This window comes from Notolepis coatsorum (genome assembly GCF_963971535.1).
Source record: "Notolepis coatsorum genome assembly, chromosome: 5".
NCBI classification, from domain to species: Eukaryota; Metazoa; Chordata; class Actinopteri; order Aulopiformes; family Paralepididae; genus Notolepis; species Notolepis coatsorum.
The window spans coordinates 93,758,299-94,046,656 of record NC_140169.1 but is presented as its reverse complement, the minus strand read 5'-3'; the positions used below and the strand labels follow the sequence as shown (position 1 = coordinate 94,046,656).

Below are 288,358 nucleotides of genomic sequence, written 5' to 3'. Positions count from 1 at the left end.
ACAGGAGTAGGAAGGGGGGGGGGGTAGAATCCGGCTGCCTCATCCGGCCAAGGGTATCCCAGGTGAACCCACTGTAGTGCCGTTCAATGCGCCGGCGATCCTTGGACCACAGATGAAAGCAGGTGGACTCTTTGTGGGCCGGCGTCATCCGGTCCACGGAGGAGAGACGTGAAGCGACCTCGTCTTGCAGAGCGTCTCCTCACCTTGCGTCCTCTCCAGGGGGGGGGGTTCCAACACACGGCAGTGTCGGGGGTCTTTATCCATGGAATAATCAAAGTATACAAAGCATAATCCGTGCCTGGGAAGGCGGGCTGTCGTCGGTAGAATAATCCGGTATACAGGTCCACTCGCTCGTCGGCTCTGGGGCTCCTCGGGTGCAGCTTCACGTGGGGTCAACCACCCTGGATAAGCAGCCAGTTCTCTGCCCGAAACGATGGGGTACTGACTACGGTAGTATTCTCACCGCACGAAGCACTATATATTAACAGACTATTATTAGCTTAATAGACTACGTCCAACTCGACGATATAGTGCCAAATATGACTATTCAAATATTAATATACACGATGTCTCAATACCGATGGTAGGCGAACTTGGCCTTACTCCCACACGTGGCGTCGCGGGGAGGCTTTACGTCTGTGACTCTATTGGAGGGTAAGAAACTGGACTGAAAAGAAAGTCCTACTTTAGTAGCGCAGTATATATACGCACTATGAACAAATAGTCCCATTAGTGGTGCGGTAGCCAGATTCCTACGCGGAACTAGGACTTGTTCGTACATGTGGAGCGGTACGTTTGAACTGGGTCTGAGGGGGTATGGCAGCCTGGCACCAAGGTCTCGACCAATAGTAGAATGGAGACTATTATGGGATGTTCAGTAGGCTAGAATGGATATTCAATGCATATTGTACAAGGAATATACAAGGGATATCAGGGAATATTAGAGAATATACAAATACAATTAAATATATATATATAAATAAATATATATATTCGGTTTAATCTGGCCCTTCACAACAATACTTATATCATGTACTGGATGGCCAGAAGTTAAAGTACAAGAGGTAGTGGTATTAAATATCATATCTAACAATACAGTCAGGGAATTGTACCCCTCAGTTACAGTTACCAAAACCAGGTAAAGATCCAATTCTGGGGCGGTCAGGTGGCGTAGCAGAGATTGCGCTCGTCACCAATGCAAGAGGCTGTGAGGATTGGTCCAATACCGCACGCTTCCAGGTACCAATTACCTTCACGCACCTGAAGTGAGTTTCAAATCAGCTCGGTGGAGCCCTTATATACTCTGGGGTTCTGTACGTTCTGTGTCGGGTAGTTTTGCTTACCACTACCTGCTGCTTGTTCCTCCCGTGTGTTTCTCCGTCGTTTCTCCAGAACGTCTTTGGAAGTCGCCGCTCTTGCTCCTCTCTGCCATCCGTGGATCTGTGCCTCGTAGATCGCTTTGCGCAATTGCACCTTGGTGAGTTTTTGGAAACATACTTTTTTGGATGCTCTGTTTTTTCCTCGCATTTTCCTGGACTCGGGACCTTTCTGTTTTTGTGTGTTTTGGTAAACACTGAAGATGTGTCTCTTGTGTTAGTACTGGACTCAGCTAATAATACTGGACTGCCTCGTATTCCATACGCTTGTTTGTTGACATTCTCTCTCTCTCTGTTCCTCCCCGAGTGGATCTGTTCCTCCCAGAGTGGATGTCCAAGTAGCTGCAGAGCCGCAGAGTCAGAGGCGCAACGCCACAGTGTCGTCTCTGCTCTGAGCCGAGCTGCAGAGCCGCAGAGCCTACTCTGCCCAAGGACATTCTCCCCTTTTGCTTTTTGTTGTTTTTGCTCTTCTCTGTTTTGGAAATAAATACCCCCCGGTTTTTGGCTAACTCTGAACTACCTGTCTGTGCCGTGCTGTTGGGGTTGTTTACAAACCATAACATTACGACCCGACCATGTCGACCCCAGCCGACACAGACAGAGTTAGGGCAGCGCTGGCGGTCCAGATCCAGCTGACCAACGACCACACCCAACAGTTAGGTGCGGCTGCGGCTGCTGTGCAGGACCTCCGGGCCCAGGTCCAGCCTATTCAGGATTGTCTTGACACTCTGGCCACCCAGCAGACTACCCAGGGTAATCAGCAGGCTGATATTCTGCACCAGCTACAGGCTCTCAGTGCAGCATTTAACACCCTGCTTTTAACCCCACCTGTGCCAGGAGTCCCAGCCAGATCACCACCCGCCGCCGCGACAGACCCCGCACCTCCCGACCTCGCACCTCGGGAGCCCCGTCTCTCCAACCCACGTTTGTTCGACGGTAACTTCGAGGATTGTGCCACGTTCATCATGCAATGTGAGTTGGTTTTCATTCATCAACCCAGCCGATTTACGTCAGAGGGAGCCCGAGTAGCTTACATGACTAACCTGCTCACAGGCCGAGCAGCACAGTGGGTCACTGCTTCCTGGTCTATGAGGGCTGATTTTTGTTTCTCATACCCAGACTTCGTGGCAGAGCTCCGAAGGGTTTTCCACCACCCAGCTCGTGGCCAGGACCCGGGAGCTCGGTTGGGCACCTTCCGGCAGAGCAGTGGCAGTGTCACCGACTACGCGCTGGAGTTCAGACTGGCCGCAACCGAGAGCGGTTGGAATGATCGGGCGCTTCATCTCACCTTCCTGAAGGGGCTCAACGACGCTGTAAGGGACCAGCTCGCGACCCGAGAGGAGCTTGATTCTCTCGAGGGCCTAATCAGCCTCGCCATTCGCATCGACGGACGCCTCCGGGAGAGAAGGCGTGAGAGAGCACGACTGGGACCCCCAGACGTTCCCCAGACCCCCCGTACTCGTGACTGTTCTGCTGACCGTCCTGCCCCCTCCGCGACTGGTGGCCTTTTTCCCTCCCGAGCTGTGACCAAGGAGGAACCCATGCAGCTGGGACGCACCCTCCTTAGCCCGGCCGAACGGGAGTCCAGGCTCAGGTCCGGCCTTTGTCTCTACTGCGGCCGGGATGGACACCGTATCTCCAATTGCCCTACCTGGCCAAAAGACCAGGCTCGCCGGGACCCCGGGAGATCCTGGTGAGCCGTTTTTCCTGTTCCACCCGGGCACCACCTAACCGTCTGACGAGCGTCACCCTAGCCTGGGCGGACCAGCGGGCGACGGTGGGTGCACTCATTGACTCGGGTGCTGATGAGAGTTTCCTGGATGTTGAGTTTGCCACCCAGGCCAACATTCCACTTGAGGACCTCGAGAGGCCCTTGGAGGTTTTCGCGCTGGATCAGCACCGCCTGGCTGACATCACTCAACGCACCTGTCCTGTCCTCCTCACCATTGCTGGTAACCACGTTGAGATACTCCAGTTCTTTATTACCAGATCCCCTCTTGTCCCAGTAGTCCTGGGTCGGCCCTGGCTCGCGCTGCATGAGCCCCACATCGCCTGGTCCTCTGGCACCATCATGGGGTGGAGCTCCTCCTGTCATGCCCAGTGTCTTCAGGCGGCGTCCAGTCCTTCTCCCCGGAGTCCCCCTTGTGTGCCGCCCTCGGACCTCTCAACTATTCCCCCCGAGTACCACGACCTCGGGGAGGTTTTCAGCAAGTCCCGGGCTCAGGCCCTTCCTCCTCACCGGCCTTATGACTGTGCCATCGACCTCCGCTCAGGGGCCCCCCTTCCCGGCAGCCGCCTCTACAGTCTGACCGTCCCTGAGAAGGCAGCGATGGATAAGTACATCTCTGAGTCCTTGGCAGCAGGCCTCATTCGGCCCTCTTCCTCCCCGGTGGCGGCCGGTTTCTTTTTTGTTGGGAAGAAGGTTGGAGACCTTCGGCCCTGCATTGACTATCGCCAACTCAACGAGATCACCATTAAGAACAAATATCCTCTTCCTCTCATGAACTCCACCTTCGAGCCCCTCACCCAGGCTACCGTCTTCACCAAACTGGACCTCCGGAGTGCCTACCATCTGGTCCGTATCCGAGAGGGCGATGAATGGAAGACCGCCTTCAAGACTCCCAGGGGTCATTACGAGTATCTGGTGATGCCGTTCGGCCTCACCAACGCTCCGGCGGTATTCCAGGCGCTCATGAACGACGTCCTCCGTGACATGCTCGAGGAGTTTGTGGTGGTATACCTGGACGACATCCTCATCTTCTCCAAGACTCTCGAGGAACATGTCCAGCATGTCCGCCGAGTACTGGAGTGCCTCCTCCACAACCGGCTCTTCGTTAAGGCAGAGAAGTGCCGTTTCCACTCCGACTCCGTCGATTACCTTGGCTTCATCGTGGAGAGCGGCCTGACCCGAGCCGACCCTCGCAAGATCCAGGCCGTGGAGGAGTGGCCGGAACCCACCTCTCGGAAGGAGCTACAGAGCTTCCTCGGGTTCGCAAATTTTTACCGGAGGTTCATCTGGAACTACAGCCAAGTGGCGGAACCACTTACCAGGCTGACCTCTCCCTCCCTGCCGTTTGACTGGTCTCCAGCGGCCTGCGCTGCGTTCCGCTCCCTCAAGAAGAGGTTCACCACCGCCCCGGTCTTGCTCCACCCAGACCCCAAGAAGCAGTTCATTGTGGAGGTGGACGCCTCGGATACTGGACTAGGGGCTATCTTGTCTCAGCGGTCGGCAACGGACCAGAAGGTCCATCCGTGCGCCTTCTACTTTCGTCGTTTCCTTCCTGCTGAGAGGAACTATGACATTGGCAATCGGAAGCTGCTGGCGGTAGTGGCTGCCTTGGAGGAGTGGCGTCATTGGCTGGAGGGGGCCGAGGAGCCGTTCACCATTTGGACGGACCATAAGAACTTGACGTACATCCGTGCATCCAAGCGCCTCAACGGCCGGCAGGCAAGGTGGGCCAGCTTCCTCAGTCGTTTCGACTTCTCGTTGACTTTTCGCCCTGGTTCCCGCAACACGAAGGCCGACTCTCTGTCCCGGTTACACTCCAAGGGGGCTCCAACCACTGAGGATCCGACTCCCATCCTCCCAGAGGTCAGGGTGGTGGGAGTGGTCACCTTGGGCATCGAGACCGTGGTCAGGCGTGCCCTATGTTTCCATCCCGCTCCCAGCAACGTTCCTTTTCGTCGCCTCTTCGTCCCCGACTCAGTCCGGTCCCGGGTTCTCCAATGGGGCCATACCAGCCGGCGTTTGCCTGCCACCCCGGCGTTCACCGCACTTTCTCCTTCCTGGCTCGTCGATTCTGGTGGCCCACCATGAGGAACGACGTCAAGGAGTTTGTTCTGGCCTGCACGGTCTGCGCCCGCAGCAAGACCTCCCACCAGGCACCCTCCGGTCTATTACATCCACTTCCCATTCCGAGCCGCCCTTGGTCCCATGTGGCGTTGGACTTCGTCATGGGTCTTCCACCGTCTCAGGGAAACACAGTCCTTCTGACTGTGGTGGACCGGTTCAGCAAGGGGGTCCACCTCGTGGACCTTCCCAAGCTTCCCTCAGCTTCCGAGACAGCGGACCTCCTGACAAGCCACATTTTCCGCCTCCATGGTTTCCCCCAGGACGTCGTCTCGGACCGGGGTCCCCAGTTCACTTCCCAGGTATGGCGGGCCTTTTGTAAGGGATTGGGGGCAACTGTTAGTCTCTCGTCTGGTTACCATCCACAGACTAATGGACAGACAGAAAGGATGAACCAGAGCGTGGAGTCTGCTCTCCGTTGTGTTGCCGCCAAGAGACCTGCTTCCTGGAGCCGGTTCCTCCCCTGGGTCGAGTACGCCATCAACTCCCTGGTCAGTTCCGCCACCGGCCTCTCGCCATTCGAGGTATCCCTGGGCTACCAACCCCCTCTTTTCCCTGCACAGGAGTCGGAAGTGGCGGTTCCCTTCGTGCAGGAGCATATCGACCGGTGTCGTCAAGTCTGGGAGATCACCAGGACTGTGCTTGTCCGGGCATCGGAGCGCGCCAGTCGGGGAGCTGACCGACGCCGGATCCCTGCGCCGACGTACCACCCTGGGCAGAGGGTATGGTTGTCCTCCAAGGATCTTCCGCTTCGATCCTCGGCCAAGAAGCTTAACCCCCGGTTCGTCGGCCCTTTTGAGATCCAGAAGGTGCTCAGTCCCGCGGCGGTGAGTCTTAAGCTTCCTGCGTCCATGCGCATTCATCCTGTTTTTCATGTGTCCCGGGTAAAGCCTGTCTCTCTCAGTCCCCTGATGCCTCCTGCTCCAGATTCGCCTCCTCCCGAGATGGTGGAAGGTCCGCCAGCTCATGGACGTCCGACGGCGGGGACGGGGGTTCCAGTACCTGGTGGACTGGGAGGGATACGGTCCGGAGGAACGGAGCTGGGTCTCCCGCCAGCTCATCATGGATCCCGCCCTGATCACCGACTTCCATCGGTCCCATCCGGGGAAGCCGAGGCCGGGCAGGTCGCCGGGTGGCTCCCGTGGAGGGGGGGGTACTATGAGGATTGGTCCAATACTGCATGCTTCCAGGTACCAATTACCTTCACGCACCTGAAGTGAGTTTCAAATCAGCTCGGTGGAGCCCTTATATACTCTGGGGTTCTGTATGTTCTGTGTCGGGTCGTTTTGCTTACCACTACCTGCTGCTTGTTCCTCCTGTGTGTTTCTCCATCGTTTCTCCAGAACGTCTTTGGAAGTCGCCGCTCTTGCTCCTCTCTGCCATCCGTGGATCTGTGCCTCGTAGATCGCTTTGCGCAATTGCGCCTCGGTGAGTTTTTGGAAACATACTTTTTTGGATGCTCTGTTTTTTCCTCGCATTTTTCCTGGACTCGGGACCTTTCTGTTTTTGTGTGTTTTGGTAAACACTGAAGATGTGTCGCTTGTGTTAGTAATGGACTCAGCTAATAATACTGGACTGCCTCGTATTCCATACGCTCGTTTGTTGACATTATCTCTCTCTCTGTTCCTCCCCGAGTGGATCTGTTCCTCCCAGAGTGGATGTCCAAGTAGCTGCAGAGCCGCAGAGTCAGAGGCGCAACGCTACAGTGCCGTCTCTGCTCTGAGCCGAGCTGCAGAGCCGCAGAGCCTACTCTGCCCAAGGACATTCTCCCCTTATGCTTTTTGTTGTTTTTGCTCTTCTCTGTTTTGGAAATAAATACGCCCTGGTTTTTGGCTAACTCTGAACTACCTGTCTGTGCCGTGCTGTTGGGGTTGTTTACAAACCATAACAGAGGCTGCGGTCTCGACTCCCGGAGTCAGCATTGCCTTGGCTTAGGCTGATCGCTATACTAACTCGTTTGGCTGGGTTAGGGGGAGGGAAGCCATGGGTGGGAAACTGGCGTTGTGGACAGCGACGCCTACAGGTCAGGTCTGGGTGCTTGCTCAGCAGAGGCAGGACTTGAGGAAGGCAGCGTGACCTCCCACGCGTTACACTTCACCAATGAGAGCCCTCGCTGCCAGGTGAGAAGAGAGCCACTGGCTGTCGCCACACGTGTTGGAGGAAGCGTGCAGATACTTCAGGGTTCCCTTGTACCGACCAGTAGGAGAACATGCGCACAACAACCAGGTAGGGGAGGGGGGGGGGGGGGGATTGGCACAACGACTAAATTGGGACGGAGAGAAAACAGAAAAATATCGGAGAAAGAGTGATAAAAAATTTAAATAAAAAAATATCCAATTCTGATGGGTAACCACTGTATTATATTGTGATTATAAGATCCTGGCTAAGATCCTTGCACTTCGTTTGTAGAAGGTAGTCCCATCTATAGTGCGTCTAGACCAAGTAGGTTTCATCCCAGATCCCTGTAGTAATATCCTGGTAGTAATATCCCTGTAGTAATATGCATGTAGTAATATCCTGGTAGTAATATCCTTGTAATAATATCCTTGTAATAATATCCTTGTAGTAATATCATTGTAGTAATATCCTTGTAGTAATATCCCTGTAGTAGTATCCTTGTAATGGTTAATAAACCTCTCCATAAAACAGGCACACGTCCCCAAAGACTTCAAAATTGCGAGAGTGACCCCCCTGCACAAAAAAGGCAGCAAATTAGACCCAGGCAACTACCACCCTTTCCATCTCGAAAGTCATGGAAAAAATGGTATACGAACAGGTCAAAAAGTAGCCTACTTTGCGGAAGAAAATCTGAATCTACGAATTTCAATCTGGCTTCAGAACTTCCCACCCTACTGACACATGCCTTCTCTATTTGAACGACCACATAAAACAAGAGGTGGACGCGGGCAAATACTGCAGCATGGTCATGCTGGACCTACAAAAGGGTTTCGACACTGTCAATCACTCCATTCTGATTGACAAGCTAAAAGCAATAGGTTTTGATAGTTTATCCGTGAGCTGGATGCAATCCTACCTGGAGGGGAGAGAACAGATGGTGGAGGAAAACGGTACACTACCCCCCCCCCCCCCCTCCCAGTGAGCTGTGGTGTTCCACAAGGAAGCATACTAGGACCGTTACTGTTCCTAATTTATGCAAATGACATGTCGTCAGCTTGTAACTGCAACTTGTTGTAGCTTCTATCCCCAGGCCATCAGGCTGCTAAACAAACAATAAACACTATGCAACAACCATCAAATGCACACAGCACACACACCCGCACACACTCACTTAAACAAACAACACACTGCAGCACCCACTCTCCACACTTTAGATCACACAAACACACTTTATATTTATTAATAAAGGATTTGCACTACAACTCGTACACCTACTGTAAATTGTACGTAAATTGCACCTCATCCTATTTCTGCCTTGCACTATATAGTATATAGTATTGTATATTAGTACACTACACAGTATTGTATATTATATGGTAACTCAGTTACGTCTACTCTGCATCGAACATTGTACATATGTCTATACTGAACACTGTGACCTCATTTTTTTTACTTCTAATTTACATGCTATACTATGTTATTTTATTTCATACTTATCTTGTCTTGCACAGTCTCTGGAGCGTAACAGTAAGAAGCATTTTGTATAAAAGTATTCTGTACTTCTGTATGACAACTATTAAAGAAACTTGAAACTTGAAACTTGAAACTTGTTCCTGTTCGCGGACGATTCAGCCCTGCTGGTGTCTGACAAGAACAAGTTGCAGGTTGAAAAAGCCCTCAGCTCTGAACTCGGCAGAATCTGCACATGGCTTGCAGATAACGAACTATCATTACACCTGGGTAAAACAGAGTCCATTCTCTTCAGTTCAAATAACAAACTCAGCAAGACAAACGGCTTCTCTGTTATAGTGGGTGACAATATTGTCACAAGGAAAGATGAAATTACATACCTGGGGTCCTCCATCCTAGAGGAAAATCTTTCCTGTGACAAGATGGCATCCAATGTAATCAAAAAAGTCAACCAACAAACAAGATTCTTGTACCGGATCTCATTCAAGGGTACTACAACTATGCTTGCACCTCATGGTACCAAAGCACCTCTAAGGCACTAAAAACAAGATTACAAACATCACAAAACAAACTGGTCAGACTACTGCTTGACCTTACTCCTAAAACCCACCTCACCCCTGCCCATTTTGACAACCTAGGATGGCTTAGAGTAGATGACAGACAGCAACTTGCAATGGGCCTGGTCTACAAGATACACTACACCACTAAGGTACCTATGTACATGTCGAGGTACTTCCCAAAGGTCAGTGAATACCACGACCACAACACCAGAGGGAGTTCCACAAATCATGTGCAACCCAGATTCGGCTCAAACAAGGGACTAAACACGTTTAGCAATTATGCCACATCAATGTGGAACGCCCTACCCACAGCCGTAAAAAATGTGAATCCCTACCCACCTTCAAAACAGCTCTCAAAGAGCACCTACGGGAGGCTGAAATTCGAAACTGGCCCCCGTAAATGTCAGAACCGCCCCTCCCACCGACCCACCCCCTCCTAATGTACAGTTTCTTCCCCCTCCTATGTATATATTAGGATCTCTGTTTAACAGTACTGTATATTTGCTTATCTTGTATGTCACAAATGTAACAGTACTCTATATCTGTGTGTCAAGTTTGTCATAAATGTCATGATATATATCTGTATATCTGTATGTTGCGTATGTCATAAATGTCATTATGAATTTAATTGAAAATGGGGGACCCTGATGTAAACAAGACGAAAGTCTTTCTCTGGTCTGCATCCCCTTAACAATTGTGTGTATTGAGCTGTACTGTATTGTACCCATTCTGCAATCTGTTAATAAAGTTTTCAATCAATCAATCAATAATAATATCCTTCAGTATGTCCTTGTAGTAGTATCCCTGTAGTAGTATTCAGTTTTGTCATTCAGTTTTGTCTTTTGAATTTCCTTTTCAGATGTGTGTTTTGTGGTGAAATGGACACTAGAAGAACATAACAAGACTCCCTGGTGCTCCTGATGGAATTGAATGACTTATAGTCAAGTAATACAGTAATGTTAGACGTGAACCAGATGTGATATAGAGATCTAGAACATGTACTGTATGTGTTCTCAGTCAATTGGGTAACACTACTCCTGTGTTGTAGAGCACAGTTTTTTTCTTACAAATTACTGTGCTTGCAGTGGTGATGCTGTGCATGTGTGTGAATGTGTGTGTGTGTGTGTGTGTGTGTGTGTGTGTGTGTGTGTGTGTGTGTGTGTGTACATGTGTGTATGTGTACGTGTGTGTGTGTGTGTTAATATGAGTGTGTGTGTGTGTACATGTGTGTACATGTGTGTGTGTGTGTACATGTGTGTGTGTGTGTGTGTGTGTGTGTACATGTGTGTGTGTGACTGTGTGTGTACATGTGTGTGTGTGTGTGTGTGTGTGTGTGTGTGTGTGTGTGTGTGTGTGTGTGTGTGTGACTGTGTGTGTGAATGTGTGTGTACATGTGTGTGTACATGTGTGTGTACGTGTGTGTACGTGTGTGTGTTAATATAAGTGAGTGTGTGTGTGTACATGTGTGTACATGTGTGTGTGTGTGTGTGTGTACATGTGTGTGTGTGACTGTGTGTGTGTACATGTGTGTGTACGTGTGTGTGTGTGTGTGTACGTGTGTGTTAGTATGAGTGAGTGTGTGTGTGTGTGTACATGTGTGTGTGTGTACATGTGTGTGTGTGACTGTGTGTGTGTACATGTGTGTGTGTGTGTGTGTGTGTGTACGTGTGTGTTAGTATGAGTGAGTGTGCGTGTGTGTGTGTGTGTGTGTGTGTGTGTGTGTGTGTGTGTGTGTGTGTGTGTGTGTGTGTGTGTGTGTGTGTGTGTGTGTGTGTGTGTGTGTGTGTGTGTGTGTGTGTGTGTGTGTGTGTGTGTGTGTGTGTGTGTGTGTGTGTGTGTGTGTGTGTGTGTGTGTGTGTGTGTGTAACCCTCTGTCAACCCTCCAGAGGCCTGAGTCGATATAAACACAGAGATTTACAACCTCCGTGGGCCGATAACGAGAAAAGCATCTTATCTGTGGTTCTGACTGTAACAGCAGTCCCACCTGATCCCATGTAGCTCACAAAGACATTACTACTGTTGTCATGTGACCCAGGCTCATTGAAACATGTCACAAGCATATTATTACTGTTGTCATGTCGTGACCCAGGCTCATTCAAACATGTCACAAACATATTACTACTGTTGTCATGTGGGGACCCACCAGAAGAAGGCCCATGACCCATTTTGTTTCCCGACCAAAACCAGGTTTGTGGTGTGACAGACACAGAGTACATACCTAGCGATGCCAGGACAGACACAGAGTACATACCTAGCGATGCCAGGACAGACACAGAGTACATACCTAGTGATGCTAGGACAGACACAGAGTACATACCTAGTGATGCTAGGACAGACACAGAGTAGGACAGACACAGAGTACATACCTAGTGATGCTAGGACAGACACAGAGTACATACCTAGTGATGCTAGGACAGACACAGAGTAGGACAGACACAGAGTACATACCTAGCGATGCTAGGACAGACACAGAGTACATACCTAGCGATGCCAGGACAGACACAGAGTACATACCTAGCGATGCCAGGACAGACACAGAGTACATACCTAGCGATGCCAGGACAGACACAGAGTACATACCTAGCGATGCCAGGACAGACACAGAGTACATACCTAGTGATGCCAGGACAGACACAGAGTACATACCTAGTGATGCCAGGACAGACACAGAGTACATACCTAGTGATGCCAGGACAGACACAGTGATGATAATGAAGGCAAAGACTCCATACAGGGCTTTGACTGCCAGCTGGAGGGAGTGGCTCTGTTGGCACTTCACACAACCGCCCCGACTACGACCTGGAGACAAAGAGGATAGATGGATAGATAGATTAGCATTCCATGGGTCTGACATGTCAGGCTAGTCTATTCTTCTTTCTTTTTTTTTTTTTTTATTATCTTTCTTCCCCTCTTTTTCCCGATTTTTCTCCCATCCCACCCTTCCTGGTTGTTGCGCACTTTCTCCTACTGTTGGTCCGGGAGACCGGAGACTGTCACATGCTTTCCTCCGACGCATGTGCAGCCTGCCGGCAGGCCAGCCTGGCCGCGCAGATTCTCACCGGGGAGAGTGTAGCGTGTGGGAGGCCGTTGTCCACAACGCCCAGGACCCACCCTTCAGCTTTCCCACCCTCTAATACTGCCAATTGTATTAGTGTGAGCGGCCAGCCAAGCTGATAGCAATGCCGGGAGCTGGATTCGAACAGGCGAATCCAGCTTCTCCGGCGTTGGTGACGAACGCAATCTCCGCTACGCCACCTGACCGCCGGGCTAGTCTATTCTTCTACACACCTGTTCATATTCACATATTGAAACTGAGCTGTACAGTATTATTGAAACAACACAATGAGAATTATATTTCACGGTGAGTCTTCGCTTCAACACCCCTTATCAGATTGGGCGATGATGACCAATGGTAAGAGGAGAATGACGGTGAGTGAGCTACAGGCTCGGCGCGACTGATCCGGAGTCAGTCTGGGTGGTCACAGTATTGATACAGAGGGACTGAGTATGGTGGATAAGTCTGATCCGGGGTCAGTCTGGGTGGTCACAGTATTGATACAGAGGGACTGAGTATGGTGGATAAGTCTGATCCGGGGTCAGTCTGGGTGGTCACAGTATTGATAAAGAGGGACTGAGTATGGTGGATAAGTCTGATCCGGGGTCAGTCTGGGTGGTCACAGTATTGATACAGAGGGACTGAGTATGGTGGATAAGTCTGTGTGTTCACAATAGCTGCACTTACATGGATAATATTTCCTCAACCCAATTCAAATCATTCAGATTGGACAGAAAGACCCTGCCTACACTTAGGCCCTCTTGCGCTCGTCGCCATCTACTGCTTTTGAATAAAAAAACAGCTGAAATTAAAATACTGTGCCCAACAGCACATGGGTTCATTTTGATAGTTCTGTACATAATTGTCAACAACTCATTGTTTCAAGCCTTTCAACCTTGCTCCATCCCCAGTCGTAATGTAAAGCCACGCTAGCCAGGGACCAGCAACTTGGTCCGTGTACTAATGTCCAAGTCACAGAGAAAACGCTAAATGGTCCAAACTGACAATTTGTACGTCTTCATTTGAATAACATGATAGAAGAAATAGTTGGACATTCACTACACAGACAGACCATTGAGGCATTCAACAATCCTTTTAGCTGGGCGCTCGCCACCAACGCAGGAGATGCTGGGTTCGAGCCCAGCTCTCGGCGTTGCTACCAGCTTGGCTGGTCGTTCATACTAATACAATTGGCAGTATTAGGGGGTGGGAAGCTGGTGGGTGGGGATCGGACGTTGTGGACAGCGACTCCTACAGGTCGGTTGGTGCGCCAGCACAGTAGAATCAGGAAGCGACAGGGGCGGTGTGTCCCTCCCACGCAGACCCTCGCCGCTGAGAGATCGCGCTGTGCAGGTGAAAAGATGCGACGGCTGCCTCCTCGAGTACCGGAGGGGACACGTGATGCAAGGCTTCGTCCACATTGCAGCCGGCTTGTGGGAGGCATGGCCTAACAGCGTTCGAGACAGGGGAGGGTAGAATTGGACAATACGGAATTGGGGACGGGAGAACAATTGAAAATGGGGAGAAAAAGTAGATAAAAAAAATCCTTTTAGCTAACACTGAGCTTCCAATAAAGACATTCAACGATCCTTCTAGCTAACGCTGAGCTTCCAATAAAGACATTCAACGATCCTTTTAGCTAACGTTGAGCTTCCAATAAAGACATTCAACGATCCTTTTAGCTAATGTTGAGCTTCCAATAAAGACATTCAACGATCCTTTTAGCTAATGTTGAGCTTCCAATAAAGACATTCAACGATCCTTTTAGCTAATGTTGAGCTTCCAATAAAGACATTCAACGATCCTTTTAGCTAATGTTGAGCTTCCAATAAAGACATTCAACAACCCTTTATGCTTCCAATAAAGACAGACACAGAAAGGTTTTGTTTTGGAATTTCCCCAGAAAGTCCTTTACGTCACTTAACAACGTCAAAGAGCTTTGATGTAACCCCCACATGGGGCAAACATGCACAGAAAGAATCATCTATTCCATCCAGAGAAATGATCACGGCTTACACCACCCATCTCAACCCGATTGAAAATTCCTTCCGATCAGATCGGTCTCTTCTGATTGAGGGGGTTACATGAGGCATTTTAATTCTGATCAGGCTATTATTCAGATTATTAGTGGAATATTAGGGTCCATGTAAACGCAAGCTATTGAGACTGGGGGACTAAATGTGCGGCTGATCCAGAATCGGTCTCTGCCGTCACCATACTGGGACTGAAGGACTAAATGTGGTTGATATGTGGAGCAGATATGAAAGGCACACATAGCAGCACTGTCATGAAGACACGCAGACACTCAACACAGAGACACACACACACGCATGCACACAATCATGCCTACAAACGACAGATGTACACACACACACACACACACACACACACACACACAATGGCAGTTGTACACATTACACAAACACACACACACGCATAAACCTGACAAACGTATACACAAACACAAACACATACACAAATAAACACACAAACACTGGCAAATGTACAAACTAAATCACACTCACAGACACAAACACACACACGTATAAATGATCATGCTGGTATTAATAAACACACCATTCACTTGGCCTGCGAGTAGCCTGTTGGAGGAAAGATAGAACACAGATGTCCTCGCATGTGTGCGTGTGTCTGTGTGTTATGTACCAGGAGCCTGATCACTCCTGTGTCACTGTGCATGCAGGCCTGATCACTCCTGTGTCACGGGGCATGCAGGCCTGATCACTCCTGTGTCACGGGGCATGCAGGTGAGGGCTGCCAATTAGCTAATTGGTGCTGATTGGTTACCTGCTGGCATGGTTAAAACCAGGCCTTCAGACACACATGCAGGTCTGTCTGTGGTTAGGGGGAGAGTTGTCACATTCTTCCAATCCTTGTACTTTAGTTATACCAGTAATTCCTTGTAGAGTAGCATTTTTGAGGTTAAGCACGGGTTTTGGTGTTGGTTTGCACATAGGTTGCGTGCCTTTGAGCCAGGGTCGTAACACTGTGTGTGTGTGTGTGTGTGTATGTATGTGTGTGTGTGTTTGTATGTGTGTGTGTGTATGTGTGTGTGTGTGTGTGTATGCGTGTGTGTGTGTGTGTTTGTATGTGTGTGTGTGTGTGTTTGTATGTGTGTGTGTGTGTGTGTGTGTGTGTGTGTGTGTGTGTGTGTGTGTGTGTGTGTGTGTGTGTGTGTGTGTGTGTGTGTGTGTGTGTGTGTTGTGTGTGTGTATGTGTGTGTGTGTGTCCTTCACCTCTAAACGAAGGAATCTCCTCCTCTTCTCCAGTGAGATCCTCCTCTGAAACACAGGGAAAGGTGACCTTAATGAATTATCAATGTTGGACTGTAATGAAAGTAAACTACACTGTAGCACTCAACATGTTACATTGTTACTCAGCTGATAGAGTTGTACCCTTCCTGCTGTCTTGTTGTACAAAACTTGTAAGTCGCTTTGGATAAAAGCGTCAGCTAAAATGACAAAATGCCAATGTAAATGTGAATGTATTCATTCTAAATGCACCAGTTCCTACTTCTCCCTATTTTGGACTGAATGTGACCGCAAGCGCAGATGAGATCCACCACGTAGCTTTCATTACTAAACCGTAACCATTTGGAGAAATGACCACACTGACTGACAGCAGTGCCTTCCCTTTGGCTCCATGTTGCAGAAGAAGAGTTGCTCTCAGGGCGGTGACGCCGGAGATGCAGAGACAGGGAGACATTGGACTCCCTGGCTAATTCAGAGATTATTAAACATGATTACTTATTGATTTGAGAACATCATATGACAACGACTGAATTAGTTTTACCTTTCTGCTCGACCAAAGGCTACCACTCATCTACAAGTTAGCAACAACATTTCTCCCTCCTCCCTCTCAACACCAGCTGAAACTACTGTCTGGGGGGGGGCTTCCTCCTCCCTCTCAACACCAGCTGAAACTACTGTCTGGGGGGGGGGGGCAAAATTGTAATTGAAGTTGAAACTTGATTAATCACCCAGCCCTACCTTAAAATTGCTTATACCTGTAAAAGTAGAGGAGCATTATTTCATTGAGCAACATATTTGCCATGTTTAGGGGTCAAAGGGGTCCCCACACGGCGAGCGATTTTAGCCAGGCGACCGATTTTTTTAGCGAGGCGACCGACAGAATTGTATTGCCTCCATTGTTATGAATGAGAGAACCCACACGGCAGGAGATTTTGAAGCGACGGTCGCGCAGCTATTTCTGTCGCCTGGCTAAAAATCGCCTCGATCCTATTTTTTGAGGCGACACAGAAAGGACAATGAGGAAATAACATGACTTCTACTGGTGTATCATTTGTACACCATTAATGTATCAATACATTCATTGATCAATAACCTACATATTATTACCATGCTACTTATGTTAATTATTATTAACAGGAACAATAAAAATAAATAACGTTAGTTGGAGAACTTAAGGTTTAGTGGCCGCTTGTCATTAACTAACTGACAATGCGCCACGATGCACCTACTAGATGTTTTTGTACTCGGGTAACAAAATAAATTGTGGATGTTGACAGAGTTTAATGTCCAGGCTGCAGCTGATGTGGTTTATACGGTTTATTGTCCAAAGAAATGATGGTTGAGAGAAAACATTCTCTCTCAGCTGCATAATAATACTTGTCCAATCGGTGCCTAGTGAACGTATTGTAGCCATCAGGCATGCAGTAATGTCAGGAAGAATGAGGAGAGGTTGTATTCGTATATGGTGGTTTAATTCCAGCTCAATATGGGTTTTACAGGTTAATATTCCCTCGTAACGCGCAACACAGCTACCTGTATACGAACAGGTAGAAAAATACCTTCTAAATCTAATCTACGAATTCCAATCTGGCTTCAGAACATCCCACTCCACTGACACATGCCTTCTCTATTTAAACGACCACATCAAACAAGAGGTGGACGCGGGCAAATACTGCGGCATGGTCATGCTGGACGTACATAAGGCCTTCGACACTGTCAATCACACCATTCTGATTGACAAGCTAAAAGCAATTGGTTTTGATAGTCTATCAGTGAGCTGGATGCAATCCTACCTGGAGGGGAGAGAGCAGATGGTGGAGGTAAACGGTACCCTATCCCCCCCCCTCACAGTAAGCTGTGGTGTTCCACAAGGAAGCATACTAGGTCCGCTACTGTTCCTAATTTATGCAAATGACATGTCGTCAGCTTGTGACTGCAACTTGTTCCTGTTTGCGGACGACTCAGCCCTGCTGGTCTCTGACAAGAACAAGTTACAGGTTGAAAAAACCCTCAGCTCAGAACTAGGCAAAATCTGCATATGGCTCGGTGATAACAAACTATCATTACACATGGGCAAAACAGAGTCCATTCTCTTCGGTTCAAATAACAAACTCAGCAAGACCGACGGCTTCTCAGTTACAGTGGGTGACAATATTGTCACAAGGAAAGAAGATATTACCTAGTAGTAGTAGTAGTAGGAGTAGTAGTGGCGCCGAGGAGAGTGGCAGCCTTTTCATAGCAGCTCCCACCCCCTTTACTTCTTATCCCGTTTACTACTTTCTTACTTATTCTTTTTGTGATTATACTTACTTAATAGGTGTCTAAGTGACTGTGCGTTGCTTTAGACCAAGTTAAGGCATTTGTAACAACTTCTGTGAAGTTAGCTGAGTTAGGCAAGTTCGGTCGAGCACAGCTCTGAACAATGGACACCGGCGGGCTGGTTTACCCGCGGCAGGACAACAACAACAACAACAACAACAACAACAACAACAACGGCGGGCTGGTTTACCCGAGGGAGGCTCTCCTCTGCTTTCGAGACAGAGTTGCAGAGCCACCGAGGAATCTACCAGCCGAAATAAGGATTTGCAGACGGGGAAATTGAGCTGGCACGAGCGTGAAGGACAGGATAAAGGACAGCAGGAGATTCAAGCCTTACCTGCCCTCTGTCGTCATGGGGAACGTGCGATCGCTGGCCAACAAGACCGACGAGCTCTCAGCCCTGATGATCAACCAGCGTGAGTACAAGGAGGCAAGCCTACTGTGCTTCACCGAATCCTGGCTGAACGAGAACATCCCGGACAGTGCAATCGAACAGGAGGGCTTCACGGTGGTGCGCGCCGACCAGAGTAAACAGAGCGGCAAGCGGAGAGGCGGAGGGCTTGTTGTCTTTGTTAACTCCAAATGGTGCCACCCGGGGCACATCACCATTAAGGAACGTATCTGTTCCCCCGACATTGAACTATTGGCACTGAGTCTGCGGCCATACTATTTACCGCGAGAAATAACACACGTCCTGGCTCTAACTGTTTACATCCCACCCAGCGCGGCGGCGGCGCAGGCGAGTGACGTCATACACTCCACCGTCGCGGCGCTTCAGACAAAACACCCGGATGCATTTATTTTTATCAATGGGGACTTCAACCATGTCAGACTGAACAAGACCCTGACAAACTTCACCCAGTATGTCACCTGCAAAACCAGGGGAGACAAAACTCTGGACCTCCTGTATGCTAACGTGAAGGAGGCTTTCAGTGCGACTTCCCTGCCCCCCCTCGGCCAGTCAGACCACAACCTTGTGAGGCTTGTATCCACATACACGCCTCTCATTAAGAGACAGCCTCCGACCACCATGTCTGTCCCACAGTGGTCTGACGACGTCGAGGAGGAGCTACAGGAGTGTTTCAGGTCGACAGACTGGGATATGTTTGAGAGGGCCCATGGTGATGACATTGATGGACTATCCCACTGCATCACAGACTACATCAGGTTCTGTGAGGAGAGCATCGTACCCACAAAGAAGGTACGCTGCTTTTCAAACAATAAACCCTGGATTAGCAAGGACATTAAACACCTGCTAAACAGGAAAAAGAGGGCCTTCATGGCAGGGGACACTGAGCAGGCCAGGGCTGTCCAAAGGGAGCTCAAAAAAGAGCTAAGGGCAGCCAAGGTCAGCTACAAGGACAGGCTGGAGGGCAGACTACAGGCCAACAACACCAGGGAGGTGTGGGCGGGGGTCAGGAAGATCACTGGTTTCAAACAGCAGGGCACAGCTGTGGAGGGCCCGCCAGAGCGTGCAAACGAGTTCAACTCGTTTTTCAACCGCTTTGACCAGAGTGGCCTCCCCACACCCCTCCCCCCACCCATCGACACCAGCACCAGATCACACCTACAAAGCAGCCCCCCCACCCCCCACCCACCCACACCCATCAGCAACGGCACCCCACCCCCAACACCAGCAGACTGCCCACCACCCCCAACCCTGACGATCACAACCAGTCAGGTCAGTAGGCAGCTCTCCAGAATTAATGTAAACAAGGCCAGAGGACCGGACAACACCAATCCCAGGGTGCTCAAGGTATGTGCAGAGCAGCTGGCAGCACCGCTCCAGCATCTTTTCAACCTCTCCCTGAGGCTGGAGAGGGTGCCCCAGCTCTGGAAGACCTCCTGCATTGTCCCGGTGCCCAAGAAGGGACGTCCCAGCACCCCCAACGACTACAGGCCAGTCGCTCTGACGTCACACGTCATGAAGACGTTTGAGAGACTGGTCCTGCAACACCTCAAGCCCCTGGTGCGTGACTCCCTCGACCCCCTGCAGTTTGCATACCAGGCAAACATCGGGGTGGAGGATGCCATCATCTACATGCTCCACAGAGCGTACACGCACCTGGAGAAGCCGCGCAGCTCAGTGAGGATTATGTTCTTTGATTTCTCCAGCGCCTTCAACACCATCCAGCCGTCACTGCTAGCGGAGAAGCTCTCTGCGATGCAGCTGGAGCACGGCTTGGTGGCCTGGATCAAGGACTACCTCACTGAGAGGCCACAGTACGTCAGACTAAAGGACAGTCAGTCTGACGTACTGGTGAGCAACACCGGCGCCCCCCAGGGAACTGTGCTGTCACCCTTCCTCTTCACCCTCTACACCTCAGACTTCTGCCGCAACTCCAGCGGGTGCCACCTGCAGAAGTTCTCAGACGACTCCTCCATCGTAAGCTACATCACCGACGATGATGAGGAGGAGTACAGAGCCCTGGTGGAGAGCTTCGTGGGGTGGAGCGACAGCAACCACCTCCAACTCAACACCAGTAAGACCAAGGAGCTGGTGGTGGACTTCCGGAGGGGCAAGAAGAGGCCCCCCCCGATTCCCATCTCCATCCGAGGGGTGGATGTGGAGATGGTGGACTCATACAAGTTCCTTGGGGTACACCTGAACAATAAACTGGACTGGTCGGACAACACAGAGGCCCTCTACAGGAAGGGACAGAGCAGGCTGTTCTTCCTGAGGAGACTCAGGTCCTTCAATGTGTGCAACAAACTGCTGCAGTCTTTTTACCAGTCTGTTGTGGCCAGCATCCTCTTCTATGCTGTGGCATGCTGGGGAGGCTACATCAACTCAAGGGACACCAACAAGCTCAACAAGCTGGTGAGGAAGGCTAGCTCCGTGGTGGGAGTCAAGCTACCTAGACTTGAGGTGATGGTAGAGCGGGGGATGATAAGGAAGCTGGATGCCATCATGGAGAACCCCTACCACCCCCTCTACGACGAGCTAGTCAAGATGAGAAGCTCGTTCAGCCACAGACTCATTCCCCCCCGACACTCAACTAACCGCCTCGGACAGTCCTTCATACCAGCGGCCATCAGGCTCCACAACAGTGGGCAGCGACTAGCAGCCTCCAGGCCCCACAACAGGGGGCAGCGACAGCGACTGCTACCAGACATTGACCTGGGACTTATAGGAACCCAAGGGGGACAACGTAGACTACCCTGGTACTTTGATTAATGTATACTCAGTAGATAGTAAATTATAACACTACCTCATGCATACTGCACCTTATGTGACACTGTGAATAATGTGAATATTCCTCAGCTAGTCAGATAGTAAATTATATTGACCATATTGATCAATTTGTTTACACTGCCTGTGTTGTCTTTTACTACCTGTATACTGTGTTGTTTTACTACCTGTACCCCTCCCCCCCCCCTCCCCCCCATGCTGCTATGATGCCTGAATTTCCCCAAGGGGATCAATAAAGGAATATCTTATCTTATCTTATCTTACCTACCTGGGTTCCATCCTAGAGGCAAATCTTTCCTGTGACAAAATGGCATCCAATGTAATAAAAAAAGTCAACCAACGAACTCGATTCTTGTACCGGATCTCCTCACTGGTAAACAAGAATACCCTGAAGACTCTGGCAGGAGCACTCATTCAAGGGTACTACGACTATGCTTGCACCTCATGGTACCAAAGCACCTCAAAGGCGCTAAAAACAAAATTACAAACATCTCAAAACAAACTGGTCAGACTACTGCTTGACCTTACTCCTAGAACCCACCTCACCCCTGCCCACTTTGACAACCTAGGATGGCTTAGAGTAGACGACAGAGTACAGCAACTTGCAATGGGCCTGGTCTACAAGATACACTACACGACCAAGGTACCCATGTACATGTCAAAATACTTCCCAAAGGTCAGTGAATACCACGATCACAACACCAGAGGGAGCTCCACAAATCATGTTAAACCCAGATTCGGCTAAAACAAGGGACTAAACACATTTCGCAATTATGCCACTGTGGAACGCCCTACCCAAAGCTGTAAAGGAATGTGAATCACTACCCACTTTCAAAAACACTCTCAAAAAACACCTAAGGGAGACTGCAACTCGAAACTGGCCCCTGTAAATGTCCGAACACAACCCCCTCCAATGTACAGTAAATTACCAAGTATGGTCTTGTCAATATTCCAATGTACAGTTTTTTTTCATACGGCTCAGACTCGAGCCGTATGACTTGAAACACTTGATACTCTCCCATGAGCCCAAAATGTTGGAATAATTGTGTGTGTAAAGTGTAAATAACAGTAAATAAAAAGTATAAAGTTAATCAGCTTAATTTCGTTGTCAGCCGCCAATCAAGTTGCGCAAGCAGAGAAGGAAGTTGAGTGTCATTGAAGAATCATCTAAATTTAATATACTATTATCTTCAATGACCAACTTTTGAAAACAATTACTACAAATTATTAAATCACATGCCCATTGGGATATAATGTAATACAGTATATGGTTTATATATGGTTTATGTATATAATGGGTAGGGCTGTCTTAAATACTTCGAAGCTTTGTTCGATGGGCGTGGGATTCGAATATGAAAATACAATTCGAATATATTAAAAAAATATATATTTATTTAAAAAGATATATATAATCTTTTGCAAAATCAAATCTTTGTTAATTACAAATGTTTATTTTTAGTTCCAGGAAAGTCTGTAGGAAAGAGTTCCATCCAACAATATAGTCATTAAATCACAGCAGTTCAGTTCAGTTCAGTATTATTAATCCACATACTCACAGGTTTACAACAGTTACCTTGTGCAGCAAGTCATGTCAAAAGTAAGTACAGGACCGGGTTTCCTGCCCGCCGGTCCTGTCTTCGTTCCTGACTAGGACCCGTCAGTGCAGCGTTCAGAGCCCCGTATACGACGTAGCTTAAAGCATATAGACTTCCAGATGAGGGCGGCTGGGTAGTGTAGAGGTCTAAGCACTCGCCTACCACCCCAGAGACCCGGGGGGTTCAAACCCCGGTGTCAGTGGTACAGCCATCTTGGTCAGTTGTCCCTACGAACACAATTGGCAGCGTTTGCGGGTGAGCCAGTGGGGTATGAGTCCTGGTTGTTGTGATAGCAACTCCTACTGGCCTGTTCAGCAGGAAGGGGGTCTGGGGGAGATAGTGTGAACCTCTGCACGCACCTCCGCTCTCCAGTGAAACACTTTGCTGTCAGGTGAAAAGAAGCGGCTGGCGACTCCACATGTATCAGAGGAGGCATGTGGTAGTCTACACACCCTTCCCAGACTGACAGAGGAGACACGTGGTAGTCTACACCACATACGTGGTAGTCTATTCTACACCCTACCCAGACCGACAGAGGAGGCATGTGGTAGTCTACGCCAGGGGTTCCCAAACTTTTCAGGCCGGGACCCGGAAAATAAGGCGTCAGAGAGCCGCGGCCCAATGCACATCGTCAGGCTTTTTTTTTCTTTTTTTTTTGTCAGGCGACCGATTTTTTAAGCCAAATATCACTTCAATCCTATTAAGTTAGTTCAAGTTAGTTATTCATTTATATGTGCTATTTATGAGAGGGCTAACTTGTTGCAAAATAATAATGATAATAATAATATCCTCATTAAAATACTATTGTTGCTTCGGTTGTTTTCAGCGTTTTATGTGCATAATCTGTTATTTAGTTTGAAATGTTCGTTGAAATAAGTAGATTTTTAGTTTTTGTTTATTTATTAAGTTAATATAAAACCATATAGTCACATTTTAGAATACAATAGAATAGAATTTTAGAATACAACTAGAAACACTGTCCTGGCCTGCTTCTAAGTTCAGTGGCCTGAAAAAAAATATATATCTTTTAACTTTTTTTTTTTTTGGAAATCATCTCGCGGCCCTCCCGTGGCTGCTCGCGGCCCACCTTTGGGTCGCGACCCCGACTTTGGGAACCACTGGTCTACGCCCTACCCAGATCGACAGTAGGGCAGCGCAATGACAAGGAAGGGAAATTACTTGCCAACTCCCATTTTGTTAAGGTTGGTTTTTAAATGTTATAGAGGGGCGGGGGAACAGGTGGAAATCTAAAACGTGCCATTTTGTGAATGGATTGTGGAGAAGTGGGCGTGTATGTGCGGCGTGGCAGGCTAAGCCATCACAATATACAGCAATAAACTCAATAATCAATAATGTGTACATTTTTGTAAAAGTAAAAAGCTGTATCGTACATTTTGTAACTACACAAAGATCAAAATCAATAAAGGACGACTCTCTCAAATCTAAATGACACATGCAGAATTGAAATAAATAAAATAAGAAATGCTTAACCATTCTGTAGGAGCCATTATGATGGTGGCATATTATTTTATTATTTGTAATATTATTATTGGACACCTGGTGGCGGGTTTTAGATTTGACAGCACTGGTTAGGTATTTAGGGTCACAGGTGCAGTAATCAACTAGGACACAGGTAGTGAGAAGCACACCGTTCTTACCAGTAGCTCAGTAACAGAAGCTCAGCAGCTCAGCAACCAGAAGACAAGAAATACCAAATAAATATAGAATACCATATAATTCCTACAGAACCCACTCTAGCAATAAATTGAATGTACAACTGCAACTTCAGCAATAAACACCCCTAAACCTGGAATCACGACTGGACATCCATCATTGCTGTGTCTACTGCGTAAGATCACTCCCTACCATACCTGTGAAGTAACGGGCAGAAAACAGGACATTGGAAATGAAAAATTGCCGTTACATTCAAGTAAGAACGTCGCTCTACAGCTGAGTGAAACTAGGACATCATCAAAGGCTTCAGAAGGACAGATTGTTTCACAGCCAATATGGCGGCTGATTGAGGTGATTAGAAACACCTGCGCAGCTCTACTGAGTGAGTTGTGAATTAACACTATGATCGCCGGGGACGAGTTAAGACGTCATTCCTAGCCATGCTCATTCTGCCGAAGACGCCGTAACTCGTCTTTGATGTCAATATTTCAAAAATCTGTGATCGAAATCATATTTCCCCTCCGGAGCCCTGAGACACACTGCAAAGCTCCACTGAACTCTCTAGCGGTTCAAGAGCGCCATCTGGTGGCAGATCGGCAGATCGCCAACCGGAAATGAGCCTTTGAACCGGTAGTGCTCATCCATATGTGGTCCGGGCACTCGCTATCGTTAGAGAGACTCCGTCTTGATACAGTGAACATCGATCGGTGCAAATAACTCGAAAAAACAACATGATTTGGACGTATATACTATTATACAACCTGGAAATGGATCGGGCATTTCTACATCCCATAATGGAAAAAATTCTGTTCCACGCTCATCTGCCAGCGCCGCGAGGAAGCCACGGTAAGATTCAGCGTTATATTCTAACGTGTTCGATATAAACTGCTATGATGAACATATGACCCACTCTGGATGAATCATCTAACGCTGCCCACGGAATTATAAACGATCCCCCGCCCATCCGGTCATCATCAGATGATACGTAGAAACTTCTAGAAGCACATCCAGTTGAAATTTTTTATCTCGCACAGATTCCTACCAAACTGTATTTGATCATCAATATAATGCATTTAGGGCTATAAATCACGTTCTGAAGAAAGCTGCAGAAAACGATAAAAACATACTTATACTTTAGACCATATTTTAGTATGAATATGTGAATGAAAAAGTTTAACGTTGCTACACCCTGAACAATACATATAGGACATTGAATGGGCCATAATAATGGCAATTTAGCAATAGAATTTAAAAAGTTATAGCCCTGCAAAGAAGGGGAACTTCTCCATAGACAAATAGAGATGGTGAGGGATGGTAAATTATGAATTTATCCCATGGCGATCAAAGTGTTAAGCTGTTGGAAAACTGTGAATGAACATGTCTGATGCTCAGCCACTAGATGGCAATGTTGGACAGGATCCTGAAAGGGAAAAACGAGTTTGCAAGTACACAGCCAAAGGCTTGGAAATGTTGGTTGAAAACAGCCAGAAGACAAGAGGCTTGTGTGTAAAGAAAGCTGCTAAGTCAAGAGATGTATTGAAAGGGCTCATGAAGTCAGATGAAAATGCAAATGCAGTAAAACGCCATTTGAATGAATTGTGTGATGAAGCCAAGGTAAGTCATTCATCATTGATGAATTTACCATTACAAGTGACCATCTCTGCATAAACATGTCTTTTTTCAGTTGCAATTGTGCTGTCATTTCTTCCATTGTATACATCTGTCTCAGTCTCTTGGTCCATTGTTTGGTTGTCGGTGGTTGATTTTGTAACCATGCCATAGTTATCATTTTCCTTGCTATTAATAGTATCACTCTCAAGATGTATAACGTATCTCCATAGTATGTGCCTTTCGGTATACATCCCAAGATATAGTACGATGGATTCAGAGGTAAGTCAAGATCTAGAATGGTTTTAATCTCATTTTTGATATTCACCCAAAATGTCTGCACCCTTGGACAGTCCCAGAAAATATGTGTATGATCTCCGATCATTCCACATCCTCTCCAACATAGTGGTGAGGACCCACCAGCAAATCCGGAGAGAACTTGAGGAGTCCTAAAGTACCTGACCTTGACCTTCCAGTCAAACTCCTTCCACATTGGGCTATTTGTGATTTTATGATTGCTTGAATGGCTGTCCTCCCATTCTTCATTTTCTATGATCACATTAGCTTCCAACTCCCATTTTTCTTTAATATAGGTGGTGTCTCCTGGATCGTCTAGTTGTAACATGTTGTAAATATTGGATATCTGCTTTCTTTCCATCAAGTTTTTTTCTATTATGTTAATAAAGTACCGCTCCACATTTGTTGACGGTCTCTTAATTGCTTCCCACTCACTGTGAGTCATTACATAGTGTCTTATTTGAAAGTATCTAAACATGTCTTTCAAAGGTAGATCAAAACATTGCTGTAGCTGTGCAAACGATTTAAAACAGTCTCCTTCCATTAATTGATTGCTAGTAACCAGGCCCAAATCCGCCCACTTTTTAAAACCCCCATCCTCCATAGCTGGCCGGAACTCTGTATTGTCTGCTATTGGCATGGCCCTAGATATTGATCGTGGACCTCCCCCCTTTTTCTTTACACTTTCCCACACCTTTAATGTATTTGTAATCCATTTGTTACCAATCTTAATTTTTTTCCAGTATGCTTTCCCTAGGAATATTATGGATCTGAGAGGAGTCTTTGGACTTGAGTTTTGCTCAATCTGTACCCATCCAGAGTCTAGGTCCTTTTGTATCCAATGCACAAGTATGCGTAATTGAGCTGCCCAGTAGTAGTTTCTTAGGTTTGGCAGACCAAGACCACCCTTGTTCTTTGGCAAACATAGTGTTTTGAGCCTTACTCTAGGTATTTTCCTCTGCCAGATAAATTTGGATAGGAGTTTATCTAACCTTTTAAAGGTAGTGGCAGGTATTGGTATAGGTAGAGACTGGAAGAGGAAAATAAGTCTAGGTAGCACATTCATTCGAATTGATTCTATTCTTCCCACTAGGGAGAGAGGTAAAATGTCCCATCTGGCCATGTCTGATTTGATTTGTACAATCAACTTTTCGTAGTTTGCTTGATATAACTGATTGCTGCTGGGAGTCAGAATGATTCCTAAATACCTGAATCCGTCTCTAGCCCAATGGAAGGGTGCTATACTATTCAGATGTGTTGGCCATGTTCCCACTATCATCATGGCTTCTGATTTGGTCTCATTTATCTTATAACCCGACAGTTCGCCGTAATTTCTTAAATCCATCATTATGTTTGGAATTGATTCTAAAGGGTTTTTGATATAAAGTAAAATGTCATCAGCAAATAACGAGATCTTGTGTGTAATGCCTTTTTGGTCATCTATTCCCTGTATCTGAGGGTTTGATCTAATCATCTCCGCTAGTGGCTCTATGCCAATCGCGAATAGTAACGGAGACAAAACGTCTCCTTGGCGTGTCCCTCTCTGTATCTCAAAGAAGTGAGAGCAGTGACCATTCACCCTTACTCTAGATTTAGGATTTTTATATAAACATTTTATCCAATCTATAAATGTGTTATTGAATCCCATACCTTTCAATGTTAGTTCAAGGTACAGCCAATCAACTCTATCAAATGCCTTCTCAGCATCTAAGCCGAGAAGCATTGATGGTTCTTTTCGAGATCCAGCCACTGTTTGCAGATTTAAAGTTCTTCTGATGTTGTTAGCACCCTGTCGACCAGTGATAAAGCCAGTCTGGTCTGGGTGGATCAGTTTTATTATATGTTTCTGTATTCAATATATATATATAGATGTCAATATCTTGAAATCGTTGCAAAGGAGACTTATGGGCCTATAGGAACTACATCTTGTGGGGTCTTTACCTTCTTTATGTATTACCGAGACAATAGCTTCTGACCAGCTTCCTGGTGGGTCACTCTCAGATAGGGCATAGTTATAAACTACACTTAATACTGGTGTTAACTGTTCAGTGAAATGTTTATAAAATTCATTTGAAAACCCATCTGTACCTGGTGATTTATTGTTCTTAAGCATCTGAATAGTTTCCCCTATCTCCATCTCCGTAATAGGGGAGGTCAGCTCATCCGCCTCATCTGGGGATAGTTTAGAAAGTTTAAGGTTATCTATGAAGTTGTTGATTTTTTCTTTCTTGTTTTCCAATTGCTGTGCTTTGTAGAGGTCGGTATAGTAATCTGCAAATGCATTAGCAATTTCTTGTGTTTGCATTACTTCCATGTGTGTGCTGGGGTGTTTAATCTTTGGAACTATCCGACTTGACTGTATTTTGTGGAGCTGGAATGACAGTAGCTTGCTTGCCCTATTTCCCATCTCATAGTAATTCCTACCAGCAAATCTAAGGGCTCCTTCCGCTTTGTATGTCAACAGGTCATCTAGTTTTTGTCTGCAGGTTAGTAGAGCTTTTAAGTCTTCCTCATCTCTGTTCAGTTTATGTTTCCTTTCTAGTATTTTTAACAAATTTTCTAGGTTCTGCTGTTTTTCATTTCGCTGTTTCTTTAGTGCACTTGAAATTGAGATAATTTTACCTCTCATTACAGCCTTTGCCGCGTCCCATAAAATTTATGGTGAGACATCCCCCTTATTGTTGAGATCAAAATAACTCTTCAGTTCTTCACTTATCCTCTCCCGTGTGTGAGAGTCAGACAGCATGGATACATTGAGCCTCCAATATTTAAAGATCTTATTGGTACTGAGGTTAAGTTGAAGAGTTAGAGGTCCATGATCTGAGATGGTCGCTGGTTCAATGATACAAGTTTCAAGTTTCAAGTTTCTCTAATAGTTGTCATACAGAAGTACAGAATACTTTTATACAAAATGCTTCTTACTGTTACGCTCCAGAGACTGTGCTAGACAAGATAAGTATCAAATAACATAGTATAGCATGTAAATTAGAAGTAGAAAATGAGGTCACAGTGTTCAGTATAGACATATGTACAATGTTCGATGCAGAATAGACGTAACTGAGTTACCATATAATATACAATACTATGCAGTGTACTAATATACAATACTATATAGTGCAAAGCAGAAATGGGATGAGGTACAATTTAGGTACAATTTACAGTAAGGTGTACGAGTTGTAGTGCAAATCCTTTATCAATAAATATAAAGTGTGGGGAGTGGGTGCTACAGTGTGTTTGTTTAAAGTGAGTGTGTGCGTGTGGATGTGTGTGCTATGTGCGTTTGATGGTTGTTGTGTAGTGTTCATTGTTCGTTGAGCAGCCTGATGGCCTGGGGATAGAAGCTTCTTCTGAGTCTTTCTGTGCTCGCCTTGAGACTCCGGTATCGCTTGCCTGACCGCAGCAGTTCAAAGAGGCAGTTGTTCGGGTGACTGGAGTCCTTAATGATTCTCTTAGCCATGCCCCTGCACCGCTTGTTGTAAATGTTCTGGAGGGTGGGGAGCCCCCCTCCAATTGTGCGTTCGGCTGAACGTGTCACTCTTTGTAGTCTGCTTCGGTCTTGTGCAGTGCTATTCCCAAACCAGGAGGTGATGTTGCCAGTCAGGATGCTCTCTATTGTACATGAGTAGAAGTTCTTAAGGATCTTCTGACTGACTTGGAACTTCCTTAGGCGCCTGAGGAAGTAGAGGCGTTGTCGTGCCTTCTTCACAACACTGTCAATGTGTGTGGTCCATGTCAAGTCCTTGGATATGTAGGCTCCGAGGTACTTAAAGCTGTTCACTCTCTCAACCGGTGCCCCGTCGATGCTGAGGGGGCTGTAGTCCTTGACCCCCAACCTCCTGAAGTCCACAATCATCTCCTTTGTTTTGCTGATGTTCAGGGAGAGGCTGTTTTCCTGGCACCATCCCGCCAGGACCTTGACCTCTTCCAGGTAGGCCCTCTCGTCGTTTGCAGAGATCAGGCCCACCACCACTGTGTCATCAGCAAATTTTATGATTGTGTTGCTACTCCGCTGAGCCACACAGTCGTGTGTGTACAGGGAGTAGAGGAGGGGACTCAGAACACAGCCCTGGGGGGCCCCTATGTTGAGGGTGATGGATGAGGAGGTGCAGTTGCCTGCTCTCACCACCTGGGGTCTGCCCGTCAGGAAGTCCAAGACCCACTGGCAGAGGTCATAGTTCAAGCCCAGGTCCCTGAGCTTGGCTATGAGTTTGGAGGGGACTATGGTATTGAATGCCGAGCTGTAGTCGATGAATAGCATTCTCACATAGTTCCCCTTCCTCTTGTCCAGGTGTGATGCTGCTGTGTGCAGCACATGGGCTATGGCGTCCTCCGTGGACCTGTTGGGGCGGTATGCAAATTGCAGGGGGTCCATGTTGATGGGGAGGGAGGAGCAGATGTAGCCCTTTACTAGCTTCTCAAAGCACTTCATGGCTATGGAGGTGAGAGCTACAGGGCGGTAGTCGTTGAGGCAAGCAGGCTTGGATTTTTTGGGTACAGGGATAATAGTGGACTTCTTCAGGCAGGTGGGGATGACAGCCTGTTCTAAGGACAGGTTAAATATGTCAGTGAATACCGGGGCCAGTTGGTCGGCACAGACTTTTAGGACGCGGCCGGGGATGCCGTCCGGTCCTGCTGCCTTCCTGATATTCACTGTTTTAAAGGTCCTCCTCACCTCATGCTCTGTTACCCTGAACACTGAGTCTCCATCAGCAGCAGACCCCCCCCCCCCCCCCCCCCCATTGCCGTGGCTTGTGGGCTGGTGTTGTTATTACCAGCATCAAACCTCGCATAGAAGGTATTGAGGTCATTTGCTAAGGAGATGTCACTGTTCAGTTTGAGGGAGGTGCCTTTGTAGTCTGTCATCGTTTTGAGCCCCTGCCACATAGCTCTGGAGTCAGCCTGTTCAAACTGGAGTTCAATTTTATCCCTGTAGCGCCGTTTTGCCTCTATTACTGTCCTCCTTACGTTGTATCGCGCCACCTTGTGGTCATTCATGTTGCCTGCCACCAGGCCGTCGTTGTATGCTTTGGTGCGCGCTTTCAGAGCTTCACGGACGGATTTGTCTACCCAGGGTTTTTGATTTGGGTAAACTTTAATTGTGGTAGTGGGGATTGTTTCTTCCACCAAAGTACGAACAAAGTCCAGCACTGTCTCCGTGTAGACATTAATGTTATCTGTGTCGCGGAACACGCTCCAGTCTGTGCACTCAAGCGCAGCTTGGAGCGTCTCCTCTGACGCCACATCCCATTTCTGCACCTCTCGCAAGACTATCGGTGTGCTCTTGATTTTTTGTTTGTACTTTGGAGAAAGCAATATGGCCGCATGATCAGATTTTCCAAAGCCACTAGCAGCCTGAGCCTTGTATCCACCCTTGAATTGCGCGTAACAGTGGTCTAAAATGTTACCGCCTCTGGTGTTACAAGTCACATGCTGATAGAAGTCAGGCAAAACCTTTCTCAGATTGGCGCCATTGAAATCACCCACTACTACAATGGCGGCGTTAACGTTCGCTGCTTGATGATTCAACCTTGTCAATATCTTGCTTGGAAATACAGAAGTAATCTATCCGAGAGTAGCTACCATGGACCCCAGACCTAAAGGTAAAGTCTTTCTGCCTAGGATGGTGGAAACGCCATGCATCTATAAGTCCAAGTTCTTTTATCATTGCATTCAGTGATCTAGATTTTTTTGAAATGGGTCCACAATCTACAGGAAGTTTGTCTACTTTTGGATTTAGTACACAGTTGAAATCACCGGCCATAAGGATAATTCCTTTGGCGTTACCAGCCAGAAGTGAGGCTATACCTTTAAAGAAATTGGGGCAGTCTTCATTTGGTGCATATATATTTAGAAAGGTTATGATTGATCCTCCTATTGACCCCAGGACCATAACATATCTGCCCTGGTCATCTGCAATTTCCTTTTCTTTGGTGAAGTATACTGATTTGTTAAATAGAATAGCCACTCCTCTCTTTTTCCCTGTTTGACAGGACGCACTATACACCTGGCCCACCCATTCTCTCTTCAGTTTCTGGTGTTCGTTTATTGATAAGTGCGTTTCTTGAATGAATGCTATAGAGCACTGCATTTTCTTAAGTTGTCCAAAAAGTTGTTTCCTCTTTATTGGGTTGTTAAGACCATTTATATTGTAACTAATACATTTAAGGCTTGTCATAATGTCATTGTATTTCGTATGTACAACATAGATCTATTTTCCATAGTATATGAGCTTGAGGCATTTGTCAAAGAGTATACAACATAAAAAACAAAACAAAATGGTCCCCTATGCACTTGTAAGGGAAAACCTAGGGCTTCCAATTTTCCAGTAAGCTGTCTTACATAAATCACAAATGAAATAATCTCCCGATGTTCTAGAGAGGTGTAGCTTTCTCTCTCAGGGAGCATATTGCACTAAGTGCAAAGAAGCTAACCACGAACGTATAGGGTTAACCTTTGCCTGATAACACAGGCTAAGTGTGATCCGTCTATGGCTCAGTCTCTGGCCTCAGAACCACATATAAACTAAAGTAGATTTGATATATTTAAATTTTCCCAACAGGTAATTAATACTCAGGTACAGAATAATCATATTAGTCAGCAGCATGTCCATTATTTCTTGTGTTTTACACTTATTGTAAACATTTCGTGAGTCAGAGTCTACTATATCTAACTGGTTTACTCATCTTTATCGTCCATGAATGATCTTAGGTCTGCGCCAGATAGTGACATCATGGCTCCTTTCGTTCGCTGCTCTCGCCCGCTTCTTTGTGTTCGCCACCTGTCTCTTGTCAGTTCTCTTTGTAATTTCTCTCTGTCGTCGATTTGGACATGAATTCCCAGTTCTTTCAGTGTGGGAATTGCATCCACCAGGGAGTCGAACACCTTCGTTCCCGATTCTGTTGTCATCCTGAGTTGTGCCGGGTATGGGCAATTAGCGCGTATCCCTTTTTCCTTCAGCTGTTTGATGACGTGACGCATCTGTCCCCTCTTCTTTTGCAGGTCTGGGGAGTAATCGTGATCAAAATAGATCCTTTTCCCTTGAAACGTGACGGGTTGTCCCCATGCAAGCTGTAATACCTGTTCTTTGATATTGAAATCTAGAAAGCGCACAATGATAGAGCGCGGGGGGGGCGCTAGAATCTCTCGGTTTGGCCATCAGTGATCTGTGCGCTCTTTCTATCTTAATCTCAGACTCAAGTTCAGGTGTTATTTTCAGGGATGTTGTCAATAGCTGCTTCACAAACTCTTTAGTATCCTTGTCCTCGCTACCTTCAGGGACTTAGTAGATCCGGATATTGTTGCATCTGAGTCTGTTTTGCAAATCATGTTACCGTCATCTCTGCATCTCTTCTTACAAGGTATTTGAGCGCCCTCTGTTGTCTCATTCCTCTATCATCCAGTTTAGTGATTTCTGATTCAATGTACGTAATTCTACCTTCTGTTTTGTCAATCCATTCAGTTACTTGCGACATAGATGTTTAAAGTTTGCTCACTGAAGACTGAGTGGCATTATGTGCTTCTTTATTCTCTCTCCTTAGATCCTTTAATTCTTTTAGAATCGCGGATTCCTCTCTCTCTGTTTCCTCGTCGATGTCGGAAGAGCTGGTTTGACAAGCCTGTTCAGGCGTGACATCTTTCTCATTTCCAGAGTCGGTTTTGGTCTTTCTTTTAGCATTTCGTTTCTTCGGGCTCATCTTTAGACTTCTTACCGTCTCACTCGTTAAATGTTGCTGACAATATCTGTTTGTTGGGTAATTTATCTCGGGGGTTCTGAGGAGCAAGAGACTCAAGCTGCTACCTCGGACATCACACAACCGGAAGCTCCATCGAAGATAGACTTCTTAAAGGAAAAGGGAGTCTGTTTTGGCTGTTTGAGAAGAGGACACTTAAGCAGAGACTGCAAAAGTCGTTTAACTTGTGGTACATGTAAACAAAAACATCCCGATATACTCCACGTTGAACAAATGGCACAGGAATCATTAGGAGACAATGCTGTCATCTCACCTCACACCTGTGGTCATATTGGGGCCGGTGATGAAACCTCCCTCTTCTCCATAGTACCAGTACAGGTAAAGAGCGACAAGGGGGACACAGTATTGGAAACGTATGCATTCTTGGATCATGGAAGCACATCTACATTCTGCACTGAAAGCTTAATGAGAAGGCTAAACATTCCTGGACAAAAAACAAAAATTCTTCTCCGTACCATGAACCAAGTAAAGCCTGAGACCAGCTACCATATTACCGGTCTGGAAATAGCTAGGATGGACACAAACAACTTCATTCAACTGCCTGATGTGTTCACTCATAAAACCATGCCAGTTTCACAACACAATATTCCAAAACAACAGGACTTGTCACCATGGCCATATTTGAACCATATCACAATACCTGAAATAGACTCTGGCATTGACCTCCTCATCGGCACAAACGCCTCAAAGGTACTGGAACCCTGGGAGGTGGTCAATAGCCAGGCAGATGGACCATACGCTGTGAGGACCCTATTGGGGTGGCTCATCAGGGATGAGAATGGCTGCCCTGCTGCTGCTCTCAATAGAATATCTATTCTAAACATAGAGGAGTTACTTATCGAACAGTACAACCAGGATTTCAGTGAAAGAGCCAGTAAAGAAACAGAGGAAATGTCAAGAGAAGAGGTAAAATTCATTGATATTGTAAACCACTCGGCAAGGATTGAAGAGGGACATTACTGTCTAAACTTGCCTTTCAAACAAGAAGATCCCATCATGCCAAACAACCGTTGTATCGCAGAGCAACGCATCCAGAGCCTGAAACGCAAGTTTAACAAAAATGGAAAGTTCCATGATGAATACACTTCTTTCCTCACAGATATGATTAACAGTGGCTATGCTGAATTGGTGCCAGTGGACCAGCTGAATCGAGGTGATGGAAAACTCTGGTATATCCCACATCATGGTGTGCATCACTCAAAGAAAGGCAACTTGAGAGTCGTCTTTGATTGCGGTGCAGTCTTTAAAGGAACATCACTAAACTGTCAACTGCTTCAGGGTCCCGATCTTACCAACTCACTTATTGGAGTCCTCATCAGATTCAGACAGGAACCTGTTGCCTTGATGGCAGACATCAAGGCCATGTTCCATCAGGTTAAGGTATCTGAAAAACATGTTGACTACCTGCGGTTCTTATGGTGGCCTGATGGTGATGTGCAGCAAGATCTGGCTGAATTTAGAATGAAGGTACATCTTTTTGGAGCTGTGTCGTCACCTAGTTGTGCAAATTTTGCTTTGAGGAAGACTGCTGAAGACAACCAAGCCCACTTTCCACCTGGAGTGTCGGACACGGTAAACGACAACTTCCAAATGGATCAGCAACAGCCGTGCTGTATTGGCATCTGTTCCACAGGAGCACAGAGCCAAGGAGTTCAGGGAGTTGGACTTGGACAAGGACAGTCTGCCAGTTGAAAGAGCCCTGGGATTACACTGGTGTGTTGAGACAGATGTGTTCAGGTTCACGGTTACAGCACCAGAGAGGCCACACACTAGACATGGCATCTTGTCTGTGGTCGGTTCAATATATGACCCTTTGGGATTTCTGGCACCATTTGCTCTGCCAGCCAAGCTGATAATGCAGGAGCTCTGCAGGAGGAGGCTTGGATGGGATGAAGCCATACCCCAAGTTTTCTCTCAGCAGTGGACAGGATGGCTAGCGGATCTCAAGCAAATGGTGGAGTTTAAAGTGGATCGGTGTATGAAACCTAAGAACTTTGGCCAAGTCACACACTCGCAGCTGCATCATTTTTCAGATGCCAGTGAGAGTGGCTACGGAACTGTCTCTTACCTAAGACTGGAGAACAGCAACGGGGAAGTGCATGTTGCATTCACAATAGGAAAGTCCAGAGTGGCACCATTGAAACAAATGACAATTCCAAGAATGGAGCTGGCAGCGGCAGTCCTCGCTGTCAGAGTTGACACGATGCTGCGAAAGGACTTGCAGCTACCATTGGACAAATCCATTTTCTGGACGGATAGCACGACAGTGCTTAAGTACATAAACAATGAAACTAAACGTTTTCAAACATTTGTAGCAAACAGGATCTCTTTTGTAAGGGATGCTACTGACGTATCACAATGGAGATATGTGAGCACAAAGGAAAATCCTGCAGATGCAGCGTCAAGAAGGCTGACAGCAGACCGCTTCTTGAGCTACAAAAGATGGATCAGAGGACCAGATTTTCTCTGTAGATCAAATGATGAATGGCCGAACTTGCACTTTGAATCTACAATCTCTGCTAATGATCCAGAAATCAAACCTGACATTTAGAGCTGCCGCGATTACCGCATTACCGCGGTATCGCTGTTACATCACGGCCACCGCAGAGTAGGCTGAATACCGCGTCACCGCTGTTTTTTATAATAATAATAATAAATTACCCTCCTCTCGTTGGGCTTGCGGCTCTGCAGATATACCCTACTTCTCTATCGAGGTTCCAAGCGACCCTATTGGGTACCAGAAAAGTCACGTGAAACATTGCAGACCACTGATTGGTCAGAAGAGAGACGCGTCACACGTTTTTTACGTCCTGAATGTCAGATCATCACAACACGGCTAATAACGTTAGCTTTAACTCTCCGCCGGAGTGGACTACCATCATCGCTCTTCAGGAGTACTAAACGAGACATAATGATTTTACTGTCTGCAACGAATGTTATAATAAAAGCCCTTCGTTCTATACACTTGTCTGATTGAAAACTTTATTAACAGACCGCAGAATGGGACAACTCAGCACGCTCTGAGCAAAGAAAGGAACTGAGATATGAATAGAGTATTGCTTGCCTTGCTATCGTCCGGTAAATACGCTCAGTGATGTTATTGAACGTATAACTATATAATGTTAATGCCACAAAACGAATGCCTTTATTATAAAGTAGTAACTTTATAGTAATAATAATAAGAAAGGGTCAGGGGGGGTAACCAGCCCTGCCCGCGACACCGAGTGAACTGCGCACGACCAGAGGGTAAACTTCGAATCCGTGTTTCACTTTCAATAACTAATGCGTGCTTGCCGAATCCCAAACAATATTCATGCTGCAAAGTCATCCTCTAAAGATAGACATTTAGACTAGAGGCAGGCTATATGCTATAAAGAGTAGACTACTACTAAAAAAAAATGCATTCAAACTTTTTTTTTTTAATTTTTTGTGTGCGTGCGGTAATACCGCAACGGTAGGAAATATTTTGCAAATTTGTGCGGTAAGGAAAACAGCAATACCGCGGCAGCTCTACTGACATTACAGTAAATGTCATCGTCAAAAGTCAATTGAACCCAACCAACTATCTAATCCACTACTTCTCATCATGGATGAAGCTGAAGACTGCTGTAGCTTGGCTTCTTAAAGTAAAGACCACACTCCTGCAACTGACTAGAAAGAGAAAGGAGATTCAAACTGCCATGAGTAGTGTTGAAAATGATCTTGTCAAATTAAAGGAAAAGGTTGCAGAGGAGATGCAAGTCTTTCAAGTGACACTTCGTGGACAGTGCTTATCTCCCGAAGATCTTATCCAAGCAGAAGATGCAGTCATCTCATTCAGTCAAGGACAGAAATTCCAGGAAGAAATATCCGTTCTACAAGCTGGTAAAAATGTCAAAAGAAGCAGTAATTTGTACAAATTGGATCCAGTGCTGGATGATGGACTTCTGAGAGTAGGTGGTCGCCTGAATAGGCTTGCGATGCCGGAAGAGACCAAACATCCTATTATTCTCTCGAAGGACCTTCACATATCCACACTATTGTTACGACATATCCATAAACAACTCGGACATGGAGGAAGAAACGATATGCTGTCTTGTCTCCGCAAAAGTTATTGGATCATCAAAGCTAACTCCGCTGCAAGAAAAATCATAACTGACTGTATTGTGTGCAGACGACAGCGGGGTCGAATTGGAGAGCAGAAAATGGCAGACTTGCCCTTGGAGAGGATTCAACCAGACAAGCCTCCATTTACAGATGTAGGAGTGGACTACTTCGGTCCGATAGAGATCAAAAGAGGACGAAGTCTAGTTAAAAGGTATGGTGTAATCTTCACCTGCATGGCAAGCAGGGCAGTACATCTCGAAATTGCACATACACTTGATACAGACTCCTGCATCCATGCATTACGAAGATTCATCTGTCGACGAGGTCAAGTTTTGTCTTTGAGATCAAACAATGGCACAAACTTCATAGGAGCAGAAAGAGAATTGAGGGAAGCACTGAATAGCTTGAATCAGGATAAAATCCAGAATGCTATGCTTCAGCAAGGGATAAAGTGGAGCTTTAACCCCCCTGCAGGATCCCATCACGGCAGTGTTTGGGAGCGACTTATCTGCATGGTACGAAATGTACTAGTGCTTGATGATGAAGGATTGCAAACTTTATTGTGTGAAGTAGAAGCAATTCTAAATGATCGTCCCATTACCAAGTCTTCTGATGACCCAATGGACCTGGAGGCGCTGACCCCAAACCATCTTCTTTTGCTGAAAACACAGCCAGTATTGCCACCTGGATTATTTGTAAAAGAGGATCTGTACATCAAACATAGATGGAAACAGGTACAATACATGGCAGATCTCTTTTGGAAACGATGGACAAAAGAATACTTGCCTCTAATCCAAGAACGTCAACGATGGTCAACAGTAAAAAGAAGTTTTGCCCCTGGTGATATTGTTGTGGTGGTTGATCCCACTGCACCACGAGGCTCCTGGTTACTGGGGAGAATATTGGATACCATTTCTGATGCAAAAGGTCTTGTACGCACAGTTCGACTGAAGACCAAAAGCAACATCTTGGAGAGACCAATAACGAAGATATGTCTGCTCCAAGAGACTGAAGTCTAAAGAACATTGAATGCCTACACATTTTTTATTTTATGTATTTTCTTCGGAAATTGCATTGATTGATTGATTGATTGATTGATTGATTGATTGATTGATTGATTGATTGATTGAAAACTTTATTAACAGATTGCAGAATGGGTACAATACAGTACAGCTCAATACACACAATTGTTAAGGGGATGCAGACCAGAGAAAGACTTTCGTCTTGTTTCCACCAGGGTCCCCCATTTTCAATTCATCAGGACATATATGACATACATGACATACAGATAGTCAGTACTGCTACATCTATCCATTTATGACATACCAGATTTGCAAATACAGTACTGTTTGTGATACAGAAGGAGTCAAGAAAAGGGAGTATATACATTTGACGTAGAAACTGTACATTGGAGGAGGTTGGGTGGGGGGGGTTGGGTACACTGGGATATTGACAACCATACTGGGTAATTTACATTGGAGGTGGTTGGGGGGGGGGGGGGCACACTGTATAAGCAAGCAAAACTGTACATTGAGGGGGGGGAGACTCTGTACAAACAAACAAAATTGTACATTGGACTATTGACTAAACCATACTAGGTAAATGACTGTACATTGGAGGGGGTTGGGTTAGGATATTTACAGGGGCCAGTGTTGAATTGCAGTCTCCCGTAGGTGTCTCTTGAGAGAGGTTTTGAAAGTGGGTAGTGATCCACATTCCTTTACAGCTTTGGGTAGGGCGTTCCACATTGATGTGGCATAATTGCGAAACGTGTTTAGTCCCTTATTTGAGCCGAATCTGGGTTTAACATGATTTGTGGAGCTCCCTCTGGTGTTGTGATCGTGGTATTCACTGACCTTTGGGAAGTATTTTGCCATGTACATGGGTACCTTGGTCGTGTAGTGTATCTTGTAGACCAGGCCCATTGCAAGTTGCTGTACTCTGTCATCTACTCTAAGCCATCCTAGGTTGTCAAAGTGGGCAGGGGTGAGGTGGGTTCTAGGAGTAAGGTCAAGCAGTAGTCTGACCAGTTTGTTTTGAGATGTTTGTAATTTTGTTTTTAGCGCCTTTGAGGTGCTTTGGTACCATGAGGTGCAAGCATAGTCGTAGTACCCCTGAATGAGTGCTCCTGCCAGAGTCTTCAGGGTATTCTTGTTTACCAGAGAGGAGATCCGGTACAAGAATCGAGTTCGTTGGTTGACTTTTTTTATTACATTGGATGCCATTTTGTCACAGGAGAGATTAGCCTCTAGGATGGAACCCAGGTAGGTAATTTCATCTTTCCTTGTGACAATATTGTCACCCACTGTAACTGAGAAGCCGTCGGTCTTGCTGAGTTTGTTATTTGAACCGAAGAGAATGGACTCTGTTTTGCCCATGTGTAATGATAGTTTGCATTGGCAATGAAATTGTAGAAGAAAGAGAAAAAGAAAAAAGAATGTGAAAATTGTAAATTTTGAATATGGCTCCCTGAATATGATTTAAGTATTAATTGTCATTACACTTTCGACAATTAGGGGCCGGTGTGTAGGAGCCATTATCATGGTGGCATATTATTTTATTATTTGTAATATTATTATTGGACATAATAATCGCGGGCGGGTTTTAGATTTGACAGCACTGGTTAGGTATTTAGGGTCACAGGTGCAGTAATCAACTAGGACACAGGTAGTGAGGAGCACACCGTTCTTACCAGTAGCTCAGTAACAGAAGCTCAGCAGCTCAGCAACCAGAAGACAAGAAATACCAAATAAATATAGAATACCATATAATTCCTACAGAACCCACTCTAGCAATAAATTGAATGTACAACTGCAACTTCAGCAATAAACACCCCTAAACCTGGAATCACGACTGGACATCCATCATTGCTGTGTCTACTGCGTAAGATCACTCCCTACCATACCTGTGAAGTAACGGGCAAGAGAAAACAGGACATTGGAAATGGAAAATTGCTGTTACACATTCCTTTGGAATCAGAATTTTGGAAACGGTTCTAATTTGGAAACTAGGGGTGTAAAGGTACACGTATTCGTACCGAACCGTTTCAGTGTGTACCGTACCATACTGAACGAATACAACGGCATCTTAACCACTAACGACCGCCCACCGGGGGCTGTTTTTTTCACAATCTAATATAATTATTATTATTTATTATTAATTTCTAGAATATTCATTGACAGCCCTACAAGTACAATTAGTTACTGCACACTACATCACCCCTGAGTGGAACATGGAAAGCCAAACTTTCCCCCACTGTACTGAAAACCCGTACCAAACCTTGACTTCAAAGCCGAGGTACGTACCGTACCGTGGTTTTTGTGTACCGTTACACCCTTATTGGAAACGGTTCTTGATGCCCAACCCTACTCCTGATGATGTCACTGAGCATCTTTTACCTCTTGATGATGTCATTGAGGATATTTTACCTCGTGATGATGTCATTGAGGATCTTTTACCTCCTGGTGATGTCATTGAGGGTCTTTTACCTCCTGGTGATGTCATTGAGGATCTTTCATAACAAAACATTTATAGTGCTTGGGTCAGGAAGATGAGAGCAGAGATTGGTCCTCACCTTTAAAGAGCTGGTTCTCGTATCCACCATAGCTTTCTGCAAAACAGAGAAAGGGATGAGGGAGAGAGAGAGACAGAGAGAGAGAGCAAATGTTACATATTTACAACAGAATATTGAAACAATAACAACAAAACATCCTACAACATTAACACATCCACCGCCGGAAACGCTTTAAAACGTTATTGCCTGCCACAGCGATATTGAGATCAATATTTAATTTTTTCACCATGGCATTCATAATTCATATATACACCTCCGGCGCTGCAGCTGGACCCTACGGCTAAAAAAAACGACGGCTCAATACCGCCGCCTGGTGGATGGTCAGGCGAGTTACACTGGTAAACAGGATATGGCCGATGTCCGTCGATTAAATTCATCCGGCCGTCAGACATTGTTGCAAGGCTTCCGACAGACATTATGTACATATCGATCGCTTTATAAACTTAATAATCTATATGATTTCGGCATTTATTGCGACATACAAACCAGAAATGGACCTAGGCGATCGACGTCCTATACCTGGGATCTTTCACCGCCAGTCTCATTGACCCACGGTAAGAGGACACTGACGCTATTGTTCATTATTTTCACTGCAAACCGATCTGATCAATATATCACCCATACTACATAAAGCATTTACTGACGATCACGGAATTAAAAACGACCCCCCCCCCTTTCATCCGGGCATGATGAAGCATAACGTATAGGATCATATACAGTTGAATTTTTTAATATAGCGTGTATCGGGAATAAACGGCAGTTGATAATCTATATATGCGTTTATGCCTATAACTCACGTTCTATGAATTACTGCAGAAAACGATAAAAACACTTAACCCCACGACCCGGAAGTACTCCTGTCGATCTGCGAGACATAATTATCCAGAATAGATTACATTTTTACATCCCCGAGACTATTTGATAACTACGATGTGGAAATGATACCCAATGCATTATCAGATCACTGTTATTTACTCCTAAAAGGAACATTTGGTATACTATCAACCCGAGCCCCAAGATGGCGATTTAACACGATGCTGCTCAATAACAAGGAATTCATAACACAAATCAAAGAAGCTCTTACGGTATTCCTTCGGATGAATGCGAATACGTTGCAGGACCCCAGAATATTATGGATGACGACAAAGGGAATGATCAAGGATTTCACTGATAGCTTTTCCTCCCAAATACGCAAGAATCAATGCTCAAAACTAGCTGAACTGGAAACGCTTTACTCAACGTTATTTAATTCTTTACAATACAACAACTCGGTTCGACTGGAAAATCAAGTCAACATACTAAAAAAAGAGATTAACGCCATATACAGACAACAATCTGAAATGCAAATACGTAGCACAAGACAACAGCAGTACTCCCAAGGTTCCAAACCAAGTCACCTATTAGCTATGCGATTAAGAGTCAACGCAAAATTTGCAGATATAACTACCATTAGAGCACAACAAGGACTTGTTACAGAACCCAAAGAAATAAACACGACATTCAAAGAATTCTACTCCAACTTATACAAATCAGATACGACCTTCGATCAAAACAAATGGACACATATCTTAATCAAATTAACCTCCCTAAACTTTCAGAGGATGACGCTAAACAGTTAGAAACACCGATCACACTAGATGAACTTAGGGAGGCCATATCTGAAATGCAAAGTGGTAGGGCTCCTGGAAGAGACTGTATCCCACCAGAAATGTACCTCTCTTGTTGGGACATAATTGGACCCTTATTACTAAATATGATTTTATACTCAGTCAAGGAGGGGAACTTCCATAAGAATGACAATATTGCACTCATAACAGTCCTCCTTAAAAAAGACAAAGACCCCACCGAGTGCGGTAGTTATAGACCTTTAAGCCTCCTCGGAACCGATATCAAATTGTACTCTAAGGTATTAGCCATCAGACTACAAAAGCATATGACGTCTTTAATTCATCCGGACCAAACTGGCTACATAAGAGGCCGCTTGATCACTGATAACATAAGACGATTACTACACGTACTAGATGCTAACAAGGAAGACAACACACCTAAGGCGATACTGTCCCTGGATGCAATGAAAGCTTTTGACAGGTTGGAATGGTCGTATCTATGGGCAGTATTAGAAAGGATGGGGTTAGGAAAAGGATTCATTGATATGATTAAAGTATTATACAAAGACCCATCGGCCATGATTACAACAGGTACAATCATCTCCGAAATCTTTCCGGTATCACGTTCTTCCAGACAGGGTTGCCCTCTTAGTCCCGGACTATTCGATCTATCACTAGAGCCTTTAGCACAATATATAAGACAATCCCAACCCATAGAACCAATCATAATCAAGGGCACACAACACAAAATTAGTTTATATGCGGACGACGTAATACTGTTCATGCAAAACCCCAACACTGCATTGCCTCCTCTTCTCAAGTTGATTGAGGACTTTGGAGATTTATCGGGATTTAGGATAAATTGGCCGAAGTCGGCCTTCCTCCCACTTAACGCCCCTGCAAAAAGAAATATAACCCTCCCAAAAGAGATACCGATGGTAAAACACTTTAGATGTTTGGGAGTTGAAATATTCCCTACCATAAGCCAAACGGTGAAGCACAATTACATAAAAATCCAAAACAAAATCAAATACGACCTTGTCAGGTGGTCAAAACTTAAAAACTCAGTACAGGCACGGATATCAATAGTTAAGATGGACGTCCTACCTAGAATCAACTTCTTCAGCTCAATGCTACCGTTACCCCCTCCAAAGGGTTACTGGAAAGAATTACACTCCTCCACATACAAATTTATTTGGAATAACAAACCACCACGTATAAAAAGATCCACCACACAGAGAAACAAAGCAGACGGAGGTATGGCATTTCCAGATTTCTACCACTACTTTAAGGCGTACACTTTAAGACCACTAACAACATGGTTTGATCCCCAAGCATTAGTATCCTGGAGAAATGTAGAAGAAAATATAGTAGCTCCACATAGGCTGAAGGGCATAGTATACACCAAATTATCAATTAAGCAATGCGAACGGAAATTTGGCCCCATAATCACTCATGCGATCCGGATATGGCGTGAAACACAAAAAAAATATTCTACCCCACATAAATGGCATAATCATACTCCCTTATTCAATAACAATGCACTCTTGATTGGAAAACAACATATAAGATTCCCTAGATGGGAAAAGCAAGGCATACACTCATTAGGAGACGTTTTCAACAAACAGGGTTTTTGTAGTTTCAATGAAATACGCAAAAAAATGTATCTCACCAAGTCCACATATTATTTTTACGCACAGTTATTGGCATGTTTGAAGGCTCACGGTGTTCCATTAAGGATACCAATTGTACACCACAGATACCACAAATTTTTTTATGAAAGAGAGACATCGAGAGGTTTCGTTTCAGATTTTTATCATAAATTACTAACGGCCTCGTATGAAACCCTCCATCTAGACTCAGTCTGGAGAGGAGGGATATACCAGACCTGGAGACAGACTTTGACTGGCAAGAGGCCTGGGCAAATGTACGACTTGCATCAAGGAACCCGGACCATCAACAAATCAATCTTAACTATATTCACAGGACATACTTAACTCCTATAAGACTGAACAAAATGGGTCTTAAACAAGACTCCAAATGCTCCCTATGTACAAATGGGGACGAAGGGACTGGGACTGCCCACCAGTTAAGATATTTTGGAAAGAAGTGACCCAGCAATTATCAAATCTCTTAACTCTGGATATACCTGTACACCCCTCTGTATTACTGCTGAATGATGTCTTTGAACATGCAGTACCTCCACAGCTAAAGAGATTGGTTTTATCCGGTATCACAGTGGCTAAAAAGCTGATAGCATCACGATGGTTTCAACCGGAAAAAATGTGCCGGAAGGTCTGGACTCTTACATATCTCGATGTGATTTATCAAGAAATATCTACAGCAAGAATTTTGGGTCTCAATGAATCCAAAATGACAATGTGGTTAGAAGTGGTGGAGAGAATAAAAGCTAGCATATAATGGTAGTGTCCGGTTAGGAACAAGTTATAATGGTTGGATTATCCAATGGAGGGTCCGGGAGGGGGGGGTACGAGCTGGAGCATATGTGTGTAGGTTTTTAGATAACAGGTATTAGGGGTATATCCTGTATAAGACATTTGACTAAATGGTAATTTCATTGGATATGCACTGTAATTAATGCTTGTATATCTTATCGTGTGTTGTCATGTTTGTTTATATGTTTGTTTAAAAAATAATAAAAAAATAAAAACAAAAAAAAAGAAAACGATAAAAACATACTTATATTCTAGAAGGTATTTTTGGAAGAATCTATGAATGAAAAAGTATAACGTTCCTACATCCTGAACGATAGATAATCGATGTTGAATATGCCATAGTAATGTCAATTTAGCAATAAAAAATTATTTTTGATCCACTTTTTCTCCCATTTTCTATTTTTCTCCCATCCCAATTTCGTATCATCCAATTCAACCCTCCCCTGTCTCGAACGCTGTTTCTTGCCTCCCACAAGCCGGCTGCAATGTGGACTAAGTCATACATAGCACGAGTCCCCTCCGGTACTCGAGGTAACAGCAGTCGCATCTTTTCACCTGCGCGGCGCGATCTTTCAGCGGCAGGGGTCTGCGCTTTGGAGGAGCGCCGCCCCCATCGCTTCCTGATTCTACTGCGCAGGCGCACCAACCGACCTGTAGGAATCGCTGTCCACAACGACCGATCCCCACCCATCAGTTTCCCACCCCCTAATACTGCCAATGTGTATTAATACGGACGACCAGCTAAACTGAAAGCAATGTGGAGCGCTGGGCTCGAACAGGCGAACCCAGCGTCTCCAGTATTCATGGTGAGCGCCTTGCCCACTGCACCACGTAGCCGCCCTTAGCAATACAATTTAAAAAGTTATAGCCCTGCAAAGAAGGTGAACATCTCCATAGGCTTAGAGTGGTGGCAGTGAGGCTACATTGATGGATATAACCGTGGCAGGGAATGTGTTAACAACAAATATAAAACTTGAGTGAAAATACAGCAGGTAGTCTAAGGTAAATAAAGGATAGTGCGAGGACATGACATTAACCTTAACACCCAAACGGAATGAAGTTAACAACAAATTGTCTATGGGCTAACATTACATTATGTCAAATAAACTGTTGGCTGATACAGCTTATATGTACTCAGAAAAAGTGCGTTTACTGGGTCAATATCGCTGAAGAGCACCATTCAACCCTCACAATACTCAAAACCTTTGGTTTTAATTTCCCATTAACTTTATGTCTTATCATAAATAATAAACACTCAAGTTGTAGAAGAATATATTCGCTGAGCTCCCACACATATTTTCAGATGATCCCGGGCCAATATTAGGATAATAAACCATAAGATATGTCCACCCTGTCATGGACACAGGGTAATTAGTTTGCATAAATAAATACAATATTTTATGTAAAATATATATTTTTAAAGAAAAACGTAGAATTCACACATATTGTCTTCAATTTAGGTAAAATTGTGATATTTGGATATTATTGGCCCCTACTTAGCTATTGAACACACTAGATTATATAGAGATATTTATTTTAAAATGTCAAGATGACAGGGTGGACCAGCACATGACGGGGTGGACACATCAAGCAGAACACAAAACATTTGAATAAAACATTTATTAAACTAATGTTAGGATTGGGGGTAGTGAGGGAAGGAGAGTAGAACCCAATATTGCAGGACAATGATGACGAGAGAGGAGGCAGAGACGAAGTAGTAGTAAATAATGAAATGTATTTGCAGAGCAAGCCGGTAAACAAAGGCGCGTTACAAAAGAACAAAACAGGCTCAGCCGAGCTGGCACTGAGGAACAACGAACTGTGAACACGAAAATAAAAGGCAACAAAACAGAATACTATCAAACACTTACTTAGACAAGAACAACACTACAGGGTAAGGACGACGTCGACAGGAACAGAGGAAACGGAGGTATGATGCCACAATGAGGTGAGGACAAACCCACACTTATATCAGACTAATTACAAATTGACAACAGCTGGCAAGCCAGTCTAACACAGAGAATCAACCACAAGGACACAAAAGCATTATACTCAAAACACAACCAGACAGGGGAACAACATCACACAAGGGGAGGGAAAGTCAACAACAGCACACACCATGAAATCACATTAATCATACTATTAATTATATTAATTACATTTGTCAACATGGTTAATGTGCAGGCCTGCACCATCTGCTGGTGACCACTAGAGGGTGGTATGAGACCACTGGAGGGAGGTAGGACTCCAATGTTTCTCTTCCCATCACAGCCCAAAAGAGGGCTGAGTCTGGGATTGTTACAACTAAAACTGCATTACATTCTCAATCTATTGAAATAAATCACAATATAAACTTTTATTCTTTTTAGATTGCATGTGTGTGTGTGTGTGTGTGTGTGTGTGTGTGTGTGTGTGTGTGTGTGTGTGTGTATTTTAGAAAGTGTATCAAAGGGAAAATCCATTTACAAATGAAAATACGTCCACCCTGTTTGCATTTTAGTTTACTGAATTTTAACATACTGTGGCTAGCTAACTAGCTTGCCTGTTTTTTTAAGATAATTTAGTATACTTTAATATTTTGAAAATATTACATTCTAATCACTTCCAGTATATTTTATGTGTACATGTTAAGCTTGGACAGAGCAAGTAAGAAAATAACTGTTGTTGTGATGTCGGTAGAGTGGAGGGTCCCCAATATGACATAGTGGACAACAATTTAAGGGACACACAAAAGCTCTTCTGTATTGTTTGTTTATACTTCAGAAGTGTGATATTTAGACTAGGTCCCAAAAATGTATGAAGTGAATGAGGAGCCTGACACCTGGGAGGAATGGTGGTGTTGATTGTTGATGGTGGAGGTAAACGGTACTCTATCCCCCCCCCCCCCCTCACAATGAGCTGTGGTGTTCCACAAGGAAGCATACTAGGACCGCTACTGTTCATAATTTATGCAAATGCATGTCGTCAGCTTGTGACTGCAACTTGTTCTTGTTCACGGACGACTCAGCCCTGCTGGTCTCTGACAAGAACAAGTTACAGGTTGAAAAATCCCTCAGCTCAGAACTCGGCAGAATCTGCACCTGGCTCGCTGATAACAAACTATCATTACACCTGGGTAAAACAGAGTCCATTCTCTTCGGAACAAACTCAGCAAGACCAACGGCTTCTCAGTTACAGTGGGTGACAATATTGTCACAAGGAAAGATGGAATTACATACCTAGGTTCCATCCTAGAGGCAAATCTTTCCTGTGACAAAATGGCATCCAATGTAATCAAAAAAGTCAACCAACGAACTAGATTCTTGTACCGGATCTCCTCTCTGGTAAGAATACCCTGAAGACTCTGGCAGGAGCACTCATTCAAGGGTACTACGACTATGCTTGCACCTCATCATGGTACCAAAGCACCTCAAAGGCGCTAAAAACAAGATTACTAGGATGGCTTAGAGTAGACAACAGAGTACAGCAACTTGCAATGGGCCTGGTCTACAAGATACACTACACCAGGAGTGGCCAACCAGTCAGAGACTAAGAGCCACAAAAATTACTGTGGTACCACAAAGAGCCACACCATATACCAGCGTTTCTCAACCTTTTTTTTCAGTCACGGCACCCTTCATGTGTTTATAGGTCTCACCCTCTGGCCTCTGAAGTTGCTAATGTCTTTTTTATTTGGGCCTCACAGGGTTAAAAGTACCCTGTGAGCAGTGATGCCGGTAACGCGTTACTAAGTAACGCGTTATTGTAATCTGATTACTTTCCCCCGAAAATAGTAATCTAACGCGTTAATCTTTAAAAGCCAGTAATCTGATTGCAGTTACTTGTCCAAGTGGCTGTGCATTACTATTTCGTTACTATCTCATCATAAATTCATAATGCAGGCGGAATGCAGTATTTTATTTCGTTTTCGACAGTCAAAAATACATTTTGAGCTGTTTTTCTTATTATTATTATGGAGTGACGTGGTGTGGCAGTGAAAGGGTTACACAAGAATGTGTCCCCGCGGCGTGACTGGACTCTCTGTCTGTGAGTGACTCTGCTTTGGCCCAATCACATTCCCCATCCACAGTCTGCGAATCAGAGGCAGAGTAGGGCGGGTCTTCACAGCACGTCATGTGACATATGCGCCAATCGTGTGACAGCAGGGCTCCGTTGTTATGTTCGTCTGAGAATTCATTTACAAAACGCTTGTCTAAACGAAGTGAAACCGCAAGAAGACTTTTGCGGTTTCTGTTCAGACTTCCACCCCAAAACGCTCGTTTAAACGTAGCCTCAGTCAAAATACTGTCTACCGCTAAAAACAGCACATCCAATTGCATTGAAAGCATCTGGAATCACAACACTAGCCGACGCTTCGACTATGAATTGAAAATGGGGGACCCTGATGTAAACAAGACAAACGTCTTTCTCTGGTCTGCATCCCCTTAACAATTGTGTGTATTGAGCCGTACTGTATATTGTACCCATTCTGCAATCTGTTAAATAAAGTTTTCATTCATTCATTCATTCAGGTACAGGAGGACTTTCCCTATTGATTAATGTATATTTGATGGTGGCAGAGCAAAAGCTCTTATTTGCCAGATTTACAGTTAATTTACATGTTAACACTTTGGGTGCCGGCCAAAAATCCGGAAAATGACTGTGGGTTGCCAGGATTCCTGGACGATTCTAGCATATCTCATGATCTTAGCGGAGCTATTTCTATATTTTATATTATAACTATGGGGAAATGGTTGGGCTCATTTGAAGACGACAAGTTGATGTACACAATGCAAAAAACCGTTTGTTTCTGCATGTCTTCGTTCGTTCACAATTACAAGTTAAAAAACGTCAACAAAAGATAAAAGTGGAGGTAAATTATTTAGAACAGAAGTTACAGGCACTTTTATGAAAGGTGTGCCGGCGGGGGGATAATAGGTACTGAACGTGTTATAAAGCAATTTAGACTGGGATGGATGGATGGATGGATGGTTTGATTGATTGATTGTTTGACAGATTGTTTTATTGGTTTGATTGATAGAATGTTTTATTGTTTTGTTGATAGTTTGATTCATAGATTGATTTGTTTGATTGATTGATTACTTTGTTGGTCATTTGATTGATAGAATGTTTGATTGTTTTGTTGATAGTTTGCTTGATAGAATGTTTGATTGTTTTGTTGATAGTTTGCTTGATAGAATGTTTGATTGTTTTGTTGATAGTTTGATTCATAGATTGATTTGTTTGATTGATTGATTACTTTGTTGGTAATTTGCTTGATAGAATGTTTGATTGTTTTGTTGATAGTTTGATTCATAGATTGATTTGTTTGATTGATTGATTACTTTGTTGGTCATTTGATTGATAGAATGTTTGATTGTTTTGTTGATAGTTTGCTTGATAGAATGTTTGATTGTTTTGTTGATAGTTTGATTCATAGATTGATTGGTTTGATTGATTGATTACTTTGTTGGTCATTTGATTGATAGAATGTTTGATTGTTTTGTTGATAGTTTGATTCATAGATTGATTGGTTTGATTGATTGATTACTTTGTTGGTCATTTGATTGATAGAATGTTTGATTGTTTTGTTGATAGTTTGATTCATAGATTGATTTGTTTGATTGATTGATTACTTTGTTGGTCATTTGATTGATAGAATGTTTGATTGTTTTGTTGATAGTTTGCCTGATAGAATGTTTGATTGTTTTGTTGATAGTTTGATTCATAGATTGATTGGTTTGATTGATTGATTACTTTGTTGGTCATTTGATTGATAGAATGTTTGATTGTTTTGTTGATAGTTTGATTCATAGATTGATTTGTTTGATTGATTGATTACTTTGTTGGTCATTTGATTGATAGAATGTTTGATTGTTTTGTTGGTAATTTGCTTGATAGAATGTTTTATTGTTTTGTTGATAGTTTGATTCATAGATTGATTGGTTTGATTGATTGATTACTTTGTTGGTCATTTGATTGATAGAATGTTTGATTGTTTTGTTGATAGTTTGATTCATAGATTGATTTGTTTGATTGATTGATTACTTTGTTGGTCATTTGCTTGATAGAATGTTTGATTGTTTTGTTGATAGTTTGATTCATAGATTGATTTGTTTGATTGATTGATTACTTTGTTGGTCATTTGATTGATATGCCTGGCGCTAATGAACAAGTAAGTTTTATAACTACTGGTGTAGGTCCAGACAACATTATTATAAAATACAGAATACTTTACAATGCAAAAAACTTGAAACTTTGATGCCATGAACATTTTTATTGTAAAATATGTTCAATAAACTGGGTGACAAGTCATCAGTACCAACCATTGTTGCTGTGCATTATATGCTGGTAACATTCACAGTATAGGATTATGGTAATTTACCAAGACAATACCTTATAAAAAGTGAACACTGGAGGATAATCAACCATTGTTTCAGTGCATTTAGGAGTTTGTTGGTAACATTCACAGTATAGGATTATGGTAATTTACCAATACAATACCTTATAAAAAGTGAACACTGGAGGATAATCAACCATTGTTTCAGTGCATTTAGGAGTTTGTTGGTAACATTCACAGTATAGGATTATGGTAATTTACCAAGACAATACCTTATAAAAAGTGAACACTGTGATGATAACCAACCATTGTTTCAGTGCATTTAGGAGTTTGTTGGTAACATTCACAGTATAGGATTATGGTAATTTACCAAGACAATACCTTATAAAAAGTGAACACTGGAGGATAATCAACCATTGTTTCAGTGCATTTAGGAGTTTGTTGGTAACATTCACAGTATAGGATTATGGTAATTTACCAAGACAATACCTTATAAAAAGTGAACACTGGAGGATAATCAACCATTGTTTCAGTGCATTTAGGAGTTTGTTGGTAACATTCACAGTATAGGATTATGGTAATTTACCAATACAATACCTTATAAAAAGTGAACACTGGAGGATAATCAACCATTGTTTCAGTGCATTTAGGAGTTTGTTGGTAACATTCACAGTATAGGATTATGGTAATTTACCAAGACAATACCTTATAAAAAGTGAACACTGGCTGATGATAACCAACCATTGTGTCAGTGCATTTAGGAGTTTGTTGGTAACATTCACAGTATAGGATTATGGTAATTTACCAAGACAATACCTTATAAAAAGTGAACACTGGAGGATAATCAACCATTGTTTCAGTGCATTTAGGAGTTTGTTGGTAACATTCACAGTATAGGATTATGGTAATTTACCAAGACAATACCTTATAAAAAGTGAACACTGGAGGATAATCAACCATTGTTTCAGTGCATTTAGGAGTTTGTTGGTAACATTCACAGTATAGGATTATGGTAATTTACCAATACAATACCTTATAAAAAGTGAACACTGGAGGATAATCAACCATTGTTTCAGTGCATTTAGGAGTTTGTTGGTAACATTCACAGTATAGGATTATGGTAATTTACCAAGACAATACCTTATAAAAAGTGAACACTGTGATGATAACCAACCATTGTTTCAGTGCATTTAGGAGTTTGTTGGTAACATTCACAGTATAGGATTATGGTAATTTACCAAGACAATACCTTATAAAAAGTGAACACTGTGATGATAAACAACCATTGTTTCAGTGCATTTAGGAGTTTGTTGGTAACATTCACAGTATAGGATTATGGTAATTTACCAAGACAATACCTTATAAAAAGTGAACACTGGAGGATAATCAACCATTGTTTCAGTGCATTTAGGAGTTTGTTGGTAACATTCACAGTATAGGATTATGGTAATTTACCAAGACAATACCTTATAAAAAGTGAACACTGGAGGATAATCAACCATTGTTTCAGTGCATTTAGGAGTTTGTTGGTAACATTCACAGTATAGGATTATGGTAATTTACCAATACAATACTTTATAAAAAGTGAACACTGGAGGATAATCAACCATTGTTTCAGTGCATTTAGGAGTTTGTTGGTAACATTCACAGTATAGGATTATGGTAATTTACCAAGACAATACTTTATAAAAAGTGAACACTGGAGGATAATCAACCATTGTTTCAGTGCATTTAGGAGTTTGTTGGTAACATTCACAGTATAGGATTATGGTAATTTACCAAGACAATACCTTATAAAAAGTGAACACTGGCTGATGATAACCAACCATTGTGTCAGTGCATTTAGGAGTTTGTTGGTAACATTCACAGTATAGGATTATGGTAATTTACAAAGACAATACCTTATAAAAAGTGAACACTGGAGGATAACCAACCATTGTTTCAGTGCATTTAGAAGTTTGCTGGTAACATTCACGTCACATGAACTACAGGGCATATCTTACTTGGTCTCTCGCATCGATGACTGCATTGTCCATTGATAAATGGATGAAGCGCCAGATGATCTGTGGACCAAAAAATATCCAATACATGCTTCCAAAGTATATAAATAATAGGCCAATGGACTGCATTAGAAAAGTGTGGTATGTTACCTACAGTATATACTTTTTTAAACTGGGTGACTGTCAGCAACCATTGGTTCTGTGCAAACGGTAAAAATGAGGGGGGAAAAAGATAAATAAAAAAAAACTATATACACACTATATACGCAAATTATGAATGGAGTCGATACAGCTAGATCGCTAACATAACGTCTCATCTGCAAGTGGTCCAAACATGCCTATGCAATATCGACAACCGTGGCCCAAATACATGTGTTCAACGCATTTGTCTTGTACAGAAAACAGTGCAACTACCCATACACTATACTATACTATACTATACTACAATATACTATACTATACTATACTACACTATACTATACTACACTCAGCTAGCTATACTATGTACCGGTACACATGGTTCTGTCTGTATCACACAATAATGGATTATTTAGAAGTAATCTGTACTTCTGTGTGCCGGATTATTTAGAAGTAGTCTGTACTTCTGTATGACAACTAATAAAGAAACTATTTAGAGAAATCCCTCTTTGTGTGGTACAGAGCGAAGCATTTGTCACGATGCAGGGGGACTTTGCACGATGTGCAAAAATATCTGGTCTCACTCCTGATGCCACGCCTACTGCAGACACGACATTTCCTACACGGTAGCTTTTTCTTCGGGGTGGCTTTGTATGCAACCATTACATGCTTCACAAAGCCACCCACTAATCTGCTCTGCGGGTCCCCCAGTGGGGCCCTAGGGTCGACACGCCCCACCTGCTCAGCCCCTGCCTCCTCCTCATCCCCACCCCCTGCCTCCTCCCCTGCCTCCTCCCCTGCCTCCTCCCCTGCCTCCGCCTCCGCCTCCATCTCCGCTGTCACCCCAGGAATCTTCTTCTCCTTACCGTCTGTGTAGGTCCGCGCCACAGCCCTGGTGAACCGGAAGAGGTTGGAGTAATGCCCTTGTGGGTGCTTTTTTTTGTACAAGACAAACGCGTTGAAGATACATATTTGGATCAGATACATCACAAACTTTTTGGTCCACTTTCCAGTCTTACGTGTAACCGGATAGTACGATATATTCTGATCCAGCTGATCGACGCCGTTCATGAATTTATTGTACTCCAGGATTGATGATGGCTTGAGCATCTCCACCCTCAGCGCTTTGCCCTTCTTCTGCTTCTTCCACACCATCGCCTTTTCCATGGTGTCCTCGTGGAAGCTGCTGATGGTCTTCACGATTCTCTTATCGCGCCATGCCACGATCAGGACCTCCTTGTTGTTGACCGCAATGCGCTCCCCCACACCGATGTCACGTTTGGTAATGTTCTTGATGATGGCTGGCTCGCCCCGGTGCTTCCTGAGGGTACCACAGACGTCGGTCCTCAACTGTCGGAGCCTGGCGGACATACGTACCGAGTTGTAGAAGTTGTCCATGAAGAGCGTATAGCCGGCCCCAGACAGACGTCCAAGCAGACCGACGACCGTGTCCCCCAGGAGCGAGCCTTCCCGACAATATGGCTTAAATGAAAAGCAATATCCTGTGCGTGATTCGCACAGGAAGTAGGACTTGATGCCATAGCGGGTGGGCTTGTTGGGGTTGTAGACCCGGAAGGTCAGGCGGCCTCGCCATGCCATCACCCCCTCGTCAATGGCGAGCTCGCGTTCAGGCTGGTACAGCTCCTTGCACCTCGCGTTTACATGGTCGACTACAGGGCGTACTTTGCACAATTTGTCTCTAACCTCCAGGGAAGTATTGTCCGCAAAGTGGAGGAATCGCCAGATCAATTGGAACCTGTTGCGTGGCATGGTATCAGAGTAGTACGGTGTGTACATCATGTCGTCAGTGGTCCACATCTGGTCCACGCGAGGCTTCCGCAGGACACTGCTAAGGAAATGGAGTCCGAGGAACTTCTTCAGCTCCTTCAATGTGAGGGGCTTCCAAAGCAGTGCCCTGCTACTGGTTAGCGTGGGGTCCAGCCGGGCAATGGACTGCTCAGCGTAGAGGTTGGACTGGGCAACAATAGAGTTCAGAAAAGCATCTGTCAGGAACAGATCCATCCATTTCGCAGGCCGGTAAGATCTGAGTGCCTTGGCGTCCTGGAGCAACCCCGGTTGGGCTGTGAAGGGGATCCTTTGAGGCACCCAGCCCTCACGAGACCAGGCATTCTCCTCTTCCTGACGGATCGCAGCCCTGCTCTTCGCTCCTCCACGACCTGTCAATTATACAAATATACTATAACACCCCTACTGTAGACATTCATATGCCACGTAGTTACAAACTGTGTGAGTGAATGAGTGAGTGTGTGTGGGGTTCAGATGTCAGAGCTGGACGTGGTGTGGGGGTCAGAGGTCAGAGCTGGAAGTGGTGTGCAGAGTGAGGCCAACTTACCGCTCTTAGATGTGCGTTTCCGCCCTGCAACAGGTTCCGGCATGTCCAGACTAGCATCCAGTTCTAGAATCACATGATGTAATACATTACACTAGGGCAACGCATTGTCATTGTATTTACCACCATCACCACCAGACCAGGCCCTGCAGCAGCCAGTCACCACCAGGCCCAGGCCCTGCAGCAGCCAGTCACCACCAGGCCCAGGCCCTGCAGCAGCCAGTCACCACCAGGCCCAGGCTCTAGCAGCAGCCAGTCACCACCAGGCCCAGGCTCTAGCAGCAGCCAGCTACCACCAGGCCCAGGCTCTAGCAGCAGCCAGTCACCACCATGTACAATTACCTGCAGGAGTAGAATGTGATCCTATGTCGTTGCCAGTCTCAGCATCACTATCTGCAGGGTCTGCGCCAGAATCTGAATTGGATTAAATTCATTCAGTAAGTAAGTCTCACAAAACACAATAGTAATACATTTACACATACATAAATGTAGTTAGTACATACCCAAGCATGTTGGTGTATTGGCCCCGGATTCGGTTTCGGAGTGTTCTGCTGTGTGAACACAAAATAAATCAGCGGCCATCAAAGCATGTACATGTGTGTGTGTTGTAATCAATGGAATTTTACATATGCTACACAACCATGCATTTAAATATAGGCCTCGCCATGTGCCCATGCCATTGTGTATGTGTGTGCTGTAATCAATGGAATTTGCATATAGAGGCCTCACCATGTACTGCGAAGTTCAAAGGTGTTGGAGAGGATGCATGTCTTTTGATCTTGTGTGTGTGTACACACACTGCACACACACACACATACACACACACATCAAATGGCATGGGGTGAGGCATCTACACACACACACACACACACATCCATGTAACTAAATGTAGTGGCCTGTACATGCCTACTATATCCTATATCATTCAACTATCGATTTGAACATGCACAAAACAATATTCACATTGCAACATACCAATTACCACGTCGACCACCACCACCACGTCGTATCATGCCCAGCATGCAACTATTATCACTTACATGATAGCTACACACTTCAAAGAGCCACTTCAAAGGGCGTGCACATGCACACACACACACACACGCACACAAGACAACCTAACTGTAGCACATGGTAGCGTGGCCTGTACTACATGCCTACTATATCCTATATCATTCAACTATCGATTTGAACATGCACAAAACAATATTCACATTGCAACATACCAATTACCACGTCGACCACCACCACCACGTCGTATCATGCCCAGCATGCAACTATTATCACTTACATGATAGCTACACACTTCAAAGAGCCACTTCAAAGGGCGTGCACATGCACACACACACACACACACACGCACACAAGACAACCTAACTGTAGCACATGGTAGCGTGGCCTGTACTATATGCCTACTATATCCTATATCATTCAACTATCGATTTGAACATGCACAAAACAATATTCACATTGCAACATACCAATTACCACGTCGACCACCACCACCACGTCGTATCATGCCCAGCATGCAACTATTATCACTTACATGATAGCTACACACTTCAAAGAGCCACTTCAAAGGGCGTGCACATGCACACACACACACACACGCACACAAGACAACCTAACTGTAGCACATGGTCGCGTGGCCTGTACTACATCCCTACTATATCCTATATCATTCAACTATCGATTTGAACATGCACAAAACAATATTCACATTGCATTAGTAAACATGACGTACCGTTGCCCCGTCGACCACCACCGTGTCCGACTCCCACGTCTGAATCGTGCGATGAATCAGACTCATACCTCCGACCCAAGCCGAGATCATCGTCAGATGATTCCGGAGCTAGAATATAATAAATGCATATCAGCGTTAGGTTTGGCAAACTAACGTTACATAGTCACAGAATAAGCGGTAGGTAAATCATCAAATACACGTTTCACACACACACAATCACATGCATATCGCCGGCGTTGGTTTGTCGAACTAACGTTACATAGTCACAGTATGTAAATCATCAAATACACGTTTCACACACACACACAATCACATGCATATCGCCGTTGGTTTGTCGAACTAACGTTACATAGTCACGGTATGTAAATCATCAAATACACGTTTCACACACACACATATATATATATATATATATAAGACCGTGTAATTACCTGGTGGTTCCCAATCGGCGCTCCCATCAGATTCGTGGGCGGTCGAATCGCTGTCCCCTGACTCGCATGAAGAAGCTATGACCACAGCGGCAGCCTTCCTCTTCCTCGAACTGCGTCGGGTAGAGCCGCTCCCGGTCCCGGGGCGAGACGCGTTACTGGGCCCAGCAACGGTCTCACGGCTCTCTCCGATCGGAGCTACCAAAGACGTTGGTGCTGTTGGTGCTGCTGCTGCTTGAACAACCGCGGGTCCAAACGCCAGCTTCGTCTGAACAAAGCGACCCGCCGCCGGATTGTCCCCTCGCTTTCCTACACTACGTCTCTTCATACTGATCTAATAATCTAAATGAAACTACTAACTGATCAAACTACTATTACTACTACTGAAATATACTACCTAGACTACACACTAATCCCTCGAATAGTACTACTACTTAGCACGACTAAGTACTTTCTAAAGCACAGCTGAAACCTTACAATTAGTCTGATTCTACCACTATACTGTATAACACTATAAATATAGACTATAGGCTGATCTCAATTCAAATCTCTCTCTCAATCTCTCTCTCTCTCTCTATCGCTCTATCTATCTCTCTCTCTCTCTCTCCTCCAAAACCTCGTAGATTCTGGGATCGCGCTAACGTTTTATACCTGTGGTTACATTGGCCAGGTATGCTGGCCAATCAAATGCCAGATTCATTGTGGGGTACAATATTCCCCCTATTGTGATAGTGTTAGAAAATAGGGGGACACTGCCACCTAGTGAAATTTGAGAGGAAATGCAGTTTCCGGTTAAAATTTTCTTCCAAAAGCTCGGCGGTGAAGTTCAGACGGGGAAAATCGAAAAAAGATGTAAACAGATCAAAGACGCTGTACAGCGTCCTCGGCACCTTGAGCATGGCCGGGAAAGACGTTGTAAATCGTTTCTAGGCACCCAAAGTGTTAAAGAGAGACTGATTGTATGTTTATAGAGAGACATTTATAAAAACAATTTAATAGTTACAGTTGATATAATTGAATAGTTCAGCCTGCATTTGTTAGATGTGAATAGATACACTGGTTTTGTACAACCACTGGCTGGCTGCTCTAATGCTGTGAGCATCATAGACTGTTGCTTTACCATACTTGATGGTGGTACAGAAGCTGAAGCACTAGTTTAACAATTTACGTTATGTGCAGAGAAACAAGTTAAAAACAATGTATGCACTTTCAATAAAGCGTTTAAAAAAAACTGTTGGGGGAACGACGACGACTTCGTAACCTAGTTACTTTCAAAGTAACTAAGTTACTCTGATAATCAAGTAATCAGTAAAGTAACTTGGATTACTTTTTAAAGGAGTAATCAGTAATCAGTAATCGGATTACTTTTACAAGTAATCTGTGGCATCACTGCCTGTGAGACCCACGGTTGCAAAATTACAAAATCACTTTTAGGGGAACTATTTTACTATTTCTTTCACTATTTTGGCACTTTTACACAATTCCTGTGAGTCTATGGAACACCTAGGTTTTTTTCAAAAAAAAATGCATTGTTTTGTATTTCTAATCAAGTACTCAAAAACCGCATTTTTCTACCTCAAGATCTTAAGCCGTTTTGAGGCTGGGCTCCAACCACTGTGTGGCCTGGTGCCAACTGCCACATCAACTGCCACATTATTATGCAGCTGAGAAATCTCTGACATCACGGATATGCACATTTTCAGATGACTCAGTTCAGTGAGGGTGAATATTGTGAGAGGAGAATTGGAAGAATGCGCCAATATGAGAATTAGAGACATAGATCCTATTAATATAAGTCCACATAGCTAAGAAACAATGGTAAACACTGAAAAAGGCCATTTATAAGATAGTTCCCCTTTAAGCACATGTATAGTCAATTGGTCCTGTTGTTCAGCCTCATAATGCTATTTGATAGTAAATGTGTTTATATGTCCCACCCTCTGGCCTCTGAAGTTGCTAATGTCTTTTTAATTTGGGCCTCACAGGGTTAACCTCTTAAGCCCGAGATATACAGTAAAAGTGTATATTTTCAGCATTACGTTTGTTTACCAATTATTTTAACTGTTATTAGTGAAATATAAGATTATAGAAATCTCAGGGCATTGAGTCGGAAACCGGCGCATATTGACAGGAGGAAGTGGCACATCCAAAAGTGAGTGTAGTCTTTTGAAGGAAGAGACTCAGGGCTTTCAAATTTAGAAAAACTACCCTACCCAGCTCACACCAGCCCCTGTCAATCATCTGACTTCTGGATTTACTTTTTTATTTCTCTTCTTTTTTGGGATTATCTCCCACAAACCTGAACGTTATTGCCATAAAACAGAACGCAGTTAGTTTCTCTACCTTTCTGTGAACATCTTGCAAAAAACGGTGTTGCAATATGATGAAAAATGGTGGAGAAATTTACATTATAAAAAAGATGGCAGAATTCAGTACTGTATCTACAAAACCTTCTGTTTAATCATCTTCCCTTTATTCATTTGCTTAGATTTTTCAGGTCTGGTCAATTTTAGCATGGTGTTATTCACAGTCAAAGATAAACATTTTTTTTTAAATAGAATTGATATTCTCCTTTGGTTCATTACAATTTACTCAAGCCTAGTAACAGACACACTATTTCTGACACTGATCCATGTATGTCCCTAGATTCAGATACCAAGAACATGCAAATGGACCATTAAAAAAAAAAAAAAAAAAAAATGTATTCTACGTCATTATGGAATGAGTGACATAAAAAAAATAAAAGGTTAAAGGGTTGGCCACCCCTGCACTACACGACTAAGGTACCCATGTACATGTCAAAATACTTCATACTTCTCAAAGGTCAGTGAATATACCACGACCACAACACCAGAGGGATCTCCACAAATCATGTTAAACCCAGATTCGGCTCAAACAAGGGACTAAACACGTTTCGCAATTATGCCACATCAATGTGGAACGCCCTACCCACAAGTAAAGGAATGTGAATCACTACCCACTTTCAAAACCACTCTCAAAGAGCACCTACGGGAGACTGCAATTTGAAACTGGCCCCTGTAAATGTCCTAACCCAACCCCCTCCAATGTACAGTAAATGTCCTAACCCAATAATACACGAAACCCTCTTCTTGGGACCAAGTAAGGTTTCGTCGATATTCCAATGTACAGTTTCCCCCACCCCGCCTTTTTCAATCAATCAATCAAACAGCAGATAACAGGGACAGTAGTGGTCACTAGTTTACTTGCAGATGATCTTACATAAAGGTAAGACTGCTGAAAAGTTATACTAAAGTGAAACCCCTTTAAATCAGTACAGAATGACCCCCACACACACACACACACACACACACACACACACAGACACACACACACACACACACACTGCATGTCCTGGAATACAGTACAACAGCCAACAGTAAAACTCCCAATTCTTGTTGGACGCTCGCTGAAGGACGCCCTGTAATTGTTCTGAGGTCATACTTGGTGGCCATCTTGTAAAAACACAGTTCTAAGTAGCGAGGGGATGTTGTTTCTGTTCAGTAGAATCAGTCACTCTGTTATGTAAGAGGTCGGATTCAGGACAGAGAGAAATGACCTGGTCGGGACAAATAGACCCTAGAGATGGTATTATGAAATTACATGTAGGATAATGTTATGATTCTGTGTGCTGCTCAGCATCTAGGTGGGCGAGGGGGCTCTGTGTGTATACTATAGTTACTTTTAAATAGGGATGCTCGATATTGGCTTTTTTACCGATACCGATATTCCGATATTGTCCAACTCCAATTTCCGATACCGATACCGATACCGATATCAACCGATACCGATATATGCAGGGTTTCCCCCCCAAAAAACGGAATAATTTCAGGTAACTAATAATTTCACTGGATGCATTCAAAAGGCTTTCTAAATGTAAGCATTATCTGTGCAAAATATGATCATTAAAAAAGTAAAAATGAACATTTTAAACCAACATGCATACTTTTGACAATAAATAAAATAAGAATTGGTTCTTACTTGCTTGCCTGGGTAAATAAAGGTTAAATAAATGTTAAAAAAAAAAAAAAAAAAAAAAAAATTGTTATTGTTTTTTTTGTTTTTTTTACCGATACCGATATTTTCCGATATCACATTTTACTGCCGATATCGGCCGATAATATCGGTCGGCCGATAATATCGGACATCCCTACTTTTAAATGTCGTTGTCTCTTGTTAGAGACGGAGGGATGAACAGAAGGAGAGGAGGGAGAGAAAGATAAAAAAACAAGAGAGAAAGAGAGCGAAGTGAAAGATAGGGGAGAGATAGAGGGAGAGTGAAAAAGAGGAGTGATACTGAATTAGACGGCCAATGGTAGGCTTATGCTGAAATAGTCGGACAATGGTAGGCTTATACTGAAATAGTCGGCCAATGGGATGCTTTTACTGAAATAGTCGGCCAATGGGGCGCTTTTACTGAAATAGTCGACCAATGAGAAGCTTATACTGAAATAATCGTCCAATGGGAGTCTTTCACTGAAATAGACGGCCAATGAGAGGCTTATACCGAAATAGTCGGCCAATGATAGGCTTATACTGAAATAGTCGGTCAATGGGAGGATTATACTGAAATAGTCGGCCAATAATAATAATAATAATAATAAATTTAATTTGTACCGCACTTTACATTTGTAAAAATCTCAAAGTGCTACAGGAGATAAAAACTAAAAGTTAAATGAATAAAACAATTAAAATTATTAAAATAATGAAAACAAATTAATAGAAGTAAAAATAAAAGTAAAAGACAAATTCAGGCAAAAGCCTTGTTAAAAAGAAGCCCCTTTTAAAAGCCTCGACGGATTGTGGTGCTCTCAGGTGGATGGGGAGAGCATTCCACAGTCTGGGTGTGGCCGAGCAGAAGGCTCGATCGCCCATGGTGTGCAGCTTAGTCCTGGGGGCTTTGAGGAGGTAGGCTGTGCCGGAGCGGAGGGAGCGTGAGGAGGACTGGGGGCTGAGGAGTTCCTTGAGGTAGGCAGGGGCACCACCGTGTAGGCACTGGTGAGTGAGGAGGGAGACCTTGTACTCAATCCTGTGTTCCACGGGGAGCCAGTGAAGTGATCTGAGGGTGGGGGTGATGAGCAGTCATGAGCAGTCGCATTACAGAGAGCTCTCACCATCGAACCAAAACAACAAGGTTTTGTGCACATTTTCTACTCCTGCTAATATGGATTACGGATTTATACCTCAATTCATCAATGAAGCAACATCAAACAGAAGTGGAGAGAAGTGAAAACGGTTTTAACGAGACCCACAGTGACTTCTACCTTCTCAATGGCTCTGAAAAGAAACATCTACACGTCGGAACGGCGGCTATACACACGTTACTAACAGCGAGCCCGGTACGTAAGAACTTACCCCCGAATGGCAGATTGGACCGTAGGACCATGATCATCCTGGTTCTGCTACTTTCGGGAGACATTCATTTAACCCAGGCCCGGTCTTGACCAGAACTCAGGCTAGAAGACTTGGTCTGGCAGCGCAAGAAGCGAGGGAGGTTTCCATCGCGACCAACAACAACATCAACAACTCGACCCGTGGCAACATCCACTGCGCGGACGGCAACTCTTCCCCAATGACGCCGCAGCAGACGAGCACACGTGAGGCAGAGACGAGAGGAGGTGAACCGAGGGTCGAAACCATGACGACCATCTCAACGCGGGATTTAAACATCTCAACGCCCGATAGCCGGCTAGCCAGCGGAGCTAACAGCGAAAACATCCAGGAAAAAAGGACTCTGGAACGAGTCTTTTGTTGTACCAGCACGGCGCGGGACCCGACCCCCCCCTCCCCCCTTCCCACCCACAACAACAAAGCCCCCCCAACCGGCAACCCCACGGACAAATCGCCTGCTAAATTAGCCAACCTAGCCAGGCTGGCTATGTTTACCAGCCCAGGAGGACAAAGGGTTGCCGCCAGAGAAGACACAGGACAAAGGACCCCCCCCTCCCCCCTCCCCACACACCAACACATAGACCTCACAGAGACAACAACAAAGCCCCCCCCACCCTCCCCCACAGCAGCACCAGACACAGACGAAGTCAATTACCTGGAACTTGACGACATCAATACCACAGCATATAAAAACGGACTACACATTTTTCACCTGAATGTAAACAGCATAAAGCATAAGCTGGATGAAATAAGAAACCTGTTTATGAGCGGTAAGGTAGACTTAATATGCTTTACTGAAACTAAACTGGATCCATCTGTAACAGACCCTGAAATAGAGTTAGAGAACTATACTATAGTCCGTAATGACAAAAACCAGTATGGAGGTGGTGTTTGTATGTACATACATAAGGACACCAAATTCATTACCCGTACTGACCTTCATCATGAGACAATTGAAACCGTATGGGTGGAAATTTTATTTGAAAGGGCAAAATCTGTTCTAGTCGGCACAATATACAGACTGCCAGATCAAACTGGCTTTTATGATACTCTGGATGTGTGCTTAGCTGGAGCTGAGGATGCGGAAAAAATTCTTATTGGGGATTGGAACACGGATATGCAACAAAAAGATGCACCCGTCTTCAAATCCTTCAATAGGTTTTGTGATCTGCACGGCCTCAGCCAACTAATCACCCAACCCACAAGGATATGTGAATCAACTCAGACTACCATTGACCTCATACTGACCTCTGACAAGTCTAAGATCTCCAATAAAGGGGTTATAGCATGTGGGTTAATAATAATAATAATAATGGATTGGATTTATATAGCGCTCTTCTCTGACTGACTGTTGCTCTGACTCAGAGCGCTTCACAGAGTCCATTATTCGTTCATACACAGTCATACCGGTGGTGGTAAGCTACAATTGCAGCCAGAGCTGCCCTGAGGCAAGTGATCATTATATGATATTCTGTACCCGCAAAAAGCTAAAACTAAAGGCTGGCTGTCACAAAACAGTCACATCTAGAGACCTCAAAACCTACTCTAGCGAGGCCTTTAACCTTGAACTGGAGAGTCTGGACTGGTCAGATGAACTCAATGGTACACTGGTTGAAGAAACTTGGCTTGGCTTCAAAACCAAATTTTCATCAATACTAAACAACATGGCCCCCCTAAGAACCACCAGGGTAAAAAATCGCGCTGAGCCATGGATGCACACTGAAATACTGACCGCTATGAAAGCCAGAGACAAAAAATGCTCTGAGTTTCGTAAAAGCCAGTCAAAGCTTACCAAAAGCACGAGCAGTGAACTCCAAGACCACGTGACTGAACTCAAACTAGAAAGAAACAGACTAAGAAATGACGTAAACTCCATGATCAAAACTGCTAAAAAAAATTTCATCAATGACAAAACCGAGGAAAACAAAAATAAACCATGTGAACTTTGGAAATTACTCAACAATCAACTAGGCTGCAGTAAAAAACTTAAAACCAGGTTCTCAAACATAAACATAAAGACGGACAACACGCTCATCACAGACAAGCTGGATGTAGCCAATTACTTAAACACTTTCTTCACAAACATAGCCACAACACTGGTAAACAAACTACCCTCCCACTCAGGGCAGTATGGGGTAGAACACATAGTAGCATACTACAAGAACCTAGGCGTCCACAAAGACGACTTCAAACTGGAAATGGTAACTACAGATGAGGTACTCAAAAAACTGAGCGCCCTCCAACCAAACAAGGCCACTGGCCATGACAACATCCCCTCCAAATTCCTCAGAGACTCAGCAGCAGCCATCACCCCAGTCATCACACACATAATAAACCTCTCCATAAAACAGGGACACGTCCCCAAGGACTTCAAAATTGCGAGAGTAACACCCCTGCACAAAAAGGGCAGCAAATTAGACCCGGGTAACTACCGCCCTGTTTCTATCCTTACATCCATCTCGAAAGTCATGGAAAAAATAGTATACGAACAGATCGAAAAGTACCTCGCGGAAAAAAATCTAATCTACGAATTCCAATCTGGCTTCAGAACATCCCACTCCACGGACACATGCCTTCTCTACTTGAACGACCACATCAAACAAGAGGTGGACGCGGGCAAATACTGCGGCATGGTCATGCTGGACCTACAAAAGGCCTTCGACACTGTCAATCACACCATTCTGATTGACAAGCTAAAAGCAATTGGTTTTGATAGTTTATCAGTGAGCTGGATACAATCCTACCTGGAGGGGAGGGAACAGATGGTGGAAGTAAACGGTACCCTATCCCCCCCCCCTCACAGTGAGCTGTGGTGTTCCACAAGGAAGCATACTAGGACCGCTACTATTCCTAATTTATGCAAATGACATGTCGTCAGCTTGTGACTGCAACTTGTTCCTGTTTGCGGACGACTCAGCCCTGCTGGTCTCTGACAAGAACAAGTTACAGGTTGAAAAAGCCCTCAGCTCGGAACTAGGCAAAATCTGCATATGACGTTGCACTACTTTTATTGTCTTTTATACCTATTCTTATGTCTGCACTTTATGCATTGTTATTATTATTTATTATTATTATATTGTAAAGAAATGCATTGAAATGTGGACGATATTGAAAATGAGGGTGACCTCAATTGTCCTTTTCGAGGTTTGAATGAATGAATTGACTAAATGTATTAGTTTTATATTTTTTTACATTTATATATTTTAATGGCTTAAGGAAGGCTATATCTGTACTTGTTGTTTGTTTGTTGTTGTTGCATATTTGAAATAAACTTAAATCAATCAGAAGTCTCACTTCAAGTTCTATTTAACTGAAACTTAAAATAAAATTTACTTTTATCAGGGCCGAACACAGAAATGTTTGGGCCCCTGGAAAAGTAAAGTGAATGGGCCCCCCAAAAAAACCTTCCTATCTCACATCATATTAACCGCTTAAGCATCGGATGGCCCGACAGCGGCCCGTTACGCACGCACATGCATGTCACAGCACTTTGCCCTCGTCTGCAGGCTCCGGGCTGCGTTTTTGCCGATTAACCAATACATTGTTGGAAAGTTGCATTTTGCGTGCTTCCAGTCTCAAGTTACAAGACAAAACATCCGACGAGCGTCATTTGACAAGCCATTTGGACAAGTGACCACGTCCGGTTTGGTCGGGGTCCTGAACGGACCAGTCACCTCTGATGGTGAAAATTATTGACAACCAGGTCCTTTGTAGCCAATGAAATTCTAGAGCCAGGGATGTCCCACGCGAGGGCTGATTGCAACGAGAAAGGGGTAGAAGAAGCCAGGGAAGTTCTTTGTTTTGACTAGCGCCTCGGAATCAATGGAAGCAGGCGGCCATTTTGGATAATCATGCCGAATTAACGACAGTACACACATTACAAAAACCTTTGTAAAACACAGATTTTCTGTGGTATTGTTATCAACTTTGGACCTGTACTAGATAAGACTTCAGGCTATGCTTTGCAGCTCCTACCTCTCAACTGGAACTCAAAAATGTAAATATTATAAATATTATTATTAATATTAAATATTTTATTAAATCTTTTTTGTCAGAATACTAGAATACTAGAATACACCCATCGTTAAATGGTGAATGGACAGCATTTACAGTATATACAGTGCATTTGAACGAGTCTTCTGACCACCTAAAGCAGCGATTTACATAAGCCTCAAGTTGTGGAGGAACCAGAAATCAAACTGGGAACCTTCAGATTACCAGGCGACAGCTCTACCTCCTGGGACAGACGCTGTTAAGTCATTATTAGAAAGTTTGGGTTCTCCAAAATGTACTGATCCCGCCCTCTCTTAGCTTGACCGAGGTACAACTGAAGCGAAAGGGTTAAGTTACAACCATCTAACTATCTAACTGTTGACGCTCTTATCCAGGGTGAGCAGTATAATCATCATCAGCCTTTATTTAATTATCGGGATACATTGAGGGTGGGCCTTCATTTTCAATGTTGCAGAGATTACATTTAGGCAACAATGAGAGATAATCCAATATATATGCTAAAAACAATTAGGCAACAATAAAAACGTAAATGAAACTCTGAAATAATGAATATTCAACCAAACACAACAAATAACAACAAAGATGATGAATAAAGAGGGGCTAGGTACAAAAGAACCAGGCAGTGTGTGTGTGTGTGTGTGTGTGTGTGTGTGTGTGTGTGTGTGTGTGTGTGTGTGTGTGTGTGTGTGTGTGTGTGTGTGTGTGTGTGTGTGTGTGTGTGTGTGTGTGTGTGTGTGCAGGGGGTGAAATTTAAGCCCGCCATTTGCGCTCAGTTTTTACCTTTGGCGCTTGCCACTGAGAGGTCTGCCCGCCGTGTGGCGTGTACAGTGTAGTTCATAACGATACTCTTATTTTGAACATCTGTGCGGGTCTCATTTCCGCCCCAAGCGCAGCTCCAGTCATAATATCGATGGCTCCGGCAGTTAGCAACATTCGGTTCGCATGATACTCTTATTTTGAAAAAAAACGTGGCAACGAGTCATATCCGCCCAGCCCTGCAGCGGGATACTATTAGGCCGTGAGCCAGTAGGGTTGGTCGTTACCATCTTGGGGGACTAACTTTCATAGTGATTTTTGGGAAGATATACACCCCTGCTGCTAGAAGATATGTGATAGCAATGCAGCAGTTGCCTCCAAATGTGTGCTATCACAGCTTTTATAACACTACCAAGCATATCTTTCAGGCCTCCTGTCCGAAATTACATGCCCCAAATTAATCATGATAGCTCCTGAACCATAAGGCCTATAAGCATGTTTCTGGTCTCCTTTGATAGGTAAAAAGCTAGGACATATGAATCCAGTGTAAGTAAACCCACATCTATTACCATTCCAGAGTAAATGGAGATACAATGAAGGAAAACATCATATTTTTACCCTCGCCTGGTACATAATCTTAATTTAAAAGGCAATATGACCATTATAACCAATAACCCATGGATAATAATGCAACCGAATGTGTTCTCCTACTCCTTGACTACAGATCTAACTCTGGATGTGATGAAAATACACTAAAAATACAACATTTATGATACCGTTTAAAAAGGTATACTCAGATGATGTAAATGTTTTGGCCATGGTTACCGTTTACATGTTGACTGTTTGCTGGTAATTTTACTCCAAAACACTATTTATTTCAATACTGCCATGTTACAAAAACATAAATCTCCCCAAAACATTGAAATCGTAATAAAAAACAATGACTATTGATCAATATGCATATTCAACATTCATATAGGGCCACATAGTGTTATGCCATGTGACCTATCAATGTTTTCAGCCCAGTTAGACCTATACAATGATATAATGCTTATTGGTTTTCAGAAAAATATTAGTTTATTTTGGAAAGTACAGACATTTCTTAGTCTCTATCCGTGGCGCTGTTGGTGGCTCAATTGGTTTACTGTTAATAACCTAGTAATCATAATAATTGTCCAAGTCTTCCATGTCTTCCACATCTTCATCAGAACTTTCCACACTATCTGAGGTGGATGCCTGGTTCTCACAGTCTGCCAGTCTACACATGTCAGTGCACCTGAGGCCATTTGCAACACATACATCTTGGGAGTGAACATTTCTTTGGACAGTTACAGGCCAGTAGATCCAGGACGGCATCGGGTGCTGGCTGGCCTTCCATCCAGTCCACCACCAACTGTTGAGCTTCCTCTTCTCTCTCCATCTTCCAGCCTCTGCCAACAGGGCGTGGCACTTGTGGGTCCTTCTCCAAACATCTTCTCCATATACCAGCCTGGTAGTTGGCTCTCTGTGCATGTTTTGTTAAGCAGTCCTTGCATGGTGGGAGTTGATGACTTTCAAGTTCACCTTTTTTGGCACAGAAAAGGTGATATCTGAGCTCATTGACGTTGGTGGTTGATGCTTTTGGGGCATACAGGAGACATGTAAATGCTTCTAGTTTGTCCATCAGCTCTGGGGAGAGATCCCATTCCTGACCGAACTCTGAGAATATGTCCTGATTTTGCCTGTTGCTGGTCAGAATTTTTAGGGCACTTAATTGTCTTCCCTTTGCCTGCAAAAGCACTTACAGTGTCACATCCTGCATGCAACCCGATGAGAGCCCTACACACCTCTATGCCAACAGTGGCAGCAACCTTCCTGATGTCCACAAGCCGTGCACAGGATTTACTGCCACACAGCTGGAACAATGGGGCCTCAATCTTGTCACAGAATGCTAAAGACATGATAAAGACATCTGTGTCTTCTGAGCAGATAACTACAGATGGGTATCCCTCTCTTGTGGCATGGGCAGTATGGAGAAGTAGGCGGCCATCTGCTTCTTCTTGTTGGCATTGAAGAGCTGACACCTCCTCACTGTCCTGAGATGTGATTCTGTAACATTTGTCATTCACAGTTGCATACAGAATCTTGTCTTGTAGCTTTGCTCTGTACTCTGCCTTCCTCCATTCATCGACTATAAAGCTAATGAGACTAGTTTTGTTACTGACTTTGGTCAGGAAGCTCCTCCACTGCCTGTGATACCTTGCAACTCATGACCAGTATCTTCACCCCGTAGAGATCTTTCACTGTTCTTGATAGAGTTCTCCTTGTATGTGTCAAACACAACATCTATTCTGCTACTCTGACTGCCTTCCCTCAGAGCCATACCCAGAACTGTTGTGGCAACATCTCTGAAAGTAACTTGATCACCTTTCACTCTTTGGACCAAGTTCATTCCATCAACCACTGTAGCAGAGTTCCCTGTGAGTTGCTCTGCTACTGCTACATTTTGCTGCAAAGTCGTGGCCAAAGTCGCTTTATTGGTCTTTCTCAGCAATCCGTCTGGCGTGGACAGGGCCCAGGGCAATGGCCCAAGGGGATGAGAAAGGATATCCTCTGTAGACTGTGCCCTTGTGCCATCACTATGATGCGTCCAAACAAAGACCTGTCTGCTTTTAAGATGATTGCCCTCCCACTTGATTTAACTTATTTCTTCTTGCACATATCACTGAATGTTTTCAGCCTGTTCGTTTTCATTGGGTCATGGAATTTATTTGCTGGTGGGTCTTTCTCCAGTCTCTCATCCTTGAAGATTGCATAGCATTGCTCACCAATCTCATATGCATTCATCAGGTCGGAGGCAATCTCCTTGGGGGCTGTCTTTGCTGTAGAGATTCTAATGAGGTCCCGCTTCTCTGCAAATGGGTTGACCCATTCCTGTATGAGGCTAACCACTGCTGAAACTGCTTCCTCATCTTTCTGGATTCTTGGCCGCTGTAGCTCCGCATGACAAACCTCTGATTTGTTACCTTGCACCATCTCCCTTAACTGTCCCAGGAATTCACTGCGGTGCTCAGCTGTTATGTAGTGGCGCTTGACAGCTCTGGCATTCAGGTTGAACCGTGTTGTGCCTCCAGGAGTCTGTGTGTCTTTGTTAACTGTGACTTCAGTAGCCTGGTCCACAGGGATCCGTCCAAAGGGGTTGTTACTTGACAGCTGCACTGAGAATTGGCCTGCCTTGAAGGCCTCATACACAGAAGGATGCTTCTCTGGGAGGTTTGTCATCTGAGCAAAGTAAGGGGACAGGTACCTGGCATAATGTATCTTATCATAGGCAAAGCACCATGGGATCATGCTTCTTATAGCATGGAGGTGCAACTCCCAGTCCCCCTCCCGAGAGGCACGCAGAAGGCCAAGTCTTACGTCCTCTACCATGTCAATGTATGACATCCAGAATGCAGAAAGCTCTCCATTGTTGTGACGGAGGTGTTCCAGAAAGTCTGTCCACAGGGTTATCAGCTCAGCTAAAAGAGGACTTTGCAGCAGATTGTTCGCCGTCTGTTGGTTCAAGTCACTGGCCATGTCTTTCACATTGTCCAAGAGTGATTTTATCATCCCACTCTTCTCTCGAATGCTGTCCTCAACCCACGGTGTGAACTCTGCCCATGCGAGTCTCATCAGTGCTTCATAGATGTACTTGTGGACCCTGACAGGTTATAGTGTTTACCATCAAGGACTCCATTGACCGAACCCTCTGCGACAATTCCAGCCTCTATGCATTTGTCTTTTAGACCAGCATCCCGAAATCGCTTTCCTAGGATGGCTAAGGCATTACATATGGTATGGAATGTCCCCATTCTGAGAAGAATGTTGGAGAAGCACTCTTTGTGCTTCCAGGCTATTTCAGTGGCTTTCGCCTAGAGTGCTTGATCCATGACTACCACAATTGTTTCTAGATGCAGTTCCTTCCTGATTATCTCTGATTGATTCAGGATTTCAAACACTGTGGTCAACTGTGTGGCTGGTAAATTGATGGTTGGCAGATACCCAACTATATCTTGTGAGATTGGTTCTTGGTCCCTGGTGCTGATATTAAAACCAGTCCAGCTTGGGATTGTCTGATTCTCTTTATCTGTTTTCCTTGCAAGTGCCCACACCAGGTTCTTCTTGCAGGCAAGAAGAGCAGCTTCCTTGGTTTCCTGGACACAGTGTTCCCTGGTTGGGAGAGGCTGTGGGCCCACACGCGCACCTGCCACATATACTCCCAGTGCTTGGTCCTCAATGGTGACCGATCTCTGCTTCAGTTTCTCAATGTGTGGAAGCTCAGCTCTTGGCAGTTGTGGTCCATAGACATTGGCCTGTACAACTATGCCATTGACTCTATGTGATGTGCCCTTTCCAGTGAGTTTCCTCAAGTCTATCGATATTGTCCCATGCAAGATTGGTAAAGACATGAGGCTTGATGGATGCTGGAAGTACAACTCTCTGGTTTGAGGCTGTTGCTAGCTTTTGGAGACACAGAGCAGTGTCATTCTCTTCAAGTTGGGAGTAAGAGACTCCATGCCCAAGCCTGTTCAGTGTTTGGATGAGCTCAGTGTTACCCGTCAATGTTTTTACTGCATAAGGAAGAAGAAGGTGCTTTGGTGGTTTGTGTTGACCACATGTCACAGCATATATTATGTCCTGACTAAATGACTGAACCAGAGCATTGACTCTGTGTTTGAGTTTTGGTGTCAGGATTTCCAGTGAGCAGTCCAACAAGAAGCCGTTCTAGTTGTTCTGGTATGGACATATGAGCATATCTATCTTTCACATCAGATGGGTGGAAGGGCCAGGGAGTCACAGTAATTTCCTGTCTAATGATTGATCTGATATATGATGAAGTTTGATCTATGATCTTGTTGAGATTGGTTGACTTGGCCCTCCAAACTTTGAGCTCCCTCTGTAGAGTTTGATTTTCCAAGACAATGTCCCTTAAGGATACACTTTTAGGAACCATCAACAATTTTCCTTTGTCATCTGCAAATATATCTACTGAATTGCCCAGCTCAGATTCAAGTTTCCTACGAATGTGATTCCTTGTAGAATCTTGCCTGAGTGTAACTCCACCAGATAGCATGAAAGATTCAAGTTTCGTGACCAAAGAAGTGACTTGTACAATCATCTTGTTGGGTATGATATCAGTTCTGATATAATTGAAAAGGTCTTTATAGGCTTCCCTTTCAATCCTTTTATACAGTTCATCACTATCTGTTTCTTCATCATTCTCTTTGTACTCAGGTGCCTTTTTCTTCATTCTGGTGTAATCCTTATAGCATGCACGATGATAGTGCGCCTCTGCAGCTACTATGTCTCTGCTTGTTACTGCTAGAATCTTTTCATCTCCATTTTGGGTTGCACATTCTCGTAGTGTTTGGTCAGCTCTGAGTTGTAAAGCTTGTACAGCTTTTCACGCACCTGGGAGCCCTTTAGAACCTTCTTCATCCTATCACAAAAAATGCAGATTTTATCATACACTCTTGCTTCTGATGAAGATCTCCTCCTTGGCCTTTTTGATGTATCACCAGCTTCATCAGTAATGCTGTCTTTGACTTTCCTTTTCAGAGTATCTAAGTCTCTCTTCATGGTGAATAGGCTTCAGCATTTTCCGTGATAGTAGATTCTTGGGACTTCTTTTTCTCCAAGTTCTTGCGCAACATCTAAAATAGGGGCATACTTTCTCACTTTGGCTGCTTCAAGTAATGTTTCCCAGGATGTATAGTCTTGAGGACTAACTAAATGGTCATCATCTTCTTTTGATGTGTCCTGGTGTATGATACACTGTTTCATAGAATCTCTGTGTGTATGGCTCTCCATTCTGATGCAAATTGATTCAGCTACTCCAGATCTAAATCTACTCTACTCGTCTCTCTCACCACAGTACATGAAACAAAAAAAACTAAAAATAATAATCACTAACATTGCTGATGAAAAAATCACCTGTGTGTTTACGTTCAAGTTGAATAACCTCTTAACCTGCACAGTAACAGCTTAACCTCTTAACCCGCACAGTAACATGTTAACACATGATTAATTGATTAAAATGTTCTTTACGCTTTCTCCTAGGATCACGATCGTCCATGCTTGCTGAAAGAAGGCTCTAATGCAGTCCACTTTAGATGATGTTAGAACAGTGGTTGGCTTATAGACATCCAATCAAATGTTTGTTCATATGGGTGGGTGGAGTCAGATGACAATAATTATAGATCTAGACAGCCTTGAAAAGTCATGTCCATGGATCAAATGGGATATCTTTATAAATTGTATCATAAATGTTGTATTTTTAGTGTATTTTCATCACATCCAGAGTTAGATTTGTAGTCAAGGAGTAGGAGAACACATACAGTTGCATTATTATCCATGGAATATTGGTTATAATGGTCATATTGCCTTTTAAATTAAGATTATGTACCAGGTTAGGGTAAAAATATGATGTTTTCCTTCATTGTATCTCCATTTACTCTGGAATGGTAATAGATGTGGGTTTACTTACACTGGATTCATATGTCCTAGCTTGTTACCTATCAAAGGAGACCAGAAACATGCATATAGGCCTTATGGTTCAGGAGCTATCATGATTAATTTGGGGCATGTAATTTCGGACAGGAGGCCTGAAAAATATGCTTGGTAGTGTTATAAAACATGTGATAGCACACATTTGGAGGCAACTGCTGCATTGCTATCACATATGTTCTAGAAGCAGGGGTGTATACCTTCCCAAAAATCACTATGAAAGTTAGTCCCCCAAGATGGTAGCCGCGGCCCAAATTTGGGGCACTGGCTCACGGCCTATATTGGCTTCTGCTCGTATCAACACAGAGGCAGTCTGCTCTAGTCTAGAGCGGACCTCCATGAGCTACCGTTACTGTTTAAACAATGACCCAGTCAACTATTCACTTTTAGTTTAATACATGACGAGGCATTGTCTAACGGTATCTAGCTGGCTAGCTACTGATAGCTGCTGATATCAACAAATGCTCCAGCAATAGTTGACTCGAGTGCATAATACCTCCGTTCCCTCGTTAGCTAGCTCACGTTAGCTAGCTCACGTTAGATCTATATGTCCCAGTAAACTAAATTGTCTTAACGTTATCTAGCGGGCTAGCAGTAGCTACAGATAGCTCCTGATATCAATGTCTTATAACATTGATTCAATGCGTATTCTAGCTGAGGGCTTGATGAATGTGATTTGACCAAAGAACCGTAACATTATACCAATAGGTCCAGCTGCAGCGCCGGAGAATCCTTGCATGCTGAATGTAGAGTATTAGTATAGGGTCTAGCTGCAGCGCCGGAGAATCCTTGCTGGAGCTGGAGGCTACTCAATTATACACACAGACAGTGGAGCTGTTTGCAGATAGCGAGCATTTTGACGTATTGCGTGGTGGCGATGTCTCGCAGATAATACAACTACAAGTATGATTATATAATATATATTTTATTTAAAAAAAAGATTTATATAAAATATATATATATTTTTTTTTTAATCAAAACAAATTTGGCAGGTAAGAAATATGCTTGGTGGGTAGATTCTTCCCATCTACCCGCCACTGGCCGGTGAGTCAAAAAGTAAATTTCGCTCCGTGTGTGTGTGTGTGTGTGTGTGTGTGTGTGTGTGTGTGTGTGTGTGTGTGTGTGTGTGTGTGTGTGTGTGTGTGTGTGTGTGTGTGTGTGTGTGTGTGTGTGTGTGTGTGTGTGTGTATGTGTGTGTGTGTGTGTGTGTGTGTGTGTGTGTGTGCACCCCCTGTCTCTAGACGAGCAGTCTGTCCCCTCTCTGTAGCCCCACCCCCCCTTTATCGAATCACTGGACTTACTGATTATTATCACTATTATTAGTCAAAGAATGACAGTTTCAATTGGAAATAGCTAATTGAATGAAGTGAAAGTGGACTGACTCCTTCCCTCCCTGCCTGTGCGAAAAATGAACTATAGTATTCCTGTATTTTCTTTTGTATGCCCCAAATACTATAGTAATACTGTTAGTATACAGTAGTAAGTCCCAGGTCAACCGGTCACAGGAAACAAATGTTGTCCAGAGATTCAAGTGTTTCACTGCATAATGTCAGAGACATATCTTATACAGTCAAGTGTTCCACTGCATAATGTCCAGACATGTCTTATACAGTCAAGAGTTCCACTGCATAATGTCCAGACATGTCTTATACAGTCAAGAGTTCCACTGCATAATGTCAGAGACATGTCTTATACAGTCAAGAGTTCCACTGCATAATGTCAGAGACATGTCTTATACAGTCAAGAGTTCCACTGCATAATGTCCAGACATGTCTTATACAGTCAAGAGTTCCACTGCATAATGTCCAGACATGTCTTATACAGTCAAGAGTTCCACTGCATAATGTCAGAGACATGTGTTATACAGTCAAGTGTTTCACTGCATAATGTCAGAGACATGTGTTATACAGTCAAGAGTTCCACTGCATAATGTCAGAGACATATCTTATACAGTCAAGAGTTCCACTGCATAATGTCCAGACATATCTTATACAGTCAAGAGTTCCACTGCATAATGTCCAGACATATCTTATACAGTCAAGAGTTCCACTGCATAATGTCAGAGACATGTCTTATACCAGGGTCCCCAAACTACGGCCCACGGGCCGGATCCGGCCCGCCTCCACATTTGGCCCGGCCCCCTAGAGCCCTGGAGCAAAAAAAATAAAAGTTATAAATTAAAGAAAAAAGAACAAATTTTATTTTTTAAAGATGACAGCATCCCCATTGTCTGTGCTGAATGTTTGTTAGTGTTTGATATTTTTTGTTGGTTTTGAGTACTTTTAAACAGTAAGTAGTAGTTTTCATTTGATCCTATAATTTTTTCATTCACCGATTTGTGGACTTTTTTTTAGTGTCTTGAAAGGCACCTTATAAATAAAATGCACGGCACAACAGAAAGTTAATGTTCAATGGACTTTTTTTCTGTGAAGAACCCAGAGAGGGTTATTTGGTGATTATTTATTTCATAAATAGTGTTATTATATATTTCCTGGCTTTATCTTTTCTGTGAAGAACCCAGAGAGGGTTATTTGGTGATTATTTATTTCATAAATAGTGTTATTTATTTCATTAATAGTGTTATTATTTATGTCCTGGCTTTTTTTTCTGTGAAGATCCCGGAAATGGTTAATATTTGGTTATGTGTGGCTTTCTGGAAAACAATAAATGTTTACGTTTAGGCACCCCTGCGATCGTCACACTTTTTCTGTTACAAACTGACCCCGGCCCCCACCAGAGAAGGGAAACGTTATGTGGCCCTCACAGGAAAAAGTTTGGGGACCCCTGTCTTATACAGTCAAGTGTTCGACTGCATAACATGTTTTTGGGACAGGGTTGAGCACGCAGGTGGTCAGCTGTGGATTATGTGGTTGTGGGAATGGAAATGCTGGTGTGTGAGCTCAAGTTTTCTGTTACATTAGATAATATGAACACAGGTGCCTTTGCAGGAAAGGAGCAAAAAAGAAACCGTGTTTGACTAAATCTAATAAAAACAAACATGTCTAAGTGTCCGTGAGGTCTTTCGGTGGGAGTATGACGCCGTGGCAAAGGGAGAATCATTATATTAATGTGTGATTTGGTCCAAATGTACACTCCTGACTTGGATTGGGGAAATGGCAGATTGTTATCCAAGTAGGAAGACTATAGGCCATGTCCTATTTTGATACCTGGTTCTTTGTTTTTGAATGGTACAGTTCACTAGCCTAGCAAGTTAGCTATTCTTGATTAAAAAGAAATAACCACACTAGTCGGCTCTGCTCAAGGTTAAGGAAGTAAAAATTACACAGCGGCAAGCCACATCTTCACTTGACTGTGTAAAATAAATATAATATAACTGTGATTACATGTGTTTTACAGTAATAGTAGTCAGCTCTGACCTTGACACATTCTTTTCCACTGGCCTTCCCAGCAGACATGTTAAGTCCATTAGCTGTCTTTTGGTCACTGGGCGTCCACACAACGGCCCCAAAAAGGGGTCAAAATGAACGTTATTTTTAACGTCAGGATTTAAACCAATGTTGATTCAACCCGCGTTGTTCACTGAGCTAAAATGAGGATTTCAAATGCAGGCTAAGAATACAGCTGCTTCGAAAATTGGTAAGCACACTCCTAACAGCGTCTTCAAATCATTAGGTGGTAAGCACACTTCTTTTAAAATTATCTTTATGAGCGTTTTACAGCTTTTTTTCTGGCCACGAAGGACCAATAGAGGAGAGAGGTAGAACGGGAGGAGAGGTAGGGAAGACATGCGGCAAATGGTCGCCGGGACTGGGGAACGAACCCGGGACGACCGCTTCGCGACTCAGCGCGCTATGTGGTGTGCTACTGGAGCGGCCCTGGTAAGCACACTTCTAACAGCGTCTTCAAAGCTTCAGGTGGTAAGCACACTTCTAACAGCGTCTTCAAAGCTTCAGGTGAAGCACACTTCTAACAGCATCTTCAAATCTTCAAGTGGTAAGCACACTTCTAACAGCATCTTCAAATCTTCAAGTGGTAAGCACACTTCTAACAATGTCTTCAAAGCTTCAGGTGGTAAGCACACTCCTAACAGCGTCTTCAAAGCTTCAGGTTAGAGATGCCCCGATCACATTTTTTGCCACCGATACCGATCACCGATCTTCTATGAGCCATATCGGCCGATACACTGCTGATACCGATCGTTTTTGGTTTTGTTACTTATTACTCTTACTGTCATGCACTTGTCCTAATATACTAACCTACATTGTAGCACCAACATTGTAACCAACATTGTTACTCAGCTGATAGAGTTGTGCCCTTCCTGATGACTTGTCGTACAGAACTTGTAAGTCGCTTTGAATAAAAGAGTCAGCTAAATGACTAAATGTAAATACCCATTGTTCAATTAATAAACTGTATGCCTCACTGTGTGGAAGAGACTGGGATCATTATTTTGTGCAAGGCAACATCAGGCTTGACTTAAAACATTACTTTCCTAAGTTAGTGAAACTAAATCTAACAAATTAACACATGGATATAGATTTACTAAATTGTTATTCCTTATTTTATTTTTTATTATATTATATATTAAAAAAAAGATTACCGATACCCGATCCAGCTATTTTAGTCAATATCGGCCGATACCGATCGCTGGCCGATCGATCGGGGCATCCGTACTTCAGGTGGTAAGCACACTCCTAACAGCGTGAAGCCTTCCAACGTCATAATTGACATTTGGGTTAAGTCATGTCAAAATATTTGTTATTTTATTTGTTTCTTTTCTTAATTGTTTCTGCTTTGTTTGTTCATACTGTAATGTTATTTGTTCATTTGTGATTTTTTTTGTTCATTGCAATTTCATATTTAAAAATGAATTACATGCTTTACAAGTGCGGTATTACTATCCTTGGGTAGTTGCCTCTCTGACACCACCTACTGAATACCCAGAGTAGGAGATGAGCCATGAAGTTTATGTATGTCTGTAAATGCTGTATAATGTGGATGCCTGTACATGAGTAAGGTGAGTAACCTACATGCCATTACTGCTTTTTATCTATTGACCCATTATAGCTACTTTATTATCTTGAAATAATATAACAACCACCAGTTACTATGGCATTGTTTATCATAGCATACAATGTGTCTATGCCTGTAGCTAAATGGTGAAAAACAGGGACCAAAATAAACATTTGCCAGCCAGACAATGAAAAATAGCTTTTTAGTATATCTCCATATGTTATTATCTGTTATCTCTCCACTCAAAAGCTATGTTAGTGCTTGTGCCAACACAGGAGATAAGATTATAAAAAAAGGCAAAGAGTAGTTACTTATATTTCGAACGTGATTCATTCATTCATTGTGCACTAGTTAGATGACATTATGCGCATGTTATGACTTTGAACCTCTGCCATTTCCACTGCAAAGATGGCATAACTAATGCTAATGCCTATTACTAGGCAACTTGGGCACAGAGGAGATTGCAGCAATATATGGCAAAAGAGTATGCAGGGAACATTTGGTCTGTTGCGATCGCGAAGATCTGATAGATCTGAGAAACGTGTCCTTCCGTGTTCTAGTGAGACACTGGAATGTCTAGAGACCTTTTTTACACACCAGCGGACTCATTTGTCTAATCTTCACGGGTCTTTAAACCAATGGTGGAAATGCAGAGAACAGTGGGCTGAAGGAAGAGTTCCATGAAATGTAGTCCCAGGGCCAAAATGTTCCAGGTAACTTGGGTCGAAATGGGGCTACTGTTGAACACTAGGAGCTGCCCAGTACAACCAGTCTGATGCTGTGGCCACTGGAGCAGTTGGTGGGTTAAATGCCTTGCTCAGGGGCACTTCCAAGAGTGAGTATTGAGGGAGGGGAAAGTGTTATTCACTTCCCGTCCAGATTCGTTGACTCCGGGACTCTGCGCTCCCAAACCATTTTAACGAGAACAAAGCTCCACCAAAGAGAGGAGAGCGGGTGGGAATCCTGACCACAACTCATAAAAGCCTCGAGTGTCCCCCCCCCCCTTCCAAAGCCCTCCACTAGTCCTAACATTTCAGATGCCCTCAGACTAGGAATGTGTGGTCTCGTTACAACGCCGTAAACGCCCAGAATGTGTTGTACCCCAGAGAGCAGAACGACGATTATGGCGGAGCCGTTACGAGTGGATGTTCTCTTGTTGTGGTACGACGGTGAAATGAGAGATGTTGTTGGGGACCCGTGGGTGGGGCGGGGAAGCATGAAGGCGTCTTGTTTTCTCGTGAGGTAAAAATCTTGTTTGGACAGTGAGGCAAAGATGGCAAGGGAAGGCTGGTTGGGACCTATGGCGCTGCAAGGTCAAAGGTTGTGTATTCGCTTCCTCTAATGATCACAATTGTGTGGGAGGATATATATACCTCCCTGTTTTCTTCTTTCTAGATTTTCTTTGTTCTGAAATCAAATTATTCTTTCCGTTTGGAGATTTTTGAGTATTTAACCAAAAGGCGATGGGTGCGCTTGTATTCACATAATGGGCTCGGTTGGTCAATACGTGGACTTAGGACTTGGGTGCTGGGAGGGTAAATTTTAACGTGCGTGTTTGCACTAGGGATGGGTACCGAGTACCGATTCACGTGAGATCCACCGGTGCCACATTTCGGTAATGCAGAAAATTAAAGTTTGTATATTTTTTAAGTCCGATGACATCAACGTTTCGTTTACCGCGAAACGAAACCTATGGAGTGTGCCGCACGTTCCCGTCAACGCTCACGCGCACAATACACGCTTACCTAGGATTTGACTTGATTCAACAACAACAAAGCAGTTGTTCAGCATCTTCAGATATATTTATATTTATTTGTATTTAAAGATATGTGTGTGTGTTACAGTGTGTATATATATACGTATATATTAACTAATTGTTCTAAATAAATATTAATGATAATAAATTATTTTAAGTTCGGACACATTTTTACAACTAAGGTAGGTAGATTACATTTTTAGAGACTAAAGTACAGAAAAAAGGTACCGTTGGGTACCGGTATCGATTCACAGGTACCAGTACCGGTATCGGTTCAAATGTGAATGGTACAGTTTGCACATACAGCCGCTCCGATCAATGTGCAGTTAACTTCAGCACTGGGTTGCACCAGCTAGCTATGTACTGTATGTGTAAGTCATCTCCTAAGTTAAAGTGTAATGTCGACACTAGAGGCTTAGTAAGTACTAGTTAGTTTGTAACTAAATCAGCTGCTAAAATTGGTTGCACCCTGATAATTTAGGACACAACATAATTAGTTTGGAGGTAAAGGCATAACTAAGAAAAGTGGCCAATCAACGATCAAAGATAGGATTCCGTCATCGTGGTTAGCTTCAGCTTTCTGGCTGCCATGAGCCACTTGGCATCGTAGCACATCATAGTAAGCTAGATCATATTGAAATATCATATCAATAAATTAGTTCTCAGCGGCTGGGTGGCGCAGCGGTCTAAGCGCTCGTCACCAACGCGAGAGACACCGGTATTGAATCTGGCTGTCAGCGTTGCCTCCGGCTTGGGCCGGCCGTCATACTGACTCAATTGGCAGAGTCAGCGGGAGGGAAGTCGATGGGTGGTAATCTGGTCGTTGTAAACAGCGACTCCTACAGGTCGGTCAGGGTGCCTGCACAGCAAGGACAGGAGATGGCGAGGGTAGTGTGAGCCTCCCACACGTTACACCTTGCCAATGAGAGTCCACGCTGGCAGGTGAAAAGATGTGGCTGGCTGACTCTGCATGTATCGGAGGGGACATGCGATAGTATCTATCAACCCTCCCTACAACCGACCAGTGGGGGGCACATGCGAGCAACGATCAAGACAGGGGAGGGGGGAATTGGCACGACTAAATTGGGATGGGAGAAAAACACAGAAAGAGGAGAAAAAAAGTGGATAAAAAAATAAAATGTGTTCTCTACAAGGGATCGGCATAGATTTTGGAATATTTGCTAAATTATAAAAAAGCGAATAGTTTATACAAATATTGTTTTGTCTCAAAAAATATATTTCCCCTTGTTTTACACTGTGTGTGTAGTGTAGTGTATTGAGAGGGACCCTATTAAGTGTTACAACACTGAACTGCATGCTGGGTACAGCTCACTAGCTGATTGGGCGTACATGTCACATGACCAGAAATGACCTGGCCAATCAGATTCCAAATCGCCGAACTGCGTTGTAGAAAGCATACAAGCAGCCAGGTAATCTAACAGTCTGTTACTGTAACAGCTGGGAGAACAGAAAAGAAACGTGAAGAAAGAGACCCGGGGATGTTACATGGTAGCAACGTTTTGTATGTCTGCCATGTTGTTTGCCAAGTTCACACATTTCAAGCATCAGTGATGTAACTTTCAGAATTAATGCTTTTGGTCCAAAAAAAATGATCTAGCTAGCAATGACAGCAGCCAGCTTTGATTGATTGATTAATTGATTGATTGATTGATTGATTGATTGATTGATTGATTGATTGATTGATTGATTGAAAATTGTATTAACAGATTGCAGAATGGGTACGATACAGTACGGCTCAATACACACAATTGTTAAGGGAATGCAGACCAGAGAAAGACTTTCGTCTTGTTTACATCAGGGTCCCCCATTTTCAATTCATCATAACAGACATACATGACATACAGATAGACAGTACTGCTACATCTATACATTTATGACATACCAGATTTAGAAATACAGTACTGCTTGTGATACAAAAAGAGTTTAAAAATAAGAGTTTACATTTTAGTTTTGCCCATCCCTAGTCTCTTACTGTGGAGACTAGGATTACGTTGTGCAGCAGAACTGCTCGACCATCAGGGAGTATAATTCTGTGACATTGTATGATTTACACCTACCCTAGGGCATGTGTAACTATTTAGTTGTTACTTAGAGTTATGTTGTAACCTATCTACTACATGGTGCTTTTATTTTAGTAATGTGTAAATCACAACTTACAAAGAATCTCCGTTATAACTAGACTAAGTTTGAACTCACACACAGCTGGTGCCACGGGCTGTGGGAGTCCAGTGCATCATGCGTGAAAGAGGCTTAACTCCTTCCCTAGCCTGCTCTCTTTATCTCTTCCATATGCCAGCCACACACCTGCTTTCCTGCCCTTGCCCCCCCCCCCCCCCCCCCCAGACCCCTCGACCCCTCCTCTTTCCTGTTTCCTCCCAGTAGCTCCAGGAATGTGTGAGGCAGCATGTTTTGTTCTGTTCTGGTCCGGCTGAGCTCTGGGTGCACTGCTCCGCTGGAGCGCGGTCCAAACACAGACCACATCAGCAGACTTCCCACTGCGGTGGTCGCGCCACTAGTAACGTGTTACAGTAATAATATTACTTTTCCCCCAGTAACGGGTATAGTGTAACTAATTACTACCTCAAATCTATATATCTATCCATCTCTATCGATCTACCTACATACTGTATCTATTTATATATCTATCTATCTATCTATCTATCTATCTATCTATCTATCTATCTATCTATCTATCTATCTATCTATCTATCTATCAGATCAGAAAATAATAATAATAATAATAATAATAATAATAATAATAATAATAATAATAATAATAATAATAATAATAATAATAATAATAATAATAATAATAATAATAATAATAATAATAATAATAATGTAAACAACCTATCTCATCCATCACATTGTGGTCCCATTAGGTGTAATATCTTCAAAGCCCATAATTCATGTGTAATACTCCTGTTGGCGCTGAGAGCCTGTCCCATCTTTCTGAGTTCTGTGTTCTCCGCAGTAAATACTTCAACACTTCATAACATCTCCTCAAGCCATGGGGCCACATGTGTGTGTGTGTGTGTGTGTGTGTGTGTGTGTGTGTGTGTGTGTGTGTGTGTGTGTGTGTGTGTGTGTGTGTGTGTGTGTGTGTCTCTCTCTCTCTCTCTCTCTCTCTCTCTCTCTCTCTCTCTTTCTCTTCAAAGCCAGCCGCGGCTCTTATTTCATGGCATGTTGAGGAAAAAGCTCAGATTCAAATGTTATCCTTTCTGTCTTGGTTCATGTGAACTCCTTTAAAGTGGCCTTTAAGCAAAACCATCACTGACTGGCGAGTGGCGAGTCTGGGAAGCTTCAGTTTTTTATGAAATACATGCCTGTGTCCGCAGATTTACACACACATACATACACACACAGTACACACACACATATGCACACCCACACACACTCATCTCATGTACACACACATTTCAAATATGACTAGTGGAAGTCTCATGTCCAAGATCAACAAACCAACATTTCTTCTGCGGACTCAGACCTCTGGGTCTTAAAAAACGAGTTGTCTGCACATTTGGGTGCCACTGCCAGCGGTCGCTTTAAACGTGCATGCAGCTACATACTAACTAACATGGACGCCATCAGATTGGCATTATTACTCAGTAGTACTCATTTATATATATACTCCAGCTTAATCACTTGTAGAGTGTATATTGCACTTTACCTTTACCTTTGCACTCTGGTTAGACGCCGACTTTTTATCGTTTCACTGTATACGTACGATGACAATACATTTGAATCTAATCTAGATATAATTTACATCATATCATAATTTACAATGACCACAATAAACTCTATATAATAGTCTCTGCTGGGACACCAGAGCATGGAAACACTGTATCTGATGTCACTGGTGGGTTTTGCCATCCAAGTGTCAACTCATTTCCATTGTTATATTGGCAGCATTTAGGTTTACCCGTGTGCACTGGGATAGTTGATTTGGGGATACAAAGATGGGACACCTTATCTCAACTCAAGACCAAGATATTGATAACCCAAGATATAGCTAGTATCCCACACACTGCAGTGATTGTGTAAACTTGCTCAACATTCTGGAATGATGTTTGAATGACAAAGACGGCAGCAGAAATACTTTACAGTATTTTGACAGTCCCCTCTTTGCGCGAAATGGTCAAACTCGTCAACTTTTATCGGACAGTTTAGTGTGCACTGTGCAGACTTCTCTTTGGTTCACACATGGCCTAAAAAAAAACTCATTTTTACCAGAGCCTTGTCTTCATGTTGTGTCGTGCTGTGTCTTTGCTAAGTTGTATGCCTCACTGTAGACCTTCTGGGTGTTTTTCTTTGTATTGTTTGAAATGTATTTTGTAGTTGGATGTTGTATGCGCCTATTGCACTTTGATACTTGTTTGAATGAAAAGCATTAGCCTACTTTACAAATAAAAAGTGTTATTATTATTATTACTACTACACTACTACTACACACTGTTGGCACACCCATCATTCAAAGAGGTTCAACTGCAGCCTCCAGTGAGAAGCTCCCCTGACTGACGAGGAACAGAGAGAAAAGACCATGCTGACCGTACAGTACCTTTCATGGTTCTTGCTTCCCGCAATCCTGTTTGTTGGGAAATAACTCGTTCTCCGGACAACAGCTTGTTGTTGATGATGATGATGATGTCGTTGTTGGTGTTGTAGTAGTTGTTTTATTAGCAGTAGTAGTAGTAGTAGTAGTAGTAGTAGTAGTAGTAGTAGTAGTAGTAGTAGTAGTAGTAGTAGTAGTAGTAGTAGTCATCCCCCCCCAAACAGCATTGTAGTGCAGGAGTTGAGTGATAAAAGAAAGAAAGAAAAAAACTACAAAAGCATGGTCAAGAGATCATCAAGGTCAAAAAGCATCAACATTTCCCCCTCAACAAATACTGTGGGTTCACCCTGCGCAGCTCCGAGTGATTTCAATATATCACCAACTTCAGATTGGTTTTATAATAATTGCATTAATTCAATCCAGGGGAGCTACAGTACAGCGGGGTTGAAGTAGATCCAGGCGTTGAAGAGTCTTGAGAGGCTGCAGAACCGCGTCCCAGAAGATCTGTGATGTTCTCTTCTCCTCCTCCTCCTCTCCTGCTGCTGTCAAGAGTCTCTCCTCCAGAGCCAGAGAGGAAACCATAAAAGGAGGACAAACACCATGTGCTGCAGACGTAGAGAGAGAGGGGGAGAGAGAAGCCCCCTTTTTTTCTTCTTTTTTTTACTCAGCCTGTTCAAGCCTCAAGTTTCTTCTGCCTCGCCGTTCTGTATGAAAGGTACGAACGCGGAATGGGGGGAGAGGGGTTTGTCTGTGCGGAGTGCGGACTGTAGAGAGAGGGGCGTTACTGTAAGTGGGCGCAACTTATATTATAATAACTTGACGTTGTCCAAATCACACAACCAGCCGGAGACGTCAGACCTTCGATCACCACGCCTCTATTTTGTGCGCGGCACGCCCCCTTTTTTTGTTTTTGTTAGGGTGTTTTATTAAACTACAACTTTAGCAAAACAATTATTTCCACAGATAGTAGGTATGTGAAATTAATTAAAAGAATGATACATTTGCATGCTAATAATACCTATTAGGTTTTAATTAGTTATTCATCCACAACAATCATTGTCAGATGAGCAATTCTAGGTTAAACTGGTCCTGGATTTGAACTAAGTGGAACACACACACACACACACACGCACACACACACACACACACACACACACACACACACACACACATCTCTCACCTCAGCATCACTCTCTACCACCGCTTTCACTTATCTTGCATAAAAATCATTTCCACAGATTTGATTTCAGAATAGGTATGATGGTATAGTATAGGTATTTCCAAATAGGTATGATGAATTAGCAAATTCACTTGGATATAACCAAATAATACCAAGGCTTGAGTCGAGTGAAAACGGATGACTGACAAAGCTTTTAAAAGCTAAAGTAAATAAAAACACAAGGCACAACTGCTAAATATTGCATTATCCTCCAATGGTCCACGATTGATGCATTTCTATTAAATAAAAAGATGATGTCGGTGCAGATAATGCTGTGTGCGTTTGTTTGAAAAGTCGAGATATTTGTGTTAGACAGAGGTGCGCTTGATTTGTATCACAGGCCAGTTGAATTGCAGTGGGCCACAATGAACTGATAAGTGAATTCAGTCTGGGGGCCGGATGAAAATACCAGACAGGCCTTGATACATGTGGGATAGTAAGGGACACAGAGAGAGAGGGGGGGGGAGAAGGAGAGAGAGGGATGTAGAGAGTAAGAGAGGGGGGAAAGGGAAAGAGGGCGAGGGAGGGATAGATAGCGAGAGGGGGTGAGAGGGAGGGAGAGAGGAGGGAGAGGGGGTGAGAGGGAGGGAGAGAGAGAGAGAGGGGAGGGAGAAGGAGAGAGAGGGAAATGGAGAGAGAGGGATGTAGAGAGTAAGAGAGGGGGGAAAGGGAGAGAGAGGGATGTAGAGAGTAAGAGAGGGGGGGAAGGGAGAGAGAGGGAGGGAGAGAGGGGGAGGGAGGGAGAGAGAGAGGGGGTGAGCGGGAGAGAGATGTAGAGAGTAAGAGAGGGGGGAAGAGAGAGGGAGGGAGAGATAGGGAGAGAGAGAGGGAGGGAGAGAAACGGATTGGAGGGGAACAAAATGAGGTGGGTGAGAGGGAGGGGTCGGAAACAGAGAGGAAAAAATGACAGGGAAGGAGGGGGAGAGAGAGAAGGAGAGAGGGAGGGTCTGTGTTTTGTAGAGAGTGGTTTCTGTGGCTCTCGGGCTAATTGCTAACAAATGTTGGGACAGGGCAGAGCAGACAGCACCTTGAATATCTGTGGCTTCATCTGCAAGACTGGATATTTCTATGTAAACACACACATACACATACACACACATATATGCACATACACACACATAATACACACAACCACACATACTGTACATAAGCACACATGCACACACACTTGCACATCCACACACATACACGCACACACACATTATACACACAACCAATATATGCACATACTGTACACACATACACACACGCACACATACACACACACATCTATGCACATACACACATAATACTCACAACCACACATACATAAGCACACATGCACACACACTTGCACATGCACACACACATTTACACACGACCAATATATGCACATACACACACATGCACACACACACACACACACACACATGTACACACACACGTGCACACACACGCACATACACACACGCAGACATAAGCACACATGCACATGTAAGTACACAGACACACACACACATATACACACACACATGTTCATACACGAATGGGCACACACACACACACACACACACGCTTTGCCTATTTCTAACAGTAATTTCAGACAGTAAGATTCAGACTAAATTCCAGCAGGTGCAATTCATCATCACCCCTGCGCACGACACACACACACACACACACACACACACACACACACACACACACACACACACACACACACACACACACACACACACACACACACACACACACATACACATACACACACACACACACACACACACACACACACACACACACATACACACCATTATTTACAAATCCATCTATCTATTCAGTAGACTACCATATTCATATCTATTCAGTAGACTACCATATTCATCTATCTATTCAGTAGACTACCATATTCATCTATCTATTCAGTAGACTACCATATCAATCTATCTATTCAGTAGACTACCATATTCATCTATCTATTCAGTAGACTCATCTAGTCTAGATACATTAAAACCTTATTTACAGTAAACTTACATTATAGCCTAGATACTTTAAATTAAAATAGATAGACCATAATGTTGATTTAAATAAAGGTGTAATACTGTATATCTAGGCTATAAGGTTGGTTTACAGTAAATAAATCTAGGCTATAATTTTGGTTCCTCTGTTGCTTTGCAGCATGAGGGTCCTGGGTTCAAACCCCAGCAGGGGGCATTTCTGTGTGGAGTTTGCTATTACCATTGACCAAGGTATTGTAACTTGTGTGTTTGTTTTAAAGGTAAACTGTTTGTGAGAACTGTTTGTGGTTGTATGTGACTCAAATAATCAGTAAAGATGTACATCCTAAAGATCATCTTTATGACAATCAGTAGATATGTACATCCTACAGATCATCTTTATGACAATCAGTAAAGATGTACATCCGCTGTACATTTCCACTGTTGGTTTCCACTGTTATGGTTTCCCATCATAACATCATGGGAAACCTACCTCACCCCTGCCCACTTTGACTATCTAGGATGGCTTAGAGTAGACGACAGAGTACAGCAACTTGCAATGGGCCTGGTCTACTACAAGATACACTACACCACACAGGTACCCATGTACATGTCGAAATACTTCCCAACGGTCAGTGAATTCCACGCCCACAACACCAGAGAGAGTTCCACAAATCATGTGCAACCCAGATTCGGCACAAACAAGGGACTAAACACATTTCGCAATTATGCCACAACAATATGGAACGCCCTACACCCACAGCCGTAAAAAGATGTGAATCCCTACCCACATTCAAAACTGCTCTTAATTTAAAGAGCACCTACGGGAGGCTGCAATTCGAAACTGGCCACCGTAAATGTCCAAACCCCCCCACCCCCTCCTAATAGACAGTCTCCTCCCCACCGTATGTATATATTTTCTCCCCACCATATGTATATTTTTTCTCCCACCCACCCACCCCCTCCTAATGTACAGTCTCCTCCCCATCATATGTATATATTCTCTGTTAGGATCTATGGGTAACAGTACTGTATATTTGCATATCGTATATGTCACAAATGTAACAGTACTATATACCTGTATGTCATGTATGTCCCTATGCCATAAATGTCATGATGTCATGTATGTTGTGTATGTCATAAATGTCACTATGAATTGAAAATGGGGGACCCTGATGTAAACAAGACAAACGTCTTTCTCTGGTCTGCATCCCCTTAACAATTGTGTGTATTGAGCCGTACTGTATTGTACCCATTCTGCCATCTGTTAAATAAAGTTTTCATTCATTCATTCATCTGTTTGTTTACTGAAATTATGTTTCAACCGGATTTATTTGCTCACAAGAGCCATCTGCTGTTAGAGTATAGTACTGCATAATGCTGCAATAAAGGAATTAATCTATCTATCTATCTATCTATCTATCTATCTATCTATCTATCTATCTATCTATCTATCTATCTATCTATCTATCTATCTATCTATCTATCTATCTATCTATCTATCTAAGCTGCCTGTTATTCCTATTTCATCGTACAGTATTCATATTCCTATGAAAAGCTATGCATACATCTATTATAGTAGTAACACCCTGGTCTAGAATCACTACATCTATTCTACTAGTTACACCCTGGTCTAGAATCACTACATCTATGCTACTAGTTACACCCTGGTCTAGAATCACTACATCTATTCTACTAGTTACACTCTGGTCTAGAATCACTACATCTATTCTACTAGTTACACCCTGGTTCCAGAGTAAAGGTAAAGTCATAAAGACAATTATTAACGTAATTATTAACCCAAAGAATAAAACACAAACACACCGTAACTCTTTTGCTGTACAATTATTATTTACAATTTAATATTTCCATTTACCAACTCCCATTTTACTCCCCCAAAATGTAAAAAAATAAAAATAAATATGTAGTCCCAACTCAGGCCTAAAGTGAAGCATCCAATTTCTAGGACATCAACCACATTCTCTCCTGCTGTGTGTGGGGATATGGTAGAGTGGATCAACACTGTTCTCTCTCCTGCTGTAGGGATCTGGTAGAGTGGATCAACACTGTGTTCTCCTGCTGTAGTGATCTGGTAGAGTGGATCAACACTGTGTTCTCCTGCTGTAGTGATCTGGTAGAGTAGAACAACACTGTTCTCTCTCCTGCTGTAGTGATCTGGTAGAGTAGAACAACACTGTGTTCTCCTGCTGTAGTGATCTGGTAGAGTGGAACAACACTGTTCTCTCTCCTGCTGTAGTGATCTGGTAGAGTGGATCAACACTGTGTTCTCCTGCTGTAGTGATCTGGTAGAGTAGAACAACAGTATTCCTTCTTCTCAAATATGCCGCAGCCCTCATCAGTATAGTTTCCAGACACTACTATCAACGATCCGCAGGTCTGGATGTTGTTTTCCTTTTCTTACAGAGAGTTCACAAATGTTGCTGTTTGTTCCTCTGCAGCAGGCTCAGACAAGAAGAGGCACAGAACCACCAGCAAGGCCAGATTAAGACTTCAGAGGCCCCTGGGCCAGATTCTTGTGGAGGCCCCCCCACACACACATACACGTGCACGCACGCACAGTGGCGTTTTTATATGTCACTTTAAAAAATATATAGAATATTTAGAAGTGGTGGGCTCTGAGGGCCAAGCTAAAAGGACTTTGATCACCCCTGCCCACTTTGACAACCTAGGATGGCTTAGAGTAGACGACAGAGTACAGCAACTTGCAATGGGCCTGGTCTACAAGATACACTACACGACCAAGGTACCCATGTACATGTCAAAATACTTCCCAAAGGTCAGTGAATACCACGATCACAACACCAGAGGGAGCTCCACAAATCATGTTAAACCCAGATTCGGCTCAAACAAGGTACTAAACACGTTTAGCAATTATGCCACATCAATGTGGAACGCCCTACCCAAAGCTGTAAAGGAATGTGAATCACTACCCACTTTCAAAAACACTCTCAAAGAACACCTACGGGAGACTGCAATTCGAAACTGGCCCCTGTAAATGTCCTAACACAACCCCCTCCAATGTACAGTAAATTACCAAGTATGTTTTGTCAATATTCCAATGTACAGTTTTGCTTGTACAGTTGTACAGTGTCCCCCACACACCCACCCCTCCCACCCACCGAACCACCTCCAATGTACAGTCCCCCCCACCCCCCCAACCCCACCCCACCTACCCAACCTCCTCCAATGTACAGTTTCTACGTCAAATGTATATACTCTCTTTTCTGGACTCTTTTCTTATCACAAACAGTACTGTATTTGCAAATCTGGTATGTCATAAATGTATAGATGTAGCAGTACTGTCTATCTGTATGTCATGTATGTCATATATGTTATGATGAATTGAAAATGGGGGACCCTGATGTAAACAAGACGAACGTCTTTCTCTGGTCTGCATCCCCTTAACAATTATTGAGCTGTACTGTACTGTACTGTTGTAGCTAAGGGGCTACACGACCCTGACTGTATTTAAAGGATAGGTTAAACCACTACTAGAATATTAATTAGCCAGACATTAAATATACACAAAATGGCGGACACTCTATTAAAGGGGCTATGTACTGCTATTCCTAGCACTATTTGGGCAACTTTACACAATTCCTGTTAGTCTATTGAAGACATTTGTAAGTTTTTTTTAAAAAAAATGCATTGTTTTATATTTCTAATCAAGTACTCAAAACCATCATTTTTCAGCCTCAAGAAATCAGGCTGTTATGGCCTGGCTCCGCCCATAAGCACTTTGAGTGACAGTGCCACACAGTCTGCACTGGTAGAGGGAGGGAGGGAGGGGGGGAAGAGAGAGAGAGAGAGCGAGAGAGAGAGAGAGAGAGAGAGAGAGAGAGAGAGAGAGAGAGAGAGAGAGAGAGAGAGAGAGAGAGAGAGAGAGAGAGAGAGAGAGAGAGAGAGAGAGAGAGAGAAAAAAAAAGACAGGCTGTTATTGACAAGGCCCCCTCTCTCCCTCCCTCCCTCTCTCTTCCTTTCTCTCCCTCTCGTGATGAGTCCACGCGGCAGAGAGAGAGAGAGAGAGAGAGAGAGAGGGAGGGGGTGGGAGAGAGAGAGAGAGAGAGAGAGAGAGAGAGAGAGAGAGAGAGAGAGAGAGAGAGAAAAAAAAAGACAGGCCGTTATTGACAAGGCCCCCTCTCTCCCTCCTTCCCTCTCTCCCTCCCTCCCTCTCTCTTCCTTTCTCTCCCTCTTGGCTCTAGGTCAGGGGTGGGCAATTATTTTTCCCGGGGGGCCGAATGAGCAACTGAAAATATGTTGGGGGGCCGGGCCAAAATTCCAAACTCAATTATGCATAATATACATTTTATTTCTATATAAAAAGCAGTAAATGGCATTGTTTTGACCCCTGGTAAGAGTGTATGTTATTATTTGGCAATTAAAAGGTGAGGTTAGCTTTCAAAAATATCATTTATTCAAATAGAATTTATTTCCAAAATGATAAACAAAATGTGAAACATTAATAACAAAGGGCATTTTGAGTTTCATATACTATTGAAACAAGGATTTTCTTAGCTTTCTAAAGACATCACATCATCTTATAGCAAAAATAAACAAAACATGTCACTGAACTGTGTAAAGAAAAGTGTCCCAGTTTTGTAGCCTTTTTTACTTTACATGCCTATATTAAACATTTAATGTTTTCAGAACTGTGCAAAAAAAAGAAAAAAAAAAAGATCAAGTGTCCCATTTCACTTGTTATATTTCCACATTTTAGTGTTCTTCAGTTCTTTTTTTTCATTCAGTGTGAGAAATCCAGTCTCTGTTGAGCTTTAACAAGTCCATCAAAGTCAGGTTGCATGTCTGAGGTGGAGATGCGAAGCACAGCTGCCAGATGTTCATCAGTGAGAGAGGATCTGTACCTGGACTTGGTAAACGTCATGACTGAGAATGTCTGTTCACATACTGTATGTAGGTGGATCCAAAGAGAACCAACATCTTCTGAGCATGTCTCCTAAGCGTATACTGTGCGTGTGAACGTTGACATGAAAAAAAAAAGTAAAAAAAAAAAGAAAAAAAAAATATTAAATAAAAATATTTTTTTTTATTTTTTTTTTATTTTTTTTTATTATCATGTAATCTTTCGCGGGCCGGTCAGAATCATCCCGCGGGCCGGATCCGGCCCGCGGGCCGTACAATGCCCAGGTCTGCTCTAGGTGATGAGAGTCCGCGGCAGCTTGTGTTTTTTTTTTTTTTTTTTTTTCAATCTCCCGTTTGCGGGTGTGTGACGCGCGGCCGGCAGGTACCCCCCCCCAAGTGCTCTCTATCTCTCTCTCTCTCTCCCCATGCAGAGTATGAGGAAATGGTTTCGCTGTGTACAGTCAGTCTAGGTAGAATGTGGGCGGGCATTAGCTACAACCACAGAGCCAATCACATCACTGTCTGCTACCCAGCGGCCGTATGACGTATATCGGCCGTTCAAATCAAAATGGCCTGATTTACTGGAGGAGGAAAGGGGCTGAGCTGAATCACAGCAATCCGCCAATATGGTATTTAGACACTAAAACACATTGATACGAACTCCTATTACTATAATACAATGCTAGAGACTGAAAAATGACATTTATAGTACATGTCACCTTTAACTGAGAGGGGACAGTGATACAAAGTTAAATAATCACTTTAATGTTAATAGCAAACATACATATTATATATAGCGCAGATCTCCTGTTACTAATAGAATGTCAATGCAATAATGTCAGAGGTAAGTATAGTCCTGGACTACTAGTACCCGCCGCCGGAGCTCTGAATGGAGTGAGAAGGAGTGAACAGCACGGGGAAAGCAAGATGGCGGATGGAGACGATATTCTCTGAGTTCCTACTCCAGAGAGCTGCAGACCAACGTGGGATAATCCTGTCGTCGCTGGTTAGGGGGGGTCTCGTACGGACCTGGTTCCTGTATTCCAAGCGCCCGATGGCAGGATTAATAGCTAATATTCCAAACGTCCATTGGCATGGTCGCTAGCTAGTTAGCCCTTGTATGCTAAGGCTAACCCGCATGTAGTCCGTAATAGGTCGTTGAATCCAGAACGCAGCTGGGCTAGAAGTCTCTCAACATTACTTCCTTATTTGCCCGTCTGCAAATCTACAGAGATGGCTATTTACTCCACTTCGCTCGAACAAGTCACTCTACTGTGCGAATGGTGGCTCGACAATATTATAGTGGTATCTAATTAGCTGTACAGCTTTCTATCAAGATACGTTGCTTGCCGTCTGGTTTACTGCTGCACCAAACGTTTCTTCTCTCTCACACACTCTGCCCGGGCATGTTCTAAAACCCTGCGCATGCGCTCACGCTGTCTACAGGTGCGTGCGCGCGCGCCTACGGCGTTAAGAATGGAACATATACAAAGAAGCGAATGATAAATACTGTTAGGTAAATAGACAACGTGAAAATATATATCTTATATATATAAACAATATATAAGGTATACAAAATAATAAACGTGGACTTTATGTGTTAATCTGGACCTTCAGAACAACTGTAATGTACCCATTCTACAATCTGTTAATAAAGTTGTCAATCAATCAAGAAGAGAAGAGAAAAGAAACACATCATGTTTATGTGAGGATTCGCCTGTTCCCTGGACCTTTTTTCCCTGTCTCCTCACCTCACCAGCCCCCACCCTTGTGAGAACTTTTCCCTGCCTCCTACTCCTCACCAGCCCCCACCCTTGTGAGAACTTTTCCCTGCCTTCTACTCTCCTTCACCAGCCCCCACCCTTGCGATGATTTACTCTGCTCTACTCTTCACCAGCCCCCACCCTTGGACTTTCTTGTTCAATTACCATCACGCAGCTGTCATAGTTTGTGATTAGCGCCCCTGAGGGCTTTATATACCTGGACCTCCCCTCCAGTCCTTGTCGGGTCGTTCTTGTTACTACAATCTACTGCCGCGTCTCCGGCGTGAGACGTCCGTGCCACCCCTGTACATCACCACCTGTCGCCGTTTGCCTGGAGTGGGACGCCGTCTTCGCTCTCTAATTCTCTACAGGAGGTTTTCCAGTGTTCCCACTCCAGACGTCAAGGCGGCTCGCCATCGGTCCCGATTCCACGGGAGGAAGGCGTCTCTTCGTGATCCTCGTTCCTGGGGTGAGGCTCGTCGTCGCTCCCTAGTATTCCACGGGAGGACGGCGTGTTCCCATCCCGGTCCCCTGGGACCCCCTTTGTTCTGCGCTGCCCGTCTGCAGCATCCGAAGAGGAGGAGGAGGATCCCCGTGCCAGGCCTCCGCCGTCGGGCCCCTGTCCCCGTGCCAGGCCTCCGCCGTCGGGCCCCTGTCCCCGTGCCAGGCCTCCGCCGTCGGGCCCCTGTTCCCGTGCCAGGCCTCCGCCGTCGGAACCCTGTCCTCATCCCTGTAAGCAGCTCTGGCCCTCGCCCTGTCCAAGGCCTTAACCCTGTTCTCTGTCCCTGTCTCCAGCCCGCCTCTCCGGGCCTCTGTCCCTGTCCCCCTCTCCAGTGCCCCTGGTCCTGGCCCTGACACTTAGCCCTGGTCCTTAGCCCTGGCCCTTAGCCTTAGTCCCTTAGCCTGTTCGCCTCTTAAAGGCACAGTGCCGCATTTTCCAGATTTCCTTGTCTCTAGTGTTTTTGTGTTCTCCCTTAAAGGGACTGTGCCGCTTTTTGTTCTTTAATAAATATTTGCCCTGTTTTGGCTTACTCTCATACCTGTCTTGTGTTGTGCGATTGGGGTCGGTTACAAACCATAACAGTTTAGATGGGGGGATGGCGCCATCCTCAGAAAAAAAAAAAACATGCACACACTTTGGAGTCAAGAATATATTAGAATAGTAAGCTTACTTTTACGTGAATGTCAATTTAAATTATAATTAGAGAAGGGAGGGGGTTGAAATGTGTTTTTGTCCTGTGTTACTGTCTGTGAATGAATGAATGAATGATAATTGTATTTAACAGATTGCAGAATGGGTACAAATAATACAGTACGGCTCAATACACACAATTGTTAAGGCGATGCAGACCAGAGAAAGACGTTTGTCTTGTTTACATCAGGGTCCCCCATTTTCAATTCATAGTGACATGTATGACATGCACAAAATATATGACATCATGACATTTATGGCATAGGGACATACATGACATACAGGTATATAGTACTGTTACATTTGTGACATATATGATATGCAAATATACAGTACTGTTACCCATAGATCCTGACAGAGAGTATATACATATGATGGGGAGGGGACTGTACATTAGGAGGGGGTGGGTGGGTGGGAGAGAAATATACATACGGTGGGGAGAGAATATATACATTACATACGGTGGGGAGGGGACTGTCTATTAGGTGGGGGTGGGGCTGTATGTATGTATATGTATGTATGTATGTATGTATGTATGTATGTATGTATGTATGTATGTATGTATGTATGTATGTATGTATGTATGTATGTATGTATGTATGTATGTATGTATGTATGTATGTATAAAAGAAAAAAAATACAATAGAAATATTGACTGACGTTTCTTAGGCGACTCTTTCGAAGTTGGTTATGGTTAGAGTATGGAATCAGGGCTGGTGTTCTATCGCCCTGCTCTAAGACAAACTCTAACCTTAACCAACTTCGAAAGAGTGCCTAAGCTTAACCGGTGAAAGAAAGAGGCGTCACACGATTGGCGCTACCAGAAACGTCAGTGGCCAATCAGAGCGCAGAATGCGAACGCGGAACTGGAAATCCGTTGGTAAAAGTATTCAGGTGTCGGGGCTGGGATGTGGAGATGCAAGTTTTGACTTTTTATTGCTGTTTTTACCTCAAACGGAAACCCTCAAACTCTTATGAAGAGGAGAAAAAATACTCAAGATTAGCCACTTGCAGACGGCAGGGTGTGATGTACTGTATTATTTTAGTTGATGAAATATTTGTGTTGACTAAATATTTTAGTTGATGAAATATGTTTTCATTTCAGTGTCACAGTATGACATCGATCTCCAAAATAAGAAAAAAAATTAAAATTAAATGTGGGGCCTCCAGTGACAAGGGGCCTCCAAATTTTTTTTAAATAAAAGTAAAAAAAATTATAAACAAATATTTGGGGCCTCTAGTGACGAGGGGCCTAAAATTTTTTTAAAAATAATAATAATAATTTGGGGCCTCTAGTGACGAGGGGCCTCCAAAAGGCCTCGAGTGATGAGGGGCCTCAAAAAAAAATTCAAATAAAAGTTAAAAAAATAATAATATTAATTTGGGGCCTCTTGTGACGAGGGGCCTCCAAAAAAAGAAAAATGTAAAATAAAAAAAAATAAAAAAAAATATATATATATATTTTTTTTTTTTTTTGAGGCCCCTCATCACTAGAGGGCCGCGGCCCGGACGGCCCGGTCGTTAATCCGGCCCCACCAGCAAGAACAAAGAGAAAGAGCTCAGGTGTGAAAGCGACGACAGCTGCACTGCGGTTTTCTTTATTTTTTTATTTTTACTTTCTTTCTCAGTGCATTGCAGTAGTCAAGGCGAGACATGACTGTTGATTGCACAAGGAGTTGGGTGGCTTCTTTTGTCATGAAGGGGCGGATCCTTCTGACGTTGCTCAGGAGGGATCTGCAGGTTCTGGTTGTTGCGGCGGAGAAGTTCAGCCAGTCGTCAAGGACAACACCAAGATTCTTGGTGGTCGGGAATGAGGCCATGGCTACATTCTCCACTGTGATGGAAAGGTCGGTCAGCGGGGAGGATTTGGCCGGCTGGTGAAGCAACTCTGTTTTGCTTAGTCAAGTTAAGTCAAGTCAGCTTTATTTATAGCACATTTACAATGACTAAAATGTTACGGTGGGGCATGATAAATGGTGGATAGAGAGGAACCCAGGCGCAGGCCAGCAGAGGATAGACGAAGGCAGGTGTGAAAAGTGAGCAATGTTCCTTTAATGACAGCTAAAAAATACAGAGGTAGAGCAATCCTTCTCACGAGCTAATTGCCCTACAAAACAAAAACACTATAAAAGAAACTATCCTCCGTGACAGGAGCGATAGAGACTTTGACAGGAACAGATCATTTACTTACAAAAAAGGTGAACAGCGAACGGCTTGACAACACATGAACAACACGACAGGAACAAGGTAACATGAGTAATGACGCAACAGGGAAGACAGGGAACTCACAGGCATATATACAGACACTGATTGACACAGGAGGGTAATTGGGTAATTAGACTCAGCTGGGAAGAACAGAGTGACACAGAAACATTACAAGGTTGAAATATAAATACACACAATATCACAACACTAAACCAGATCACAAGACCAACACAGACAGGAGAGACATTAGACCAGGGAGTGTAACGTCACAGACAAGACAGACATCAAATGCACAGACAACAAATTGATAATAATAACATGACACAAAATTGTGATCAGGGAACAAAGCTGCACCACCTGAATTAGTCCACAGGATGGCGCAGCAACCTGGGGAACGTTACATAAAAGCCAACCAAAGTACTTTACAGGTAGGACACAATAAAAAACACATACAATGCAGTAACAAATAAAATACACTAAAACGACAGGGAAAAAAAGTAAAGTACACTAAGAAAACAAGAGCAAGGTGCATTATAAAAGAGACAAGAAAAATAGATAAAAAGTCCAGAGTAACAGCAAACGTAATGTACAGGTGGCAGGCTAACTCTGGTCAAAGGCCAGGGGGAAAAGGTGCGTTTTAAGCAGCTATTTAAAGGCCTCTAGATCTAATGTGGGGGAGGCTGTTCCAGAGCCGAGGGGCAGCAGCAGTGAAGGCTCTGTCTCCCCTGGTTTTGAGCCTGGTCCTGGGCACCTCCAGCAGCAGCTGGTCAGCAGACCTTAAGGCTCTGGATGGGGTGTGGTGGCGCAGGAGCTTAGCAAGGTATAATGGAGCCAGCCCATTTAGTGCTTTAAAAACAGTCAGCAGTAATTTAAAATCAATGCTTAGGTTCAGTTTGAGGTGGTTGGTCGTCATCCAGGCGGAGATGTCGGACAGACTCAGAGACATGGATATCTGAGGGAGGAAAGGAGAGGAAGAGTTGAGTATCATCAGCATAGCAATGATACGAGAAAGCACAAGACGTGATAATGTTACCCAGAAATTTGGTGTAGAGGGAGAAGAGGAGGGGTCCAAGCCAAGGACAGAGACCTGGGGGACACCAGTCTGATATGATACTTGGTAGGCGCAGTCGTCGAGGTAGGATGACAGCCATGCCAGGGCAGAGTCTACCATTCCCATTCCTGCAAGGGATGCAAGGAGGATCTGATGGTTGACTGTGTCGAAGGCTGCCGACAGGTCCAGGAGAATCAGGACAGAGAGGCCCTTCTCTCTTGCTAAGTGAAGTGCTTCTGTGACTGCTATGAGGGTCGTCTCTGTGGAGTGACCAATCCTGAAGCCTGATTGATTTGGGAGGAGTTGATGGTTGCCTTTAGGAATGGGAGGATGTCTGGTGCTATGGTCAGTGGGGAGGGTCCAGCTGGCATGTAGTGGGACGGTTCGACGTTACCAGTGTCAAGGCCTCTGCGTCTGTAATGGGAGAGAGTAAAGGATGAGGTTCTTGATTCAGCATTTGGATTTTTCTCAAAGAATATTGCAAAGTCTTCAGCAAAGAGAGAGGAGGGGTGATGGGGTTGGGGTAAGGAGGGAGGACATGGTGACGTGCAGTTTGCAAAGGTTCTTAGCCGAGGCCTTGATCTTATGGTGAAAGAAAGAAGCTTTGGCAGTAATAATGTTTTTGGTGAAAGCTAACAAGAGGTTGCGATAGATGGTGATGATGTCATCAGTTGGAGTTGGGTTGGAGTGGATTGTTTGGGGCAGTTTTTGTTGACATTTCCCATATATTTCTAAATGTTTTTTTTCATCATCATAACATTCTTATTTTCGCACCTGAAATCAGGCTTTGTATGGGGGATATGTGTTGCCAGATTAGATTGAGAAACCGTCTTATCACTTTCATAAACTATGTTTAATTATTCCTACACATCCTGACAACCCAGAGTAAACATACACCTCCTCAGAGCCTGTGAGGAGTGTGAGCAGTCTGCCTCTGACGAAAAGGAACAAGGACAAAACTACCAAAATTAAAGAAATTATTCCCACAAGTTTGAAGCCCCTTTTTCACAGCATAATGTTGACAGGTATGGGATTCCAAATAATGTACAATAAAAGGCTGACCTGCGTGATCACATGGCTTTGTTTATGAAGTTTAGTGCGCTTGATAGTGTGAAAGCTAACCGAACCAATACAAATTCCAACAGAACTATTTCACTTTGGACCTTTGTGTGCATGTGTGTGTGTGTGGACACATATTCATATATGCACACGTATGCCTGTGCATGTGTTGGTGTGGTCTGTACTGCAGGTTTTCCCCTGAAAGTCCTGCTGACTGTAATATTTTATGGTCTTCTCTGCCTTGTGCCAAATCCTGCTTCCCAAAAACACACGCCACCTGACTTTACAGGAAGCTTCCTGTGTTGGCAGGGACTCTCTGCAGGTGCCTCGAGTCAGAGCAGACCTGTGGTACAACCTGGACCACATCTCACAGGCTTCAGGCATTTCACCTTTGACCTCAACTCTGCTGCATCCCTTACTAAAAAGTAACATGGTAGTTTGATGGTAATTTCAGTTTTGCCACGGTCGGGAGACCAGGCACTTTTTAAATAAATAATCACGATACTGCCGTGGTAAAAAGTCATATTCCTTCTTTGTTGGAATGGACCACCGAACCCTGTCATACACGATCCAGTGATTGTCTTACAATTACTAGAGTTTGTACTGAACTTGATCCAGTGATTGTCTTACACTTAGAGTGCCTAGAGTTTGTACTGAACTTGATCCAGTGATTTTCTTACACTTAGAGTGCCTAGAGTTTGTACTGAACTTGATCCAGTGATTTTCTTACACTTAGTGTGAGGATTGGTCCGATTCCGCACGCTTCAAGGTACCAATTACCTTCGCGCACCTGAAGTGAGTTCTAATCAGCTCGGTGGAGCCCTTTATATACGCTGGTTCAAGTTCAAGTTCTTTAATAGTTGTCATACAGAAGTACAGAATACTTTCATACAAAATGCTTCTTACTGTTACGCTCCAGAGACTGTGCTAGACAAGATAGTATCAAATAACATAATAACATAATATAGCATGAATTTAGAAGAAGAAAATGAGGTCACAGTGTTCGGTATAGACATATGTACAATGTTCTGAGTTACCATATAATATACAATACACAATACTATGCAGTGTACTAATGTACAGTACTATCTAGTGCAAAGCAGAAATGGGATGAGGTACAATTTTAGGTACAATTTACAGTAAGGTGTACGAGTTGTAGTGCAATCCTTCATCCATAAATATAAAGTGTGGGGAGTGGGTGCTACAGTGTGTTTGTTTAAAGTGGGTGTGTGCTATAAGTGTGTGGAGTGGGTGCTACAGTGTGTTTGTTTAAAGTGAGTGTGTGCGTGTGGATGTGTGTGCTATGTGCGTTTGGTGGTTGTTGTTGTGTAGTGTTCATTCATTGTTCGTTTAGCAGCCTGATGGCCTGGGGATAGAAGCTTCTTCTGAGTCTTTCTGTGCTCGCCTTGAGACTCCTGTATCGCTTGCCTGACCGCAGCAGTTCAAAGAGGCAGTTGTTCGGGTGACTGGAGTCTTTAATGATTCTCTTAGCCTTGCCCTTGCAACGCTTGTAGTAAATGTTCTGGAGGGTGGGGAGCCCCCCTCCAATTGTGCGTTCGGCTGAACGTGTCACTCTTTGTAGTCTGCTTTGGTCTTGTGCAGTGCTATTCCCAAACCAGGAGGTGATGTTGCCGGTCAAGATGCTCTCTATTGTACATGAGTAGAAGTTCTTAAGGATCTTCTGGCTGACTTGGAACTTCCTTAGGCGCCTGAGGAAGTAGAGGCGTTGTCGTGCCTTCTTCACAACACTGTTAATGTGTGTGGTCCATGTCAAGTCCTCGGATATGTAGGCTCCGAGGTACTTAAAGCTGTTGACTCTCTCAACCGGTGCCCCGTCGATGCTGAGTGTTAGGTGTTCCTAACGTTCTGTGTCGGGTCGTTTTGGATTACCACTGGCTGCTGCTTGTTCCCTCCCGTGTTGTACCTCGTCTGTTTTTCTCCAGGACGTCTATGGAAGTCGCCGCTGTTGCTTTTCTCTGTCATCCGTTGGATCTGTGCCTCGTTGCCCGCTTTGCGCAATTGCGCCTTGGTGAGTTTGGAACTTACTTTTTGGATACTCTGTTTTTCTTCGCATCTTCCTGACTCGGGACCTTTCTGTTTTTGTGTGTTTGGGTAACACTGAAGATTTTTGTTTGTACTGGACTCAGCTAAACTTGTGTGTTGGTAACACTGAAGATTAAGTCACTTGTGTTTATACTGGACTCAGCTAAGGAGGACTGGACTGCCTTGTATTCCGTTGGCTTGTTTGTTGACAACTCTCTCTCTCTCCGTTCCTCCCTGAGTTGGATCTTCGAGTAGCTGCAGAGCCGCAGAGTCAGAGGCGCAACGCCACTGTGCCGTCTCTGCACCGAGACGAGCTGCAGAGCCGCAGGCTACTCTGCCAAGAACATTCCCCACTTGTACTTTTTGTTGTTTTTGCTATTCCCTGTTGTTGGAAATAAATACGCCCTGGTTTTTGGCTAACTCTGAACTACCTGTCTGTGCCGTGCTGTTGGGGTTGGTACAGTAGCGGCCCGTACTATCTACTGTTGGGTAGTCGCAGCCGGGGGTTCACGTTAGGTCGAGTTGAAAATGTAACGTTAATAAATGCTCTGGAGCAATCTCTCTCTCTGTCTCTCGGATAGGGTGACCAGATGCAAAAAGTCCAAAAGTGGGACAACAGTAAGATTTTGGTGGGACAAAGTGGGACAACAGTAAGATTTTGGTGGGACAAAGTGGGACAGATAGATAATGTAAATTTTTTATTAGAATAACTGCCATGGTCTTCACTGAATAGATTTAAATCAAAGGTTAAAGGTTAAATCAAAATAAATACAAATTAAATACCACCTAACATCTGTTTTAAATATTCAAACGTCATCACAGGAATGTCTTGTGTTTGCATCTGGTCACCCTAACTGTGTGATAGACACTTGTTATCTCCGCTGCAGTGACCTTGTCCGTCTGGCTATCATTGTTTGGTTTAAAAAGAAACGTATCCATAGATCTGGATGTTTCTTTTTGGTGAGCCACTTTCATTTGAGACTCACGTCCACTGTGGCGCTTCAAGTCGTATTCTCCTCAACGAACTATGACACAAAACACAGAAAGCCTGCTGCGGATTGCCTGCCATCTGCCTCACCCAGTCATGTGTCGTTTGCCAGTCTTGGTTGTAACTGCAGGTCCGTTTCTTTTTACTGCTTTCCATCTTGAACTAGTTCGCTTGTAATGTTGTTGTGTTTTTTTTTACCAATCAGATTTGCGATATGAGGTAGCGTCACAAGTTCAACTCTCACGAGCAGAGCAGTGCGCTAAATTACTATAACCAATCAGATCTGCGATATGAGGTAGCGTCACGACTCAGTCTCAGTCACGTCACAAACAGGCAAGCAGCGCGCTAAAGTACTATAACAAATCAGAGCAATGTGTGTGGACAAGAGGCGGGTTGCTACGTTTACTGTCTGTAGGGAGGGGCTTTTAGACGCATGTTTTTTTATGGCTTCGAAAAGAGGGACATCCTCTCAATATGAGGGACGCGGGACATTTGGTCAAATGGTGGGACAGTACAACCAAAAGGGGGACACCTGGTCACCCTACTCTCGGATCAATCCAATAAAATAATTAACACATGTATATGTTGTCATTTTAAACAACTCACCATTCATTCATTCATACATTATGCATCAGCAGCAGCGAAATTAATGTTATAGTTCACAACACAGCAGCGCGTTTTGAAGCGCTATTATCATCTCAGCAAGGCAGCACCGTCAATACTTTCCGTAGCCGCATTTCTCGGAGACACAGGAGAGAGAGAGAGCGAGAGAGAGACTCACTGTTTAGTTGAAACGTCCAGGGCAGGAGGGCTTGATAAAGTGTATAATCCACTGTCCCACAGTCCCAGACTGTTGATGTATATCCAGACCACTGTCCAGACTGCATCCGCCATATTATAGCTTCTTGTTAGCCAAGTGTTAGCTTAGCACCACACAACACAAGTACTGTGATGATTTCTTTGCCCATTTCCGCGTCGAACAGACTGCAAACTACCTGGCGTTCTATCGCCATGCTCGAAGACAAACTCTAACCTTAACCAACTTTGAAAGAGTGCCTAAGCTTAACCGTCGAAAGAACTTGCCGTCACGCTCTAAGACAAATAGCTGCATCTCACAACAACACAAGTTACACAACATAAACTGACGTCGGCCAATCAGAGAGCGTCTCCGCGAAATGCGGCTACGGAAAAAAAAACTGACGTCGGCCAATCAGAGAGCGTCTCCGCGAAATGCGGCTACGGAAATGATAGACGCTGCTAAGGCTGCTTGCCTAGACCGCTTCAAATCGCGCCCGGCTTCCAACATAATACATCATATTTCAACACACAGCGCGTTACGCACTGATTGGCTGCGACGGATACAGCGATGAAACAGTGCACGTCGTGCACGCGCACTCAGAGCGCTATTGCGTCTAGCCCGGGCCGAGAGAAATACGGCTAGGAGAAATGCGGCTATGCGACAGTGAGTCACTTCCTGTTCAGGAAAACGATTATTTTTATTTGATATATTAACATTATATTGTGCATTGGAAACACAAACATACTTAAAATGAGTAAATATTATTCATTTTAAACATGTTTATATTATTTATAGGGCTATAAAACAAAAAACAAAAAAGAAAATATTTCTTGTTCTTCTCTCTTTTAACAGGGGGGTCGGCGCCCGAGCGCCCCCAGTGGCCAGCCGCCACTGGGTTGGTAACAAACCATAACACTAAGGTCGCTTTCACATATAGTTTTGGTGGACTCGGTGCGGTTCTGGGGGTGAAGTTGCAACATTGTTGCATTCTTCATTTGGTTCGCCTGCGTTCACATAGAGAAATCTGTCAGGCGGACCGAGACCTTCTGAACAATGTCACGCGGTCGAAAAGGGCACTTGTCTATTGGACAGTGGAAATGTGTGTGTGGCTGCAAGCCGTGTGTGTGCGCGCGCGTGTGTGTGTCTGTGTGTGTACTGCGGAGCCCTCCAGATCAGCGGAGCGAGTTTTGACATGGCATTGATCCATTGTTCTATTGAAGCACATTACCACCATCCTCTCGCTAAACAACTTGTAGACCAATAATAATAATATAATAATAATAGTATTGACGTGGCATTGATTGATCCATTATTAATGCAGTGCGCCTCGGTAATAATAATAAGACGCGTTTTTCCTTCCTTCTTCCCAAGATGCACAGTTAGATATATAGATAGATAGATAGATAGATAGATAGATAGATAGATAGATAGATAGATAGATAGATAGATAGATAGATAGATAGATAGATAGATAGATAGATAGATAGATAGATAGATAGATAGATAGATAGATAGATAGATAGATAGATAGATAGATAGATAGATAGATAGATAGATAGATAGATAGATAGAGAGATTAGATGCAGTGTGCTTGTTTTGCAGTGAGTGCTGCGAGCAGTGGTAATAATAATCACTTCCTATATTTGGTTCGCGTTTGGTCCGCTGAAGCCGAACCGAGACCGACGTTTTCAGGCGGACCAGAGTTCGACTGTTTGGTCCGCGAACCGAGTTCGACGCGCATTCACACAGACCCGAAAAACCGGACTATCGAATTCTGGTCCGAAAGTCCGGACCAAACAGCCCCTGTGTGAAAGCGACCTTAGAGTGCCTAGAGTTTGTACTGAACTTGATCCAGTGATTTTCTTACACTTAGAGTGCCTAGAGTTTGTACTGAACTTGGTAGATCTGCTTTTAGCTTCTCTGCCCCTACCTCATGAAATAATACCCTGCAGGAAACTCTGAAACTAGACACTCTAGTGTCTATGGGTCGGTTTAGAACCTTGATGACCAATCAAGTCACTGCAATACGTAGTTATTTTTAAACTGTTACCTCTGTCTTTTGTTTTTTAAATGTGCTCTTAATTGTTCTGATTGTCTGATCTTTCTGTATTTATTAACGCACTAAGACATTTGTGAATGTGACAACTCGACGACACTGTAAATTAGTTTAATTACTCAGTGTATTTATCGAGTATATAAATAAAGATTAAATGAGTGAATGAATGTATTGCCATGGTGGTAGGCCACCTACTTTTGTACCATAGTACAAAATAATACCATAGTATAATCCAGTTTAAACTATGATACCCATGCTAGGAAATATTATTCACAATCACAAGGGAGGGGTTGGCCTACAGTAGTAACCTTTTACTGGAAAAGACTGTCGTAAAATGTATTTTCATTATTTTATCAGTATTTTCTACAATGTCATAAAAATAAAAGCATGAAAAGTGTTTACTTTGTATCCCCCTCCAGCTAGGGAGATGAAGGGAGAGAGAGAGAGAGAGAGAGAGAGAGAGAGAGAGAGAGAGAGAGAGAGAGAGAGAGAGAGAGAGAGAGAGAGAGAGAGAGAGAGAGAGAGAGAGAGAGAGAGAGAGAGAGAGAGAGAGAGAGAGAGAACACAACACTGCCCTCGTGTGGCTGTTCCGTGGCACAGCGGCAGCCTCTGAACGTTGACACATTACACAACTTCTGGAAGAGACCTCACAGCCACAGCAGCGGCGGCATCACCACCACCACACCACCGCCGCCAGGCTGCCGCAGTACCGACGCTTCATCCGAGAGGCAGGAGAGGTGAGTGAGAGAGAACGGGTTGTTGTTGTTGTGATGTGCAGTGCAGGAGGCGGCTGCAGGGCGCACAGCTGTTTTGTGTGGGACATTGTGTCTTTCTATGAAGAGCGAATAATAACCTCCTGTTTTTGTTTTCATACTGTGTTTGGTCAACTAGCTCAGTTATTTTTAAACGTGGTGCAAATGGGGTTTTAACTAAGAATGCGTGCAACATATTGCATATATTCACGTTAAGTTATAACTGTTTTGTTGCCGTCATTTGTGTGTGGTCTAACTCATAGTCATAAATGCTCAATTACACGCTGCTTAAATTTTTCTACAGCCTGCATTTACGCGGTGTGAACATCCTGCCCGTGTGGTAAAAGCTGATTTGAGATCTGTTCTATGTGACAGCTGTTTAGATCATCTGCTTACTCACGGGTCACGGCTGTGACCTCCAGCTGGATCTAAACGCATTATGATTCGAATAAACGGCAGATGGAGCAGAGATAATAGGAACAGCCTAGGATTTTAAAAGCCAGGCCCATATCCAGTACATCAGACAGAAATAATAACAAAAGGGGGGATGCTTTTGGACTTTGGAAATTATTTGAGCCGAGTTGGCTTAAATGTCCAGTTTTAGAAAATGGCAGTGAAAGAGAGGCGGCCAGGACAGTGAGATGAGTGAGTTTGAAGTGTAAAGGAGTCTGAAATATTTAATTTTATGGAATCCAAGCTAAAACAGTATAGATCACATGGCACACACATGTTATTCCTATGCGATCTGGGACTTATCATCTGGGTTCATGATAGCCTCAAAGACTTCTATTACTGGGCGGGATGGTGGCGCAGTGGTTAGCAGCAGCACTGTTGCCTTCACAGCAAGAAGGTCCTGGGTTCCAGATTTTGTGGAGTTTGCATGTTCTCCCTGTGCTTGCGTGGGTTTCCTCTGGTTTCCTCCCACACCATGACCACTGACCTTGACCAAGGTACTGGCGTTACAACTGGAGTTGCTCACAGGGTATTGCTTCTTTTGAATGGGGGTATTATGGAAGCAAATGAGTGCCAGAAGTATTTGAATTTAATCAGACACCGCATTTATAGCATTGAAAATAATAACTTTGAAAACATGTATCTGAATTTGAAAACATGTATCTGAATTTTTTCAGACACCGCATTTTTGTATCTGAATTATTTCAGACACCGCATTTATAGTTTCAGACACCGAATTTATAGCATTGCAAATAAATACTTTGAAAATCATGTATCTGAATTTCTTTGCTCCGAATTTACCTATGCGAAATAAAAATGCAGTGTTAGGGTTCTATGTAGAACCTAGTTAACATTTCATACTGAGGGTTCTATATGTAGAACCTAGTTAACATGTCATACTGAGGGTTCTGTGTAGAACCTAGTTAACATTTCATACTGAGGGTTCTATATGTAGAACCTAGTTAACATGTCATACTGAGGGTTCTATATGTAGAACCTAGTTAACATTTCATACTGAGGGTTCTATATGTAGAACCTAGTTAACTTGTCATACTGAGGGTTCTGTATGTAGAACCTAGTTAACATGTCATACTGAGGGTTCTATATGTAGAACCTAGTTAACTTGTCATACAGAGGGTTCTATGTGTAGAACCTAGTTAACATGTCATACTGAGGGTTCTATATGTAGAACATTTCATACTGAGGGTTCTATATGTAGAACCCAGTTAACATCTGATAGATAGATAGATAGATAGATAGATAGATAGATAGATAGATAGATAGATAGATAGATAGATAGATAGATAGATAGACAGACAGACAGACAGACAGACAGACAGACAGACAGACAGACAGACAGACAGACAGACAGACAGACAGACAGACAGACAGATTAGATAGATAGATAGATAGATAGATAGATAGATAGATAGATAGATAGATAGATAGATAGATAGATAGATAGATAGATAGATAGATAGATAGATAGATAGATAGATAGGATATAAAAAGGAGGAAATGTATGGTGACTGAATGAGTACATCTGAGGAGAACAGTCTGTCCTTCTTTGTCAGTACAGTATGCTATAATTAACCCAGCACTGGTGATGATGTCGTTGGGGACCTGACCTCATTGTGAGTGTTAAGAGACACACTAAGTGCTGCGGTCACCCGCACAAAATCCTCATTTAGGAGAGCAGGCATTTTTTTGGACTCTTTTGAACTATACCCCCATTCAACCTGTTTCTGTCGGTCATACTTGACCAGAAAAAGCGATAAACGCGAAAAAGAACCAGCTGACTGGTCAAAGTTTAAAAAAAAAATAACAAAAGATTTGTGATATGATCATTTGTTCATACCGCCCAGCCCTATGTGAGATCATATTAAATCATGTCACTGTTTTTGGCACAGTAATATGCCACGCAATACTGTGGATTGTCAATAGATACAGTCCAACTCTGTGCATGTGTGTGTGTGTGTGTTCCTGTGGGTCACCCATCGCATGTGTGTTAAATCTGCATGACAAATAAAGACTTCTTCTTCTTCTGTGCTATTGAGTGAAAACCTCACATTTCCAAAAATGATTTGCTCAGCAATAGAAACTGCGTTATTTATATTCAGATGGAGAACATCTGAATCGCTGATGTATCTTGAGCAGCCTGTTTAGAAGAGAAGAAGGATTAGGATCGGCTTCCAGAATAATCTACAGAGATTAGGGGGGGGGGGGGAGAGAGATGCAGGAGTTTCTGCACAGTAAATTCACAGTAAAAAGATTCACAGTAAATCCTACAATTGTACTCAGTTTGAGTAAAATGTACTCAGTTTTAGTAAAATGTACTCTGCGAAATTTACTGTGTGGTCACAGTTCATCTGTCATGACTTGCTCTTTCTTATTCTCTTTTGATTTGTGGGGCACAGTATGATATTTTCCATCAATGGCCAACCCTTTCACCGCCGCACTACCAAACGGTTAACCCTTTCACTGCGACAATACACAGAAGGTTAACCCTTTCACTGCCACACAACAGCCGGGTAACCCTTTACTATCACACTACCGATGGTAACCGTCGGTAGTGTGATAGTAAAGGGTTAACCTGTAGTGTGGCAGTGAAAGGGTTAAAGATGAACAGATACCAATGCCTACCTTTCTGATAGGGAAGACCAACCCACCTTATCCTACAGGATGTAATATTGTGCTGGGTCACGGTGGGACACAGTTAAACAAGCCGAGCCAGGGTGCAGCAAGGCTGAAACTGGGCTTCCATTGTGCTGCATTACTGGCTGCCAATGATGTCATGGTCATCGTCAGCCCCCTGGTGGTGATGGTGTGACATTACAACAATACCAAGGCCAACAGAGGTCAGCTGTGTGACGCAGCACATTCTCTGCCCTTGATTGATTGATTGATTGAAAACTTTATTAACAGATTGTAGAATGGGTACAATACAGTACAGCTCAATACACACAATTGTTAAGGGGATGCAGACCAGAGAAAGACTTTCGTCTTGTTTACATCAGGGTCCCCCATTTTCAATTCATCAGGACATATATGACATACATGACATACAGATATTCAGTACTGCTACATCTATACATTTATGACATACCAGATTTGCAAATACAGTACTGTTTGTGATACAGAAGGAGTCAAGAAAAGGGAGTATATACATTTGACGTAGAAACTGTACATTGGAGGAGGTTGGGTGGGGTTGTGTGGGGGGGGTTGGGTACATTGGGATATTGTCAACCATACTGGGTAATTTACATTGGAGGTGGTTGGGGGGGGGGGGGAGAAACACTGTGTAAACAAGCAAAACTGTACATTGAGGGGGGGGGGGGGGGAGACACTGTACAAACAAGCAAAATTGTACATTGGACTATTGACAAAAAACCATACTAGGTAAATTACTGTACATTGGAGGGGGTTGGGTTAGGACATTTACAGGGGCCAGTTTTGAATTGCAGTCTCCCGTAGGTGTCCCTTGAGAGTGGTTTTGAAAGTGGGTAGTGATCCACATTCCTTTACAGCTTTGGGTAGGGCGTTCCACATTGATGTGGCATAATTGCGAAACGTGTTTAGTCCCTTATTTGAGCCGAATCTGGGTTTAACATGATTTGTGGCGCTCCCTCTGGTGTTGTGATCGTGGTATTCACTGACCTTTGGGAAGTATTTTGACATGTACATGGGTACCTTGGTCGTGTAGTGTATCTTGTAGACCAGGCCCATTGCAAGTTGCTGTATTCTGTCGTCTACTCTAAGCCATCCTAGGTTGTCAAAGTGGGCAGGGGTGAGGTGGGTTCTAGGAGTAAGGTCAAGCAGTAGTCTGACCAGTTTGTTTTGAGATGTTTGTAATTTTGTTTTTAGCGCCTTTGAGGTGCTTTGGTACCATGAGGTGCAAGCATAGTCGTAGTACCCTTGAATGAGTGCTCCTGCCAGAGTCTTCAGGGTATTCTTGTTTACCAGAGAGGAGATCCGGTACAAGAATCGAGTTCGTTGGTTGACTTTTTTTATTACACTGGATGCCATTTTGTCACAGGAGAGATTAGCCTCTAGGATGGAACCCAGGTAGGTAATTTCATCTTTCCTTGTGTGGGATATTTGTGGATATCCTGAAGAAGAATGTTCTCAGTCAACCGAGGTTTGGATAATAACAAGGTTTATTAACCAAACAGTATAGTACAGAAGAGAGAATGGCTGAGGGCTTTCGCCCCAGGTGATCAGCTGAAATGACCCAGGTAAAAGACCCCGATTGATCTCGGGAGGAGACTTATATAGTTTAACAAGGGGGGGATGTGGTCCCATTTGATAGGTCAAATGGGGGGGGGGGATACAGGTTTGGGGAGAGGGGCACAGGATTGGGGAAAAAGGGGGGGGGGCACAGGATTGGGGAGAAAGGGGAGGGGAATGTCTTATTCCACAGAGAGGGGGGGGGGCACAGGTAAGGGGAGACAGGGGAGGGGAATATCTTTTTTTTTTTAAACTTTGACCAGTCAGCTGGTTCTTTTTGCGTTTATCGCTTTTCTCTGGTCAAGTATGACCGACAGAAACAGGTTGAATGGGGGTACAGATGGGGGGAAAGACACTCTGAGAAAGTACGGCTTGTCCGGGAGTCGAACTCGCTACCCCAGATCCGTGACGCGCACGGTTGTCCCCAACGCCGAAATAGCGTTCGAGGTACGCGGTGAGCTACTGGAGCTCCCCGGAGGGGAATATCTTTACATGAGAACATTATATTATACCACAATACTCGCTTTTCTCTATTATAATGTGGGTGAGATTAATGTATAATATACCAGGATTGTTTGGAACAGTAAAAGTGAATAGGTATGGTAAAAGAATGGGACCGATGTAATCCATCGGTTATCAGATAATGAATAAAATAGAAAACAATTAAAATAATGAAAATTTTGGCCAATGTGATCTGTTGGTTGGCATAACAGTTTAAAATAGTATTATTTATATACATGATTCATGACATGATCGACTGGACTGCGGTCTGTGTTATTTTTATATCAGAGATGTGGGAATAGATATCACCCTTTTCTTTTATTAATCTCAAAATACCTATATCAATGATTGGTCCTCAACTCTGATATCAAACAACAATTAACATAATCATTAGAGGCTATAGCTGTGCACATATCTTGGCATACCTTCAGTCGTTCATGTCGTGACTCAGGGGCGCTAATGTCATGGTTGTGCATAAAGGCATAGTAATAAACCAATTAAATACATGTGAACACTGTCTCTGTGTGGTCAGAGTGCACAGGGTGAAAAAAACTAAATCATGTGCATAATTATTAGGAATAGGATTTACACATAAGCATTAACCTAGTGGCTAATGTGTACAAAAACATTTTAACAACCGTTAACCTAGTGGTTAATAAAACTAACATGATTGATTATGGGAAACTGTTAAAAAAATATATATATATATATATATATATATATATATATATATATATATATATATATATATATGCACAATTTATAATGATTCTTGATGAAATTACTTAGGATCCAGTTGTATTTAACCTGAGTTTGAGTGTCACTTTCATCTGTGATTGCCTCAGTTTTGTTGGTCTTTACTTAGAATCAGGCAATTTTGTAACCTAAGTAATTCAAATGTGATGTAATGTGATCATGTGACCACTTCTTCCTTCAGCAATACATTTTAGCTCATTATTGCTAACCATTGTTAATGCTTTCTCATTGATTTCTTTTCATCACATCCCTAGTTCATCATTTTGCAGATACATACAATTGTGTGAAAAGTTTCCTGCTTGTGAAGGTATTAATCTGAATGATGTCGCGTTGTTGTTGACAAGGTGTTCTCTGTCTGTCGTGTGGCAGGGCCAAACAGTAACACATAAAAATTAAATAAATACATAACAATGTGGACAATGTGTGTTCAGAAGTCTCTTGGTCCACAGGTCTCTGATGATGTCTCTTCTTGGCGATGCAGTCGGGAACATTCACTGGTCGCCGTCCATTCCCTGTCAAGGGTCACCTGTAGCAGTGGGGCGGTCAACTATAGTGGCCTTGTAGACTCTTTCCCTGGAGTCTATGTTGTTCTTCACCACCATCATATGTCTGCCACTGTGCTCACGCTTGACCTTCATCAGGCCCAGAGACATGGTGGTCAGGGCGTTTTGAACGTGCTGTGTGGTGGTTGGTCCCCCCGTTCCTCGTCATCGCGGTACTAGAGGGGCGAGGGTTTGCTGGTGTAGCGGCCTGTCTGTAGGATGCTCTCTCTCACATGGATGGCAATCTGGTCATGGAAGTTCACTTTGATGGTCGGGGCTCCATCTCCTTTCTGTAGGTGATGGGTTTGGTCTGCCGTGTTCTGCAGTGACGGGGTGGCGCAGCAGGCGCAATCTCGTCGATGGTGATGACTCTGAACTCGTAGGTGTCTTCTCTCAGGCCGTCAAGGGTTGATCTCCTCTTCGTCAGTGTCTCCTTGGTCAGTCTCCTTCGTGGTCCTCTGCTCCACTTCCTTGGGGATGGCGTCCCTGGGTGGGCTGGGTTGGATGGCGGCTCTCTCAGGTTGTGTCGTCGCCCTGGTTGCGTCCGCAGCTCCTTGACGGTGTCCTTCGTGGTCCTCTGCTGTTGTTCGTGGTTCAGGTCACGCGTCGTCTCACTCGTCCTGTCCTCTCACCAATATGATCTGAGGATGATAAAATTGCCTTAGAAAACCTCCTCACATAAATGATTCAACGCCTTTCTGCTAAAGAGGAAAATCATTTTGGGATTAATTCAATTCATTGTGTAATACCATCATGCATTTGATATCGTTTGGATCCGATCTTTGCATGGAATCAGAAACATTTCTTTTTATCTTTATCATCTGTGATGTCAAATTGAAGTTGACCTTACCTCAGGCCGCGTACGATGGTGTGCTTCTTCAAGATACTTACCTCGCCATGACTTCTCGGTTGTTCTTCACGTCTCAGTGTGGCTCGTCATAATTTAGCATGGGGAAAAACATAAAATCTAGACAGCCAGTTAATTTAGCATGAAAAACAATCATTTGTTTTGTCATCTAACCCTAACTAACCTTACTGTCATGCACTCGTCCTAATAAAACTAACCTACACTGTGGCACTCAACACTTTGATGAACATTGTTACTCAGCTGATAGAGTTGTGCCCTTCCTGATGTTCTGTCGTACAGAACCTGTGAGTCGCTTTGGATAAAAGTATCAGCTAAATGATCAATGTACATGTATACCTTGTACATTTAGATAATTGTGCTCCAATTTTGGTGGTTGATATTTGCAGTCATGGAAAGACTTGAAATTGCAAGGAGTTAGTGGTTGTAAGCAGAGGATAGAAGGAGGAGATTGTAAGTGAAGTTGTTTTCATCTTTAATCTTTCATCTCGGGCACTTCTACTTTGTCTGGTTTCATTCAGAAATAATCTCTAATTTGTGTGCCTTCTTGAAAATAGATGATGAAAACAACTGGTTCAGTGTTCTGTTAGTATGGGAATTAGGTAGACTTTCATGACTGCAACATCATCACTTGTGTCTGATTCATGTTAATTAAGTGGTTCCATCCATTGTTATCCATTGTCAGGTGAGTCCACCAAGCCTGTGGTCAGAGTGCAGGCATTTGCATTGCTTTGTCTCCCTCACGCCATACCCTGTGGGTTTCGAGTGCCCACTCTGAATAGCGTCTGTTATCGTCTTCGTTCCTGTAAAATAAATTTACATGTGGGTGTTTGGATGCAGATTTGTTTTAAATGGTCAATCGATTGTCTCTCAACTCCACACCATCTTCGGTTGAGTCTCGTGGTAACAAAGAGAAAATCTGCGTCTAAAGCGATACTTCCTACTATACTAAGTATAATGGAGATACTAAGTTGCGTCTCTATAGGTGTGGTCAGAGTCCTCTCTGGCTATTTGCATTGTCTTTCAACTCCACATCGTCCTCAGCTGGTTTGAGTGAGTGTTTAAACACTGCTTTGTAATTCAATTTAGAGTTAACTCAGTCTGCCTCTCCTGTAAACACAAAAAAAACATGTTAATTTTCCCACTCCTCTAAGACCATTTTTGAGTGTGTTCTCTTTAATTTTGAGTTCAAACACACGTCATCTAGTCTTCATCTATATAAGGTCTTGGCGCTTATACTGGAAGTGTGTGTTACTTATAAATTGTGTTGTGTTCAGTTATGATGCATGATTTTCTATAACGTGGGAGTTAAAACATACACTGTTTTTTTAAATAGAAATGATTTGTTGAATAAACATAGCATGTTTGCCTCATCACTAGCCTTGTGCACATTTCTAAGATATAGAAACCCATTTATGAGGAGCGAGCCTGCCTGCGCGCCCACAGAAACATTTACACATCTGAAACAGGCATTGAGTTTAGCTTTCTGTGACTTATAACGTGTACAGTAATGAAAAACAATCACTCAAGCGATATGGGATAGCTGTAATTTACTGCAAATGAAAAGATAGTTATGTCATGCATCTCAAGGTTTGTTTCATACTCACCGGAAAAAGCTGCCGTGTTCACGTTGGATCCTCACAGTTCAGTTATTGAATAACCATATTAACTTACCCCCTTTTGTGCCCATGTGTATCTTTAATCGAATAGTGGTTCCTGAGGCTGTAGCACGTTACGTGTCGTCAATGCAATGCTCGGCTCGTTTCTCCGGTGGCCTGGGATAATGCAACCGTGGAAACACTCTTCTGCATCTCGCCACAGCAACTCAACACTTTCCAATAGCAGCGCGCACATACATATACAAATAAAACATATACTACACATGGATTTTACGCACCCTCGGCCTCGGGCACATTAAACATTACGTTCGCCCATGGATAGTTTCATATAAAATCATAACTTCATGGCGCACACCGTATGACGTCATTGCTCCAAGCGACGTTCATGCGTTCCCATTCGCCTCGGAAATAACGCTTTTCAATCCATGCGGTACTTTTCCGCGAGCTCTCAATAGCCTGGAATTCACCTAAACCAGCGTTTTGTTACCGAATGAACGCGCCTGTGCATATGTGAAAACGTAAACAAACTGAAACGATAAAACTATACTTCCCAAATGGTCGTTCCCGTGGGCCGGTTTTGTTGGTTCCGGAAATTACTATCCTAGTTTGTCGCGTGAATTGCACCTCAATGTTATTCTCTGTATAACGGTAACTCGTCTCTCAATGCTCGTCGCGATATCAGTCGGCATACTGTGCGCATACAAACGAGACTTTAAACAGACAAACAAACGAAAATACATAAAAGTTAACGTGTGTGTATATCTGACTGTATTGGATCGCTGTTCGTTTAGTCGACCAGCAACCCGCTGCGACAAGGCTTGGTTACCCTCGGTTTAACTATACATCGTTATTAAAATCATAACGACCGAACCTGACTTCGAAATTTACCAGCGATATATTAGATGTGAATATACCGTTTAATCATACTCTCGGTCTCTTCAACCCGCGACTAATGTCCCGTTTAATGTAGTATGGCGTACTACACCGGGACATCGCGTAATCAGCTTCCCGCTATCTGTATGATCAATTGGTTAATTTAATCCGAATACATCGTTTTCAGGAATGGAAGAGATTGTGGGCTTAGTTTGAGGTTGAAACAATGAATATTATGACGTTACTCTGGTAATTCTAATTATGATTCCATCAGCTTCTCTGTCCTAACTTCCCGCCTCTTTGCAGAGGAATCACAGAACGTTTTTAACAGAGTAGCGTTTTCAAGGATATCACATCTAATAAGCCCACGTTTCTTGCCTTGTTGCCTATATTTTAGTCTGCATCAGCTAGACTTGGGTTAGCAATCCAACAACCTTTATTGTGCCCTAACTTTCGGTTTGGCAACAGCTCAAATCCGGGAATAGCACTAACAACCCATCCTCTCAGAACATCTGTCCAGATAAGGACCCAGGTACACGCGTTTCCCCGGTACGATTCTCAATACAGATCAGATATATTAATACACGCTATTCTTACTCAGCCATGATCTCAATATTTGACAACATTCTGTAATATTCACCTGGCACAGAGAAAAGCGGGAAGGTTTTAATTCCTTGCCATACATTTTTTGGTCGACCAGTCTATTATACTCACTTTTCTCTGTATAGCTGAAACAATACAGCACGCCGGGAGGACGCAAAAAGGTCCGTCACAAGTTCGTAGACGCCATATTATACCACACTTGTGACAATATTGTCACCCACTGTAACTGAGAAGTCGTCGGTCTTGCTGAGTTTGTTATTTGAACCGAAGAGAATGGACTCTGTTTTGCCCATGTGTAATGATAGTTTGTTATCCGCGAGCCATATGCAGATTTTGCCTAGTTCCGAGCTGTAAAAGAGTCCCTTGTCCTGCACAACCTGACCTCAAACACGTTTCTCCTCTTGTAACTGGTGAAGGGAACTCACCTTGTGTGTGATGCTTTTTGTATCCAAAACCATGTTGAACCAATATTTTAATCTTATTCAAATGTATTTATTTGATATTGTTTATATGCAGATAAAAATAAAGCATATAAAATGTGTGTGTGCGTATGTGTTGTTAGGTTCTTCATCGCCTGCTGGCCCAGTGAGAGGATGTTTATGATGATTTTGATGAGGAGGAGGATAAAGACGTTGGTCTCTGTCTCCCTGTTGGCTCTGTTCCTGGCCTCAGCCAGCTGCATCCTGCCTCCGTCTAAAGATGAACTGAGCCGTAAGTCTGTTCATTACATCCCAGCCGGGAGACACAAGTTGGCACCGCTGGCATTCAGTTTGAGCGCTGGGCTGTGAGCATGTGAACCGGCTAACGTACAGGTGAGGCCCTGCCTGAGAGACGTACAGGTGAGGCCCTGCCTTAGACCATTAGTTTGACTGAACAGTACAGACTTAGACCATTAGTTTGACTGAACAGTACAGACTTAGACCATTAGTTTGACTGAACAGTACAGACTTAGACCATTAGTTTGACTGAACAGTACAGACTTAGACCATTAGTTTGACTGAACAGTACAGACTTAGACCATTAGTTTGACTGAACAGTACAGACTTAGACCATTAGTTTGGCATCACTGGACAAAGATGATTGCAATACAATCCGTTTTTCTCAGTTAGAGATGTCTAACACACACACACTGATGTGATATGATGGCTTTCCTCTCTCAAGAGATCTCGTCGATGGGAGAGAAGTACCTGGATCAACAGATAGAGAACGCGGTCAATGGAGTGAAGGAGATGAAGACTGTGATGGAGAAATCCTCTGAAGACCACAAGAAGTTCCTTACCGCCCTGGAGAAGACCAAACAACAGAAAGAGGTACATACCAGGTCTCAGAGTGGGTCTAACTGATAGGTTCTATGATGTCTTAGAGAAGATCAAGCAACAGAAAGAGGGACTTAAGACCTACCAACTCTCAGAGTGGGTCTCAAATAATAGGTTATAGAGAAGACCAAACAACAAAGTACCACTATGCTTCACTATGGACTCAGGTGACTGCGCCATCCTGATCCTCCTTGACCTTAGTGCAGCATTTGACACAGTAGACCATGAGTCCATGACATCTTAATTGATGTCTCCAATATGGGGTTAGTGTTTGTGGCACTGCCTTAAAGTGGTTCTCATCCTACCTCAGAAATAGAACCTTCTCTTCTCCTCTCCCCCAGCTAGTCCCATCTGTGGGGTCCCACAAGGTTCCACCCTAGGTCCCATTTTCTTCTCCATCTACATGCAGTTTCTTGACTACTACAATAGTTGTATTTCCTTCCACTGTTATGCAGACGACACACAGTGAAACCTAAAGATTGGGGCAATCTAGATTGCCTCATGGATTGCCTTGAGGACATTAAGTGCTGGATGGCACAAAACGTCTTGCAACTGAATGAGAGCAAGTCAGAAATGTTCCTATTTGGACCCCCTGACTCCATCAAACTGATCTCCAACAGCCTAGGAAACCTGTCTACCCTTGTCAAATGTAAAAAATAAAATAAAAATAAGATTTTAACGTAAAGGTACTCTCATATATTCCACTTCTGACACCATATGTTAGGTATCAGGGCTAGCAGTGAGCAGGGCTTTAGGGGTAAAAAGGCACCTCTTAACCGGCTGTGGAGTCAGTCTGGTTTTGTTGTTGTTTGTTGAATCATGCTAATCTGTAGTGTGTTTCTTGACGTAACAAAAAATACTAGGTGCATGAATGCAATCTATCTGATAAAGATCTCTCATTCTGAATGGAAATCTCCACTCTCTCCCTCTCTCTCTCTCTGTCTGTCCAGGAGGCACTGAGGGAGGCCCAACAGATGGAGGCCAAGCTAGAGCAGGAGGAGGAGGTGTGTAATAACTCCATGCAGGCACTCTGGGAGGAGTGTAAACCCTGTCTGAAGAACTCCTGCATCAAGTACTACTCACGCACCTGCAGCAGTGGCTCCGGGCTGGTGGGACGACAGGTCAGTCAGCAGTGGTTCTGGATCAGTAGTGGTTCTGGATCTGTGGGAAACCAACCCAATGCAGGACTCTAATTTGAACATGGTGCACTGGGAACCTTGAATGTCTGTGGCTTTTGTTTTTAAGACCGCAAAACAGTTTCTACACACATGCACGCACACACACGCACGCACACACACACACACACACACACACACACACACACACACACATACTGGATGCAACTCAGATTTAAAACTCTCACTCAGATCTTTAAACCCTTACCTCCTCTCCTCTGATCTCCTCTCCTCCTCACCTCTCCCTCACCTAATGATGCTAACCGAACGTAAGCATTCATAAAGGATAATGAGGTTGAAAATGCTCTCCTCTCCCCCTCCTCCAGTTGGAGGAGGTTCTAAACAGAACATCTCCGTTCTCCATCTGGGTGAATGGGAAGAACGTGGGTTCCCTGGAGAAGGAGGACGAGATACAGACCCAACACTTCCATAGCCTGGAGGACACCTACTCTGACGTGGCCGACGGCGTGGACAGCATCTTCCTGGACAGTATGAAGGTACTAGAGAACTTCCCACCACAGTTAGGACAGCCGAAACCCGTCCAATCTTTCGCCGTCGACTAAAGACGCACTTCTTCAATCATTATCTGGAATGAATTTTTTTTTATACAAAAAAAACTAACCCTAACTAACCTTACTGTCATGCACTTGTCCTAATATACTACACTATAGCACTCAACACTTTGATGAACATTGTTACTCAGCTGATGAGTTGTACCCTCCCTGCTGTCTTGTCGTACAGAACTTGTCACTTTGGATAAAAGCGTCAGCTAAATGACAAAATGTAAATGCAACTCTGTATGCACACTCAACGTGACTGTAAATGAGGGAAACCTCAGTTGCCTTTTGAGTTTAAATAAAGGTTTGAAATTAAATGAAAAACTCTCTATGTGTCTCTCAGGTGTATAACTCTTGTCTCTCTCTCTGTGTCTCTCAGGTGTTTGATCACATGCGTTCCCTCCAGCCTCCGTTCTTCCCCAGTCCCTTCCAGATGCCCAGCCTGTGGGGTTTGGGCTTTGGGTCCACGGCCCAGGAGAGAGTGCCCCGCGTGGCCCGCTCTCCTCTCCAGGACCCAGACTTCCAGGGCTTCCAGAGCATGTTCAACCCCATGATGGGTGCTGCCAGGGACCTGTTTGGCTCCATGGGCTCCTCCTTCATGGACACGGACACTGACTTAGAATTCCCCACCTCCGAGGGTTCGCTGGCTTTTTCAAGAAATGGCGTTGCCGCCATGTTACCATCAAGTTACAGCCATGTTACAGCCAACCGTTGTGTTACCATGTATCGTGATTAATTTATTCATTCATCCCCAGCTAAATTTGTAATTTCACAAAAAGAAATCACTAGAAGATTTCACTCTCTCAATTTGAAAACCAATGTCCTAATGTAACAGTCTTTTGGGGGCAGGGCTTCAAAGGAACACACCAACATTATGGGAAATGTGCTTACCATCTTCTCCAGAGTCAGACAAGAAGATGGATACCAAAGAGGACGGACCACTAGCCTAGCTGTTGGTCAAAAACACCTCTCCCAGAGTTTTAAGCTAGGCTAGTGGTCCATACAGTGGGTGACAATATTGTCACAAGGAAAGATGAAATTACCTACCTGGGGTCCATCCTAGAGGCTAATCTCTCCTGTGACAAAATGGCATCCAATGTAATAAAAAAAGTCAACCAACGAACTCGATTCTTGTACCGGATCTCCTCTCTGGTAAACAAGAACACCCTGAAGACTCTGGCAGGAGCACTCATTCAGGGGTACTACGACTATGCTTGCACCTCATGGTACCAAAGCACCTCAAAGGCGCTAAAAACAAAATTACAAACATCTCAAAACAAACTGGTCAGACTACTGCTTGACCTTACTCCTAGAACCCACCTCACCCCTGCCCACTTCGACAACCTAGGATGGCTTAGAGTAGACGACAGAGTACAACAACTTGCAATGGGCCTGGTCTACAAGATACACTACACGACCAAGGTACCCATGTACATGTCAAAATACTTCCCAAAGGTCAGTGAATACCACGATCACAACACCAGAGGGAGCTCCACAAATCATGTCAAACCCAGATTCGGCTCAAATAAGGGACTAAACACGTTTCGCAATTATGCCACATCAATGTGGAACGCCCTACCCAAAGCTGTAAAGGAATGTGGATCACTACCCACTTTCAAAACCTCTCTCAAGGGACACCTACGGGAGACTGCAATTCAACACTGGCCCCTGTAAATATCCTAACCCAATCATTCCAACCCCCTCCAATGTACAGTCATTTACCTAGTATGGTTTTGTCAATAGTTCAATGTACAATTGTGTTTGTTTGTACAGTGTCTCCTCCCCCCCCCCCCCTCAATGTACAGTGTTACTTGTTTATACAGTATGCCCCCCGCCCCCCCCCCCCCCCCCAACCACCTCCAATGTAAATTACCCAGTATGGTTGTCAATATCCCAATGTACCCAACCCCCCCCACCCAACCTCCAATGTACAGTTTCTACGTCAAATGTATATACTCCCTTTTCTTGACTCCTTCTGTATCACAAACAGTACTGTATTTGCAAATCTGGTATGTCATAAATGTATAGATGTAGCAGTACTGACTATCTGTATGTCATGTATGTCATATATGTCTATATGAATTGAAAATGGGGGACCCTGATGGAAACAAGACAAACGTCTTTCTCAGGTCTGCATCCCCTTAACAATTGTATGTATTGAGCCGTACTGTATTGTACCCATTCAGCAATCTGTTAAATAAAGTTTTCATTCATTCATTTCATTCATCCGCTTCCATTCATTTGTGCTAAGGTAGCTTTCTACTGAACCCACAGAGAGAATTCTTTTTATCTATCTTCTTGTCTGACTCTGGAGAAAACGGTACGTGCATTTCCCATAATGTTGGCACTCCTTTAAGCTGTAAAGTGTTCACCTATTGTGTGTGTGTGTGTGTCTGTGTCTGTGTCCACAGACGGCAGTATCAATGAGGACGTGGTTGTCACCAAACCATTTGGTAACAGTAAAATGACCTGCAGGGAGATCCGCCGTAACTCCGCCAGCTGCATCACTCGGCTGAGAGATGAGTGTCAGAAATGCAAAGACATCCAGAACATCGGTAACAAATATTTCCTTTCTTCTCTTCTTTCCCAACAGACAGACGGCAAAGAGTCAGAAGAACAATTTAATTCAGAGACATTAAGATTGCTAAAATTGCTCTATAAAGACCATTTTAAAGTGCATGATTTAGCTCTGTAAAAACCCCTGTTAAAATGCATGCTTTAGTTCTATAAAGACCCTGTTAAAGTACATGGTTTAACTCTATAAAGACCCTGTTAAAGTGCATGCTAAAGCTCTATAAAGACCCTGTTAAAGTGCATGCTAAAGACTTCCGATTTGCGATGAACAGGTAAGAAGCCACAGGAAAGAGCTCCCGGTCAATAAATACCAAAAAAGGAAGGAAAACGATTCAAAACTAAATAAAAAGTGAAGATTCAAGGACTAAACAAGGAAGAAACAATGAACACGAGGATGAGTAAGAGAAGAACGGCCCCAGATGAAGAAAGTACACAGATGAAAATAAACCAACACGAGGAGATGACGCAACAGGCGAATCAAGCTAGCGAGACGATAGCCGACAGCGCAGGGATACCCAGCTGGGCAGAGCAGCTACAGGCTAGTATCCAAGCTAGCATGCAAGCCAATATAGAGGCGAACCAGGCTAGAAGCAATGCGTGACATACAACGGAATATCGAGAAGCTCAGGGAAGAATTGAAGCAAGGACAGGATGAGCTCAGAGAAGAAGTGAATACGAGACTCGAGACAGTTAACGGAAAGATACAGAAGCAAGAAAAAGACATAGAAGCGATAGAAGAAAGAACAGCCGAGGTAGAAGAATGGAGCACAGAAGTACAGGAGAATCCTGATGGCCACTATCGAACAACAAGAGAGAATGCAAGAAAAGATAACTGACATGGAAGGAAGATCAAGGAGGAACAATATACGCATATGGGGACTGAAAGAAGGGATAGAGGGAGACTCGATGACTAGGTATGTGGAAAATCTAATCCGAAAAGAGTTGGAAAAGCCAGAACTCGACAAGATGGAGATTCAAAGGGCCCACAGGGCACTGGCCCCGAAACCACAACCAGATAAACCTCAGAGAGCAGTTATTGTAAACTTCTTGAAATTCGAAATGAAAGAAAGCATTCTCAGAGCAGCCTGGCAGGCGAAGATAGAAGTAGAAGGAAGGAAAGTGACGTTTGATCACGACTATTCAACAAGGTGGCTGTGAGGCGTCGGAGCTATGCAGAAATAAAAATTATTCTAAAGGAGAAAGAAATCAGGTTCCAATCACCTATGACCTCGCTGAAGGTACACTGGTACGAAGGCACCAAGCTATACAACAGCGCACAAGAGGCGACGAGGGACATGGCCCGGAGAGGATGGATGGCGCCGGGAGGAGGAGGAGAGAGACCGACGCTGATGCAGAGGATGGAGAGAGCGCGCAGATGGACCAGAGTTGAGACGAGGACGAGGAGAGGAGGAAGGGAGGGGACCTGAAGCGATTCGAGGCAGATCAACAATGAAGACGGACAAAGAAACACAGGAAAAGGGGCATGGAGGAGGAGACGTGAAGGGCCACAGTGATCCAAGGGAGGATAAGTACAAAACAGAATAAACATGAAAGACTACCCAATACAAACACATACACAGAGGATAATGGGGGATACAAGGGCTGAGTGAGAATAGCTACAACAGAGGAAGATAAATGAACAATCACTCCAAGGAAAATTAATTAAGGACACGAGTCTACAACACATAGGGAATAAATAAATATAGACACACAGAGAACACTACACATTGGACCGATATGGAGGCATAATGGGATCACATGTGGCACACAATACAAATAGACTGGCTGATAAATGTCTCTGAACAATAAGAAAAATAAATACAGAGCATTGACCGGGAGCTCTGGGGCAGTTCACAGAACAAATGTTGGACTTATATAGTGAGCAAGGGAGAGCCAACACAGGAGGCATCCGAGCCACTAGGGGGAGCCCTCTCACCAGGAGAGCCATTACTCCTCACCCACCAGCAGGGGACGCGTCTATACTTCCCACAAGCAAGTTGTCCTTTTGCGCGATCTGATTGGCCACTGACGTTTCTGGTCATGTGACATGTGCACCCAATCGTGTGACGGCAAGTTCTTTGGACGGTTAAGCTTAGGTGCTATTTCGAAGTTGGTTAAGGTTCGAGTTTGTCTTAGAGCATGGCGATAGAACGCCAGCCCTGATTCCAAACTCTAACCTTAACCAACTGCGAAAGAGTCGCCTAAGCTTAACCAGTGATAAACTAGGCGTTAGGTCGTTTGCAGGCTGTTCGACACGGAAATGGGCTAAGACACTGCTCGTCATGCGATTGGGCACACATGTCACATGACCAGAAACGTGCGTGGCCAATCAGAGCGCAAACCGGGAACGTGGAAGGACAACTTGCTTGTGGGAAGTATAGACGCGCAGGGGACAGGGAGGGGAAAATATAACTCCCTAATACCTTGGAAGCATCAAACATAAATGTTGTTTTTTTCTTTTTATATATGTACCAGGTAAAGATAGCAAAGGCTACAACCGCAAATATAATTTTATGTGACATGGGTAAGACAGGAAGGCATTTGGAGAGGAAATATGACGCAAGTTAAAGGTATCAAAATGGTGTCGTTGAATGTGAATGGTATGAACAATCCAACCAAAAGGAGTAAGGTGATGACAACATTTTTTAAAGAAGAGATGCAAGTAATTTTCGTACAAGAAACGCATTTAATAGCACAGCAACACGAAAAATGTAAGAGATTTGGATATGAAAATACGTTTTACAGTTCTTTTAAACAGAACTTGAGGAGGGGAGTAGCTATATTAATTAAGAACTCAGTGAAATTTGAAATGACCAAAGAAATAAGGGACAAGGAGGGGAGATACGTTGTGGTGAAGGGAAAAATGGAAGGACAAATGGTAACGTTAATCAATGTATATGCACCTCCGGATAGTGAAAGATATCTGTTTGAATTTGAATAGCAATGGAAATGGAAGGGATTCTAATATGTACGAGTGATTTTAATGTGATACTGAACTATGACATGGACACCACAAGTACAAAGAAATGGAGGACACACATCAGCAAATATATGAATATACAAATGACAGAAATGGGAATTACGGATGTATGGAGAAATGCATGCATTAGACAAGGAATACACACACTATTCGCACCCACACACAACGTATTCAAGGATAGACTATTTTCTCATGACAACGGGGGACAGATACAGGGTGAAGGACTGCAGGATAGGGGTAGCGGACATATCTGACAGTAGATCTCAAAAGTAGACGGAGAAGCACAGTCTGGAGGCTGAACGTAGGACTATTAAATAACAAGGGCTTAGTAAATGAAATAAAAGGAGATATAGCCAGATACAAAGAAGAAAATGACAATGGGGAGGTAGATGACAAAACGTTCCTTTTTTTTTATCCACTTTTTCTCCCATTTTCTATATTTTTCTCCCATCCCAATTTCGTAACATCCAATTCAACCCTCCCCTGTCACGAACGCTGTTTCTTGCCTCCCACAAGCCGGCTGCAATGTGGACTAAGTCATACAGTACATAGCACAAGTCCCCTCCGGTACTTGAGGTAACAGCAGTCGCATCTTTTCACCTGCGCAGCTCGATCTCTCAGTGGCGAGGAGTAACGCGTGGGAGGCTCACGCTGCCCCCGACACTTCCTGATTCTACTGCGCAGGCGCACCAACCGACCTGTAGGAGTCGCTGTCCACAACGCCCGATCCCCACCCATCAGTTTCCCACCCCCTAATACGGCCAATGTGTATTAGTACGGACGACCAGCTAAACTGAAAGCAAATGTGGAGCACTGGGCTCGAACAGGCAAGCCCAGCGTCTCCAGATTTAGTGGCGAGCGCCTTGCCCACTACGCCACGTAGCCGCCCGAAGTATAACGTTCCTACATCCTGAACGATAGATAATCGATGTTGAATGGGCCATAGTAATGTCAATTTAGCAATACAATTTAAAAAGTTATAGCCCTGCAAAGAAGGTGAACATCTCCATAGGCTTAGACTGGTGGCAGTGATCATACATTGATGGATAGAAACATGGCAGTCAATGTGTTAAAGAGCACCTACGGGAGGCTGCAATTCGAAACTGGACACCGTAAATGTCCAAACACCCCCACCCCCTCCTAATAGACAGTCTCCTCCCCACCGCATGTATATATTCTCTCCCCACCGTATGTATATTTCTCTCCCACCCACCCACCCCCTCCTAATGTACAGTCTCCTCCCCACCGTATGTATTCTCTCCCCACCATATGTATATTTCTCTCCCACCCACACACACCCTCCTAATGTACAGTCCCCTCCCCATCATGTTTATACTCTGTCAGGATCTATGGGTAACAGTACTGTATATTTGCATATCGTATGTCACAAATGTAACAGTACTAAATACCTGTATGTCATGTATGTCCCTATGCCATAAATGTCATGTATGTTGTGTATGTCATAAATGTCACTATGAATTGAAAATGGGGGACCCTGATGTAAACAAGACAAACGTCTTTCTCTGGTCTGCATCCCCTTAACAATTGTGTGTATTGAGCCGTACTGTATTGTACCCATTCTGCAATCTGTTAAATAAAGTTTTCATTCAGTCATTCAGTCATCCGAATATTTTATGGGATGCACTGAAGGTAGTAATACGAGGCAAATTGATAGCGAAGACAGCACTACTTAAGAAAGCCAGAATGGAGACGTATCAAAATGAGGGCTGTCAGTTTATCGCATTAATTAGATTAATTAATTACACAGCAAATTATCACGTTATGAAAATTTACTCAAAATTTATAAAAAATATACAGTATATATATATTTGTTTAATAATAATAATAATTATTATTATTATTTTTTTAATCTCATTCATTCCATAAGAACGTAGAATAAACATTTACAAACTTTTTTTTAAATGGTCCATTTGCATGTTCTTGGTATCTGATTCTAGGGACATCTATGGATCTCAGGGAATGTATTCCCAGTGTCAGAAATACTGTGTCTGTTACTAGGCTTGAGTAAATTGTAATGAACCAAATGAGAATATCAATTCAAATTATTTTTTACTGTGAATAACACCATGCTACAATTTACCAGACCTGAAAAATTTAAGAAAATTAATAAAGGGAAGATGATTAAACAGAAGGTTTTGTAGATACAGTACTGAATTCTGCCATCCGGACACATGCAATTTGAAATATGATTATAGAATATAAAATATCAGGCCTAAAATGGTTATGCGATTAAAATGCGATTAATTAGATTAATTAATTACAAATCCTGTAATTAATTAGATTAATTTTTTTAATCGCCTGACAGCACTAATCAAAATCTAATAGGAAAACTGAAAGAACTAGAGAAGAAACACCAAAACTCAAAGGACAAGGAGACACTTATGGAAATCAAGGATGTGAGGGGAAGAATAAACAGGGAACTACTGACAGAAATAGAAAAGAAAGCAAGATACAGTATATGAAACAGACATACTATGAGGGAGGACCGAAAGCGACTAGACTTTTGGCTAGAAGGATTAGGAGTTAGGACACAACAAAAACTAAACATGATACATACAATAAGGGATACAAAGACTAACAAGATATTGAGAGAGCCAGCTGAAATAGAGAAGACATTTGAAGAATACTACAAGACACTATACACACAACCGATAGCAGCAGAAGAAGAGGAAATAGAAACTTTTTAGGAGAGCTAGATTTGTTATCGATAGGAAAAGAACAGAACGAAATATTAAATGCAGAAATCACAGAACAAGAAGTAGAGGATGCAATTAGTAGAGCAAAGAATAGCAAATCTCCGGGTAGTGACGGATTCCCATCAGAATTCTACAAGACATTTAGACAGGAACTAACTCCCATATTAAAAGCAGCATTTAGACACACGATGAAAGAGAGCATAATGCCACCCTCATGGAAAGAAGCCATAATTACCACAATACCAAAAGAACGAAAGGATAAAGAGCTATGTAGCAGTTTCAGACCTGTGTCCATACTTAACGTGGATTACAAGATGTATACGTCGATAATATCCAAAAGATTTGAGACGTTTATGCCAGACATCATAGATGAAGATCAGACCGGATTCATTAAAGGAAGACAGACGCAGGATAATATAAGGAAGATATTGCAGATAGTGGAGGAGATACAGAGGGAAGGAGGTAGTGCAGTACTGGTTAGTCTAAATGCAGAAAAGGCATTTGACAGTGTGGGCTGGGTATTTCTATACAAGGTACTAGAGAAGTTTGGTTTAGACAAAGACGCTATGAGAACAATTAAAGCACTATATCAGGAACCGACAGCGAGAATTAAGGTAAATGGCAGCCTGACGGACCGAATCAAACTAGAGCGGGCTACCAGACAGGGCTGTTGTCTTTCGCCGACGCTCTTCGATGTATTTATCGAACCACTGGCGCAATTAATAAGACAGACTAAGGACATCAAAGGGGTAGAGATAAAGGGGACAGAACATAAACTAGGTTTATTCGCAGACAACGTGATAGTATATATGAGACAGCCAGACACAAGCTTCCCGGTACTGATGGATCTACTGAAAGAATATGGGCACTATTCAGGATATAAGCTTAACGTGACGAAGACACAGACCTTAACATGGAACTACACTCCAACGACAGAAATGAGGGAAAGGTACGGAATTAGATGGGACATGGACAAGATTAAATACTTAGGGGTGAACATCACAAGAGGAGTGGGGAAACTGTTTGATGCAAACTATATGCAGATTAATCAGAACATCAAGAGAGACTTAGAAAGATGGACAGTAATGCCCCTAGACTTCAACTCAAGGATAGAAATCATCAAGATGAACATACTACCAAGGTTATTATACCTATATCAGTCTTTACCCATACCAATACCACAAAACCGGGGCGGCTACGTGGCGTAGTGGGCAAGGCCCTCGCCACGAAATCTGGAGACGCTGGGCTCGCCTGTTCGAGCCCAGCGCTCCACATTTGCTTTCAGTTTAGCTGGTCGTCCGTACTAATACACATTGGCCGTATTAGGGGGTGGGAAACTGATGGGTGGGAATCGGGCGTTGTGGACAGCGACTCCTACAGGTCGGTTGGTGCGCCTGCGCAGTAGAATCAGGAAGTGTCGGGGGCAGCGTGAGCCTCCCACGAGTTACTCCTCGCCACTGAGAGATCGAGCTGCGCAGGTGAAAAGATGCGACTGCTGTTACCTCAAGTACCGGAGGGGACTTCTGCTATGTATGACTTAGTCCACATTGCAGCCGGCTTGTGGGAGGCAAGAAACAGCGTTCGTGACAGGGGAGGGTTGAATTGGATGATACGAAATTGGGATGGGAGAAAAATATAGAAAAAAATGGGAGAAAAAGTGGATCAAAAAAAAATAAAAAATACCACAAAACCAATTCAGAGAATGGGACAGACTGATATCGAGATTCTTTTGGACAGGGAAAAGGCAGAGGGGATCAGATATGTTACTCTACAACTACCAAAGGAGGGTCCTGCCCGCAGCGATTGTGCATAATACAATATTATTATATTATTATTATTGTATTATGCACAATTGCTGCGGGCAAGACCCCCCGCATTTCATTGTATACTTGTATGCCGTGACAATTAAAACTCTTTTGACTTGACTTGAAGGAGAAGGGGGGAATGGCAGTACCCAGTCTGAGAGACTATTACTACGCAGCACAGCTCAGAGCAGTGACATGCTGGTGCAATGTAAATTATGAAGCCAGATGGAAAGACATTGAAAAGGAAGGGGTGGGATACAATGTACAGGCACTAATAGGGGATAGGGAACTATTTAAGAGACAGGAACAATTGCTAGATCCAATCACCAAATTCACTTTAAATATATGGAACACAGTAGTAAAAACACACAAGTTAGAAAAATAATCCACCGTCTTGAGATGGGTAACACACGACAATAGATTCAAGCCGGGGATGGGAGACCATGGATTCAAAAGATGGGAAAGGGGGGGGGTAACAGCAATATGTACAATGATAGAAAAGGGAGAAATACAGACCCTACAAAAACTGAAAGAAAGATTTGGACTAGAGAATAAAGACCACTTTAGATATCTACAGATTAGAGACTATTACAACAAAGAAATAAGAGGAGACAAGGACGAAGAACAGAATGGAATAATTAGGATGATAGTAAGGGCATATGAAGGGAAGAAAGGGAGGGTCATATCAGCAATGTACCAAGCAATAATGGACAGTAAGGGGGATACAACCAAATACATAAAAGAAAGATGGGAGAAGGAACTAGAGATCGAGATTACAGAGGAGGAATGGTACAACATGCAAAGTACAGCACTCAACTACTAGTTCAAGGGTATGGAGGGAATTTGGATGGAAATACATAATTCGATTCTTTATAACACCAGAGATAAAAGGCAAATATGCACCAGCACAGAAATCCTGTTGGAGAATGTGTGGAAAAGAGGGAGCGAACCACACGCACATATTCTGGGAATGTCAGAAAATAAGAAATTATTGGGAAGGAATAGGAGAGACAATAAACGAAATAATAGGATACGAAATACCCCAGACAGGCTTAGTGCTGTATCTAGGAAATCCGACACAGGAAGATATACAGGGGGAAGACAAATATCTGATAAAGATACTACTAGTTGCAACCAGGAAAGCAATAACCAGACTGTGGTACAAGGAAGATCCACCGACTAAGGACCAATGGGTAGGAATAGTAGAGGAGATACAAGAAATAGAGAGAATCACACATATAGAGGCTACAGGAGGAGAAATTCAAATCAAGATGGGAAAAATGGGAAGACTATAAGACAATTAGGAACGACACCACAGAAAAAGGACAGGAACTAAGAGAAGAGACTGAAATGTAAATACTCAATGTACCGATGACCCCATGCCACTATATGTTTACTTTTATTTATTATTTGTCTTTTTTTTTTTACTTGATTTACATGTTATTTTCTTATAATTTTGTCTGTCAATTGTAATGTTGTTGATGTTGATGTTTGTAAGTCAAAAAAGAAAATTGCAAATAAAATTGTATTTAAAAAAAAATGCAGTTAAAGGGCATGCATTAGTTCTATAAAGACCCTGTTAAAGTGCATGCATTAGTTCTATAAAGACCCTTTTAGAGTGCATGCTTTAGCTCTGTAAAGACCCTGTTAAAGTACATGGTCTAACTCTATAAATACCCTGTTAAAGTGCATGCTTTAGCTCAATTTCAATGTGTATTCATGTGTATGTTCAATGGTCCTCATTCTCAAACGTGTTCGTAAGTGCCTTGGTAAGTATCTTGGTAAAAATGTCGTACCAAAAGATTTATGGAAATCCTCCTCCGGATTCCTGAATGCGTGAAACGTCTTTGTAAGTGGGCAAAAACGTTTGCAGCTGTGCTTCGCTGAATGGAGTACGTCACTCATTCTTAAACTTTCAGCGTGTGCCCGTAACCCTGAATTTGCATACAGACGAGCCCAGCCAGCTCCTTATAAGGCCAGGGTCGTGTGCAAAACGGAAGTGAGAGGGTCTGCCGTTGCATCTCTGCTGTGTTGATCCTTGTATTCAACAGGTAGCGTGGAACCGATTTGCGACTGATCACAATTCGATTACACTCAAATGTATTGTCATACAGCACAAGTACAATACAACATCCAACCAGAGTGCAAATGTAATAGTAAAGTGCAATAGTAGCATGCAATGCACAGGTTATGGATCTGGTAAAATGCTTCATTTGGGATAAATAGTTGGTGATTGCGTCCATTCTACAGACATCATTGGAATTAAATAATTATAATGATAATAAATACAACAATTACGTTTTGCATTTACAGATGTAGCCTTTAGTATTCATGGGCGCTTTGCCGCGACGCGCGCATGGTTATATCACGTCGTTTTAATTAATTAGGAACTCAGGCTGCTGTTCTGTTTTATGCCGCCAGGAGGCGCAAAGTCGGCGGCGGTCTATTGAGTATTGACTTCCTCATCCATCACTGTGCCTTTGTGTCGATAACACGAGCTACTGTCAACGTTGGGACGGCGCGAGACTGAGAGAGACTTTATTGTGAATTTAAAATACGCTGGTAAAGTGGGGAGGGAGATTGTTCATTCAAGTAAGCTATAATACAGTATATATTTGTCTGGTACTGTGGTTTAGCGGTTTATGGTCATACCTTTCAAGCTGACGACCGGGGTTTGAATCCCACCCATTCTGATATATATATTTTTTTTTATTATTTATAAAATGAAATTGCCCGCAACGATGTGCATAATACAATAGTAATAATATATAATAAGAATTCAACCAATCCTACATAATATCTGATGGTGAAACGCTGTGCGTGGGGTACCTGTAATTCGGACACCAGGTACCCCGAAAGACTGGATGGAGGAGTATATGTTTGTACCTTTTCCGAAGCCCAAAAGAAAACTTGAGAAATGCAAGTGGTGGATTGTGTTGTGTCGTCGACCAGTTTCAGAAGCTGAACGTGAAGACCATTACCAAGGACACTTATGTTTGCTCAAAGGTAAGGTCAATTCATAAACACATAATATTTGACGGCATGTAATAGAAACGTAGACCAAACTACTGTATTAGTTTGCTAACGTTTGACTTTAACTGCGAACTAGCTATCGTGTATCCAGCCCAGTTAGCCAACGTTAGCAGCTAGCTAACGTTATTGATTGATTGATTGAAAACTTTATTAACAGATTGCAGAATGGGTACAGTACAGTACAGCTCAATACACACAATTGTTAAGGGGCTGCAGACCAGAGAACGACACCCAAAGGCTCAACCAAGATTGTCCTGTATGAATGAATGAATGAATGAAAACTTTATTAACAGATTGCAGAATGGGTACAGTGCAGTACAGCTCAATACATACAATTGTTAAGGGGATGCAGACCAGAGAAAGACTTTCGTCTTGTTTACACCAGGGTCCCCCATTTCCAATTCATCGTAACATATATGACATACATGACATACAGATAGACAGTACTGCTACATCTATACATTTATGACATACCAGATTTGCAATTACAGTACTGTATTTGTGATACAAAAAGAGTCCAGAAAGAGAAGAGTATATACATTAGGCGTAGAAACTGTACATTGGATTGGGTAGGTGGGGGTGGGACTGTACGTTGGAGGTGGTTGGGGGGGGGGTAGGAGTGGGGGGGGGGGGGGGGGGGGGGGTAGGAGTGGGGGGGGGGGGGGGTTGGGTAGGAGGGGTGGGTGGGGACTGTACATTGGAGGTGGGTGGGGGGGGGGGGGGACACACTGTACAACTGTACAAACAACACTGTACATTGGATTATTGACAAGACCATACTTGGTAATTTACTGTACATTGGAGGGGGTTGTGTTCGGACATTTACAGGGGCCAGTTTCGAGTTGCAGTCTCCCTTAGGTGTTTTTTGAGAGTGTTTTTGAAAGTGGGTAGTGATTCACATTCCTTTACAGCTTTGGGTAGGGCGTTCCACATTGATGTGGCATAATTGCGAAACGTGTTTAGTCCCTTGTTTGAGCCGAATCTGGGTTTAACATGATTTGTGGAGCTCCCTCTGGTGTTGTGATCGTGGTATTCACTGACCTTTGGGAAGTATTTAGTCATGTACATGGGTACCTTGGTCGTGTAGTGTATCTTGTAGACCAGGCCCATTGCAAGTTGCTGTACTCTGTCGTCTACTCTAAGCCATCCTAGGTTGTCAAAGTGGGCAGGGGTGAGGTGGGTTCTAGGAGTAAGGTCAAGCAGTAGTCTGACCAGTTTGTTTTGAGATGTTTGTAATTTTGTTTTTAGCGCCTTTGAGGTGCTTTGGTACCATGAGGTGCAAGCATAGTCGTAGTACCCTTGAATGAGTGCTCCTGCTAGAGTCTTCAGGGTATTCTTGTTTACCAGTGAGGAGATCCGGTACAAGAAACGAGTTCGTTGGTTGACTTTTTTTATTACATTGGATGCCATTTTGTCACAGGAAAGATTTGCCTCTAGGATGGAACCCAGGTAGGTAATATCTTCTTTCCTTGTGACAATATTGTCACCCACTGTAACTGAGAAGCCGTCGGTCTTGCTGAGTTTGTTATTTGAACCGAAGAGAATGGACTCTGTTTTGCCCATGTGTAATGATAGTTTGTTATCAGCGAGCCATATGCAGATTTTGCTTAGTTCTGAGCTGAGGGTTTTTTCAACCTGTAATTTGTTCTTGTCAGAGACCAGCAGGGCTGAGTCGTCCGCAAACAGGAACAAGTTGCAGTCACAAGCTGACGACATGTCATTTGCATAAATTAGGAACAGTAGCGGACCTAGTATGCTTCCTTGTGGAACACCACAGTTTACTGTGAGGGGGGGGGATAGGGTACCGTTTACCTCCACCATCTGCTCTCTCCCCTCCAGGTAGGATTGCATCCAGCTCACTGATAGACTATCAAAACCAATTGCTTTTAGCTTGTCAATCAGAATGGTGTGATTGACAGTGTCGAAGGCCTTTTGTAGGTCCAGCATGACCATGCCGCAGTATTTGCCCGCGTCCACCTCTTGTTTGATGTGGTCGTTTAAATAGAGAAGGCATGTGTCAGTGGAGTGGGATGTTCTGAAGCCAGATTGGAATTCGTAGATTAGATTTTTTTCCGCAAGGTATTTTTCGACCTGTTCGTATACAATTTTTTCCATGACTTTCGAGATGGAGGTAAGGATAGAAACAGGGCGGTAGTTGCCTGGGTCTAATTTACTGCCTTTTTTGTGCAGAGGGGTCACTCTCGCAATTTTGAAGTCCTTGGGGACGTGTCCCTGTTTTATAGAGAGGTTTATTATGTGTGTGATGACTGGGGTGATGGCGGCTGCTGAGTCTCTGAGGAATTTGGAGGGGATGTTGTCATGGCCAGTGGCCTTGTTAGGTTGGAGGGCGCTCAGTTTTTTGAGTACCTCATCTGTTGTTACCATTTCCAGTTTGAAGTCATCTTTGTGGACCCCTAGGTTTTTGTAGTAAGCTACTATGTGTTCTACCCCATAATGCCCTGAGTGGGAGGGTAGTTTGTTTACCAGTGTTGTGGCTATGTTTGTGAAGAAACTATTTAAGTAATTGGCTACATCCAGCTTTTCTGTGATGAGCGTGTTGTCCGTCTTTATGTTTATGTTTGAGAATCTGGTTTTAAGTTTTTTACTGCAGCCTAGTTGGTTATTGAGTAATTTCCAAAGTTCACGCGGTTTGTTTTTGTTTTCCTCGGTTTTGTCATTGATGAATTTTTTCTTTGCTGTTTTGATCATGGAGTTTACATCATTTCTTAGTCTGTTTCTTTCCAGTTTGAGTTCCGTCACGTGGGCTTGGAGTTCACTGCTCGTGCTTATGTTAAGCTTTGACTGACTTTTACGAAACTCAGAGCATTTTTTGTCTCTGGTTTTCATAGCGGTCAGTATTTCAGCGTGCATCCACGGCTCAGCGCGATTTTTTACCCTGGTGGTTCTTAGGGGGGCCATGTTGTTTAGTATCGTTGAAAATTTGGTTTTGAAGCCAAGCCATGTTTCTTCAACCAGTGTACCATTGAGCTCATCTGACCAGTCCAGACCCTCCAGTTCAAGGTTAAAGGCCTCGCTAGAGTAGGTTTTTAGGTCTCTAGATGTGACTGTTTTGTGACAGCCAGCCTTTTGTTTTAGCTTTTTGCGGGTACAGAATATCATATAATGATCACTTAACCCGCATGCTATAACCCCTTTATTGGCGATCTTGGACTTGTCAGAGGTCAGGATGAGGTCAATGGTAGTCTGAGTTGACTCACACACACGTGTGGGTTGTGTGATTAGTTGGCTGAGGCCGTGCAGATCACAAAACCTATTGTAGGATTTGAAGACGGGTGCATCTTTTTGTTGCATATCCGTGTTCCAATCCCCAATAAGAATCATTTCTGTATCCTCAACTCCAGCTAAGCACTCATCCAACACGTCATAAAAGCCATTTTGGTCTGGCGGTCTGTAAATTGTGCCGACTAGAACAGATTTAGCCCTTTCAAATAGAATTTCTACAAAAACAGTTTCAATAGCCTCATGATCTAGGTCTGTACGGTTAATAAATTTGGTGTCTTGATGGATGTACATACAGACACCTCCTCCATGCCTGTTCCTGTCATTGCGGACTAAAGAATAGTTCTCTAATTCAATTTCCGGGTCTGTTACTGATGGGTCCAGTTTGGTTTCTGAGAAACATAGTATGTTTACCTTTCCGCTACTGAAATGATTTCTTATTTCTGCCAGTTTGTGCCTGAGGCTATTTACATTAAGATGAAAGATATGTAGTCCGTTTTTATCTGCTGTGTCGTCGATATCATTGAGATTAAGGTAGGATTCTTCTTCTGTGGGAAGGGGGGGGGGCTCTGTGATGTCCGGAGGGGGGGTGGGGGATCCTAGTCCGTGTGGTTGATCTTGTGGCGGTAGGTGGGGAGGGGGGGATGGGGTCCTGTGTTCATTGATGTTAGGAGGGGGGGTGGGGATGATCCTTTGTCCTCTGCTGGTGTATTTGGTCGGTGTGAAAACCCGCGACGTGGGGGGGGGGGGCTGGTTGCTGTCCTCAGATGTCTCTGGAGGCCCTCCGTTGTGGGGGAGGGGGGGTGGGTCGGTATAGTCATGACTCAATGAGTAATCAGCATTACACACACCAGCGCAGTATCTTCACCAAGTCGCCTGCCTCACCTGCTGCATCTTAATAACCCAATCGCAAGATATAGTGGAATAGACTAAGAATAGATTAACGAATTCCATATAAATCTATAGTTCAATAATGATGCAGCAGCTCATACTGTATCCTGTACACGCACACGTGCATGCAATTTGTGACTCCAAATGATAATAATCTTTTATATAATCTCCCAAAATTAGATTAGATTAGATTAAAATGTATTGTCATCATACAGCACAAGTACAATACAACAGAAATATGTTTGACATCCAACCAGAGTGCAAATGTATACAATAGTAACATACAATCAAGCCTTTTCTACACTGGCTCTTAGATGTGCGCAAGCAATGTAATAAATAATAATAATAAAACCAATGTTGTGGAATATTTTAAATGAGCCAAGACAGTGCACTGTAGAGTCAAATTGTATAAAAAAGAACATAGTTGGGGCGCCATGGTGGCGCACCACGTAACGCACTGTAGTGCAACGCGGCCGTCCTGGGTTGCCGAATGTCTCCCCATATCTTCTCCCATCCTTCCTCTCTGCCGGGTCTGTCCAATAAAGCAATAAAATGCCAAAAAAATTATCAAACTTTTTAATTTTTTTTGTGCCAGAAATAGAAAAAGTTAAAGAAACTGAAAAAGTATCCTCAGTCTACAATCAGAGACAAGTCTAACACGAGCATCTAACCAGAAAGTGAGAAAGAGCTCTGGTCAGACTTACAATAAATACCAGGGAATGACAAATGAAAACAAAGTTGAGAAAATTAAAACAAAAGACGGGTTTAGGGGTTTTGTCGTGTCTCACACAAGACTGATATGAAGACTAACAAGAAAAGAACAAGATGTGATTCTTCTTGGACGACGTGTCATATGATCTAAGTCAAGCTGTCCTGTATGTAAATCGAGTTACGAAGGAATTCCTTGGTAAGTTTTATGTATGTCCATTCGAGAATGAGGACCAATGTTTGGGGGGAGGGGGTGAATCATTTAGATGCACAGATGAATTGATCAAATAATTGATTACTTAAAGGTAGAATCTGTAATGGCATTCACATAGCAACCTCTCTAGGCTAAAGAGTGCTGCTTGGTATTGCACTTTGTTTAAAAAAAAAAATGTGGGTTGGAGTTGAGTGGTTGATAGGGGGAAGGGGTTGCTACTGCTGGCCACACCTCAGGCTCTGCCAAGAGAGGTCTGGAGACATTCACAGTATAATAACTTACTAAACTCCAACCCACATATCAGACCAAGACAAAGAATGTAAACAAAGTGCAATACCAATAGAAACATTTGTGCCTAGAGGGGCGCCGTTTGACAGCACTACAGATTCTACCATTAAATAACAGGGCTTTCCCTAAACAATGGTATAGGGGCACGGTGCCACCATGTGTTTAAATAAAAATAAATTAATAATGGTTAGTAGCAGCTCTGTGGCTTGTTGACCCCGCCTCCGTCCCACAGACTGCTCTGGTAAGAAGCCTCTGGAGGGCCCTCTGAAGGCCGGCCTGGAGGCGGCACTGGCCCGGACGGAGAGGTTCACCCGGGATTATGATGGCCTGCTGAGGAGGCTGGAGGAGCAGATGCTGAACACCTCGTCCCTCCTGGATCTCTTCACCAGGCAGTTCGGCTGGGTGTCTGCCCTCGCCAACACCACCAGGAGCACAGGCAGCCTCCGCATTCACACTGTAAGTTTTTTCTGTTCTAATTTGAACCTTTATTTACCTGGGGTAAGTTCTGTTTTGAACCTTTATTTACTGGGGTAGGTTCTGTTTTGAACCTTTATTTACCAGGGTAGGTTCTGTTTTTAACCTTTATTTACCAGGGTAGGTTCTGTTTTGAACCTTTATTTACCAGGGTAGGGGTTCTGTTTTTAACCTTTATTTACCAGGGTAGGTTCCGTTTTGAACCTTTATTTACCAGGGTAGCTTGTGTTTTGAAACTTTATTTACCGGGGTTTGATTGATTGATTGAAAAGTTTATTAACAGATTGCAGAATGGGTACAGTACAGTACAGCTCAATACATACAATTGTTAAGAGGATGCAGACCAGAGAAAGACTTTCGTCTTGTTTCCATCAGGGTCCCCCATTTTCAATTCATCATATGACACACACGACATACAGATAGACAGTACTGCTACATCTATACATTTATGACATACCAGATTTTCAAATACAGTACTGTTTGTGATACTAAAAAAATCCAGAAGAAGAGTATATACATTTGACATAGAAACTGTGCATTGGGGGAGGTTGGGTAGGTGGGGTGGGGCTGTACCTTGGAGGTGGGGGGGGGGGGACACTGTACATTGGAATACTGACATACATTTGACATGGAAACTGTACATTGGAGGAGGTTGGGTAGGTGGGGTGGGGTTGGGTGGGGCTGTACATTGGAATACTGACAACGCCATGCTTGGTCTTTATTGTACAACTGGGTTAGGACATTTGTAGGGGCCAGTTTTGAATTGCAGTCTCCCGTAGGTGTTCTTTGAGAGTGTTTTTGAAGGTGGGTAGTGATTTACATTCCTTTACAGCTTTGGGTAGGGCGTTCCACATTGTTGTGGCATAATTGCGAAACGTGTTTAGTCCCTTGTTTGAGCCGAATCTGGGTTTTACATGATTTGTCGAGCTCCCTCTGGTGTTGTGATCGTGGTATTCACTGACCTTTGGGAAGTATTTTGACATGTACATGGGTACCTTGGTCGTGTAGTGTATCTTGTAGACCAGGCCCATTGCAAGTTGCTGTACTCTGTTGTCTACTCTAAGCCATCCTAGGTTGGCAAAGTGTGCAGGGGTGAGGTGGGTTCTAGGAGTCAGGTCAAGCAGTAGTCTGACTAGTTTGTTTTGAGATGTTTGTAATTTGGTTTTTAGTGCCTTTGAGGTGCTTTGGTACCATGAGGTGCAAGCATAGTCGTAGTACCCTTGAATGAGTGCTCCTGCCAGAGTCTTCAGGGTATTCTTGTTTACCAGGGAGGAGATCCGGTACAAGAATCGAGTTCGTTGATTGACTTTTTTTATTACATTGGATGCCATTTTGTCACAGGAAAGATTAGCCTCTAGGATGGAACCTAGGTAGGTAATTTCATCTTTCCTTGTGACAATGTTGTCACCCACTGTAAATGAGAAGCTGTCTGTTTTGCTGAGTTTGTTATTTGAACCGAAGAGAATGGACTCTGTTTTGCCCATGTGTAATGATAGTTTGTTGTCGGCGAGCCATATGCAGATTTTGCCTAGTTCCGAGCTGAGGGTTTTTTCAACCTGTAACTTGTTCTTGTCAGAGACCAGCAGGGCTGAGTCGTCCGCAAACAGGAACAAGTTGCAGTCACAAGCTGACGACATGTAATTTGCATAAATTAGGAACAGTAGTGGTCCTAGTATGCTTCCTTGTGGAACACCACAGTTCACTGTGAGGGGGGGGGGATAGGGTACCGTTTACCTCCACCATCTGTTCTCTCCCCTCCAGGTAGGATTGTATCCAGCTCACTGATAAACTATCAAAACCAATTGCTTTTAGCTTGTCAATCAGAATGGTGTGATTGACAGTGTCGAAGGCCTTTTGTAGGTCTAGCATGACCATGCCGCAGTATTTGCCCGCGTCCACCTCTTGCTTGATGTGGTCGTTCAAATAGAGAAGGCATGTGTCAGTGGAGTGGGATGTTCTGAAGCCAGATTGGAATTCGTAGATTAGATTTTTTATTTTCTTTTTAAACTTTGGCCATTTCCCTGGCTCTTTTATACGTTTATCGCATTTATACTTGGTCAAGTTCGACCGACAGAAGCAGGCTGAAAGGGTTCAGGTGGGGGGGAAGACACTCTGGGAAAGGCACGGCTGCAGTCCGGGATTCGAACTCGCTCAGCCCCAGATCCGTGACGAGCACGGTTGTCCACGGCGCTGAAATAGCACTCGCGGTACGTGGTGAGCTACTGGAGCTCCCCGTAGATTAGATTTTTATCCGTAAGGTACTTTTCGACCTGTTCGTATACTATTTTTTCCATGACTTTCGAGATGGATGTAAGGATAGAAACAGGGCGGTAGTTGCCTGGGTCTAATTTGCTGCCCTTTTTGTGCAGGGGTGTTACTCTCGCTATTTTGAAGTCCTTGGGGACGTGTCCCTGTTTTATGGAGAGGTTTATTATGTGTGTGATGACTGGGGTGATGGCGGCTGCTGAGTCTCTGAGGAATTTGGAGGGGATGTTGTCATGGCCAGTGGCCTTGTTCGGTTGGAGGGCGCTCAGTTTATCGAGTACCTCATCTGTAGTTACCATTTCCAGTTTGAAATAGTCTTTGTGGACGCCTAGGTTCTTGTAGTATGCTACTATGTGTTCTACCCCATACTGCCCTGAGTGGGAGGGTAGTTTGTTTACCAGTGTTGTGGCCATGTTTGTGAAGAAAGTGTTTAAGTAATTGGCTACATCCAGTTTGTCTGATGAGCGTGTTGTCCGTCTTTATGTTTATGTTTGAGAACCTGGTTTTAAGTTTTTTACTGCAGCCTAGTTGATTGAGTAATTTCCAAAGTTCACGTGGTTTATTTTTGTTTTCCTCAGTTTTGTCATTGATGAAATTTTTTTTTTGCAGTTTTTATCATGGAGTTTACATCATTTCTTAGTCTATTTCTTTCTAGTTTGAGTTCAGTCACGTGGGCTTGGAGTTCACTGCTCGTGCTTTTGGTAAGCTTTGACTGACTTTTATGAAATTCAGAGCATTTTTTGTCTCTGGCTTTCATAGCAGTCAGTATTTCAGTGTGCATCCACGGCTCAGCGCGATTTTTTACCCTGGTGGTTCTTAGGGGGGCCATGTTGTTTAGTATTGTTGAGAATTTGGTTTTGAAGCCAAGCCAGGTTTCTTCAACCAGTGTACCATTGAGTTCATCTGACCAGTCCAGGCTCTTCAGTTCAAGGTTAAAGGCCTCGCTAGAGTACGTTTTGAGGTCTCTAGATGTGACCATGGGTAGGTTCTGTTTTTAACCTTTATTTACCCAGAGTAGGTTCTGTTTTTAACCTTTATTTACCATGGTAGGTTCTGTTTTTAACCTTTATTTACCGGGGTAGGTTCTGTTTTTAACCTTTATTTACCGGGGTAGGTTCTGTTTTTAACCTTTATTTACCAGGGTAAGTTCTGTTTTGAACCTTTATATACCGGGGTAGGTTCTGTTTTGAACCTTTATTTACCAGGGTAAGTTCTGTTTTGAACCTTTATTTACCGGGGTAGGTTCTGTTTTTAACCTTTATTTACCAGGGTAAATTCTGTTTTGAACCTTTATTTACCGGGGTAGGTTCTGTTTTTAACCTTTATTTACCAGGGTGACTTGACTTACTTGACTTAATCCGCTTTACCCCGTTGGGGGGCATATTAGGGCGTCCACCAGAGCTCTCCATCTCACTCTCTTCTGGGCCAGGGCCTTTACTTCTTGCCAGCTCACTCTGATGTTCTTTAGGTCTCCAGGTGTTTCTCGGCCTACCAGCTTTCCTCTTCCCCTGTGGGTTGTAGTCCAAGGCCTGTCTAGTGATATTGTTTGAGTCCTTCCTAAGGGTATGCCCTATCCAGTTCCACTTTCTCCTTTTGATGGTGGTAGCTATGCTGTCCTGGTTGGTTATCCTCCACAGCTCTTCATTTGTGGTTTTGATGGGCCACCACAGCTTGAGGATGTAGCGCAGGTATTTGTTGACAAACACCTGGATCTTGCTTGTGAGGCCCTCGGTAGTCTTCCACGTTTCAGAGCCGTAGAGCAGGACAGTCTTCACATTGGTATTGAAGCTCCGTAGCTTGGTGTTGTTGGAGAGTTGCTTGGACAACCAGATTGGCCTGAGTATCCTGAATGCTACCTGTGCTTTGCTGATGCGTGCCTCTATGTCCCGGTCTGCTCCTCCATCCCTGCTGATGTTACTCCCTAGGTAGGTGAAGTGCTCCACGTCCTCTATGGCCTCTCCCCTCAGTGATTGGATCATGTGTTTTTGGATTTAACCTCATGGTCTTGGTTTTTCCGGTGTTGATCTTGAGTCCAAGCTGGTCACTGTTAGTCTGTAACCTATCCGTCTTCTGTTGCATTTACCAGGGTAGGTTCTCTGAACACAAGTGCTCTTTTTCAGCAACACCCTGCAACTGTTGCCTTGCTCAAGGGCACTTCAGTGGTTGGTATTGCGGGACAGGAGAGAGTGTTATTTATTCACGTCCCCACCCAGTGAACCGGCAACCTTCCGGTCCCAAGCTCACTTCTCTACCCTTTAGGCCACCACTGCCCCATAGCTCATTTTAGAGGAGTGTCGCATAGAGGAGAGGACAAGAGAGGAGAGGAAAGAAGATCATTTTAAAGAGCAACCACACACAAGATAATTTTGCTGCCCCCCAGTCATTGATATTTTCACCTTGATGCACACTCTGCCCCATACTGTGATGTCAGAGTACCTTTTTTTTCAGACATACTTTGATAGTACCTCCAAAAAGGTACTCTGTAGGGGGGGCACAGAGGCATGACAGGGGGGGCCTTGAGATTTATTTAAAAAAAAAAAAAAAAAAATGGGATTACAGAAAATTATCACTAATTATCACTGTTGCCATATTTGGATAAGTTTGACCATTTCTCAAAATCTGAAAATCATTATTTAATAAAACACAGAAAAGGATCACCAAGTTACTCTGGATAAAAAAAACTTTACAGACAACATTGAGACAAAGCTTCCTGACACATCTCCATCCAAACTCTTGGAAGAACTAATTGAAATCTCATCTGATACCACCTGGAGAGCTAGTTTCAGAGTGTGGTGCTGAGTACCAAGTATCTCATGATGCAGCAGTTAAGGTGTTGATACCATTCAGCACCACATATCTGTGTGAAGCTGGCTTTTCATCCATGACAGCTCTGAAAACAAAATATAGGGCCAAGTTGAGCCTTGAGGATGTGTTGCCTTGTCAAAGACCGACAGCAATAAAGACTGTTTGCTTATTTCCTATGTTTGCTTTGTAAATTCCCAGTCACTGAGTTAAGATCTGCTGTTTTGCAAATATGTCAAAAACAGAGCGACAGCTGATGAGCTCTTCAAAATTATTGACAGTTACCTGACAGAACATGGACTGAAATGGGAGAACTGTGTGGGCTTTTGCTCTGACTGTGCGCAGGCCATGGCAGGGAAAATGAGGGGGCTACAGGCGCTCATCAAGGGGGCCTTGCCAAACACGCAATGGACGCACTGTAAATTCACAGAGAGGCGCCAGCGTCAAGACAGCTTAGCCCTGAGCTGAATGAGGTTGACAGAAGTTATAAACGTGGTAAATTTCATCAAAACCTGACCCCTGAAAGCGCGCCTGTTCTCTGCGCTGTGTGAGGAGATGGGAGCTGACCATTCTGCAGTGCTGTTTCACAGCGAGGCAAGGTGGCTCTTGCGAGGTAAGGTGTTGTCAATTTGAAAGGTCACGATATTGGTGTTATTTCAATCAATTTAAACATGGCCCATTTCATGACTATTTTGTTGGGGCGAGGGGGGGGGGCCCAAAATATTTTGGTCCGCCAAAGGGGGGCCCGACAGAAAAAGTTTGAGAAGCACTGCTGTAGGGTGAGGATATCAGCCACTAGGGGGCAGCAAAAGAACCATGTGTTTAATTACTCTGAATAATCTCTCTCTCTCAACAATAAACATCCTCTCTCATCCCATGTCTCTCCTGTAAGCAGGTGATCTCCACGCAGAGTGAGGACGTGCCTGCTGTAGAACAGGAGAACCCGGCAGAGACGAATGTCTCCGTGCAGGTCTTCGACTCCCCTCCCATGACCTTCAGCGTTCCAGGAGACATTCCCTGGTCCGACCCCAAGTTCTCTGAGGTGGTTGCCCAGGAGGCACTGGACCGCTACAAGGAATCCACCGTGTGAGTGTACCCCCTGATTCAGCCTGGAGGACACCCCTTATGCAGGCTGGAGGGAAAATCTATTCCACAAGGCTGGGTGGAATATCTGCCACTGGCATTGGTGACACACCTGTACCAACACTGTGTCCACCAAACACTATTTTTGTCTGGTTTCCACCTTCCCTATTAGGATCTCTGTTTCACAATCTATGACATTTATTTTTCTTTGCAACGTTTGCCATAATTTTATCTATTCAGACTATCGATTTCGGTGAAGATGCGCACTCATGCATGCAAAGTTTTGAGTTGATTTATAATGGGGAACTGGCGCGGGACATGCGTGCACACCTTGTTATAAATAGGAATATCGTGCACAACCGTTAGCATGCAAATCCTAAGCAAGGTTTTATAAATGAGGCCCCTGATAAGTATAGGTAGACTCTTGCCTAGTAACGGAGGCTGATTGGCCCGGTTGGAATTCCAACCAGAGAAAGCACCAATAAGGGCAGCAGGACCAGACCCTGAATCAGAAAATTATTTAAAAGTAAGCAGGATTAGCAACGAGTCCAGGCAAAATAAGTTTCACATGTCGTCTCGTATTATTCCCTTAACAAGATATAGAAAAGATATTTATATAAGAAATACATTTAAATGATAATAAAATTGCTTTATTTATTCATTCAACTCAGGGTCAGAGACAACCTTTTTGGCATCTGCTGTATCAAAAGCGAATGAACAATTTCTGTTGTTTTGTCAATTTGTCTACGTAATTTTTAAAGTTTGCCTTTATGTTTATTTATTTCCATATGGGTTGTTTTTAATAAAAAAAAAAAAAAAAAAAAAAGCACTTTTTGAATATAAAAATAAAAATACACTATATCCAAACTGTTTATTCATGTCTCAGGGTGGTGAAGTAAGCCCAGCAGTGACCGGACCCGTCCCCCCCCCCCCACGTGTTCTGGAAGGTTCAGAGGGAAATGGAAAAACCTGAAGCCACCACATCTCACCTTGAAGTCTCTCCCCTCCTGTCTCACCTGAAGACTCTGCTGTCCTTTGATTCTGTTTTAAAGAAGCAGTCGGATCGTCTTAGATCCTTTCTTCTCAAAAGTTTCACATGTCTCATTAGAGCCGTGTGTCCTGCTGTAAGATAAGAGACAGATATGTAGGCCTCCCTATTCTCTTAAATCAATATAATTCATGGTCAGGGTTCCCCCAAAGCACGTTAGCACTGGGATAATCTGTGTTATATCACAGGTTAAAGACTTGACTGTATGAAATGATGGTTTGTCATCTTTTCTTCACAAGGTACAAGTCACACTGTAGAAAAAGTGTTCCTATAGTTAGTCTATATAGACGGGTTTCTTGTTCGTAAAAGAAACTAACTGTGTTGAGCTGCTGCACTACAAAAGTACCACAGGGCTCTGGAGAGACCATGGCACTCCCCTGACTAAAAGTATAATGGAGCTCTATGGAGAGACCATGGCACTCCCCTGACTAAACGTATAATGGAGCTCTATGGAGAAACCATAGCACTCTCCTGACTAAAAGTTTTTTCAAACAAAAACTTCTGGATGTCATTTTGCCACATCAGCAAGGCTGTGAGTCATTCACTTTTTACATATCTAGCTTTGGCATGGATTAATTGTTTAGATCGCTAGTATGGCTAACAAATGCAAATATATTGTAGTCTGCCCCGTTGTTCTGACCAAGATTATGTTCCTCTTTGCCGTTTACCAGAAAATGGAACGAGTGTTGGTAGCATTCCTCTTGGAAACCAGGAGAAGCTAGTTTGGAGCTCATGGTTCTCCTTGGTTTCATTAAGGAATACTTCCAATATTTATATTCAATTTAAGGGGAAACAAAGGACACATTTAGAAACTATGTCCACAATGTGACATGTGCCTGGTGACGAAAAACAACCAAATAAAACAACAAGTGTCATGGTTTTCCCTTCAACATCTCTAGAGGGTTTTTGGAGAAATCAAGCCCAGAACAGCATTTTCATCGTGGAGCAGATTTATGATCTGGTGTTTTTGTTAAACCCGGCTCATAGCCAGTCTTTTTAGGTTGCTGATAACCTTATTGTTGAGTTGAACAATACCTCTTCACTGTAGCAAAATATTCTCAGATGTGTCTTTTATTCTCCCCCAATTCTTGAAATCTCATTTGTTCATTGTTGTGAAGGATTGTAGATTATTGCTTTGGTGGTGATAAACTAGCTTGCTGAGTCTATAGACTAGGACTAAGGTTCGGCACTGTAAGCATTGCTCCAGTCTACGCTGAGTCTATAGAATAAAGGTTAGGTGCTGTAAGCGTTGCTCTAGTTTACACTGAGTGTATTATATAGACAAAATATTAGGTCCTGTAAGTGTTACTCTAGTTTACAATAAGAGACATACTGCTACTGTTCAGCATTGCTTTAAGCCCCTGTACAACATCCTGGCAACAAACAGAGAATGAATAAAACATGCTCAAATCTACGCTGTGCGTCCAAGTGGTTTTTATCAAGAGGTACTAACTAGAGCAGCGTTTCCCAAACTTAGGGTTGCGACCCAAAATGGGTCGCGGACCCGTTTTTATTAGGTTGCCAATTAAAAATGTTTTATAATAAAATAATTATTTATAAAGAAATAAAAAATGTATTAATAAAAAAGCTGTAGATGTGTTGATTCAGTTTGGCACCACATACTTATGTGAATCTGGGTTTTCTACTCTAGCATACCTGAAAAACAAATACAGAAACAGACTAAATGCTCAGCATGACCTCAGAATAGGACTTTTTCAAAAACCAAGCCCAGAATAGATCTGCTGGTTGAAAACTTCAACCAGCCACATACCTCTCATTAGATTTCATTGTGCCATAGATGAAATATTATACCCCTTCTAGCATGATATCAGGTCAGTAGAATTTTTAAATAAGTCGGTACAAATTAATCAGAATGTTGCTCAATGTTGGGGTTAAGGTTGAGGGACGGGGTAAGAAATAGAGTTGAAAAAGGGGTGAGAAATAGAAAGGAGAGTAGAACATGTTTGTTCATTTAAAAGTGTTACAAAATTGTATGTACATAATGGTATGAGGTGGTGAGCAACTTAACATTACACTCTGATTATTGCTGTGATGTACTTTTATAATTAAGTAAATACATTTCATATACCGGTACATTTGAAATTCATGGTTTGTTGTGTTCTTTATCAGTAGTTTATAAATGTATGTTATGGCAATTCATGATGTATTTTTGTAAGTTTGGGTCCCGGGGAAACACCAAATTTCTCTTTTGGGTCTCGAGCTGAAAAAGTTTGGGAACCCTTGAACTAGAGGTTTAAAGGAACATGCCAACGTTATGGGAAATATGCTTACCGTCTTCAGTCAGACAAGAAGATAGATACCAATTTCCTCACTGTGGCTTTAGTAGTGAAGCTATCCGGTTGCAAGCCAAATGAATGGAAGAGGACCACTAGCTTAGCTTCAGACTCCGGGAGAGATGTTTTTGGCCAACGGCTAGGCTAGCTGCTCCATGTCCGCTTCCATTAATTTGTGCTAATACATACCAATTATTTGCTTGTTCTATTATCCATCATCCATAGCAACACCCATATATCACTGCCACCAGGGGCTGCTGGTCACTAGAGGGCGCTAGGGTGCCTGAAGGTATTTATTTGACACTAATTTAATTAATCTAATTTGGCCTTATAAAGATTCATTGTTCCTTAAAGCGTCTATGGATGAATCTCACCCATGGGAAATGTACTGAGAAACACTATCTGTTGTGATAGGACTGCAGGCCTTATAGTGAACCATTGTTCCTAAAGGCTCTCAAAAGCACGAAAACATTCTTAAAATGTATCTTATTAGAACCAGATCGGACTGGATCTCAGGGACGTTTTGACTGGGGTTGAACTCAAGTAACGCAACACAGGACAACGGTTACCGCCTGTTTGGGGTGAACAACCATTACCTCATCACTTTATTGACCAGTCACCTAGCAGTACATATCAAAAGTTAAACTACTTCATGGGAGGAGTTTTAGGTCTATAAAATCTTGTCAATCACTGCTCATCATTCCACCTGCATTCCATCTGTGGACCTCCAACGTGAGACCACTTGCGGTGGAATCCTTTACCTGTGTGACTAGAATAAATCATCCTTTGGTATATTCTGAAATCTGACGTCGTCTTCAATCATTATAATTATATCAGATCCACCTGTTGTGTTATCTTCTACCCTTTGTCCTGCCGTGGCAGCAATCAACAAACACGCTTTTACATTTACATTTAGTCATTTAGCTGACGCTTTTTAGTTAACATCGCCACACAACTGAACGAAGGCCACAGGATTTGGGTGAGGAAACACCTTTTTCACCATTATCAGTTTGCAGAGATGGGATATGGAGTCGCACAAAACATTCTGAAGGATTATTTTTAAAGATTCGTTTTTTTTGGCATTTTATTGCTTTTTATTCCGGACAGGCCCCCCGGCAGAGAGGAATGTTGGGGGAAGACATGCAGCAAAGGTCTCCGGGTCCGGGAGTTAAACCTGGGACGGCTACGTTGCACTGCAGCGCAGTTACGTAGTGCGCCACCCTGGCGCCCCATTCTGAAGGATTTTTTTTTTAATTCACTTTTTATTTTTTCTGTTTTTTCTCCCATCCCAATTTTAGTCGTGCCAATTCCCCCCTCCCGTCTTGATCGTTGCTCGCATGTGCCCCCCACTGGTCGGTCGTAGGGAGGGTTGAAGAATCTATCGCATGTGCCCTCTGATAAATGCGGAGTCAGCCAGCCACTTCTTTTCACCTGCCAGCGCGGACTCTCATTGGCAAGGTGTAACGTGTGGGAGGCTCACACTACCCTCACCATCTCCCTCCCTCCCTCGCTGTGCAGGCGCCCTGACCGACCTGTAGGAGTCGCTGTTTACAACGACCAGATTACCACCCATCGACTCCCCTCCCGCTGACTCTGCCAATTGAGTCAGTATGACGGCCGGCCCAAGCCGGAGGCAACGCTGACAGCCGGATTCAATACCGGTGTCTCACGCGTTGGTGACGAGTGCTTAGACCCAGCCGCCTTCCCATTCTGAAGGATTTTAATGATTATATTTCATGGTCAAATGTAGAGTTATAGGCTGGGGAGTATTTGAATCTTTTAAATTATATTTCCTAAATTTGCAATTGGACTAATGTGCAGGACACTTTGTTTAATAATAAAATGTATTTCACAGTTCATTTTCATGCATACATGTAATGTCCCGGGGGAAACGGCACCCATTCTGTAGAATCCCTTATTTTCTAATAACATCCCCTCAAATAATGAAGATCTCATTTTGAGAATCTTTTTTGTTGCCATGTGGTTGTTATTCATTTATATGACAGAATTGTGCCATAGCAATATATGAATAATAATATTGAATTATCACCCAACACTAATATAACTCTTCAAACGGATCAATAAACTAAATGGGCACCGATATGAATCGCATACGAATGTCAAATAGCAACATTTACCAGTCTGCCACTTGCTTCCCAGCACACAACCAATGAAGAAAGCCAGTCAAGAGAACAGCGTTTAAAATATTGTCCCATTTTAATTTTTGTTTGTGTAAAAATCACACAGCTGCTAGTGGCCTCTGCAGAGATACATCCATGCAGCGAAACACCTAGGATCCCACAGCCAAGAGAGAAGCAATTAAATAGAAGATTCTTTCGCTGTTAGTCAGCAATTAATGCAAATTTACATATGAAATCAAAAGTGTGTATCATACACAATATACAACACAGACCTGGGCACAAAAAAACAACAAAAAGAACATTCAAAATGCCATTGAAACACCACCAGGAGCAACTGGACTACCGTATGGGTGGGGGTTAGGGGGGCATCAGGGGCAGTTCAATTGGTTACATTGCACCAGGTACAGCAAAATCAACCAATCCCAGCTGGGAGGTATTTAACAGGGTTATGAATGGTGTTTGTTGCAGGTCTGAAAACAACCAAACCCCTCAACAGACAAACACTCACACGTACGCACCCACACATACATGCACGCACACACACACCATCATCATCATCATTCTTAACAGCAGAAAAAGAAGGCGAACCATGGTACCACAACAAGGGAGAGAGGTCAGTCCGTCACCATGGAGACCTGAATGCAGAGGGGAGTAAGGCTTCAGAGGACCCGTCACCATGGAGACCTGAATGCAGAGGGGTGTAAGGCTTCAGAGGACCCGTCACCATGGAGACCTGAATGCAGAGGGGAGTAAGGCTTCAGAGGACCCATCACCATGGAGACCTGAATGCAGAGGACCCGTCACCATGGAGACCAGAGGGGAGTAAGGCTTCAGAGGACCAGCTTCTTCAAACAAACACGGGATGCTCCACAAACAAAGAAACAAACCAAAAAAAAACAGAAGAATATATATATATTTAAAAAAGAAAATTTAGACAGTAATACCAGACATTTTAGGGTTCCGGCACAGAAATGTCATCATTACAGATTCTATACACTTGAGATAAAAAAAAATTTAGTGGTTCAAGGTTTTAATTTGTTTCATCTTTAAAGCGCCATTTTCCTTATTTTTTCTCTTCTCAAATACAAGAGACAGACTGGAGCTGAACATGCAGGCAAGACATCCCCAGGAAGGAGACAACCAAACCCATAAAGACAAGGGGGGTGGGGGGTTCTGAAAGGTCAAAGTGCAGTAGGATCATTCAGGTCTGCCGTTTCTGTCAGCCAGTTTTCCCCCATTTGGTTGGCCTGTTTTTTTCATGTGGTCGGCTTGCAGGCTTCATCTACACCCAGCGAGGGGAAACGCTGCAGGCTTCATCTACACCCAGCGAGGGGAAACGCTGCAGGCTTCATCTACACCCAGCGAGGGGAAACGCTGCAGGCTTAATTTACACCCAGCGAGGGGAAACGCTGCAGGCTTCATCTACACCCAGCGAGGGGAAACGCTGCAGGCTTCATCTACACCCAGCGAGGGGAAACGCTGCAGGCTTCATCTACACCCAGCGAGGGGAAACGCTGCAGGCTTCATCTACACCCAGCGAGGGGAAGCGCTGCAGGCTTCATCTACACCCAGCGAGGGGAAACGCTGCAGGCTTAATTTACACCCAGCGAGGGGAAACGGACAAGCTGCCCCAGAGTCTTGTTTCAATCCCATCAATTCAACATGGTTAAGGTTTCAGCCCATCTGCAGCAACAGTCATCTCACTGAATGTGTAGAATGCCCATTTGTCCTCCCATGTTGGAAGAAACAATGGTTGCTAGGTGTCGATATGAGAAATATATAATCATTTGGCGTCTTATTACTGGATCTTGTAAACGAGTCACAGTGGAACAGTAACGTCATACTTTTCCAGTGTTTTACCAACTCCTACCACTGCACAGACATTTTCTTTTTCGAAAGTGGTTATCAATAGTTACATGCAGCCATGTTAGAAGAACTACACAAACATACTGTGCAAAGCTCCTATTCCTGGAGCAGGTACGGATTCCATGGCCCACTTAACAGCACTTCCAGAGGGATGTACCTCAGGAATCTAACCTGTAACGTTCATGTTACAGCTCAGTCTCTCCATCCACCCGCCCCCACCCTCCATTGAATTGATCAGACTGAATGTGAGCTGAGCCTAACCGCGGTGAAGCTAATCTGTAGTCAGTGAAACCCATGTCCCCCTGTAATGACTGAGGTTACATTTAGGGCCAGGGAAGCCGATCAGTAGTCAGCACTAAAAGGGCATAAAGTGGTCCTACCCACACTGAGGTTTCTATTTCGGGAAATGGACACAACCAGAGAATATTGTTGCTGGTTTGAACTAGCAGTAGTAGTTGTAGTAGTAGTAGTAGCAGAAATAGTTTGTAGTAGAAGAAATAGTGAAGTGTAGTTACAGCTGTCTTAGGATGATACATCATTCTTGCATAGAACCAATTCATTCAGCTGGACAACAAAACGATTATCAAATCGGAATAGATCTGGGTCTGTGTGCCCATATCTGTCTGTGTGCCCGTATCTGTCTGTGTGTCTGTGTGCCCGTATCTGTCTGTGTGTCCATCTGTCCCTAGATCTATCTGTATTTATGGTTGCTGAGGCTTAAAGGAAAGGAAAGGTTCAGGAATTCTGCTCAATAATCAAGCCTCACCATGGGAGAGCTTTTGGGTTTGGGTTCTGAGAAATTAGCAACCACCTCCTGTTAGCATCCATTAGGGCATGAAACGGTTCCTCTCAAAATTACATACTACCGGTACATAAAATAAGTACTTTCAAATAGGTACGTCCTTTGAAGTGGCAGTAGTATAGCCTATATATGGGTGTTTTGAAAAATGTAAAAAAAAGAAAAAAAAAGAAAAAAAGAACAAAAAAAACCATCTCTGTGTTCAATATAGAATTAGAAAAAGGTTAGTAGCTACAACTCCAGAAGACATGACGCAGTTGACTAGGTGGTCGTTCAATGTGGCCCACAACGCATTGCGCAGTGTGAACGCAGTGAACACGTTCACACTGCTAACAGAATGTAGTCATATGTGGCCCAGACCACCTCTGAACGTGGTCTGAGGAATGATCAGTGCGTCCTCAAAGCTTCTTGGGTGCGTTCACCTGTACTTAGAGCTGTCCCGTTGTGATCAGATCACCCAGATCGGACCTTACTGCCAGGTGGGAACAGGGCTTTAGACCAGCCTTCCTAAACCTCTCCTTAAACGGAAACCAGTCTGAGATCAGCCTTCCTCCTTAAAAGGAAACTGGTCATAGACCAGCCCTCCTGTACTGAGGAGGTATATAAACACAACCCCTGGTATCAGGGACCAGTTTAAATCGTATCAAACTCCACAGCTACACTGACCTGCCGGGTTAGTTATAGCAAGTCAGGTTTGGGACTTTGGGGACATCTGCTGCTTCATGCTACATACTATTTTGTTTGCAAATCGTCAGTACAGTACAGTATTACAAACGGGCACTTCCACCTGGGTGTGCAAGTATGTTGTATGTAGTATGTCACACACACTCCAATCCATGTACTGAACAGTACGCTGCAACAGTATGTAGTATGATGTACATACTTTGTGATATTTAGTAATGTCTGGTTGCTTATGAAAAGAAGCTTTCATGTCTTAATGTGTCTACTGTGTCACTATGGTCCAACAAGCGACAGCTCTCTGAGAAGACCTTAGAGAATGAAAACAGGAAGTGATGGTTGGACCATGTTTTCAATAGTATTATACACTGCAACCTTTCAATCTATGCGACTATTATTTGCCTCACTGAGATGTTTAAGTCCCACCACACACACAGCTAGCTAGTCCCACTATGCAGTTAGCTACTCCCACTATACACGCATAGCTAGCTAGTCCCATCATACATACAGGTAGTTAGTCCCATCATACATAGTTAGCTAGTCCCATCACACATACTGTTACAGCTAGCTAGTCCCATCATACATACAGCTAGCTAATCCCATCACACATACAGCTAGCTAGTCCCATCACACATACAGCTAGCTAGTCCCATCACACATACAGCTAGCTAGTCCCATCATACATACAGCTAGCTAGTCCCATCATACATACAGCTAGCTAGTCCCATCATACATACAGCTAGCTAGTCCCATCACACATACAGCTAGCTAGTCCCATCATACATACAGCTAGCTAGTCCCATCATACATACAGCTAGCTAGTCCCGTCATACATACAGCTAGCTAGTCCCGTCACACATACAGCTAGCTAGTCCCATCATACATACAGCTAGCTAGTCCCATCATACATACAGCTAGCTAGTCCCATCATACATACAGCTAGCTAGTCCCACCACATACAGCTAGCTAGTCCCATCACACATACAGCTAGCTAGTCCCATCACACATACAGCTAGCTAGTCCCATCATACATACAGCTAGCTAGTCCCATCATACATACAGCTAGCTAGTCCCATCATACATACAGCTAGCTAGTCCCATCACACATACAGCTAGCTAGTCCCATCATACATACAGCTAGCTAGTCCCATCATACATACAGCTAGCTAGTCCCATCATACATACAGCTAGCTAGTCCCGTCACACATACAGCTAGCTAGTCCCATCATACATACAGCTAGCTAGTCCCATCATACATACAGCTAGCTAGTCCCATCATACATACAGCTAGCTAGTCCCATCATACATACAGCTAGCTAGTCCCGTCACACATACAGCTAGCTAGTCCCATCATACATACATACAGCTAGCTAGTCCCATCATACATACAGCTAGCTAGTCCCATCATACATACAGCTAGCTAGTCCCATCATACATACAGCTAGCTAGTCCCATCATACATACAGCTAGCTAGTCCTATCATACACAGCTAGCTAGTCCCCCCCCCTCCCCCCCACACACACACAGCTAGCCCCACCACACACAGCTAGCGAGTTCCACCACACACACACACACACAACTACCCCTCTTTTAACAGAAGCACATAATGGTGACAGAATCTTTAATTTGATCTCAATTTTAATAAAGACTGCCCGGACAGATCGCAAAGTACAGATAGGGACACACATGTAGGCACGGTCAAACACACACACGATCACACACGCATGGGCGCACACAAACACACACACATATATACACGCACACAAACCAACATACCCTCTCTGCCTCAAATCTTCAGTCATATGGACAGTAGGAAAATAAGACGCTAGCTAACATCACTGAGCCCATCTCCTCCTCTCCCACCTGCCTCTCAGCCAGACGTCATCTTTGTATTTCTCAAGAAACACTGAAAAGTGCCAGAGTTCATAACACCCCCATCCCGCCAACCCCTCCCTGGTAAGAATGCGCTCTCCGCACCATTGGCTGCGACAGTGTGTTTGTGTGTGTGTGCATGTGTGTGTGTGTGTGTGTGTGTGTGTGTGTGTGTGTGTGTGTGTGCGCGTGTGTGTGTGTGTGTGTGCGTGTGCATGTGTGTGTGTGTGTGTGTGTGTCAGCAGTCCACCCATGGCAGATTTGAGGGTCCACAGCAGAGCAGGTGTAGAGAGAGAGGCGAATTAAGGGGGAGAGAGGGAGGCAGGGAGAGGGGGAGGGAGACGGGTCACGCAGAAGGCCTCGCCTCCTTCCCGCTCGGCTTTCCAGATGGGTTACATGGTGGAGCTGTTAAGCCTCATGGCTTCGGGTTAAAGATGAGAGAAGGGTCTGAGCTGCTCCAGTTGAACCTCCAGAGATATCCTCTCTTCTAGCAGGTCCTGAGAAACAACAGCACTCAGAGTCAGGGTCCCTGCAGGTTTCAACAAGTTCAATTTAACATATTTTTTAACCCTTTCACTGCCACACTACAGAAGGTTAACCCTTTACTATCTCACTACCGACGGTTAAAACCACTTTGAATAGAATTGAATATCTATTTCATGGTCATATTGGCAAAAAAAGTATGAAGGAAAATTACTATGAAAGAAGTAATTCCATATGCATTGTTATGGGGGACGTGATTACTGTAAGGCTATTTCCATACTGCTTACTTTGCAGCCCGGACATTTCCCCCAAACACATTTAAACAAGATACAGAGAGGTTATCACAACATAGAAGTGACTTCATAATCCAATACATGTTTAAGACCTATACAAATATTACATGTAAGACTTTTATTTTTCTCATCTACTTTTTCTCCTCCTATTTTTCTGTATTTTTCTCCCATCCCAATTTAATCGGTATGCCAATTCCCCCCCTCCCCTTCCTGGTCGTTGCGCGCATTTGCCCCCTACTTGCCGGTCTAGGGAGCCCTGAAGTCTATCACATGCTTCCTACAATACATAGGACACAGCCAGCAGCCTCTTTTCACCTGACAGCGCGGACTCTCATTGGTGAAGTATAACGCGTGGGAGGATCACACTACCTTCACCAGTTCCTTCTCTCGCTGTGCAGGCGCCCTGACCGACCTGTAGGAGTCGCTGTTTACAACGACCAGGATACCACCCACCGGCTTCCCACCCGCTGACACTGCCAATTGTGTCAGTATGACGACCGGCCAAGCCGGAGGCACCGCTGACAGCCGGATTCGATACCAGTGTCTCTGCGGTGGTAGACAGACGCTTAGTCCGTTGCGCTACCCGGCCGCTACCCACATGTAAGACTTTTTAAGACCCCATGAGAACCTGTACAGTATATGTTATGGTAATGATGGGAAACTGGGATTTTGACCATTCAACCATGGGAGAGGAAGCCTTTAACAACCTCCCACACATGTGTCCACGGAACGGTGAGCGCATGTTTAGTTGTTGTTGATGCATAACTGAAACAGATCAGGGTGTTTACCACCAAACGTTACCAATATGAGCTGAGAAGAGGAGCGCACTAATAAACACGTATCTCTGTGTGTATATGCCTGTGCGTGTGTGTGTACCTTCACCTGTTGTAGTTCACTGTTGAGTCGTGCTACTAGTGTTGTCAAAAATATCGATTTTTCTAAACATATCGATGTTTCAATACTAATTTCCCGCATTATCGATACTTTCTGCACTATCGATACCAGCTGGCACGCGGTCTTCTCTCATCCTACAGCAAGTTGTTGACGCACACACACGCTGCTCCCAGTGCATTGCCCCTGCCCCTCCCCCTCCTCCCCACAGACCCGTCTAGTGTCAACATCTCTCATTCGCTCTGAAGAGAGCAAGAGTGCAGCTCCTCTTTCAACATCACTTGAAAATGGCCCAGTAAACTATTCACTTTAGTTAAAAGCACAAGGCGTTGTCTAACGTTATGTAGCTGACTAACTGGCTAGCTACTGATAGCTCATATCAACGGCTGATACCACCATTGGAGATCGTGTTTGCAGCTGTTGGCTAGCTAGCTAGCTAACGTTAGCCACCCAGCTACTGTAGCCAGCTAATACGGTCTGTGCTGGCTGCACCTTTTAATTCGCAATGGAGTGGAGCCAAATCGATGTGATTGGCTGAGACTGTATTTTGTACAGTTGGCTGGCTGCTGTTGTGGATTGGGGTAGCCAGCTAGCTGGCTGGAAGTTCGTAGTGCAGTAGCTGGCTGGCTAACGTTGGCCAATATAGCTGTAACTGAACGCCAATGATGCTAGCCTTATGTGATCTTATGAGTTTCAGTTCATAGGAAAATACTTCGACTATAATGGTCAGAAGTAAATTAACTTAGATGCCGTTATGCTTAACACGCATTCCTGGTGAATTGAAAATGGGGGACCCCGGTGTAAACAAGACTAAAGTATTTTTCTGGTCTGCATCCTCTTAGCAGTTCTGTATTAAGCCGTACTGTATTGTACCCATTCTGCAATCTGTTAATTAAGTTCTCAATCAAAGTACTATTAACATTACTTAATTTCTAAGATTAGATTAGATAATTTAGTTATTTTTAAGAGAAACAAAGGGTTTTAAAAGTGTTATATTTCTCTTCTCTTATAATACCAGAGAGAATGTGAGGAGAAGCGACCAGCAACAAAAGCTAAAAAAAATATAATAATAAAGAAATTTACATTTTAAGATTAAAATCTTTTCCCTGTGGTATCGAAAATGGTATCGAATATCGATACTTTTCAAGGTATCGTATCGAAGTTAGAAATTCCAGTATCGTGACAACACTACGTGCTACTACTGTGTGTGTGCGTGTGTGTACATTCAGGTGTTGTAGTTCTGTTGAGTCATGCTAGTACTGTGTCTGTGTGTGTGTGTGTGTGTGTGTGTGTGTGTGTGTGTGTGTGTGTGTACATTCAGGTGTTGTAGTTCACTGTTGAGTCATGCTAGTACTCTGTGTGTGTGTGTGTGTGTGTGTGTGTGTGTGTGTGTGTGTGTGTGTGTGTGTGTGTGTGTGTGTGTGTGTGTACATTTAGGTGTTGTAGTTCACTGTTGAGCTATGCTAGTACTCTGTGTGTGTGTGTGTGTGTGTGTGTGTGTGTGTGTGTGTGCATTCAGCTGTTGTAGTTCACTGTTGAGTCAGAGTCAGGATAGTACTGTGTGTGTGTGTGTGTGTGTGTCTATGGTTTACCCATATATCAATTACTGTAATTTAGTTTGGGGTAGTACTCATCAGACCAAACTTGAGCCCATATACCGTCTGCAGAAACTAGCTCTAAAAATAATCAGCTGTGTTCAACGAAGTCATTCTTCTCAGCCTCTATTCCATAAGTTAGGTATACTCAGTGTTTATCAAGTGAATCGTCTTCAGACTGGTTTATTTGGGCATAGTTCTTTAAACAGAGCCCTTCCCCCTTTTTTTCATGACATGTTTGCCCACAATCACCAAATTCATAATTACCCCACACGTAGTTCCTGTTTGCTTAGACCACCCTTTTCCCGCACTTCCCAATCTCAGTTTTGTTTGCTCTACCGAGGGTCAAAGTTGTGGAACTCTTTGCCTCCACATATTTTGGAATTTTCTTTTCTGAAATTCAAAAGAGCACTGAAATCTCATCTCCTAGATCACCAATACTTCCCATATGGACTTCCTTTACAAACTGTGGTCTGATGGCTTGTTGTATTTTGTTATTGCATTTTCGTTTTATTATATATTCTTCCTGTCATTAATTGTTTTCTCTACCAGAAATCGTATGGCATGGGTGCCTGCTTCGGTGTCTATGTAGGCCTGCTTGTGTGTGTTTGTTTGGTTGGGGGGGGGGGGGGGGGGGGGGGGGTTATATTTGATCTTGATATAATGTAATTTTGCTTCCTGGTGAATGCCACATGCAAGCCCCTTGAGGGTTTTTAGGCAATTCTCCTACACATCCCTTGTGGATTATATTGTATTATATATGTAATTGTTTTTATATGTGTAAATAAACAAACAAACAAACTGTTGAGTCATGCTAGTACTGTGTGTGTGTGTGTGTGTGTGTGTGTGTGTGTGTGTGTGTGTGTGTGTGTGTGTGTTTTGATTGATTGATTGTTTGAAAACTTTATTAACAGATTGCAGAATGGGTACAATACAGTACAGCTCAATACACACAATTGTTAAGGGGATGCAGACCAGAGAAAGACTTTCGTCTTGTTTACATCAGGGTCCCCCATTTTCAATTCATCATAACATATATGACACACGACATACAGATAGACAGTACTGCTACATCTATACATTTATGACATGTGTGTGTGTGTGTGTGTGTGTGTGTGTGTGTGTGTGTGTGTGTGTGTGTGTGTGTGTGTGCATTCAGCTGTTGTAGTTCACTGTTGAGTCACGATAGTAATAGTACAGTGTGTGGGTGTGTACATTCAGATGTTGTAGTTCATGGTTGAGTCGTGCTAGTACTGTGTGTGTGTCTGTGTGCAGGGCTGTACAGTGCGAGATATATATTGCACGTGCTACAGCAACATCGGTCTGTGCGATGAATGGATTTACTTCAGTAGCACTGGTGCGATAGGCATTCGGTTCATATAGATACTCTTATTTTGAAAATCATGTAGCGGGTCTCATTTCCGCCTAAGCGCAGTTCCAGCTATAATAACTATGGCTCCGGCAGCTAGCAACGCTCAGTTCATATCGATACTCTTATTTTGAAAATCCGTGGTGTCTTGACTCATATCCGCTCAGCTCACAACACAGCAGTACTCGTCTCGCAGTAGCAGCAGTAGCGTCTGGAACACGCACATTGCAACATAGCAAGGCTAGTGTGCCTATTTCGCCACCCAAAACAAATCCTTGCCGTTTTAATCCGCAACGGGTCAAATGCATATAACATGCTTTGCAATCCTCGCCATTCCTTTATGACCACGTCGTGTTTATGACCGGAATTAACGTTACGTTAGCACAAGCTAACAACAAGCTAAAACCCTGTTCAGAGCGATAGAGTGGGGCAGAGTGGGGACTGGGAAGGAGGGGGGCATTCTCCCTTCTGTGTGTGTGCGTTTGAAAAGATATGAAGTCAGACGAGTATATTATATTGATAGTAAATGTACTGAGGGTGGACAGATAATGTTGATATTTAAACATAAAAAATACAATACATAATAAATGTATGCATGATCATCATGCAACATAAAACAATTGCAGGAACGGTTTGGGAGAGGAAGGGGTTTTAGGTTGCGTGTTAAAAAATGTTTACTTAAAGTTTAAAGCTCAATATATCAAAACGTGGCACTTTATAGTGAACGGGAGGTCTATTTGTATTAAAAACAATAAATCGTTTTTTTTACAAATTATATTTGTTACCTTTTGAGTTGATCTAAATGTTACTGATTGTGTTAAATGGGCTTATGATATCATCTCATATCGATTGCAGGCACCTGCATTGTATCGTATCGTGGCAGATATCGGCAAATATCGTATCGTTGTCCAAAGAATCGATATCGTATCATGATTAAACTGGTGATTCCCACCCCTAGTAGAGTCCATACACCCAACACCAAATCCCATAATTCCTTACACGTAACGTGTCTGGCTGTGTGACGTCAACTTGTCAGCATGAAAATGACAGCCAAACATGGCACTGCAACTAAATAACACAAATACAATAGGCACATTTGTGACCGTTACAAATATAACACGTTTTATACTTGTGCTACAAGATTTTGGCCTGTGCTACAAAACTATCAACCTCTGTAGCACCAGTGCTATGTGCAAAAAAAGTTAACGTACAGCCCTGCTGTGTGTGTGTCTGTGTGTGTACCTTCAGCTGTTGTTGTAGTTCACTGTTGAGTCGTGCTAGTACTGTGTTTGTCTCCTTGTTTCTTCTGATGGAGGCTTGGATGGCCTTCTTATCCTTGCCCACCGACCTGAGACACACACACGTTTTGTTTTTTTAAGTTCCTAAAGTGATTTAAAAGAATAATCTTGAACATTTTCATATAGATAAATGTATATTTTGCTACTCTCTATCACCAACTGATTCTATCTAGTGATTCTACCTTGAGATGATTCTATCTAGTGATGATTCTACCTAGTGAGTCCCATATAGGGACGACAGTGGGCAGGGGCGACAGTGGCTCAGGAGGTAGAGCGAGGTAGAGCGGTCGTCTGGTAATCGGAAGGTTCCCGGTTCGATTCCCGGGCAGTGTGTCGAAGTTTCCTTGAGCAAGACACTTAACTAGGGATGTCCGATATTATCGACCTACCGATATTGGCATTAAAATGTGATATCGGAGAGTTTTTTAATTTTACATTTATTTAACCTTTATTTACCCAGGCAAGCAAGTAAGAACAAATTATGATTTTATTTATTGTCAAAAGTATGCATAATGTTGTGTTAATTCCACAATAAGAGATATCGGTATCAACCGATACCGGTATCGGTTGATATCAGTATCGGAAATTAAGAGTTGGACAATATCGGTATATCGGTATCGGTAAAAAAGCCAATATCGAACATCCCTACACTTAACCCCTAATTGCTCCTGATGAGCAGGTCGGCACCTTGCATGGTCACCTCTGCCGTCGGTGAGTGAATGTGTGAGTGAATGGGTAAAAAAAAATGGGAAACGTGTCCCTTTTACTGGCCGGGTGTGGCTACATGTTTTGACAAGTAAAGGCAGGTGTCTAGTAGGGATGCACCGATCCGACTTTTTCAATCACGATACCGATACCTGGGCTTTGGATATCGGCCGATACCGAGTACCGATACGATACCCATTGTTCAATTAATAAACTGTATGCCTCACTGTGTGGAAGAGACTGGGATCATTCTTTTGTGCAAGGCAACATCAGGCTTGACTTGAAACATTACTTTCCTAACTTAGTGAAACAAAATGTAACAAATTAACAGATATAAATGTACTGTATTGTTATTTCTTATTATATTATAAAAAATATAATTTTTTTTAATTATTCCTATATATATTTAGTTTTTTTACCGATACCTGGGTATGGAGGGTTGTGTAGCTAAGACAGCAGCGATGAGGTTCAATTTCTGCGGGCCGTGCTGCTCGTCCTCCGGTCGAAGCTCGTCCTCCGACTTCAACCTCCGACGCACCGGCTTGGGGGGTGGGGCCAGGGGGCCGGACGAACACTTTGTCTGATGGGGGGGATTAAATACCAGCAAATCCGATTCAACAAAATAATCTGATGGGTGTTTCAATATTAGAATACTTGAGGGTTGTTGAAGCTATTTGTACCATCTGTTTTGGATTATGGAGACATAGTTTATAGACATGCTGCTGCTTCCACTCTAAAGCCTTTGGATTCTGTATATCATTCTGCCCTTAAGATGTATCACTGGTGACAGTTAAGGGCTCTACATGCTCGAGCAACTGCAACACGACTGCGACACAACATCGGCAACGCAACAATGTTGCAGACACTCTGCCTTTATGCTTCTGCAACATCCACGCGTAACCTATGCAACATTGTACAAATAAATGTACAAAATAAACATCTTTCCGGTGTTTTAGACGTTGCTCTTTTATTTTGAAACCCCCCGACCAGAAGTATTATTGCTGCTGCCGGTTCAGTGTTTTTGAGCTGACGCTAAATACAAATGTTGAGATTGTTGGTGAACAACTAACTTTAGGTTAGTTTTAACGTTAGCTAGCAGCAGGGATGGACGCCGTTGTGCAAATGCAGGCAGCTACAGGCACTCGAGGAAGAGCTGCTGATTTTAATCGGCAGGAGAGAGAGAGCTCGTCAAAGCCGTATATCCCTGTGGCGCGGTCGTAGGCACGAAAATGCAGCTCAAAACTACCTGTTGACTGTTGTATTAAATTAATTGATTGCTGGGGCGCTCCAGTAGCACACCACATAGCGCGCTGAGTCGCGAAACGGTCGCCCCGGGTTAGATTCCTCGACCCGGTGGCCATATGCCGCATGTCTTCCCCTTTTCTCCCGTTTCACCCTCTCTCCTCTGTTGGTCCTGCGTGGCCAAAAGGTCCTGCGTTGACCAAAAAAGCTGAAAATGCTATAAATAAAATCTTAAAAAATATATATATATTTATTGATTGCCGTTTAACTTGTCCCTGTGTCCAGTCCTTTCGATTAGCCCCACCCGTTCATTGTAAACAATGATGGATGGAATTATATTAACGTTACTGTGTGTTGTAGCTATGTTAATAAATTCTGAATGGCATTAACGTTAGTTGGGTATGATAGCATTGAATAGCATCAACGCTAGCTGGCTGGCTACAACGAATTCTCACAAGCTGGCATCGTAAAATATCAACATCAGCCATGGGAATACTGTTTACTAAATTGTGGAGGCTTTTAATCGTCAAGGTAAGAGGATTTGAAGGCGTATGCTATGGAAGTCTTCCCCTGCAGCTCCACTTTGTTGAAATGTACATATAACTAGGGCTATAGGATAACCACCAGGTTAATTCACGATTTTTGTATTGGTTTGTCATGCCAAACCAATTACATAATCCAACATATGTGTAAAAAACTAACATATTCCAGTTGACTGTATATTTTTTGAATGATTCAAAAAAAGAAATCAATACTTCCATTTGTATAAATTACATTAACACATTGAGTGCCAGCGATGAGATTTATCGTTAGTTCATGCCGACCGTTGAGTACCAGCGACGATAAATCTCGCTTTTTTTTTATTAGCGATTTGAATTCATATTTCATCAATCTAGTCTCACGTTAGTGCTGCAACCTCTCTCTGAGCTCCATTGGGAAAATACCGCCCCCTATCGTCTCCCTGTGGTACTGCACCCTTTGGAATGGATTGAAACGTGGGGGGGGGGGGGGGGGGGAATCCAGCGTCCTCATTTTACTTCTCGGGCAAGCCACCCGAGAGGATCCAAGTCATTTCCGAGCCCCAAAACAGCGTGGAATACATATTTCCAGTATGCAGCGTTGGATCAATAAACGCGATCGATATTTGGAATGGCGATCAGGAATTGGAATAATATTTTTGGAGAACATCTGATCTGAGGTAAGGAAACTATTTTACCAGTCTTAGGATAATCAGAACCTTTTTCACAGAGATATCAGCGTGTGCCATATGTGTGTGTGTGTGTGTGCGTGCGATCAGGAAATAAAATATTCGATTTTTCAGCCCGCTTATTTAGCGTGCATAAGTTCACATATACTATCGATAATCTAGCGTTTATTTGAAAACGATTCATAAATAGGCCAAAAAATTACAACGTTTTTTGTGTATTCCAGAATATTCCAGTAAAGGGCGTTTATCACAGAATCTTGATATTTTCCTGAAACTTAAAAAAAACAAGCGTTTTTCAAAATGGTATAAAACGGAAATGAACCGATTAAAAAACAATCCGTTTCGACAATGTTGACTGCAAACAAGTCATTGATAAGCGATGGCCAGATTAGACACATTTTAAGACATAGTTTATGCGTTTGCAAATATGAGAGCTCCATCATTGAAGTGGACGCTGGCATACGGAGCCCTTTAGCGCCCCGCGTGGCTGGAGCTGAATGTGTTAACTATCGAGGATAGTATTCCTGCCTGCGGAACCAATATTATTATACGACAGCCCCGCCCCCATTCACTAACCAACCAACATCCTCGCAACACCCTCTGCGACATCTGCAACCATGTTGTGTTGCAGTTGTGTGGCAGTCGCGTGGCAGTTGCTGGAGCATGTAGAGCCCTTTCTGGTCCCCATCATTGTATCCTGGATGATAAGGTTGGAGGGTCCTCCCTGGTAGAGTGATGTAACTGGCATCCGTTTCTGTACAAAGCCAATGTTGATGCCGACATGTGGAATGTTTTGCAGAGCACCATAAAACTCAATACTTTAGTATCCATTGGTCAGTACCATATACCATTTCGCCTCAGTCTGTAGTTGTTTTAATTGTTTAATTGAATGACTTTTCCGTTTCTATATTGTTTTTGTATTACGTTTTGTACCTCTCGATGACACTGAATGAGAGCTTGCTCTCAATGATCTTTCGAGATTAAATAAAGATTGAATGAATTTATTTTATTACCAAGTACATTTTTATATATATATATATATATCAGGAATTTGTCCTCCGACATTTGACCCATTTAACTATGTAGAAGCATCGGCAGCCACACAGTCCAGTGCTTGGGGACCAACCAGCCAGTTAGACCAAAGTGAACCAAATCTAGGTGTATGTTTGAGGTACATGGCTGTGTGTCACTGACCGCGCCACTGTGCAACACATAATGTCCTCAAAATAACTCTGGAGAAGGATGTTTTTTTTTTTATGTTCTGTGGTTTCCCCCATTGGAATGATCAGAAGCTGTGAGAGCTAGAACCAACTCATAAAAACATCTCACTCATCCGTGGTTCAATAATTGAACCCTTGCACTTAAGAACCATATAAGTCAGTTTTAAAATTGACAGCCCATGTATTTGCAGTTGTGAAGTTAATCTACATCACTTGAGTGTGAAATATCACAACTATTCAACCTCTACTGTCTTTCACTATGAATGAACACAACGCTCTAACTTACCATCTTTAGATAATAAAGTACTCAACCTCTACTGTCTTTAACTATGAATGAACACAACACTAACTTACCATCTTTAGATAAAGTACTCAACCTCTACCGTCTTTCACTATGAATGAACACAACGCTCTAACTTACAATCTTTAGATAATAAAGTTTCATGGTATGGTTATCGTTCTTCGTCTGAGGTACTCAATTGATGATATTGTAGTTGGAATTGATGGCAAATATATATATATATATATAAATAAAAATATGGTCAAAGTTGAAATCACCCAGAATTATCCTTATTATTATTATTAAATAGATAAAGTCAGCATACAGAGTTGATGGCTGCCGTGGATCTGTCCTCTGATTGGCTGTCGCTCTTCACCGTTCTCAAAGGACCCGCCCCCTCAGACAACTTCTCCACCTGAGAACACACACACACACACACACATTCAATATATAGTGAGCCCCATGAGCATTTGAACAGTGACATTAACCCTTTCACTGCCACACGACAGAAGGTTAACCCTTTACTATCACACAACCGACGGTCGACTGTTGTGTGGCAGTGAAAGGGTTAACCTTCTGCGTATTGTCGCAGTGAAAGGGTTAACCGTTTGGTAGTGCGGCAGTGAAAACAAAACACATTTGCTGAGAATATGACGCTCCCCATTGCCACAGTGTGACCTGCTCACTAACTGAACTAGTAGGATACAGTGTGACCTGCTCACTAGCTGAACTAGTAGGATACAGTGTGACCTGCCCACTAACTGAACTAGTAGGATACAGTGTGACCTGCTCACTAGCTGAACCAGTAGGATACAGTGTGACCTGCTCACTAGCTGAACTAGTAGGATACAGTGTGACCTGCTCACTAGCTGAACTAGTAGGATACAGTGTGACCTGCTCACTAACTGAACTAGTAGGATACAGTGTGACCTGCTCACTAGCTGAACTAGTAGGATACAGTGTGACCTGCTCACTAACTGAACTAGTAGGATACAGTGTGACCTGCTCACTAACTGAACTAGTAGGATACAGTGTGACCTGCTCACTAACTGAACTAGTAGGATACAGTGTGACCTGCTCACTAGCTGAACTAGTAGGATACAGTGTGACCTGCTCACTAGCTGAACTAGTAGGATACAGTGTGACCTGCTCACTAACTGAACCAGTAGGATACAGTGTGACCTGCTCACTAACTGAACTAGTAGGATACAGTGTGACCTGCTCACTAACTGAACTAGTAGGATACAGTGTGACCTGCTCACTAACTGAACTAGTAGGATACAGTGTGACCTGCCCACTAACTGAACTAGTAGGATACAGTGTGACCTGCTCACTAGCTGAACTAGTAGGATACAGTGTGACCTGCTCACTAGCTGAACTAGTAGGATACAGTGTGACCTGCTCACTAGCTGAACTAGTAGGATACAGTGTGACCTGCTCACTAACTGAACTAGTAGGATACAGTGTGACCTGCTCACTAGCTGAACTAGTAGGATACAGTGTGACCTGCTCACTAGCTGAACTAGTAGGATACAGTGTGACCTGCTCACTAACTGAACCAGTAGGATACAGTGTGACCTGCTCACTAGCTGAACCAGTAGGATACAGTGTGACCTGCTCACTAACTGAACTAGTAGGATACAGTGTGACCTGCTCACTAACTGAACCAGTAGGATACAGTGTGACCTGCTCACTAGCTGAACTAGTAGGATACAGTGTGACCTGCTCACTAGCTGAACTAGTAGGATACAGTGTGACCTGCTCACTAGCTGAACTAGTAGGATACAGTGTGACCTGCTCACTAACTGAACTAGTAGGATACAGTGTGACCTGCTCACTAGCTGAACTAGTAGGATACAGTGTGACCTGCTCACTAGCTGAACTAGTAGGATACAGTGTGACCTGCTCACTAACTGAACTAGTAGGATACAGTGTGACCTGCTCACTAACTGAACTAGTAGGATACAGTGTGACCTGCTCACTAACTGAACTAGTAGGATACAGTGTGACCTGCTCACTAGCTGAACTAGTAGGATACAGTGTGACCTGCTCACTAGCTGAACTAGTAGGATACAGTGTGACCTGCTCACTAACTGAACTAGTAGGATACAGTGTGACCTGCTCACTAGCTGAACTAGTAGGATACAGTGTGACCTGCTCACTAGCTGAACTAGTAGGATACAGTGTGACCTACTCACTAGCTGAACTAGTAGGATACAGTGTGACCTGCTCACTAACTGAACTAGTAGGATACAGTGTGACCTGCTCACTAACTGAACTATTAGGATACAGTGCGACCTGCTCACTAACTGAACTAGTAGGATACAGTGTGACCTGCTCACTAACTGAACTAGTAGGATACAGTGTGACCTGCTCACTAACTGAACTAGTAGGATACAGTGTGACCTGCTCACTAACTGAACTAGTAGGATACAGTGCGACCTGCTCACTAACTGAACTAGTAGGATACAGTGTGACCTGCTCACTAACTGAACTAGTAGGATACAGTGTGACCTGCTCACTAGCTGAACTAGTAGGATACAGTGTGACCTGCTCACTAGCTGAACTAGTAGGATACAGTGTGACCTGCTCACTAGCTGAACTAGTAGGATACAGTGTGACCTGCTCACTAACTGAACCAGTAGGATACAGTGTGACCTGCTCACTAGCTGAACTAGTAGGATACAGTGTGACCTGCTCACTAGCTGAACCAGTAGGATACCTGCTCACTAGCTGAACTAGTAGGATACAGTGTGACCTGCTCACTAGCTGAACTAGTAGGATACAGTGTGACCTGCTCACTAGCTGAACTAGTAGGATACAGTGTGACCTGCTCACTAACTGAACTAGTAGGATACAGTGTGACCTGCTCACTAGCTGAACTAGTAGGATACAGTGTGACCTGCTCACTAACTGAACTAGTAGGATACAGTGTGACCTGCTCACTAGCTGAACTAGTAGGATACAGTGTGACCTGCTCACTAGCTGAACCAGTAGGATACAGTGTGACCTGCTCACTAGCTGAACTAGTAGGATACAGTGTGACCTGCTCACTAACTGAACTAGTAGGATACAGTGTGACCTGCTCACTAACTGAACTAGTAGGATACAGTGTGACCTGCTCACTAACTGAACTAGTAGGATACAGTGCGACCTGCTCACTAACTGAACTAGTAGGATACAGTGTGACCTGCTCACTAACTGAACTAGTAGGATACAGTGTGACCTGCTCACTAGCTGAACTAGTAGGATACAGTGTGACCTGCTCACTAGCTGAACTAGTAGGATACAGTGTGACCTGCTCACTAGCTGAACTAGTAGGATACAGTGTGACCTGCTCACTAACTGAACCAGTAGGATACAGTGTGACCTGCTCACTAGCTGAACTAGTAGGATACAGTGTGACCTGCTCACTAGCTGAACCAGTAGGATACCTGCTCACTAGCTGAACTAGTAGGATACAGTGTGACCTGCTCACTAGCTGAACTAGTAGGATACAGTGTGACCTGCTCACTAGCTGAACTAGTAGGATACAGTGTGACCTGCTCACTAACTGAACTAGTAGGATACAGTGTGACCTGCTCACTAGCTGAACTAGTAGGATACAGTGTGACCTGCTCACTAACTGAACTAGTAGGATACAGTGTGACCTGCTCACTAGCTGAACTAGTAGGATACAGTGTGACCTGCTCACTAGCTGAACCAGTAGGATACAGTGTGACCTGCTCACTAGCTGAACTAGTAGGATACAGTGTGACCTGCTCACTAGCTGAACCAGTAGGATAGTGTGACCTGCTCACTAGCTGAACCAGTAGGATACAGTGTGACCTGCTCACTAGCTGAACTAGTAGGATACAGTGTGACCTGCTCACTAACTGAACCAGTAGGATACAGTGTGACCTGCTCACTAGCTGAACCAGTAGGATAGTGTGACCTGCTCACTAGCTGAACTAGTAGGATACAGTGTGACCTGCTCACTAGCTGAACTAGTAGGATACAGTGTGACCTGCTCACTAGCTGAACTAGTAGGATACAGTGTGACCTGCTCACTAACTGAACTAGTAGGATACAGTGTGACCTGCTCACTAACTGAACTAGTAGGATACAGTGTGACCTGCTCACTAGCTGAACTAGTAGGATACAGTGTGACTTGCTCACTAGCTGAACTAGTAGGATACAGTGTGACCTGCTCACTAACTGAACTAGTAGGATACAGTGTGACCTGCTCACTAACTGAACTAGTAGGATACAGTGTGACCTGCTCACTAACTGAACTAGTAGGATACAGTGTGACCTGCTCACTAGCTGAACTAGTAGGATACAGTGTGACCTGCTCACTAACTGAACTAGTAGGATACAGTGTGACTTGCTCACTAACTGAACTAGTAGGATACAGTGTGACCTGCTCACTAACTGAACTAGTAGGATACAGTGTGACCTGCTCACTAGCTGAACTAGTAGGATACAGTGTGACCTGCTCACTAACTGAACCAGTAGGATACAGTGTGACCTGCTCACTAGCTGAACCAGTAGGATAGTGTGACCTGCTCACTAGCTGAACTAGTAGGATACAGTGTGACCTGCTCACTAACTGAACTAGTAGGATACAGTGTGACCTGCTCACTAGCTGAACTAGTAGGATACAGTGTGACCTGCTCACTAGCTGAACTAGTAGGATAGTGTGACCTGCTCACTAGCTGAACTAGTAGGATACAGTGTGACCTGCTCACTAGCTGAACTAGTAGGATACAGTGTGACCTGCTCACTAGCTGAACTAGTAGGATACAGTGTGACCTGCTCACTAACTGAACTAGTAGGATACAGTGTGACCTGCTCACTAACTGAACTAGTAGGATACAGTGTGACCTGCTCACTAGCTGAACTAGTAGGATACAGTGTGACTTGCTCACTAGCTGAACTAGTAGGATACAGTGTGACCTGCTCACTAACTGAACTAGTAGGATACAGTGTGACCTGCTCACTAACTGAACTAGTAGGATACAGTGTGACCTGCTCACTAACTGAACTAGTAGGATACAGTGTGACCTGCTCACTAGCTGAACTAGTAGGATACAGTGTGACCTGCTCACTAACTGAACTAGTAGGATACAGTGTGACTTGCTCACTAACTGAACTAGTAGGATACAGTGTGACCTGCTCACTAACTGAACTAGTAGGATACAGTGTGACCTGCTCACTAGCTGAACTAGTAGGATACAGTGTGACCTGCTCACTAACTGAACCAGTAGGATACAGTGTGACCTGCTCACTAGCTGAACCAGTAGGATAGTGTGACCTGCTCACTAGCTGAACTAGTAGGATACAGTGTGACCTGCTCACTAACTGAACTAGTAGGATACAGTGTGACCTGCTCACTAGCTGAACTAGTAGGATACAGTGTGACCTGCTCACTAGCTGAACTAGTAGGATAGTGTGACCTGCTCACTAACTGAACTAGTAGGATACAGTGACCTGCTCACTAGCTGAACTAGTAGGATACAGTGTGACCTGCTCACTAGCTGAACTAGTAGGATACAGTGTGACCTGCTCACTAACTGAACTAGTAGGATACAGTGTGACCTGCTCACTAGCTGAACTAGTAGGATACAGTGTGACCTGCTCACTAGCTGAACTAGTAGGATACAGTGCGACCTGCTCACTAACTGAACTAGTAGGATACAGTGTGACTTGCTCACTAGCTGAACTAGTAGGATACAGTGTGACCTGCTCACTAACTGAACTAGTAGGATACAGTGTGACCTGCTCACTAACTGAACTAGTAGGATACAGTGTGACCTGCTCACTAACTGAACTAGTAGGATACAGTGTGACCTGCTCACTAGCTGAACTAGTAGGATACAGTGTGACCTGCTCACTAACTGAACTAGTAGGATACAGTGTGACTTGCTCACTAACTGAACTAGTAGGATACAGTGTGACCTGCTCACTAACTGAACTAGTAGGATACAGTGTGACCTGCTCACTAGCTGAACTAGTAGGATACAGTGTGACCTGCTCACTAACTGAACCAGTAGGATACAGTGTGACCTGCTCACTAGCTGAACCAGTAGGATAGTGTGACCTGCTCACTAGCTGAACTAGTAGGATACAGTGTGACCTGCTCACTAACTGAACTAGTAGGATACAGTGTGACCTGCTCACTAGCTGAACTAGTAGGATACAGTGTGACCTGCTCACTAGCTGAACTAGTAGGATAGTGTGACCTGCTCACTAGCTGAACTAGTAGGATACAGTGTGACCTGCTCACTAGCTGAACTAGTAGGATACAGTGTGACCTGCTCACTAGCTGAACTAGTAGGATACAGTGTGACCTGCTCACTAACTGAACTAGTAGGATACAGTGTGACCTGCTCACTAACTGAACTAGTAGGATACAGTGTGACCTGCTCACTAGCTGAACTAGTAGGATACAGTGTGACTTGCTCACTAGCTGAACTAGTAGGATACAGTGTGACCTGCTCACTAACTGAACTAGTAGGATACAGTGTGACCTGCTCACTAACTGAACTAGTAGGATACAGTGTGACCTGCTCACTAACTGAACTAGTAGGATACAGTGTGACCTGCTCACTAGCTGAACTAGTAGGATACAGTGTGACCTGCTCACTAACTGAACTAGTAGGATACAGTGTGACTTGCTCACTAACTGAACTAGTAGGATACAGTGTGACCTGCTCACTAACTGAACCAGTAGGATACAGTGTGACCTGCTCACTAGCTGAACCAGTAGGATAGTGTGACCTGCTCACTAGCTGAACTAGTAGGATACAGTGTGACCTGCTCACTAACTGAACTAGTAGGATACAGTGTGACCTGCTCACTAGCTGAACTAGTAGGATACAGTGTGACCTGCTCACTAGCTGAACTAGTAGGATAGTGTGACCTGCTCACTAACTGAACTAGTAGGATACAGTGTGACCTGCTCACTAGCTGAACTAGTAGGATACAGTGTGACCTGCTCACTAGCTGAACTAGTAGGATACAGTGTGACCTGCTCACTAACTGAACTAGTAGGATACAGTGTGACCTGCTCACTAGCTGAACTAGTAGGATACAGTGTGACCTGCTCACTAGCTGAACTAGTAGGATACAGTGCGACCTGCTCACTAACTGAACTAGTAGGATACAGTGTGACCTGCTCACTAGCTGAACTAGTAGGATACAGTGTGACCTGCTCACTAACTGAACTAGTAGGATACAGTGTGACCTGCTCACTAACTGAACTAGTAGGATACAGTGTGACCTGCTCACTAGCTGAACTAGTAGGATACAGTGTGACCTGCTCACTAACTGAACTAGTAGGATACAGTGTGACCTGCTCACTAACTGAACTAGTAGGATACAGTGTGCTACAGCTAATGAGGTGGTGATGAGCTACAGCCAATAAGAACACAAAACATTGGGTGAGGGGAAACATCAGGGAGGAGTCGTAAAACACGGGTCAATCTCTCTCTCTCCAAACAAACAGACTGCAGCAACTGGAATCACTGTCTGCAGTGGTGTATCACTCAAGGCATAATCACTGTCTGCAGTGGTGTAGCACTCAAGGCATAATCACTGTCTGCAGTGGTGTAGCACTCAAGGCATAATCACTGTCTGCAGTGGTGTAGCACTCAAGGCATAATCACTGTCTGCAGTGGTGTGGCACTCAAGGCATAATCACTGTCTGCAGTGGTGTAGCACTCAAGGCATAATCACTGTCTGCAGTGGTGTGGCACTCGAGGCATAATCACTGTCTGCAGTGGTGTAGCACTCAAGGCATAATCACTGTCTGCAGTGGTGTAGCACTCAAGGCATAATCACTGTCTGCAGTGGTGTAGCACTCAAGGCATAATCACTGTCTGCAGTGGTGTAGCACTCAAGGCATAATCACTGTCTGCAGTGGTGTAGCACTCAAGGCATAATCACTGGGATGTCAGTTTATAAGCCATAATGTGACGTCTCATAATGCAACTAATCGAGAGTCAAACTATGCGTCTTTGACTATTTATTATCACACCAGTGAAGGGAGGTCCCCACTTGATAGCCCTGGTGATATGCTGGCTCTCACTGCCTATCTATCTACATGTTGGGTTGTGGTGGCTATTGTGGGCCATGTGGTAGGGCATGTACTATGTAGCATCGAGATTGTCAATACCTGAAACTCCGATCAAAGGGGTGCGGGTCTGTTGAAGTTGGCAATGCTGTTTGGGGGCCGTTAGTACATTTGTAGTGTGTAATTCCATAGTATAAATATTAGACTTGTTAAGACTTTATTTTGGCAATGGGAGTGTTTTTTTTTTTTGACCAGTCAGCTGGTTCTTTTCAGCGTTTATCGCTTTTTCTGGTCAAGCATGACCGACAGAAACAGGTTGAATAGGATATAGATCGGGGGAAAGACACTGAGAAAATACGGCGAGTCCGGGAGTCGAACTCGTGTACCCCAGATCCGTGACGCGCACGGTTGTCCGCGACGCCGAAATAGCGCCGAGATACGCGGTGAGCTACTGGAGCTCCCCTGGAGTGTTTTTTTTTTATTGAGCACTTATACTCATCATTGGGTATCTTGTGTTTTATTATAATTAATGCTCTTTTTCTAGCAAAGATACAGGCCGGGGGTAACGTTAGCTTTAGCCCCCGTAACCTTGTCGTCCTTGCCGAACCACAATACGAGCACTCAGGCAGCTACTGTGTCACATATCGCATGTGTTTGTGACAAAACACCCGTCTAAACTAACGCCTATCGTCACCTATCTGGTCTCCACCCCTCGACACCCACCTGCCCGGCCTCACTCAGCTTGTCCGTCTCTGGAAGGCTGGACGGCTGATCGGAGGCGGCGAACGCCTGGAACTGGCTGAAGTCAGCGAAGTTAGGCTGCTGTGGGACCTGCTGGGGAGAGGTGGCTGTGGTGGCTGTGGGGGCCCCTCCGCCTCCAGGCGCACCCTCCCCATCCACCCGATGCCCACCGTGGGGAGCCGACGTCTGGGGAGGGGGGGGTGGAGAGACGTGTGACATTAGAGGGATAGTTCTGATTTTCTGAACCCCTATTTCAATACTTATCGATGTTAATTGGTGGAATGCTTTCTCAGCAACCTGCTCATTGGGAGCAGTTAAGGGTCGAGTGTCTTGCTCAAGAACACTTCCGACACGCTACCCAGTAGTAGGAGTCAGAATCGAACCGGGAACGTTCCGATTACCAGATGACCGTTCCACCTCCTGAGCCACTGTCGCCCCGATAGTGGATAGTAAACTACAAACAAATGCAAAGTGGAGTTTGAGCTCCTGTCTGTAAAAGCTGACTCACTATATCCAAATCTGGTGAACAGCGTAGGAATTACAACAGTACACAGAGGGGGGGGGGGGGGTTCTCGCGGTGCACAACAATAAACAAACCAACCCGTACCGTCACGTTCCTCCGCTCTCCATGAATGGGTTCATGGGTTCATTCAGCTCAGCCCACGGTGTGTCAGTAGCCATTTTCACATAGACTTTGCGGCTTTATACCACGATATGGATTCTCTTTCCCCCCAATCTGCCAGCTTCGGGTCGTCCACACTGAACCTAGCAAGACTGTATAAGTGTGTGCGTTCCCGAGTCGGATCAACGGAGACGGAGCGCGGATAGAATAGACGCAGCATGTTCTGTAAATAGGTCTCCAAAGACGCACGTACGCAATGAAAAATACTATAAAATGTACATGCATAACTCACTATGTTTAGTAACTGTTAAGACAAGCTTTCTCTAGGCTTTTGAAAATGTAGGGCAGACCTTGTTGGTAACAAGCAGCCGATAGGAGAGGATAAGTGTCAGTAGGTGAACAGAATGGAGAAATATTTGTCAAGGACAAAAAAGACAAGCGATGCTTCAGAAACAAAACAAGTGTGACGCTAAGCCAAAAACAAAGTCAAGAAAATACGACAACGTTTCTCTCGCTCTTGGTGAGATTTCTCAAAATCTTTTATTTTTTAAAGCACAGCCCGAGTGTCTATTGAACTGTATTGTTAAGTGAATGAATGAATGAATGAATGAATGAAAACTTTATTTAACAGATTGCAGAATGGGTACAATACAGTACGGCTCAATACATACAATTGTTAAGGGGATGCAGACCTGAGAAAGACGTTTGTCTTGTTTCCATCAGGGTCCCCCATTTTCAATTCATATAGTATGTTATTGTTCTAGCAAAAGGATTGCACATTTCATCATCTTTTCTCCGTTTTTGGTTATTGTTAATGATGTAGAATGTTATTGTTAAGTGGTTGCACAATTTGAAAGCTCATGATATTGATGTTATTTCAATACATTTAAACTTGGCCCATGTCATGACTATTTTGTTGGAGTGAGGCCCAAAATATGTTGGTCCACCAAAGGGGGGCCTGACAGAAAAGGTTCGAGAACCACTGCTCTACTGCAAGGGTTCCCAAAGTGGGGGTCGCGAGCCGCCGTGGGGGGGTCGCCAGATGATTTTATTTTTTTTAAATAAAATAATAACAATAACAAAAAAATAATTATGCAGTCAGGTCACTGAACTTAGAAGCAGGCCAGGCCAGTGTTTCTAGTTGCAGCAGCGCAATAGTTAGATAACCTAGGTGGGGAACAACCAGGAGATCACTGCAACTCACACAAGTTTGATCTCAAGTGACTACCTGGTAAAATAAAGGTTAAATAAAATAAAAAATCTCTCTCTCTCTCTCTTGCTCTCACACACACACAAAGGGAGCCGCATGTGATTGGTGGAGGCGGGACCCTTACAAAAAACTGTTGTTGCTAATCATTGACACATGCTAGCCTGTAATAATCCCCCCCAGAAAAATCGACTTTGCATTTGATATATTGCAAATATATGCCATCACACACACTGGCATTTAAAGGGTTAGAATTATAAAATGAATGTGGTGTTATGATCAGGGCTGAAGTTGAATAAAAGATTGTATTTTTTTCAATCTGACATTACAAAAAAACAGAAAATCCACCAAAATCAGTGTTGTTGCTAATCATACATATGCTAGCCTGTTTTTTAACAATAATTTGTGATGCCATCACAAACACTGGCATTTAAAGGGTACAAATAAAAAATGTCCTGCACCAGAATGCAGGAAATTGAGTCTTTGTAACAAAACATTTCCTGGTGGGGGACCCCCAGACCCCCTGCTTAAAAAGTGGCCTGACTGGGGCTATATTTTGCACTATATTTCCTGGCTTGAGTGATTTCCCCAGTCCGGCCCTGGTTAAAAGCCTCCAATGCTTATTAGTGTGTGTGCGTTTGAACGTTTGCATGTTTCAACCATACATTTTCATTTATAAAAAAAATTAAAATAAAGTTATAATAAAACAAAAAAATTTTAACCTCCTATAATAGTGGGGGTCGCGGCTCTCTGACACTGTTATTTGGGGGTCGCGGCCTGAAAAGTTTGGGAACCCCTGCTCTACTGCAACTATTCAGTTCCTGATTGTTCCCTTCAGCAAGTGAAATGCATGCTGGATTGGATTCAGGTCAGGTGATTGACTTGGCCATTGCATAACATTCCATTGCTGTGCCTTAAAAAACTATTTGGCTGCTTTCAGTGTGCTTTGGGGCCATTGTCCATCTGCCCTGTGAAGCACCATCCAATGAGTTAAATGAGAAGCATTTGGCTGAATATGCAGAAAATATTGCCCGAAACACTTCAGAATTCATCCTGCTACCTTTTTGTCAGGTCATCAATAAATACAAGGGAACCAGTTCCATGCCGCCGCCATACATGCCGATGCCATAACACTACGACCACCATTCTTCAGTGATGAGGTGGTATGCTTTGGATCATGAGAAGTTCCTTTCCTTCTCCATACTATTCTCTTCCCATCATTCTGGTACAAATTGATCTTTGGATCTCATCTGTCCATAGGATGTTGTTCCAGAACTGTACAGTTTAGATGCTTTTTGGTAAACTCTAATCTGTTCTTCCTGTTCCCCTGTATTCACTCTGATGAAGTCTTCTCTTGATTGTTGACTTTGAGTGTTCTTGATCTGGCCAACTGTGAAGGGATTTTCTTAACCAGAAAATAACCACAGTTATTTTCCATGGTCTTCTGGGTCTTTTGATGTTGCTGAGCTCACCAGTGTGTATTCTTTTTCTTTTTTTAATTACCAAACAGTTGATTTTGCCACACCTAATCTCTCTGATGGGTTTGTTTTGATGGGATAGCGGCAACTCTTAGTGGACCTCATGTTGACGGCAACCGATTCCAAATGCAAATACCACACTTAACTATGAGGGAATAACACACACCTGGCCATGGAACAGCGGAGCAGCCAATTAGGTATCTTAAAAAGGGGGAAGCACTTATGGAAATTGTTATAATTCCTACACTGTTCACCTAATTTGGATGTAAATACCCTCAAATTAAAACTGAAAGTCTGCCTACAAAGACAAAGGTTTGCCTGGACATAGTGTTATATTTTTGCCAATTCTGAGCTAATTCTTTTAATCAGTATCAAGTGTCAACCTACCCTTTATTTCTGGTGCAGTGTAAAGCCACCATCATACATTACCCTTTGTGTGAACATACAATATTTGAAACTCCCAGTGAAAAAAACATTTAGTTGAATAACTATTTAGGTGTTTTGAACCTCCATGTGAAATTTGGGGCAAATACACATTTTCCTCAGTGAGGGAAGCCATTTATTTGGATATTGGTGATTTTCATTCAAGCTGCACAATATATGATATAGTTGCCAGATCAATTGAAGTGTAGGCTACTTCAAACCATAGCATCAAATCCGTCACTATGATTGTTGTTGTCATCACTGTCCAAGGTATCTGACTCAAGAGTCCTTTTCATTTACCGTAATTCCTCTAATAGTAACCGGTATTCAATTAAAAACCGGGTCTCTATTAATGACCGGGTGCGCTGTTGAGCTAAGCAATTATAAGCCGGCCTCCTAATACAAGCCGGGTTTCATGTATATTAGAGGAATTACGGTATTTCCCTCAACGGATTTACCATAGGCAATATAATTTGTTATTGTTGTTATATGCTCAGGGCCGCCTCAGGGGGTGTGCGAGCAGTGCGGTCGCACAGGGCCTCGCGGGAAGGGGGGCCTCGCAGCAAAAAAAAAAAAAAAAAAAAAAATAATAATTTTTTTTATTTTTTTTTTATTTTTTTGCTAGGCCCCCCTTCCCGCGAGGCCCTTTTTCATCACAGACCTAAAATCTAGTTTTGCTTATATGCTTATATATTTCACATTAGACACGTTTGTAGAATGTGTCTGACTTCCTGCCTCTGCGGCTCTGCAGACTGCAGTTTTCCGGTTTCTGCGGATTTGCTGCTCTACAGATTTTAGGATAGTGTTTCCGGCCCGTCCGCCGACCGCCATAATACCAAATAGAAGAAGAAGACACACGAGGTAGATAATTCAGCGCTATTCAGAGGAGCGAGGCGAGTGGATGTCTTTTCAAAAGAAGGAGAAGAGAACTTGTGAGCAGATAAATCTGTTAGGCAGCAATACGCCGAAAGGTGTCCAGTCTGCCGGAAAGTACTCGAAGAAGAAGAAGAAGAAATTACACCGTGGGCCAAGAAAGTCTCCTTCCAACTTTACCATTGGCGCCGCGTTGATACTGCGTTATGGTGAGTCAACCTATGATTATATTCCCGCCGTGGACCTGACCTATCTCTCTTTCTCTCTCTCTGGAGCCAAACTGGTCGACTAGCTAATATAGTACTACTAGTAGCTAACGGTGTGTGCCTGGTGAGAGCACCTGGCTGTATGTAGCCGCATAGCTTGCAGAACGCAGAAGCAAGCTATGCGGCTACATACAGCCAGGTGCCTGATTGAGCTAACTGTTAGCCAGTTAGCTGTTTAGCGTCAGCTGGGAACGTTCGTTTGATGCTATCAGTTAGCCTTGAGAATAGCAGGCCCTGGCACTCTGACTACGACATCATCTTTGACAGAAGATGTAGTCGGGCCTGCACCATGACAAGGCTCTGGCCATAGCTTATTTGTCCCGACAGCGAGAGGCCTTTCGTCAACGTGGAGACCTGTGTTGCGGCCTTTCGCCCTGCGTTCCTCGTGCAGGTAAGATGTCATGACATTACCCCACTCTTCCTTCCTTCCCCTCCCGAATGTTTTGTTAATAACGATGTTTTTTTCCAGGCAAAACATATGCTACTTCACAACATTTGGAGATACGACATGTGCTGTGTGTGAATGGTCGTTTGTGTAGCTTGGGTAGCGTTGGGCCGTTGGCCAAAGCTGTGTGTGGCCTGGTGTCACAGTACCTGGCTAGCCTATTTAGCTGATGTCGGCCATTGGCTCCTTGCTGCTTTGGTTTCTCTGGTATAGACCCTCTTCTTGTTGGATTTAAGTGTTGATCTTTGTCTTTTTGGATCTCTCATACATGCTCTAGTCTCTCTCTAACACACACACACATGACAAACACACATGTTCTCTCTCTCTCTCTCTCTCTTTCTAACACACACAGTCTGCCTATGGCGGCCTTTCTCGATGGCTAGGCTGTGCTCAAGGATCTTCAGTCACAGTGCTCAGGTATTCTGCCACTGTGTACTCTCTGTTTAGGGCCAAATAGCATTTCAATTTCTTTCCAATGTGTCTCTCTCTCTCTCTCTCTCTCTCTCTTGGATTTAAGTGTTGATCTTTGTCCTTTTGAATCTCTCATACATGCTCTAGTCTCTCTCTAACACACACACACACATGACAAACACACATGTTCTCTCTCTCTCTCTCTCTCTCTCTTTCTAACACACACAGTCTGCCTATGGCGGCCTTTCTCGATGGCTAGGCTGTGCTCAAGGATCTTCAGTCACAGTGCTCAGGTATTCTGCCACTGTGTACTCTCTGTTTAGGGCCAAATAGCATTTCAATTTCTTTCCAATGTGTCTCTCTCTCTCTCTCTGTACACTGTATATTGACTGTAGAACGGGAGCTCTCTCTCGCTCTCTCTTTTGCTATATGTTGACTGTATCATGCCCCGCCTCGGGCAGCGCTATTATTTAAGAATATGTTGACTGTATTAAAAAAAATATATATATATATATATATATATATATATATATATATATATTTTTTTTTTAACCTTTTGGGGGGGGGGGGGGGGGGGGGCTCGCGTTAAATCTCGCACAGGGCCTCGCATTTCTCCCAGGCGGCCCTGTATATGCTGGCCTGGCTGTGCAGTAAATACCATATAATGGTATCAGGGTTCGAAATTAACGGGGGCTTGGGGCATAATGCCCTCGAAAATCAGTTAAGGGGGGCACTTAATGCCCCCGACAGTTTACTAATTATATATATATATTTATCCGGTATTGGTGCGTCTGTGTATCATACGGTTCAGATGGCGCGCAAATTAAAAAAAATTTCTGCACTGGCTGCAGGCAGCAGCAGCACTGCAGCCAGGTGCTAGTCAGTTTGTGTAAAAATGGCACGCACAATATAAATCAATCTTCATTACAACTTTAAAAACATAGCCATTAACATTACATAGGCCTACACACATCTTGCCATAGCGTTAGCAGTTTGTAAACACAACGCACGTTTTAACTATGGTAGCCCGACGCAGCCCGCAAGCTAATACTGTACAGTCAATGAAATGTCACCGTAGCTACTAGCTACTGTAGCAGAGGAGGAAATGGGAGTGTGAGAGGCGGGGTGTTTAAAGACAATGATAGGAGTTTATTCAACATCCAAGAAGGCTAACATACAACTGTGTTTTACTAACTCCAACCGGGACTATTGCCGCTTTTCCACTGCATGTTGATGTTATGAACTCCTCCTAACGTTACCGGAGCTGATAACATTGCCTGAGCTGGTGGTCCGTGACGCTAAAATGTCCGTGGGGACCCGGCGCCAACCCATTAGATAGTTCCAACTCACCGAATTACGTAATCCACCACAGTTGCACTCAATATTTAAATAATGTTAGTCTAAATAAATGTAGACAGAAACATAATAATTTCAAGCAGAAAACGAATCTTTCCATTAAGAACTGACAATCAGGGAATTTAAACATGGTTGACATTGTTTTTGTGTGTTTATATTAAAGAAAGGAAAGTCTGGCTGAGCATATTGTTTGTTTGCACTAAGTTAATACTTTGACAAATGTAGCCTATATTTTTCAGTCAGTTCGGTCTTTGTGTGCCAAACATTATTTAAGGCTGTAAACACTGTAAACCTTTTATTTTATTTTTAATAAATAAATAAAAATAAATAAATTAGCATGTTTAGATTTGAGTGTTAATTTTTTTTTTAATAAAAGTTTACGTATATCGAACTGAAAACCGTGACCCCAAAATCGTGATACGAACCAAACCGTCCATTTTGTGAACCGTCCCACCCCTACCATTTATCATAAAAATTCAGTGCCCCCGAAATACAAAAAAAGCCCCCGAAAATCAATTAAGGGGGGCAAAAAGAGCCCTTGAAAAAAATGTTCATTTCTAACCCTGAATGGTATGGTGTTAATGTTTACCAAGAGAGTAAGCCTACCTCAGAATTGTATAAAACGAAGTTATTATTATTATACCAGTATTGTGATTGCACTATTTTACTTTATTTTACTTTTTTTGACCACCTGTAATTGCACTGTTTACTACCGTATTTCATACAGTACTTGGTTTCAATAAATGAACCCAGTACATTTTACTGGGTTCAAACTGACACAAAATGTTGATTTATTCATTATGATCCGTTTGAAAATTAGAAATATAGGCCTCTCTCTTATACATGCCTCCTCCTAATACAAGCCTGGTATCTGCTACAGTTGAAACAAATACAAGCCGGGGTTACTATTAGAGGAATTACGGTATATTATCTGGATCATCGTCAACAAGTTCCAATGCTTGTTATTATACCTCTTTTTGCCTCTCTCTATCTCTTTATCATAAATGGTTCCAACGATATTTAATGTTTTGCATGTCTTGTGTTGCATGGGCACGACACTCAGAATGTGTTGTGAGGGCTATTCTGTAGGTGTGGAGTGAGTCTGAGGTCCTGATGTGCATTACCAGATAGTTCCAGAGGGTGGCAGCAGGGTGTAGTGTGTGTGAATCCGGTGGTCAACTTTGCTAAATTACTTGGGCTACATGTACCTTTGTCTCTACATGTTTCCCTACATTTCATTTATTTATAAAAAAGAAAAAATGTGTCAATTTGTGTGCTGATTTTATGTCTATGTTCATTTTATACTAATTGCTGTGGTGCACTCTGGACTGCGGTCCATGTGTGAAGAGTACTATATGAATAGTTATTCATATTTATTATTGTAGAAATGTGTGCATTGAAATGTCTGTAAAGTCTCGATGACATTGAAAATGAGGGTGACCTCAATTGTATTTGAGAATAAATAAAGGTTGATGATGATGATGATGATGATGATGATGATGATGATGCGTTCTTGGAGGGAAACGAAGTTGTCATGGGTGAACCTGCAAAAAGCCTAATAACAGAACACCTCAACCAACTTGCTGAGCTACGGACATATTTCCCACCTATGGATGCATCTCAGACGTGGATTCAACCAATTTCCCCTCCTGTCACTACAACAGCAGCATCGACCATCTGATGGAGCGCTGCTCCTGCGGTTCAAACGAAAGCCACTTGTGGATTTTTGGACCGAGGCAATGACAGCATATACGTACCCAGACCTGGCAATGTAAGCCGTGAGGATTTTAATGCCCTTCGCCACAACCTATCTATACAGGGCTGGACTCTCTGCTCTCACAGCAGTGATGACAAAATATCGCCAAAGACTGCATGATGTTGAGAAGGACTTGTGCATTAAACTGTCTTCAATTGCCAAATCACCAAACTTCACAGATGCAGGCCCATCCGTCGCATTAAGCCGACAGACTAGGGCAAAGTGCAGCGAAGTGCACTCGAGTGTGTGTCCGGGCTGTCCGGTTAACGAGGGTAAGTAATTAACCATCAATATTATTATTGCTACCAGGTTACTGCTGGTTTTAATATATTAATTTAAAATTAAACGCAGGTAGAACATGACTCCACATAACAGAGAAAACAACACAAACAAAATTGCAATTATGATTAATCTCAGGCCTACTGGGAATAATCATGCCTTTCTTTCTCTCTCGCTCTCCCTTCCCTTCCACTTCCTCTATCTGCCCCCTCGCTCTCTTTATGCCACTGCACTTGTAAATCCATGAAAATGAGTTTTGTTTTTGTTTTGTGTCTCACCTGTGTAGGCAGGGGTCTGGGAGGCACAGCAGGGGGTATGTGTCTCACCTGTGTAGGCAGGGGTCTGGGAGGCACAGCGGGGGGTATGTGTCTCACCTGTGTATGCAGGGGTCTGGGAGGCACAGCGGGGGGGGTATGTGTCTCACCTGTGTAGGCAGGGGTCTGGGAGGCACAGCAGGGGGTATGTGTCTCACCTGTGTAGGCAGGGGTCTGGGAGGCACAGCGGGGGGTATGTGTCTCACCTGTGTATGCAGGGGTCTGGGAGGCACAGCGGGGGGGGTATGTGTCTCACCTGTGTAGGCAGGGGTCTGGGAGGCACAGCAGGGGGGTATGTGTCTCACCTGTGTAGGCAGGGGTCTGGGAGGCACAGCGGGGGGGGTATGTGTCTCACCTGTGTAGGCAGGGGTCTGGGAGGCACAGCAGGGGGGTATGTGTCTCACCTGTGTAGGCAGGGGTCTGGGAGGCACAGCAGGGGGGGGTATGTGTCTCACCTATGTAGGCAGGGGTCTGGGAGGCACAGCGGGGGGGTATGTGTCTCACCTGTGTAGGCAGGGGTCTGGGAGGCACAGCGGGGGGGTATGTGTCTCACCTGTGTAGGCAGGGGTCTGGGAGGCACAGCGGGGGGGTATGCCACGGCACCAGGCTGACCTGCGGCCGGCGCGGCGGAGAAGCTCCGGTTCATGTCCAGGGAGGAGGAGCGAGAGTGGGAGGGGTGGGGGCGGGGCGGAGGAGGGGGCGGAGCCACCACCTTCAGAGCCTCAGTAGACGTACCCGACTGAGACCTGCAGCAAAAAGAGCAATTAGAGGAGAACACCACCCAACATGAGCTCCTCTCTCCCAAAGCCAGAGACCAGAAATGTAAGACTCAAACTTGTGATGTTGTCAGTTATTAAGTCTGAAGCTGCTCCATTGACTATGAATAAGAGACTTTGACTTTGTGGACCCACAGAATGTTTGTTTTTATACCCAAAATGAACTTCATTATAGTAGTGTTCTCAGTTCTGAAACAGAACATGTACCTGTATACTCAGAACATTCCCCTGGGGGTCCTCAGTGTCACCTTTACCATCTCTCCCAATGAATCATCTATGGAATAGCTTCAGACTTAACACTTCGAGTGCCACGGACGCGTTTTGTTGTTAGTTAATGCCGACAGTTGAATGCCAGCAACGCTATATAGCGTTTGTTTGTCGTATTTTTTTTATTAGCGATTTGAATTAATATTTCATCAATCGAGCCTCACGCTAGTATTGCAGACTCTCTCTGAGTTCCATTGAGAAAATACCACCCCCTATCGTCTCTCCCTGTGTAACTGCACCCCATTAGATTAGACTGATGAAGGGGGGGGGGGGGGGGGGGGGCAGTTTCCTCATTTTACTTTTCCGTCAAGCCAACTGAAGGATCCAAGTGATCGCCGAGCCGCAAAACAACATGGAATACATATTTACAGTACCCACCGCTGAATCAATAAACGCGATCGATATTTGGAATGGCGATCAGGAATTGGAATAATCTTTTTGGAGAACATCTGATCTGAGGTAAGCAATTTATTTTACCAGTCTTGGGGTAATCGGATCTGTTTTGACCTATATATCAGCGTGTGCCCTGTGTGTGTGTGTGTGTGTGTGTGTGCGCGCTGATCAGGAAATGAGAATATATTTTTCAGATCGCTTATATAGCGTGCATAAGTACACATATACTATCGATAATCTAGCGTTTATTTGAAAACGATTCACAAATAGGCCGAAAAATGTCAACGTTTTGTGTATGCCAGAATTTTCCAGTAAAGGGCGATTATCACGGAATCTATATATTTTCCTGAAAAACGAGGGCTTTTCAAAATGCTATTAAAACGGAAATGAAATGATTAAAAAACAATCCGTTTCGACAATGTTGACTGCAAACAAGTCATTGATAAATGACGGGCAGATTAGACACATAGCCATAATTTAAGACAGAGATTATGCGTTCACAACGCTATCATTGAAGTGGGTGCTGGCATCCAACCACGTTTTTACCATGTTAACAAGTGGCAACCAAAGTGTTAATAACTGACATCACAAATTTGAGTTTTTGGAGAGTTCTTCACGCTCATTCATATTTTTGGACTGTACTTGGACAAGAATAAGGAATAACATGTATGAATTCTTAATTTGGATGTGGGTTCCCCTTTGATGAATAGAAAAAGTGGGGAATCTAAACCCCTTTCTGCGTTCCTCAGCAATAACCAACCTTTGTCTGGTGATGGGCTCCTGGTCGGACGTGAAGGAGTCAGAGCTGCTGTAGCCGTCACCTACGGGAGGGAAGAACATCCCTTAATAAAGACACCCATTGCCGCTCCCATTGCATGTCCCAGTTCATGCATGCCGAATAAAGACCTCTAAAGAGGTCCTGCATTATTATTATTATTATTATTATTATTACATCATGCACATTTTATATTTCTAAATTCCATCATTTTCCAGGCCTCTATTTTTTTCTTCTTTGTGGACATTTTAATCTAGGTCCGTCCTGAATTTAAAAAAAATGTATGACACAATGCAAGTATGTATGTATCTGGACAGTCAACACAGACAGGCACCGTGGCATTAGGGCGGCTCGTCATAATCACGATTATTTTGATTGATATTGAAATCATGATCATCAAACTCGATTACTCATCGATTTGAAAACATCATATGCATTATTGAACTTTAACACTGGTGTTTCTTCGTGGTGCAGCCATGACTGTGTGACAATATCTTTCACAGTATTTTAGCTTGTCCCAAGTCCGGCTCCAAATTTGTTTTACCTTTCTTCTTGACCAAAGGCTGCCTTTCTGTCATCTTCTACAATTAAGACGTTTCATAATAAATGGAGTAACGGAACGTGGCTCCCTCCTCCCTCTCAACACGAGCAAAAACTATGGGGGGGGGGGGGGGGGGGGGGGGGGGGGGGGGGGCTGCACCGCTGTGAAAGAAGTGTGTGCTGCATTTACAACACAAGCTGAAACTACTGTTTGGGCTCAAGGGGGGGATGCGCCACTGTGAAGGAAGGGTGCGCTGTGTTTACACAAGACAAAGTGAGAGCAACATGCCTTGTAATTTAAACTGAATTAATCGCCCAGCCCTACATGGCCTCAGTGATGCTTCCTCCTTCCTCCTGGGCTACTCACCTACAGTGTTGGCATTTACAAACTTCATGGAGGTGGCCAGCTTGGCTTCTTCAGTCAGTTCTGGAGGCTTCACCAGCAGAGGACTGGTAGGGTGTGTGTGGTCTGAAGATTTGACAAATAAGAAGCAAGGTCAAGACAACGAGTCCATCGCTGCCTTCATATGGTGTCAGATCTGTCTGTCTGTCTGTCTGTCTGTCTGTCTGTCTGTCTGTCTGTCTGTCTGTCTGTCTGTCTGTCTGTCTGTGTTACATGTGGGTGTGTTTGTACCCTGATCAGGTGTTCCCAGTGTGATGTGTAATGTCTGGTTGTAGTTCCCTATCCTGGTCTTGTAGTTCTTTGTCGTTTCCCTCCCAGGTGTATCCATCTGTAATCAGCCCAGGTGTTTCTTGTCTCGTCATTCCCTTGTGTATAACTGTTCTGTTCTCCCCTGTGTGTGGTGGCTGATCCTGTCTATACAGTCCTGTGGTTTGTTTGTCGTTACTTTATGTTATTCCTTCATTTACGAAATCCATGGTAAATATATAATTAAACACCCTTTTGTTACTTTGGCTACCGTTTCCGATTATGTTACATTGACAAGACAACGAGCACTTTTCATCAGTCAATGGTAACATAATATGGGGCTTGTGCCAAACAAATTTGAACAATTTGGTACTTAGAACTGAGCTTAATCCACATTTTTAAATATGGTTGACAATGTTGTGTGTAGCCCATGTTTTAGACCCTTCTTGCTAAAAAGGTAGTCTCCAATACGGAGTGTTTCAAACCAGCGAGGGCAGCTGGGCTTTTTTTTTTATGGCCCCTTCCTTGGCCTGGTAGGCACCAGAGGCTGGTCGGGGTGTTAGGAGACCCTGTCAGGAGCCGTCTCCTAGGCCGGCGTGTGTCAGTGGTAGTTATATAGGGGGTACATAGTGAGGGATGGAAACATTAAAGGGATGGGCTCTAGATTTGTAGTGAAACACACGGTATTTATGTTAATTGTTTGCGAATATTTTTGAAATGTGGATGCTTAGGAAGGTTGTACCAATGTTTCTTTGTTACTTAAGGAGTGTGCAGTTGTAGTTGTTTAGTGAGTAAGGTTGAGTGGGTGTTCCACTGAAGATCCTAAACATTACAGTAGTGAAGCGGTGGCCAGAGTCGTTAAAAGCAGGCTGTGCAGACGGTTATGGTGAAGCCCATTTTTTTTTTTATATATACATACAGGTACCGCTCAAATTAGAATATCGTGGAAAAGTCTATATATTTAGCTGTATTGATGCAAGCATTTGTGCAAAAGGAGCCCCAACCAAGTACTGAGTGAACATACATGAACATTTCTATATACAAAAGAAAAATACATCCATTTTAAAAATTTTATTGGTGATACAAACTTTTGATCTGTAAGACATAATCATCAAAATTAAAACAAATTAAGGCTTGAAATATTTCACTTTGTGTGTAATGAATCTATAATCTACAAGAGTTTCGCTTTTTGAATTGAATTACTGAAATAAAATAACTTTTCCACGATATTCTAATTTATCGAGCTGCACCTGTATATATTATTTGTTTTGTCCCATATGGTCTAGTGCAGGGGTCAGCAACCTTTTTGACATGGAGTGCCTGTTTGAAATATAGTTGTAACTAGTGTGCCTCAACAATATTCCATGCATCGTACATTTTTTTTCTCATAATCAGGTATTTTTGATAATTTTTCATTATCAAACATCATTTCATCATTATTGTTATTGTTATTATTAACAATATTATTATGATGGTTGTATCAACCCTAAATCTGAGTTGGGGGGGGGGGATGCAATGCAGACAAACAGCTGCATACAGTGCGACCATTTCACTCACATTTGCCCATTCATTTTTGGACACATCACACACCATCTGTGTGTGTACTGTACGTGTGCTGTCATAGCTCCACCTACAGGCCTAATGGAGAACACCAGGAGAACACCAGGATGTGAATGGAGGGTGAATGTGAGGTATATCGTGTAAATAAGTTTTGATTGATCGCAAGACTACACTGTAAAAAAATAATAATAATAATTACCAGAACATAAAAATATTGAGTTCAGTTACTGTGCATTAAGGTTTTCAGTTTTCAATCCATAATAAGTTAAACCTAATAAAACTATGTTTATTGTCATTGTTTTAAGAACACAATTGACTTGGTAATACTCACATTTTGAGTAAAAAAATGGCTTTTAACATGTGCAATGTTCAATGAAATAGAAAAATAAATAATAAAATGTGTTGATTAATCCCACTGGTCACAATGTTGACCGTAATAATGTTTTTGTTATAAGGCTCTGCAAATGTTACTGAATGATGTAGCAATGTATTTCCAGCTAAATTGAAATAATAAACAAATAAAGGGTCTCAATTAAATATGTGGTAGTAAAAAGAACCTGTGGGAGGATTTCAACAAGATAAATGCGACAACAGTGCAAAATATTTCACTATAATATTTCAAAGCTTTTTTTTTTTTTTTTTTTTACTGCTGCCCCCTGTGCCTATGCAAATGCCCCCGCGTGCCTATGCAGGCACGCGTGCCTAGGGTTGCCTACCCCTGGTCTAGTGCATGCATGCATGCGTGCGTGCATGTGTTGGAGCTTCCTCACCACTGCCAGTCCTCTTGAGCTCCATCTCTTGCATGTGGATTTTACTGGGCGTCATCCGGATGGGGACAGGGTGGACAATGGCTGTGTCCTGGAGAAGACAGACAGGAGGAGGTGGTGAGACCGACAGATATAGAGAAAGACAGACATTAGGGAGACAGACACAGATAGATGGGTCTTACTCTTTTTCCTTTGGATCCATGTTGTGTGTTTTTAATCCATCAATAAAATCAATCACAGATAGACAGGTGAGACAGACAGCGAGGCAAAAGATGAGACACACCGACATAAAGAAAGATAGTCATTTTTGACATTTCATAATGTTGATAAAAACACTCCTTGGCCTCCATGTGTCAATCTATTGTGTGGTGTTTACAAAACGCGTAACCATACCTGCTCTCCAAGCACACGTTATTGAACTTGATCATGCATATTTATTAGAAAATTGTATTACAGCACTATGTTATCAATACACATTTATAAAACGAGGCATATTTAGCCAAAATATGTTGCCAGAACATTAAAAAAAAATATGCCAATTTTACATGCCAATGCGTGACCCCACTGTCACCTACCCACAACCCCACTTTGGGTCACGGCCCGTAGTTTGAGAACCACTGCTTTAAACCAATCACAATCATCCTGGGTGACGCTGAGCCCGGGATGCAGCGGCAGTGCTCTGGGCTTAGTCACAGATAGCGACAGGGGAGGAGAACTCCGACTGAAACAGTCAGCCAATGACATTATACCCACAGACTATATCTCAATATCTGTGATTTATACTATGTTACAACCTAACAGACATTAAATGTTTCCATTAAGGACCAAAAGAGAGTTCTGTTCTATCATGTGATGTGTATTATTCAGAGAAGGAATGTGCAGATTCTAAACTTTAAACATGGACAGATACAGAGTACCGACCATCAGGTTGTCTCATTAGACAAAAACTATTGTGATTTAATCCATTTTTACATTTCCCTGATTGGTGAATGTCCCAGTTTGATTCTTCCCAATTGGTGAATCTAACCGTTTGAATGAGAACTGTTGTTCCACTTAAGCCAAGCCAGCTGAATCACATGACAGGCAAATTACTGTACTGATTATGCACCGACACAGAGAGAGAGAGGCACAAAGCGAGAGAGACAGAGAGACACAGAGTGACGGAGAGAGAGAGACCAAGAGAGAGAGAAAGAGACAAAAGGAAAGAGAGACAGAGATACAAAGAGAGAGAAACAGAGAGAGGGGGGGCATCATATAGAAACAGGAGGGGGACATATACAGTCAGAATGAAAGAATAAAAACAGAAAGGAGAAAGAAAGAAAGAAAGAAAGAAAGAAAGAAAGAAAGAAAGAAAGAAAGAAAGAAAGAAAGAAAGAAAGAAAGAAAGAAAGAAAGAAAGAAAGAAAGAAAGAAAGAAAGAAAGAAAGAAAGAAAGAAAGAAAGAAAGAAAGGATTGTGGTTGTTAACACAGGTTCACTGATGGAGAAAGCAGGCGTAGTGAGGTGATCGACTTACAGGGTCGGCCGGCGCTATGTTGGAGTCAAACTGGGTGAGGGTTTGAGAGCTGGACGAGCGCTCGCTGAACGTCTCCCATTGCTGCAAGACACACAAAACGGTCAGTCAGCGTGATCACACATTACTAGGGCGTAACCATCTCAATACAGAACCCTTTCTACATTTAATACAGTGTGTTTAAAGCTGTATTGATTTTGTATATATATATATGCGATGCAGCTGGATTCAGGAGTGCGTGCGTGCGTGCGTTTGCTGTGGTGTGAAACAGGAAAACAAACGAGGATTGGAGTAAATTGTTGCGTTGGAATACAGCTACCTACAGCGCTATGTATAAAAACAACGGTTTGTGTTTTGTACGTTTCCACAGTTTGTCAACAACATGTCGCCTACTTCGCGTAACGTTCATAAACTATTGATACGGACTGACATGCTGACGTTGTGGCTAGCTGCTACATGGATAGGGATGGGAATTGATCAGATTTTATCGATACGATTCCATTATCGATTCTGCTTATCGGTCCGATTCTTTATCGATTCCCTTGTCGATTCCTGCTACATTTATAATTTAAATAAATAAATTGGAAATGCAACAGAACTAAGCTGGTTAGAATAACAACATGCAACTTGACATTTCTGATTGTCATTTATCATTTATTGTTGAGCCCCCATGTCAGAAAAATACAAAAACTGTAAAAAAATAAATTAACTATACACTTAAATAAAATAATGTATTTGAGAACTAATTTAATCTATTGAACTGGAGTTGCATTCAACAGGTTGTTATTGCAAAAGAGAATTCGTTAGCAACATGCGTGGCGCTAACGTTATTGTTTTTAAATGCACAACTGTCGGAAAAACATGGCATCGATAAGAGGAATCGATAGTCACAGAGGCATGCGATTCCAGGAATCGGACAATTAGGAACCGGTTCCCAATCGATTCCGATTCTCGATTCCCATCCCTATACATGGACCCCAATAACCGAGCCATCCTGGTGCACCAAAATACATTTTGCTCAAGAAATCTGCCGTTCAATGAGTGTAGAGAGAGAGCTGTTGCAGACAGAATGGAGGTAATGTTACGCTAATTATTACTATTGATACGGACGGACACACTGAAATTGTGGCTAAATGAGTTGTGCTACATGGACCCAAACAGTGCAGACAGAGTGGAGGTAATGTAACGTTAATCATTACAAATGGTAACTTTTTTGATTGACAATAGGTATTAAGCATTGGATATAACATTATTGCAATAAGCTCAATAAACATCGATACCATTTGTCCGGGACATTAAAGCCTTCCTGGACACGTGGACAGGCACCAGTTTTTTCTATCAAAAACCATGGTGTGTGTGCCTGTGTCTCTGTGAGTGTACGCATGTGCATATATTTGTGTGTGTGTGTGTGTGTGTGTGTGTGTGTGTGCATATATTTGTGTGTGGTTGTGTGTATATTTGTGTGTGTGGGTATATTTATGTGTGTGTATTTGTGTGTGTGCATATATTTGTGTGTGGGTGTGTGTATATTTGTGTGTGTGGGGGGTATACATTTTGTGTGTGTGAGTGTGTGCATGCTAGAGCTGTCCCCGAAGCCTGTTTTTGGGCTTCGAACTTCGTCAGTTTAAAAAAATATATATATCCTCAAACTAAATCCTCAATTTGAATAAAGTGATTAATCTGATTAAATGAGGATTTTTTTTATTATTAAGGGGCCTTTCTCACTCACCCATTCGGTTCCATTCCATTCCGTTCTAGTCCATTCCGAGATCTGATGCGAACTCCCCCCCCCCCCTCTCCCCCCTCTATTTTGTGTACACACTCAGTCTTGGTGCGCTCTGGGTTTTGTTTACGGTTTGCGTTTTGAGCTTGCAAGCTTGCCGTAGGCGATGATGTCACGCTCGAAAATGTAAACAGGAAGAGACAGAGACACGGTGGAGACTGGATGCTGATATAAAATGAACAAATAACCAATAAATATGAAGTTATATTTGAACCTCTGTTGTCAAGCCTTGCAGGGACGCGAGAAGTCCGCGAGGAGTGGGGGTGCTGAGATATCGATCGTTTTTGATAAAAAAAATTCTTTTTTTATATATATATTTTTTTATATAAAATATATATATTATAGAATTATACTTGTAGTTGTATTGTCTGCGAGACATCGCCACCACGCAACACGTCAAAATGCTCGCTATCTGCAAACAGCTCCACTGTCTGTCATGTCATAACCAACACTCTCGTTCACTAGAGGATACTATGATGAATTGAAAATGGGGGACCTTGATGTAGACAAGACGAAAGTCTCTCTGATTTGCATCCCCTTAACAATTGTATGTATTGAGCTGTACTGTACTGTACCCATTCTGCAATCTGTTAATAAACTTTTCAATCAAACTTTTCAAAACCGCTGCCCAACTCTGCGCTCTGAGCGTTCTGATGCACACATCACAGCCCAGCTTACCCCACCTGGCTGTTGCGCCATCCCTCTGCAATTCGTTCCCCGCATACATGATCGTTCGCCGGCATGCAAAAGGTCTTCGATCACCCTCCCGGGGGCTCGGATAGTTCTGCTGGCTTGTTCATATATTCCTTTACTGCGAATTCAGCGTCCCAAAAGTTAACTATCCCAGGCAGGGCGCAGCCGCTGTGTCTATTTTTTTTACCAACGGATTTCCAGTTCCGCGTTGACGCTTCCAGGCCGCGTCTATTCGAATCCCAACCGGTTCATGCGTCGGCTACACGCTGATAATAACACTGCATTATCGAGACAGCGCCCCTATGACGATCTGAATGAATTCCAAGAGTAGGGTAAATCTGCAGTGCCGTTCCGCTCTGTGACATGAGTAGCCTCGGTTACAAATTTGGAATAAAATCCAAAACAACCTTGCAGTTGCAGTTACACTCCCATCCAGCAGGGGGTGCTGCAGCCCCTGCCGCACCCCCCCCTTCTCGCGTCCTTGAAGCCTTGTCAATATAACCCACCCCATTTTATCACGAATGGATGGTGTTGTAGAGTTCGCTTTTGAGCGTTTCCCAGGGCTAACGCTAAGCTAACGGCTAACGCTAGTTAGCTTAGCCTAGTACTAGTCTAGTATAGCCACTGGCACTGTAGCACTTATTTTTCAGCAAAGAACGTGCAATAAACAAAACGGATACATTCACTGTGTGTTCTGCCTCTCATTTGTTGATGAAACAAAACTAACATCAACACAATTGAACACCAAAAGCGGTGTTTAGTCTAATCGGCGCCGTTTTTTAGCTTACATGCTAACGTGAATGGAATATGCCAGTATAGCATTGTGGCTAGCAGCTAAACACTAAGCTAACGGCTAACGCTAGTTAGCTTAGCCTGTACAGCAGCTAACATCCCATCGCTCGTGGCAATTACATTGCATGTCATTGATCTACTGGTCGACCACGGCCGACTGGTTGGGCACCACTGGTCTAATAGAAATAAATGCATTTGAACAAGAAACCAATGTATAGACATAGCATGGCAAACAAAATTGCCAGGCCTAATGCGAGCCAGGGAAGTGCTGTGCGTTTGTAATGTGGCTTCAGGTTTTCATCCACTGAGCTGTGAGGCTCCACAATGCTTGTTTTTGGTTGAGGTCTGAACTCTCAAATTGCCCATAAATATCGTTTTTGTGGGTATTGTCCAGTTGTTGCTGTGTGGTTTTATCTGCCCAAAATTCAAGCAAGCATGAAAGCATATTACAGTAACGACGTTGTGTGTCACGCCCCCCGCTCCCACTGGCCCGCACCCGAAACCACCTATTTCAACCGTCCCAGGTTCAGCGGGGGGTATTCCGAATCAGCGCCGCTTCGCATCCAAAAGGGGTGTGTCCGTCTGAGTGAGAACACTCCCCCCCCCCGTCCCCGGGGGCGCTGATTCGACCCCGATTGGTGAGTGAGAAAGGCCCCTAAATCAACTTTCTTTAATGAATATAACTCATCAGTTTTTAATACTATAATATTAGTGTAGCCTAATCTTTATCTGCAACTGTGAAGAAAAACCCCATTGGTTTAAATAGAATGAATAGACACACAAAAGAAAGAAAAAATATATAAAATTATTATATATTTTTTTAAATAAAAAATTCAAATGTTGATTTAGAATTCGAATGCCAACGTGACGAACGAAGGTCTGAACGTTCGAACGTTTGGGCTCAGCCCTAGTGCATGCGTGTGTGAGTGTGTATGTGTGCGTGTGTGTGAGTGTGTGTGTATGAGTGTGTATGCGTGTGTGTGTGTGTATGCGTGTGTATGCGTGCGTGTGTGTGCGTGTGTATGTGTGCGTTTGTGTGTGTGTGTGTGTGTGTGTGTGTGTGTGTGTGTGTGTGTGTGTGTGTGTGTGTGTGTGTGTGTGTGTGTGTGTGTGTGTGTGTGTGTGTGTGTGTGTAGCATGCGTGCCTCACCTCGCTGGTCTGGTTGATGTCGGCCCAGGTCTGGTTGAGGGAGGAGGGCATGGAGGGGGAGGGGGACTTGTTGGGGGTGTCCTCCACCGGGGAGCCCGAGTAGCCGACGTCTGCCGCTACCTCCGGAGCCTCTGCAGACAACAGGACTTCAGACACGGAGCCACAGAGCCTCTGCAGACAACAGGACTTCAGACATGGAGCCACAGACAGAGCCTCTGCAGACAACAGGACTTCAGACATGGAGCCACAGACACGGAGCCTCTGCAGACAACAGGACTTCAGACACGGAGCCACAGACATGGAGCCACAGACACGGAGCCACAGACACGGAGCAACAGACATGAAGCCACAGACATGAAGCCACAGACATGAAGCCACAGACATGAAGCCACAGACATGAAGCCACAGACATGAAGCCACAGACATGAAGCCACAGACACGGAGCCACAGACACGGAGCCACAGACACGGAGCAACAGACACGGAGCAACAGACATGAAGCCACAGACACGGAGCCACAGACATGAAGCCACAGACACGGAGCAACAGACACGGAGCAACAGACATGAAGCCACAGACATGAAGCCACAGACATGAAGCCACAGACATGAAGCCACAGACATGAAGCCACAGACATGAAGCCACAGACACGCAGCCACAGACATGAAGCCACAGACATGAAGCCAGAGACATGAAGCCACAGACATGAAGCCACAGACATGAAGCCACAGACATGAAGCCAGAGACATGAAGCCACAGACATGAAGCCACAGACACGGAGCCACAGACATGAAGCCAGAGACATGAAGCCACAGACATGAAGCCACAGACATGAAGCCAGAGACATGAAGCCACAGACATGAAGCCACAGACACGGAGCCACAGACATGAAGCCAGAGACATGTAGCCACAGACATGAAGCCACAGACATGAAGCCAGAGACATGAAGCCACAGACATGTAGCCACAGACATGAAGCCAGAGACATGAAGCCACAGACATGAAGCCACAGACATGAAGCCACAGACATGAAGCCAGAGACATGAAGCCACAGACATGTAGCCACAGACATGTAGCCACAGACATGTAGCCACAGACATGAAGCCACAGACATGAAGCCAGAGACATGAAGCCAGAGACATGAAGCCAGAGACATGAAGCCAGAGACATGAAGCCAGACATGAAGCCACAGACATGAAGCCACAGACATGAAGCCACAGACATGAAGCCACAGACATGAAGCCACAGACATGAAGCCACAGACATGAAGCCACAGACATGTAGCCACAGAAGCCAGACATGAAGTCACAGACATGAAGCCACAGACATGAAGCCACAGACATGAAGCCACAGACATGAAGCCACAGACATGAAGCCACAGACATGAAGCCACAGACATGAAGCCACAGACATGAAGCCACAGACATGAAGCCACAGACATGAAGCCACAGACATGTAGCCACAGACATGAAGCCACAGACACGGAGGACTAGGAATGGGAGTAACTGATTACTCGCCGTTTCAACTGAACTTGGGTGGTTTTTGAGGGAACTCTATTTATAAAAATGTATTTGGTTACCACCGAGTACATCCAGAAAAAGTGCTTGTTTTTGCCACTGAAACAGAAATGTCGCTCAGATATCTAGCTCTGAGATCCAGGAGGCTGTGGAGCAGCCAAGTACAGTATAAGAAGGATTCTATGGATAGCACACTAGTGTGTGTGCTAACGTTACCATGAAACGTTTGTTGCGTTTGAATACAGCTAGCTTAGCGTTATCTAAAAGATTTATAAAAAAAAAAAAAAAAAAAAAATCCAAATTGTTGCCCCAAAAACACCCACTTTGCGTCACTGACTACCTCACCAACAGACCACAACACAGCAGACTGCAGGGAGGCCAGTCAGACGGGCTGGTGAGCAACACCAACGCTCCCCTGTGACGTCACCCTTCCTGTTCACCCCCGACATGTCCAACTTCTGCTTCAACTCGGGTACATGCCGCCTACAGAGGTTCTCAGACAACGTATCCATCGTCAGTTTCTGTACATCACAGACGACAACGAGGAGGAATACAGAACTTTGGTGGAGAGCTTCGTAGGGTGGTGTGACAACAATCACCTTCAACTCAACATCAGCAAGAACAAGGAACTGGTGATGGACTACCAGTGGAGCAACTCCCATCACTATCCGAGGAAAGGAGCTGGTAAATGGACTGCATTTATATAGCGCTTTTATTCAAAGCGCTTTCCAATTTGTTCCTCACATTCACACATTCTCACACCGACGGCAGAGGCGACCATGCAAGGTGCCAACCTGCTCATTGGGAGCAATTAGGGGTTAAGTGTCTTGCTCAAGGACACTTTGACACACTGCCAGGAGGAGCTGGAATCGAACAAGGAACCAGACGCCCGCTCTACCTCCTGGGTCATTGTCACCCCCAGTTCCTGGGAGTACACATGAACAATAAACAGGACTGGTCTGACAACAGAGGCCCTCTACAGGAAGGGTCAAAGCAGGCTGTCCTGAGGAGACTCGGGTCCTTTAACATGTGCAATAAGCTGCTGCAGTCGTTTTACCAGTAGGCAGTGTCCTGGTTGCGGAGAGCAGAAGGAGAAAGAAGCTGGACACCATCCCAGAGAACCCCTCCCATGCCCTCTATGAGGAGCATGTTCAGCCATAGAGTGCCTAGGGCAGGGGTCATAGAGTGCCTAGGGCAGGGGTCATAGAGTGCCTAGGGCAGGGGTCATAGAGTGCCTATGGCAGGGGTCATAGAGTGCCTAGGCCAGGGGTCATAGAGTGCCTATGGCAGGGGTCATAGAGTGCCTAGGGCAGGGGTCATAGAGTGCCTAGGGCAGGGGTCATAGAGTGCCTAGGGCAGGGGTCATAGAGTGCCTAGGGCAGGGGTCATAGAGTGCCTAGGGCAGGGGTCATAGTGCCTAGGGCAGGGGTCATAGAGTGCCTATGGCAGGGGTCATAGAGTGCCTAGGGCAGGGGTCATAGAGTGCCTAGGCCAGGGGTCATAGAGTGCCTATGGCAGGGGTCATAGAGTGCCTAGGCCAGGGGTCATAGAGTGCCTATGGCAGGGGTCATAGAGTGCCTATGGCAGGGGTCATAGAGTGCCTAGGGCAGGGGTCATAGAGTGCCTAGGCCAGGGGTCATAGAGTGCCTATGGCAGGGGTCATAGAGTGCCTAGGGCAGGGGTCATAGAGTGCCTAGGCCAGGGGTCATAGAGTGCCTAGGGCAGGGGTCATAGAGTGCCTAGGGCAGGGGTCATAGAGTGCCTAGGCCAGGGGTCATAGAGTGCCTAGGGCAGGGGTCATAGAGTGCCTAGGGCAGGGGTCATAGAGTGCCTAGGGGAGGGGTCGCAACCCACGGCTCTTCAGCCACTCTGCAGTGGCTCCCTGTAGGTTTGGAAAACAAATATGGAAATATATAATGGCTATTTTAATGTATTTTTATTATGAGATCGAGGTGATACTGTGAACTGAAATAAAAAAGTGTTTAATATTTCCTCAACAAAATATACACCCCGCGCCTCTCCCTGCCGTCTGCAGGTGGCTAATCTTGAGTTTAAGACCCCCCAATAAGATAACTATGGATAAATCCAAAGAAATTTAAATAGGAGAAATGTTTTGCTTCATGTTCTGTAATCGTATATTACATTCCATTACTTTTCCTGATATTTTATGTTTTTGCCGTGGTATCGTTTTAGAACCGGTATCGTGATAGGCTTGTATCGGTATCAAAGTCAAGATTTTGGTATCGTAAAACATTAGAGAAAGAGCGAGAGCGAGAGCGAGAGAGAGACGCAGTGAGCCAAGCTGCTGGCTGAATACCTGCTGAGTCATCCAGGTCAATGAGCTTTGGCATCAGGCTCTCAGGAAGGTTCTCTGGGAGGTCGTAGCCGTTCTTCCTGGCGACCACCAGGTGGAAGGCAGCGCAGAACTCATCCAGGGTCAGAGCCCCGTCTTTGTCAAAGTCCGACAGCTCCCTGAGAATCACACACACGGTGGACAGTATATATATTGGTATACATATCAGGGTTTCCGTTGTCCGGTAATTACCGGTTTTTGACCGGCAAAATCTGTTGAAGTCCGACATATTTAAATCTCTCCGGTCATAATGTCCGTGAAAATAATTCCCTCTAAGCACAATTTGAATTGTATTAAAATAGTTACATTTGTTTCATTGTTGCTTCACCAAGCAGGTCTAATAATGACAACGATGTGTGTTCTATTATGACATGTGTGTAGTGTTCTGATAACGACTATTGGTGAAGCGATGTCGAGATTCATTTGGTTTGGCAGCTGGAGCTAGATTTGCGAGAAGCATGCAACTGCAGAGCCGCAGAGCTGACAGTTGTGCGCGCACAGTGCAATACTCCAATTCAGCCATTGGCAATTCAGCTGTTGGGTGGGTGGCGCTGCTGAGCGGTCCCCAGACCGGACCTGAGAGCGCCGCTGGCTCTGCGGCTCTGCAGTTGCATACTATTGGAGTGTTCTTCGTTGGGACTGGGAGACGGAGATATAATAGTCATCACGGAACGTTTATTTTTCACGATAATGTTGCCGTCTCTCTCTGCCAAATTATTCGCTTGATATAATTAATACAAATGTCCAATATAACGGAATTCGTTAGCTCATAAAAATGTGATTATAACACACTGCTGTGTTAATGTCGGGCCGACTGCCCAGAGACACCTATTTGATTTAAAGTCAGCAGAAAAAGCACGGAGTCTCTGGACTTATTTGATTTGGAATATAATGACTGTATACGCAAAAGTAGCCTAGTTTTAAGTTAAAATATTATAAATCTACATGCCTTGAGGATGTCATTCTTTATATAGCCTGCCTATCAATTGTTTTTAAGCTCAATAAACTCTGACCGGAATTGATCCCATTTGTCCGGTAGATTGAAATATTGCAGGACACGGAGACCGGCAACAATTTTTTCTAACGGAAACCCTGATACATATATCATCACGTTTCTGATTATCAAGCGATGTTTATCATATTGGTCTTGCGTGGTAATGGATGTTTATCATATTGGTCATGTAACGTTATGTGTAGTCTTTTATTTTATTTTATTTGCCTTTTTTCCCCATCCCCTCATGGTCGTTGTGCTGCCATACTGTTGGGTCTGGGGAGGGTGTGTAGACTATCACATGTCTCCTCCAACAAATGACAACACTCGCCAGCTGCTTCTTTTTACTGGATAGCTAGGAGGTTCACTGGGAGAGCGTAATGTGTGCAGAGGATCACTCTATCTCCCCCAGATCATCTCCCCGCTAAACAGGTGCCTCAACTGACCAGTAGGACTCGCTGTTCCAGGACTCATACCTCACTGGCTTCCCACCAGTGAACACTGACGACCGACCAAGCCAGTGGAATTTAACCTGGGTTTCTGTGGTGGTAGGTGAGTGCTTAGACCTCTACAATACCCAGCTGCCCCAGTGCTTAGACCTCTACACTACCCAGCCGCTCCAATGTTTAGACCGCTACACTACCCAGCTGCCCCAATGTTTAGACCGCTACACTACCCAGCTGCCCCAGTGCTTAGACCTCTACACTACCCAGCTGCCCCAGTGCTTAGACCTCTACACTACCCAGCCGCTCCAATGTTTAGACCGCTACACTACCCAGCTGCCCCAATGTTTAGACCGCTACACTACCCAGCTGCCCCAATGTTTAGACCGCTACACTACCCAGCTGCCCCAGTGCTTAGACCTCTACACTACCCAGCTGCCCCAGTGCTTAGACCTCTACACTACCCAGCTGCCCCAGTGCTTAGACCTCTACACTACCCAGCTGGCGTCTCTACAATTCGTAGCCGCATTTCTGCAGACCCCTCTCTGATTGGTTGAGGCCATTTCTGCAGACCCCTCTCTGATTGGCCGAGCGCGCGCATGCGCCGCGACAAGCTCCTCTAGCCAGGAGTCGAAACTCCGTTAATCTCCAGAGAGAGAGGCTGAAAACCCACAGTTGTTGCCCGACGGATGGGAGCCGAATCCCGGATCCGAGTTTTCTGATGAATAGCCCCAAAACATGGAGGTTGCGAACGCAATTTATTCGCATGGAAGTATTGATTACGCCATAACGAATCATTAAAAAAATATACCGTTAACTGGAATATGTTGTGTGTGCCTTTACACATATGTTGGATATGATCAATAGAAGTCTCTGTGATACTTTCTGAATATGATTTGGGAACATCAAATGGGCAGGCCGCGAAATAACAACGTTACAATGTACAGTTTCTGACAGCTGGCTGTGTTGTGAAATGTGCATAATGTTATGAATAAACCGCGAAGTCACGCGAAATAACGTTATACGCGAATCTGGTAGTACATTTCCAATCAGAGAGGGGCTTCGCTCAACCAATCAGAGAGGGGTCTGCAGAAATGGAGCTCAACCAATCAGAGAGGGGTCTGCAGAAATGCGGCTACGAATTGTAGAGACGCACCCAGCTGCCCCAGTGCTTAGACCACTACACTACCCAGCCGCTCCAATGCTTAGACCTCTACATTACCCAGTCAAGACATGATAGAGTAGATCAATAGAGGACAGGATAGAGTAGATTAATAGAGAACAGGATAGAGTGGATCAATAGAGGACAGGATAGAGTAGATTAATAGAGAACAGGATAGAGTGGATCAATAGAGGACAGGATAGAGTAGATTAATAGAGAACAGGATAGAGTAGATCAATAGAGAACAGGATAGAGTAGATCAATAGAGAACAGGATAGACTTGATCAATAGAGGACAGGATAGAGTAGATTAATAGAGAACAGGATAGAGTAGATCAATAGAGAACAGGATAGAGTAGATCAATAGAGAACAGGATAGACTTGATCAGCGGTTCTCAACTTTTTATACCAGGACCCCATTTTATTTAGGATTATTTTTTGGCGACCCCACACTTAATGTTTAGTAATTTCAATATGGAAATAAGGAATATCAAAATAAAAGCACGTTGTTGAACTTGATCATGCATATTTATTAGAAAATTTAATTATGTTGAAATGAATATTATCAACAAAAGCATTATAAAACTAGGCATATTTAGCCCAAATATGTTGCCAGAACATGGAAAAAGAAAATGCGTTCACATGTGCTTTTCAAGAATAAAAAAAAAACTAGACTTAAGTGGTCTGCACACGGCGGGCGACCGACGTCGCCTGGCGATGCGATTGTCTGTCGCTCAACGATAATCCCCTGGCCCCGCACACCAGAGCCGACTGTCGCTCTGTCTAGCTGGGGGTGTGGTTACTCGTTTCCCCCCCGGAGGGAGATATCAGAGGACGGACCGGATGTTAGGTTAGCGTATTAGCAGGTAGCAGGTGTTGTGCATTACAAGGGAACTAAACCCATATTGAGCTGGAATTAAACCACCTATACGAATACAACCTCTCCTCATTCTTCCTGACATTACTGCATGACTGATCGCTATTCGCTACAATACGTTCATTACCACCGATTGGACAAGTATTGTTATGCAGCTGAGAGAGAATGTTTTTTCACTGAAGACGCTAACTGTTCTGTTCTCAACCATCATTTCCTTTGGACAATAAACCTTATAAACCACATCAGCTGCAGCCTGGACATTAAACTCTGTCAACATCCACAACTTCTTTTGTTACCCGAGTATAAAAACATCTAAGTAGGTGCATTGTGGCGCATTGTTCATTTATTAGTTAATGACAAGCGGCCACTATAGCTTCTCCAACTAACGTTATTTATTTAAATTGTTCCTGTTAATAATAATGAACATGGAAAGTGGGGGGTTCCGGTTCCGGGTCGGAAGGATGTGAACGTCTCTGAGCCACGCTGCCGCTCCCAAACTTTTATTTTACTTTAAAAAGCCATTTTTTTATTTTTTTCAAGATGATTGAACCACTAATATACAACATCCGTATCTAAGACTGTACTATTCGACCCAAAAAGGAAAAGAATAACGAGCGTGATGACTGCACAAGTCTTGAGAAGCGAGGCCGCCCCTGTGGATGGGGCTACCATGGCTAAGCTAATGGAGGAGCTCAAACAGGCCTTCACCACGGAGTTCAGAACGTTTGCTGCCTCGCTCGAGTCTAGACTCGACGGCTTCCAGCAGGAGATCGCAGACCATACCCAACACTTGACCTCCGTGGATGGCGGCATGGATAGGTGGTCGGATAGGATGGCGGAGCTGGAAGTAAGATGCACAGCTCAGGATATAGTCATCGACAAGCTAAGAAACAAGCTAATTGATGTTGAATCACGTAGTCTGCGTTCTAACATACGCATCCTGGGCCTGGACGAATCCCTGCACAGCAACCGTCCCAGTGTCTTTTTCGCGGAGGTCCTGGTGGAAATCATGGGGAAAGATGTCCTCGCTACACCACCGGAGCTTGACCGATGCCACAGGAGTCGGACGCTAACACCCAGACCAGCACCAGGCTCCAGGCCTAGGGCCGTAATTGCCCGCTTACATCACTACAAGATCAAAGAGACTATTATCCTGGAAGCTCGCAAGAGGAGAGGGAATCTGACATACAGAGGGAAACCAGTCTCTATCTTCGAAGATTATCCCCCCGAGGTGGTCGAGCAACGATCACAATACCGAGATGTCATGGGGCCCCTGTACAAGCGCGGATTTAAACCATCGCTCCAGTTCCCTGCGAGGCTAATCATCCGAACCAAGGAGGGCAGGCTGCATCTACCATCGCCCAAGGACGCCATGGACTTCCTGAGGACCCGGCCCAGAGGGACCTCGACACCGGTTTCGCCAGGGCGAGACGCGGACCCGACACCGGCTTCACCAGGGCGAGACGCGGGCATGACGCTGGCTCCACCGGGGCGAGAGACGCGGACCCGACACCGGCTTCACCAGGGCGAGACGCGGACCCGACACCAGCTTCACCGGGGCGAGATGCGGACCCGACGCTGGCTCCACCGGGGCTGAACGCGGACCCGACACCGGCCTCATCAGATCCTGACGTGGTAGTAGCGATGGACCGTTAGCATACTGCTACGGCTATCACACAGAAAGGGGTCGCATTTGATATCTTATTACATATGTGAGTATGGATGAATACTTGACATTAGGCCTCGCCTGGAAAGTTATCTTAATTTTTCTCTCGCTATCTGACATAAGGGGAGGAGGGGGACAAGTATGTTGTATATGACTGTTGTACTGTTGCACGACTATAGCCACGGGCTAGGTTGCTACCTGCTAACGTTTCGGAAGGAGCGGGACCTATTCTATTCTGTTTCGGATATTTCTGCCACGCTTATAACTTCTGCGCGATATACCAGCTCCCGGCCATGTTTTTGATCATTGCCACCGGGATGCATTTACTGTTGATTACACGTCGAGCGAGATGGGGTCTCGTGGCTGCGCCACCTGTTTGACTCTCAACCGGTTCATGCAACCCGCATGGCTCCCATTAATGTTTGCTGCTGACAATGTGCTCGCGGGAGCGGCGGGCGGCCCCCGGCACAGCGCCCTCCTCTGGTGGGGAGGCATAACTGTGTAGGGTCGAACCAGCGTCAGGGGAGATAACAGTCTCACGGACAGGGTATCGCCCCCTCCCGGCCTGGTGGATGTACTGCGCGCCTGTTTTGTCGCAGCATGCCTGGCAGATACACCCCCCCCCCCCTTTTACCGACAGTTCTGGGTTCCAGCCGTTGACCTTACTATTGGCTTATGGTTCAATTTGATTTTTTCTTGTTTGCTTTACACTCTGAGGCACTTTTGTATACAGGGAAATGTGGCAGGTGGCCACGGAGATGGTTCTACGAGTGGTAGGTTTGAAGTCTCTGGAAATGTTGGTGAGTCCCTGTGATGTTGGGGAAAGACCCACCGGTCCCACACATTTATATGTTTTTTATGTCATTAATATATGTTTTATGTATGGCTCAAAATACGTGTGCATAGTGTTTAAGTTAAGTGAATTCTACATGCCCACAGGCTTGCCCAGGTCTGCCCCACCTACACGCCCTTCAATGTTCTATGGCTACGGCTAACTCTGAGAGCTTCAAGCTCTGCTCCTGGAATGTTCGAGGCCTGCAGAGGTTGGCTAAGAGGAAGGCGATTCTGACCTTTTTAAGGAGGGAGAATGTGTCGATTGCTTTTTTACAAGAAACTCATATGGGGCCCAACGACACTGCTAAACTCCAAAAGAGCTGGGTAGGACAGGTCTTTGCTACAAACTATTCTACGTTTAGTAGGGGCGTGGCCATATTGATCAATAAAAATCTCCCCTTTAGACTTATAACTTCCTCTGTGGATAGCCAAGGTCGCTATGTGATTATCAAAGGGGTTCTTAATGGTAAATAAATGACATTTATGAATGTATACTGTCCCCCAGGCTATTCCCCTGACTTTCTATCCAAGATATTTGCTGAATTTAATGGCCTGGCCTCTGAGAACGCCTTTGTGGGCGGAGACTTTAATTGTCACCTCATACCGTCTCTTGACAAACTCCCACCCAGTCTGGCTCCCCCCTCTAGGCAAGCAAAGATGCTCACCTCCCTATGCGAAGACACTGAATACTCAGATGTCTGGAGAACCCTTTGCCCATCCGAACTGAAGTTCACCTTTTTTAGCGGCCCACACAAGAGCAACAGTAGAATAGACTATTTCTTCATCCCTTCCTCTAAGCTCTTTCTAGTATCGTCCTGCACAATCGGAAGCATCGTTCTATCGGATCACGCCCCTATATACCTGGTCTACTCCCTGTCAGAAGAGAGAGCGCTGTCGAGGCGTTGGCGCCTCAACCCATACCTCCTCAAAGATGATATATTTGTCTCCTATTTCGAATCGGAATTAAAAATGTTCTACTCAATTAACTTTCGCTCTACGGATAACCCGTCTCTACTCTGGGAAACATCTAAGGTCTTTTCTCGTGGACTGATTATATCTTATGTATCATCCAAGAAGCGCAAGAAAAATGAACAATGTAAACTTCTTGAATCCAAACTAGCCGACCTTGAAAATCAGCATGTTTCAAACCCAGCCCCGGCTGTGCTTATGGAGCTTACGGCCACCAGAACGGCGCTAAACACTCTTCTGATCCAGGACGCCGAATATTCTCTTAAATTTGCCAAACAGAGAATGTACGAACACGGTGACAAGCCGGGTAGGTGCCTGGCTGCGTGTTGCTTTCTAACAGCGGAGGAGTGCAAGAATGTGACAATTTGACCATGTGACCGCGGCAACGCGGGAGAGCGGCAGTGCGGAAATAGGCTGTCTATTGCCATTCTCTAAGACAAACGCTAACCTTAACCAGCTCCTTAACAGCGCCTAAACTTAACCGTTCTAACCTTAACCAACTCCGAAACAATGCCTAACCTTAACCATGCCTAAGCTTAACCTTAACCATAGAAAGAATATTGCCATTCTCTAAGACAAACTAACCTTAACCAGCTCCTTAACAGCGCCTAAACTTAACCGTTCTAACCTTAAGCAACTCCGAAACAATGCCTAACCTTAACTTTAACCTTAACCATGCCTAACCTTAACCGGCGAAAGAATACACGTTAAAAAAAAAAGATTTATGGGATTTGAACTCGTCAACAACGGACCGCAGGACCGCTGCGCTGCCAGGTGAGCTGAGCTTCGAATGAAAATCATGGCGGATTAGGGCGGTTACATAATGCCGCAAGCTCTGCCGCTCCGCTCCGCCGCTCTGCGGTTGCCGCGCCTGCCGCGGGGCGTGTCGCAGCCAATCAGGGAAAACGCGGAAGCAACGGCAGCACTGCTCCGCTGTTATTAAGCAATAGGCTGCCTGGCTAACTTGGCAAAAAAAAGGGCTGACACCCAAGTAATAGCCTCAATCTCTGACTCCAACGGGGTCAGGTCCTTTGACACCAAAACTATTAACAAAGAGTTTGCCTCTTTCTATGCCCAACTCTATAGGACCGAGCGACCCAATGGTGCTCTCTCTGACATGCAGGCCTTCTTCGCTGAATTACACCTCCCTAAGGTATCGAAAGATCAGAACTTGCTCCTTAACGCCCCAATTACGAAGGAAGAAGCTCTGGGCGCCCTTAAGGCTATGCCATCTGGTAAGGCTCCAGGCCCGGACGGTTTCGGATGCAAGTTTTATAAGGAGTTCGGTCATATTCTATTAGATCCCCTGCTGGCAATGGTTAATCACTCCACTGAGGTGGGGATACTGCCCCAGTCTCTACGGGAAGCTAATATCTGCCTTCTCCTTAAGAAGGGTAAATGCCCTGAGGAGTGCGCCTCCTATAGGCCTATAGCCCTACTCAATTCGGACCAAAAGTTGCTTTCCAAGATCCTGTCCATGCGCCTGGAAAAAGTACTCGCTTTTATTATTAACGAGGATCAGACAGGTTTTATTAAGGGTAGGAACTCTACCGACAACATGAGACGGCTCCTCAATATCATCCAAATGACTCGTGAGACAGACCACCCCGCGGTGGTTCTGTCTCTCGACGCGGAGAAGGCATTTGACCGTGTAGAATGGCCGTATCTATTTTTAACCCTCGCTGAATTTGGCTTAGGTGACACCTTTATTGACTGGGTCAAGGTTCTTTACAACTCGCGGATGTCGGCGGTCCTGACTAATGGACTTAGGTCTAGCAACTTTCCTCTGCAGCGGGGGAACCCCCAGGGGGATCCTCTTAGCCCTTTACTATTCGACATGGCCATAGAACCACTCGCACAGGCTGTAAGGCAGTCAGCCGAGATCTCAGGTTTTAGAGTGGGCGGGAGGGAGCACAAAATCACTCTTTACGCGGACGACGTGCTGATCTTTGTGTCTAAGCCTGACTCTTCAATTCCATGTCTAACCCGCATGATTTCCACATTTGGAACCTTCTCTGGGTACAAAATAAACTTTTCCAAATCCGAAGCAATGCCACTTGGGACACTCAAATCTATCCCGATACTGCCCGAGCCCTTCCCATTTCGCTGGTCGCCCTCCGGCTTCGTTTACCTAGAGTATTTGTGACACCCACCTATGATACGTTGGCTAAGGCCAATTTTCCCCCTCTTTTAGACACCATAAGGGCAGACTTAGTTAGATGGGCCCCTTTACCGATCTCCTGGCTGGGTAGGATTGCCCTCGTCAAGATGAACGTACTCCCCAGACTGTTGTACCCTCTCCAAATGATCCCAGTGCTGCTGACAAACAAGGTTATCAAGGTGCTGGAAGGCTGGCTAAGCTCATTCATTTGGAATGGGAAGAAACCGCGTCTGAAAATAGCCAAATTACAGATGGATAGTGAAGATGGGGGTCTAGACCTACCTAATATTAGACACTACCAGCTGGCAGCACACCTTAGGGTGCTGGTCGGCTGGTTCAGATCAGACCCACTGTCAATATGGCTGGACGTTGAATCCTCGCAATCTAAGTCCCCCCTGTGGAACCTACTATTTATCAAAGACTTTAGGTCTGTGAGGAAGATGTGCTCCAACCCCATCACATTATGTTCCGTCAAGGCCTGGAAGACTGTCCGTAAGGTGGAGGGCCGAGCCAAGCTGACCTCTCCTCTTACCCCGATTGTAGGCAATCCTGACTTTAAGCCAGACCAAATCGGCGGCGGCTTCAAGACCTGGTATAAGCAGGGCATAATCGATCTTGGCCACCTGTTTGATGGCCGGACCCTAATGTCCTTTACACAGCTGCAGCAGCGATATGGCCTATTGAAAGCGGAATTTTTTAGGTACCTACAAATTAGGCAGTTAATCACCAAGGACACCTCACTTTTAACTGACATCTCCACCTCGCAGGTGGAGAAAGCCCTCTCCTTGCAGATCCCCAAAAAACAGATATCTATCTTCTATAGTACTCTGAACCTTAATTCATCTTTATCTTCCTATGTTACTAAACAGTCCTGGGAAGAGGATTTGGACATAGAAATCACAGATGCAGACTGGCAGGATACGTGGACCTACGCAAAAAAAATCTCGGTTTGCAACCGCACCAAGGCCATCCAAATTAGAATATTGCATCGCATTCATATTACCCCCGCCCGTAAAAGTAAAATGGATCCCAATACGTCCCCACTTTGCTTTAAATGCAAGATAGAGATTGGAAATCACGTCCACTGTTTTTGGACCTGTGTAAAACTACAGAGCTACTGGTACGACGTTGTAGAAGAACTGTCTGACATATTTCACACCCCCATCGAGCTGGATCCCCTCTGCCTTTTGCTGGGCCTCCCAGATATTCATGTTACCAATTCCAAGCATAAGAGACTGTTCAATTTGTTGACATTTGCTGCTAGAAAGAACATCCTATTGTTTTGGATCAAGGACGAGGTCCCGTCAATAAGGTCATGGCACAATATCATAATGGAATGTATCCCGTGAATATATTACGTGCATGCTGCATTCCAAGTTGGACACTTTTTATGAGATCTGGGACCCCTATCTGTCACATATTGGGCCTGCACTATCCACCACTGTACTCGCCGGATTTCCCCATTACCAGTAACCTCCCACTGCTGCCTTGTTTTGTCTGACGGTACTGGCATTGTAAATACTGTACATGTCCTCTTGACTACAGTGGTACTATACATGTTCTCTTGACTGCGGTAATACTGTACATGTCCTCTTGACTACAGTAGTGCTGTACATGTACCCTTGACTACAGTAATACTGTACATATCCACTTGACTACAGTAGTACTGTACATGCCCACTTGACTACAGTGATACTGTACATGCCCACTTGACTACAATGATACTGTACATGTCCTCTTGGCTACAGTAGTGCGGTACATGTTCTCTTGACTACAGTAATGCTGTACATATACCTTTGACTACAGTAATGCGGTACATGCCCACTTGACTACAGTGATACTGTACATGCCCTCTTGACTACAGTAATACTGTACATGCCCACTTGACTACATTGATACTGTACGTGTCCTCTTGGCTGCAGTAGTACTGCACATGTACTCTGGGCTACTAGGGAATACACGGTCATATGCACACGTTCACAACACACATATGCATGTACACATAAAACATATACATAGGTAAAGCACACGCACATATGGGTAGGTAGAACACACATATATATAGCACACGAGATAATGCACACACGTGAAAGCCACACTTATTTTATTTATTTTTATTTTCTATTTATTTAATTTTTATTGTCTTTTTTTTTTTTTTTTTTGCCTGTCTTGTGATGTTATTACTGTTGTTAGTGTAATTATTTTTATTATTGTTAACGGTATTGTATTGTGATGTCTTGTTCTATGTTGAAAATTGAAAATAAAAACATTTATAAAAAAAAAAAATAATAATAATAATAATAATGAACATAAGTAGCATGGTAATAATACGTAGGTTATTGATCAATGAATGTATTGATGAATTAATGGTGTACAAATGATACACCAGTAGAACTTCTGTACTACTTCTACTGTAGAAGTCATGTTATTTCCTCATTGTCCTTGCTGTGTCGCCTAAAAAAATAGGATTGAGGCGATTTTTTGCCAGGCGCCAGAAATAGCTGCGCGACCGTCGCCAATGTTCCCTCAAATTTTCTGTCTGAGCAAACACTCCAACCTCCTGAGCAGACATCAGCAACTACTGAGCAACATACATCACCTGCCGATTAACCGGTTAGTTGATAAGCGGCGGTTTGAAAAAAATCTGAGAATCTTAATTTCCCTCAATGTCTAACATAAAAATATATACATTTTGCTGATACACAGAGAAATAATACAAAAAGGCATATTATATTCCTTAATCAAATATTTATTTGACCATTGATTGACGATACAGAGCAAAGTCCTTACTTTGGCGGCGGCGGTGTGAGTCGCGTCACTAACTTTTGTCTTTTTAGGAGGCTGACTCGTCATTATTTTATTAAGTGAATTATAATGCGACTTTAAGGGTGACCATAGAGATTTTTTTTTAAGAGGATCTGCCTTCAGCCTCAAGATACTTAATGATACTCAAAGTTTACTCAAAGATGCCTTATCATTATAATTAGTGCTGTCAGGCGATTAAAAAAATTAATCTAATTAATTACAGGATTTGTAATTAATTACTCTAATTAATCGCATTTTAATCGCATAACCATTTTATGCCTGATATTCTATAATCATATTTCAAATTGCATGTGTCCAGATGGCAGAATTCAGTACTGTATCTACAAAACCTTCTGTTTAATCATCTTCCATCTATTAATTTGCTTAGATTTTTCAGGTCTGGTCAATTTGAGCATGGTGTTATTCACAGTCAAAGATAAAAAAAAATGTATTGATATTCTCATTTGGTTCATTACAATTGACTCAAAATAAGATTTTCATTCAATCAATCACAGCGCAGATTGATTGATTGAATGAAAATGTTATTAACAGATTGCAGAATGGGTACAATACAGTACGGCTCAATACACACAATTGTTAAGGGCATGCAGACCAGAGAAAGACTTTCGTCTTGTTTACATCAGGGTCCCCCATTTTCAATTCATAATGAATTGTAAGTAAGGGTGCAACTTGCACCGTGCAATCCATTCTTTGTGGATCTAGCCCACAGTATTTCTGACACTGGGAATACATTCCCTGAGATTCATAGATGTCCCTAGAATCAGATACCAAGAACATGCAAATGGACCATATTAAAAAAAAGTCTGTAAATGTGTATTCTACATTCTCATGGAATGAATGATACAAAAAAAATTATATTAAAAAAAACTATAAAAAAAAAAAAGTTATTAATTTTGAGTTAATTTTCATAACGCGGTAATTTGCGGTGTAATTAATTAATCTAATTAACGCGATAAACTGACAGCCCTAATTATAATATATTTAAAGTATGCCTTCTCTGTATGGATATAAAATTAGTTTATATTATTTTATATAACAAAATAATATCTCTCTATAACCAAAGTTACTCAACATGCTGTATTATGCCTAAAGTAATCTATCTGACAAATCTCAAGAAAATAACTAAATCAACCTATGACAAAATAATATATATTTTCAAGTCTTACTGGACAAAATAAACATGAAAAAAATGAAGTAATGTTCTAAATAATACCTCTTCTGTATTAGAAAATCCAGCTTATAAAATATATCTTTGTATCTTTTCAATGTAATGTAAATTATAAAACAGTACCCTCAGAAAGATACTAATTTAAAAGTGCACTATGCAGTTTCAGATTTGTTGCAATTAGTGTACTAAACTAATTTATTACACACATAATCCTTAGAATGATTGTATCATAACAAGCATCTTATCAAACCAAAACATCATTTTGAGGCATCAAAATAGTTTTCAATTATTTTCTTTCTCCCTCTGTATAGCTGCCTACTTCAATCAATTCGGTCAACTTTGCCATCAAACTCTCGCCTCGCACAGCTTTGTTTGTAATGTTTTTCTTTTTTTTTTAAACTTAATTTTTTAGCGTTTATCGCTTTCCTGGTCAAGCATGACCGACAGTTGCAGGGTGAAACGGGAGAGAGAGAGCAGGGGGAGACATTCGGCAAATGACGGCGAGTCCGGGAATCGAACTCGGAGTCAACCAGATCCGTGACGCAGCACGGAGTCCCGCGCGAGCGCGGTAACATGGTGTGCTACTGGAGCACCCCCTTGTAATGTTTTTCTGTGTCCATGTGAGCTTTGAGATCGCCACCACCTTTATTAGACACAGAAACATATGGTCAAGCTTTGCACGCGTTGCACTCCGCTTCCAATTAGTCTCGACCGGGACGATAAATTGGGAATTTTCTCTGCAGTTAATCTGTAATGTACATTTTCGCGTTGGCATTGTGAGCCAGCAATGCTGGTCGGATCTGTCGCTTCCTGCTCTGTTGTCTGTGAGCGCAGTAGCGACGCCCACAAAGCACTGAAAACGAGGTTTCTCTTGGTGACGTCACACGCAACAGGTTACCGTAGTATTCGGTGCTACGCGCCAGTCAATTTAACTACATGCATATTTTACACAAACGCTTCTGTGCGCGACAGATCTCAGATGTGCGCGGGAGCGTTTTGCCATGTGCGCGCGCACGCACAGGCGCACCTTAGGGGGAACATTGACCGTCGCTTCAAAATCTCCTGCCGTGTGGGTTCTCTCATTCATAACAATGGAGGTGATACAATTCTGTCGGTTGGCTTGCAAAAAAAGTCGGTCGCCTGGCTAAAATCGCCCGCCGTGTGCGGAGCCCTTTAATGGGAAGGGTGTGCTTGAACATTTGAACATAGTTCCATGATACGTGACTGGGCTGTGCTGAGAAAGAGGCGGAGATCCACTTCTACTCTGAGGCGAGATCTGTATTTATTTTTTAATGTCAGTGCCGGTCTGATATCCAGAACTTTGCGAGGGTCTGTCCAGTGAACTTGACTTTCTCGTCACACAAAATATCAATTTGTGCCTCATGCTCAGACAGTGGGAGGCCTGTTGCGTCATGCGTAATCTAGGATCCAGTTGTCCAAATTGTCCGTGCTAAATGATTGTTCAATGAGCCCTTCTATGTGACTACAGATGATGAGCTTCAAATAATTTTTTGCAACATTATGTTCCTCCAAAAAGCCATTAAGCTGAGTAAATACCCCAAAATGTTCACTGATTATCCTAGAGTGCCACAAACGGAGTTCCTTAATCCAGCTCTCCATTTTAGCTGCAAGTCCAAACAGGTCTGTGTCCCAACCTTGTAGTCCCAGATTCAACGCATTGAGGCGGTCAAAGATCTCGGCTAGATATGTCAGCTGTGCCAGACATTCATTATCAGCACATTCCCTGCCAATGGGTTGTTTTTATCTGTAAGGAAAATCTGCACTTCTTCTCTCTCTCTGCGCTTCTGACAACAAACCTATCCATTGTGAGTGTCAAGGTTACACACAAAAGATGAGACGTGGTTTCCACGATTATATATGCGCAGGATGTAGTGAGATGTGTATTGGAATACGGTGTCGGCCTCCGTTGATTAAGGTTGCGGTTACACTAGGCCCGGTTTTCGTTTCAGTTTTCAGTTTCAGTTTCGCTTTTCAGAACGCTACGTAATGGCAGGCAAGTTAGACATCGTTTTTGCCTCCTGAGCACAGTGATGTATATACATGTAGTACAATGCCAAAGCAGTAGGTGGCGATGTAGTTCAAACATGAAGGCCATTTTCAACCAATCAGAAAAGTTGAATGTGCCAATACACTTCCTGCTAAAAATCAACAATCCACCATCTTTAAATGCCTGGCGTGAGCCATTTAGCCAATGTAGCATTTATTTTTTAGCAAAGAAAGTACAATAAACAAAACGGATACATTCAGGCCCTGTCCACACGAGCGTTTGGATTTAATATGACCGAAGTTTGAAAAAATAAAACTCCATCCACACGGTGAACACATGTGAACAACCGTGTATAACTGCGTACTCACGGCAGAGCTGGGAACCCAGCAATCGATACATTTAGTACAATGCCAAAACAGTAGGCGGCGATGTTGTTCAGACATGAAGGCCATTTCAACCAATCAGAAAAGGCTGAACGCTCACTAAACTTCCTGTTGGGTCGCGATCTGCCATTAATTCACTGAAGAAGAAGAAGTAAACTTCCTGTTTAGAAGCACAGCTGGACCCCATTGATCATTTTGCCAACGGAACATATATTTTCAGCAAAGAAATAAACTGCAATAAACAAACGGATACATTCACTGTGTTCTGCCTCTCATTTTGTTGATGAAACAAAACCATCAGCAACACAATTTACCACCAAGAGCGGATAGTTTAGTCTCACAAAAGACCGCCGGTGTTGTTAGCTACATGCTAATGTGAATGGCTATATCCATGTATAGTATATAGCTTAAATGCTAACGTAATGTGGTAACGTTACCGATATGAAATGGATGTAAACGTTATTTAACACATTGCAGAATGGGTACAATACAATACGGCTCAATACAAACAATTGTTAAGGGGATGCAGTCTGGACTGGGTTCCTTATAACAATAACTTGACAACACATGAGTTTAGTTTAGCTGCAGCTACATGTTTACTCTCAGCGTCAGGTCAGGAATGCGACAAGACATCAGTCGATCACAACACTCTTCAACACAGACGATACGTTTCGAACAAAAGTTTGTTACAATCATTTTCATATAACGCTACTTGGGACAGCTCTGCTGTAAACACTGGTGTAGTTGGCTCTGCTATAATCTCTCTACCCCGCGGTCTGCCGTGAACATGGGAAATAATTGCGACAGCTCTGCTGTAAACACTGGGAATAACCTCGGTTGCTATGCCCACACGCAACTGCAAAACCGCACAACTTCACCCTGGCCACCGGTTTCAAAGACCGCGGTTGCAGTGTAGCAAATCCCCGGTTGTGTGTGGCCGAACAGTGCAACTGCGCACATACAATCATGGTTATATTAAAACCAGCATTCGTGTGGACGGGGCCTCACTGTGTGTTCTGCCTCTCATTTGTTGATGAAACAAAACCAACATCAACACAATTTACCACCAAGAGTGGATAGTTTAGTCTCACAAAAAGATCTCTGATGTTGTTAGCTACATGCTAATGTGAATGGCATTCTCCATGTATATAGTTAGCATCGAGGCTATTAACGTAGTAACGTTAACGCTATTAGAAATGGATGAAAACTTTATTTAACAGATTGCAGAATGGGTACAATACAATACGGCTCAATACACACAATTGTTAAGGGTATGCAGAGCAGACTGTTGTAGTTTTGGACTGGGCTCCTTATAACAATAACTTGACAACACGTTGGTAGCTGCAGCTACTTGGGACAGCTCTGCTGTAAACATTGGAAATAACCGTGCGGGTCTCTACTGCGCATGGGCATTGGGCAGAACGGCTCCGTATCGCGCAAATTACATGGCACCATTGTCGGCGAGTTTCCAAAACGAAAACACCTTTTCAGCGTTCCCCGTTTTCCTAGAGTATAGTGTATGAGCAGCTCAGGGCTCCTCTTTCAACATGCTGCCTACCTACTGTACCCGGCGCTGCTAACTGGCTACGTAGAGGACAGGGTATAGTAGATCAATAGAGGACAGGGTATAGTAGATCAGTAGAGGACAGGGTATAGTAGATCAATAGAGGACAGGGTATAGTAGATCAATAGAGGACAGGGTATAGTAGATCAGTAGAGGACAGGGTATAGTAGATCAATAGAGGACAGGGTATAGTAGATCAGTAGAGGACAGGGTATAGTAGATCAGTAGAGGACAGGGTATAGTAGATCAATAGAGGACAGGGTATAGTAGATCAGTAGAGGACAGGGTATAGTAGATCAGTAGAGGACAGGGTATAGTAGATAAATAGAGGACAGGATAAGGGTGAATGACTCACCAGATGTGTGAGAGTTCTAGGATCGGTAGCTTTGATTTGGTGAAGAACTCCTTTGCTGCCGAACCTGAAAACACACAAGAGAAGGAGAGGATTAGATTCAACTACGTGTACACAGTATAGTGAGTGAGTGAGTGAGTGAGTGAGTGAGTGAGTGAGCGTGCGTGCGTTTTGATTGTTTTAAAGGGATCCTAAAAGATTTTAGAAACCACTCACTTTTGTTCATATTCATATTTTCGCCCCAAATAGATTTTCTATAACAGATCCTTGTGTTGATTAGACTGAGGATTGCATCACGTTTTACAGCTCGTCTTTTGCCCAAATGTTGGTGGAGTTAAACAATTATTTACCCAGCAATTTCTTCAGTCCATATTGTTCCTTGCATTTATATTCTGAATAGGGAATGTGTGAGTGAAGCGCAATGCCAATCACCAGTTCAAGACACTCGTTTAACTATCAAGAATGAGAACTGCTCTGAAATACAGGAGATTAATGAAACAGAAGCACAGCAGGAGAAAGGGTTAAAATTAGGAAGAAAGTAAACGTTAACTCAGATCAACTAGAGCATCCGCAGGTTAGCTAACTAGCTAGCTCCTCCACGACATCCAGACAGACACTACAATGGTCACAACCAGGGGACAACGTTTGAGACACTGAACAGAAAAAACTGTAATGTGATAATGACGCATTTGAATTCATCTCATTGGTTTTGCCCCTAATTTTTAAAATTTTTCTCCCATCCAATTTCGTATTGCCAATTCTCCCCTCCCCTGTCTTGAACGTTGCTAGACTATGCCCCCCACTGGTCGGTTATAGTGAGGATAGAAGCCTTACATCACGTGTCCCCTCCTGTACACGAGGAGGCAGCCTGTCTCGGCCGAGCTATAGTCGCTTTTTTGCACCTACTCCCGTAATATGCATGCGCAGTTTGATGAACCTAGACTCTCCCCCTGCTCTCTCTCCCATGATTTCAGAATACCGGAAGTGTTACGGTGGTCTATAGGAAGGCTAACCTTTTTTTCTTGCACATATTGACGTGAATGGATGTGAATGCTGTGTTTATATCTCCCGGGTCAAACAAACCTCAACATTATTGCCATAAAATAGAATGGATATTGTTTCTTTACCTTTCTGTGAACGTCTAGAAAAAAAACTAGTCTCAATCAGGTAAAAATGGCAGAGCTATGGACATTATACAAAAGTAACTGTACTTACGGTACAATAGATTTCATTCACAGTCTTTGCTGCCCTGTCAGGGGCGCCTGGTGGTACTAAATCCAGATTTAACTCTGCCATTGGAAAGAGGCGATTTGGGCCGATCCATAGATATATGACTTGGACATAATAAGGTCATTTATAGGCCTAATATTCTATATTCATATTTAAAATTGCATGTGTCCGGAGGGCAAAATTCAGTACTGTATCTACAAAAACCCCTGAAAAACATCTGCCCTTTATTAATTTGCTAGATTTTTTGTACACTTGAAGCGCTGAATGAGCTCAGTGACATTTGGTCAATGTTAGCATGGTGTTATTAACCGTCAAAGATGGGGGGGGGGGGGGGGGGAACTAATAATAATCATTTATATTGTCCTTTGGTTCATTACAATTTACTCAAGCATAGTAACATACACAATATTTCTGACAATGGGAATACATTCCCTGAGGTCCATAGATGTCCCTAGATACCAAGAACATGCAAATAGACTTTGTAGAAGTGGAGCAATCATCCATTTACTTGGATATGTACTATTAGGCGAATTCTTTGAAAATATGGGATTGGCTAGGGCTTTACGTCACCCTAAATTTGGGGGAACTAATGGGATAACTGGGGTTGCAACAAAAGTGCAACTAGGGCTAAAAACCCAATGAAATAAAATAATAAATAATTATGCTTCTTAGCAGACTTCTTAGCTTAACATAACAGACCTAAGTTTGGGGGAACTAATGGGATAACTGGGGTTGCAACAAAAGTGCAACTAGGGCTAAAAACCCAATGAAATAAAATAATAAATAATTATGCTTCTTAGCAGACTTCTTAGCTTAACATAACAGACCTAAGTTTGGGGGAACTAATGGGATAACTGGGGTTGCAACAAAAGTGCAACTAGGGCTAAAAACCCAATGAAATAAAATAATAATAAATAATATGCTTCTTAGCAGATTTCTTAGCTTAACACATTGACCGCCGGTGGTTGTGCCCATCTCATACCCCTCTCTGCCACCGTTAAAAGCCTATGGAGATGTTTACCTTCTTTGCAGGGCTATAACTTTTTAAATTGTATTGCTATATTGACATTACTATGGCCCATTCAACATCGATTATCTATCGTTCAGGATGTGGGAACGTTATACTTTTTCATTCATACATTGTTGTGTTAATACCTTCGAGAATATAAGTATGTTTTTAATCTTTTCGGCTGTACTTCCAAAAACGCTAGTTATAGGCCCAAACGCATATGATAGATTATCGATTGGCGTTTATTTCCCATACACGCTATATTAAAAAATTCAAATGTATATGATCGGTATACATTATGCTTCATCATGCGTGGAGGAAAGGGGGGGGGGGGGGGGGGTCGTTTATAATTCCTTGATCATCAGTAACGGCTTTATGTAGGTTGGGTGGATATATTGATCAGATGGTTTGCAAACAAGGAAATGCACAATCGGGTTGAAAATAACGTTAGTGTCCTCTTACCGTGGGCCGATGAGACTGGCGGTGAAAGATCCCGATTATTCGTCGGCAATCGCCTAGATCCATTTCCGGTTTGTATGGCGCAATAAACGCCGAAATCATATCAATTATTACGTTTAGAAAGCGATCCATATGTACTATAGTGTCTGTCAGGAGTCCCGTAGCGAGATGTGACTGCCGGAGGAATTTCCTCGACCATCCACCAGGCGGCGGTACTGAGGCGTTGCAGTCCCATCTAGGGTCCCGCTAGGGCATCGGGGGTTGGGTGGATGAATTATGAATGCCATGGCGAAAAAATTAAATATTGATCTCAAAAACGCTGTACAGCGATGTTGGCGGTCAACGCATGGCGGGCAATAACGCTGAAAAGCAATTGTGGCGACCAATGTGTTAACATAACAGACGTAAGTTTGGGGGAACTAATGGGATAACTGGGGTTGCAACAAAAGTGCAACTAGGGCTAAAAACCCAATGAAATAAAAAAAACAATTATAATAATAATAAATAATTATGCTTCTTAGCTTAACATAACAGACCTACAGTAAGTTTGGGGGAACTAATGGGATAACTGGGGTTGCAACAAAAGTGCAGCTAGGGCTAAAAACACAATGAAATAAAAAATAATAATAATAATAATAATAATAATAATAATAATAATAATAATAATAATAATAATAATAATAATAATAATAATAATAATAATAATAATAATAATAATAATAATAATAATAATAATAAATAATATATCCTTCTTAGCAGACTGCTTAGCTTAACATCCCAGGGAACTAATGAGATAACTGGGGATGTTGTTTGCTCCTGACAAGAGTCTCAAAGTCTGAGGTGATGGTAGACAAAGCAACTCTGAGATCATGCTCAATGTCCAATCTGTTCCTCCGCTTTGTCTTCAGCTGGACCAGAGCTGAGAAGCCACTTTCACAAAGATAGGTACTAGGTAGTGAACAAAAAAAAGTATTTATATAAAAAAAAAAGAAAAAATTACACACACATCCGCGACCCACTCAAAATAGCCCCGCGGCCCACTTTTGGGTCACGACCCACCAGTTGAGAAACACTGCTCTACAGCCATCAATTGGGTCAAACACACCAATTGGATAATTTTAAATGGGTTGATGTAATACTGCGTGGGTGGGTGTGTGTGTATGTGTGCAGGGAACAAACTTAACTTTTTGACTTACCAGCCATTTGGCTGGTAGATTTTAAAAACTACCAGCCGGGCAGATTTGATACCAGCCAAAAATCCAATTAGTATTTATATTGTAACGTTTGGCCACTTTAAATCATTGAACAGAGAGCGAGAGCGAGAGCGAGAGCGAGAGAGAGAGAGAGCGAGCGAGCGAGCGAGCGAGCGAGCGAGCGAGCAAGCGAGCGAGAGCGAGAGCGAGAGATAGATAGATAGATAGATAGATAGATAGATAGATAGATAGATAGATAGATAGATAGATAGATAGATAGATAGATAGATAGAGAAGGCACGCCTGAAAACCTACCTGTTCAAAAAGGCCTTTGACTGTTAGCTTTTTATTTTAATTTGATTGCGCTTTTGTTTTTAAATTGTCTGTTTATACTATGTTTTTAATTAACTATGTTCTATTTTATCTTATTTTTATTCTGCATTTTATTTTATTTGTTTTACTAATAACAATTTTATTTCAATTTTTTTAACTGTTTTAACCATGTAGTGTAGCACTTTGGGATCCCAGTGAACAAAAAGTGCATTACAAATCCAATCTATTATTATTATTATTATTATTATGTGTGGCTGCCGCCCTGGCGGACATCTGTGCTCTACTGAGTGCACCTTTCTAGTCTAGAGAGAGAGCGCTGATTCTCCGTAGCTGAGCAGGGTTGCATTTTGTCAACACAAGTTGGAACCCTGGAGGAAGCGATATAAGGAAACGAATTGCCAATAAATGTGAAGTTATCTTTGAACCTGTTGCAGGGAATATGCCTCCACATATTTGGTCAAATCAAATGCGAAATAGTAAAATATCAGAGCACAATCAAAAACGCGATTGCAGGGTTTTCTTGTAGGCTAAAGAACGGGTGAAGTAAGACCTCATGTGCGTCTCATGTTACAAACTTGACCTCGTGAGCAGAGCGCATCTCATTTACATTTAAAGGTTCATTGTTTGTAAACATTAGAACGGACACGTCACACACACACACACACACACAGTTTCAACTCACCACCGCCGCATCATATTGACGGCGAGCACAGCCGACCCATTACCTGCCGGCCGAGGTAGATGCAGTGTATTTTGTTAGCTGCCAGGTGGCGGGCAGACCTTAAATTCTAGTCGCCAAACAATAAATCTACAAGCCAATGGCGCTGGGCGTGTAGTTATTTTGTACCCTGTATGTGTGTATGTGTGTGTGCGCGCACGTGCATGTTCTGACCAGGTATAAATCCATTGAGGTCAGGTTGGATGGTTTTAAACTGGTTGATATAATACTGTCTCTGTTCGTCGGTGATCTTCCACGGGTCGTCGTAGCCACTCGACTGTCGCTGTATTTCATTGGCCGTCGGTGCTGAGGCCACCGTTGGTATCGTCGTGCTCTCCTGCAGCGAGAGAGAGAGAGAGGGAGGAGAAAGCACCGTCAACAAAGGTAGGATGTGTGAAACTGTTATGGTGAATATTTCTATTGATTGGCTTTTTACCCTCCTTTGATTTCTTCATGACTGTACAACCAGAGAGAGGAGAGTACTGTGCTACCAGAGAGAGGAGAGTACTGTGCTACGAGAGAGAGAGAGAGAGAGAGAGAGAGAGAGAGGTGTACTGTGCTACCAGAGAGAGTACTGTGCTGCCAGAGAGAGTACTGTGCTACCAGTCCAGATAGAGAGAGAGATAGAGAGAGGTGTACTGTGAGTGTGTGAGTGTGAGTGTGAGAGTGTGAGTGTGAGTGTGAGTGTGAGTGTGAGAGTGAGAGTGAGAGAGCGAGAGCGAGAGCGAGAGCGAGAGCGAGAGAGAGAGGTGTACTGTGCTACCAGAGAGAGTACTGTGCTACCAGAGAGAGAGGTGTACTGTGCTACCAGAGAGAGAGGTGTACTGTGCTACCAGAGAGAGAGGTGTACTGTGCTACCAGAGAGAGGTGTACTGTGCTACCAGAGAGAGAGGTGTACTGTGCTACCAGAGAGAGTACTGTGCTACCAGAGAGTGTACTGTGCTACCAGAGAGAGTACTGTGCTACCAGAGAGTGTACTGTGCTACCAGAGAGAGTACTGTGCTACCAGAGAGAGTACTGTGCTACCAGAGAGAAATAGTACTATGCTACCAGAGAGAGAACGAGTACTATGCTACCAGAGAGAGAACGAGTACTATGCTACCAGAGAAAGAGTACTGTGCTACCAGAGAGAGAAAGAGTACTATGCTACCAGAGAGAAAGAGTACTGTGCTACCAGAGAGAGAACGAGTACTATGCTACCAGAGAGAGAACAAGTACTATGCTACCAGAGAGAAAGAGTACTATGCTACCAGAGAGAAAGAGTACTATGCTACCAGAGAGAAAGAGTACTGTGCTACCAGAGAGAAAGAGTACTATGCTCCCAGAGAGAAAGAGTACTATGCTACCAGAGAGAAAGAGTACTATGCTACCAGAGAGAAAGAGTACTATGCTACCAGAGAGAAAGAGTACTATGCTCCCAGAGAGAAAGAGTACTATGCTCCCAGAGAGAAAGAGTACTATGCTACCAGAGAGAAAGAGTACTATGCTACCAGAGAGAAAGAGTACTATGCTACCAGAGAGAAAGAGTACTGTGCTACCAGAGAGAGAAAGAGTACGATGCTACCAGAGAGAAAGAGTACTATGCTACCAGAGAGAGAAAGCGCAGTAACGTTAGCGAGCTAGCGAGTAAATATTGTTACTATTTATTTACATATAAGCCATTCTCCCTTTCTGTGTGTGTGTGTGTGTCCCAACTCTGGTCTTTGGAAAGAAATGCACCGACACTAACAACCGCCTTACTGCACACATCTATGACGACACTGTTGACACCACATATCCGTGACACTCGCGCCCCGCGACAACACTAGTAGTTTCGGGGGGCCTACCACCCCCCCTGAAAAATATCCTAGGGGAAACACTGGAGAGTGTTTATTGGTAGTGTGCATGTCAGGACTACTCGCCTCACAGTAATGCTAATAATTATTTAATCTCTTTCAGTAAACAACGTCGTATGGACGGTCATGTGCGGGCGTCTCTATTTATTTGTTGCAGTTCGAACGGCACTTCACTCGACCAAATCCGTGCCTCGGTTCTCGAGTTAAATGATGATATATCAGGCGAGTCTTTTTACGAGCCGCACATCAGATGACCACCCCGGACTCCTGACGCTCCAGAACTGCCAATCATCCACTGATGGTGAAAATTATTGGTCAGTGTTGTAGGCAATGAGTGTACCTTGCCAATGATACCCCACGTGGGGGGGTGCGAATAAGGGATCTAGGTGAAAGTTGACGAGCGAAAACCAGAAGTCAATCACACTTCAGAATGAACGGCCGTGGATGAGGAAATGGATTTTGGAGAAAAGAGAGTACTGTGCTACCAAGAGAGAGAAATAGTATGCTACCAGAGAGAAGTGCACTGTGCTACCAGAGAGAAGAGTACTGTGCTACCAGAGAGAAGAGTACTGTGCTACCAGAGAGAAAGAGTACTGTGCTACCAGAGAGAGAAAGTGCACTGTGCTACCAGAGAGAGAAAGTGCACTGTGCTACCAGAGAGAGAAAGTGCACTGTGCTACCAGAGAGAGAAAGTGCACTGTGCTACCAGAGAGAGAAAGTGCACTGTGCTACCAGAGAGAGAAAGTGCACTGTGCTACCAGAGAGAGAAAGTGTACTGTGCTACCAGAGAGAAGGTGCACTGTGCTACCAGAGAAAGTGCACTGTGCTACCAGAGAGAGAAAGTGCACTGTGCTACCAGAGAAAGTGCACTGTGCTACCAGAGAAAGTGCACTGTGCTCCCAGAAAGAGAAAGTGCACTGTGCTCCCAGAGAAAGTTCACTCTGTGCTACCAGAGAAAGTGCACTGTGCTACCAGAGAAAGTGCACTGTGCTACCAGAGAAAGTGCACTGTGTTACCAGAGAAAGTGCACTGTGCTACCAGAGAGAGAAAGTGCACTGTGCTCCCAGAGAGAGAAAGTGCACTGTGCTACCAGAGAGAGAAAGTGCACTGTGCTACCAGAGAAAGTGCACTGTGCTACCAGAGAAAGTGCACTGTGCTACCAGAGAAAGTGCACTGTGCTCCCAGAGAGAGAAAGTGCACTGTGCTCCCAGAGAAAGTTTACTCTGTGCTACCAGAGAAAGTGCACTGTGCTACCAGAGAAAGTGCACTGTGTTACCAGAGAAAGTGCACTGTGCTACCAGAGAAAGTGCACTGTGCTCCCAGAGAGAGAAAGTGCACTGTGCTACCAGAGAAAGTTCACTCTGTGCTACCAGAGAAAGCGCACTGTGCTACCAGAGAAAGTGCACTGTGCTACCAGAGAAAGTTCACTCTGTGCTACCAGAGAAAGCGCACTGTGCTACCAGAGAAAGTGCACTGTGCTCCCAGAGAGAGAAAGTGCACTGTGCTACCAGAGAAAGTTCACTCTGTGCTACCAGAAAGCGCACTGTGCTACCAGAGAAAGTTCACTCTGTGCTACCAGAGAAAGTGCACTGTGCTACCAGAGAAAGTGCACTGTGCTACCAGAGAAAGTGCACTGTGCTACCAGAGAAAGTGCACTGTGCTACCAGAGAGAGAAAGTGCACTGTGCTACCAGAGAGAGAAAGTGCACTGTGCTACCAGAGAGAGAAAGTGCACTGTGCTACCAGAGAAAGTGCACTGTGCTACCAGAGAAAGTGCACTGTGCTACCAGAGAGAGAAAGTGCACTGTGCTACCAGAGAGAGAAAGTGCACTGTGCTACCAGAGAAAGTTCACTCTGTGCTACCAGAGAAAGTTCACTCTGTGCTACCAGAGAAAGTGCACTGTGCTACCAGAGAAAGTTCACTCTGTGCTACCAGAGAAAGTGCACTGTGCTACCAGAGAAAGTGCACTGTGCTACCAGAGAAAGTGCACTGTGTTACCAGAGAAAGTGCACTGTGCTACCAGAGAGAGAAAGTGCACTGTGCTACCAGAGAGAGAAAGTGCACTGTGCTACCAGAAAGCGCACTGTGCTACCAGAGAAAGTGCACTGTGCTCCCAGAGAGAGAAAGTGCACTGTGCTACCAGAAAGCGCACTGTGCTACCAGAGAAAGTTCACTCTGTGCTACCAGAGAAAGTGCACTGTGCTACCAGAGAAAGTTCACTCTGTGCTACCAGAGAAAGTGCACTGTGCTACCAGAGAAAGTGCACTGTGCTACCAGAGAAAGTGCACTGTGCTACCAGAGAAAGTGCACTGTGCTACCAGAGAGAGAAAGTGCACTGTGCTACCAGAGAGAGAAAGTGCACTGTGCTACCAGAGAGAGAAAGTGCACTGTGCTACCAGAGAAAGTGCACTGTGCTACCAGAGAAAGTGCACTGTGCTACCAGAGAAAGTGCACTGTGCTACCAGAGAAAGTGCACTGTGTTACCAGAGAAAGTGCACTGTGCTACCAGAGAGAGAAAGTGCACTGTGCTACCAGAGAGAGAAAGTGTACTGTGCTACCAGAGAGAAAGTGCACTGTGCTACCAGAGAGAGAAAGTGCACTGTGCTACCAGAGAGAGAAAGTGCACTGTGCTACCAGTAGGGATGCCCCGATCACGTTTTTTGCAACCGATACCGATCGTCTATGAGCCATATCGGCCGATACACTGCCGATACCTATCGTTTTTGGTTTTGTTATAGCAGCGGGAAGTATTATACTGTAGGTCTAACACAGGCATTCTCAAAGTCCGGACTCCGGTCCAGATCCAGACCGAACCACAACTGTCTCTGGACTCTGAGCAAATTATACTTTTCATATGTATTATCCGTGTTATCTGCGAGACATCGGCACAACGCTATGAGTAAAAATTCTCCGCTATCTCTACTGCAAGCAGCGTCTCTGCATGTCCGATTGCTCCACTGTCTGTGTGTGTGTCTGTCTACTCTGCTTTGGTACAATCACATTTCCCCCACCCACAGTCTGCGAATCAGAGGCAGAGTAGGGCGGGTCTTCACGGAATGTTGTCTCTTTTAGCGACCTGGGAGAGTGTAGTGGGGCTCAATGTGAGAGAGTAGTCCATCGTCTCGACTACACTTAATGGCTGGTCGTCCAGCCCTATGGATTCCATGACTTTTCTTGTGATCGCCTTAGCCTTCTGACTATCACGGTTATACGCACGGGTGCTCTCTAAAGTGATTTACGTTAGCGGCCGTTTTGGTTCTTTCTCTGCCTTTTTCTTTTTACTCTCTGTGGTAAGCTTAACAAACTCTCCATGCTCCTCTGGGTGATGGGACTTCAAGTGTCTTATTAAATTTGCTGTGTTGAAACTTTTTACATTGCTTCCCCCACAAGATATTTTATCCTGGCATACATTGCAGATAGCATTTGTTGCATCAGTCTCAGACACTTTGTAATAGTTCCACACCGCCGACATGTTTTAGGCTAGTTAACATGCGACAATGACACCAACTCCGCTGAGAATTGGATCAAGTTTTTCGCGTCATTGATCGGTTTTCGCAATCGGCGACTAGAAAGCATTATCAGAATTCCCTAATCTCATATTTATACTGAATATCGGCCGATACCGATCGCTGGCCGATCGATCGGGGCATCCCTAGCTACCAGAGAAAATGCACTGTGCTACCAGAGAGAGAAAGTGCACTGTGCTACCAGAGAGAGAAAGTGCACTGTGCTACCAGAGAGAGAAAGCGCACTGTGCTACCAGAGAGAAAGTGCACTGTGCTACCAGAGAGAAAGTGTACTGTGCTACCAGAGAGAAAGTGTACTCTGTGCTACCAGAGAAAGTGCACTGTGCTACCAGAGAAAGTGCACTGTGCTACCAGAGAAAGTGCACTGTGCTACCAGAGAAAGTGCTCTGTGCTACCAGAGAAAGTTCACTGTGCTACCAGAGAAAGTTCACTCTGTGCTACCAGAGAAAGTGCACTCTGTGCTACCAGAGAAAGTTCACTCTGTGCTACCAGAGAAAGTGCACTGTGCTACCAGAGAAAGTGCACTCTGTGCTACCAGAGAAAGTGCAGTGTTCTGTGCTACCAGAGAAAGTTCACTCTGTGCTACCAGAGAAAGTTCACTCTGTGCTACCAGAGAAAGTTCACTCTGTGCTACCAGAGAAAGTGCACTGTGCTACCAGAGAAAGCGCACTGTGCTACAAGAAAGTGCACTGTGCTACCAGAGAAAGTGCACTGTGCTACCAGAGAAAGTGCACTGTGCTACCAGAGAAAGTGCACTGTGCTACCAGAGAAAGTGCACTGTGCTACCAGAGAAAGCGCACTGTGCTACCAGAGAAAGTGCACTGTGCTACAAGAAAGTGCACTGTGCTACCAGAGAGAAAGAGTACTGTGCTACCAGAGAGAAAGAGTACTGTGCTATCAGAGAAAGAGAAAGAGTACTATGCTATCAGAGAAAGAGAAAGAGTACTATGCTACCAGAGAGAAAGAGTACTATGCTCCCAGAGAGAAAGAGTACTATGCTCCCAGAGAGAAAGAGTACTATGGTACCAGAGAGAAAGAGTACTATGCTACCAGAGAGAAAGAGTACTATGCTCCCAGAGAGAAAGAGTACTATGGTACCAGAGAGAAAGAGTACTATGCTACCAGAGAGAGAAAAAGTATTATGCTACCAGAGCGCGAGAGAGAGAGAGAGAGAGAACTATGCTACCAGAGCGCGAGAGAGAGGGATAGAAAATAGTACTATGCTACCAGAGATAGAGAAAGCGCAACATGCTACCAGAGAGATGGCGAGAGAAGAGAGACAAAGTGTGCTGTGCTACCAGAGAAAGAGTACTATGCTTTATGCTACGAGAGAGAAAGAGTACTGTGCTACCAGAGAGATGGAGAGAGAACAAATACTGTGGTACCAGAGAATACTGTGCTACCAGAGGGAGAGAGTACTGTGCTACCAGAGGGAGAGAATACTGTGCTACCAGAGGGAGAGAGTACTGTGCTACCAGAGAAAGAGTACTGTGCTACCAGAGAGAGGACGTACTATGATACCAGAGAGAGAGAAAGTACTATACCAGAGAGAGAGTACCGTAATTCCTCTAATAGTAACCGGTATTCAATTAAAAACCGGGTCTCTATTAATGACCGGGTGCGCTGTTGAGCTAAGCAATTATAAGCCGGCCTCCTAATACAAGCCGGGTTTCATGTATATTAGAGTTATTGTTGTTATATGCTGGCCTGGCTGTGCAGTAAATACCATATAATGGTATGGTGTTAATGTTTACCAAGAGAGTAAGCCTACCTCAGAATTGTATAAAACGAAGTTATTATTATTATACCAGTATTGTGATTGCACTATTTTACTTTATTTAACTTTTTTTGACCACCTGTAATTGCACTGTTTACTACCGTATTTCATACAGTACTTGGTTTCAATAAATGAACCCAGTACATTTTACTGGGTTCAAACTGACACAAAATGTTGATTTATTCATTATGATCTGTTTGAAAATTAGAAATATAGGCCTCTCTCTTATACATGCCTCCTCCTAATACAAGCCTGGTATCCGCTACAGTTGAAACAAATACAAGCCGGGGTTACTATTAGAGGAATTACGGTATAATACCAGAGAGATAAAGAGAAAATACTATGACACCAGAGAAAGAGAGAGAGGGGGGGGGGGGGGGGGGGGGTAATACTGCTCTACCTGGACTGAGGAGGGGTGCATGGCTGGCAGTGTGCTGGAGGGAGGGGTGTCTGCTGAGAAACTGACCCAGCTCTCCTGCACCAGAGGAGGGGGAGAGTGAGACGACCACATCCCATCACCTGGTACTGGTCCTGGAGGAAGAGGAAAGGACAGAAGAGAAGAGATTAGTCAAATTCACAGGATGTTAAGCATTTGTGAAAATAGTAACGGCCACGCATGTCCTCCAGGATTAGGTCATTAAAGGACCATACCAGTCTAATTTTGATTTATCATTACCAGAGATTATCCTTATGTTTATGTTTTGGTAGACCTCAGCCTCTATAAATTAAAACGTTATTACATTATCCAGTATTATTAGATTATCCAGTGTTACAGGACTGAACAGCAATATTTTACCGATAGTTTTTTGTGCCGTTTCTTAGAGCTTGGGGTACCTCTTCAAAATACAAGAGGGTGCTCTGTGATATCCCTTGGCCATTTTCATATATTAACCCCTTCATGCTCGAAAATGACAAAATCACACAAAAATAGAGATGTATGATATTGCATGGTGAATATAAATGAAATGCATCAAATTACATTCTCTAATGTTTTTTCATACAATGGGTGATGTAAAATTAATATTAACATTAATATTAACATGTAACATCATCAGATATTAACCCCTTCATGCCCGAAAATGCCCAAATCACACAAATTTAGATTAATGATATTGCATGCTGAATATAAATGAAATGCATCAAATTACATTCTCTAATGTTTTGTCATACAAGGGGTGATGTGAAATTAATATTGATGAGTTTTGTTGGGGCAGTTGGTTCACTGATGGCTGAAAGTGGGCTCTCTAGTGTCCCGTCAGAAGTCTTTGGAGGGGTTGCCAAGATGTTCCCTCAGAATGTACGGCTGATGGCAGAGGTGTTAAGGAGCCCGATCACTGGGGAGCTCCAGTAGCTCACCACGTACCGCGAGTGCTATTTCAGCGCCGTGGACAACCGCGCTCGCGCGGATCTGGGGCTGAGCGCGTTCGAATCCCGGACGGCAGCCGTGCCTTTCCCAGAGTGTCTTTCCCCCCCATCTGAACCCTTTCAGCCTGCTTCTGTCGGTCGAACTTGACCAAGTATGAATGCGAAGAAAAAAGCGATAAACGCTAAAAGAACCAGGTGACTGGTCAAAGTAAAAAAGGAGCCCGATCACAGATGGCCATTTTCAGAAAGCAGATGACCTGAGAGCCTTGTTTCACATAGCAAGCCAGAGCAGAACTGCCAAACTTTGGGTTGAGGTCTTCAGTGTTTCCCACAGGATTTAGTGAGACTGTGGTGGGTGAACCTAGGCCCCTCTAGGGGGGTCCCGGGACATGCCCCTCCGGAACTTTTTTTTGTACATTAAGTTAAATCCATCAATCTGGTGCACTTTGAGAGCAAAATAAAGATGCTAGATCTATGATGAACTTTGTGCTCAAAACACAAAATCGACTAGACTAGTGCTTCCCAATCCTCTCCTCGAAGCACCCCAGCCATTCAATGTATTTGTTAAATTCCACCACCAGCACACCTGATTCAACTTAACTAGCCCTTTATTAGTTGAATCAGGTGTGCTGGTGGTGGAATTTAACAAATACATGGAACGGCTGGGGTGTCTCGAGGAGAGGTTTTGGGAACCACTGGACTAGAGCATACATTTGAGCCAGTTGTTTGGGTGGCTAGTCTTTGATTATTCTCTTAGCCTTACCCCTGCAACGCTTGTTGTAAATGTCTTGGAGAGTGGGAAGCCCACCTCCAATTGTGCGTTCGGCTGAATGCTCTCTGTAGTCTGCTAGGGTCTTGTGCGGTGCTATTCCCAAACCAGGAGGTGATATTGCCAGTCAGGATGTTCTCTATTGTGCATGAGTAGAAGTTCTTAAGGTTCTTCTGACTCACTTTGAACTTCCTTAGGCGCCTGAGGAAGTAGAGGCGTTGCTGTGCCTTCTTGACTACATTGTCAATGTGTGTGGTCCATGTCAAGTCCTCGGTTATGTGGACTCCGAGGTACTTAAAACTGTTCACTCTCTCGACCGGTGCCCCGTCGATGCTGAGGGGGCTGTAGTCCCCGACCCCTGACCTCCTAAAGTCCACAATCATCTCTTGTTTTGCTGACGTTCAGGGAGAGGCAGTTCAGGGTTAGAAATTAAAAAAAAATTCCCAGGGCTTTTTTTGCCCCCCTTAATTGATTTCCGTTTTTTTTTTTTGTATTTCGGGGGCACAGGATTTTTATGATGAAAATGAACATAAAGATTATAAAATATTGTCAAATATTTTTTTTACAGTCTTCGTCCCCATGTTTGATAACGTAATGTTAATGTCTCCATATATAGGGCTCTACGCTAACCTTTTTCCCAAGGAGCACATGTGCTCCTAAATAAAATGTAAATAAATAAAATTTAGGAGCACAGTGAAAATTGTTCAAGTAACAGAGTTTATTAACAAACTATTTATTACATGCATATTATACTGTGCGTGTGCATACTAAGGGCTAAACATCTGTGCAAATAGCACATGCCACCAAAATCACAAATTGGCCCATGCCTACTAGACGCAAAGGATATCGGTTGTCAAGCTGCTTTTTTTGTATACGTAGTCTTGTCACAATACCAACATTTTGACTTTGATACAGATAGGAAAGGCAATGGAATATATTAGATGACAGAACATGGAAAATTCTTTATACAATTATTTAATTCATTATAATTGAAACGCTATTGAATTGAATAATAGTTAATTAATAGTTAATACAATTATTCTGTTACAGCTACAACTGAGCTATAATTTATACGTATAGCTACTGCCCACCAATGTCTTCCTTTTGAATGAAATAGGTTCAGGAGAGAGATGTAGAGAGGGAGAGAGCGCGAGACACACAGATACAGATATTCTCAGCCCCCCTTTCCTCTGAGCGTTCCCAGTGATGGCTTGTGCGTGTGTGTATGACTATGTGCGTGTGCAAACGGGAACGGGACACACATCTGTGCAATAGCACACACCACCAAAGTCACTGGCTGGCCCACAGTGTGCGTGTATGTGCTAACTCCGCTAACGTTATCCGCCTCAGTAACATTAGCTGCCTCGCCGGATTCCTCTTTCTCCTAGTCTCTCTTTTGCTCAAAATAAAAATGAATGGGCTTCATGGCTGGCAGATTTTTTTGCGTTGTCCGATTTTTTATGTATAACTTGCCTATGCCGGTACCGTGACTTTCTTTTCCAGCGCATACTGTGTTCTCATTTCCTTTCACTCGCATGAAACCAGCCGCGTCACCGCAGGAAACTCTACTGTGATTGGACGTTTATGCGCCTTGTGTAATGTGGGACTTGTAGTTTCTGAACTATTAACAGCGGAGAGTTTGTAATCTTCACTCGCACACTGGGAGTAAATGATTTTTCCGGTTCGCACACACATATTATTAGGGGCAAATACGAGGGAAATGCTCGCACTGTAGAGCATATATATAATTATATATATAATTAGTAAACTGTCGGGGGCTTTTCTTGCCCCCCTTAACTGATTTTCGAAGGCATTTGGTCAATTTACGAGGGCATTTTGCCCCAAGCCCCCGTTAATTTCGAACCCTGCCTGACACCACCGCGCCAGAACCACTACCTCTGCCAGGTAGGCCTTCTCATCGTTTGCAGAGATCAGGCCCCCCACTACTGTGTCATCAGCAAATTTGATGATTGTGTTGTTGTTCCACTGTGCCACACAGTCGTGTGTGTACAGCGAGTAGAGGGGACTCAGAGGTGCAGTTGCCTGCTCTCACCACCCGTGGTCTATCCGTCAGGAAGTCCAAGACCCACTGGCAGAGGTCATAGTTCAAGCCCAGGTCCCTGAGCTTGGCTATGAGTTTGGAGGAGACTATGGCAGGCCTGTACACATTAATCCATACAAATTGTAGTAAAACATTAGCCTACAACCAGGGCTGTACAGTGCAATATAATGTTGCGGTTGTAATTTCATTAGACAGACCAGCGCGGACCTTTAATAACATGCAATTTAATTGACACGAGCAATGAGCTAACGGTAGCTGCTAACCAAGGTATCCATTAGGATTATGCTAAGCTAACTAGCGATCTCTGCTAACCCTGGAAAACGGTCAAAGCGGACTCCACAAGACTAGTTCCATTCGTGAGGAAAGGGGGTGGGTTATATTGACAACGCTTGACAACAGAAGTTTAAACATAACTTCATATTTATTGGTTATTCATTTCTGTATATCATTCAATTTCCATCTCCGTGTGTCTCCATCTCCATCTCTTCCTGTGTTTACATTAGAGTGTGACGTCATCACCTACGGCAGCTTAGACGATCAAAAAGCGAACCTAGAACAAAACCCGAAGGGGGGGGCTCGCTCTCTTGTTCGTTCTCGCCCCCTCTCTCTCTCTCTCTCTCTCTCTCTCTCTCGCTCTCTCTCTACATTCAATGATTTAAAGTAGCCAAATGTTACACACAGTATAAATACTAACTGGATAGTTGATGATATAAACATTTAATTTCATTATCTGAAATATTCTAAAATCATTAAGTCTGTGTGATTATTATTTTCTCACAGTAGTGTGTGTGTGTATATATATATATATATATATATATATGTGTGTGTGTGTTTGGCTAAAGTGGATAGAAAACACAGTACTGTGTAAAAGGCACCCAAGAGTTTTTATATAAATTGTCTTAGATGTAAATAATTTTTTTTATTAGTGTGTCAGTAGACTACTCTTAGTACATTTTCATTAAATAATTTTTTAAATCATCTTCATGGTTTAATAATGCAAACATATGTTGCAGGGACTTATTATAATCATCATATTGGCGTGACTGTATGCATCAAAGGGTTAAATCAAGCATTTTTAAGTGCTTTAGAGGAAATGTCAAAATATCGCGATATCATTTAGAGGCCATATCGCCCAGCCCTACTATAATGGTAAAATAGTTATTTAAAAATGTGCCCCTAAAAAATATTTTGTGTGCCCCTAGTGAAAAAGCTTAGCGTACAGCCCTGTATGGTATTGAATGTTGAGCTGTAGTCGATGAATAGCATTCTCACATAGTTCCCCTGCCTCTTGTCCAGGTGTGATGCTGCTGTGTGCAGCACATGGGATATGGCGTCCTCTGTGGACCTGTTGGGGCGATATGCAAATTGCAGGGGGTCCAGGTTGATGGGGAGGGAGGAACAGATGTAGCCCTTCACAAGCTTCTCAAAGCACTTCATGGCTATGGAGGTGAGAGCTATGATGGAATCCCCCCGCAAGGAGAAAGTAATAGTGGACTGGACATGAAGTAAACACTGGCCAAGCAGAAACAAATTGTCGAACACCTTTTACAAGCCCATGCCATATCAGGATGCGACACTGTAGCAGTGTAGCGTCATACTATGGGTTGGGAAAAGGCTCGGTCATCAATGACCTGAAAGCTGGTTACGACCTATCAGCCATTGGCAATGTGGATGCACCATTTCAGCAAGTCCTTGACCAAGCCACTGTCTTCATCTCAGCCTGTTATGGTATAACAGAGCACAGACATGACACACACAAGGCTACTGGGAAAAATGGGAAAGGACATGTCTTCACCAAATCTAGCTGCTCTAACTCCAACAAAGGACGCGTCTGTTGGAAATGTGAAGAGGGCCCACTTCCAAGCGTACCTCTGGCGAAATCTCATTATGAATCTGCCACCTGCAATGAACCCAGAGGAATTTGGATGGAAAAAGGACACCTGTAACAGGGCACTGATACCAATCCACCTACGAGAAGATCAAACTTGTCCCAGACTACATCCTGAAGATGATCCGGTGTGGCTGCAAGAGTGAGGCCCTGTTTACCTCTAAGAAGTGCAGCTGTAAAGTGCATGGTTTCCCATGCACAATGTTCTGTCCATGTTTCAGGGTAGGATGCTCAACCCTAAAGGATGTTACCCTAATATGTAACGCATCTGCAAGATTTGTCCTTCACACCAGTGAGTGTGCACTTGTTTGATTTAGTTAGATACATTTTGTGGGGGGGGAAGAGCTGCACCCCTTTTCCTGTTGCAAATTGTTTTGTTCACCATATGAATAAATGGACCAACACAATGCAAACTTAAGTGTGCGTGTCGCTGCTAACATACAAAAGTTGTTTTACAGGCCTGTCTTGAAATGGTTAATATTAATCACCCATTGTATGAAAAAACATTAGCAAATGTAATTTGATGCATTTAATTTATATTCAGCATGGAATATCATAAATGATATTGGCATTTCCGGGCATGAAGGGTTAATATCTGAAAATGCCCAAGGGATATCACCGAGCACCCTCTTGTATTTTGAAGAGGTACCCCCAAGCTCCAAGAAACAACAAAAAATATATAGCAAACGACAAAACAAGGTTCAACCATACTTTCCCATGCAATTCCCAAAACTGTCAAGACCAGGAAATCAATCATAATCATTTCTAGTGATGCACGATATATCGGCCGCCGATATAATATTGGCCGATATGGTCATTTTTTTACACATCGGTATCGTTCCGATATCAAGATAGGGCAGATATTAAAAAAAAATATATATATATAAAATAAAAATGTTGGTACATGTTTTGGTCTTAAATAGTAAAAAAATACCGTAATTTTCGGACTATAAGGCGCACCTGAATATAAGCCGCAGCAGCTAAATTGAATGATGTGTACATATATAAGCCGCACTGGACTAGGTGTTTTAATGTTTAATTACCATATGTAAGGGTTTGTGCACAGAGGGGATTGTCGGGAAAGAGATGGCTGTTTGAGGAAGCTCCCATTCATAGAGCTGCCGCGATAACCGCATTACCGCGGTATCGCTGTTGCATCACGCTCACCGCAGAGTTAGGCTGAATACCGCGTCACCGCTGTTTTTTATCATAATAATAAAGTTGGCTTGCGGCTTGCGGCTCTGCAGATATACCCTACTCGGTTCCAAGCGACCCTATTGGGTAGAAGTGGTACCAGAAAAGTCATGTGAAACATTGCAGACCACTGACTGGTCAGAAGAGAGACGCGTCACACTTTGTAGCCTCAGTCTGAACAAAAACAGAACGCCGGCGCCGCCATCTTTACTGCCTCGCTAAGGATGCATTTCGTTCAGGATTTGTTTGCGACAGAACCAAGCAATAAACAAAAAAGAATGGATTCACTGTGTATTCTGCCTTATTTATTGATGAAACAAAACCGACATCAACCCAATTTACCACCGAGCGGAGAGTTTAGTGTCACAACAAGATCGCTGATGTGTTAAGTTTGTTGTTGTTAATACTACCGTCAGCCGATATACACAAGAGGTAACGTTAAACCCGGGTTTGCTTGGTAGAATACACAATGAGAGGTAACGTTAGCTTTGGCAGAATAGACGCAACGAGAGTCTGGTTAATGTTGTTATTGATTGATTGATTGATTGAAACTGTGTTAAACTCTGGCTTGCTGCAAGCCCTCGGACATCTATGCCCACGGAGCTTTCAGTGTACACAAGCGAGCGGCCCCGCCTGCATCCCCACACGCAGACAAACGGAGTAGTACCTGGCTGCAGTGGAAAAGGAACAAAGTACCAGGTGCCTAAAGCGGGTCGAGTCGAGTAGGTACTATGCAGTGGAAAAGCGCCATTAGACTAGAGGCAGGCTATAAGAGTAGACTACTAAAAAAAAAAAAAATGCATTCAAACTTTTTTTTTTTTGTGCGCACTGTGCGGTAATAACCGCGGCTGTAGGAAATATTTCGCAAATTCGTGCGGTAAGGAAAATATCAATAACGCTGCAGCTCTACCCATTCATTAACATTTTTGTTTAAACAGTAACGGTAGCTAGGTACTAACGTTAGCTCACAGAACGATAGCCACATTAGTTAGCCAGCGCCAGCCAGGCACTAATGTTAGCTCACAGAACGATAGCCACGTTAGTTAGCCAGCGCCAGCCAGGCACTAACGTTAGCTCACAGAACGATAGCCAGTTAGCCAGCGCCAGCCTAGTACTAACGTTAGCTCACAGAACGATAGCCACGTTAGTTAGCCAGCGCCAGCCAGGCACTAACGTTAGCTCACAGAACGATAGCCAGTTAGCCAGCGCCAGCCAGGCACTAACGTTAGCTCACAGAATGATAGCCACGTTAGCCAGTGCCAGCCAGGTACTAACGTTAGCTCACAGAATGATAGCCAGTTAGCCAGCACCTGCGAAATCGAATGCCAAACTGATGATATCAGGAGCTATCAGTAGCTAGATAACATTAGACAACGCCTCATGCATTAATAAACTAAAGTGAATAGTTTGTTGACTGGGTCATTTTGTTTAATGCTTCAGTTATGTTGAAAGAGGAGCTCTGAGCTGCTCATACACTAGACTCTAGAACAGGGGTGGGCAATTATTTTTCCCAGAGGGCCGAATGAGCAACTGAAAATATGTTGGAGGGCCGGGCCAAAATTCCAAACTCAATTATGCATAATATACATTTTATTTCTATATAAAAAGCAGTAAATGGCATTGTTTTGACCCCTGGTAAGAGTGTATGTTATTATTTGGCAATTAAAAGGTGAGGTTAGCTTTCAAAAATATCATTTATTCAAATAGAATTTATTTCCAAAATGATAAACAAAATGTGAAACATTAATAACAAAGGGCATTTTGAGTTTCATATACTATTGAAACAAGGATTTTCTTAGCTTTCTAAAGACATCACATCATCTTATAGCAAAAATAAACAAGACCTGTCACTGAACTGTGTAAAGAAAAGTGTCCCAGTTTGTAGCCTTTTTTACTTTACATGCATATATTAAACATTTAATGTTTTCAGAACTGTGCAAAAAAAAGAAAAAAAAATCAAGTGTCCCATTTCACTTGTTATATTTCCACATTTTAGTGTTCTTCAGTTCTTTTTTTCATTCAGTGTGAGAAATCCAGTCTCTGTTGAGCTTTAACAAGTCCATCAAAGTCAGGTTGCATTTTTATCTCCTGTAGCACTTTGAGATTTTTACAAATGTAAAGTGCGGTACAAATTGAATTTATTATTATTATTATTAGTCTTGCCGTAATGGTTTGTTGACGTGGGTCTGTGAGGGGGAGGAGGAGGGGCAAGGCGTGCACTGCTGCAGCAGATTTAGGAGTCTGATCTGACGGTCACAGAGCTGAGGGAGCTGAGCTTTAACAAGTCCATCAAAGTCAGGTTGCATGTCTGAGGTGGAGATGCGAAGCACAGCTGCCAGATGTTCATCAGTGAGAGAGGATCTGTACCTGGACTTGGTAAACGTCATGACTGAGAATGTCTGTTCACATATGTAGGTGGATCCAAAGAGAACCAACATCTTCTGAGCATGTCTCCTCATGTTTGGAAAGTTCTCCTCCTTGAGAGCAGAGTAGAACTCTAGCAGTGATGCTGACTTAAAGTGCTCTTTCAGTAGTGAATCAAACTGCAGGTCAATGAGTTCAAGCTGAACAACTATCAACATTGCAGGTAAAGGGAGAGGAAACCAGCTGCATTTCATCCTCAACCTTTTTGAAATCTTAAACGCCTTGAAAATTCATCATGCAGTGCTCCCAACATGGATGAGTACCTGTGCCGGTGATCAGCTAATGGTTTGACTTCTTTCAGGGTTTTCATGTGTTTGAGATTGTTGCTGCCTAGTTGCCTTGAAATTAATTGCAACTTTGTCATGAAGGCTTTCACATGGCTATGCATTTCATGAGCAAAAATGCCCTTGCCCTGCAGTTGTGTGTTCAGTAGGGATGGGTACCGTTCACATTTGAACCGATACGGTACCGGTACCTGTGAATCGATACCGGTACCCAACGGTACCTTTTTTCTGTACTTTAGTCTCTAAAAATGTAATCTACCTACCTCAGTTGTGAAAAAAAATATCCAAACTTCAAATAACCACACTTTCGACCGTTTTCGGCTTGCCCCGACTGCTTTGTTGTTGAATCAAGTCAAATCCTAGGTAAGCGTATATTGTGCGTGTGAACGTTGACATGAAAAGAAAAAAGTAAAAAAATAAAAATAAAATAAAAACGTTTTTTTTATTTTCTTTTTTTATTATTTTTTTATTATCATGTAATCTTTCGCGGGCCGGTCAGAATCATCCCGTACAATGCCCAGGTCTGCTCTAGAACAACAGCTCCAAAACTCAAGCCATGCTGATCGGTACCCCACACCAGGTCCGGCCACCACCATCTCCGGTCAGGACATTCCCCCCTCTCCACCCTTGTCACCAACTTGGGCGTGAAAATGGACCCCCACCTCACATACAAAACGCACATCAAACACCTCTGCAAGACCTCTTTCTTTCACCTCAGAAACATCACTAAACTCTGTTCCTCACTCACCATGGCAGATTCTGAGAAACTCGTCCACGCCTTTGTTTCCTCCAGGCTGGACTATTGCAATGCACTCATCGGGATTCCTAGTAAAAGCATTCAAAAACTGCAAACCATCCAGAATAGCGCTGCTAGGATCCTGATGAGGGTGCGCAAATATAATCACATCACCCCCACCCTCAGATCACTTCACTGGCTCCCCGTGGAACACAGAATTGAGTTCAAGGTCTCCCTCCTCACTCACCAGTGCGTACACGGTGGTGCCCCTGCCTACCTCAAGGAACTCCTCACCCCCCCAGTCCTCCTCACGCTCCCTCCGCTCCGGCACAGCCTACCTCCTCAAAGCCCCCAGGACTAAGCTGCACACCATGGGCAATCAAGCCTTCTGCTCTGCGCACCCAGACTGTGGAATGCTCTCCCCATCCACCTGAGAGCACCACAATCCGGAGGCTTTTAACTCTTTCAGTGCCACTCACGAGATTTCTCAGGTTTTTTATAGGTGGTTGCGTGCCACTCACGAGATTTCTCGATTTTTTTTTTTTTTTTGCGATCTGAAAAATTATTGCATCACCCGAGCCTACCCGAGTATAGCCGAGGGGCGCCGACAATCACTGTGGAAAAAAGCGCCCCCTGTCGTCTCCTAGATGACATAAGTGATTTTGGAATGGACTCAATGAAAATGAAATGGGGAAAAAAATCCGGTACTCCACATTTTCCAGTTCACTGATCCAGCCGGGGTTACCACAGTTCATTCTGGAACCTCAGAGCCCCGTTGATCATGGAGTTCTACAGTATCGCGTTGGATCCATACACTTATCGATTTTTTCGAATGGTGATCAGGAATTGGAATATACCAGTTGGATACCATCTGATGTCAGGTAAGGACTCTATGTTATCAGTGTTAGGATAATCAGAGTAAGTTTGATGAAGTTATAAGCTGTTTTGTGAAATGTCCTCTTTCGGTTTCACTGTAAAAGTCTGTGAGGAAATCAACGGAGCGATTATCAGTGCTCGGCCGTAATGTGCTTGCGTGCACGTATAATATTGATCATCTAGCGTTTATTTGAAAACGATTCATAAAAAGGCCGACGAATATCAACGTTGTGGAATATTCCACTAAAAGACGATTTTCATAGAATGCTCCAGAATGAGCTGTTTTTTATATCAAAACGGGGGCTTTTCTAACTGCTCTGAAGCGGAAACGACGCGATAAAAAAACAATCTGCCTTCACAGCACTGACTGGAAAATAGTATTTGATAATGCGATGGGCAGATTAGACACATAGCCATAATTTAAATCATAGATTAGGCGATATTAACGTTAACATTGGCGCCGATGGTGGCATTCAAGCGGTAAAACGGAAAACCAGGCGTGGCACTGAAAGAGTTAAAAGGGGCCTAAAAACATTTATTTTTAACAAGGCCTGAATTTTTCTTTTACTTTAATTTTTTACTTCTATTCATTTTTTTTCATTATTTTAATCCATTTTATTTTTATGTTCTTCCATTTCATTGGTTGTTTTATTCATTTTAATTGTTTTATTCATTTAACTTTTTGTTTTTATCTCCTGTAGCACTTTGAGATTTTTACAAATGTAAAGTGCGGTACAAATTGAATTTATTATTATTATTATTAGTCTTGCCGTAATGGTTTGTTGACGTGGGTCTGTGAGGGGGAGGAGGAGGGGCAAGGCGTGCACTGCTGCAGCAGATTTAGGAGTCTGATCTGACGGTCACAGAGCTGAGGGAGCGCGCCCAGTTAGCTGTACAAATCCATAGATTAGCCGCACCCTTATATAAGCCGCAGGGTCGAAAAATGGGGGGGAAGCCGCGCCTTATAGTCAGAAAATTACGGTAGGCATTTCTGAAAATAAGTTACAAAAGTAAAAAGAAAATAAATGCGTTTTGGAAAATAGCTCTTTATTTGATTGTGAAGTGTTTTCTATACAGAGATATCGACATTGGTAAATATCGGTATCGGCCAGAACAGCAATATTAATATCGGTTATCGGTATCTGCCACAATTTTCACATCAATGCATCACTAATAATCACTAATAAATTTCCCATCGTTTTCAGTCCACTTCGTCTCCGTCTCATCCTGAGAGTGTTGTACCTGTCTGTGCTTCTCTGAACTGTGTCCAGACTCCTCCAGCAGCAGCGGTGGTGGCTGCTGCTGCTGCTACAACCGTCTGTCTGTCTGAAGTTCCCCCGCTCGCCTGTCGCTTGTGTTTCCTCCAGGAGGGCGGCGAGGACGGAGGGGACTGATGAGGAGACGCCACTGGAGAAGTGGAGTCAGGCTGACAAGAGAACACATTAGATAATATTAGATTAGATTCAAACATATTGTCATCGTACAGCACAAGTGCAGTGCAATGAAAAGACGTTTGGCATAACCGGAGTGAAAATGTAACAGTAAAGTGCAATAGCAATATATAGGGATGCCCCGATCGATCGGCCACCGATCGTTATCGGCCGATAATTAGTATAAATATGCGATCGGGGAATTCCGATAATTAGTCATATTCGCCGATCGCGGAAACTGATCAAGTGGATATCTCACTCGCTTGTCTCAGACGCACAGGACCTGCAAACTGCTCCTCCTCCCTAGCCCCGCCCATACCCGTGTAGAGTTTGTAAACACTGCTGAGTCTAGAGATAGTGCATTCGACCTGAGCTAACGTTAGCTACCTAGCTATCGTTACTGTTTAAACAAAATTACCCAGTCAACTATTCACTTTTAGTAGGCATTGTCTAACGGTATTTAGCCGGCTAGCTACCGATAGCTCCTGATATCAACAAATGCTCCAGCAAGTCTTGTAGTGCATGTTGATACCTCCGTTAGCTCGCGTTAGCTCGCGTTAGCTGACGTTAATTCACTGTTCAAAACAAAATGTCCGATTGAACTAAATAGTTGTCTTAACGTCATCTAGCCGGCTAGCAGTAGCTACAGATAGCTCCTGATATCAATGTCTTATAACATTGATTGAATGCGTATTCGAGCTGAGGGCTTGCTGAATGTTAAATGACCAAAGCATAACGTTACCAATAGGGTCCCGCTGCAGCGCCGGAGAATCCTTTTTGGTAGCTGGAGGCTACTAGAGTACACACAGACAGTGGAGCTGTTTGCAGATAGCGAGCATTTTGACTTGTTGCGTGGTGGCGATGTCTCGCAGATAATACAAGTACAAGTCTAATTATATAATATATATATTTTATTAAAAAAAAAAAAAAAATTATATAAAATAACTTTTAATTTCTTTTTAATCAAAAACGATCGGTATCGGATCGGTATCGGCCGATATGGCTCACGACGATCGGTGATCGGTGATCGGTGGCAAAAAACGTGATCGGGGCATCCCTAGCAATATACAATGTACATAAGATAAAGGTGATTAAACTTGATACAATATATCTTAACACTTTCCGTGCCGGAGCTCCGGTGCCCCAGAACCCTGTTGCGTGCCAACGCCCACTTCAATGATGGAGCTCTCATATTTGCGAACGCATAAACTACATCTTGAATTATGGCTATGTGTATAATATGACCGTCGCTTATCAATGACTTGTTTGCAGTCAACATTGTCGAAACGTATTTTTTTTTTATTATTATTTTTATTTTATTTTTTAATAATCGGTTCATTTCCGTTTTATACCATTTTGAAAAACGCTCGTTTTATGAATGTTCCAGAAAATTTCAGAAGATTCTGTGATAATCGCCCTTTACTGGAATATACTGGAATACACAAAAAACGAAATTTGTCTGCCTATTTATGAATTGTTTTCAAATAAACGCTAGATTATCGATAGTATATGTGTACTTATGCACACATAAGCGGGCTGAAAAATCGATTATCTTATTTCCTGATCAGCACACACACACACACATAGGGCCCATGTTGATATCTCTGTGAAAAAAGCTCTGATTATCCTAAGACTGGTAAAATAGATTCGTTACCTCAGATCAGATGTTCTCCAAAAAGATTATTCCAATTCCTGATCGCCATTCCAAATATCGATCGCGTTTATTGATCCAACGCTGGGTGGTCGAAACACCGATTCCACGCTGTTCTGAGGCTCCACAATGGATCCGATCGTCACGGGTGACTTGCCTGAGAAGTAAAATGAGGAAGCAGGATTTTTTTCCCCCCATGCGTTTCATTCAGTCTAATCCAAAGGGGTGCAGTACAGGGAGAGACGATAGGGGGCGGTATTTTCGCAATGAAGCTCAGAGAGAGTTCCAGTGGTAACGGGAGGCTAGATTGATGAAATATGAATGGAAATCACTAATAATAAAAAAACGATCAAAAACGAGATCTCATCTCTCTGGCACTCAACGGTCGGCATGAACAAACGAGATATCTCGTCGTTGGCACTCAAAGTGTTAAGGAACATGTCAACATTATGGGAATTAGGGTGGCTGGGTGGCGCAATGGGCAAGGCGCTCGCCACTAACGCAGGAGATACTGGTATCGAGCCCAGCTCTCTGCGTTGCTTCCGGCTTGGCCGGCCGTCATACTAACACAATTGGCAGTGTTAGAGGGTGGGAAAGCCGGTGGGTGGGGATTGGACGTTGTGGACAGCGACTCATACAGGTCGGTTGGGTGACACCTGTACAGCAGAAACAGGAAGTATCGGGGGCAGCGTGAGCCTCCCACGCGTTACTCCTCGCCACTGAGAGTTCGAGCTGTCTGGTGAAAAGATGCGACAGGCTGCCTCCTCGTGTACCAGAGGGGACACGTGATGCAAGGCTTCTATCCTCACTACAGCCGACCAGTGGGAGGCATAGTCTAGCAACGTTCAAGACAGGGGAGGGTAGAATTGGAATTACGAAATTGGGATGGGAGAAAAATAGAAAATAAGGAGAAAAAGTGGAAACTTTTTTTTTAAAGCTTTCATATTATGGTGTCCTTACCTGGTCTCTGAAGTAATGGAAAAAAAAAGAATCCAATAATCTCATCGCCATTCCAGTTATCCACAGCAATCGTGCCTCTGACGTTGTAGGACATTGCACTTCAACAGGCGGGCGGAGTCAGTAGTCCAAACCACCCCTACAAGCGTGTGTTTTGCCGGAGTGTTTAGGACCCGCCCCCATGCCGCAGCTCGGTAGAGAAAAGAAACAAACCCGTTTCTAACCGGGTGCATTACTGGCCGAAGGCGTTAGAGGGCGGTATAATACCGTCTGCCAGCTCAGACACACTCAGAACAGTATGCACAAGGTGCCCCGCTGAATTATGAATGGCAATAGATAATAAAAGAAATACCATGACAGGGCGGCTACGTGGCTTAGTGGGCAAGGCGCTCGCCACGAATGCGGAGACGCTGGGCTCGCCTGTTCGAGCCCAGCGCTCCACATTGCTTTCAGTTTAGCTGGTCGTTCATACTAATACACATTGGCCGTATTAGGGAGTGGGAAACTGATGGGTGGGGATCGGGCGTTGTGGACAGCGACTCCTACAGGTCGTTGGTGCGCCTGCGCAGTAGAATCAGGAAGTGTCGGGGGCAGCGTGAGCCTCCCACGCGTTACTCCTCGCCACTGAGAGATCGAGCTGCGCAGGTGAAAAGATGCGACTGCTGTTACCTCAAGTACCGGAGGGGACTTGTGCTATGTATGACTTAGTCCACATTGCAGCCGGCTTGTGGGAGGCAAGAAACAGCGTTTGTGACAGGGGAGGGTTGAATTGGATGATACGAAATTGGGATGGGAGAAAATATAGAAAATGGGAGAAAAAGTGGATAAAAAAAAAAAAAAAAAAAAAACATGACAGAAACGTAGATCTACGTTTTCGGCACTCAACGGTCGGGCCACAGAAACGTAGATCTACGTGAACGGCAGTCAATGTGTTAAGAATCACATACCTGTGGTTCTATGGTGGGTGCCAGGGGCTGGATGACCTCATGAACAGGGACCGCGGAGGACGAGGGGGGACCTTTCTTGGTTTGGAGGCCCCTGCCAGGTGGTCTGGGGATGACCGCGGAAGTGGGGCCGGGGTAGGGGCCTTGGCTGTCGGCGTCCTGGTACAGAGCAGCGTGCCGTGCCTCCGCCTCGTTCTTCCCGACCACGAACCTGGGCAACGGCAGGTCCTTGACTAGGAAGGAAGGAAAAGAGACATGTCATCTATATATAACAGACATGTCAACTACGTAACAGACATATCATATGTGAAACACAGATGTCATCTACACATCCATCTACATAACAGACATTCCATCTACATAACAGACATGCCATCTACATAACAGACATGTCATCTACATAACAGACAAGTTGAGTTACAAAAACCTGCATTAGAGCTCAGAAGTAGGGAGGGGCGAGAGTAATTAATTACTTTACTCAACTGGTTTTTGAGGGATTTTTAATTTTATTACCAAGTACGTCCACTAAAAGTGCTAGTTTTTGCAGTGTGTTGAATTGTCCTTGAGCAAGACACTTAACCTCTAACTGCTCCCGATGACAGGTTGGCCTTCCATGGTTGCCTCCGCCATCGGTGTGTGAATGTGTGAGTGAATGGGTGAATGTAAGGCATAAGTTGTAAAGTGTTTTGGACAAAAGCTCTATATAAATGCAGTCTATTTTAACAACATGTCGTCCACTTTGCATTCATAGACTATTGATACGGACGTGCTAACGTTGTGGGTAAGCTACCTGTAAAAGTTAGTTATGCTACATGGACCCAAACACTGCTACTACTGCTAGCCAAAGAGAACACATGATCCTGTACCAAAAATGTTTCCATGAGTGGAGAGACCTGCTGCAGACAGAGTCGAGGTAATGTAATTATTACAAATGGTAACCGCCTGTTTTGACTGACAAGCATTAACACAAAAAAACTGTACAATTGTAATGACCCTGCAGGCTGCAGCTGTTCTTCTAATGTAAATGTGCCTTTCTCCGTGCACTTTCACTCGCTCTGAAGTCAGACTCTGTGTGCCCGGCCACGCGCACTGTTCTCGCACGGACCTCGTGAGTGCCTGCATGTGCGACTGGTATGTTTGCGCTGTCACGTATTCGTCGTATGGCTGCACGTACCGCACCGTGACGGCCGTACCGTAAATTCGCGGGACGAATACACGTACCGTTACACCCCTAATGTATAGCGATCATCATATGCATTTGAAATTTTAATATACCGTGTATAGGGACGAAACGCCAATGTATAATACGCGCCGGGGCCTATAGCGTGCGTTATAGGAATTACTGCTATACAGTAGAGCTGCCGCGGTATTGATGTTTTCCTTACCGCACACATTTGCAAAATATTTCCTACCGCCGCGGTTATTACCGCACGCACACAAAAAATAAAAATAAAAAGTTTGAATGCATTTTTTTTTTTTAGTAGTAGTCTACTCTTTATAGCATATAGCCTGCCTCTAGTCTAAATGTCTATCTTTAGAGGATGACTTTGCAGCATGAATATTGTTTGGGATTCGGCAAGCACGCATTAGTTATTGAAAGTGAAACACGGATTCGAAGTTTCCCCTCTGGTCGTGCGCAGTTCACTCGGTGTCGCGGGCAGGGGTGGTTACCCCTAACCCCCCCGACCCTTTCTTATTATTATTACTATAAAGTTACTACTTTATAATAAAGGCATTCGTTTTGTGGCATTAACATTATATAGTTATACGTTCAATAACATCAGCGTATTTACCGGACTATAGCAAGGCAAGCAATACTCTATTCATATCTCCGTTCCTTTCTTTGCTCAGAGCGTGCTGAGTTGTCCCATTCTGCGGTCTGTTAATAAAGTTTTCAATCAGACAAGTGTATAGAACGAAGGGCTTTTATTATAACATTCGTTGCAGACAGTAAAATCATTATGTCTCGTTTAGTACTCCAGAGGAGCGATGGTAGTCCACTCCGGCGGAGAGTTAAAGCTAACGTTATTAGCCGTGTTGTGATGAGCTGACATTCAGGAAGTAAAAACCTAATACGCGCTTGCCGATTGGTGGTAACACACTGCATGACGCTACAACGTGTGACGCGTCTCTCTTCTGACCAATCAGTGGTCTGCAATGTTTCACGTGACTTTTCTGGTACCCAATAGGGTCGCTTGGAACCTCGATAGAGGAGTAGGGTATATCTGCAGAGCCGCAAGCCCAACGAGAGGAGGGTAATTTATTATTATTATTATAAAAAACAGCGGTGACGCGGTATTCAGCCTACTCTGCGGTGGCCGTGATGTAACAGCGATACCGCGGTAATGCGGTAATCGCGGCAGCTCTACTATACAGTCTAAAAACATACTTATATTCTCGACGGTACTAACACGACAATGTATGAATGGAAAAATATAACGTTCCCACATCCGGAACGATAAGATACCCGATGTTGAATGGGCCATAGTAATGTCAATATAGCTATAATATTTAAAAAGTTATAGCCCTGCAAAGAAGGTGAGCCACGCCATAGGCTTACAGCACTGGCAGAGAGTGGTAAAGATGGGCATACTGCATGGCACCCAATGTGTTAAGCATCACTGTGTGCATCGTTATTGCAGCCATGCTCTTTATGCATTCTAAAGATAGATGCATTTACAAGTACTTGAGATTTAAAATCTTGCAGCTACCAACCAGTAAAGCGGGCCTTGCCATGCCAAATATACTCTTCTATAACTGGGCCTGTCACGCTCGTTACATCTGGGAATGGTTACAAGCCTATCTACACAATAAGAACTGTGTGGACTCGTGGGGCTGCTCACCAAACTCACTATGGGCACTGGTAACCGGTAATAAAGATAAGATTCATAGGGAGATACGAGGCAATCCAATTATCTATCAGTGGTTCCCAAAGTCGGGGTCGCGACCCAAAGGTGGGCCGCGAGCAGCCACGGGTGGGCCGCGAGATGATTTAAAAAAAATAATTTTTTTTTTTTTTTGTCAGGCCACTGAACTTAGAAGCAGGCCAGGACAGTGTTTCTAGTTGTATTCTAAAATTCTATTCTATTGTATTCTAAAATGTGACTATATGGTTTTATATTAACTTAATAAATAAACAAAAACGAAAAATCTACTTATTTCAACAAACATTTCAAACTAAATAACAGATTATGCACATAAAACGCTGAAAACAACCGAAGCAACAATAGTATTTTAATGAGGCTATTATTATTATCATTATTATTTTGCAACAAGTTAGCCCTCTCATAAATAGCACATATAAATGAATAACTAACTTGAACTAACTTAATAGGATTGAAGTGATATTTGGCTTAAAAAATCGGTCGTCTGGCAAAAAAAAAAAAAAAAAAAAAACAGACGATGTGCATTGGGCCGCGGCTCTCTGACGCCTTATTTTCTGGGCCCCGGCCTGAAAAGTTTGGGAACCCCTGATCTATAACTCTATCAGAGTGTGGCGACAGATTACCATCTACACAGGGAGAGGAGACCTAAGATCATTGCTAATACCAATCTCTAGCAACCATGAATTTGGACCTGGGCGCAGTTCGGCCATCTTTAAGACCTGGCACTCACTAGGGCTTCGTGTATTGGGGGATCTGTTTAGGGATGGTGTGTTGGTGTCGTTTCAGCAACTGCAAACACAATTTAACCTCCCAAGAGAATTTTTTTTTGGTTTCTTGCAAATACAACATTTTATTAACTCACTACAGCTGCCAACGCCAATGGGCTCCCTTTACAGCAAAACAGAGAACTTCTTATCCAACTGTAGTAAGGTATCACATTTCATCTCTGCGTTTTACTCACTGCTGTACTCACAGGAGTTACCATCCCTCCGCAAATGGGAAAGAGATTTTAACAATGAATATATTGAAGACGACTGGCAGGAGGCCATTGACTCAGTTAAAAAGGTTTATACTTGTAACAGACTGAGAGAAACAAAATATAAAATTCTTCACAGATTACACATCACACCTGTGTTACTAAACAAAATGGACCGTTCAATATCTCCATTATGTTCGAAATGTCAAACTGATCTGGGCACCTACTATCACTACTTTTGGGAAGGTAAGTGTATATCCAGGTTCTGGGGCCAAGTGGCACGTGAGCTGAGCGACATTTTCAAGGTGAAAATAAAGAAGGATCCGGGAGCTTTTTTACTGAGACTCCCATCAAAGGAAAATAATTTGACACCCTCACAATTCAAACTATTTGATAAACTTCTGCTTTCAGCCCGGAAATGCATTTTGATAAACTGGATTAAGGATAGGCCTCCATCCATACAGATGTGGTACAGAGAGATCTTCGGTGTGCTACCCCATGAAAGACTCTGTGCAATGCATAGAGGCAACAACGCTTCCTTTCAGGATGTGTGGGCCCCACTATTAGACTACTTTCCTGCTACAATTTCTCAGATCCTTCTAAAGGCCCAATGCCCCATTGTATGGACAGACTTTGGATAGAAAAAAATAATATATGTATATATATGTATGCCTACATGTGAATGGGCTCGAGGCAAGTGCAGTACTGTGCAGTGCCTGTCCGGGTTAGATTTCCTTTTTTTGCTTGTTTTTCTTTTTTATCTGTTTTTGCTGGCATGACGGCATAGATGAACTGGAGGAACCCCCCCCCCCCCCCCCCCCTTCTGTCCCAATGTGTGTTTTGTAATGTAAGTAACTGTATGTGAAAAATCTTTTAAAAAACCAATAAAAATATCAAAAGAGACAAGTACTTGATCACTACTTGAGTAATTCAAGAGAGTACTCGATCTGGGAAAACGTCCCTATGATGAAGTGAAGTGTGGATTGTTTAACCTCTTAACGTGCAACAGCCCGGCCCCTCTTGAGGATGATTTTCCCACCGGCGCCCGACGCCACTTTGGCGTCTCGGGTGTGCATATTTTTTAATACAATATATAGATCTAATTAAAGCCCTATTTGTTGTCTGTCGATTGCCGTTTTAGGCGACAAAATCCGTTCAGCGGTTCTCGAGTTCATGCTGATATGAGGCGTGCACCAAAGTCTTTAGCAGACTTTCAATTTTTTCGAAAACCACTCCCGACTCCCGACGCTCCAGCTCCGTCAATCATTTGCGATCTCGAAAATTATTGGACTACTTCTGGATATTGCAACTACTACAGAAAAACTTGAGTAACACGTTTTTCTACAACTCAAGTTCAGACCTATGTTACTCTATTTCATTAGCACTAAGAGTGCATTTTTTTTATTGTATCAGAAACTTCAGAATGTTATCTTTCAAAAGAGACCAGGCTCATGCATGTACTATAAGTATAAAGTATAGTATTTTGGTTTGCAAAAAAGTATGCAAGTATCCTCAAGTTCAAGTTTGAAATGAATAGCCACTTTTGGTTTTCTCGGATTTATAATAGTCACGTTGAAAGCCACTCACGAGATTTCTCAGAATTTTTTGCTCGAATGGGCGTGCGTGTACGTATAATATTAATCATCTAGCGTTTATTTGAAAACAATTCATAAATAGGCCGACAAATATCAACGTTCTGGAATATTCCAGTAAAAGACGATTATCACAGAATGGCCCAGAATGGCTGTTTTTTTTACCTCAAAACGGGTGCTTTTCAAAATGCTCTCAAACGGAAATGAAGCGATAAAAAAACAATCTGCCTTGACAGCACTGACTGGAAAATGATTCTTTGATAAGCAACAGGCAGATTAGACACATAGCCATAATTTAAAACATAGATTAGGTGATATTAACGTTAACATTAAAGTGGATGGTGGCATTCCAGCACTAAGTCTGGCGCCACCTGGTGGCACTGAAAGTGTTAAGAAGTTAACAGTGGTTTGTTCCACTTCATGGAGAACTGAAGATGATGGCTGTTGGAGCAGTATAAGACGGCTGGATAAATATACCACTTAATTTCCTGCTGACACTTCCACTCCATCTACCCATCACTTCAACAGACATCTATTAGCTACAGTGTGGCCACTTCAACAGACATATTGAGGGCTTTCTCTAGACCAGTGGTTCCCAAACCTTTTCAATCGGGCCCCACTTGGGTAGTTGGAAATATTTTCGAGCCCCACCTAACCTGGTCCCCACCTAGATGTAGCCTAGAATTAATTTGAGGCTACAAACATGCCCTTTCCTCTACTACCAACAAGATTAACATAACAAGACACAACTTGTTTTATTTGAAAATGAACCAAAGCTTGGCAAATTATCCTGTGCCACTGTGAAATAATTAGGCCTAATTAAAAATGTAGTTGTATGCAGGGAACAAAATAAGCACCCGCCAAACGCCAAATGTGTGTAGATTTAAGGTTTGGCGAGTAAAAATGAGAGGTCTGCCCGCCACCTGGCGTGTAGTTCATATCGATACTCTTATTTTGAAAATCCTGTGCGGGTCTCATTTCCGCCCCAAGCGCAGCTCCAGTCATAATATCTATGGCTCCGGCAGCTAGCAACGTTCGGCTCATATGATACTCTTATTTTGAAAAAACCCGTAGCAACTCCGCGCGTCATATCCGCCCAGTCAAATGCATCTACATGCTTTGCACCGTCGCCATTCCTTTATGCCCACATCGCCCGAAATTAACGTTTATGTACCATTACAATCACTACAACGTTAGCGTAAGCTAACAAGCTAATCCTGATCAGAGGCAGAGGCGCAGAGCCATAGAGAACAGCAGACAGTGTCTGTGTGTGCGTGCGTTTGGAAAGACGATGAAGTCACTAGTCAGGACTCAGGACAGGAGTATATTATAGTAAACTGAGGATTACTGAGGATGGACAGATAATGTTGATATTCAAATATAAAAAAGTTTCGAGAGGAGTGGAAGTTTGAAGACAGACTACTAGACTACAATATGATGCGGGGGTGGTGAGTTGAAACAGTGTGTGTGTCCCGACCCCACTTCTATGTTTCAATAAATTATTTGCATTTAAAACTATTAACGCTGACTCATTCCTTCAGTCCACTCAAAATTATGCTAATATTCCTTATGTTGTTTATGATATTAATTGAAAATAGCATATGAGAGTATTATATAGTAATAATAACACATGGCGATATACTAAAAAGCTATTTATAATTTTTGGCTTGTAAAAAATCTGGTAAGTCAAAAAGTTAAGTTTGTTCCCTGGTTGTATGCCTACAGTAGGCTACTACCCTGAGATATTAATTAGCCTGCGGTACTTCCCAGAGTAGGCTAGTAGATTTATTTACGTTCAAATAATAATTGCAGTATTTCCCTGAGTAGTAGATTCAATTTAAATAGTAACTTAAATAATATATTAATCAAAATCCTACTACTGCAGGTTGCAAATAAATCACTTTTCATATTCCCATTCTAGCCTACATTCAGTGACTTGTGTGTGCTTGTTTTCCCTTGCAAATCTACTCAAAGCGGGGTAGTTGTTTCGAGATTGCCAATCTCAAAAGTTGGTGCAGACAATGGTGCAGTGAAAGCTTGGGCCGAGCTTAGAAACAGATGCATCATTGTCATGTGATTGCTCAGTCCTTTGTTCCAGTGTGTGTGTGTGTGTGTGTGTGTGTGTGTGTGTGTGTGTGTGTGTGTGTGTGTGTGTGTGTGTGTGTGTGTGTGTGTGTGTGTGTGTGTGTGTGTGTGTGTGTGTGTGTGTGTGTGCATGTGTTTTCGTGTTCAACTTTAACCTCTTAAGCCCTATAGTCAGAAAATTCGCCTAGAAATACATACCCAAGTAAATGGAGGATTGCTCCACTTCTACAAGGTCATTTGCATGTTCCTGGTATCTAGGGACATCTATGGATCTCGGGGAATGTATTCCCAGTGTCAGGAATATTGTGTCTGTTACTAGGCTTGAGTAAATTGTAATGAAACAAAGGAGAATATAATATTTTTGTATCCTCAACGGTGAATAACACCATGCTAAAATTTACCAGACATGTATCATTCAGCACCTTCTTGAGATCACATGTACAAAAAATATAAACAAATTAATAAAGGGCAGATGATTTACAGGTTTTTTTGTAGATACAGTACTGAATTCTGCCATCCGGACACATGCAATTTGAAATATGAATATAGAATATCAAGCCTATAAATGACCTTATTATGGCCAAGTCACACATCTATGGATCGGGCCAAATCTCCCCTTTCCAATGGCAGTTCAGGTTTGTTCTACATGTGCAATATGATCCCAAAATAACTGGGGGGGTGGAAGCTTCACGCTAGAAGTTAGATGATTGACATGAGCTGGCATGAGCTGGGAAGTGTAGTTTTATGAAATTTGAAAGCCCATCAAAAGCCCTGGGTCGCTTCTTTCAAAAGACTACACTCAAGTTTGGTTGCGCCATATCCGCCTTTTTGCGCTGAGATTTCTATAAACTCATATTTCACCAATAACACTTAAAATCATTGCTAAACAAACGTAGTGCTGAAAATATACACTTTGGCTGCCGTTTTGATAGGGTTAGGGTCTTTAATCTTGGCTACATTTGAAAAAGAAACACAACATCACTTAATACGGACTCACTGTATTGATCCATTTGTGACGTGAAATAAATCTCGGCCCGGTACCGGTAAGAAGTTAAAACACATCTCAATTGTTTCATTTAAAATCCATGGTGGTGGTGTAGCCAGAATTATGAAAGTTGTGTTGATGTCCAAATATTTATGGACCCGACAGTTTAACCTGGAAGGAGAGCCGTGTGAGGGGGTTAAAGTGGACCGTGGCCTCACCTGAGTTGAGGCTCTCCACCCTCAGGGGAAGTCCAGATTGGGCGACGGCGATGAGTTTGAGAGCGATGTAGAACTGACTCCGCCCAAAGTGACCAAGTCGAGTGGCTCCACACAGTTCTGTGATCTAAAGACACACACAGACAAACAGTTTTAACAGAAAAACCAAATACATCCAAAACTCAGATTTAGACAATGATTTAATCATTGTTTTTTTGGGGGGTCCAAGTATGTTTTTCTTTATTGAGAGAGTAGGAAGGCTGAGAGGGAGACAGAGTAGGGGAGATACAGGAGAGAAGGTTAATAATAATAATAATAATAATAATAATATTAATACACATTTTATTTATAAAGCGCTTTTCAAGAACCCACAGACGCTGGAGGAAGGCTGAGAGAGAGTAGAGGACACAGGAGAGAATAAATAAAAAGAGAAAAGAGAAAGTGACTTTCATTTGTATGTAGTTCAAACTCAGGATTATCAAAAAGTAGTCATGAAGTATGTGGTTATTTTGTATCAATATTTCATCCAATTTACAGAAAACATACTATATCGTGAAATGTCATTATAGGGATGCCCCGATCGATAAGCCAGCGATCGGTATCGGCCGATATTCAGTATAAATATGAGATCGGTGAATTCCGATAATGCTTTATTTCCGCCGATCGTGAAAACCGATCGAAATGATCCAATTCTTAGCGGAGTTCTCACTCGCTGACTTCTGTCTCAAGCACACAGAGCTGCAGCGCACGGCCCCTCCTCCTCCTCCTGCCCAGCCGCTACCAAACCCGTGTCAACAACAGAGGCTCCTATTGCCTCCGGCAGTCTACTCTACTCTGGTGCATGCGACCGTGAGCTAACGTTAGCTACCTAGCTATCGTTACTGTTTAAACAAAATTACCCAGTCAACTATTCACTTTTAGTTTAATACATGAGGCATTGTCTAACGGTATCTAGCTGGCTAACTACTGATAGCTCCTGATATCAACAAATGCTCCAGCAATAGTCTAGTAGTGCATGATACCTCCATTAGCTAGGTAGCTCACGTTAGCTCACGTTAGCTCTATATGAAATGTCCCAGTAAACTAAATAGTTCACTGAGGCTAGGGCTGGGCGATATGGCAAAAAAATCACATCGCGATAACGATATGATAATGTTATCATATCACTCGATATCGATAATTATCGTAAAAAAATATATATAATTTTTTTTTTTTAAACAGATGTATGTTTATTTTGCAGCAATTCTTTGTCGTTGCCGCCATCTTTAGTGTTACATCCCCTCACACTCCAGTTCTCAGGCTGCAGCTGGTTTAAAAGCGAAAGTAAACGGGCTTCTCTGCTGGCTGTGGCTCCAGGGGAGTTGAACAGTTCTGGCTCTGCTAGTTTCTTTTCCATTTTTTAGCGCTTTTTTGGTGGACAAACCACCGCACATGTGCACCGTGACTCGTGACTGGAGTCTAGCTCTGCTAGCACACATAGCCTACTGTGTACAGACGGTTTCAAACTGTATTTTAAATTAGAAAGCAAACAAAATAAATGGACAAGATAAAAAGAAATCTCAATTTGGTCAGTATTGTCATTTGGACAAGCAAAGCCATTACTTTAAGTTGCAGGCAAGAAAGACAAGTCTGTCCACTGTCTCTGGTTTTAAAACTGCCCTGTTGCAGGTAACAAAAAAAAAAAATCCCGATATCGATTATTAAAATATATCGCGATATTTATCGTTATCGTTATATCGCCCAGCCCTAACTGAGGCGTTGTCTTAACGTTATCTAGCCGGCTAGCAGTAGCTACATATAGCTCCTGATATCAATGTCTTAGTTATAACATTGATCCGATGCGTATTCGAGCTCTTGGCTTGCATCGCAGTAACAAAAGGGGCTAGCTGAGGGAGTAGGGTGCTGAGGGCATGCTGAATGTGATTTGACCAAAGCAGAGTATACACACAAGTCAGTGGAGCTGTTGGCAGATAGCAAGCATTTTGACTAGGGATGCACAATATTGATTTTTTGACACCGATAACTTTATGCTCCTCAAGCCGATAACCGATATTTATTGTATTATAATATTTTTTTTTAAATGTATATATATATATATATATATATTTTTTTTAAATCAATTTTTTTTTTTTTTTTTTTTTTTTTTTTTTAGTATTTATAAGCTCCGACGTCATCGGTACTGCTATCGGTACTCGAGAAATTATGGAGTTTTTTTTTGAGGAATTTAAACGTCGCAAACTAATCTTGTTGGCCGTTGTCTATATCTCTCCTGCCTCAGTGTCTCTGCCTGCGCGGGGAGCGGGCTGTGCTGTGCTCTCTCCTCTCTTCCCCTCCCACACACACACACTCACACACACACGGGTGCCGCTGCTGCCGAGTACAGACAGCTCTGCTCTCATAATGGCGGACAGAACGAAACGTTCAAAAGTCTGGGTCTATTTTACTAAAGTCGATGCTGACAACGCTCGTTGCCACAAGTGCAACAAGACATTTGCCAGTAATGTATAAGCGCTGGTACTTGTCAATGTGGCTGGCGGGGAGATAACGTTAGCTCCGAGTAGAGTAATGGCTGACAATCCGGAGGTAAATAAACGAACGAGAGCTTCTGATTGGTGGTAAGAAGAAGAGGTGGAGACAACCAGACATAAGCTTCCCGACACTGATGGATCTGCTGACAGAATATGGATATTACTCAGGGTATAGACTTAATGTGACAAAGACACAGACATTAGCACTGAACTACACACCAACGATAGAGATAAAAGAAAAATACAAAATCAAATGGGACATGGACAGGATCAAGTACCTAGGGGTGAACATCACAAGAGGGGGGAGGGGCTATACGATGCAAACTATACACAGATAAATCAGAAAATCAAGAGAGATCTAGAAAGATACAGTGATGCCCCTAGATTTCAGTTCAAGGATCGAAATCATTAAGATGAACATATTACCAAGGTTACTATACCTATTTCAATCCCTACCTATATTAATACCACAAAAACAATTTAGGGAATGGGATAGACAGATATCAAGATTCATTTGGGGGGGGAAAAGGCCAAGGATCAGATATGTGACTCTACAATTACCAAAGGAGAAAGGAGGGATGGCAGTACCCAGTTTAGAAAGCTATTACTATGCAGCACAGCTTAGAACAGTAGCATGCTGGTGCAATGTGAACTATGAGGCCAAATGGAAAGATATAGAAACCAAAAGAGAGGGATTCAAAGTGCAGACACTGATAGGAGATAGGGAGCTGTTCAGAAGACAGGAACAACTACTAGATCCAATTACCAGATTCACTATAAACATATGGAACACAATAGTAAAGAAATACAAGCTAGAAAAAGAATCTAAGATACTGAGATGGATAGCACACGACAACAAATTCAGACCAGGGATAGAAGATCATGGGTTCAAGAGGTGGGAACGGGGGGGTATAACAGCAATGTGCACGATGACGGAAGGAGGGGAGATGCAGACTCTACAAAAATTGAAAGAAAGATACAGACTAGAGAATAGGGACCACTTTAGACATTTACAGATTAGGGACTACTATAACAAAGAAATAAAGCAAGATAGAGACAAAGAACAGAATGGGGTAATTAAGATAATGGTAAAGTCATACGAAGGACGGAAGGGGAGGGTGATATCAGCACTATATCAGGCAATAATGGACAGTAAGGGAAATACAACATTGTATGTGAAAGAAAAGTGGGAAAGAGAGTTGGAAATAGAGATAACAGAGGAGGAATGGTATGACACATGTAAGACACAACAAACAACCACAGGATCAAGGATATGGAGGGAGTTTGGGTGGAAAAATATAATTAGATACTTTATAACACCAGAAATACAGGGCAATTACACACCAGCAAAGAAAACATGTTGGAGGGAGTGTGGACAGGAAGGGGCGAACCATACACACATATTCTGGGGATGTCAGAAGGCACTACTGGGAAGAGATAGGAGGGATAATAAATGAAATAATAGGATACGAAATACCCCAGGGAGGCCAAGTGTTGTATTTGGGGAATCTGTCACAGGAAGGAATCCAAGGGGAAGACAAATATTTGATTAAGATATTGATAGTGGCAGCCAAGAAAGCTTTAACTAAACTGTGGTACAAGGTAGAAGTGCCGACAAAGGATCAATGGATAGAGTTGGTAGAGGGGATACAGGAAATGGAGAGAATCACACATCTGCTGAGGCTGCAAGAAGAAAAGTTTGAATGGAAATGGGGAAAATGGGAAGAATACAGGAGGGGAAGTAACGACATCACAGAGGTTTGAAAAGGATACAAGGAAATGAATAAAAATGTAAATAAATAATGCAAATGTAGAAGGGACCGAAGGACCCATGTCACACTTTTTCTTTACCCATTTTTTGTTTATTTGTTTTAATTTATGTACTGTGTATTGTCTATGAATGTTGTCTATGTATGTTGTTGAAAAAATGAAAATAAAAATGTAAGTTTAAAAAAAAAAAAGAAGAGGTGGGTGCAAGCGGTGGGACGTAATTGGCAGATAGACTGTCTGCCTCCGAATGTAACGTGACTACGTCACAGCCAAGAAAGGGAGCGCTGGATTTGTGAAAAACTCCCTGTTCCTAAACCACACGCTATCAGTTTTACCACAGTACTGGCAAAACGGGAGGAGGCTATAATAAAAACAAGTGCCCTTCATCCAAATCCACCCACACCGGATTTCTTTTAACCAAAAAATTTATTATATATTATCGGAGCTATCAATAACGTTATCGGGTTTATCGGGATGACGTCATAATTGCTGATATCGGCCCGATAATTATCGTGCATCCCTAATTTTGACTTGTTGCGTGGTGGTGGCGATGTCTCGCAGATAATACAACTACAAGTATAATTATATAATATATATATTTTATTAAAAAAAAATTAAAATGTATATATTAAAAAAAATATTATAAAAACCAAAAACGATCCGGTATCGGTATTTTTTTAATTCATTGGTTTGTATTTCTAATCAAATACTCAAAAACAGCATTTTTCTACCTCAAGATCTTAAGCCGTTTTGAGGCTGGGCTCCAACCACTGTGTGGCCTGGTGCCAACTGCCACATCAACTGCCACATTATTATGCAGCTGAGAAATCTCTGACATCACAGATATGCACATTTTCAGATGACTCAGTTCAGTGAGGGTGAATATTGTGAGAGTAGAATTGGAAGAATGCGCAATATGAGGATTAGAGACATAGATCCTATTAATATAAGTCCACATAGCTAGGAAACAATGCTAAACACTGAAAAAGGCCATTTATAAGATAGTTCCCCGTCTCATTCTCCAAGGACTTATGACAAAAAGGGCTTTCTCTTAGGGCCATTTGAGACCTTTTCGGGCCGATTTTGGGATTCACCAACCGTCCCAATAAAACATATATAATTAATATTATATTATATTATAATATATTGTCTATATTCATGTCTTGCCCGAAAAGGTCTCAAATGGCCCTAAGAGAAAGCCCTTTTTGTGGTAAGTCCATTGGAGAATGAGATCCAATGACCAAGATGAGCAGAACTGACAATGAGTCAGAACAGCCCAATAAAAAACACCTACTGTAGCTGAATTTTAAAAGTACAAATTACTGGGCGGCTAGGTGGTGTAGTGGTCTAAGGCACTCGCCACCAGTGTGGAGACGCTAGGATTCGCGTGTTCGAATCCAGCTCTCCACATTGTTTTTCAGTTTGGCTGGTCGTCCGCAGTAATACACATTGGCCGTATTACGGGGAGGGAAAAACTGAAGGGTGGGGATCGAACGTTGTGAACAAGCGACTCCTACAAGTCGGTTGGTGCGCCTGCGCAGTAGAATCAGGAAGTGTCGGGGGCAGCGTGAGCCTCCCACGCGTTACTCCTCGACACTGAGAGGTCGAGCTGCGCAGGTGAAAAGATGCGACTGCTGTTACCTCAAGTACCGGAGGGGACTTGTGCTATGTATGACTTAGTCCTCACTGCAGCCGGCTTGTGGGAGGCAAGAAACAGGGTTCGTGACAGGGGAGGGTTGAATTGGATGATACGAAATTGGGATGGGAGAAAAAAATATAGAAAATGGGAGAAAAAGTGGATCAAAAAAAAAAAAGTACAAATTACTAAGAAAAATGTAATAATAATAGAAAAACTGAAGGCCTGATTTTATATATCAATTAGGGATGTTAACGGGCGGCTAAGTGGCGCAGTGGGCAAGGCGCTCGCCACTAACGCAGGAGATGCTGGGTTCGAGCCCAGCTCTCTGCGTTGCTACCGGCTTGGCTGGTCGTTCAAACTAACACAATTGGCAGTGTTAGGGGTGGGAAAGCCGGTGGGTGGGGATTGGACGTTGTGGACAGCGACTCCTACAGGTCGGTTGGTACGCCTGTACAGCAGAATCAGGAAGTATCGGGGAAGTAGCCTCCTCGCCACTGAGAGATCGCGCTGTTCAGGTGAAAAGATGCGACAGCTGCCTCCTCGTGTACCGGAGGGGACACGTGATGCAAGGCTTGGTCCTCACTGCAGCCGACCATTGGGAGGCATAGTCTAGCAACGTTCGAGACAGGGGAGGGGAGAATTGAAGGGAGAATTGGCGAGGAGAAATTGGGATGGGAGAAAAATAAGGAGAAAAAGTGGATACAAAGAAAAAATTTGGGATGTTAACAATTAATCGAAGATGGATTGATTGATCGTTAAGGATTTACTCGAACAAGTGAAATTTACTTTTTAATCTACTATCAAATAATGAATGCAATGTCGTTGACTACAAACGACGACACAAAATGTAGTTTACAAAATGAAATCTTGCCGAAATTCATTTTAAGACTAGACAAAATAACTTTTAGAATAATTAATTGTATTATTAGTGCAGCATTTCCGTTTCCTGTGTGCAGCGCAATCGCTTTGAACTACTAAGTAAATAAATAAATGTATTAATTTTGCGTTTCCCAAAATATTGTTTTATTTACACAGACCCAGTCCACCTTGTTGACATCCTTCCCCCCCAATGGTTGCAACGATGCTGGACCCTCGCCACAAGCACCTGTGTTTTTTTTAACACCTGTACAGCGACTGGATGCAAAATCTAAGCTGGTTGAGCTGGGAGAGGCATTGGAGGTGGCCACTCCGAACTCAGAAGCTAAAGATGATGCACCTGACGCTCTGCCAATACCGGGACCTGCAGCCATGGATCAGGCCTCCGCAATGGCTCTACTTTGGGGACTGGAGTACTCAGCAGCTCCTGCCGTCGGCAACATGCACAACGAGTTTGATGACTTTTTACGGGACGTTCCCCCCTCCCTGGATACAAATCCAACTGACTGGTGTGGGGAGATTCCCCAGACTGGCAAAGCTGGCACGCCAGTACCTCCGCACCGCTGCGACTCAGTACCATCCGAGCGAGTGTTTTCAGCCGCTGGACTGATTGTGACCAGGCTGCGCTCCCGCCTGACACCCGATCATGTAGGGCTGGGCGATAAAACGGTAACGATAACTATCGCGATAAATTATTTCCTCGAAATAAACATGAAACGTGGTCGCAAAGTTTCGATTTTCCAAGCTTGGATATGAGCACACGCACTAACAACCAATCAGTGAAGGAGATGGCCGAGAGCGAAGGAGACCCGGAAGGAGACGCGGAGGTAGGACTCAGTAAACAAGGCTGGCTAGGGCTAATTAGCTTGCACGGCGCTATTTTACAGTTTACCTGCCGAGTTGGTGTGTGTTTTGAATTCTGAGGGTAACTGTTATAGTAGTGTGGGGTAGGGCTGGGCGATATAACGATAAATATCGCGATATATTTTAATAATCGATATCGAATATCGAAATTTAAAAAAAAATCAAAAAATCGTTTTTCTTTTTTTATTTATTTTTTTTTTTTATTATTATTCTTTTTTTACCTGCAACAGGGCAGTTTTAAAACCAGAGACAGTGGACAGACTTGTCTTTTTTGCCTGCAACTTAAAGTAATGGCTTTGCTTGTCCAAATGACAATACTGACCAAATTCAGATTTCTTTTTCTCTTGTCCATTTATTTTGTTTGCTTTCTAATTTAAAATACATTTTGAAACCAGTCATGAGTCACAGTGCACATGTGCGGTGGTTTGTCCACCAAAAAAGCGCCAAAAGATCGAAAATAAACTAGCAGAGCCAGAACTGTTCAACTCCTCTGGAGCCACAGCCAGCAGAGAAGCCGGTTTACTTTAGCTTTTAAACCAGCTGCAGCCTGAGAACTAGAGTGTGAGGGGATGTAACACTAAAGATGGCGGCAATGACAAAGAATTGCTGCAAAATAAACATACATCTGTTGTTAAAAAAAATAAAATAAAAATAAAACTTTTTAAAAAAAAAAATTTATACTTATAACAATTCGATAATTATCGATATCGAGAAATAAAATAAAATTATCATATAGTTATCGCGATATGATTTTTTTCCATATCGCCCAGCCCTAGTGTGGGGTATACGGTGGACGTTGTTGCAATGTATTGGGGCGGAACAGAGTATTTTATGGTAATATTTAGTACATTGTCATGGAATACACCGCTCGGAAACGAGGCTGGCTAGGGCTAATTAGCTTGCACGGCGCTATTTTACAGGTTACCTGCCGAGTTGGTGTGTGTTTTGAATTCTGAGGGTAACTGTTATAGTAGTGTGGGGTATACGGTGGACGTTAGGGCTGGGCGATAAAACGATAATGATAACTATCGCGATAAATTATTTCCTCGAAATAAACATGAAACGTGGTCGCAAAGTTTCGATATTGATTTTCCAAGCTTGGCTCCGTTCAGCCTCGGCTCAGCACACTCACTAACAACAACCAACGTTACGTGATGACGTGCTTACGCATAGAGCTGCCGCGGTATTGATATTTTCCTTACCGCACGAATTTGCGCAATATTTCCTACCGCCGCGGTAATTACCGCACAGTGCGCACAAAAAAAAAAAAGTTTGAATGCATTTTTTTTTTTTTTAGTAGTCTACTCTTATAGCCTGCCTCTAGTCTAATGGCGCTTTTCCACTGCATATTACCTACTCGACTCGACCCGCTTTAGGCACCTGGTACTTCGTTCCTTTTCCACTGCAGCCAGGTACTACTCCGTTTGGGGAATGGGGATGCAGGCGGGGCCGCCGCCGCTCGCTTGTGTACACTGAAAGCTCCGTGGGCATAGATGTCCGAGGGCTTGCAGCAAGCCAGAGTTTAACACAGTTTCAATCAATCAATCAATAACAACATTAACCAGACTCTCGTTGCGTCTATTCTGCCAAAGCTAACGTTACCTCTCATTGTGTATTCTACCAAGCAAACCCGGGTTTAACGTTACCTCTCGTGTATATCGGATAACAACAACAAACTTAACACATCAGCGATCTTGTTGTGACACTAAACTCTCCGCTCGGTGGTAAATTGGGTTGATGTCGGTTTTGTTTCATCAATAAATAAGGCAGAATACACAGTGAATCCATTCTTTTTTGTTTATTGCACTTGGTTCTGTCGCAAACAAATCCTGAATGAAATGCATCCTTAGCGAGGCAGTAAAGATGGCGGCGTTCTGTTTTCGTTCAGAGGCGTCGAGTAGGGGGTATCTGCAGAGCCGCAGAGCCAGGCTGGACCAATAGGGTCGCTTGGAACCGAGTAGGGTATATCTGCAGAGCCGCAAGCCGCAAGCCAACTTTATTATTATGATAAAAAACAGCGGTGACGCGGTATTCAGCCTAACTCTGCGGTGAGCGTGATGCAACAGCGATACCGCGGTAATGCGGTTATCGCGGCAGCTCTACTTACGCACAACAGCTAACAACCAATCAGTGAAGGAGATGGCCGAGAGCGAAGTAGACCCGGAAGGAGACCCAGAGGTAGGAATCACTCAACAACAAGGCTTGCTAGGCTAATTAGCTTGCACGGCGATGTTTTATATATTTACGTGCCGAGTATGTGTGTGGCGTGAATTCTGAGGCCACGTTTATAGTAGTGGGGGTATACAGTGGACGTCGTTTCAATATATTGTGGCGGAAGAGAGTATTTTAGTGTCATATTTAGCACAGTCATGGAATACACCGCTTAGATGCAACAGGCTGGCTAGGATAGCTAGCTTGCACGGCACTGTTTTATATATTTACGTGCCGAGTATGTGTGTGTTTTGAATTCTGAGGCCACGTTTATAGTAGTGTGGGGTATACAGTTCGTTTCAATATATTGTGGCGGAAGAGAGTATTTTAGTGTCATATTTATTGTCATGAGATACTCCGCTTGTCGGCTAACTACTAACGTGCGCGGACTGATGACGACATCAACTCGACTTGAGACATTCGCAGCAGCATAAGAAGTTAATTAAACTTGACAGACATTATATCGACGATAATTATCGATATCGAATTATATGAAAATAATTTTATAATTTTATCGCGATAACGTTTTTGGTCATATCGCCCAGCCCTAGTGGACGTCATTGCAATGTATTGGGGCGGAACAGAGTATTTTAGGGTCATATTTAGTACATTGTCATGAGATACTCCGCTTGCTTTGGCTAACTGCTAACGTGCGCGCCTGCGCGGACTGATGACGACATCAACTCGACTCTCGAGACATTCACAGCAGCAAAACAAGTCTATTAATAGCCCGTCCATCGGCGCCGGGCATAATAAGTTAATTAAACTTGACAGACATTATATCGACGATAATTATCGATATCGAGTTATATGAAAATAATTTTATAGCGATAACATTTTTGGCCATATCGCCCAGCCCTACGATCATGTGGATATGTTGATTTTCCTCAACAAAAACAAAAGGACCGGGACCCTGTGAGTCAGTCTGAGACAGGCTTTTTATCTTCTATGTTGGCGATTATTATTATTATATAAGTAATAATAATGATAATAATAATAATAGCCTTAAATAATCTTGTTGGCTCGTTAGTACGGTTGGTTGTTTTCAGCGCGCTTCAGTCAGGGTTAGAAATAAACTTTTTTTTCAAGGGCTTTTTTTGCCCCCCTTAATTGATTTTCGGGGGCTTTTTTTGTATTTCGGGGGCACACAATTTTTATAATGAAAATTAACATAAAGATTATAAAACATTGTTGACACTTTTTTTTACAGTCTTCGTCCCCATGTTTGATAACGTAATGTTAATGTCTCCATATATAGGGCTCTACGCTAACCTTTTTCCCAAGGAGCACATGTGCTCCTAAATAAAATGTTAATAAATAAAATCTAAATACAAATTTAGGAGCACACAAAGAAATTTAGGAGCACAGTGACAATTGTTCAAGTAACACACACACACACGATGTGTGACATGGCTTGGTTTCATGTTTTGAGGTACCTTCAATTATCTGTAAATAATACATACATACTACTATCTAAATAGATTAAATATGATTGTCCCTGAGGGCAAGTTGTGTTGTTGTCTTGATATATCTACAAATAGCAGACAAATAGCCGGTTGCCTCTGGATCAATGAATGTCTAATATTGAATAATATTATTAGCTATTTTATCAAGAGGCTTGTTTCAAATTGATACATGAAAAACCCCACACACGCAACAACATCCACCTCAAACACAACAAAAGAACAGAGCATCTCATGAACTTGTCATGGACTCCATGGACTGTCAGCTGAACTCGCACCAATGCATAGGGAAATAGTCAGACATCCCAGAATTATTTCATAATACAAGTTTTGAATGGACGTTTGGATTAAAATCATCCCGAAGACAGCACTGGAACGTTTGTGAGTATAGGCTCTGGCCAGATCTATCAATGAAATACGTTGCACGCTAGGGCTGGGCGATATGACGATATTATATAAATATCGGGTACAGTTCATTAACGATACACTTTTTTAACGTATTGTGGATATCGTGATGTTTTGCCCAAGAGGATTGTGTCGCGTCAATCTGGTCCACACCCGTTCAAACTTTTGAACAACGCCGCCCCCACACACACTACTGCATCAAAGTTACTAATTATTATTAACAAAGGCATTCGTTTTGTGGCATTAACGTTATATAGTTAGTTACACGTTCAATAACATTAGCGTATTTACCCAAACATAGCAACGTCCGATGACGACATAGATAGCAAGCGTTACTGTTCATATCTCAGCCCGTGCGGAGTTGTGCATGCCCATTCTGCGGTCTGTTAATAAAGTTTTCAATCAGACAGATGTATGGAAAGGCTTTTATTATAACATTTATTATAACATTATGGCTTGTTTAGTCATGCTGCGGTGCGCTGGTAATCACTCGTCTGCCGCAGGGAGCTGTTGTTGTCGTTGAGCTGAGCTCAGCTCTCGTCAAAATCAATTGCGGAAGTAAAAAACGCATAGAGCTTGCCGATTGGTGCTAAGAACAGCAGGGCGGGTTCAATCGGTGTGACGTAATTGGCAGACTCGACTGTCAATCAAAATTATGCTGTTGCCGGCTGAATGATCGAATGAATGAGAACGTTATTAACGATTGCAGAATGGGTACAATACAGTACAGCTCAATACAACAACAGTGGACTGGGGGATGAAGACCAGAAAAAGACTTTCGGCTTTTTTACATAAGGGTCCTCCATTTTCAATTCATCAAAACATTTAGAGACATACAAATATACAGTAGTTTCATAAAAATGCTAAAATGCTATTTATTGATTGATTGATTGATTGATTTAAAACTTTATTAACATATTGCAGAATGGGTACAGTACAGCTCAATACATACAATTGTTAAGGGGATGCAGACCAGAGAAAGTCTTTCGTCTTGTTTACATCAGGGTCCCCCATTTTCAATTAATCATATTTCATATCTAAATCATATAATATCTCATTGCTAAATATATGCAATATATAATCTAATAATCCAATAATCTAAATCTAATATATAATATAAAAATGCTAAATGCATGGGTATTTTATTTAGTCTTTAATGTTAGCTTGCAAACTCAAATACTGTCTTGGTAAGCCTCATAATGAATTGTTTGGGGAAAAAAATAAAAACATTGTGATGTGTATCGTGTATCGCCGAAAGGTCAGAAAATATCGTGATATCATATTTAGGCCATATCGCCCAGCCCTATTGCACGCTCAGCGCTGTGGAATGAAGGAAATGCGCATCGGGATCGGATTTGGATGTTATTCTTTGAAGTTGTGTTACAAATGGAACGGTCTTTCCCCGCCAAACACTAGAGCGATATGAAATCCGCGATCACGGAATCGCGGAATTGAGCAATAAAAATGGAATCAACTGTAAATTAAAAAAAAATATATATATATATATTATAATATTTTTCTTTTTCTTTTTTTTTTTATGTTGTGGGACTTGTACAGCACTTTGTTCAACTTTGTCAGTGCTGTAAAGTTTAAACCTTTTTAAATCTTAGACAAACAAAACACTTTGCTTTCATGAAATATTGTATGCCATCATTTGAGGCTTTATAAAAGCAGCACAACGAACACAAATCTGTCAGTGCCGAGTCCGACCTCATCTTAAATAACAAACAGCATTGCTTGTTGTAGTTAACAAAGAGAGGCAGAGTTGATTTTGCAAAAAAATATATATACATCATTTATATTTTTTAATAATCAAATTTTATTTTCATATTCGAATCCCATGCCCATCGAACGAAGCTTCGAAGCTTCGAAGTATTTAAGACAGCCCTATTAAATGGACTGTTATATCTTATTAAATTGTGGACATTTATTCATTCCCACTTATTAGACACTATTTCTGATGGTAAAATGAGCGTACAAAGCAAAATACAGAATTCTGAAATATTAAAACGGAAAAAAAGGAATTTGGGAAAAAATAAAATGGAATTTGGAAAAAAATAAAACGGATTTCATATGGCTCTACGCAAACACAAGTTACTTAACGTTACACAGGTCGCGCTATGCAGATGCTTAGCTTGCTAACGTTAAGATAGCAGTGTAACTTAATGTTACACTATGCATGCTTGATGAAAGCAGAGCTCTCCGTCTGCGTTCGCACCTCAAGTACCCTGTAACACGCAGTGGGCCCCGCCTGCCTCCCTCCCTCCTTGCAACAAACCTTGCATTCCACCCAAAAACTGAATTTCAGTCCAGTTTCTGAACTATTAACAGCAGAGCTGTTTTGTAATCTTCACTCGTCTCGCACACTGCAAGTAAATGATTTTTCCGGTTCGCACACACACATATTATTAGGGGCAAACACGAGGGAAATGCTTGCACTGTAGAGAGCATATATATAATTATATATATAATTAGTAAACTGTCGGGGGCTTTTCTTGCCCCCCTTAACCTGTTCCCCCCCACGGGGTCGGTACCGACCCCTTTTGACATTATGATCATATAGGCATATTTTTATGAATGATGAAAATAATTTGTGATTTTAAAATCAACCGTTTTCAAGTATTAACATCACCACTGTGTCACAAAAGCATGTAGAATGTAAAACGTTAGGTTGGCAATAGGTTAAAAGTGTCATAATAAGGTTTTACCTTCTCATTTTGAAGAAGTCTATCCGAGCCGGCGACCATTTTGGAAATATAAAAAAAACGCAAATTGTAGTTTTCTTGCGGCCATTTTGTCGAGGGCACTCAGGGCTGTCGATGAGCGTTGACATTTTTTCAAACTACATTTCCCTTCAAGTTCTATGGGGGTTCAAAGTTCTGAGTTGAATTATGGAATATGTCAATAAATGTTATTATTCTTGATAAGCCACAAAAGGTAACGATTTGACAAATATTGAAACGCAGTTAGTTTCTCCTCCATATTGTTAGCATATAGGAACAACTAGATCTGAAATTAGTTTCAAAATGCTTGCACTATGAGAAAAATAAAAAAAGTACAGTCGATTACAGTAGATATTATTATCTGTTATTATTAGGGGTGGGACGATACATCGATCCAGATCGATATATCGATCTATTATCAATAATCAAATAGGATCGATGCCACGTAAAAAGATCGATTCATATTGCGATACTCTTATTTTGAAAATCCGGCGACGTCATCGCCCCGCGCCCAGTGTTGTGAAACTCAAACTCCGTTAACATCAACAGCAGTAGCGTCTAGAGCGTCACTAGTGTGCCTATTCTGTGACCCAAAACATGTCCCTGCTGTTTTATTCCACAACGGGTCCAATGCATCTAACCTGCTTTGCAATCCTCGTCACTCCATTATGCCCACGTCGCGTTAAAGATCGAAGATAACGTTACTTTAGCGTGAGCTAACAAGCTAACCCAGAGCCATAGGCAGAGAGAAGTGGGGACTGGGAGGGTGCATTCTCGGGGATAGCCCCACTAACAGGATCTGGCCGGTACTGCACCTTGGGACTCCCAATATGCTTTTCCAGCCAAAATACAGCTCTGTGACAGTGAATAGGATATTAATATCGAGAAAAAAAAGAAAAATGAACCAAAAACAGTGAACAGGAGGTCTATTTGTATTAAAAACAATAGATTGTTTTTCATTTAAATGTCTGGAAGAGCTCAAAAATAAAAATGTCATGATATTTCCATTGCCTTTTTTTTGTTGATTTAAATGTTACTGATTGTATTAAATGGGCACATAATATCGTCTCATATCGATCGCAGGCACCTGAATCGAATCGTATCATATCGTATCGTGGCAGACTGTGTGATATCGGATAATATCGTATCGTTGTCCAAAGAATCGATATCGTATCGTATCGTGATTAAACTGGTGATTCCCACCCCTAGTTATTATGCATGCCTGGTGAGCCTAAATCCAAATTGAACTCGGGCATTTGAAAGATAGTATATGTATATATATATAAATGTGCGAATTGGCTATAATAAGGTAATGTATTAGCAAATATTCTATATTCTATAATAATATTTCAAATTGCATTGGTCCGGATGGGAGAATTCAGTACTGTATATATAGAACCTTTGGTTTTATCATCTTCCCTTTATTAATTTCCTTAGATCTTTTGTACACATGATCTCAAGAGGGTACTGAACGAGGTCAGTGGCAGTTTTCTAAGTCTGGTCATTATTATCATGGTGTTATTCACTGTCAAAGATGAAAAGAAAAATCATAATTAATATTTTCCTTTGTTTCATCACAATTTAAGCAAGACTAGTAATAGACACAATATTTCTGACACTGAGAATACATTCACTGAGGTCCATAGATGTTCCTAGATACCAAGAATATGCAAATAGCCCTTGTAGAAGTGGAGCAATATTCCATTTACCTAGGTATACATTTTATGCAGATTTTCACCTGGGGTGGAACAGATTTTCGAGGGCATTTGGCAAATTTTCGAGGGCATTTTGCCCCAAGCCCCCGTTAATTTCGAACCCTGGAAGGCTTCAGTTATTTAGTTAAATGTTAGGCCTATTGGACATTTTTCGTTGACATTAGTAGATTTTTCGTTTTTGTTTATTTATTAAGTTAATATAAAACAGTGTTTGGAACAGTTTTGTTAAATACTCGCCCACACAAGGGGGCAGTTAATATGTCTCTAGGCCAGCGTTTCCCAAACTCTGGGTCGCGATCCAAAATGTGTCGCGGACCCGTTTTTATTGGGTCGCCAATAATTTTTTTTTTTTTTAAATCTAATTAAATTGTTTGATTTTATTTGTTGTAAAAAAGCTGTAGATGTGTTGATTCAGTTTGGCACCACATACTTATGTGAATCTGGGTTTTCTACTCTAGCATACCTGAAAAACAAATGCAGAAACAGACTAAATGCTCAGCATGACCTCAGAATAGCACTTTCAAAAACCAAGCCCAGAATAGATCTGCTGGTTGAAAACTTCAACCAGCCACATACCTCTCATTAGATTTCATTGTGCCATAGATGAAATAGTATACCCCTTCTAGCAGGGAACAAAATAACCACACCATTCGGCAATGGCCTGTAGATTTAACGTCTGGCGACTAAAAATAATAGGTCTGCCCGCCATCTGGCGTGTAGTTCATATTGATACTCTTATTTTGAAAATCCTGTGCGGGTCTCATTTCCGCCCCAAGCTCAGCTCCAGTCATAATATCTGGGCTCCGGCAGCTAGCAGCAACGTTCGGTTCATATGATACTCTTATTTTGAAAAACCTGTAGCAACTCTGCGAGTCATATGATATCCGCCCACTCCGTGTTTCTTGAAAACAGAGCAGCGTTAAACACAGCAGCGTTAACACAGCAGTGCGCCTACAGACTCAAAATAAGTCTGTGGTGTTTTTTTCTTCTCACAACGAGTCAAATGCATCTACATGCTTTGCACCGTCGCCATTCCTTTATGCCCACATCGCCCGAAATTAACGTTTATGTACCAAGTTCAAGTTTTCAAGTTTCAAGTTTCTTTAATAGTTGTCATACAGAAGTACAGAATACTTTTATACAAAATGCTTCTTACTGTTACGCTCCAGAGACTGTGCTAGACAAGATAAGTATCAAATAACATAGTATAGCATGTAAATTAGAAGTAGAAAATGAGGTCAGTGTTCAGTATAGACATATGTACAATGTTCGATGCAGAATAGACGTAACTGAGTTATCATATAATATACAATATACTATGCAGTGTACTAATATACAATACTATATAGTGCAAAGCAGAAATGGGATGAGGTACAATTTAGGTACAATTTACAGTAAGGTGTACGAGTTGTAGTGCAAATCCTTTATGAAATATAAAGTGTGGGGAGTGGGTGCTACAGTGGGTTTGTTTAAAGTGAGTGTGTGCGTGTGGATGTGTGTGCTATGTGCGTTTGATGGTTGTTGTGTGGTGTTCATTGAGCAGCCTGATGGCCTGCCAATCACTACAACGTTAACGTAAGCTAACAAGCTAATCCTGATCAGACGAGGCAGAGCCATAGTGAACAGCAGACAGTGTGGACTGAGGAAAAGGAAATGGGGGGGGGGGGGCACTCTCCCCTTCCCTGTGTGTGTGCGTGCGTTTGGAAAGATGACGAAGTCACTAGTCAGGACTCAGGACAGTAGTATATTATAGTAAACTGAGGATGGACAGATAATGTTGATATTCAAAAGTTTCGAGAGGAGTGGAAGTTTGAAGACAGACTAGGGCTGGGCGATATGGCCAAAAACGTTATCGCGATAAAATTATACAATTATTTTCATATAACTCGATATCGATAATTATGCCCGGCGCCGATGGACGGGCTATTAATAGACTTGTTTTGCTGCTGCGAATGTCTCGAGTTGATGTCGTCATCAGTCCGCGCACGTTAGCCAGAGCAAGCGGTGTATTCCATGACAATGTACTAAATATGACCCTAAAATACTCCGTTCCGCCCCAATACATTGCAACGACGTCCACCGCATACCCCACACTACTATAACCGTGGCCTCAGAATTCACGCCACACACACACTCGGCACGTAAACTATAAAATAGCGCCGTGCAAGCTAATTATCCTAGCCAGCCTTGTTTCCAATGCACTAAATATGACCCTAAAATACTCTGTTCCGCCCCAATACATTGCAACGACGTCCACCGTATACCCCACGGGCCCACACTACTATAACCGTGGCCTCAGAATTCACGCCACACACCCACTCGGCACGTAAACTATAAAATGGCGCCGTGCAACCTAATTATCCTAGCCAGCCTTGTTTACTACTTGAGTCCTACCTCTCTACCGGGTCTCCTTCCGCTGTCGGCCATCTCCTTCACTGATTGGTTGTTAGTGCGTGTGCTCATATCCAAGCTTGGAAAATCGATATTGAAACTTTGCGACCACGTTTCATGTTTATTTCAAGGAAATAATTTATCGCGATAGTTATCGTTATCGTTTTATCGCCCAGCCCTAAGACCGACTACAATATGATGCGGGGTGGTGAGTTAAAACACAGTGTGTGTGTGTGTGTGTGTGTCCCGACCCCACTTCTATGTTTCAATAAATTATTTGCATTTAAAACTATTAACGCTGACTCATTCCTTCAGTCCACTCAAAATTATGCTAATATTCCTTATGTTGTTTATGATATTAATTGAAAATAGCATATGAGAGTATTATATAGTAATAATAACACATGGCGATATACTAAAAAGCTATTAATAATTTTTGGCTGGTAAAAAATCTGCCCGGCTGGTAGTTTTTTTTTTTTAAATCTACCAGCCAAATGGCTGGTAAGTCAAAAAGTTAAGTTTGTTCCCTGCCTTCTAGCATGATGTCAGGTCAGTAGAATTTTTAAATAAGTCAGTACAAATTAATCAGAATGTTGCTCAATGTTGGGGTTTACGGTTGAGGGACTGAGGGAGGGGGTAAGAAATGGAGAGTTGAAAAAGGGGTGAGAAATAGAAAGGAGAGTAGAACATGTTTGTTCATTTAAAAGTGTTACAAAATTGTATGTACATTATGTTATGAGGTGGTGAGCAACTTAACATTACACTGATTATTGCTGTGATGTACTTTTATAATTAAATAAATACATTTCATATACATTTGAAATTCATGGTTTGTTGTGTTCTTTATCAGTAGTTTATAAATGTATGTTATGGCAATTCATGATGTATTTTTGTTAGGGATGCCCCGATCACGTTTTTTGCCACCGATACCGATCACCGATCGTCGTGAGCCATATCGGCCGATACCGATCCGATACCGATCGTTTTTGATTAAAAAGAAATTAAAAATTATTTTATATAAAAAGTTTTTTTTTTTTTTTTTTTATAAAATATATATATTATATAATTAGACTTGTACTTGTATTATCTGCGAGACATCGCCACCACGCAACAAGTCAAAATGCTCGCTATCTGCAAACAGCTCCACTGTCTGTGTGTACTCTAGTAGCCCTAGCTCCAAAAAGGATTCTCCGGCGCTGCAGCGGGACCCTATTGGTAACGTTATGCTTTGGTCATTTCACATTCAGCAAGCCCTCAGCTCGAATACGCATTCAATCAATGTTATAAGACATTGATATCAGGAGCTATCTGTAGCTACTGCTAGCCGGCTAGATGACGTTAAGACAACTATTTAGTTCAATCGGACATTTCGTTTCGAACCGTGAACTAACGTCAGCTAACGCAAGCTAACGCAAGCTAACGGAGATATCAACATGGGCTACTAGACTTCCTGGGGCATTTGTTGATATCCGGAGCTATCAGTAGCTAGCCGGCTAAATACCGTTAGACAATGCCTACTAAAAGTGAATAGTTGACTGGGTAATTTTGTTTAAACAGTAACGATAGCTAGGTAGCTAACGTTAGCTCAGGTCGAATGCACTATCTAGACTCAGCAGAGGAGGTCCGCCTCCTCTGTGTTTACAAACTCTACACGGGTACGGGCGGGGCTAGGGAGGAGGAGCAGTTTACAGGTCCTGTGCGTCTGAGACAAGCGAGTGAGATATCCACTTGATCAGTTTCCGCGATCGGCGAATATGACTAATTATCGGAATTCCCCGATCGCATATTTATACTGATTATCGGCCGATAATGATCGGTGGCCGATCGATCGGGGCATCCCTAATTTTTGTAAGTTTGGGTCCCGGGGAAACACCAAATTTCTCTTTTGGGTCTCGAGCTGAAAAAGTTTGGGAACCCCTGCTCTAGGCATCTATGTTTCTATATGTTTCATATGCTATGCAATGTTGTGAGAGTGTTGTTTGAATGCAATGTGTTGCTGCTGTATAAATAAACCCTTTGAGCAAACAAATGCATTTGTTATCGTTTTTTGGTATTTTTAGTTACAATTGATCGATTAATTGATTGTTAACATTATCAATGATCGAGTCAGGAAAGTGCTTACAATTTGCAACCCTAATTATATCAATATAAGTTATTTAATGCCGGTCAGCTGGTGGTGACAGGGGAAGACATTTATATTTCAATAATCATAAGAAAAGAACATATATACAGCATATTGAATTATGAATATATTATTACTGTAATCCCTGTATAGTAAAGAATACATTATCCTTACAAAGTGTCCTGGGCTGATAAGCGTTACTTTATTGTGTAAACTGATCCTATACTTCCAAGGCTGCGCTAGAGTTACTACTTACTACTGCTATGAAGCTACTGTTTAAAATGGACTTATCTGCTACTTGATTTGACAGCTGTCTGGCTGCTGCAATGGAATCAATAGGATGGTGGAGTGGAGCAGCTCTAGTGGTAGAGCTGTTTCTAGTGGTGGAGCTATTTTCAGTGGTAGAGCAGCTCTAGTGGTAGAAACGTTTCTAGTGGTAGAGCAGTCCTAGTGGTAGAGCAGTCCTAGTGTTAGAGCAGTCCTAGTGGTAGAGCAGTCCTAGTGTTAGAGCAGTCATAGTGGTAGAGCAGCCCTGGTGGTAGAGCAGTCCTAGTGGTAGAGCAGTTTCTAGTGGTAGAGCAGTCCTAGTGGTAGAGCAGTCCTAGTGGTAGAGCAGCCCTGGTGGTAGAGCAGCCCTAGTGGTAGAGCAGTCCTAGTGGTAGAGCAGCCCTAGTGTTAGAGCAGTCCTAGTGGTAGAGCAGTCCTAGTGGTAGAGCAGCCCTGGTGGTAGAGCAGTCCTAGTGGTAGAGCAGTCCTAGTGGTAGAGCAGCCCTAGTGGTAGAGCAGTCATAGTGGTAGAGCAGCCCTAGTGGTAGAGCAGCCCTAGTGGTAGAGCAGTCCTAGTGGTAGAGCAGTCCTAGTGGTAGAGCTGCCCTGGTGGTAGAGCTGCCCTGGTGGTAGAGCTGCAGCTCCAGTGGTAGGGCAGCTCAAGTGGTTGGGTAGCTCTAGTGCATAGGTGTCAAACTCACGGCCCGCGGGCCAAATCCGGCCCGCCACGTCATTTGATGTGGCCCCCCAAGAGCTCAGGTAAAAAAAAAGAAAAAAAAAATGTTTACATTAATATTGGGTTAAAAAATAGCAGTGTTAAAATAATTGTGGGTTAATGCGTTAATAAAGCTTTAACTTTGACAGCCTTAGTTATTACACATTCTTACACATACATGTATGTTGAACATCTGAGGTAACAAAGGAAAAAAGCCAAAAGCACTTACTCCTCAGACATTCTTTGACAATTTTACAGCCCAAAATACAAAAAAGATCCAGGCGGAATAGGTAACAAAGGGTTGAAGAAATATTGTCTGAACTGTCAGATGCAAACTGGCTGTGTGACATAACCGAGCATCTCGCTCAATTGAATAAGAAGCTGTAGGGACGCAAACAAGTCCCACCCAAAACTTGACCAATATAGTTGTGAACTGAGACAACCCTTATTTTGTTATTTTTGAGTACAGTTACAGTTGTGTGTTCATGCAGACACATAATAGCAATTTCATTACGAATTGAAAATGGGGGACCCTGATGTAAACAAGTCGAAAGTCTTTCTCTGGTCTGCATCCCCTTAACAATTGTGTGTATTGAGCTGTACTATACTCCTGTACCCATTCTGCAATCTGTTAATTAAACTATCTTCCATTAGTTGGATGTATGGCCTCTGCAAGGTTGTGTGCAGCCATTTGTTTTTGTAACATCTGCTACATCTGTCCCACGTGTTCTTTGCAGCTCACAGTTGTTAGTTCTGCCCCTCTTGATTGTGACAAAAAGGTTTTGAACAAACTTAATGTCATAGCTTGTATTTGATGATATTCTTCTTTGTTATTTACTTGAATGGTTTGATCATTGATTGGTGGAGTAATATGGGGTTCTGATAAACTAAAATTATTTGTTAAAATAACATAAGCTAACATATATTTTTACATTTATGCAAATGAATATGCAATATGTATAACTTGAATAAGTAATAAATACAGAAACACCATGTTTAACAATATGTAAATGTGTAGCTACTAGGGATGCCCCGATCACGTTTTTTGCCACCGATACCGATCACCGATCATCGTGAGCCATATCGGCCGATACCGATCCGATCGTTTTTGATTAAAAAGAAATTAAAAATTATTTTATATAAAAAGTTTTTTTTTCTTTTTTTTTTATAATAAAATATATATATTATATAATTAGACTTGTACTTGTATTATCTGTGAGACATCGCCACCACGCAACAAGTCAAAATGCTCGCTATCTGCAAACAGCTCCACTGTCTGTGTGTACTCTAGTAGCCTCCAGCTCCAAAAAGGATTCTCCGGCGGTGCAGTGGGACCCTATTGGTAACGTTATGCTTTGGTCATTTCACATTCAGCAAGCCCTCAGCTCGAATACGCATTCAATCAATGTTATAAGACATTGATATCAGGAGCTATCTGTAGCTACTGCTAGCCGGCTAGATGACGTTAAGACAACTATTTAGTTCAATCAGACATTTCGTTTTGAACTGTGAACTAACGTCAGCTAACGCAAGCTAACGCAAGCTAACGGAGATATCAACATGGACTACTAGACTTCCTGGGGCATTTGTTGATATCCGGAGCTATCAGTAGCTAGCCGGCTAAATACCGTTAGACAATGCCTACTAAAAGTGAATAGTTGACTGGGTAATTTTGTTTAAACAGTAACGATAGCTAGGTAGCTAACGTTAGCTCAGGTCGAATGCACTATCTAGACTCAGCAGAGGAGGTCCGCCTCCTCTGTGTTTACAAACTCTACACGGGTATAGGGATGGGAATTGATAGGATTTTATCGATACGATTCCATTATCGATTCTGCTTATCGATTCGATTCTTTATCGATTCCCTTATCGATACCTGATCAATTTATAATTTAAATAAATAAATTGGAAATGCAACAGAACTACATTTAGTCATTTAGCTGACGCTGATCTAAATCAATGACTAGATTCTAAAGCATTCAAGTAGTTTTCACTGCACATAGAAGTAGCCAAACAGCGGGAGCATTTCGGGAGCATATTACCAAAACCCAGGCAATTTCGAGCCCTTAAGGAATCAAATAGAGTCTGCCATGGCTACATGCTAACGTAACGTTATTGCGCAACTGTAGGCAGCGATAAGGGAATCGAAAGTCACAGGAGCCACACGGTTCCAGGCATCGGCCAATTATGAACCGGTTCCCAACGGGTTTTCGGGTTTTCGATTCCCATCCCTACACGGGTACGGGCGGGGCTAGGGAGGAGGAGCAGTTTGCAGGTCCTGTGCGTCTGAGACAAGCGAGTGAGATATCCACTTGATCAGTTTCCGCGATCGGCGAATATGACTAATTATCGGAATTCCCGGATCGCATATTTATACTGATTATCGGCCGATAACGATCGGTGGCCGATCGATCGGGGCATCCCTAGTAGCTACATTTATTTTACATTACATTAACATTTATACGGTCTTTGGCCCTTTGAGGGCAACCATAATGCTGATGTGGCCCTCTGTGAAAATGAGTTTGACACCCATGCTCTAGTGGTACTGTACATACATTTACATTTTGTCATTTAGCTGACAATTTTATCCAAAGCGACTTACAAGTTCTGTACGACAAGTCGGCAGGAACGGTACAACTCTTTCAGCTGAGTAACAATGTTCATCAAATGGTGCTGATGAAACTTGGGTGCTGCAGTGTTGAGTGCAGGGAGCGAAATTAACTTTTTGACTCACCGGCCAGTGGCGGGTAGATGGGAAGAGTCTACCCGCCAAGCATATTTCTTACCTGCCAATATATATTTTATATATACAATTTTTTTTTAAATAAAATATATATTATATAATCATACTTGTAGTTGTATTATCTGCGAGACATCGCCACCACGCAATAAGTCAAAATGCTTGCTATCTGCAAACAGCTCCACTGTCTGTTTTGGCTGTGTTGCTCTTCTAGAAAAATAATCCTTTCAGGGTTGCCTATTGAAATACTGTACACTTTCCTGATTAATTGAAATGGGGGACCCTGATGTAAACAAGACGAAAGTCTTTCTCTGGTCTGCATCCCCTTAACAATTGTGCGTATTGAGCTGTACTGTATTGTACCCATTCTGCAATCTGTTAATAAAGTTTTCAATCAATCAATCAATCAATCACATCTCCAGTACAGAAACATTGTTTGAGTTTGCCAATTACATCACATCGCTTGCACTCCGGTGCTGCAGCTGGACCCATTGCCCACCTCTGCTGTTGATAACGCTAGCCAAGTTATTATACACACAGATACACAGTGGGCCAGTGACTTTGGTGTAGGGGTGTAACAATGCATCGATCCTAAGGGGGAAATTCAACTGCATCGATTTGAAAATGTTAGAATAGATTATCGCAATTTTAATGTGTACACGTTATGTTATTGTCATGTCCGTTACAGCCAACACACCGACATACGCTACTGCATCAACGTTATGATTAACAAAGCAAGGCATTCGTTTTGTTGCATTAACGTTATATTACTATTGCTATCGATAAATCTAGGTGTTCTAAAATCTATTGCTATTGGTAAGAGAGACTATAATAAGTTGGTGTCTCGGAAAACGAGAGCCCTGATCGCGGAGTTTCAGGAAGTAAACAAGAAAAATGAGAGCTTCCGATTGGTCATTTGCTTTATTTCCCATGAAACCAGTCACTTCACTCTACTGTGATTGGACCGTTGGCTTGAGTGCAATGTGGGACTTGTAGTTTTTTAACGATCTCGCAGCGGAGGGAAAAAAAGACGAGAGAGGCTATAATCTGTATTCGCACAGCGTGCGCGTAATTGATTTTTACCGTTCGCATACAAATATTTTTAGGGGCCTGCTTATGAACTACACGTCTACACGCCACACGGCGGGCAGCCCTCTAAGTGTCATGCGCCAAAGGTAAAAACAGACCGCCCCTGGCGGGCGGTGGGCTTTAGTTTCGGTCCCTGGTTGAGTGCATAGTAAAGACATAATAGTATAGTAGGAGGTACGGTAGAGTGCATGACAGACTCAGTAGTATAAGGCCCCGTTTAGACGAGTGTTTTGTGAACAGAAACCACAAAAGTCATCTTGCGGTTTCACTTTTAATTTTACGTTTAGACGAGCGTTTTGGGGTGAAATTCTCCGTGCAGGCCTGTACACTGCGATGATATGATCGCAAATTGCCCCCTAATTTGGTCCGTGCGAGTTTAAAATAATATCTGGGGGCAAGCTTGCGAGTGGTAATTTCAACCCTTCATTCGCATTTCACTCCTAAATTAATCCATACAAATTGTAGTAAAACATTAGCCTACAACCAGGGCTGTACAGTGCAATATAATGTTGCGGTTGTAATTTAATTAGACAGACCAGCGCGGACCTTTAATAACATGCAATTTAATTGACACGAGCAATGAGCTAACGGTAGCTTCTAACCAAGGTTACCATTAGGATTATGCTAAGCTAACTAGCGATCTCTGCTAACCCTGGAAAACGGTCAAAGCGGACTCCACAAGACTAGTTCCATTCGTGAGGAAAGGGGTGGGTTATATTGACAACGCTTGACAACAGAAGTTTAAACATAACTTCATATTTATTGGTTATTCATTTCTGTATATCATTGAATTTCCATCTCCGTGTGTCTCCATCTCTTCCTGTTTACATTCGAGTGTGACGTCATCACCTACGGCAGCTTAGACTATCAAAACGCGAAGGGTCTCTCTCTCTCTCTCTCTCTCTCGCTCTCTCTCTCCATTCAATAATTTAAAGTAGCCAAATGTTACACACAGTATAAATACTAACTGGATAGTTGATGATATAAACATTTAATTTCATTATCTGAAATATTCTAAAATCATTAAGTCTGTGTGATTATTATTTTCTCACAGTAGTGTGTGTGTGTATATATATATATATATATGTGTGTGTGTTTGGCTAAAGTGGATATAAAACACAGTACTGTGTAAAAGGCACCCAAGAGTTTTTATATAAATTGTCTTAGATGTAAATAATTTTTTTATTAGTGTGTCAGTAAGTAGACTACTCTTAGTACATTTTCATTAAATTATTTTTTAAAGCATCTTCATGGTTTAATAATGCAAATATATGTTGCAGGGACTTATTATAATCATCATATTGGCGTGACTGTATGCATCAAAGGGTTAAATCAAGCATTTTTAAGTGCTTTAGAGGAAATGTCAAAATATTGCGATATCATTTAGAGGCCATATCGCCCAGCCCTACTATAATGGTAAAATAGTTATTTAAAAATTTGCCCCTAAAAAATATTGTTTGCCCCTAAATTTCTCATTTAGGGGCAAGTGTGCCCCTAGTGAAAAAGCTTAGCGTACAGCCCTGCCGTGCAGACGACGCTGTAACGACGGAGTCCCGCTGTCACACGATTGGCGCATATGTCACATGACGTGCTGTGAAGACCCGCCCTACTCTGCCTCTGATTCGCAGACTGTGGATGGGGAATGTGATTGGACCAAAGCAGCGTCACTCACAGACAGTGGGTCCACTCACAGGTCTCACGCCGCGGGACAGATTCTTGTGTATTTAACCCTTTCACTGCCACACGACAGCCGGTTGTGTGATAGTAAAGGGGTAACCTTCTGTCGTGTGGCAGTGAAAGGGTTAAAAGTACTGCCAATGTAGCCTTCAGGTGATCTCCGTTGATATAAGTCAGACATACTTGCTTTGTTTACGTCTCGGCTACTGGCGCATACCTGCTACCTGTGACGTAAGCAGTACGCGCGACCAGAGCCGTGACAACCCTTTCGTCATCGTTTTAACAGATTTATACGTTTTGATAGTTTAGACGAGATCGCAAAGCTTTTGCGTTTCTAGGAATTCCACCCTGGAAGGTAGTCTCACTTTTTTGCGGTTTCACCCCGTAAAAACGCTGTTTCCGTATAAACGAAAGGCACATCAGCAAAAATATTTTTGCGGATTCACCTGCTAGCGTTTCCGTCTAAACGGGGCCTAAGACAGTAAGAAGAATGTTAGTGTTTTTAGTTTTAGTTAGTGGTAGAGCAACTCTAGTAGTAGAGCAGATCTAGTGGTAGGGCAGCTCTAGTGGTAGAGAGGATAAAACACAAAAAAGCATAGGTTATGGTTATTGCTGTTTCACTGCCACTTGTTTTCTCAGATACACACACACACACACACAAAGAGAAAGGCAGGGTATAGTCTGGTAGAGACGGCTGCTCTCATGAGTTAAACTTCACAGCATCGAGATCAACAACAATTATGGTGTCATTGTGTATATACAGGGCTCTGACTGGCTCCAACAGCCTGCGTATTCAGCATTTCGTCTTGACGACTTCCTGATACACAGCACACCATCCGCTCTTCTCAGCAACATGCAGTGTCAGGCACTCCATGTATACAGCGGGTGTCTGAGTCACCTGGATGTTTAGCCTACAGTCCAGTGGTTAAATATTACAACAGTTTTTCGCCCCTCTCTATAGCACGGCTGCCTGTTGACCTTGAAAAGGATGCCGACTAACAAACTGCAAATATTGGCCCGTGCGTCACAACACGTCACACACCTCATAATTCTCTGACTATGACAACTGAAGCCATGGGCTGGATGATTTGTGGCAGGGCCATGCAGCTAATGCAATCTTGCTAGTTGCAATGTTAGCACATAATGCCTGTTTGGTTAATAAAAACGGATAGGGGCTATGCAAGTAATACGCATGTCATATTACGTAATATACCGCCCACAGTGTTTACACCCCACATGGTGCTAGGTCCATGAACGAATTTAGAGAACAGATGTAACGTTACCAAGGTACGCTGTTGTGACATATGGTCTGTTCTGAGTCTAATGGTCAACAGAGCAGCACACAGTGGGATGAGTGGGCAGGGAAACCAACAGCGGGGTGATCGAGACATGATCAAAACACACATTCATTACACGTAGTCACCGTACACCAGCCTTTTCGTACATATAAAACGAACTGTCAAAATGTTCACACGACCACCTACTTACTCTGAGGCAGAAGAAGGTGTGTCTCTTGGCCAGGCAATGAGGCAACATGGCTGCGGTTAGCTTTCTGACCAACCAAAACCACAATAGCAAGCCAGGCGATTGATTGATTGAATTGATTGAAAACTTTATTAACAGATTGGAGAATGGGGTACAGTACAGCTCAATACACACAATTGTTAAGGGGATGCAGACCAGAGAAAGACTTTCGTCTTGTTTACATCAGGGTCCCCCCTTCCCCATTTTCAATTCATCATTTTGTTGCATGTTTGAAATAACATCACTGGGTTTAAGCACAGTCAGTCACATAGATGATATGTGAGATGAGTTGAAGACGAGTGGAACTCTATAATAACGGACTGTACACAGTTAGCTTACCTGCAGGACCACTTCGCTGGGTAGCTGGGCCGCCCTGAAGAGGTCCAGAACTCTCCCGTTGGAAGCGACTTTTTTGGTATTGTCCGTGTCGCAATAAACGAACAAATCCGAATAGTACTTCTGCTCGACGTCAGTTAAGGTGAGGCTTTCCATTGTGGTTTCAAACGAACCACGAAAACAGGACTGCTTGGCTGTTGATCAGCCCTTGGCCACACTGGCTACTGGGGGCTGGATCCACGAAATAAAAATGGGCGAGACTTCAGAATGATGCCAACTAAGCTAACGCTCTTACCTAGCAACACGACACAGGCTCGGTATACACCGTTAAACGCTGTCGCCTTGTCGCTCCGAGTCAGTTGCGATACGGTAAAAATGTCCAAAGATAACGACGTGAAATGTCTCCGGACAGTTCCACCTAAACTTGTTGTTGGGCTATACTAGCCCACAGCCGAGTTAGCAAACAGCCGCCGACCGTTAGCCGTGGGGAGCTAACTAGCTATAGCTTCAATCAAAGTCGGCAGCGAGCACAAGCTAGCAAGTCAGCCTGGCCGGGAGGTCTACGTACGGAGCGCAATAATAATAGTCGCTCTCCTTCTATTCCAATGTAGCGTGGCGTTCTGCGTTTCGGTTAGAGATAAATTCCGCGCAGAGCGGGTTTTAGTAAAGTTTCGGGCTCTTTTTCAGGTTCCTTCCTCCTCCATCATCATCAGTCATAGCCGCCATTCCTGTCATAGGATGCCTATGGGCCCGTGACGTCATCGTGCAGACCTTAGTGCGCGAGCTTTGGCCCAGCGGGGACCCGGATGAGGGATGTCAACACTGTGGTTTGGCTACAACGTTCTGTTGACATGACATTCCTAATAGACTAGTTTGATTGATTGATTGATTGATTGATTGATTGATTGATTGATTGATTGATTGAAAATTGTATTAACAGATTGCAGAATGGGTACAATACAGTATGGCTCAATACACACAATTGTTAAGGGCATGCAGACCAGAGAAAGACGTTCGTCTTGTTTACAAGAGCCGCACGCAGAGCAAGCTGCTGGCCATTATGGGCAATACCAACCACCCTCAGTCTCCACCACAGCCTGGTGGGGCAGAGCAGCAGTCGCAGCGGACGGATAATCTCCCTGCACTCCCGGATTGAGCGGCATAGGAGGTCCTTTGTCCCCACTGCCATCAGACTGTACAACAGCGTAATATAGTGCAGGGGACCTTGACCTCTGACCTGTTCCCTGTTCCCCACACATCTGTTTTTATACACATGTTTTTTACACACTTGTTTTATACACCTGCTTTTATCTCATCACGCTCTTATTGATATTGATAGTATGATTTAATTGAATTTTATCATGTGCTTATTTTTAATTCATGATGCAGACATAACGTGAAACAACTGAATGAGAACTGTCAATGTATACTGTGTGAGCTGCGAGATACCCTGAATTTCCCCAAGGGGATTAATAAAGTATCTATCTACATAAGGGTCCCCCATTTTCAATTCATCATATGACATACATGGGCGGCTACGTGGCGTAGTGGGCAAGGCGCTCGCCACGAAATGCTGGAGACGCTGGGCTCGTCAGTTCGAGCCCAGCGCTCCACATTTGCTTTCAGTTTAGCTGGTCGTTCATACTAATACACATTGGCCGTATTAGGGGGTGGCAAACTGATGGGTGGGGATCGGGCGTTGTGGACAGCGACTCCTACAGGTCGGTTGGTGCGCCTGCGCAGTAGAATCAGGAAGTGTCGGGGGCAGCGTGAGCCTCCCACGCGTTACTCCTCGCCACTGAGAGATCGAGCTGCGCAGGTGAAAAGATGCGACTGCTGTTACCTCAAGTACCGGAGGGGACTTGTGCTATGTATGACTTAGTCCACATTGCAGCCGGCTTGTGGGAGGCAAGAAACAGCGTCCGTGACAGGGGAGGGTTGAATTGGATGATACGAAATTGGGATGGGAGAAAAATATAGAAAATGGGAGAAAAAGTGGATCAAAAAAAAAAAACATATATGACATACATGACATACAGATAGACAGTACTGCTACATCTATACATTAATGACATACCA

General features: G+C 43.4%; 3 protein-coding genes across 4 annotated transcripts in view; 1 reads left to right on the top strand and 2 right to left on the bottom strand.

Annotated features, from left to right (window-relative positions):
* scara3 (scavenger receptor class A, member 3) overlaps window positions 1-87,537 on the bottom strand; it is a 134,630-nt gene extending 47,093 nt beyond the window's left edge. The window contains exons 1-4 of the mRNA XM_084314825.1: window positions 86,854-87,537; window positions 41,796-41,831; window positions 15,684-15,728; window positions 12,054-12,173 (exon numbers count right to left, since the gene is read on the bottom strand). Of these exons, the coding sequence (XP_084170951.1) occupies window positions 12,054-12,173; window positions 15,684-15,728; window positions 41,796-41,831; window positions 86,854-86,860 (208 nt within the window). The 5' untranslated portion in view covers window positions 86,861-87,537. The remainder of the gene's footprint in view (window positions 1-12,053; window positions 12,174-15,683; window positions 15,729-41,795; window positions 41,832-86,853) is intronic.
* Window positions 87,538-108,748: 21,211 nt separating this feature from the next.
* Window positions 108,749-149,845, top strand: clu (clusterin). Its single transcript, XM_084315427.1, has 10 exons — window positions 108,749-108,813; window positions 119,830-119,978; window positions 120,429-120,577; window positions 121,534-121,704; window positions 122,085-122,255; window positions 122,695-122,953; window positions 124,727-124,870; window positions 140,998-141,221; window positions 147,202-147,392; window positions 148,276-149,845. Exons 2-10 carry the CDS (start codon window positions 119,861-119,863, stop codon window positions 148,286-148,288), a joined length of 1,440 nt encoding a protein of 479 aa, XP_084171553.1. The 5' UTR covers window positions 108,749-108,813; window positions 119,830-119,860; the 3' UTR covers window positions 148,289-149,845.
* Window positions 149,846-157,785: 7,940 nt separating this feature from the next.
* reps1 (RALBP1 associated Eps domain containing 1) lies at window positions 157,786-286,997 on the bottom strand. 2 transcript variants are annotated; one of them, XM_084314756.1, is made up of 19 exons: window positions 286,283-286,997; window positions 257,228-257,351; window positions 248,490-248,719; window positions 244,747-244,930; window positions 232,307-232,437; window positions 224,942-225,104; window positions 219,829-219,892; window positions 202,387-202,541; window positions 198,555-198,685; window positions 194,140-194,220; window positions 192,628-192,715; window positions 190,016-190,117; window positions 189,094-189,154; window positions 187,451-187,643; window positions 177,450-177,653; window positions 168,996-169,085; window positions 165,147-165,301; window positions 163,961-164,066; window positions 157,786-158,584 (listed from the first exon to the last, which is right to left on the bottom strand). In XM_084314756.1, exons 1-19 carry the CDS (start codon window positions 286,433-286,435, stop codon window positions 158,516-158,518), a joined length of 2,484 nt encoding a protein of 827 aa, XP_084170882.1. In that variant the 5' UTR covers window positions 286,436-286,997; the 3' UTR covers window positions 157,786-158,515. The 2 variants fall into 2 exon arrangements, with proteins under 2 accessions (XP_084170882.1, XP_084170883.1); XM_084314757.1 differs by lacking the exon at window positions 177,450-177,653.
* Window positions 286,998-288,358: the final 1,361 nt, after the last annotated feature.

What these genes read in the sequence shown, in the direction of transcription:
- clu (XM_084315427.1), top strand. Translation starts at nt 119,861, where the DNA reads ATGTTTATGATGATTTTGATGAGGAGGAGGATAAAGACGTTGGTCTCT. An exon ending in GTCTAAAGATGAACTGAGCC is followed by an intron (nt 119,979 to 120,428) that starts GTAAGTCTGTTC and finishes TCCTCTCTCAAG; the next exon opens with AGATCTCGTCGATGGGAGAG. An exon ending in CCGGGCTGGTGGGACGACAG is followed by an intron (nt 121,705 to 122,084) that starts GTCAGTCAGCAG and finishes CCCCTCCTCCAG; the next exon opens with TTGGAGGAGGTTCTAAACAG.
- reps1 (XM_084314756.1), bottom strand. Translation starts at nt 286,435, where the DNA reads ATGGAAAGCCTCACCTTAACTGACGTCGAGCAGAAGTACTATTCGGAT. An exon ending in GGTGGAGAGCCTCAACTCAG is followed by an intron (nt 248,720 to 257,227) that starts GTGAGGCCACGG and finishes CTTCCTTCCTAG; the next exon opens with TCAAGGACCTGCCGTTGCCC. An exon ending in GAGCCCATCACCAGACAAAG is followed by an intron (nt 187,644 to 189,093) that starts GTTGGTTATTGC and finishes TTTTTGCTGCAG; the next exon opens with GTCTCAGTCGGGTACGTCTA.